Source organism: Pantherophis guttatus, chromosome 1 (assembly GCF_059756535.1).
Source record: "Pantherophis guttatus breed Tessera chromosome 1, ASM5975653v1, whole genome shotgun sequence".
NCBI lineage: Eukaryota > Metazoa > Chordata > Lepidosauria > Squamata > Colubridae > Pantherophis > Pantherophis guttatus.
This window is the reverse complement of record NC_142063.1, coordinates 43,758,923-44,047,280: the sequence shown is the minus strand read 5'-3', so window position 1 is coordinate 44,047,280 and position 288,358 is coordinate 43,758,923. Positions and strand designations below refer to the sequence as shown.

At 37.9% G+C, this 288,358-nt stretch overlaps 5 protein-coding genes across 7 annotated transcripts; 4 read left to right on the top strand and 1 right to left on the bottom strand.

Annotated features, from left to right (window-relative positions):
* Window positions 1-62,219: 62,219 nt before the first annotated feature.
* On the top strand, window positions 62,220-90,572 carry BDKRB2 (bradykinin receptor B2). 2 transcript variants are annotated; one of them, XM_087872476.1, is made up of 3 exons: window positions 62,220-62,351; window positions 72,711-73,172; window positions 90,424-90,572. In XM_087872476.1, the coding sequence occupies exons 1-3, from the start codon at window positions 62,347-62,349 to the stop codon at window positions 90,446-90,448; spliced, it is 492 nt and encodes a 163-aa protein (XP_087728602.1). In that variant the 5' UTR covers window positions 62,220-62,346; the 3' UTR covers window positions 90,449-90,572. The 2 variants fall into 2 exon arrangements, with proteins under 2 accessions (XP_087728602.1, XP_034274312.1); XM_034418421.3 differs by lacking the exon at window positions 90,424-90,572 and having other exon boundaries at window positions 72,711-77,567.
* Window positions 90,573-97,088: 6,516 nt separating this feature from the next.
* Window positions 97,089-157,716, bottom strand: ATG2B (autophagy related 2B). Of its 2 annotated transcripts, none has more exons than XM_034418422.3 (42): window positions 156,727-157,716; window positions 148,281-148,443; window positions 146,272-146,424; window positions 145,251-145,353; window positions 144,666-144,825; window positions 142,429-142,608; window positions 140,736-140,832; window positions 140,277-140,459; window positions 138,995-139,149; window positions 134,901-135,006; window positions 133,357-133,618; window positions 132,261-132,411; window positions 131,316-131,411; window positions 131,014-131,202; window positions 129,671-129,944; window positions 129,087-129,189; window positions 127,933-128,128; window positions 126,117-126,259; window positions 123,920-124,077; window positions 123,533-123,705; window positions 122,946-123,096; window positions 121,813-122,012; window positions 121,288-121,368; window positions 119,261-119,367; window positions 119,042-119,134; window positions 118,211-118,278; window positions 116,413-116,489; window positions 115,719-115,889; window positions 115,384-115,525; window positions 113,963-114,165; window positions 112,857-113,083; window positions 112,408-112,516; window positions 112,123-112,317; window positions 110,604-110,705; window positions 109,607-109,685; window positions 106,344-106,548; window positions 105,583-105,652; window positions 104,248-104,330; window positions 101,288-101,409; window positions 100,971-101,125; window positions 99,894-100,040; window positions 97,089-98,047 (listed from the first exon to the last, which is right to left on the bottom strand). In XM_034418422.3, the coding sequence occupies exons 1-42, from the start codon at window positions 156,886-156,888 to the stop codon at window positions 97,817-97,819; spliced, it is 6,225 nt and encodes a 2,074-aa protein (XP_034274313.2). In that variant the 5' UTR covers window positions 156,889-157,716; the 3' UTR covers window positions 97,089-97,816. The 2 variants fall into 2 exon arrangements, with proteins under 2 accessions (XP_034274313.2, XP_034274314.2); XM_034418423.3 differs by having other exon boundaries at window positions 122,946-123,093; window positions 156,727-157,681.
* Window positions 157,632-163,095, top strand: GSKIP (GSK3B interacting protein). Its single transcript, XM_034418424.3, has 3 exons — window positions 157,632-158,911; window positions 160,820-161,063; window positions 161,422-163,095. Exons 1-3 carry the CDS (start codon window positions 158,865-158,867, stop codon window positions 161,581-161,583), a joined length of 453 nt encoding a protein of 150 aa, XP_034274315.1. The 5' UTR covers window positions 157,632-158,864; the 3' UTR covers window positions 161,584-163,095.
* Window positions 163,096-163,648: 553 nt separating this feature from the next.
* AK7 (adenylate kinase 7) lies at window positions 163,649-198,982 on the top strand. Its single transcript, XM_034418428.3, has 18 exons — window positions 163,649-163,819; window positions 168,501-168,686; window positions 169,932-170,040; window positions 171,478-171,572; window positions 171,843-171,953; window positions 172,965-173,048; window positions 173,715-173,803; window positions 175,034-175,124; window positions 176,608-176,685; window positions 178,636-178,785; window positions 180,119-180,247; window positions 183,066-183,213; window positions 184,940-185,068; window positions 186,163-186,231; window positions 188,183-188,380; window positions 190,377-190,597; window positions 196,912-197,070; window positions 198,828-198,982. Exons 1-18 carry the CDS (start codon window positions 163,715-163,717, stop codon window positions 198,864-198,866), a joined length of 2,190 nt encoding a protein of 729 aa, XP_034274319.1. The 5' UTR covers window positions 163,649-163,714; the 3' UTR covers window positions 198,867-198,982.
* Window positions 198,983-203,776: 4,794 nt separating this feature from the next.
* PAPOLA (poly(A) polymerase alpha) lies at window positions 203,777-249,225 on the top strand. Its single transcript, XM_034418426.3, has 22 exons — window positions 203,777-204,127; window positions 213,949-214,122; window positions 214,983-215,049; window positions 215,907-215,988; window positions 217,261-217,370; window positions 218,726-218,779; window positions 220,560-220,671; window positions 221,432-221,521; window positions 221,621-221,759; window positions 223,104-223,176; window positions 224,619-224,739; window positions 225,770-225,854; window positions 229,618-229,671; window positions 231,630-231,749; window positions 233,474-233,583; window positions 239,181-239,302; window positions 241,306-241,448; window positions 242,592-242,692; window positions 243,584-243,804; window positions 244,949-245,011; window positions 246,375-246,452; window positions 247,061-249,225. The coding sequence occupies exons 1-22, from the start codon at window positions 204,120-204,122 to the stop codon at window positions 247,154-247,156; spliced, it is 2,223 nt and encodes a 740-aa protein (XP_034274317.1). The 5' UTR covers window positions 203,777-204,119; the 3' UTR covers window positions 247,157-249,225.
* Window positions 249,226-288,358: the final 39,133 nt, after the last annotated feature.

The following is a 288,358-nucleotide window of genomic DNA, read 5'->3' as shown; positions in this document are numbered from 1 at the left end:
ACATTCTTAAAAATGACGAACCCAAAGAATTTGGGTTTTGTGGGTCATTTCTATCAGTACTTAACTGTATTCAAAATGAAAAATAAGAAATTTTAAAATATTTATTTATTTGACTTCTTAGACCAGGGGTCTCCAACCTTGGCAACTTTAAGACTTGTGGACTTCAACTCCCAGAGGTTTGCCAACAATGTTATATTGTATTCCACTTCCATCCAACTATAGCTTCTATATCTTATGCCATGTCCATCAGCAGAAAAAATATCCATTGAAAAAAAATAATTGGCCTCTTCCAACCTCAAGCTTCTCCAAAACATTTTGGAAAGATGCAAGGGTTTGTAAGAGGGAGAAAATGAATGAAGATTTTCATCATCCGAGCAGAAATTTCTTGCACAATCTTGTCTAGAATGTTGCATGTGGATAGATGGAATTTTGAATCCCAAAAATGATGATGTAATCCTCAGTAATCCCTTGTTTATTCATAAATTCTAGTATTCCAAGAACTACTATGTCAAATAGGGAAATGTTATGATTCTGAATGCAAGATTGTGATCGATCTTCAAAATTCCATAAAAGCAATTTGTCTCAGAATTAAAAGCTAATCTTATGGAATGTTGATTTAAGCAGTTTATATAGTCATCCATTCCACAGCAACGATTCTAAGTGTTGAAAGGAATATTTAAAAACCAAGTAAAACCAGATTGGAGATCAGTGCAATGGGGCTGCTCCTGAAGAACATCCAGAAGCTCTATAAATTGTGGAGTGGTGGTGGAGATGGCCTAACAATTGTGCAGATAGTTGCTTTAGCCAGATTTCTGTTCATAGGCAACCAACAATAAACTACTCAGAAATAACTCCTTCTGTGGTTTTCTTGGGCCTGACAAACTTTGAGCTTCCAAATGTTTTTCAAAGACGATACCATGTGCAGCACCAATTCAGAAATCCAAACTGGTACTCATTGCAGTTGGTGAACACATGCAGTGAAGTGAAAGGTTAGGTTTAATTATGAATGAAAGGGCTAAAAACTATGTCAGAAAGAATAAATTGGTATCACCTCGGTGGTTTTGGATGCGCAAGGAAGTAGGAAGCTTTGGTTGATAATAGCTGCATGTTACGCTCCGTTTAACAGTGATTAGGAAGAACCAGATATTTGGGAGGAAAGAGAGTGCAACGTTCTGAACTAAGTGGTTCGAGAAAAAAGATTTGTTCTGCTAGGCAACATGATGAAATAGATATGAATGAGATGAACGTGTACAGAAACTAACTGGGCTACTTGGAGACCCAAGAATGAATTGGAATGGTGACTAGTTGTTATTCAGAAAGAAATTTGTTTCAGTTACATGGCTTAAACAAAAGATTCATAAAGAAATGAATACATATCAAAAAATATTTCAATCCAATTATTTATGAAGCCAGGTTGAGAGAATCACTGAAGGTAAAAGAATGGTAAAAGATTTCTGACTGTCCAGAGCAAACAAATTATATAAACATTTCTTAAGACTGATCAAGAAATAATGGGCTTAAATTTTGAGGATATATATTTCTTTGAACATAAGGGAAAAAAATCTACATATAGAGCTTTTAACAGTAGAATAGACTGCCTTCAATGGTAATAGTATCTTCTTTGCTGGAGGTGTTTAAACGAAGTTTGGATAGGTACCTGCAAGGTATGCCATTGTAGTGCAATCCTGCATTGGGGAGGGAGGTGGACTAGATGATCTGCATGGTGTGTAAATGTGGCATATCTCTATGTGTTTACATATTTGCACATTTTACAAATGTTTACACATATATGCATTTTACAAATGCTTACACAAGTACAAATAGTTTACACATTTATACATTTTACAAATGTATTTACATATTTACACATATGCAAAAAAAAAAAGACAAAAAATGCTAAGAAGGAAACAAAAAGAGCAGAACACATCCTTTCCAGGAGCCTACACCTAGATAAGCAGGGATTAACACCAGACAAACAATTGTGTAGAAAATACCCTAATCAAGAAACTATCTTCACCAACATTAGCAAGGCAAGCTATTGTGTATAAATAGGGAGCAAATCCCATATTCACTAGCACTGATGATGTTATCTAGTTACAAAATGATACACCTGCAAGGAAATAACCGAACTCAGAGAGCACTAAGAACTCCACAGTTCAACCATGAGCTACACATATCTTCTTCCGGATCCCTTCACTTTCTCTGCCAGTAAGAAAACAATTTCTTCTCCTTTGCAGAAGGAGTAATTTGGGAGCCTTTCAGCCAAGATGACAAACATTGCACATATTTTGCAGATCATGGTGATTTTCTATGTTGCCTGGGGCCCTCCCTGCCAACACTTCTCACTAATCAAAACTTCCATGCAAACCTTCCCTGTTAGTTTGCTTTGGCTGCAAACTACCAGAAGCTGCCTTTCTGAGTGAGGAAAGAAAATATGGAGGAAAGAGCAAAGGGGGGAAAAAAAGAGCCAAAAGTGCCTCCACTTTGGTTTCCAAACTCCCATTTACTAGGCTTCTGATAAGCTTGTGGGAATGGCTAGTGGGAACAAGGTCTAAACACCTAAGTTTTTGGCTCCATCCAGTAAGATTTTCCTAGTGTGCTATAGCCAGTTGTTCTAATGAATCTTCCTCAGTATTAAATTTATTTTTGTTCCTTATTGTCCTTTGTGGTACAATTCTTGTACCACAAAGTTCTAGAGCCTTGGTGGCGCAGCAGACTAAAGTGCTGTTAACTAGCACCAGCTGCCTGCAATTACTGCAAGTTCAAATCTCACCAGGCTCAAGGTTGACTCAGCCTTCCATCCTTCCAAGGTAGGTAAAATGAGGACCCGGATTGTGGGGGCAATAATCTGACTTCGTATAAAAAAGAACACCGCTGGGGGGGGGGGGCAAAAGCCCTACTAAGCAGGTATATACAAAAGTATGAAGGCTATTGCTTAACGCATTGTAAGCCGCCCTGAGTCTCCGGAGAAGGGCAGCATATAAATTGAACCAATAATAAATAAATTCCCCCCACCCTAGCAAAGCGAAGTATGTATTTCTAAGAAAGCATTAAGGGCAGAAGATGAAAATGAACTTGAAATAAACATTCAGTTCCTTACCCAGAGACTTCTAATCTCTCACTTCATAAAACAGGCAGAAATAATGCTAAATCCCTTCTAAAAGCATTCCTATCTTTTGTCATCTGTGCAATAAAGTTTTTTTTCCCCCTTCCATTTCCTATTAGGTACTTCAATAATCAAAACAATTAAATCTTTTTTTAAAAAAAATAGCTTTGATTTATACCATAAGGTCATTGCAAGACATTTCCAACAGCATAAATTTAGACAGCAGTGTTTTCAGTGCCAGGTTAGAATCAGCCGGTGTCACAATGGTAAGATTAAAATGTCTCTTGTTCCAAAAAAAAAAAAAAAAAAAAGCCTCCAGCAAAGTGAGCAGAACATGGAAACTGTGCTAATGACATTGCAGCCAGATATATTATCTTATCCGAGCCAAAGGAGAGCATGGAAAAGCTTCAGCCTTCTTCCTATGTTGTTATAGCAACAGGTCCTATTTGTGCAAAATTTCTAGGGATATTAATGATGAACAGCCTCACTGCCTCGGTGTCCTACTTTGCTGGTGTCATTGCTCTATTCCACTTAGGACTCGTTTGCAGTCCTAACAGTTGACTTCAGGACATGACTGACAAAATTAAGAGAGAATGGCAGCAGGAGAGAGGAGAGAAAGAGAAAGAGAGAGAGAGAGAAAGATTTCTTAAGAACCCCAGTGGTTGTTATTCAGGAACGTCTATATTTTCTGCATTTTCACTTGTTTTAGATTCAGGATCAAGTAGGGTTACTTTCTGTGGATGAAGGATTATTATTAAAAAATGTTGGGTTTGCATACAAATGAACAAGTTTTTAAAAAGGAAATAAAAATAAAGTGATCTGTTCTAATATGGTGTTTTTTATACTACACATACGAGAGAGAGAGAGAGAGTTACATGCATCTTCCACTCCTTTCCCCACATGCAAAGAATCTTAAATAGGCCGTAGTTCTCCACATAATGTTTTTTCCTGCTACTTCCCTCCCCAGGCAGCCTGAACTTGGCAGTTTCTATTCTTGCCATATCAGAACTGATAAACTGCAGTGTGAACTGTGAATGAAAAAACGGGACAGCAGATCTGGTAAAAAAGACCAAGAGGCAGAGCTGAGAAATAATTGGTAATATTAGTAATATTACTGAAAGCTGTAGGATACCTGAAATCACCCTAAAGTATGCCTCTGTACCACAGCATATTCTGCCTTATTTACAAACCTTGAAAAGCAAGGTTTTCAATCCTAAAGGGGGGTGGGGGAAAGGTATTGCCATCCCTAATATAGCAGGTTTAGGGATGATAATACAATTTTTTCCCCTTTAGGATTGAACTCTGCTAGAGAGAGTTCCCTGAGGATGAACTACCTGACTAGTTTCTTCCCCAAAGCACCAAAACTTTAACCTTAAACCATTTACTGTTGACCTCACCCCATTCCTAAGAGGTCTGTAAGGGGCGTGCATAAGTGCACCAGCGTGCCTACTGTCCCTGTCCTATTATTCCTTTTTATTTACTCTTTTCATGTATTCAAATTATGTTTATACTTTTACCTGTTATCTTATATATGCTTGACAAATAAATTTAAGATTATGATTAACTCCAGCACCAGTCTGAAAGCTTGGAAGACTAAACCTCTGGTCCCAGTGACTAAGCCAGATTGGATCCCACAACATTATCCTGGAACACGTATAGTTGCCTCCATTCATAGCAGGTTTAATTTAAGAGTTAAACGTATCTCACTAACCATGACCAGACAGTATCTCACTAACTATTTTAAAAGACCATGATCATGCTTTCATCTTATTTCCAGTCCATCACAGAGGCAGCTGTAACTGTTTTATTTTTAAAGTACACTTTATCTTTTTTTTCTCAGCACAAGTTTTCCAATGGGCATGATCAAGGATGTTGTTAGAAAATATTTTACTCTCTCTTTTTTGACTTATCCACTTATACCATCTATTCCATACCATATAGTATTTTGAGTCTACCTTGTCTTTTATCTCAAGTGTTAATTTATCCATTTCTGCACAATTGTAAATTTTCTGGATTACTAATTGATCCGTTGGCATTTGATCCATTTTCCAATGTTGTACTAGTGCCAATCTTGCTTAAAATGGACTTGCCAGTAGCCGGAAGAAACAAGGTTACAAAGATGAGACAGTGTTGCAAAATAATACAAAGTTGCCAGACTAAACACTTTCAGCCAGACTTGTTAAAACTGATTAATTCAAGGAAAGAATAAACAAACAGAGGAAATCCTTTAGAATATTGATTTCCTTAGGCACAGAGGGATGACGCCTCACACCACATACATCAAAGAAAAATCTACAAATCTAGTGAATTTAATTAAAGACCACAGCGGAGCCACACATCTACCAGAATAAACAATGTAAGGGACATGTTTTTCACACATTTTCTTTATAAAAATCCATAATCTTGACACCTCACTTTCATAAAGTACCTTTCAAAAGCTGGCTTTCATTTTCTGAGAGCACAGCACAGGAACTGGAAGTTTTTAAGAAGAGATTGGCTAACCATTTGTCTGAAATGGTATAGGGTTTTCTGTCTGAGCAGGGGTTATACAGAATACAGAATAACAGAGTTGGAATGGACCTTGGAGGTCTTCTAGTCCAACCCCCTGCTTAGGCAGGAAACCCTACACCACTTCAGACAAATGGTTATCCAACTTCTTCTTAAAAACTTCCAGTGTTGGAGCATTCACGATTTCTGGAGGCAAGTTGTTCCACTGATTAATTGTTCTAACTGTCAGAAAATTTCTCCTTAGTTCTAGGTTGCTTCTCTCCTTGATTAGTTTCCACCCATTGCTTCTTGTCCTGCACTCAGGTGCTTTGGAGAATAGCTTGACTCCCTCTTCTTTGGGGCATCCTCTGAGATATTGGAACACTGCTATCATGTCTCCCCTAGTCCTTTTCATTAAACTAGACATACCCAGTTCCTGCAACCGTTCTTCATATGTTTTAGCCTCCAGTCCCTTAATCTAGGGTTGGACTAGAAGACCTCCAAGGTCCCTTCCAACCATTCTATTCTATTCTATTCTATTCTATTCTATTCTATTCTATTCTATTCTATTCTATTCTATTCTATTCTATTATGTAGCAGTCCACGTGTCATTCTTATCTCCCAACTAAGAAACAGACCTCTTTTGCTTCTGACAATGCTTTACCACCATTTTTCAAGAGCAATAGACCTGCATTTTAAAGCAGAAAGGAAAGTCTGGTTTGGGTTGCTACTATGCAGAGGCTCTGCAGATGTTACTTTAAAACAGAAAAGACCTAGGTTTTGCCAGTGGCCAATTCTTACTTTGGGGAGAGTTTGCCACCATTTTGTTTGCTCCCACAAGTACTTATTTTAATCATGAGTTTTGCAGGCACTTGCTTCCAGCACTTCCTTCTGCTTTGCCCCACAACTTTCCTCCATCCCTGTTTGTCCAACTGACAGATCAGATTTACAGAGTTGGAAAGAACCTTGGAGGTCTTCTAGTCCAACCCCCTGCTCAAACAGGAAACCCTATATCATTTCAGACAAATGGTTGTCCATTCTCTTCTTAAAAACTTCCAGTGTTGGAGCACCCACAACTTCTGGAGGCAAGTCATTCCACTGATTAATTGTTCTCACTGTTAGGATTTTTTTCCTTCGTTCTAGGTTGGATCTCTCTTTAACAGGCTTCTACCCATTTACCATTATCCATTAATCATAGTTGTCTCCTTGATTAGTTTCCATCCATTGCTTCTTGTCCTGCCTTCGGGTGCTTTGGAGAATAGCTTGACTCCCTCTTCTTTGTAGCAGCCCTTTATATATTGGAACACTCTATCATGTCACCCCAGCCCTTCTTTTCATTAAACAAGACATATCCAATTCCAGCAGCTGTTCTTCGGATGAGAAGGGGATTGAGGTAAAAAGTCAGGAATTGTTCCCAGTGCCCCTCTTCTCCACAACCTTTCTTCCTTGCTACCAAATTGTCACCTGGACTAATTTTGGTCACAGGTTTAGTGAGCTTCCAAAGAGTTCTAGGCTTCTGTTCAGAAATAGCCTGACAGATTACAGGTATGGACAAAGGGCATAGAGTGAAACAGGAGCAAATAGCCCTGGTCCTGAACTGCTAAGAATGCTTACTCTCAAGTTCAGTCCACACTTCTTCTCTGCAAACCTGCAATTTTATCAGCCAGGCTCTCTTTTTTCATATAGATTTAGCATTTTTTTCAGCAGAGCACAAGATCTATGTTCAAAAGTCACCCAAGTGTTTTTTTGGGTTTTAGGTTTTTTAGGTTTAGGTCAAGGTTTAGAACAACTGCAGAATGATGATGTCTCACTTAAGCAATTTAAGAGATTGACCTTTCAGGGCAACCTGAAGGACTAAACCCTTCACTATATGGACACAAGCAGAGATGTTCCATCAACATCTCCCGCCAATGATTTTCTGGGCAGAAGGGGAAATGAAGTTGGGGTTCCATCAATCACTTTCTTGGTTGACATTAAAGCTCTAAAGATTGCACCATTTGTAAGCCTAGTTACTAAAGTGAAATGGTGTTGATATTCATGGCAATTGATATTCATGGCAATTGATATTCATGGCAAAACTGTATCTGCATAGAACCCTGTTACACAAAAGTTGATTGTAAAAATGCAAGAAACTTGGAAATATATATATATAGCTGGACTGGCTAAAACAGGTAGACAATAGCTAAAATTATATAACTAGCAGGGGTGAAATGCTACCGGTTTGCACCGGTTCAGGCGAATCAGTAATAAAAAAAAGCTACCAGTTTGTGTGAACCAGTATTTCCGACGATCAGCTGTGCAATGTGATTTATATTCATTAAAAAGCAGGAAATCCTGCTTTCTAGTGAATCTAAATCGTGCGGCACAGCTGTTCCCCCCCCCACTGTCCTACTTACCTCTTTTTTCCACACAAAGCGTGCATTTGGTGCGCACTGTGCATGTGCATGCACGCAGCATGTTTGGCACGCACTGCACATGCACACACAGCGTGCGTTTGGTGCACACCACACATGCACGGGCAGTGAACCGGTGGCAAACTGCAGAGGATTTCACCACTGATAAATAGCCAGTGTTAATGTGACCCTTATATGGTTAGATCCGCTGTCTGAATCTGTGAATCCTAGATGGGTTTGTATTAATCCTTTATGGGTGAGCTCAGCACCAGAGCAGAGAGCCAGAACTGGCCACAGCTCAATATGCAAGTCATGTGAGAGAAACTGTGGTAGTGGTGCAGGAGATAAGTTACAAGAGCCTGACTGCAAGGAATCCTGACTTGAGACACCACCAACACTTTGCTGGAATGCCTTAGAGTTAAGAGTTAACATTTTCTAATTTGCTCTCTTTCACTTCAATATGCTGTCATGGTTTCCACGTTCTGTAACTCCCTCAGGGCAGCATGTGGTGTTGTTCTACAGCAACATTCAAAGTAATTTGTTCACTTTACTGAAAAAGGAAAGTGTCTTTAGTATTATTACTATGCCATCAGATTGCTTTGATCCTAAGCAATGAAATTATGGGGAAGGAAACCATTAATATCTAAGTAAATCTTGCTAGCTAGGCTTCAATATTTGTTAAAAATCTCCCTCTCTCTCTCTCTCTCTCTCTCTCTCTCTCTCTCTCTCTCTCTCTCTCTCCCTCCCTCCCTCCCTCCCTCCCTCCCTCCCTCCCTCTCTCTCTCTCTCTCCTTCCCTTCTCCCTCTCCTTCTCCCTCTCCCTCTCCCTCCGTCTCCCTCCCTCCCTCTCCCTCTCAATGTGAGAATTTTCAGACAACAAAATATGTTGTTCAGATGTTAAGCAGCTGTGGGTAAGAAGCAGATTTCCTAAACAAAACTTTCTAGAGGCATTTGTGTGCATTCTAAAAATAAAAATTAGACATGTTTGAGGCAAAGAAGGAAGGTATAAGATTTAAAGGAAAAACCAAAAACACAAATTTTGTATGCAATTCATGTGGGCCAAAGGCCAGACAAGGGAATTCTTTCATCATTAAAATATCAGACTAAATTATTCATTTTTCTCCTGAACCATGGTTTATTCTATGCACACAACTGAAAACGAGGAATACGGTTTTGGTGGAAAAGACTGTATTATAATTATTCATTACATTTTTCTGAGGATAGAAAGAGGCAGATAGAGTTAGTTTTCATGCTGAAGACAAGATCTGATTTCTTTTAGGATGAAAGCATTCACTGGTTTGATTACTGCCGGATGAACGTTTAGGAATGGGAATCTGAAGGACCCTATAATAGCCAAGCCAAGTAAGCTGTTGTTATGCACACTCAGCCATACTAAAAGTTGTTTCTGCATTCTTTATGTCTTTGTAAGTGGTTTGTTCATCGCCCTGGAGGGAAAATTCCCTTTCGACTTTCTAATACAGCCCTTTTCTCATCCAAAAGATTCTCTGGAAATAAGTAGAATGAATAAAATAACAGAATGATAAAATGTTACATCTTTGCAGCTTCACAAGTTCTCAGTTTGCTATCCCATTTTTTCCCCCCTTAATATTACCTAACAAAATAGTAAAATGCTACTGAGAGTCTAATTATTATATTTCTGTATGACATGGAGACTAACTCCAGAAAAGGTGGCCCAAAGCTGTACCTGAGACTGGGGCTGCAGAGGCCCCCTCTGTGTCCACAGATGAACTGCACAACAGTGGATAAGGACTACCATATACTTTAAGGACAAATATTCATCACCTCTGCCTTTCGCCTGTAACTCATAGCTGTTACAAGGACATTCCTATACTTTAGGCAGTAGTCTTTCTTTGGTTCAGGGCTAATGAATGTGATGCATGCATGTACAGGTAGTCCTCAGCTTACATTTGAGCCTAAAATCTATGTTGCTAAGTGAGACAGTTGTTAAGTGAATTTTGCCCCATTATGCAACCTTTCTTGACACAGTTGTTAAGTGAATAATTGCATTTGTAATATTGGTAACACGGTTAGTTAGTGAATCTGGTTTCCCCTTTGAGTTTGCTTGTAAGAAGGTTACAAAAGGTGATCGCATTACTGTGACCATCATAAATATGAGTCAGTTGCCAAGAGTCTGAATTCTGATCACATGACTATGGAGATGCTGCAGTGGTCATGTGAAAACAGGTCAGAGGTCACTTTTTTCAATGCTGTTGTAATGAACTGTCACTAAACAAACTCTTGTAAGTCAAGGACCATTTTGTCAGGGTTCCAAGTAACATACCCACAGCAAACAAAACTCTGAGGCAGGTAGATTCCTCAAAGAATAGCTTTATTGGATATGCTATATTGGCACAGGCTGGTGAAAACCAACTCTAAATGTTCCCATGGTTTTCACCTAATTAAAAGTAGAAGTTTTTCACTTTCTCAAAACAGTCACATGGTCCAATCAGGGTACAGTCCAGTTGCTAGGTGACCTCAGTCCCCTCCTTCCAAGCACCTGCTGAAATGTCCTTGTTTCCCAAGAAAAAGTATTCTGTTTTGGCTACAAATCCCAACTATCTCTACTACCCCCTCCCCCCAACATGCTCCAGTTGTGGCAGCCCTGAAGCCTCAAAATGGCATCAGTCCGGTCAGCTTCAGGGTTGACACATCTGTTAATTGAGCATGCATTATAAAGGAAGAGTTTGGAAGCCTGATTCAATTCCCTGGATAATCTAAAGGAATATTGCTGATTTAGGACAGATGTTGTGCACCACCCAGAGTTGCTTCTTGTGAGATAGGTGGGAATATAAATGTGATTAATACAGGGGTGAAATGCTCCCAGTTCGGACCGGATCACCTGATCCAGTAGTGATGGCGGTGGGTGGTTCGGAGAACCGGTAGCAAAAATCCCTGCCCCCACCCCCACCATGCCCAGCTGAGCCGCACGATCATCAGAGGCTTTTTTTTTTTTACTTTTAAAAGCATTTTTTCTACAACCTCTTCCGATGAAAAAATGCTTTTAAAAGTTAAAAAAAAAAGCCTCTGATGATCGTGAGGCTCAGCTGGGATCATCAGAGGCTTTTCAAAGCATTTTTTTTCTGCAACCTCTTAGCCAAAGAGGTGGTAAAAAAAAATGCTTTGAAAAGTCTCTGATGATCCCAGCTGAGTTCCCTGATCGGCAGAGAGGCATTTTTTAAAGAGCCTCTCTGATGATCCCACCTGAGTTCCTGATCAGCAGAGAGGCTTTTCAAAGCATTAGAAAAAATGCTTTGAAAAGTTTTTTTTTTAATTGGCCACGCCCACCCAGTCACATTACACACACACACACACCAAGCCACGCCAACAGAACCGGTAGTAACAGATTTTACATTTCACCCCTGGATTAATACATAAATAAATCATTTCCTATGTCAACCATTGACTTGGCCTATATACCCAGACAAGCAAACCAATGAATTGATTAAAAAAAACCTGTTTCTTGGAATGGTTAGTGTTAGCTACAGCTATCTGCTTACAAACAGGAAGCCATTTTATGCCCTAAACTTTCATTTTACAGGGGCACAGCAAATCTACATACACAAATGCAAAAGCATATTGATGTATTCAGCAATAAGAATGATCTTCTTGTATGAAGCTATTTCTGCATCTTGTGTGACATTATTTATTGTGACCGGTGAGGCTTCTCCTCTCCTTGCTGACTGGTCTTATCACATGCTGGCTGATCCTTTTAACTAGAGTTTGTTTGAACCTGGGTTTTCTTTTGAGAAGTAGTTGCTCTTCCATCAAGCTTTAATCCCACTCATTTCTCAAATTACAGTGAAAATATTTACGAGCCACCTGGAAAAGGTTCAATTATTTCTGCTTATGAAAAATTAGAAACTCCCTGGATTCTATGAGATTAAAATAAATTCAGGAGATGCTAAAAGTACCGGAATACTTAATACTTCCCTTTTACAAGGAAATCTTACTTTAACGATGACCACTTAGCAGACATTAAATATAACAGACAAACATCCATCTGGACATCCCCGAGAAATAACACACAGAGAGAGAGATTTATTGCATCCAAACAATCCAGACAAGGCAAATAAATTTAGATTAACTTTATCTTAATTTTCTGACATCCATATTACTATATTTGTGTATTGACATTAAGCAAATGATGTAAATTGGTACAAATGATGGACTTTTTTTTTTATTTAGAAGACATTTGGGAATAACAAATGTTCCTTTTGCACAAATAAGCCATTAAAGTAAGGTTACTTGTATTGATTGCTTTCACCTCTGTTTATTCCTCCAAGAATTTTAGACAGAAAAGCAAAAGTAAATGATTATTGGCCTTCTCAGTAACAGATTCGATGAAAGGGTGATGGAAGATGGATATGCTGAGGGACAGAAGGCCATTAAGTCATCTACTACCCTTTCATTTAATTTTAATTATTCCTGGAAATCTCTGATGAAGACTTCTGCTGCTTGTGTTCCTTAGTCATGTCAATTCTGTAGACTCAGAAGTAGCCACTTATTTTATAGCACTCAAGGATTCTCTGTTGGGTATTGACAACACCTCTGATTCTGTTTTGTTTACTGTAGAAGACATTTGCTCTTCCTGATTCCTTCCCCCCCCCCTTTGTTTACTATCGCTTTCCTGGGTTAAACTAATTTGGTCAAATTCCCTCAGGTAGATCTTAACAACATTATCAACATATTATACCAACTAATCTGAAAAGAAGAATCTCTGTTTAATTGTTTCTTTATCTCAAATTCTCAGACTACAGGTCATTCTCTGCAAATCTGTTAACACCCAATTCCAGTACAGGGTTCTTCTAAAAATACCAACTTCGAGTGTTTTTGGGATTGTTCAGGATCCAAAAATATTTTGGGAAATAACATTTATTTGTTTGTTTGTTTGTTTGTTTATATCAATTTATATGGCTGCCCATCTTGCTAAATGTGACTTTGGGCAATGAAAAAAAAATGAAAACAACATGTTAACAGGGGAATAGAATAGAATAAAATAGAATAGAATAGAATAGAATAGAATAGAATAGAATAGAATAGAATAGAATAGAATAGAATAGAATAGAATTCTTTATTGGCCAAGTGTGATTGGACACACAAGGAATTTGTCTTGGTGCTTATGCTCTCAGTGTACATAAAAGAAAAGATACATTCATCAAGAATCATAAGGTACAACACTTAATGATAGTCATAGGGTACAAATAAGCAATTGAATCATACTAGGAAACAGTCAGTATAAATTGTAAGGATACAAGCAACAAAGTTACAGTGATACAGTCATAAGTGGAAGGAGATGGGTGGTGAGAACAATGAGAAGATTAATAGTAGTGCAGATTTAGTGAATAGTTTGACAGTGTTGAGGGAAATATTTGTTTAGCAGAGTGATGGCGTTCGGGAAAAAACCATCCTTGTCTCTAGTTGTTGTGGTGTGCAGTGCTCTATAGCATTGTTTTGAGGGTAGGAGTTGAAACAGTTTATGTCGAGGATGTGAGGGGTCTGTAAATATTTTCACGGCCCTCTTTTTGACTCGTGTAGTATAATAAACATAAGACGCATAAAATAGCCACCAAGGAAACCACGCAACCAACATATATGGGCTTAATTCTTCTCCTGAATCCCATGTTGAGGAAAACAGCCAGGGACTTTCCAAAAAGCTAACAGGGTTGGGGCCAATCTAACCTCAGGTGGTATGGCCATCATGACAAAACATTATGCTTCCTGGATCCTGCTAAGATACTGTTCACTAATCATCAGGATCTGGACCATGTTCCTTCTGCCATACCTGATGGGATGAGTAGAAACAATGGGAGGGTTGTCCCTTAATTACACTAGCCCTATGCCATGCTTTATAAGTGGACAACATCCCAGACAGAAAAGAGAAATCATTCCCTTTAAATGCAAGCAGCTTCTCTTCACAGATCTGGAATAATTCCTATTATTTTGGCTAAAAGCTTTTCCATTTGAAGACCAAAATGCTGTTGCCCTATATCTTGCCTTAGGAAGGAAGAAATACAAGAGTCACATAACAATTTATATTGCATTATTTACTAAATGTCAGTTTCTATTTGTCCATGCAGAATAAATAGAATGTGGCAGCAGATATTACCGTTTATTCCTAGCAAGTAGGACTCTTTGGGCAGCCTTCAAACATTTACCTGACAGTTACTTCCTCCATCTTCAGTGGTGCTTGCCTCCTAATAAATTTTCTGCATCCAGGCAGAAAATTCATGCACTTATATTTTTTTATGCCAAGAGGAAGAAACACAACATCAAAACCTTCTACACATCAGGGAAAAACAATCTGGGCCTCCAGGGCTACAGATAGACCCAGAGCTTCAAGGAGTGGTATGTGTGTAGAGCCCTCCAATCACAACTGCTAAAACCTGACAATGTGATTTATCTCTATGTGGAGGCAGAATATACTCCGTAGTTTAACAGTTTTCAGAAGAAGAAAAAAAGGAACAGAAAAGAAAATCCAACTAACCAAGCCAAATATCTCCTATCCTACTGATATCAAGATTGTCTTTTATCTGTAGATTTTCCTTCTTGTCTTTATGAATATAGGTGCAATACTGGACTTCCTCCAGTCACCTAGCAGGGGACACCATCCTTTCTCAAAAATGTTACATAAGGTTGTGTTGAACCATCCTTAGTGCTCTAGACAAGACTTGAGCACAAGAGTTCAAATCTTCTGAAGATTTAAACTCTTTCAAGGTAATCAAAGTTAGTTTACCAAATTTCTAATAACCTCATACTTCTGTGAGATTTCATTCTACTCTTCCCAAATGCAGGGAGATGGAGGGCTCACCATCTTGTGAGAGCATACAAAGTCAAAATTAGAACAGTGTTGCTCAACTGATATTCTCTAGGAATACAACATGTGTGTCAGCTGTTTAAAATAAGACATTGTGCTTTCATCATCATACTCAATAGATGAAGAAAGAAAAACTGGCATTGCAACAAGCCCTATTCTGGGGTTAGGGATCAACATGATCAACATTTTGAATGCAGCTCATCTGTCTGGAACCCGCACTGCATATCGAATATTAATACAATCAAACGAGTCCAGAGATATTTCACGAGAAGAGTCCTCCACTTCTCTGCTCGCAACAAAATACCTTATGTCACCGGACTTGAAATTTTGGGCTTAGACAACTTAGAACTTCATTGTCTTCAGTCAGACCTAAGCGTAGTACATAAAATCATCTGCTACAATGTCCTACCTGTCAATGAATACTTCAGCTTCAACCACAACAATACACGAGCACACAATAGATACAAACTCAAGGTAAACCGTTCCAAACTCGATTGCAGAAAATATGACTTCAGTAACAGAATGGTCAATGCCTGGAATGCACTATCTGACTCTGTGGTTTCATCCCCAAATCCTCAAAACTTTAACTGTAGACTGTCTACTGTTGACCTCACCCCATTCCTAAGAGGTCTTTAAGGGGCGTACATAAGCGCACCAGCGTGCCTACGGTTCCCGTCCTAATGTTCCCTGTTATTCGTATCCATTTCAAGTATTTATAATCATGTTTATACTTGTATCTGTTATCTAATCACATGCTTGATGAAATAAATAAATAAATAAATAAATAAATAAATAAATAAATAAATATAAAATAAATAAATAAATAAATAAATTACTTTGAGTATTGTTGCTATTCCTTTTATTGTTGTTGTTAGTTGCGAAGTTATGTCCGACCCATCGCGACCCCATGGACAATGCTCCTCCAGACCTTCCTGTCCTCTACCATCCTCTGGAGTCCATTTAAGCTCACGCCAACTGCTTCAGTGACACTATCCAGCCACCTCATTCTCTGTTGCCCCCTTCTTTTGCCCTCAATCTTTCCCAGCATAAGGTTCTTCTCCAGTGAGTCCTTCCTTCTCATTAGGTGGCCAAAGTATTTGAGTTTCATTGCTATTCCTTAGCATACACTTAAAAAGGATTCAGATGGACCTTGGAGGAGCAATCACTGGGAAACTTTAGGATTATTAGCTCAATTGAAAAGCAATAATAATTTTTAAAAATTCCAGAAGAAATCATACTACCATATATGGAGTTTGATTCTGATGAGCCTCAAAGTTGACTCATCCTTCCAGCATTTCAAAGTCAGTAAAATGAGGACCTGGCTTGTTGGGGGCAATATGCAAATAATATTTCTACATTGTAAATTGCCCAGAGAGTGCTGTAAAGTGCTATGGGGCAGTATATAAGTCTAAATGCTACTGCTATTGCTATAAGTCAAGAATTAAACGTAACTCAAGAGAGTGTTATACCTATCTAATGTATTATTGTTGAATTTCTTTCAGCAAGGCATATAATAAGCAACAAATTCAAAACAGTATGTTAAAGACAACCAGTAACTACAAACCTTTCCACAATAAAATTAAAAAATAATACATAAATTAATAAAAATTAAAGGAGTCTGTAAGGTCAACAGTGATGAACAGGGGACTGGAAACTAAGTTCTATGGATGAAATACTGAAAGAAGGTTTAGTTTTGAAAAAGGAGGTATATGAAAGAATTCATCAAATATCTGAAAGACTTATCCTTATCAACCTAGAAAGCAGGACACAGAATAATGAATTTACAGAGAAACAACATGTTGAAAGTTAGAGGAAAAATCTGATACTAAGTGAAGTTTTCCAGTAGATCCATTACTCTCCCTTCACTGAACATGTTCAAGAGAAAGCTAACCTGATTGCACTGATCTTTTGAAAGAGGACAGCCATCTATCACAGATACTTTAATTTGAATCCCTGGACTGAGTCTAAATCGCCCCATCCAAATTGATGTTCTTTCTGCTTCAGCCTAAAGCAATAGCAATTATGATTCTAATCTTGGTCCAAGCTCGGTCAAACTTAGATAAACCAGATCAAATTAAAATGTTTAATTTAGAAAGTAAATCATGGGGGAAAATTAAAAACCCCTAACTCTACAGCACAGAAAATTATTTCTCTTTTACAAGAAGGAAGATTGCAACGTCATTATATATTACACACAAAACATATTATGCAACATAAAATGCATTATACATGGACAGTTTCTTAAATATGTTTAAAAATATGTTATTCCTCACTTGCAAAAAAAACCCCTTTCTTGAATAAATATTGTCTGCACTCACGATCTGTATACAGACACACAAGATTTTCAGCCAAATAGTGGGTGGATTTCATAATAGTGTGCTAAATATTTGGACAATGTTTGTTTCCAGGGTTTTTTTCCCCCCTCTGCTAGAATTAATCATCAGCATTAGACTGTGATACAAGCATTTAAACAAAAACTGAAAAGCTGCAGAATTTCCGTATATAGAAAGCATACCATATTTTACTCAAAAATAAGAATGAAATATGAAATGATAAGCCATATTGGCAAAATATTAGAATATTAAAACAAAATTGATCAATGTTTGCTTCCAAATCCACATCAAAAACAAAAAAATTACTCAGCTTTCAGTTCCTTTGAAGCTGAAAAGATGGGGGGGGGAATTGAATCCTTTCCTCTATCACCACCCAAAAAAGCAAGATAACCAATAAAAGATCATCATCTCAAAGTAGAAATATTTGCATAGAACTCACCAAATCAATAGAAATCTCACTCATTTTTATCTTTTATCTTGAGTTATAGCAGTCTATCCGTTTTAAGGGAAAAGGTGTAAAATTTTTTCAAATATATTTGTAAAACTCTTGACACGGAATGGTTTATGTCACTCTTCGATTTATAACCACATATCGAGAAACATCCACTGCTAAGTGATGTCATGCCTAATTTTACAACCTTTTTTGTGGTGGTCTTTAGCAAATCACACAATCAGTAAGTGTGGTTTCCCCTACTGACTCTTCTTATTGGAAGCCCCCTAGGAAGGTCACAAATGGCGAGCTTCCATAGGACCTCAGAGCGCTACAACCATCATAAATACTGACACGTATTTGCCAGGTGTCTGAATTTTGATCACATAACTTCAGGGATGCTGTGATAATCATGAGTCACTTTTTACAGCATCTCTGTAACTTCAACCACTCACTAAATGAATGCTTGTAAACTGAGGACTGCCTGTATATGAAACTGTTCGTATAAATTACTGAAGCAGCTCATTTGAAAGTGCAAATATTTCTGTGGTCTTTCTTTTTTTATATACATTTTCTCATTTATCTCAAGTTATTTAGACATAAATAAATGCCTATGTTGTAAAGTTCTTTTTAAAATGTACCGGTGGTGGAATTCAAATTTTTTTACTACTGGTTCTGTGGGCATGGCTTGGTAGGCATGGCTTGGTGGGCGTGGCAGGGAAAGGATACTGCAAAATCCCCATTCCCACCCCACTCCAGGGGAAGGATACTGCAAAATCCCCATACCCTCCCCACTCCTGGGGGAAGGATATTGCAAAATCTCCATTCCCACCCCACTCTGGGACCAGCCGGAGCTGGTATTTGCCGGTTCTCCAAACTACTCAAAATTTCCACTACCGGTTCTCCAGAACCTGTCAGAACCTGCTGAATAGCACCCCTGAAATGTACCTCTAAAACTGATATTCATAACAAATGGGGTCCCTCCTCCTCATTTTTGTTTTGTTTTGTTTTGTTTTTAACCAGAGAAATATGTACAGAAGACTTGAGGCCTGCTGTCCTTATGATGCATTCGTTGTATACCCTTAGAACTCTGTGGCAGTGTTCTTCTGATATCTCAGGGGCTGCCACAAAGAAGAGGGGGTCAACCTATTTTCCAGAGCACCAGAAGGCAGGACAAGAAACAATGGATGGAAACTAATCAAGGAGAGATACAATCTAGAACTAAGGAGAAATTGCCTGACATTTAGAACAACTAATCAGTGGAATGACTTGCCTCCAGAAGTTGTGGGTGCTCCAACACTGGAGGTTTTAAAGAAGAGATTGGACAACGATTTGTTTGAAATGATATAGGATTTGGTGCTTGAGGGGGGGTTGCACTAGAAGACCTCCAAGGTCCCTTCCAACTCTATTATTCTGTTACCTTGTTGTAACCTTATTTTCCATCCATTTATCTATCTCTTATGTGTTCTTGCTTTAGTCTATAATAAGAAAATCAAGATCCTTTGCTGTGGATCATTTTGGACATAATTATTGTTTAAATCTGACTTTGTATGTAATTTGAAGCATACAATTGCTTCTCCTAAGTCGGATAAAGAAGATGTATGCTGAGAATGGCCAATAAAGGCACTACATTTACAGTAGCTGTCTTCTTAATAGTGCCATGTTTTGCCATATGCAGCAACCACGACATAGTTAAACTGATTGAAGTAACTCCTCCCCCTCCCTCTTTGTCATGCTTGATACTCTCACTTACTAGCTTTCAGTGCCAACTGGTGACTTATTGTTCATCCGGTGTTGGGTCAGCTCCATAGTGTTTAGCTGATGATGTTAACGTCAGGCTGTTTGCTTACTTTATTTTTATTTTGCAATAGTATTTAGCATGTGGAACATCATTTGGGGTTTACTTTAAATGAAAACTGACTAATGTTTTAATTAAAGAAAGAAAACAAATAAATCAATATTGGGTGCAAATGAATATAACGCCTTCTCCACCTCCTTCTCCCCCCAAAAGTCCTAGATAGCTGGAGGAAGGTTACCTTATCGATTTACTATCAGATACAACATCACTGCAAAGGTGCTCATTTCTGCATTACCAATTACGGAAAGGAAGAACCGAGTTTCCTTGACACTGTCTTATGTAGCTGTGAAACTGAATATCTGGAAAAGGTAAGAGAAGGGAGTCAATTGGTTTCTACTTATGCATTCCAAGATAGCTACAATGAGTCCCTTAGGCTGCCAGAGGCAAACCATCACTCAGTTTTGAACCCAGTAATGACTGACTGTTTCCTTGAAGTGATGTGATCAGCAGAAGAAATACTCAAACTTCAAGCATCTGATTCCAGCAGCTGAGGGATTACAAGAGAGAGAGAGAGAGAGAGAGAGAGAGAGAGAGAGAGGGAGGGAGGGAGGGAGAGGGAGAGGGAGGGAGAGAGAGGGAGAGAGAGGGAGAGAGAGATTGCTATGCCTAGCAAGGATGAAGGAAGCAGAGAAAAAAGATAGGCGGATGAAAGGGATTATAGTACACACACACCTCTTGGGACATCTAAAAGAAATACATACTGAGATAGGGAACATTTGCCTATGTAATCACCGGAAATGAAGCCCAAGTAAGAGCCACTGGTTTTTTGTTTTGTTTTGTTTTGGGGGGGGTGTTGGATTTTTTGGGGTGGTGGTGAAATAGAAATGCAAGAAAACCAGGCTCTGATGGTAAAGGTAATTTAGGTAATGTCCAATCATGTCTGACTCTAGGGAGGGGAAGAGTGCTCATCTCCATTTCCTATCCAGTAGTGAATTTCAAAATTTTTTACTACTGGTTCTGTGGGTGTGGCTTGATGGGCGTGGCATGGCTTGGTGGGTGTGGCAGGGGAAGGATACTGTAAAATCTCCATTCCCTCCCCACTCCAGGGGAAGGTTACTGCAAAATCCCCATTTCCTCCTGATCAGCTGGGATTTGGGAGGCAGAGAATAGATGGGGGCGGGGCCAGTCAGAATTTTTACTACTGGTTCTCTGAACTACTCAAAATTTCCACTACAGGTTCTCCAGAACTGGTCAGAACCTGCTGAAACCCACCTCTGTTTCTACCCAAGGAGTCAGCATTATATCAAGACACTTCTGTGGTCATGTGGCCAGCATGACTATACGCCGAGTTGTACAGAATGCTGTTACCTTTCCGCCAAAGTGGTACCTATTTATCTACTCGCATTTGCATGCTTTCGAATTGCTAGTTGGGCTCAGGAGTTGGGGAAAGTAAAAGGAGCTCACGCTATCACATGGTGCTTGGGTCTCAAACCCAAGCTATCAGCTTTCCAGCTGTCAAGCTCAGTGTCTTTAACCACTGAGCCATTGCGCCCCCCCCGATGGTAACAACTAAAATGACATTTTATATTATAATATGTAGGTTAAAATTTTATCAGTTTTTAAAAGCAATAGTATCATATCACCACCAATGAACTTTCTTAACATTAAAACCAAATTTTTATACACACAGAGAGAGAGAGAGAGGCTTACACACACGTATACAACAGAAACTTTATTGAAATTTGATATTAAGCTAATGCAAGACCAATATCATGCAGAGTTTTGGAATTTATTTTGGGTATACTTTTAGTAAGAAAAGTTGTTATCAACCAGATTCTACCTACTTCTGAGATGGACCTCCTTCTGCTTAGGCTCATATGAAGGATGTTTATGCCTCTCCTTTTGCGTAATGTACAAATGAGTGATAATGCCATGAGTGTTATATTTTAATTTGGTACAGAATAGTAATCCCAAAAATATTTTTTTCATCCATTGATGAATAGGCTGTGTACATCATCATTAGCATCACTATTCTCTTGTAATGACATTCTGATTAACCAAAAGGAAATGAAAACAGTAATAATCATATAAAAAAAATAGAATGGACTAAATGGAGATTTTAGAAGACACCATCTATTATTTAATGTTGTAAAAGCCACAAACATTTTCATGTTCATAGAGCTTTGACACATGTTTACAGTGCCTCATCTAGGCATTGTTAAAATGTTTCTGACATTTTAACTTGTTTTGTTCCTTATCTGTTCAGAATGCCTGACAAATTCTGTTTTCAAAATCTTCTAATTTGTAATTTGACTGATGTCCAGAAAGATTCCCTCAACCTCCAATACAATTCTTTCTCTGCAGGCATTATTTAGTCTAGTTTGTCAAATATTCTCTTCTCTTCTCCCCTTCCCCAAATAGCCCACATAATTATTTAGTCTTTGGATTCATCTGTAAACTATGCGCTTCTGTAAATGTAAACTCAATATTTGCAAAAATATTCTTAGCAATATTTATTTGCAGTAATGGTTCACTATATTATAATCCCCTCAATCTCTGATCATTATTTGGGTACAATATGCTGATCAAGAAATTATATAAAAGCCAGTTTGGTTTAGTGATTAAGGCACCAGGCTAGAAAGTGGGAGACCGCGAATCTCACCTTAGCCATGAGAGCCAGGTGGGTGACTTTGGGCCACTCACTCCCTCTCAGCCCAAACCACCTCACAGGGTTGTTCTTGTAGGGAAAATAAGAGGAGAAAAGTATGTTGGATATGTTCACCACCTTGAATTATTTGTAATATAACAAAGACAGGATATATATAAATATACATAAATATGAAAAATGAATGAATGAATGAATGAATGAATGAATGAATGAATGAATGAAATGCACTTTTTCCCCCAAAAAAGAGGGTGAAAATCTGGGTGCGTCTTATACTCCGAATGTAGTCCGCCCAGCTTATCAAACTGAGGTTTCAGAGGCTGAAAAAAGCATCAGAAAAGAAGCTTCAGAAAAGAAGCCCCCAAACAGAGCTTCAGAGGCTTTTATTTTGAAGCTCTGTTTTGGAAGCTTTCAGAGGCAGGAAAAAAAGTTTTTCTGAAACAGAGTTTCAGAAGTTTCAGAGGCAGGAAAAAAAGCGAAAAAAAAGCAAGACACAGAGCTCACAACCAAGGAACCTGTTGTTAAAATTCACCTCTGGGAGCAGCTGATTGGGGGTATTCCGAGAGGCCAATCCACCTGCCAATCAGCTTTTTTCTTATTTTCCTCCCCAAAAACTAAGGTGCGTCTTATACTCCGGTACATCTTATATTCCGAAAAATATGGTATTTATCAAGATTGTCAGTACAAAGCTCACTAGTAAAATGTTCTCACCACCCCTCTTTCTGTGCTGTCCATGACTTTTCAATCCCACCTGCCTATAAGTGCTTCCTTCCCCAACTGTACTAAACTCAGTGTTGGTCCTCTGTGCTTGATGCTCAAGGCCACTTTTTAAATTTCTTGGGTATAGGTAAATGTAAAGGTTCCCTTCGCACATATGTGCTAGTCGTTCCCAACTCTAGGGGAAGGTGCTCATCTCCGTTTCAAAGCTGAAAAGCCAGCACTGTCCGAAGATGTCTCCGTGGTCATGACTAAATGCCAAAGATGCATGGAACACTGTTACCTTCCCACCAAAGGTGGTCCCTATTTTTCTACTTGTATTTTTACATGCTTTCAAACTGCTAGGTTGGCAGAAGCTGGGCAAGTAACGGGAGTTCATCCCGTTACGTGGCACTAGGGATTCGAACCACTGAACTGCCGACCTTTGGATCGACAAGCTCAGCATCTTAGCTACTGAGCCACCAAGGCCTCCTTTATTCATTAGGCTATTGATACATGCTCCATTTCTTTTCTCTTTTCTTTACCCTTAATAATCTGGTTCCCCAAATTTCCACTTCCTTGTCCTTTGCCTTCTTGTGTGTCCCCTACAGAGCTATACTTATTTTATCTATTATGCTTTTAATCTGGCTACTTTTTTTGCTTCCTTCTGTGTCGGATGCAAGTTCTCACTTGTCTCAATGGCATGCAAAGTTTACAGTATAAGTACATAGTTTGTTTGTATATGGATATTTTACTGATGGCTGCCACCTGGATAAAATCCTTGGCTTTAGGGAAATTAGCTTTCTCTCTAAATGGAATGTTCCACTACCTTGAAGATTTACGGTTCTGTTTAGTAATGTTTAAGGGAATAAAAGATGAATATTTAAACAGAGTTTGATTCTCCCAGTCCAAAGGACAACTGTTTTGTCCTGAACATGTAAGCATCTCTATGGTAATCATATGCCACGGGGGTATATGTGTAAAGTTTTGCTTAGACTTAAGACCAAAAATAAGTTATTTTTACAAGTGATACAGCTTGAATAAAAGTTATTTCTACTGTATTTCTCTGTCAGTGTTAATACTGGTAATACCTCAAGGCAACAAATATAGGTAGTCCTCCTTTAGTGACCATAGTTGGGATTTGCAACTTGGTCATAAAACAAAACAGTTGTTAAGTGAAGCCATAATTGTACTTAAGATCTTATTTCCGCTTCCCTTTATTTTACAAACCTGCGAAAATCATAAATGTAAGGATTGGTTGGAAACTTACATCTTTATCACCATAGTAAATGCAGTCACTAAAAGAGGCAATTGCTAAACAAGCACTCATATTCCACCTGTGATCTCTACCCAAAAACAAGAGTGAACAGCTAGCAGAAAGGGTGATACAGAAATCTGTCCCAGGCAGCTTCCATTTACACTAGCAATGACAACAAACATGGATTTTTTTTAAACTAGCTTCCTTGTAAAAATAAAGGTATGATTATGAGCTACCTCCTTCTTTTCATTGAAAGTTGAAATGTACATCTCTATACGGACATCTATGTTTTTAGGTGTGTTCCTGTGCAGCTATAGGTGCATGGAAGAAGATTGTTTGAAGGAGAGATTCATGTGGGCAAAAGTTGTGCAAATTGTCAGAAGGGAGCTTTGTTCCAGAAGCTGAAAGAGATTTTTCCTCATACCTTGTCCATGAACAAAATCTTTGAGCTCATGCGAAGAAATTGGAGGTGAATAATGTTTCCTGTACAGGGTAAAGCATGTTAATGAAGAAAAGTGCAATCACATTTCTAGCAGAGGCCTATCTGCGAGAAATATGTGTGAGTCTACCTATTTGCTATGTTCCTAAAACCCTTGCGCCAAAGGTTTGCCTGAGTTGTATAGTACTCGGGATATTGAGAGAAGTTCACAGAACACAAGATGAGAAGATATAGTACCAATTTCAGGGCAGGCACCTTAGTTTATTTGCAATGTACATGCTTTTTCCAGCATGCAAAAAGTCCTGATTTTTAATTCTCATTGGTCCTTATTAAAATATATCATAGAGGAAGAGTTCAGCCAATGGAGTTGGAGAATCACTGCAAATCATAAATCAACTGATTGGTCTAAAAATTAAATTGAGCTCCTAGTAGTGTCCCAACAGAGTTTGTCCAGTGTCAGCTACATATCAAATTACAGTGGACTTTCCAAATTACTTGGGAAAATGGCACTTTTTTGATTACATATCATCTTATGTCTTGATTCAAGCAGATGATGGTTGTGTAAGCAGAGAAGGAACAAGTCTTTTTTGCTGTTGCTTTTCAACAAAATGTTTCTCAACGTCTTTGAAATCTAAATGCCTTTACATTTAAAAACCTAGTCATTAGAATACTGACGAAATATGAAATAGAATTGTTCCTAAAACTTGAGGGTTGGTGAGGAGAAGGTTGTTAGTTTAAAATTTGTGATATACAGCTCTTCTGTGAAAATATTCACATTTACATAAAGTGCATATGTAAATAATATTCCATGGTACTAGAAAAAGTGTTTTTCAAAATATCGGTTGAAACTGACGTAGTGATCAAATAGTGTTGACAGAAAGGGTGGGAGAGAAAATGTTTTAAGATGCAATCGTGCCATTTGCTCAAAAAACAAAATCAGAAGGAGGTTGGCACCTTTTGTCATTACAGCAACAATTTCTATTAAAAGATATCACCTTTCATGAGATGCATCTCACTTCATCAGAGATACAGAGTGGCTAGGCAGATGTAGGATGAAAATTGGGATGAAGGCAGAAGAGGCAGGGAGATTATGCCGTTTCAGGTTACATGTGAGACAGATTGCAAGTCGCTTGTCAATTAACAATTGTGTTGTTTGTGGGGACTTCCTGAAATTGCCTGAAATTTTTTGATGTATTTGAGCTTAGAAATTTCTTGCTCAGTCTTGCTTTTACGTTCATTTTTTTCCCCAAAACAGTTGCTTTGAGATCTACTAAAGAATATCCTGAGAGGTTAAAATACTCTGATATTAATTCGTTTTTGTTTTGAGTCTTGATATCAAACATTTGCCCATAAATGGCTTTGCACAAAGTTTGTAACATTTGTCCTATGTGGAACCTAGAGTGTCATTTTGCACAGAATATAATTTAGATATCTTGGAAAGGGAATAACGCTAAGATCAGTAATAGTAACAGAGTTGGAAGGGACATTGGAGGTCATCTAGTCCAACCCCCTGCTCACGCAGGAGACCTGTATTAGGGATTCGAACTGCCAAACTGCTGACCTTTCTGATTGACAAGCTCAGTGTCTTAGCCACTGAGCCACCTAGTCCAACTAAAAAGATCAACGATGTGTGCATTCCTGTTGCTAAGAGGAGCCTTAGGAAAAACACAGGAGGGGAGTGCCAGACATTTAGAAGCTTCCGAATGAATTGTTTAATACTTTTAAAGGGCATAAGGAGTGAAAATGCCAACATCTCACTTATCCTGAGCGTCTCCTTTTCTGATGCCTTGGATGCAATCCCAAAATAACTGGAGCACCACTTGAACACCATTGCCATTGACAAAATCACCACCAGTGAATTGCAAAAGGCAGTTTTGCTCTGAACAGCTTACAACCTGTGATCATGCCTTTAAGACCATAAATCATCCACATCTGCCTATCCCAGGTCCTTGGGAAGGACTTGGTAGGTCTCCAAAAACACCAAATAACATTCTGAACCTCTGGCTGACTATGTGACGAACCATAACAATAAATATTAAACAATAAATCTTTTCTTTTATGTACAGTGAGAGCGTATGCACCAAGACAAATCCTTTGTGTGTCCAATCACACTTGGCCAATAAAAAATTCTATTCTATTCTATTCTATTCTATTCTATTCTATTCTATTCTATTCTACTCTACTCTACTCTACTCTACTCTACTCTACTCTACTCTATTCTATTCTATTCTATTCTATTCTATTCTAATTCTAATTCTATTCTATATAATGGATTGAAAATGGGTTGATGTCCTCGTGTGCCACTCCATTTCTGTTTTTGCTAAAACAGCCCTGTTACTGAAGGGCTTAAAACTTAACCCGAGAGGCAACTTGTTTAGCAAAATAGTTTCTGCTTGTTAAAAAGCACTGACCTGGTGCAAAGAAGCACAAATATAGGAACAGATTATCCAGCTCAAAAAAACAGAAGCAAAACCTCCAGGAACAGTGAGGAGAACACTTGCTGACACTGCATCTGCTTCTATGAAATAAATCAAGCCGGACTCTGGGTTGCCAAAGGAAGAGGACTCTAGCTTTGGGACATGATTATCTGACTAAGATTGTGGCATTGCTATATAAGCTGCTTCCCCACTGTTGCCAGACTTCTTGTGAACTCTCAAGCAAAGGAAAAACTAAGAAGGTCTATTTCATTCCTAAAAGGTTACACATTTCTTTTATAGATACCAATCAGGATCCTTGAGATGGATGTGAGGGCGATCTGGCTGCGACATCTGTCATCCCATTGATCGCCAGGGTTGATTCGGCTGATCTGGCTGGCTAGGCGGGTGTCCCCTTCCTCCCTCACCACTCCATGTGCGTCCCTCCCGAAGCTGCATGGTCAGTGGTCTATCTATCCCAGATAGAAGGAGTGTACCAGGGGTGGGTTCTACTTACCTTTATTACTGGTTCGCAACGGGATCGCGTGCGCACGCTCGCCTTACTTCTGCGCATGTGCAGATCGCTTCTGATGATGTCAGGGTCAGTGGGCGGAGCCTCCTGCTGGTTTTACTACCAGTTCTATAGAACGGTCCGAACCGGGGGCAACCCACCACTGGAGTGTACCGATCTTCGGTCAAGGTATACGATAGCTGCACTCCCCTGCTAGAACCTCCAAACAAGCTCAAGGTTACACATTTCTTTTATAGATATGAATTAGGATCTTCTTGATATGGAATCCAATAGGTTAATTAGATTTTGTGCGTCAAAAGAGAACCAATTCCATCTTTAAAAAAAATAAGGTTGATTACTCATAGCCTATTGATAATTGTTAATAATTGATAATAATTGTTGGAAGAAATGTCCATCTGGGTTCAGTTCCAAGTGGGGAGAAAGACACTGGAAACATGGTGGCTGTTTGGAAAGATGGTTTTTAATGGTAGACAGGACCACATGGTTTTAGGTCCTGGGCAAAAAGCATATGGTTGAGAGAGAGAGAGAGAGAGAGAGAGAGAGAGAGAGAGAGGGAGAGAGAGAGAGAGAGAGAGAGTGAAATTTACACTCTCTGTTTGCCTTTGAATTTGAGCTTGTATTTTGATTGGTTGTCAGACTCCCATGGGGCCATGCAGGGGTAACTCAGTAGCTTGTGTTTTGAGTCCCAAGCTTGGTTGAACCTTGGTGGGTGATGATGTAATGAAAGAGTTTTGGGCAATTCTTATTATGGCTCTGCTTGAAGGAGGTAGATCTTCGTCGTGTAGAATGACTGCCCCAGGCCTTAATGGCCCATTGACAAAAGTGGGAGGGGCTGAGTTTCTGCCTCCCTTTTAGGGGAAATATTCTGCCCTTTTAATATTTCCTAAAATATCTCATTTTCCTAGGAGAGGGGTGGGTGCTAACTTCCTACACCGTGAAGGCATGTTTTTATGTACACAAACATAATGACAATTCCAATAAAAGGCAGGAATATGAGCAGGAAACTTTGGGAAGAAAGGCATATCTATTTCTGCTTTTAAATGATCAGCTATTGTAAGCTCTATTCTTGTTTTAGGCATGAAAGCCAGCTGGGTGGCCTTGGGCCAGTCACTCTCTCTCAGTCCAGTTTATCTCACAAGGTTGTTTTTCGTGGGAAAGAGGGAGGAGAAAGAGGTGTTGGATATGTTCGCCGCCTTGTGTCGTTTGTAAAAAGGATAAAGGTGGAACAAGAAATGTAAAATCATTGAAAAATAAAAATAAATAATCTTTGCAAAATGATAATTTTTACGATAATGGTATTAGGTTAAAAATTAGGACTAGAGGTTCATCCAGATGCCACTCCTATTCCAACTTGAAAAATAAAAGTTCATAGAATTAAGTGCAGCATTTAACAGTGAACAAATGAGGATATTTGCCCAAAATTTAGTGAGGTTAATTAGTAGCTTTCAGGCTGAACTAAAAAATGAATCTTGCTATTCATAGTTTCATCCAGGATCCGAAGTTAAAATATATGTCCCTAGCAGACTCCTTCTAAACATGCAGTTGTCATTCATGCAGTGAAAAGCATGAAGAATGCTCCTGTCAAAGGAAATTATTTAATGACATATCAGATCATTGAAATTTGCACCAAGGGGTCAAATTAGGAAGAACACATAAGATATAACTAACAGTGAATTAAATAAACCTCTCAATTAAATTAATTGAAAACACATTTACATTAGCAATGTGTAAATGAGCAAATCTAGATTATCTAGATTTTTTTTCCTATTATGTCAAGTTAAAATTTACCATTGGAGAAATCTTCAAGAAATCTTTGTATCAGCAAAAAAAATAATTCAGCAATCAAAAATTTAGTCTCAACCTCTAAACATGTCAAGGTTATAATTTTATATCCTGCCTTTCTTAAATATTTTCAGAATTTCTCCAGCCACAGATAAGAGTTCTTGAGCTGTATTTTAAAAAAAGGACAAAAAGTGCCATCTTTCAGACATATTATGTTTGCCAAACATACCATATGTGATTACATACATACGTCTTAAATAAAATATATTTTTACAAAAATATAAAATGTTTATATTTATACAAAATATTTGAATTACTGATATATGATATATAATAACTCAAGACTCACTTTAGAAGAAACCATCCAAGAAACCCGAACAAAAACTTTCTCGGCATCCAAAGAAATTATGCTTGCTTTCTTCTGACTATTTTGAATTAAGGCAATCATGTCAATTACTGTTGTTTTCATCATCAAGACCTTAATCACCCCTACAATCTCTAGTCCAGTGAGTACCAGGAGAATACCAATCTCTCCTGGTACTCACATATTTGACTTTCTGTACATCATGGAGCAGAAGTGTGGCAATTTAAACATAATATGCATTGCCTCAGGGATGGGTTCTACTTATCTTTACTACCGATTCACAATGGGAACGCCCATACCATGCGTCCATGATAACGTCTGGGCGGGTGGGCGGAGCCTCCTGCTGCTTTTTCTACCTGTTCGCAAGAATCGGACCGAACCGGGAGCAACCCACCACTGCATTGCCTTTGTCCAATCATTTATGGTCCCATCCAGAATAATAACCTTTGCAGTGTAGGACCCATTAAAAAGAGTATATCATAGAAGTTTAAGGGTTCAAGGTTTCTGGAGGATGTTTGGGGAACTTCCCAACAAACTGACAGACAGTTGCCTGATAATCCAAGTCTCTGAGTTGTATGTCATGTTTATTTGTGTCAATTCTAGGGCAGCCATACTCTAAATAATAATAAATCCTGAGACAGGTCATGGTTTCCTGGGAAGACCCAGATTGTTGGGGCAATATGCTGACTTTGTAAACTGCTTAGAGAGGGCCGTAAAGCACTGTGAAGCGGTATATAAGTCTAAGTACTATTGCTATAAATGTCAGGAACAGACACCGTTTTGCTCAACAACAAAAGAATGAATATTACCATCATAATAATGAGGCATATAAAAAAAAGTTAGCTGTAACAAACGTCCATGAAATATATTCCTATTGAGCATTTAATTTTGAGTACTCAAACTAACTTATTCCATTTATTCCAATGACAATATTATTCCATTGCTTTAGTTGTCTTTTCTTTTTTTTTACTTTTTGTTTCAGGAGTATAACTCTCTATTTCTGGTATAACAAATAAAGAGAAAAGAACATTTACACTTCTTTTGTGGTATCCATACACACCAGTGGTGGGTTCCTCCCGGTTCGGTCCGGTTCGGCCGAGCCGGTAGCGGTGACGATATGACGTCCCAGAATCGGTTCTCCCCCCCTGCCCTCCCACCCCCCCATCCCCCCCCACGTTATTCTTACCTTTTATTTGGTCCCACCCCCAATCTATTGCTGCCTCCTGAGTCCCAGCTGATGACTAGAGGGAAAAAAACTGTTTAAACTCTTGCCGCGGGGCTTCAAAGGGCCGTCCTAAAGCTGATCAGTGTTAAAAGCAAACAAATGAGTCGGGTCGTAAGTGCGCGGACTGGTCGTAAGTGCGAGGACCTTCCAGAAATGACTCTAACCAGCTAGCCACGCCCACCTAGTCACATGGCCTCCAAGCCACACCCACAAAATAAGCCACGCCCACAGAACCGGTAGTAAAAAAATTTAGAACCCAGCCCTGATACACACCCCTTTTCCCCTTCCCCCAGTAATTCTCACAAGGGGAGGATGATACAACAATACCCCTGAAGTTACATGCAACAATAACCAATGCACCAGAGAGAAGATTTTAGAGATGTAGAGCCCTTTGTTCAAAATCCTGAAAGATCCTGGTGAATAGGGAGGAAAACAGCACATTTCCTGCCAATCATTTCAAAATCTTCACTGCTCTTCTTTTAAAAGAAATGCTCAAGCATGTTTCATGCAACCACTTTGGTTGCCACTTATTTTACTTCTTAGAAACAAGGCTGGATGTCACCCTGAAGAAAATGTCTAAATGCATAAATATTGCATGCATAAATATTGAAGCAATGAAAAAGAGAGCTTATTTCTAAGCAGAAGCAAAGCTTTGCCTAACAAAACAATAAATGTGGCACAAAGCCACATTTCCAGTCTTATTCTGTAACTTAGACAGAGTACCTGAACTCCAAATGAACATTATTTTCATGGGTTGGTTTGATTGCACTTTTGAGAAATTGTGTGGGACTCAGACTTCAAGAATCTTTTTGTATTACTAGTGCTGAACAGCTCAGGAAGAGATCAATGTTATTTTCAGATAATGCTTACTATGTGATGGGAACATAATAATTCCAGTTATGAAAATGCTCAAGTTCAAAACTTTATGGCAGTGTTCCCAAACTTATTCCCTCTCATATATTTATGGATTTCAAATCCCATAATCTGCAACAAGCATAATTGCCACTGGAACTGAACACGATGTGATTTATAGCACCTAAAACATGATGAACCACAATATTCACTAGGCTTTCCAGGAAGCACTTTATACAATGAAAATGGAACCAAAGCTTTCACTAATTTAACCTCAGATGTGCCATTAGCCTAATATATAATATATTCCTCTGCAAATGATTACATTTCCAGACAGTACTCAGCCTAATGAATTTTAATGTGATGCCCATTAAAAGTTGGATTCTTCAAATTGTTTATGACCTCCACTCTCATTTTTGAATTGTCCTGAAGCCTTCCTTTTTCAAGGGACATATTGAACTGTTACAGTGACATGTTGGCATTCAATATCCAACAGTCACTTTCACACAGTCATCATCAGGCCTTTTAATCAGAGGTGGTATTCAGCAGGTTCTGACCAGTTCTGGAAAACTGGTAGCGGAAATTTTGAGAAGTTTGGCGAACCGGTAAATACCACCTCTGATTGGCCCCGCCCCTATCTATTCTCTGCCTCCTGAGTCCCAGTTGATCAGGAGGAAATGGGGATTTTGCAGTATCCTTCCCCTGCCACGCCCACCAAGCCACACCCATCAAGCCATGCCACGCCCATCAAGTCATGCCTGCAGAACCGGTAGTAAAAAAATTTGAATCCCACCACTGCTTTTAATAGTTGGCTGAAAAATATTCTCACAATTTCAGTAAACTGAAAAGACATGATTAAATTACAAAAATACTTAAAGAATGTACATTTCTCAAAATTGAGAAGGCCTTTTGGGAACTAAGAAAAAGCTCTGAGGTTCCTTATCTTGTTAAAGAAATTAACATGTTGAGTTAAAATTAACTCAAAGAATTTTTTATTCCTCTCAATAAATATAGCATCCCATGATGTATAAATTGCACTGATCATTGTCAGAGACAATTCCCTATCAAGAGGTAGAGGGTTGCAGTTTAATTGCTTGTTTCGACTTTGTTTGAAAACTTTCTCTAGCCTATCAAACAGAAGGATTAGGGAGAACATAAGTATGATAAGTATGCCCAGTGAAGGTGAAGGTTCGTTCTCCAAACTTGTGGGTTGGTTTCCTAACATTATCAGGCTAGGTAACATCTTCAGCAGAGTTTAGGGGATGTCAGTGTTTTTCTGTTTATAAGGTCTTCAGGTGGGGATATGTCAAGTGATGGGTCTTGTGATAAGGAATTTACATCAGGTCAAGGTCATTGGGAAGTGAACTGCTAGTGGGGGAGTTTGCATGGGTTGGTTGTGGGTCGGTACTGTCTCTGGTTGGTTGTGTGGTTGATTTGGATTCTGAGGGGTTCGTAGACTGGTTGTAGGTCAATGTGTCTGTTGATGGAATTGCTTGTAGAGTGCCATGCTTCGATGAACTCACAAGCATGGTGGGTGATAATCTCCTTATCACAAGACCCATCACAAGACTCACTGATGACTTACAGCTGACCCATCACAAGACCTTCACTTGACACATCCATACCTGGAACCCTTATAAATAGAATAGAATAGTTTTGCAATAGTGGTGAATATCTGTAGCTCAGGTGTAGGATGAGGGTGAAGTTTTGTTCTCTGAGCTTAGGGTAGCTTGGTTTCTGAACATTTTTTTACCAGGCTAAGTAACATCTTCAGCAGAGTTTAGGGGATGTCAGTGTCAGTGTTATTCTATTCTATTCTATTCTATTCTATTCTATTCTATTCTATTCTATTCTATTCTATTCTATTCTTGCTGTCACAGAGAAGAGGAGATTGACTTATTCTCCAAAGCACCAGAGGGCAGGACAATAAATAAGGTATTGAAGATAAGGGAGAACAAACCAAAAATAAGGAGAAATGTTCTGACAGTGGGAACTAGTAATCAATGGAATAGCTCGCCTTCCAGAGTTGTGGGTGCTCCATCACTGGAGGTTTTCAAAAATAGACCGGGCAACCATTTGACTGGGATGGTATGGGGCTCCTGCCTTGAGCAAAGTGTTGGACCAGAAGATCTCTGAGATTCCTTCTAGCCCTATGATTCAATGTTTTATGTACTTCAACGATTAATCTTAAGCTATTCAGAATAAATATTATTTTTCCAAGGAATGCAAAACACTGCTTCCATGTTTTTAAGACCATACATCTAAGGATCAGGAATTCAGCAAGGCTATGAAGAAGATGAACTACGGCTAATTCAGGCAATCATGGTTTTATGCACTTGCAGCTATGGGGGAGGCTAAGTTGTGGAATCAGATTCAGTATTGTTTTCAATGAGTAATAATTAGATATAGCAGTTAAAGCAGAGTTGCCTTTTCAGTACAGCTCACAACTATTAGCAAAATCTAAGCAAGCACAATTTATTTACTGGGTACATACAGCCATTAACCAAGCATAGAATATCCAACAACATTTTTGGCCTGAGGAATTTTTTTCTTGACATAAATTCTGCCAACTTTAGTATATACAAGTGAAAATATAGCACCAAGTTTATTTCAGATGCTGATAGCTTCATTTCTCTGTGTGCAGTGATTTCAGTTCACTTTTCTTTTGTTTCTATAAGACAGATACAGTGGAAATAAAACAAGATACTATTAACCAATCCTCATTAAGCCTTTCTTTGTCTAGGCTGTGGATAACAATCACAATTTATGCAAACATATCTATTTCTATTGTTGTAATTGTTAGCAGAAAAAGTAAATAGGATGCAGATGGAATTTTTGGCCAGGGAAACTATTAGCAACCAGGCTCTTTTTTTCCCACCATGTAAAACTAATTAATTTGCCTTGAGTCAGAAATGACATATTGTTTTGAAAAGCAAACTTCAAAAAGCCAGTAATAAATCATTTATCCTGAGGGCTCAGTATATCCATTGCATATACCCAACAAGTTGTTTTCTCCAAAGATGGAGCGGTCTGGGACTTACCAAGATGTATCCTTAAACCCTATACTTCACACATTAGAATTCAACCATTAAACATGGAAATAACAGAGAAAAACTTTTCTTGTAATCATGTATATCCATCCTATCTGGAATTATGCACAGAGATTTTAACTGATAATCCAGATTCATACTGCATACGCTTTAACAGAATAACAGAGTTGGAAGGGACCTTGAAGTTCTTCTAGTCCAACCCCTTGCTTGGGCAGGAAACCCTACACCACTTCAGACAAGTGGTTATCCAACATCTTCTTAAAAACTTCCAGTGTTGGAGCATTCACAACTTCTGGAGGCAAGTTGTTCCACTGATTAATTGTTCTGTCAGGAAATTTCTCCTTAGTTCTAAATTGCTTCTCTCCTTGATTAGTTTCCACCCATTGCTTCTTGTCTTTGTCAGATGCTTTGGAGAATAGCTTGACTTCCTCTTCTTTGCAGCAGCCCCTGAGATATTGGAACACTGCTATCATGTCTCCCCTAGTCCTTCTTTTCATTAAACTAGACATACCCAGTTCCTGCAACCGTTCTTCATATGTTTTAGCCTCCAATCCCCTACGTCTTTGTTGCTTTCTTTAATTTTACTTTAGATTACATAGAAACCTAACCACCAAGCTTTGTAAACCATAGGCTGTGGCACAGAATTTGGGAAACAGGCTCAATAGCTGTTTTCAGTCAATGTGATTAAAACAAACTAGGGTCATAATGTTATGTGTAAAGAGCTTGGCAGGTTCAAGTCACAACAGTTTCATTTTAATGTATTTCAAGCTATGGCTTATTACTATTAGATGAGTGTTGTAGGCCTAAACATTTCCACAGCTAGAAATCTACTATACAACTTCAGAAGTTGTAAATTTGAATAAATTTGAAATTTGAAATAAATAAAAGAAGAAAGACTGAGTCAGAAAACCATACATTTTATTATGCCAGGCCAGACTAAGTTAAGGAAAACAACTGAAGGTCTGTTGTCACTTTCTATAAAAAGCCATTTACACGTGACATTCCTATTACTCCACATCAAAGAAAGATTGACATGTTCAGAAAGGCCAGGAAAGATCTGTTATCCCCAGGTCTTCCAAACACGTGAGCTATCTCTGACAGATAGGTTGCCCTTCTGTACTTTGCACGTTTGATATAGTTTAGTAACCAATAAAGAGCTATGTAAGAGGATGATAATGACACCCTCTATTTCTGGTATTTAGGGGAGTGCAATTCCTTATCTGGCCAAAAAAAATAAAACCACCCATACAAAAAGAGATAGAAATCAGAAAAATTTGGGGAAAACCTCAAGGCTTTGTAAAAGTACATGCTATCTGCAGAAAAAAATAAATTCATAAATGAGGTCAATGATGGCTGAGTATTCTCAGGAACAACTACTCTTACGCCAAATTAAAGAACAGTTTGGGTCACAGAATCCTGGGAAGCAAAACCAGAATATTGTGTAGGAGAGAATTATCAAAAGCAGAACAACGCACCACAATATTATGAGTAATTCTTATCTATAAATGATAATGGCATTAAACACGTTTCTCATTGCTGTCTTTACTCCCCCACCCCTTGTGCTGTATCACTACCTGGTTGTTACTCTCTCAGTTTGAGTCATCCATTTGACTTGCTAATTCTTCTTCTCTATTTTCCCTACCCTCTGTTTTAGTTTTACATGCAACCATGAGGTGAATGTTTGTGGTGCCTTGTTCTTCCTAATGCCAATATACAATTATACAAGAGGTCTTATTGAGGTAATCGAAGGAGGTTTTCCAGGGCAACATTTCCTACTTTAATCTGACAGAAATAATTAGTCCGCTGATATCCAACTATAATATATATACACGTTAAAGATCAATGAGATCACTTTTTTCTCAAAAAAAATTCACCACTAGCTATGATTGTTCTTAGACTGTTCTTTGAACTATTACTTAAGAATGTCCCTCTAAAGCAAAGCAGTGATTCTCAACCTGTGGTCTGCAGACTCCTGGAGGGGGGGTGATGTTGTCACAGGGGGTCCACAAAGGCTTGAAGAAATGATTTAACTCTGGAATTAAGTCTTGATGGTCATGGCATTGGTCTATGGCCACAAAGTATTTAAAGGGTCTGTGGTGGAGAAAAGGTTGAGAATCACTGCTCTAAAGACTTACTTCCTCTAGTCACCTAGCCTGACTAGGTGGCTCAGTGGCTAAGACACTGAGCTTGTCGATCAGAAAGGTTGGCAGTTTGGTGGTTCGAGACCCTAGTACAGATCTCCTGCGTGAGCAGGGGGTTGGACTAGATGACCTCCAAGGTCCCTTCTAACTCTGTTACTGTTATTATTATTACTGTTATAGTCTGGATACTGGCAGAATAATCATAGGCATATCAACTGAAAAGCAAGCCTCATTAAATTAACAAGGGCTATTTGGAGAATGAGACCTAACATAAATCACCAACATAAAGCTCGTCTTCTAGGGCTTCATGTGACCCTGGAAAGACTGGGACATGGTCTCCTGGGCTCTTCCAAAAAGTTTGTTTCCCAACGTACTTTCTGAATTGCCCCTGTAAAATGGACTTCCAAGTCTTCTCCTGTTCAGGCACTCCAAAAGGATACCATAATTAAAGTGGTAGACTAAAATAGAGAAGACTATATACTACTAAAACTCTCACCATGAGCTTTACCTGGCAAAATAGTTCATCAGAGGGCAGCAATTTTGGAACAAATGTACCCCAAATTAGTTAACTTACATAATGCATTCTAAATCCAGGACGCATAACTCTGGAGGGAGTGAAATTTGGGGAATTACATGAGCAAATAATAGATACAAACTCAAGGTAAACCGTTCCAAACTCGATTGCAGAAAATATGACTTCAGTAACAGAGTGGTCAATGCCTGGAATGCACTACCTGACCCTGTAGTTTCTTCCCCAAACTCCCAAAACTTTAACCTTAAACTGTCTACTGTTGACCTCACCCCATTCCAAAGAGGTCTGTAAGGGGCGTGCATAAGTGCACCAGCATGCCTACCGTCCCTGTCCTAATATTCCTTTTTACCTACTCCTTTCATGTATTCAAATTAGGTTTGTACTTTTACCTGTTATCTTATATATACTTGACAAATAAACTTATGATTTATGAAGTTATGGCTGCTTCAGTGCTATAGGCTGCTGCTGCTGTGATCTTCATTTCAATGTTTGATGACCGTTCTCCTTTGCTTATTCTCCCATTCAGTGGCAGCAAAGGAAGGGAAGGGAAGGAAAAAGGGAAGGGAGGGAAAAAGGGAAGGAAAGGGAAGGGAAAAGGGAAGGGAAGGGAAGGGAAAAGGGAAGAGAAGGGAAGGGAAGGAAAAAGGGAAGGGAAGGGAAGAGAAGGGAAGGGAATTTCTGATGCTCTCTGTCAGTTTCCCACAAAAAAGTTCAGTGGGGAAGCTGACAGGAAGTCAGAAGTCGTTTCTGCTCCCACTGCTTTTTTGCCCATCTGTTATCCTGTTTCTCTTTCTGAACCAAGGTACCTACCTCAAATGGACTAACATAGAATTAATCCAAAATTTGGGATCCATAACTCCACTGAAATTGAAATTTGGCACATTTTATGAAACATATTATGGCATAAAAATTATAAAACAGTCCATGTCATAATGCGAACATTTCCTGTGCTGTTTTATCATACAAATGTGATAAAACATTTCCTGTGCTGATATTTGACTATGCTATGTAGTTCAATATTGGCAAGATCTCTGAATGTATCCCACCTTGTCCAGTAAAGGCAGTACATCAGAAGTTCTGTTGAAGGCATTGAGGAATCTGGTAAGGTAATATGGCTCACAGGTTGCCCAGTAAAAAATTAACAAGAAAATGCTTTCTTTATTCAGTTCTTAGCAATGTAACCAAAGATTTTATCTTCTCGTGGGAGAGTTCAAACTTGAATGATATCTATCTAGATAATTTATTATTATTCAAAAATATTTTGAGTTGTCAGATCAATTTGTCATAATTTTCTTCTGCAGGAGAATTTTATAGCATGTCTGAGTCTAAAAATGTCTTAAGTCATAGTATGTACTAGATATTGTTGGGCCTATAGCCGTGATGGTGAACCTATGACATACATGCCTGAAGTGACACACGGAACCATGTTGCCTGGCACGTGTGGCGTCACCCGTTCCTCTTCCAGGTTCCTGGCGTGCATGCACATGCAACGATCAGCTGGCCTTTGAGCATGTGGCAGAAACCAGAAGAGCTGGTCTTCCGTTTTCCTGCATGAGCATACATATCAGCCAGCTGTTCGGAGCATGCACATTCGCAGCAGTAACCGGAAGACTTGTTTGCCAGCGCACATGTGCATGCCAGAAACCAGAAGTACCCTATCCAACGCACATACCCCCTGGACATCTCCTCTTCCTGGTTGCAGCCCTGAAGAATGTGTGTGCAAAGTGCTCCCTTTTCGGCATTTGGTGCTCCGCGGGCGGGCGGGTGCTCTCTTTTCAGCACTCAGTGCCAAAAAGGTTCGCCATCATTGGTTATAGCTTATTTTTTATTAAACTCTCTGATCCTTCAGACCTTGTAACCTCTAGATAAAGCTTCAGAAACAGGTTCAAATGGTAACACACACTTTAAATTATTAAAGCAAACATGCATATTATATACAGAATAGATTTAGAATTAAGAAGCAATAGCCTCTTGAAAAAGACCCATCAAAAAGAATTTCCCTAGCTTTGAGTAATTTTCTCTATCACAAATCAGAAATGAAAATGCCTTATTTTAAATGTTGCATATCTTTCTTTACATCCCAATATCATAATTTTCATTGTGTCTTGAGTTGTATACTTTTCCTGTTTGGCATCAAACTATATGTAATTGCTATCTATATTTGTCTGCTTTTCTATATGTAACTGCTTTCTAACCAATTTTCCAGGACATCTTTCTTTTGAAGAATCTTCTTATTCATAAAAATTGCATACTTTATATATATATATATATTGCAAATAAGATGTTTCTCATATTTTCACCAACTGTAGTTCAAAGAAAACTTCAGCCATCTGATACAAAAGACATTTTCTATTTTTTTTTTCTTCTCCAATAGTTAATATAATTAATTTTCATAACTGTTATTGGCTTGGGTGAGATTTTCCAGTCCCATTCTTTCTTACTGTTTTGTTTTTAGCTCATGCCTGTCCTTAGCTCATACTGGACATCTGGAAAATCCCACTAGCTTATGATTTACCCTATCACTATATTAGGCTTGTGCTTCTTGAATGCATGTTGATCACTTTAATACTTCCTTGGAATTTTTACCATTTAAAGATAATGCTCCAATGTCTTCTATACTACTCTTGATTTCTCTAACTTGATTAACTTTACCCTAGGTTACTATAATCATAAAATGATGTACAGAGAGATATGGGAGTCAACTTCATTATTAAGAACATTGTGTTTGAGATAGAAGCAATTTTACTTGAAGTAAACAGTGTGAATCAACTAATTTTAAGCAAAAGGAACATCAAAATTTGCAAAGGGACTGTTTCATATCATATTATTATCTACATTTGTTCAAACTGTGCAGCATATAAGATTTCATGATCAAGAAATAAACTTGCAATTTTGTCATAATACTTATTCAAGAACTACATTGAAAACACTATTTTATTTCCATGCAATACAATTTGTTGGCAGCTGTCCTGGGAAGAGTGGGAAGGAGATCAAAGAACGTTAGTGAGAAAAGATATTCTGAAACCTTTCCTGCTTTTTCCTTCTGCTTTTTCTTAATGTTAAATTATAATGTTTTCTATTGTTTTTATAGTCCTATTTCTGCAAATGTGTGGCCTTTTTTTAAATGTGAGATATTTGAAGTAATTATAATGGGCTGTTTCTTTCCACATCAGTCAAATGCCTTCTAATGATTAACACTTTGTAAACATAAAAAACTGGAGGGCTTAAAAGATTCCATATTTGGCAATGCAGACTCAAAGGATACATAATGCTAAAACAATTTCTAGTCATGGAGATTTTTTTTCCCTTCTGTTTTTATGCGAGATACTCCAAAATTAATATATTTTTAAATAAATGTCTGAGTCATCACAAATATTGTATGGTGTATTTGCCAAGCTAGTGAGTGTACATTTGATTAGTGTTACCTAAAGGAGTGAGGCAGTTGTCAAACTTTAAAATGTTGCATTAAAAACATTTTAATTGGGAGGGAAAAATTACTGTTCTATAGGAGCAGCATTCAATAAGCTTATCAGGGCTTCTGTGAACTGTGAACATTTGATATGAATCCACAAAGAGTGCCACGAAGAGTATGACTATATCCTCTATCTGCCATTCTTTAAAGCAACTGGATCTTTTCCTAGATTTGCATGCGCTGAGGCACTTTTTGGGAAAGTACAGTATCTGAAAGCATTCCACAGCTCTAAAATTTATTTCTATTGACATCTTCCATATATTCTTATTCACCCATTTCAGACAGTATATGAATTCCATCATGGGCATATATCAAGTGATTAGGGCTATGATATCAGGATTTTGTTGTAGCCTCTCTCTTGTCATCATCAGCTATTCACTCATGTCTGACATGTCTGACCCTCAGCCATTCTATGGATCAGCACTCTCCATACCCCTCTGTCTTGCACTGCCTCCTTCAGATCCACCATGATCATTTCAGTGTCATCTTTATAGTGTCCAGCTAGCAGATGCTAGGGCAGCCCCTTCTCCTTTTTCCACTTATCACTCCCAGTATGATTGACTTTTCAAGTGAGTCAACTCTTATGACATGATCAAAGTATGACACCCTCTGTTTGGCGATCTTAGTTTCCATATATTTTTGGTGAGGTTCGTTCTAGGATTTCTTTGTTATTTTTGCAGTCCATGGGATGCATAATAGATGTCTCCAGCACCACAGTTCAAGGGTGCCCACCCTTGTCCTATCTGCCTTTTTCAGAGTCCAAGTTTTATAACTATAAGTATAATTGGAAATCCCAAAGGTGCTTTTTTGACTGGACTTTCTGGTTTTTCTTTGAAGACGTTTCACTTCTCATCCAAGAAGCTTCTTCAGCTCTGACTGGATGGTGGGGAATGGAAGGATGTATACTCCTTGCAGACATTGGTCATTTGCATTCTTTTTAGCAAGTCATTAAGGCCACTGTGTTTTAGACTAGAGATAGATGATGTCATATCCCTCCCCCTTGATTGAGAGCAGGCTGTTCAATTTTGATATAAATGGCCTCTTTGACCTCTCTTTCAAACCAGCGGTCCACTTTGTACAAAATGTGGACTTTGCTGTCCTCCAGCTGGCCTTAACGACTCACTAAAAGAATGCAAATGACCAGCTGTCTGCAAGGAGTATAAATCCTTCCACCATCCAGTTACAGCTGAAGAAATTTCTTCAATGAGAAGTGAAACATCTTCAAAGAAAAACCAGAAAGTCCAGTTGCCTCTTGAAAAAGCACCTTTGGGACAACTATGACCTAAGTGACTAAGAATCTCCATAGACATTTAGCAATTGGAAAAATTATTGCATTAACTTATTTGCATTTGGTTGTGAAACTGATGTCTTTACTCTTCCAGGTGTTATTTATGACAGACATTGCAGTTTTTCCAAGTGCTGTACACCTTCTGATCTCAGGGCTGCAGTCAGCAATGGTGGATTTTAGAGCCCAGGAAGATGAATTCCTTTACTGTTTCTATGGTCTCATTCTATGGTCTCATTGTCGACCTGTACTCTAACTTTGTGTTCCCTGCAATTGTCATTAACTTTGTTTTCTTGATGTTAAGGTGCAGACCAAATTTTTTACTTTCATCTTTGACTCCCAGGATTACTCACTCCAGTTACTCCTTGCTTTCCATGAATAATGTTGTATATCATCTGCATATTGGAGGTTGTTGATATTCTTACCGTTGATTTTCTCTGTGTACTTCACACTTAATATTTCTCTCCATATTGCATGAAACTGCAATTAAAAGCAGAATGGCAAGAAGAGTTAAGCAGAGTTAAAAAGATTGAGCTGTATAGTACTACCTTATCTGAACATCCTGTATACTGCAGTGGTGGGATTCAACCGGTGTAATAACCGGTTCGCTGAGCGCGCACTTCGGTCTAAAACTTACCTTCGACTGCAGCCCCGGTGAGTAAAACAACTGAGGTGCAGCAATCCGCTCTATTGCGCCTATCAGCTGGGCTTCAAAAGAAGAAAATAAAGGTCAGTATAGCGCCAGGGCAGGTGGGTGGGCCCACATGATTATCGGAGCTAACCAGTTTGCTCTCAGCTGATCGTTGAAGCAACCGGCTCGCCCAAACCGGTCTGAATAGGCTGAATCCCACCCCTGGTATACTGTGTGTGAAGAGTTGACATCAAAAGGGTCCTAATGTTGCTTCTTCACTACAATATTTCAGAGGATCTTTGATAATGACGTTTCCAACAAGATCATGTTTTCTGGTCTTTCTTCACTCAGGATTGGCTATGCACTTCCCTTTATTTTTGCAGATTAGGCGCATATATTTGTAGTGACAGGAAGAAAGAACAGAGGGGATCAAACCACATCCATTTGGGGGATATGTGAAGGAATATTAGCTATTTACTGACAGGGAGGAAAAGGAAATTCTACTAATTAGAATAAAGGTGCAGCCATTCTAACATTTGTCCCCAATTGGATAAGTTCAGGAAACTCACAAACAAGGACAGGAGGATAGTATCCCACTTTTTAAGATATTATACCCATGATTCGGGAAGTAAACTTCCATCAGATCTAGTTGAGACCGAAATCCAAGCTCTATGAACCTGTGCAATCCCCTTGGAAAGCTCTCTAAATTAAAGCTTTCACCACAACTCTTTGCTAAGTTTATATTTGGTGGTTATTTGTTTTAATTTTTTAATGGAATTGTATACGGTGGGTGTGTTATCAGTTGCATATTCTGGGTAAGGCACCGAGAGTCTTTTGACTTCAGTGGAATTGAAGTATAAAAAAATAAACTGATAGAAATGAATAATACATAATAAAATGAAGAGTAAGATTAGCATCAAAATAACAGAGTGGTACTACAGTGGCCTAGAGGTGACCTCACAATCAGGAGGCTGGGGGTTCGATCCTAGGTAGAAGCAGATATTTCTCTCTCTGGGCACACTGGGTATATGTCTGCTGGTATATGGGGTATATGGGGTATGTTGTGTTGTTAAAAAAGGGTGATGATTAACATCAAAATAACAAAAAGCAAGAGATATAGCAATAGCATTTAGACTTATATACTGCTTCATAGTGCTTTTGCAGCCCTCTCTAAGTTGTTTACAGAGTCAGCATATTGCCCCCAACAATCTGGGTTGCACCTTTAAAACAACAATAAAGGCTAGGAGAGCCTTCAGGCAAAAAGAATTGGGTCAAACTTTTAAAAATTAACATCTGCATCCTGGAATATGATGCATAAAAGAATAGTTTGTTGATGAATGATATTGATAACAGGTTTTATTCTGCTATGTTCATTAGGTATTGGTTCCAAAGATACTATCTGACTTTTGATGGATTGATCCTGTGCCATCGTTTACAAATCCTAATAAACACGATTCCCCATGACAATTGATCCCCAACCTGTTCCTTCAACTCTCCCATGGATGGACCCCAGCTGGGTCCATCCACCTGTCTACTGGTCATTCTCTTCATCTCTTTCCTTCCGCCTTTCCCAGCATTAGAACCTTTTCCCGAAGCTGGGTCTTCCATAATGTGTCCAAAGTTAGATAATTAGAGCCTATCTATTTGTGATTTGATTGAGAACTCTGGGATGAACCTTCCTACCTCGAGTAACATAAATCTTTATTAAACTGTATTGTAATACTAAACAGTGTAACCAATTACATGGGATTTAAGGTGTCTGTCTATGAGTTTCAGGATGCAAAAGCTTGCTTTTGGGGAGCTGCAAAAAAAGGGTGTATCCCATAAAGCAAGGCTGATGTAAGATTTCAGTGTGCCGCTAGCATGCTGATGAACACCCAGGGGATTAGTATGGAAAACATTTGGAAATGTTTATTAAATACTGCATTACTTTAGAGCCACAGCACAATGTCTACTCCAATTGCAAACGCCTTGTGTTAATGGACCTTTGCCGGACGTTAGTAAACAATTAAAAATGCCCCTGATAGGATGAGAAAAGAAAGCAGTATCAAAACTAATAGCAGAAGATAACCACTTCACATGGTACCCTGTTTCCCCCAAAATAAGACATCCCCTGATAATAAGCCCAATCGGGCTTTTGAGTGCATGGCCATAAGGCCAAGCACTTATTTCATGGTTCAAAAAAATATAAGACAGGGTCTTATTTTTGGGGAAACACAGTACTTTCAGTATGCCCTTTCATTTCAACCAACTAAATGCAGAAGCAACATTGTGCACTGTACAGTTTTGCTGAAAGGATAGACCATCCCAAATGCAACAGGAACTACACTTGAAAAAATGGAGGCAGGGAGCAGTCTCTGCAATATAAAATTTGGCACTGTGTGCCATAAATATAGAATAGAATAGAATTTTTTATTGGCCAAATGTGATTGGACACACAAGGAATTTGTCTTGGTGCATATGCTCTCAGTGTACATAAAATAAAAGATACGTTCATCAAGAATCATAAGGTACAATATCTAATGATAGTCATAGGGTGCAAATAAGCAATCAGGAAACAATATCAATATAAATCGTAAGGATACAAGCAACAAAATTACAGTCATACAGTCATAAGTGGAAGGAGATGGGTGGTAGGAACGATGAGAAGATTAATAGTAGTGCAGATCTAGTAAATAGTTTGACAGTGTTGAGGGAATTATTTGTTTAGCAGAGATGGCATTCAGGGAAAAACTGTTCTTGTGTCTAGTTGTTCTGGTTTGCAGTGCTCTATAGTGTCATTTTGAGGATAGGAGTTGAAACAGTTTATGTCCAGGATGTGAGGGGTCTGTAAATATTTTCACAGCCCTCTTTTTGATTCGTGCAGTATACAGGTCCTCAATGGAAGGCAGGTTGGTAGCAATTGTTTTTTCTGCAGTTCTAATTATGCTCTGAAGTCTGTGTCTGTCTTGTTGGGTTGCAGAACCAAACCAGACAGTTATAGAGGTGCAGATGAGAGATTCAATAATTCCTCTGTAGAACTGTATCAGCAGCTCCTTGGGCAGTTTGAGCTTTCTGAGTTGGCGCAGAAAGAACATTCTTTGTTGTGCTTTTTTGCTGACGTTTTTGATGTTAGCTGTCCATTTTAGATCTTGTGATATGGTATAATCTAGAAATTTGAAGGTCTCTATTGTTGATACTGTGTTGTCTAGTATTGTGAGAGGTGGAAGTATGGAAGGGTTTCTCCTAAAGTCTACCACCATTTCTACGGTTTTGAGTGTGTTCAGTTCCAGATTGTTCCGGTCACACCACGAGGCTAGTTGTTCAACCTCCCATCTGTATGCGGATTCATCATTGTCTCAAATGAGACCGATCACTGTTGTGTCATCTGCGAACTTCAGTAGTTTAACTGATGGATCATTAGAGATGCAGTCATTGGTATACAGAGAGAAGAGAAGTGAGGAAAGCACACAGCCTTGGGGGGGGGCTGTGCTAATTGTACAGGTATCTGATGTGATTCTTCTTAGCTTCACCTGCTGCTTCCTGTTTGTTAGGAAACTTATGATCCACTTACAAGTGTGTTCAGGTACCTGTAGCTGGTTTAGCTTAGTTAGAAGTGTGTCTGGAATGATGGTATTGAATGCTCAAATAAATTCTACAAAGAGGACCCTTGCATAGGTCTTTGGAGATTCAAGATGTTGTAGGATGTAGTGCAGAGCCATATTAATAGCATCATCTGTTGATCTATTTGCTCAGTATGCAAATTGCAAGGGGTCTAACAGCGGATCCATGATGGTTTTCAAGTGGGACAGCACTAGCTTTTCAAAGTTTTCATTACTACAGATGTTAGAGCAACTGGTCTGTAGTCATTCAGTTCCTTGATGGTGGGCTTCTTCGGCACTGGGATGATAGTAGAGCGTTTGAAGGAACATAGCACATCTCTAGTGATTTATTGAAGATTCGGGTGAAGATGGGGGCCAATTGGTCAGCACAGACTTTTAAGCAAGAAGGAGTTATCTTGTCCGGGCCTGGAGCTTTTCCTGGCTTTTGTGTGTGAAATAGGTCTTGCACTTCCTTTTCTGTGATCACTAGGGGTTGTGAACCCAATGAGATGGTGTCAGTTGTAGGAGGCTTGGCTGTTGTTGGTATGTCTGAGATGGGGGTTGTGGAGATAGGTGGCTGTAGTTTCCTTTCAAACCTGCAGTAGAACACATTTAGGTCATCTGCCAGTTGCTGATTTCCTTCAGCCTGGGAGGGAGGTTTGCCGTAGCCAGTGATATTTTTAAGAGTTTTCCACATGTTTGCTAATTCATTTGTTGAAAACTGATTCTTTAGCTTTTCAGAGTAGCTTCTTTTTGCTGCTCTGATCTCCCTTGTTAATACATTTCTGACCTGATTGTACAGCATTTTATCACCTTTTCTGTAGACTTCCTCTTTGGAACGACGTAGCTGCTTAAGTTTAGCTGTGAACCAAGGTTTGTTATTACTGTATATTCGCAAGTTCCTAGTGGGTACACATAGGTCTTCACAGAAGCTGACATATGATGTTACAGTCTCTGTGAGTTCATCTAAGTCTGCAGAAGTATTTTCAAAAACATTCCAACCAGTGCAGTCAAGGCAGGCCTGTAGCTTTAACTTTGCCTCCTCTGTCCAGGTCTTCACTGATTTAATTGTTGGTTTTGTGGTTTTAAGTCTTTGCCTGTAAGCAGGTACAAGGTGAATCATGCAATGATCAGAGTGTCCCACAGCTGTTCATGGTAAGGACTGATAAGCATCTTTTAGTGTTGTATAGCAATGGTCTAAAGTATTCTTGCCTCTAGTGAGACAATTAACATGCTGAAAGTATTTTGGTAGCTCTTTCCTTAAGTTTGCTTGTTTAGATCTCCCAAAATAATGGCCAGTGAATCAGAGTATTTGGCTTCAGCCTCCATAATTTGGTCAGCTACAGTTCATAATGCCTTTTTTACACAGGCTTGTGGTGAGACATAAACAGCAATTAGAAGAAATGAGGAAAATTCAAGAGGCGAATATTATGGTTTGCAGTTGATAATTAATGTCTCTAAGTTTTCATCACAGAATTTATATATTATAGTTATATCCTGAGACCAGCTGTTCTTGATATATAAGCATAAGCCTCCTCCCTTCTTTTTACTAGATGTTTCTGCAATTCTGACTGATCGTTGAATCTGAAACTCTGGGATATGCGGGCTGCTATCTTCAATTGATTCATTTAACCAGGTTTCAGAGAAGCATAGGGCTGCTGAATTATAAAAGTCAGAATTGTATCTGTTAAAAGGAGTATTTCATCCATCTTATTAGCAAGTGAACATACATTGGTTAGGAAAATTGAAGGCAGAGGAGTTTTATTTCTCCTGTTCCTTAATCTGTTTAAAATTCCCGCCCTTTTACCTCTCTTTCTTCGCTTCCTCCATTTGGTTGTTTTGGTAATCCATGGCTTTGGGGAAATTGCTTCTTCCTGTGTTAGAATCTCCACCGCGTTTGTAAAGACAGGGGGAGTAAGATCACAGAAAGCTGCTCCTTAAAGAAATGTTGCTTAATTTTTAGCAGATGGTCTCATAAGAAATCCGTAGTGAGTTGCAGAGAATAATTAAAAATAAAGAAACCATTAGAGAGCATTTCACCGATGCAGCCTTCAGCGGCGCCATCTTGGATCTACTCCAATATATAAATATGGAAAATAGAGAACTGGAAAAGTACCCTGAATCTGAACCTGTAGTTTTAAATCATCTTCCTGACTATGTTATGCAATCTGGTGGAAAACTCATCTAAATAAACAATAAACATTGACAACTAGAGATGATCCAGTGGTTGTTTTACTCTCTAAAGCTAGCAATTTGTACTAAGCCACTGGTCTTTTGCAACCAGACAAACCAAGATTATATAGGTTTTACACAGAATGTTGAGCAAAGATAATGTGAGCATACATATTTGTTGTTGTTCTTGTTAGTTGCAAAGTCATGTCAGGCCACTCTTTTGAAGACAACAAAGTCCATATTTTGGACAGAGAGGACCACTGGTTTGAAAGAGGGGTTAAAGAAGCCTTCTATGTCAAAACTGAACAGCATTCTCTTAACAGAGGGGGAGGAATACATCATCTATCTCCAATCTGCAACACAGTCCTTTCAACAGTTCCAAGAAGGCTCCACACCAATTTGCACCACTCAAGTGATCCTGATGACATAGATAAACCTCCAGTTGACCTTAACAACCTGCTAAAAGAATGCAATGTCCAGCTATCTGCAAGGAGTATAAATCCTTCCATTCCCCACCATCCAGTCAGAGCTAAAGCAGCTTCTTGGATGAGAAGTGAAACGTCTTCAAAGAAAACCAGAAAGTCCAGTTGCCTCTTGAAAAAAACATCTTTGGGACAACCATGACCTGGATGATTGAGAATCTCTATAGATAATAAGGATATAAGTTAACAAAAAGGAAGACATGGGCATATTCAAACCATGGCAACACTCCAAAATGCATAGCAGTTTCAATATATGGGAGATGCCAAGGTTCTAAGTATTATTCTAGCAAACTGACCCTGTAATTTTCTGTAGAAGGAAAGATAGCGATAAGAAAGCAGCATGATGCATTCTTAAAACTTCAGCCTCTGCTAAGGGCATAAATTCTTTGGTAAATTTCCTATTTATCTAGAAGCGACAGCATATTCCCACAGATATAAGATCCCATATTAGAAGAAATTCAACTGAAGGCATGTAAGCAAATAATATGGCAGTGTACAAAAACAGAGTAGTATAATCAGTTAATTTTTTAACCAATTTCTCCACAAACCTTTAAGAATCAGGTGTTTATGTACTTTGAGAAGGGGTTTAGGGTGGAATTGAAAGTTTTGGGCCAAAAATGCTTAGATACCCTCAGTCCAGGGGTGAAATTCAGCAGGTTCTGGAGAACCGGTAGCAGAAATTTTGAATAGTTCAGAGGACTGGCAAATACAACCTCCGGCTGGCCGCAGAGTGGGGTAGGAATGGAGATTTTGCAATATCCTTCCCCCAGGAGTGGGGAGGGAATGGAGATTTTGCAGTATTCTTCTCCTGCCACGCCCAGCAAGCCACGCCCACAGAACTGGTAGTAAAAAAAATTGAATTTCACCACTGCCTCAGTCTGATAGTCTTAATACAGGCCAACAAGAATTTGTTTGCCCAAATCCCCCTTGGAAGTTTAGTCTTCTTTACAACATGGTTGCCTTGTACTTAACATCTATATTACTCTATTTTATTACCCTTCTTCCTTTTTCTATAGTGAACTTGAAGCAATTACTTGGATTCATTTGTTTATTTATCAAATTTAGAAACCAACTAATACTCCCCTGGAGGGACGCTTCATTTGGACCTTTATCTTCTAACTGATTTATTTTTTTGTGGGGGGGAGAGAGTTCAAAAACTGATTTGATTCATAACTGATGGGATGAGAATGCTGACATTTCCTCCCTGGTTTCTTTCATTTCCTCCTTGCCAGCCCCAAGTCATTAAGCCATCTTTCTGCTAAAATAAAGGTTGTTTGATTCACTCAATAAGTGGTGCATATACAAACAGATGTTGAACAAGCATGGCAATAATTGAATCTCCCACCCCCATCCCGGTCCTTTTATTACCCGCAGCCCCTGGTAATATCCTAATGAAAACAAATCTGCTTCCTATCTCTTCCTTTCCCTGTGCCTATTGCTACGTACAGTGTCATTTTATCTAAATGGGATTATGGAAGATGCTACCTTAATCTGCAACACCAGATGAGTAAAATTAACATGAGCCTCGCCTGGGGATTACTGTCTTTGCTAATCCACTCGGTTTCCTTTTATTACTATGGGAAATAAGAAAAGAAGGTTTCTTTTCTTTTTGACCTTGCTTTTTACTGATATATATTTTAGAGCTTTCTTTCTCTAAGCCATGTTCTGGTCAGTAAAACACAACTGTCCTTGGATCAAATGTATCCTATGTTCCAAGATAAGGGAGATTTCGGTAATGTGTGAATGTGGCTAGAAGTGATACATTAATAAGAACAATAAGAGCTTCCTGTTTCCTTCTTTTTTCCCCCCAGAGAATGCAAGAGGGTTTACGCAGACATTTCACCTAACTTTATCCTCTCAACAATAACTGTAAAAGCAGACTGGCTGGAAGAAGTGACTGCCCCCAAATACCTCATGATTCATGGTCAGCTGGCATTTGATTCTGCTTCTCCCTAATCCAATGTTGTCACTTAGCTCCCAGCATTGAATGAAGAAATATACAGCTTTGGATTTCAGGCAAGTCTGGAAAATAAGCCAGTTTCTTATTGCTAAAAAGCCCTTCATCCTAGATAGTGCTGAATTTGAATTTTTGTCTGACCTGATATAAGACAGTTTGCTATATTCATTGGAAGTGGAATCAAGGCAGGGGTGAAATGCTCCTGGTTTGGACCAGATCACCTGATCTGGTAGCAATGGCGGTGGGTGGTTCGGAGAACCAGTAGCAAAAATCCCTGCCCCACTCCTCGGCCGAAGAGGTTGTAGAAAAAATGCTTTTAAAAGAAAAAAAAGCCTCTGACAGCAACTCAGCTGGGATCGTCAGAGCCTTTTAAAAGCATTTTTTTTACAACCTGTTCGGCCGAAGAGGTTGTAGAAAAAAATGCTTTTAAAAGGTAAAAAAAGAGCCTCTGATGATCACAGCTGAGCAGTGTGATCATCGAAGGCCTTTTTTATTACTTTTAAAAGCAATGCTGTTAAAAGTTAAAAAAAAGATTGCGCGCCACAGCTGATCACCCCCCCTTGCACACTGTTCTACTTACCACATGCCTCCTTTTGGCGTGCACTGCATGCGTGCACCTCGCATTTGGTGCATGGTGCGCACTGCACATGCACAGCCAGCAAGCCGGTAATAAACCGGTTCAGATTTCACCACTGAATCAAGGGTGTAGAAATATATGTGAAGAGGTGGATTATACATTACTTTTACAAGTCAATGAAGCACACGGCACAGTATATTTTTGCTGTTATTTGGTAGGCAAATCCTGGCTCTGTCTTAGAAACTGGGGGTGGAAATCTAATGTAACTTCCAACTAGACTGACTGGCTCTATTATTAAGCAAGTGAAGCAGTTGCCTCAAGTTGTAGATTATGGAGGACAACGGAAAAGTGCTTGAGGAGAAAACTATGGCACAGAATGCCTCCACACAAGGAATCCGGGATTTTCCAAAGATGGCGCATTTAGCACCTCTGCTGCACTAGCTGCATTGAATGCCACTTTGCTTCCAGGTCCAATTCAAGGTGTTGGTTAGGACCTTTAAAGCCCTCAATGTCATGGGGCCAGGTTACCATCTTCGCCCCATTACACCAGCCCTTCCCACCTGGTCATATAGGAAGGGTATGCTCTGTCAGTTAAAGAATTTTGACTGGTGGGATCCAAGAAGAGAGCCTTCGCTATGGGTGCCCCCACCCTGTAAAACATTCACCCAAAGCCACCTTGTGGCATCCTTGTGAAAGGCAACATAAAAGTTAAATAGAATAGAATAGAATGGAATAACAGAGTTGGAAGGGACCTTGGAGGTCTTCTAGTCCAACCCCCTGCCCAGGCAGGAAACCCTACACCACTTCAGACAAATGGTTATCCAACATCTTCTGAAAAATTTCCAGTGTTGGGGCATTCACAACTTCTGCAGGCAAGTTGTTCCACCTATTAATTGTTCTAACTGTCAGGAAATTTCTTCTTAGTTCTAAATTGCTTCTCTCCTTGATTAGTTTCCACCCATTGCTTCTTGTTCTACCCTCAGGTGCTTTGGAGAATACTTTGACTCCCTCTTCTTTGTGGCAGTCCCTGAGATATTGGAACACTGCTATCATGTCTCCCCTAATCCTTCTTTTTATTAAACTAGACATACCCAGTTCCTGCAACCGTTCTTCATATGTTTTAGCCTCCAGTCCCCTAATCATCTTGGTTGCTTTTCTCTGCACTCTTTCTAGAGTCACAACATCTTTTTTACATTGTGGCGACCAAAACTGAATGCAATATTCCAAGTGTGGCCTTACCAAGGCATTATAAAGTGGTATTAATACTTCACGTGATCTTGATTCTATTCCTCTGTTTATGCAGCCCAGAACTGTGTTGGCTTTTTTGGCAGCTGCTGCACACTGCTGGCTCATATATAAATGGTTGTCCACTAGGATTCCAAGATCCCTCTCACAGTTATTACTATTGAGCAAGGTACCACATATACTGTACCTGTGCATTTCGTTTTTCTTCCCTAAATGTAGAACCTTGCTCTTTTCACTGTTGAATTTCATTTTGTTAGATAGCGCCCAATGTTCAAGTCTGTCAAGATCCTTCTGTATCTTGAGCCTATCTTCTGGAGTCTTGGCTATTCCTGCCAGCTTGGTGTCATCTGCAAATTTGATGAGTTCCTCATCTATCCCCTCGTCCAAGTCATGGATGAAGATGTTGAAGAGCACTGGGCCTAAAACAGAGCACTGGGGTACTCCACTGCATACTTCCCTCCATGTAGATGCAGTTCCATTGAGGACTACATGTTGAGTGCGGTTGGTCAGCCAGTTACGAATCCATCTGGTGGTGATGCTGTCTATCCCACATTTTTCTACTTTATCTAGTAGTAGGTTATGGTCTACTTTATCAAATGCTTTACTGAAGTCCAAGTAAATTATATCGACAGCATTCCTCTGGCACACTAATTTTGTCACTTTGTCAAAGAATGCAATAAGATTAGTCTGGCATGATCTGTTTTTGACAAACCCATGTTGGCTTTCGGTTATTACTTGGTTTGCTTCTAGGTGTTCGGTGATTCGTTGTTTGATTATCTTTTCCAGAATCTTCCCTGGTATTGAGGTCAGGCTGATGGGTCTGTAGTTTCCTGGATCTATTTTTTTTTTCCCTTTTTTGAAGATGGGAACTACATCAGCTCTTTTCCAATCCTCTGGCAGTTCCCCTGTGCTCCAGGATCTTTGAAAGATATAGTTCAGTGGTTCTGAGATCTCATCTGTCAGTTCCTTCAGAACCTTGGGGTTCTGATAAATAAATAAATAAATAAATAAATAAATAAATAAATAAATAAATAAATAAATAAATAAATATTTTTTTTAAAAAAAAAACCCACCTCCAACCAGACACACAAAAAAGGCACCCATTCTCCTGGCCTTCTGGAAGTGTCTGAAGACCTGACTCTTGGGCTCCACAGAAATGCATGCAGCAATTGGGCAGTTAGTCCCCTGAAGGCTCTTCCCCCACCTTTTAATTTTGAATTTAATTTTTTTTTATTCTTGTTTTAATCTGCGATTGTATTGCAGTACTTATATGGTTTTTAAGTTTTTATGTCTTATTTGTACACTGCCCAGAGTTGCTCTGTGAGGAAGATGGGCAATTTCTAAACGTGATAAATAAATTAAAAATAAATAAAAATGTTATCTTTAGAAGTAGGAGAGACAGTCCCAAACACTGTTCATAAAGGTTTGATATTATTCTTCATAGCTAAAACTAAACCTGTTGCCTCCTCCTTGTGGAAATTCTCCTCCTTGTGGAGAATTTGTGGAGCAAATTCTCCACATTTAATATTGTGGAGAATTTGCTATTTCTCCACATAATTAAAATCTGGACAACTGTCAGGATAAAGGCCAAGAGACCTTAAATTTCACCAATTACAACAATCTAACCCTCTACAACTCTCTAATCCCTCAGATTTATTGATACTTCCTACCCAAAACCGCTGGAAAGCTTTTCAGTGAAAAATGGAAGATCCAGGTTATAAAGAAACTATTCCTTGGGTAGTTAACCACAACCAAAACAGAAAAGGCTGCTATCTCAAAAGCAGTGGAAAGTGCTCACAAAAATATTTCAGTAGGATCCAGAAAGTAATCATAATCATAATCATAAGTTTATTTGTCAACATATATAAGATAACAGATAAAAGTATAAACATAATTTGAATATATGAAAAGAGTAAGTAAAAAGGAATATTAGGACAGGGACGGTAGGCATGCTGGTGCACTTATGCACGCCCCTTACAGATCTCTTAGGAATGGGGTGAAGTCAACAGTAGACAGTTTAAGGTTAAAGTTTTGGGGGTTTGGGGAAGAAACTACAGAGTCAGGTAGTGCATTCCAGGCATTGACCACTCTGTTATTGAAGTCATATTTTCTGCAATCGAGTTTGGAACAGTTTACCTTGAGTTTGTTTCTATTATTTGCTCATGTATTGTTGTGGTTGAAGCTGAAGTAGTCATTGACAGGAAGGACATTGTGGCAGATAATTTTATGTACTATGCTTAGGTCAGACTGACGTCGGCGTAGTTCTAAATTGTCTAAGCCCAAAATTTGGAATCTGATGGCATAAGGTATTTTATTGCGGTTAGAGGAATGGAGGACTCTTCTCGTAAAATATCTCTGGACTCTCTCGATTGTATTTATGTCTGATATGCAGTGCAGGTTCCAGACAGATGAGCTGTATTCAAGAATTGGTCTAGCAAATGTTTTGTATGCTCTAGTTAGTAGTACAACATTACCAGAGAAGAAGCTATGCAAGATTAGGTTCACAACTCTTAATGGCTTTTTTGGCAATGTTGTTACAGTGGGCTCGGGCACTTAGATCATTAAAAATTGGAGTAAGGTCCTTGACAGAGTGAGGTTCATCTACAAGGTGATGTCCATCTAATTTGTATTTTATGTTTTGATTTATTTATTTATTTATTGCCAATGTGCAAGACAGAGCATTTGTTGGTTGAAATTTGAAGTTGCCACTTATTTCTGAAACCGAATTGTTTGTTAGAAAGTAGGTTGTTTGTCTCTAGGTGGAGGGTAATAGATTGGTTAATGATTGATTCCATGACTTTGCAGGTCACGCAACATAAAGAGATTGGTCTGCAATTTTCAACTAGGCTAGGATCTCCTTTTTTGAAGATAGGGATGATCCTGGCTTGTGACCATTGGTAGGGCAAGGTGCTGGTACTGAAAGATTTTTCAAAAATTATGCTTAGAGGTTCTGCAATTGCAGTGGAAGGCTTTTTTAAGAAGTATGCACATAGTCCATCAGGTCCAATAGATAGAGATGGTTTTAGATTGCGTAGTGCCTTTTCAACATTGTCTTCTGTAAAATCAATATGTATAAGATCACCGTAATCATTGTAATTGTCTGTAGTACGACTGGGAAATATTGGGTATGTTGTTGCTGTTTACAAAGACTGAGCCAAAGAACGTGTTAAAGAGATTGGCTTTAACAGTTTTGTCAATACAACCTTCATTGTTTGGTCCTTTTAGGGGTGAGATGGATCTCAAGTCTTTAAGTTTGTTGTTTATAAAATTAAGAAGGCACAGGTAGATTTTGTGTGTAGAATATTTTCTTCTTGCTTGATGTAATAATTGGTGCATTCAATCTTTATTTGTTGGCATAAATTTTTGTAGCAGTTTTTGAAGTTAGCTACCTAGTTTGTTTTGTTTTTTTGCCAAAGAGATTTTTTTCTGGATTGTAATTTCCTTATTGTTATCGGTAGTTTATTTTTTTTGGTTTTGTGGGGTATTAGTGGTACGTAAAGTTTAATGATTCTTTTGACATCATGCAAAAAAATGTTGTAATGGTCGTCAGCAGTATTACAACCAGAGAATAGATTTTGCCAATCAAGATGTGAGAATTCATTGTCTATGAGATCATAGTTGGCTTTTTTAAAGTTATAACTGGGAATCCCATCATTATGATGATTTTTGAGAAGGCGTAAATTGAGACAAAAGTCAATCACGCTATGGTCGCTGTTGGAGAATGATTCTTTTAATTGTAGTCCATAAATAGAATTTAAACTATTGCAGAAGATGAGATCAAGGCAGTTGTTGAGTCTAGTGTTGTTAGTTACTAGTTGATCAAGTCCCAGATTAGTTACAGTATTGTACAGGGTTGCATGTATAGGTTCAATTGTACGTTCTTTTAGGGTCCAATTAATAAGTGGTAAATTAAGGTCACCAAAAAAGATTATTGGGTATGGGCAGGAGGCTGCCCAGGTTAGTAGTGAAGTTAACTTGTTCGCATGTTCGATGTCATAATCTGGGGCTCTGTAACAAAGTAAGAATCAAAATGTAGTATTTAAGGACAGGTCACAGACAATGGTCTCAGGAAGAGCAAGTTCGCGTGTAACTTGAATATTTTTTAGATGTAGGGAGTTTTTGTAGAAGATGGCAACATCACCTCCTTTACGGATTTCATGATCTGACCGGTAAACATGATCGTCTCTGACTGTAGTAATGGAGTCAGGGAGGGATGTATTCAGCCAAGTTTCACAGATAAACATAATGTTGAATATAGCCGTATTTAGTAAGAGGAGGAATTCAGGTATTTTATTTACAAGGCTTCTTGCATTAAGTAGCTTGCATTTAAGGTTGGTAGTAGTTGTTATAGAGGAAGTTTGGGGCGTGCGTGCCTAGTTTTGGATGATGCTTGATTGGATGGAGGAGGTTTGTCATACCTTTGTCATACCTTTGGCTGATTTTCAGAGAAACAGGATGTATTCAGAAGCTTTTTAGCTGCTAATATTTTTCCAGAGATAAGAATATTGTGCACTAAATAAGAATTATCCGGGGAGTAGATATGAGCAATGAGCTGGTGACAGGAAGAAAAATCTATGGTTCCTATGCCCAGAAGTAATTTCCTGATTTTGAAAGTTTTATGTTGCTACCAACCATGTAAATCAAAGAAAGGAGGAAATGAGGAATATCTATTCCAGTAGATGGACAAACTAAGAGCTTCCTATTTTTGCAACGTTTGGGCCCCACATATAATGAAAGCTTTGTGACTTTTTTAAATACTGAGTGAGCAGCAGGAAGTAAAAGGGGTTCTGTTAACCAAATTAACTCAAACAAACAATGAAATGTGTTGTAATCAAAACATGTTCTAGGCAACCCTACATCATTGCATAATTCCAGGGCTTCAACTACATAATTTCTTGGAAAAGATAAGACCTTATCCCAGCCATCATCAACAGCTGCTGAATGCACCATGCTGGAGTAACAGAATAACAGAGTTGGAAGGGACTTTGGAAGTCTTTTAATCCAACCCTGCGCTCAGGAAGGAAACCACATACCATTTCAGACAAATGGTTATCCAGATTTCTTCTTTAAAACTTCCAGTGTTGGAAAATCCACAATTTCTGGAGGCAAGTTGTTCAACTGATTAATTGTTCTAACTGTCACAAAATTTCTCCTTAGTTCTAGGTTGCTTCTCTCCTCAATTAGTTTCCATTCATTGTTTCTTATCCTGTCTTCAGATGCTTTGTAGAGTACATAGGTTGACCCCCTCTTCTTTGTGGCAGCCCCTTAGATATTGGACTACTGCTATTATGTCACTTCTAAGTAAGTAAGCAGCAATCATCAGATTGTGGTTATCATCACATGTTCAGCTGCATACCTATGACTTCTTATCAGAGGTTTCCACAACCCTGAAGGCCTACTAAGGCCTGAATTTTATTTCTGTCATTTCAACATAAAACTCTTTAGAGCAAGCATCAGAGTTATCAGAATACTGATCAACATCCTTGGTAGTACAGTGGTCTAAGGCACCCTGTTATTAAGCTGGTTATTAAGACCAGCTGCCTGCAATTACTGCAGGTTCGAATCTCACCAAGGACCAAGGTTCACTCAGCCTTCTATCCTTTCTAAGGTAGGTAAATTGAGGACCCAGTTTGTGGGGGCAATAAGCTGACTTTGTATAAATATACAAAAGGATGAAGGCTATTGCTGAGCACATTGTAAGCCGCCCTGAGTCTCCAGAGAAGGGCAGCATATAAATCAAATTAAAAAAAAAACATAATAAAAAAAGGAAAGGGTTCCTTTCAATTCAAAGGTAACATTCTGCATTTACATATATTGCTAAATCAGGAGATTTATCTAGACTGTACTGAATATAGTAAGCATTCACACAAAAAAAGGTTAAACCATTATAGCAGGCTTGCAAATCACCCTAAGCCAGGGGTGGGTTCTAAATTTTTTTACTACTGGTTCTGTGGGCGTGGCTTATTTTGTGGGCATGGCTTGGAGATCATGTGACTGGGTGGGCGTAGCTAGCTGGTCATGTGACCGGGTGGCCATGGCTATGTGTATAGGGACTACTCAGAGGGCTGAAAAAAGTCATTTCTGACAGGTCCTCGAACTTTTGACTGGTCCTCACACTTATGACCATCCTCACATTTATGCCCATGCAGCATTCTTAACAATCATGTCACTCATTTCACAACTGCTTCTCTTCACCATGGTGACAAGATAGGGCAAAAAACGTAAAATGTGAGGACAGTCGTAAGTTCGAGGACTGGTCAAAAGTGCAAGGACCAGTCAAAAATAACTTTTTCAGCCCTCTGAGTAGTCCATATGCACAAAAGGATTCTATTATTTCTTCAAAGTGCTGATGATTGCAGTAGAAATGGTGGGGGGAAAGGCAAGGAAGATCAAGAATTGATCAGCACCAAAATGAATATGGTGAATATGAACTGCTTCGATTTTGGTTGCAGTGTCTGACAAGTCTGTACCCACTCATCACCAAGCAATTTAACCACATACTTTAAGGAGATGATACTGAAGATTGGTTAACATCTAGCAAAATCCAAATGATCATGAAAAATCCAATGAAAGGGGAAGCACCAGACAAGTACAGGCCAATTACCTGCTTACCAACAACTATAAAATTGCTAACTGGTGTGGTAGCCAATGTAGTACAATAGCATCTAGTTGAAAATCTGAGCAGAAAGGAAACTGCACAAATAGCAGAGGGACAAAATATCAGCTCCTAATTAACAAGATGCTTTTGGAGAACCATAAGACAAGGAAGATCAACTTGAATATAGCCTGGAATGATTATAAGAAGACCCTGGACTCCTTGCCACATGACTGGATCATTCAAATACTTACAAATAATAGGAATCAGTAGAAATATCAGAAGCTTTGTGCAAAGATCTCTGGCATAATGCAAGACAAAGGTTGATGGCAAATGGTGATAAACTAGGAGAACTTCTTTCAATAGAGAAATCTTTCAAGGAGCAAGGAGACTTCCTATCCTACTGTTTATCATTGCATGTCCATACATCATATGCCACTTATGCCAAATGTGCCATTTATGCCATCATGTGGCATTTTAACATTGAAATTGATGCCCACGTCATAATAACCTTGTTCCCTTAGGTTAATGAGGGTGTTGTAGCAAAACATAGTTATACTCATCAGTCAACTAAACCAGGGGGTCAAATTTACCCAGAAACCAAATGTAGTCATATATAGGATTAAATTAAATTTACCCAATCAATCATGTTATGGGAACAGCTAAATCTGGTCAATGTTGTTGAAGGACACGGAAAGAAAGAATGGTTAAAAATATAGGGCTCACTATTACAGACCTGATTGCTGAAATCTACCAGAACAGAATTTCTCCGCACCAAATAACTCTAGTGTCTACAGAAGCCTATCTGCCCAGTTGAGAAAAAAATAGTCAGGTTTGCTAGTACTTTCTCAATATAAAGCTTTGTGGGACATAAGCAGCTCCTGGTAGTGGTGCTTAGGTGGAGAGTCTGTTTGCTAAATGGTGACTGTTTCCTTACAACACATAACTTAAAGGGACCCAACTCCCACCCTACTCCAAGGAAAAGAGAAAGAGCCAAGTTTCAGAACTTGTCTAAAGGGAGGCAAACTATGGGGTAGTTTGAATCTCTTGGCGATATCTGCTTGTGCTGTGACAGAGAAGGCACATTAATGGGTACCACTAGAGGGCACTGCTTACTCAATGAGATCCTGGCCAGAAACTATGAGAGATAGGTGATCCTTCAATTTATTACCATATTTTTCGGTGTATAAGATACACCGGAGTATAAGACGCACCTTAATTTTGGGGGAGGAAAACAAGAAAACAAGAATTCTACATCTGCCTACCAGAATTTAAGGTGGCGCTGCTTTACGACGACGCCCTCTTCCTCCTTCTAAAAGCGAGAGGTGCAGGGACTACTCCCTTTCCCCCAAAGAGACCCCTCGCATGCTCTGGGAGGAGGGACAGAGCACAGCCTGAGGGACAAATCTCTTCGGGATGGTCGGGGGGTGGGAATTCGCCTGGCAGCTTCGGAAACAAGGCAGGTGCCACAATCCCCCCCCCCCGACCGTCCCGAAGAGGTTTGTTCCTCAGATCCCCACCGCCTGGAACTGCCCGAAAATGGCCGAAGGGTGGGGCCGGTGGGTGAGCGGGGCTACATTCGGCGTATAAGACGCACCCAGATTTTCACCCCCTTTTTGGGGGTAAAAAGGTGCGTCTTATACACCGAAAAATACGGTAAGTTTTATGCCATGTAGAGCTCTGTGTGTGATAACTATCATCATGAATTGCATCCAAAAGTAAACAATGCAGCTTGTGGAGTAGTGGTCTTATATATAGGTATAATGACACTTACTTATAACAGCTAACCATACTCTCCAACCAGGGGTGAAATGCTCCCGGATCGATCTGGTAGTGATTTTTCCCTGTGGTTTGGTGACCCGGTAGCGATCGCTGCCTGGGTGTCATTACTTCCTGGTTTTAACCAGGAAGTAATGTTTTTTTACCTTCTGCACATGCGCAGGTGTGCGCACGCGCATGGCACATGTGCTTCCGAACCGGTAAGGAAGGTAAGTAGATTTCACCCCTGCCTGCAACCAAACACGGACCAGACACAGGCACAGAACCCTTCAGTAAAGTATTATTTTCTCTTCTTCCACTCTAACCTCCAACCAACCCATATAATTTTACAACCCCTGGTGTCCCATTAATACATACACTTCTTCCAGGTGTTACATTGTGACATAATCTCAAATTGTCATTCAAGTTTATCAGTTCTATTACAAATGTACAGGCTGAATAGGAATAACTGAAGAGCAGAAGCAGACTACTTATTGAAGCATTTAGAGCATAGGTGGGTTTCAGCAGGTTCTGACCAGTTCTGGAGAACCGGTAGTGGAAATTTTGAGTAGTTCGGAGAACCGGTAGTAAAAATTCTGACTGGCCCCGACCCCATCTATTCTCTGCCTCCCAAGTCCCAGCTGATTGGGAGGAAATGGGGATTTTGCAGTAATCTTCCCCCGGAGTGGGGTAGGAATTGAGGTTTTACAGTATCCTTCCCCTGCCACTCCCGCCAAGCCACGCCCACAAAGCAATGCCACGCTCACCAAGCCACACCCACAGAACCGGTAGTAAAATTTTTTGAAACACACCACTGATTTAGAGGGCACCCACCTCAAACAATGTGACTCAGGTGCCATACAAAAAAAAGGAAAGGGGGGGGGGGAAATCACCAACTGACAAATGGAAAAAGAAGACAACACAAACCATTTAAGCACGCAAGGTTAATAAAATGTAAAGTAGCTTCATATTTGCATCCAGAAAAAGGTGTTGTGTTCCTGAAATTATTAGTGTCTGGGGATGGTTTATATTTTATTCTCAGCTGCTCATCAAAAGCCCACAATTTCATAAAGCCAAATGCAGCTACTTAGAGGACACTAGAAGAGATGGGTGTAGATTGTAGAAACATAAATCAGTTTCATCTACGGTGGGAGGAGCTGTTTCAATTCTTTCCAGAAAAGCAACAGCAGCACCACAAAGTGATTCATAAAGACAGCTACAATTTGAGTGAACATCCAAAGCCTGAAGCTTTTGCTGGAATGGGGTATGTACAGTACGTCTGTTTTTCTTTGAGTAGATTGTTAAATGTAAAACTTTCTTAAATCTTTCTTACAATCGTTCCTCCTTTCTCCACTTTAAAACTTTTGCTGATTCTCTAATTCCTATTTTTATTGTTAAATACAATGATTATTTGTCCCGGCACAAACAAAAAAAACTTACCATTGATAGATAACAGATAGGTGTATCTGGTTTTGACTATAGTGAACTGCAATAAGTGCTTTCAAGGTAGATTAGAAGAACATAAGAAACATTGGACACAAAACCTCTGGAACGCACCGAGGAGCAAGAGTGGATGCAGTGAGACTTTTTAAAAAAACCAAAACCGTGAAGCTGTAAATTATAAATGAATGTTTCCTAACTTGGTGCTCTCCAGACAGAAGGAAATCAACTGCTGTAATTTTCCCAGACAGTGTGATTGCTTTGTTCTGTATGTTCTTGAATATTCATTTTGCTTGGCTATTTTGAAGCACAATTGAATAAAATGCACTATGGCCCTGCTGGCTGGAAACTATGGGAAACACATTTTAACATGCCGGGACAACTATAAGCTGAGGAAGGAATTATTGCTCAATAAATCAAAATTCTTTTTTTGGGAGGGAGGGGTGGTAATGGTGCAAGCAGTTGTAGAGGAATTTTATTTATGATATAGTAAGCTTGCTGGTCAGAACCTCTATGCAGAGGTCAGGCCTTCAGTCAAGATCAGATTTATTTGTAACTTGATGATCTTTTTGATTTTTGATCAAAAAATCAAAAAGTTTTGATTTTTTTTTTAAAAAAGGGGGTGGGAGAAGAAAACCAGAGAGAAGAAGGAAGAATACATTAGCAACAGAATTAAAAAGTGTCCTGTATTTAAAAAAATGAAATGGAAATTGCTAGATAAAGCCACTATTATGAACAGGATAATTTACTAGGAACAGCCGTTCTCAATTTCCCTGCAGCAGGGAAAATGATTTGGTTCCCCCTGATGATTTGGACTTCAGCTCTCATTGGTGTTCATCAGGGCAAAGGACCGTGGGATTTGTAGTCTATAACATCCAGAGTCTATCATATGCTTGCCTTTCTTAATGCAAGGTCCTTGATGTAGAAAATATTGGAGATTAGGTTGGGCTACGGTCCAATTGCCTGTTTACTAAGAAGGAAATCCTCTGAACTCATTCAAACTTCCCTCTTAGTAAAGAAATAAAATATTGTACAAGTACATAACATAAACATTTTGACTTGGTGTATGTGTGAATCCAATTACTGATATTTTCATCCTACATGTCACAGATGTAATCTAGTAATCTGGAGTCAAGAAAAATGCAACTAGGTTGCTGCACTTCTGCTCTCTAGATTATTAGAGACTTACTAATACACTTTGTAATTCATAATCCTCCTTCACTGAAGCTGACATATGCAGTTCCTCTTCTAGTATATTGCTTTGGGTAGGTATTTTGGGGCAATATTCCCTGCAGAAATAATATCACGGTGTAAGAGACTTTTTAAAAAGAACATATTCACTAGAATGAAACAAAAATGCTCATATCCACTCTAGTCATTTTAGTTCTTTGAATTAGTAACATGAATGAGATCATAAAATCTCCATGAACTACAATCGCTTTTACGATTGGCATATAATCAATAGGAAGACAGTTTCAGCTAAAACATAGAATTATTTCTATTTTAATAGCCTTTTTACAATTTTATTTTGGAATTATAGTATATATCAATTAAGCCCTTTTGTAACTCAGTTTATGGGTAGTGTGGACTAGTCAACCAGGAAAAAAAAATGTTTACAATATATGTGTAAACATGCTGATTTGATATCAATCATTTGATAATAGCTCCATATCAAATGTATATCAAAGATTCAGAACCACTCCCAGAAATTATCCTTACCAGTCCAATAAAGATGTATTCAAACATGTGCCAAAACTTCAGGTTAGAATTGTGGATTGAAAATAAATTACATTCTTTTTGGGCTTACTGTATATCATGCTGAGGATGGTTTAAATGTGAATTGTGTGGGTCAGATATTCTTTATGCTCAGTGAGCCTTATGCTTTGCAGACTTTTTTTTTTAAGTCTTTAGGGCAATTCTAGGAATGTGGGTAGCCCCAAAATAGTTCAGTGAGCATTGTAATATCATCAGTGGCCACAGTCGGGTGAGGAGAAATGGAACAGGGTAAGTTTATGATGCTAATGTAGTTTGAAGAGTAATCCTTTATTTATTCTGACAAATGCAGGACATGAAAGAACAAAAACATAATTTTTGTAAAAGATTCTGCCAGCTGAGCACCTACAGCCAGCTATGAAAGTGATGGGATTAGAGAATTAGCATCCTGAGGTGGGGTCCTATGGAACTTTGTGACTCAGGGCAAAAATAATAATAATAAGTTATTTGTTTTGATTTTATGCCATGAACTTTATTCTTTCTAAGAAAAGACACACCCTGCAACTGGGAAATGTAAACTTTCTTTGCTCTGTCATCTACCTGTTTGCTGTCTTTTGAATTTTCTATAGAAATAATTTGTTAGCTTTTGATATCTGTTTTACCAAAAATTCCCTGACAGTTAGAACAATTAATCAGTGGAATAACTTGTCTCCAGAAGTTAAATGCTCCAACACTGGAAGTTTTTAAGAAGAGATTAGATAACCATTTGTCTGAAGTGGTGTAGGGTTTCCTGCCTAAGCAGGAGGTTGGAACTAGAAGACCTCCAAGGTCCCTTCCAACTCTGTTATTCTGTTTTCTATTTTTGGTGCTCTCTGAGCTTGCTTGTTTTTTTGCAGACGTTTCATTCAAAGGTATCAAGGCTAATAGCTACTGATCTCCATGATTTTCATGTATTGGACAAACCTTGTTTTGAAACCAGCACCGTATCTCATCACAGCAAATTCTAAACTTGAATTAATGTGTTATGTAAAAAACCTCTCATCAACAGGAGATGTTTCTCCTACTCTTCCATATGTTGCACAAGTGATAAACTGAGATATAGAATTGTATGGCCTCCAGTGGTGGGTTCCTCCCGGTTCGGTCTGGTTCGGCCGAGCTGGTAGCGGTGATGATATGATGTCACCGAACCGGTTCAACCCCCCCCCCGCCCTCCCACCCCCCCCCACCCACCCACGTTATTCTTACCTTTTATTTGGTCCCATCCCCAATCTATTGCTGCCTCCTGAGTCCCAGCTGATGACTAGAGGGAAAAAACTGTTTAAACTCTTGCCGCGGAGCTTCAAAGGGCCGTCCTACAGCTGATCAGTGTTAAAAGCAAACAAATGAGTCGGGTTGTAAGTGCAAGGTCTGGTCGTAAGTGCGAGGACCTTCCAGAAATGACTCTGATCAGCTAGCCACGCCCACCTAGTCACATGACCTCCAAGCCACACCCACAAAATAAGCCACCCCCACAGAACCGGTAGTAAAAAAAATTAGAACCCACCCCTGATGGCCTCCCCCTGAAAAGAAAAAGAGCCAATTTTAAAACCCAACCCATCCCAACCCATAAGCAGAAAGGTAGGGAATGGATTGAAATATTAAACAATAAATGAATATTAGGGAAAGAAGTATTGGCATTTCCTCTATTATGACCAAGTGTATGGTATATAACTGCCCTTTCAGATTTGTTATATCCCTGAGCTGGTACCTTCCTTTGTCACTAGTTTCAGGGGCAAGTCAAGATACCAGGACTTTTCTGTTATGGTTATAGTTTATCCTTGGGTACCACACAGAGGTGGTATTCAGCAGGTTCTGACCAGTTCTGGAGAACCGGTAGCGGAAATTTTGAGTAGTTCGGAGAACCGGTAAATACAAGCTCTGACTGGCCCTGTTCCCATCTATTCTCTGCCTCCTGAGTCCCACCTGATCGGGAGGAAATGGGGATTTTGCAGTAACCATCCCCTGGAGTGGGGAGGGAATTGAGATTTTACAGTATCCTTCCCCTGCCATGCCCACCAAGCCACATCCACCAAGCCATGCCCACAGAACCGGTAGTAAAAAAATTTGAATCCCACCACTGGTACCACAGATTATATGTAATGGGCTTTCTGTGCTTTAATCTTAGAAGCCACCCAGTATCACCTGTGTGGGATGGGTAGCTATAAAAATCATATAAGTTCACAAATATATTCAGGTATTTATAAATAAAATAAAAATTGTAATTCTTGGTCTACTTTAGACTCTGGCCTTCTCATTCTCAAATCATTACTGTATTGATTTTGATGTTTATTCATATATTTTTATCTGTGTGTGATTTTTTTTAATGATATAAACTTAAATGTAGCTATTATTAGTATTAGAAGTAGAAATAAAATTATTAAAATTACAAAATTTTAGTGATTATAGCAATTCAAAAAGTTTGGCTCAGATAAAGTTGTGATTTTGTTATTGAGTCTTGGACAGAGGAAAACTATCAGTTAAAATGAGAATTACTCTACCACTGAATGGGAAACTGGACAAACGCTTCTGATATTAATCTAATATGCTAGTGACTGAAAATAAAAATTCCTGAGGTAAGGAAGCAGATTGCGTGCCCAGAAGAACTAAATTAAAACTATTCCGGTTGTAACGAGCTGAGTCTACATCCACTTGGGCAGGAAATTGATTTCCATCTACTTAGTTCTTCTCAGCAATAACCTGAAGAAACCATTTTAAACTGACCAGGATAGAATTGTGCTTTAATGCCATTTCCTGTGTTTCCTGCAGAGGTGTTTTCCAATTTCTGGCATGCAAGCATTTTCAGACAAGCACTTTCAGAATACTGTACAATCCTTCTTCCCATCTGCATAGTGGGAACATAACCTCAAATGTTACAGGCACCAAAAGTAATGAAATCGCTACTTGATAAATCACATTTTCTGGAAAATTATAATTTGCGTAAAACAAAATTAATTTTAAAAGGCAAGCCTAGAGCATTCATAAATGTACAGTGGCATAATAAAACAATGATAACATTGCCAAATGTATTTTGACAAAATAATTTTTTTATCCTCTTAGAAATATTATTCCTGGTTAGTACTGGATGATTGAGTAGCGAATTCCAAGTGCTTGAGCATTATAATTAGAATTATAAGAATTCAGCATGCAGCTTTTTGTCTTTTTCCTTTTTACTGTGGGTATTAGTAAAGGTTTTCTTAGCTACCATTAGCACCCATTTCTCTAACTCCTGGTAAGAATGAACTGCCATGTGGATGTTCCCCCAATTATTATAGTTATAATAATAACTAAAATAAGAGATAACCAGAACACTCCTAATGGAGTGAAGATTATGCTGTACTTCAAACAAAATGTAGACAAACAGGCAGAACTTCATTTTGGCCATTGACCAATAAAAGTACAATCAATAAAATGAACAACACAAAACTACATGTGCAACCTTCATGTTTTAAAGGTCTCATATCAGAAAGAAGGAACTGTTACGTTACAACTTGCCCACATGGAGGAGACTTTGCATAACTTCTCTTCCATTCTCACCTTACAACCCTGAGTAGTGAAGGACATTTTACGTAGTCCTGCCTTAGGAATAAAAGCCAACTGTGTGACCTTTTTTTTTTTTTTTTGATTTATATGCTGCCCTTCTCCAGAGACTCAGGGCGGCTTACAATGCGTTAAGCAATAGCCTTCATACTTTTGTATATTTATACAAAGTCAGCTTATTGCCCCCACAAACTGGGTCCTCATTTAACCTACCTTAGAAAGGATGGAAAGCTGAGTCAACCTTGAGCCTGGTAAGATTCGAACCTGCAGAAATTGCAGGCAACTGTGTTAATAACAGGGTGCATTAAACCACTGTACTACCAAGGTTAGTCACTTTCTTTCAGTGCATCCCTCCTCATAGGACTGTTGTGGGGAAAATAGAAGGAGGGGAAAGTGTTATGTATGTTCATTCCCCTGAGTTATTTATAAAAATAATCAAGGTGAGATAAAAACAATCAAATAAAAATATATCCTGGGTGTTTTTTTAAAAAAATTACATTGACCACCAGGAAGCAATACGTTTTAACCTATTTGGGATCATCAGACTTACACAGCTACAGATTTTTCTATGACCTTCAAACTCAAATGGTAGCTACTATGAACCATGAGTCCCGAGTAAGATGAAACCAGTCAGATATCGCTCCCTGGTGGTCAATACAAACCAGGGGTAGTATTCACTTACCTTTGCTACCGGTTCGCAAATGTGAGCATGCACATAATTTCCATAAATCAGGGGAAAATCCTTGAAATGTTTGCCTAACACAAGGTCAGATGAACACTGCACAATTGGAAAATCTGTACTGTTCTGCAGCAGGTTAACGTTTGATTGACTGGATTAGGGGGAAAATCCCTTTCCTTGATTCTACAATATATCTGAATATTTTGTGTGAAGTCATAACATAATAATGCAGCAGTAGTGGCAGGAAATCTAACCATGATGTCCATTTCCTTTTCTATTGTTCTGTGGGTATAAATATATGAGAAAGAATGGCTTCCCGCAGTAACATATCAATCCCCAAAGCTGACCTCCTTGTACAATGTCACTAGCAGAATTTGCCATGAAACATTGCAGAGTTATGCATTTGCTCAGGGTTGGAACCTTATTCTTGTCAAGGATGCTTAACTCTTTTTTCCTCAATCCACCTGTCACTTTTCTTCAACTGATAAACCCAGATTCTATATTATAATCCATATTCCTGGATTACTAGGAAATCTTACTAGGTCACTAGGTCACCTCACTTGTTTTTCTGCAGTTTTTCAAAATGTGGGCTTTATCTAAGCTTCTTCATAATCTTCCATTGCTGCTATTTTTGCTGCATGATTAGGTGGCCATGGAATGGAACATTCTTACAGAGGTTATAGCCATCTGAAGTCCTGTAGGATTTTACCACATGGTAATATTTTTTATTTGTATATACAGCAAAGTAAGTCTCACTGAGTTCAGATTTCAAGCTAAGACTTCAGTCCCATCCATGCTACCTTGGAGTAACTCAGCACTACGTACATCAGAGATATGGTGCTGAGATATCTACATCTATATATCTATATTATCTATCTATATTGTTATGGATATGGATATGGATATGGATATGGATATGGATATGGATATGGATATGGATATAGATATATAGATATAGATATAGATATAGATATAGATATAGATATAGATATAGATATAGATATAGATATAGATATAGATATAGATATAGATCCACAAATAACACATTACACGAGAGGTATGTCTCTGGTTTATGTTCCCCAGAATAAGGCAAGTCAGACTTCAAAGCAGTATTCTGCACCTTTTTTTTTATGGCTGGACACTTACTATCCATTTTCTCCTTATAAGTCTTTAACTACCAATTCACAATGATTGAACTGAGTTAACTCATTCCCAAATAGGTTACACTGACCACTATTCACCAGTCCCTGAAAGTACATCTGCATGAAATATCCTAGCCAATTATCCAGCCTTATTTCATCAAATAAAAAACAGACCAGTGGTGGGTTTCAAAATTTTTTACTACTGGTTCTGTGGGCGTGGGTGGGTGTGGCATAACTTGGTGGCATGGCTTGGTGGGCATGGCAGGGGAAGGATACTGTAAAATCTCCATTCCCACCCCAATCAAGGGGAAGTTTACTGCAAAATCCCCATTTCTTCCTGATCAGCTGGAATTGGGAGGCAGAGAATAGATGGGGGTGGGGCTAGTCAGAATTTTTACTACCAGTTCTCCGAACTACTCAAAATTTCTGCTACCGGTTCTCCATAACTGGACAGAAGCTGCTGAAATCCACCTCTGAAACAGACTATCATTTATTCATCAGTTAAGCTGCCCAGCTAACAGATTCCATTAATTGGGTTAGAGAAGAAGGTAAAGCAGAAGGAAACATTTCCAGTACTCCTACTTTATTCAATCCTTCCTCCATACAACATACTTGTCAAGCTATATCTGAATACGAGTCTTGTAGTCTTCTGAAAGAATACTAAACGATGTCCACAAATTCCATGACTACCCCAAAACATAATAGTGGCATGTATTTGCATATGAAAATACAAAAGCATAAATAATCTTGAACTTATCTTCAAAAAATAATTTGTTTATGATGATATAGATCAGCAGAGGTGGGTTTCAGCAGGTTCTGATCAGTTCTGGAGAACCAATAGTGGAAATTTTGAGTAGTTCAGAGAACCGGTAGTAAAAATTCTGACTGGCCCTGCCCCCTTTTATTTTCTGCCTCCCAAGTCCCAGCTGATCAGGAGGGAATGGAGATTTTGCAGTATCCTTCCCCTGGATTGGGGAGGGAATGGAGATAAAACAGTATCCTTCCCCTGCCACGCCAAAGCCACCCCCACCAAGCCACACAGAACCAGTAGTAAAAAAATTTGAAACCCACCACTGTAGATCAGGGGTGTCCAACCTTGGCAATTTTAAGACCCCCGTTGGCAAGGGAACTCTGGGAGTTGAAGTCCACAAGTCTTAAAGTTACCAAGGTAGGACAGCCCTGACATAGATACTCCCAGGATGACTGCAAATGTCTACAAGACATCCCCAATTCATTCAGCCATTTAGCAAGATTTTGTCGATTTCAAAGCACCTGGCAATTCTTAAGTTTCTCTTCAAAACAACCCAGCAATAGACATTAAGCTTGAAATGAACACAGGGGTGAAATGCTACTGGTTCGGGCCAGTTCACCTGAACCGGTAGTAAAAAATGCTACTGGTTCGCCAAACCGGTAGTTAAAAATGCTTTAAAAAGTTAAAAAAGAAAAGTTCCAATGATCGCATGTCACTCAGCTGATTGTTGGAACTTTTTTTTTTTTTTACTTTTTAAGCATTTTTTTACTACAGGTTCGGGTGAATAGGTAGCTTTAAAACATGCTTTCAAAAAGTAAAAAAAAAGGGCTCGGATGATTGTGTGTCACAGCTGTGATCGTCTGAGCTTTTTTTTTTTACTTTTTTAAAGCATTTTTATACTACCTATTCACCCAAACCGGTAGTAAAAAAAATGCTTTAAAAAGGTTTAAAAAAAAGGTTCCGACGATCACAGCTGTGACACACAATCCTGGGAACTTTTTTTTTTTTTTTTACTTTTTTAAAGCATTTTTTACTACCAGTTCAGGCAAGTAAAAAAATGCTTTAAAAAAGTAAAAAAAAAAAGGTTCTGACGATTGTGCGGCACAGCTGTGATTGTCGGAACCTTTTTTTTTACTTTTTTAAAGCATTTTTTTTTACCTATTCGCCTGTACCAGTAGTAAGAAATGCTTTAAAAAGTTTTTTAAATGGTTCCCAAGATCGCGCATCACAGCTGATTTCCTCCCCCCCCCATCCCTGCTGTTCTACTTACCTTCCCAAGCTTCCTTTTCGTGTGTACTGTGTATGCGCACGCAGTGCGCGTTTGGTGCAAACTGTGCATGCGTGCATGCAGCGCATGCTTGGCACGCAGTGTGCATGCGCGACCAGTGAACCGGTAGCAAACCAGTTCAGATTTCACCACTGAATAAACAAGAGTCAGTAATAAAGTCTCAACAATAACTTGGAGCAGCCAAACACAACATTATGTTAGTGTTACTGAAGTTTTGCAGGTGGATAGGATGATTTTTTAAATTTCATCCTACATCTACATTGTACCTTTGGCTTCATTGATATACTATCAAAGTGGGAATTGCTATTAACAAGAACACACCTCTGTAATATTTTCCTTAGCATCATGCAGTGTTGCCATCTGTCTGGTAAACTCACAAGATTTGTTTTTCTCGCCATGTACATGTATACATCCAAACTAGACTGCATTGTTTCTCTGTATCATAGAATATATGTGGGTATGTGAGTATATGCATGATTTTGTATTTGTTTATTTTGCCATGTTTATGTAGTATATATTGGGGGTGGTGACCCTTTGAGAGCTGTATGCAACAAAATTTTATTTTAATGTATGCCAATTAGTGTACATGTAAAGTGACAATAAGGTTACTCTAAGTTGTAAGTCTAAGTTCCTGGGACATTTAATTGTTTTACTTGCCCCAAACAGTTTCTTCTAATAGAACTGAATTCTATCCTTATTGTTGCATCCGGAGGCTGCACACGTGACAAGGACGGAGCAGCCGATTGGCCCGATCGACAGCTACCAGCTGGTGGGAAATGGGCGCATCCTGATTGGCCCAGCCGCTGACAGCTCTGCATATTTAAGAGCTGTCAGTGCCTCAGAAGCTGCCCCGCTCTCCAAGGTCCTCAGCACAGAGCGGGTCTGATGTTAGCTGTTGTTGTTAATAAAAGTTGTTATTAATTCGCCTTGCCTCCACTCTCATACATTGTTCTCAGTACATAACACTTATTTTTTTATTTAAGATTTGATTTTTAAATATTGCATTGATCTAATCCTCTTTTTTTATTTTTCAGCACTGAAGCAACGACTATCATGGCTGAGCACGGTACAGCCCTTCCTAATGGTACAGTCAGCTGGAGTACACCACCTTCCACAGACTGCCCTTGGCCAGAAGACTGGCAATGGTTGTTACGTGCCTTGCCTGCCTTTCTCTGGTTTCTTACTATAGTGGGAATACTGGGGAATTCATTTGTTCTCAGTGTCTGGTGCTTCCATAAGAGCCGCTCCACTGTGGCTGAAATTTACCTGGCAAATTTAGCAGCAGCTGACCTTCTGTTGCTCTGTGGGTTGCCTTTCTGGGCTATCAACACAGCCAACAAGTTCCATTGGCCATTTGGGCTCATCCTTTGCAAAATCATCAACTCATTCCTTGTTATCAACTTATATTCAAGCATTTATTTTGTGGTCATGGTGAGCATTGATCGCTACTTAGCCTTGGTGAAAACAATGTCTCTGGGACGCCTGCGCCAGCCAAGGTATGCCAAATGGAACTGCTTTGTGATTTGGGTTTCTGCCCTTTTACTTTGCTTTCCTCCTCTGGCATTCAGGTCATTAAAGGGTGTGGAAGGATATGAAGGTATGGCCTGTGTTTTGGACTATCCTTCTGTTTTTCAGTGGACAATTATCACGGCCATTTTGTTGAACACAGTGGGCTTTCTGATACCAGTCTGTATCATTACCTACTGTTCTGTTCAAATCATCCAAGCTTTACAAAACCGTGACATCCAAAAGATCAAAACCATTCAGACTGAGAAAAAAGCCACCATACTGGTTTTTGCAGTCCTTCTTCTGTTTATCATCTGTTGGCTTCCATTCCAGGTCACCACATTCATAGATATGTTATATCAAATAGGTGTCATTTCGGGTTGTGATGTAGAACAAGGCATTATTGTGGCTAGCCAGATTGCTGCCGATTGCGGTTTCATCAACAGTTGTCTTAATCCAATCGTCTATGTCATTGTCGGCAAACATTTTCAAAGGAAATGCAAGGAAGTCTACTTTGGCAGAGTTCTTCGAAGACCTAGCTCAGCACCATCAATGACAACCATGGAAATTCCCCGTATTTCCTTTTCAGCAGATAATCAAAGGAAAAAATCTGCTGCTAGTTTATCCCCAAAGCATAATTTGCTTATTTCATGAAAAAAAAAAGATAAGAGATTAAGTAAAATTATGGTTTTATGTAGAATCTCATTTTCAGTAACAAAGTCTAATTTATTGCTCATTAAAGTTTGTGGAAGATGACATTGGTTTGCATAGGATGCCAGCTTCAGTCAATGAATGAGGCTCAGTTAGTATGTTTGTACATATGTGCTTGTATATATGTGCATGTGTATATCAAATATCTGCATCAGATATCAGATTCTGAAGATCCTTTTCAAAAAACAAAAATATTCCTGCAAAGAAAAAACATGTATGTCTTCTATAATATTTTAATAGGGAGTTCAAAGATGCTCAAATACTTGGGAAATCTTCTGATGCACCCCTTTGCTCTGGAATCCTTGCTCTTCTGTCATAGGAAGAAGAGCCATTGTATAGGCTCTATTTGGCTTGAACATGAGAGTTAGCCCAAATCCTATCCAGATTGCCCAGTGAATGTACAAAAAGGAGAAGATGACAGCTCCTGCTGTGACTTCCATGCAAAAAGCTCCAAGTTACAACACATTTTGTGTCAGCGCCAAGCATTTACTTTCCTGCCAGATCAGTTGTGCAACTGTTTACCCATAAGGCAGGGGTGAAATTCAAAATTTTTCCCTACTGGTTCTGTACGCGTGGCTTGGTGGGCGTGGCAGGGGAAGCAGAAAAGAAAGAAACTGAATATTTTTCAACTTGGGACTTATTTTATCAATGGTTAGCTGACAGAAACAGAAGTTAGAAACAAGGAAATATATAGAAAGATCAGTGATATAAGGAAGGTATGTTAAATTGGTTAAACAACTACTATGGTTATTATTATTATTAATATTACCCTGTTTCCCCAAAAATAAGACATCCCCTGATAATAAGCCCAATCAGACTTTTGAGCGCATGCACTAAAATAAGCCTCCCCCCAAAAATAAGCCCTCTGATCTGTCCCCGTACCCACACACACACCAACGCAGCCAGTCGAGGGTTAAGGAAACACTTTGGAACGCACCCAGGTCTTATCTCCCACTTGGCAGCAATAGACACACCGTCTGCCAAGTGACTTTATTTTCAAAGTAAAACAGAAAGATAAATACTCAAGAGTCCAAATGTCCGACACTTTAAATCTTTCTCTCAGCAGTTCCGGATGAGGCTTTAGTGACTATCTAAGGTTTGCTTTGTTCGTCACAAGGATCCTTGACCACCACCCTCTATTATATAGTCTCTGGGGTGTGGTCCAGTGACTCAGTTCTAATCCCTAGCACGCCTCCTAAGCTGCTGCAAACGTTTATCACGCCTTCGGAGGCGTGCGTCCAGGAATGATGTTTCTTCATCACTCTGATTCGAATCAGCTGTCTCCTCTCCCTCGGCCGGCACTTGAGACAATGCCAGAGGGGAGGGGCCTGGAGAGGGAGGCCTGGCTGACTCCTCTTCCTCATGCTCGGAGCTTTCTTCCTCCGATGGGACAGGCTCAGAGGGCGGGGCCACAACACCCTCCCCGAAAATATTTAAACACATGCACAGCCGATCCCTGCCATTTCCTCTGGTTAGGTTTAGGGAGACAGAGCTGGAAATCAGGTAAGAAGGTAAGAGGAGCCCTTCTTGCTCCACACGCCCCAAAATAATAAGATCTCCCTGAAAATAAGGCTAAGCACTTATTTCAGGGTTCAAAAAAATATAAGACAGGGTCTTATTTTCGGGAAAAGATGGTATTAGGATTGATATTAATGCAATGAATATTGTTGTAAACACTTTATTATTTTCTAAAATGATTTGTACCCAGACAACACACTGTTCAATTGAAGTTGGAAATTTTGTATGTTAAAAATAAAACAAAACCTTAATATATATTTTAAAAAAAGGAAGCAGCCCTGCCATGATGAATAGTTCAGACCCACATGTACATGTTCAGTTCTTATTCACCATGATTGGGAGCTAAAGCTATATATGTAGCCCTTAAAGTATGACCGCTATTGTGCCCCAAATTTATGTCACTAAGTGAGACATTTGTTAAGTGAGTTGTGCCCCACTTCCTTGCCACATTTGTTAAGTGAATCACTGCAGTTGTTAAGTTAGAAACACGGTTGTTAAGTGAATCTGGCTTCCCCATTGACTTTGCTTGTCAGAAAGGTCGCAAAAGATGATCTCATGACCCCAAGACAATGCAACCATCAAAAATCTGAACTAGTTGTCAAGCATCTGAATGCAAATCACATGACCATAGAGATGCTACAATGGTCATAAGTATGGGAAAACGGTCATAAGTCACTTTTTTCAGTGCCGTTGTAACTTTGAACAGTCACTAAATGAACTTTTGTAAGTTGAGGACTACCTATAATAGCTGTTGTGGCCCGTACGCGGCCTGTGTGGCTGGTGGCTGATTCGGATAGTGAGGAGGCTGGTGTGGTGCTGCACCAGGAGCCTGTGCAGCTGGCACTCAAGTCGGATAATGAGGCTGGAGAAGATGTGGTGCCAGAGGTGGGGATTCAGCCAGGGCCTTCAGAACCTCCAGAAGCTCCCTTAAGTGAAGAGGACAAAGAGGAGGAGCCTCTTCTCAATGCACGGGCGCGCAGAGCTGCCAAAAGACAGGAGTGGCTCCTCAGGAGGAGGTCTCCTTGAAAGTAAGGCTTGGGGCTAATTGGCCACCCCCTTAGCCTATTTAAGGAGGAATGCCTGAAGCAATTTGCAGGGAAGAACTTCGTTCACTCTCCTTCGTGCCTTGATCTTAGTTCTCTGCAAATTGCTTCTGGGCTTTCTGCCAACCATAGTAAGATTAAGATTATTTATTCTTTGGATTCTTGTAGGCTGTTGAGAAAGTTAATTAACAGCCTTTGTTTGAAAGAAAAAACTGATTTAATTTAGTAAACTAAGGTTTGTACAGACTTTGTGTGTGCTGCGTTCTTTGGGGTCTGTAGCTGGGGCAGAACAATAGCCACCTAGAGTTGCTTCAGGAATTCAGTTGCCTAATAAAGTGATAAACCTCCACCTGCTCTGTCTATAGACGTTAATGGGTCTGGCGGCTAATGGGCATAGCAAGGGGCAGATAGTTATGAGGCATAGGGAAGGGTCTGGAAGTACTGGCCTTATTGTTCCATGACATCAGCCAGCAGAAATCAGCAATGCTCTTCTTTTTAGTGTGGCTAGTCCTGAATGTAGTAAAAGTGTGAAATGCCAGATTACCCCTTTTTTCCTCAGTGAACCACTAGCATCTAGAGAAGAGTCTAAAAGCAGTGGTTCTTTTCACCTGAATGCTATTGCATTGGCAATATACATATAATCAATTGCTCCACCTTACAGTAAGGTGAGTGGAAGGCAGACCGAGATAGCTATGTTTTGTCAGAGACCAACTAAGGCTTTCAACTGCAAAACTTGAATCATGTTCATATTTTACATGCTGTTTTAACTCAGTTGTAAATCTGTATTTCTTTGAGTGGATTTGTTTGCCACTGAAACGATGAATTATGAATATATGTGTTGTTTCTATTGCTTTACTTGATTTGTATACATATATATTTATAAATATAAATGCACATGAACACATGTAATTTTTTAAATGGTCTATTGCTTTGAAAACAGTTTTCTTATAGAAAATGCTTTCTCCTGTAGAACTTATTATGCTATCTCTTGCTCACTTAGGAATCAATCCATTCTCTAAATTCCAAAATTGTTATTTTATAATAATATTATTATGTAATTAAGGTCTTGTGCTGTGTTTAGCACATGTTAAATAAAATTAATATATGCTGAAATTCTATTTTATTTAATCAGATGTTACGAATTCTAGAATTTTGTATTTTCTAGCATTCTCCGTGTAGGTTCCAGAAAAGTAATGGGATGGACACAGCCTATCTATTCAGTAGAATCACATAGTGTTTTGGCATTACAACTTCATCCATCCACATAATCATGTTAGCTGCATCGAAACAGTATTTGTTCTGAAATACTCAAAAGTATTTCGTGAAATGTTCAAAAGAATGAATTGAAATTCAGGATGATAAGCTGTTGACACTGTGATTCTCATACCAGGGATATAGCACTACAAGAGTTGCTGAATTATCTCCCAGTATCTTTCTTTCCTGGTGATTATGGTAGGAATTGTAGCTCAACCACATCTAAGTTCTCCACTAACTCCTAATTTATAACCTTCATTTTTCACATGTTTTCAGGTATAAAGATATAAACATGTTAAAGAGACTTGCCAAATCTGGAGTCATTCAGATGGATGGTGCTTCACATTATATAACCTTCTATCTTAACTTGGGTAGACTGAAAGTATGTTGAGATCTAATGACAAATAGCTAGGAGAGCCACTGTATGTCAGCAAGCTGCTCTAAATCTCAAATACGTGATTATAACAAAATAGCTGTGCACATACATATACTAGTAGGTCAAATATTTTTAATCAAGGTTTGTTGAATAAATCACAATGGCTGATTTGCACACAAGCTATCATATCTGCACAGTCAAAGCAAACAGCACTATGACTTAATAAATCCATCTGATAACTTTTTACTTCTATGAACTTGAGGCAAAAGTACCATGAGTTTAGCTTAATCATAGTACTAAAAGGAACCTCTGAGCTTCAAAATATGGACAAAGGCACCCTCCTTTTTATTTATAATAGCAATAGCACTTAAACTTATATACCGCTTCACAGTGCTTTATAGCCCTCTCTAAGTGGTTTACAGAGTCAGCATTTTGCCCCCAACAATCTGGGTCCTCATTTTACTGACCTTGGAAGGATGGAAGATTGAGTCAACCTTGAACCTGGTAAGATTTGAACTGCCAAATTGCAGGCAGCCGGCAGTCAGCAGAAGTAGCCTGCTGTACTGCACTCTAACCACTGTGCCACCGTGGCTCAAGCAGATGTCTTGCACGGCCCAGCTGGTAACAGTCTTGCCAGCTTAGTCATTTTTCTAGCTAGGGCCTGACAAATGCATAGTATTTTTGCAATTTGGATATATTTGAAAGAAAATTTATCTTTGAATATTTGATTGAATATTCAGAATTTCAAAACAAAATATAAAATTAATTCTAAGCACTGCCAACCCATTTCTCTAAAACATGAACGTGTGTACAGTAATATGTAAACAATATTGTATTGTATCATGAAATAAGTTTTTCTACCAAATAAAAAATGTCATTATCAGTCCAGCAGCAATTTTATTTCTGTAAAAGGTCTGGGAAACATTGGAAGATAAATGTGGGAAGCTGTTTAGCTCTTCAGTCACCTCTGTCTTTTATGACTCAATGGACATCATTTTGTTAAAGTTGTCCGTGAGGTACTTTCTTAGCACTTCAGAGCTCAATCGTGATTCCTGCTAACTAGCTCCATTTTACCTTTCCAGTTAAACTCAACATTTGCTGGCTCCTAAGCATCCTAGGTTTCTTATATAGTTCCCTTTGATAATGAAGCAGGAAGCAGGTTTTTAGAAGTTCTGAACAGTCTTGTAGAAAATATTTTCACAGGTTAAGGTTTTCCACCATGCTGAATCAAAGTGCTATCTACCCATCCCTTGCACTAAAGGAAAATATACTGATCTAAAATTTGTTGACCTTGTTGCCTGTCCCTCTCTTGCGTCTATTGCCCTCATTTTATTTTGCTGCTGAATGGTGGTACAGAATCCTAAGTTCATGTGTGCAAGGTATGTTAAACAAAGTAATTGGTGAAATGTTCTGTCTTGTCACACCTGCTTTCTTTCAGAATGCCACCAGACAGGAAGTCATCCATCAATTTGAACAGGGGTGGGGCTTGAGTTTTTGACAGGTGCCTCTCTTGTTCAACTGCTCATGTCAAAACATGAGAACACACCTCTCAAAACATTAAACCCCTGCTATATTTGTCAAACGATGTTGGTATCCCTTTTTTTTTTATTGAAAAGTTTTATAAGAAATACAAACAATTTTCTCCCCCCACCCTTTCTCCTTCCCCACATAGAAATTGTACATTTTCTTATACATTCTTATACATAAGAAATCCTACATATACATGTTTCCCTTAAAGAAAGCATTAAAATAAGACATTTTAATTACATTCGGAGTTGGTCTTCTTCTCTTTCTCCCCTCATTCCACAACAAACCTTCTTCTTCTCCTCCTTTCTTTCCCTTCCCTCCCTCCTCTTCTCTCCTACTTTCTCCTGCCTCCTCTCCCCCCTCATCCTACTTCCTTTTCCTTTCCCCCACCTCTCTCTTCTTTCCCCCCTTCTCGCCTTCACTGCTACTCCTGTCCCCTTCCCTTCCCTTCCTCCTCTCCTTTCTTCCATTCCTCACCCTCCCTCTCCTCTTCCTACCCCCTCCTCCTCTCTCCTTTCTAACTTCTTTGCTGTGAAATATTTTCCTCCTTTAGTGTCTGAGCAACTCCTATATTCTACCCATAGAATATACTTTCTTCTGCTACAACATTTCTCTATTGACCACTTTCCCCCCCCCATCCCTTATCCCACCCCCCCACCCTCTCTGACTTCCCAGAGCAAAAACAGGGTATAGCATCTAACAAACATATGCTAAAATAAACTAACAAATTATAAAGTTCAAAACTCTCACATGTTCTTTAACTCCCTTGCTCCAATTCATCAACCTCCCTTTTATATATTCTCAAAACCAATTAAATTAAGTTCATTCTTCCTGCTTATTAAAAAAAAAATTTCCTTGATGTATAATCCGATACTTTAGCAGTCTTACAAACAGTAAAAATCATGAATAAATTCCATTTCTATACCCTCAAACATCATTCTTTTTAAATATTACTCCCTAGTGAAATTCTGAGTTTAACATTAATCCTCTTCCTTCAAAGAGAAAAAAGAAAGAGAAAAAGAAAAAGAAAAAGAAAAAAGATTTTTTCATCTTAAAATCTTACACATTTTATCACATATATCTTTTAAAATAATATAGTCTTATGTTAAGCATTTTAAAAATCTCTTGGTACCTTTGAAACACTTGTTTACCAAATATAAATTTCAGAATCTACAGGAAGATATCTTTCAAATTTTCAATTAACCGTCTTAATACCTCTAACTTTTTAGAGAGCAGCCCTTTACTATCCAAAACTAATTATCATTTTGCAATAAAATTCTGAATTTAACATTAATCCTCTTTGCTTCAAAGGGTTAGGCGTCTTAGAAGCTTATACAATTTATCTCATATATCTTTTAAAATAATATAACCTTATGTTAAACATTTTATAAATCTCTTAATACCATTAAAACACATATTTGTCCTATGCCAGTTTCAAAATCCACAGGAAGATATCTTTCTTAATCTTCTATTCTTCTCTTCTTTCTATATTTTTTCCAATCCTTTTTTTTTATAAATTCTTTCAACAGTCCCCCCCATTTTATTTTTGAAACTTTTAAAATGGTGATTTGAGGTTGATGTTTCTGAAATATTCGCTTTCTTCTTGAGGTCGCGTTTTCTAACTTGAAATCCCCAGTTCGTCTCTTCTTGCTTGTATAATCATTCAGTCCATTTCTTTGTCCATATAACCAAAATTTGTTGCCATAAAGATTGTCAGCTTGCAATAAAGAAACTATTTGTTGCTTTTCTATCATTTGAATGGAAACGTCCACCAAAATCTTTGTTTCAACTGTGCCAGCCAGTCTCTTAATCCAGTCCATCTCCTGATCTTCCAAAAACAAATTCTTCTGAATAATTTCCTGCTGTCCCTTTAACAACTGCTTATATTTTCCCAAGCTGTTTTTTGAAAAAGCCCTTTCAATTGTATTCAACAGGGCTGAAGTAAAAGAGTCTAAAAGTTCTTGAAAAGCCTGGACTGTCACGGCTTGGGAATTTGCTGATTCACCAGCCCTGTTGTCAGCCATATTTCAGCCACTTTGTATTCATCCAGCTATCAGGACAACAATTCAACTCTTTTCCACCCAGTATAAAAACCAGATTTTAGTTAAAGTCAGTACCAAATTCTTTTCCTCAATACCAAATTCTTTCCATGGATGCTTCCCCTTTAAAACTTTCTCTTAGGGTGTAATCCAGTAGCTGTATCACTGTTGCAAACTTTAACAAGCCTTAACAAGCACTTTCCCTGGTAGTTTCCTCCTCCCGCCCTCAGGCGCCATTTTCTGCATTTTAAAACGGAGTTAAAGTGTTACTTGCAAGTTTTCCTTTTGTTTTCTCCTGATTTGCTCTGTCTGCAATCAAAGTAAAGATGTTAAAAGTCCCACTGTTGATTTTCAGCAGATTTTGGTCGCAGCTTCTAGCTCCACTTTCATGGAGTCGTCCCTAGTCTGGAGCAGCTTGACAGGCTTCTATAGGGAGCCCACACCCTTTGCACCCCAGGATTTCTCCTAGCGCACTTGGGGGCTCTACTTCCACCTGTCGACTCTTCTCTCTTCCCTTTGTCCAGGGAGAGGGTTCCAAGCCTCCAGATAGCTGTTTTTCGGCTGTTCTGGGGCTTTTACGGAACCAGGGATCGGGCGCTCGTAAAAGAGCGTCTTCAAAGCTTGCGGAGCCAAGCGTTGGTATCCCTTTGAAGTTTGTCAAACAGGTATTGGAGAGGCTGAGGGAGGAGCACAGTAAAGCAGAAGAGAAGCTTTCTCCAAACCAGGCATCTCTACATTGAGAAAAAGTCCAGAAGCTCTGCATCTGTCCCATGTGCTTCCCTAGAGATGGTCCCCATGGAAAGAAACATCTCAAAGAGACTCTACTTGAAATGGCTTCCTGAAGAATTTATTAATTTAAAGGTTGTTGTTAAGCACATTGTAACTAGCAATGAGGAAGTCTATGGTTCAGCAACTTTCACAAATTGACCTCAGTGATTGGTATGAATAACCCCTATGCCTCTAATATTGAAAATTAGTATTTTTACAATGAATTTAATCAACCACAGGAGAATGTATCACTCCACAAACAGTACAGCAGAAGGTGGAACCAGGGCCAAGCTTAGATTTCATTTCCATTTGATTAAAATTAAGCTTCTTTCATGAGACTATAGTACTGTTCAATCATTTAAAAAATTATGACTTGACATCTATGTTTGGAGAGTTAGGATTAAGTGTTGCATTTGAGATTTTCAGGAATCTACTCAGATCTCAGGTTGTCCAAATTCAGACAAATTAATATGAAGCTTTACGAAAACATTCTTCTTTCAGGTATGCTAGATTTCAACCACCAAAGGTGATGATCACTGGGGATAGTAGGAATTGAAATCCATCATCTTTAGCTGACATGGCATGAAGATTGATTCATAAGATGGATATTAGCACTGTTCATTGCAACATATTGTCCACACCTCTACCTGCATCTGTTACTTTGTAGGGCAAAGGGCTACTTTATGGATACAATTTCATTTATCAGAAAAGTTCAGTAGGAGAAGATTAACCAATAAATCTTCCTGCCTGCTGGCCTTGATATGATTCAATATACACATACACCAGGTGTGTATGTGTCAGGTTACACAAGTCAAGTTCTAAATCCAGATTTAATGGGCTTTGATGAAAATGTAATACAAAAGATTAACATATAAGAAATTTGCATGTATTTTGTAATTTATACATGGGGAATGGAATTGTTTCTGGAAGAAATTGAAGCATCTAAGCAGAAAGTTCTTTGGATGCACTACTACCGGTAGCTGTAGCTTCCAAACAATTGTATCCCACATTCTAGAGTTGAACTCTATTGATGCCTCATATAAAATGCTTAACTCTAAGTGTGGTATATGAAATAGTGTCAGTCTTTTTTAACTGAATGAGAATAGCTCATTAAAACAAATGTGCAATTAGTGGCTGGCAAATACATTTTCCCGATTCCCCCCCCCATCCGCTTTTGTTTGATGAAAATGAATTTCTTTTCTAATTACTTTTCAAGGAGAAGAGAATGATGGTGAAGTGCTAATGAGTGGGGTGTTCTTACATCTAGGTAACTAAAATGCATCAGGTCAATTTCATTTCATTGTACAATCATCTTCTCCAACTGTATGGATTCTCTTCGGGATATGATGTTTCAAGTCAGCCCCAAAAGAAGGCTTGGGAAAACTCATTGCAGATTCTTCAATGAAGAACTTTGGAGAAACTATCCACCTAATTTTTGTGGTCAAGAAGTTGGTGGAAAATTTCAAAAGGCTTTCTGTGCTTGGTTCTATATTAAGACAGTAGGACAGGAATGCATAATGAATTTTCCATCCCCAGTTCAATCCAAAACCATAATACAGCCATGTTACATTTTGTTGCTCTGTCTGCAAGAAGCCTTTTTAGGAAAAATGCTTGGCATGCAAACATTTAGAAGAAACAAATATGACAGGTGCTGGCTTTTGTGTGGAAGCCCCACTGCAAGTCCTTCTTCCCCATTGTGAAGTTAAAAATACATCCTATTACAGCAATATAAAAGTCAAGATTCTGTGCCTGAAAAATTGAAAAGCCAGGTTTATAGAGTACTAGCAGGGGTGAAATCCAGCAGGTTATGACAGGTTCTGGGGAACCGGTGGTGGAAATTTTGAGTAGTTTGGAGAACCAGCAAATACCACCTCTGGCTGGCCCCAGAGTGGGGTGGGAATGAAGATTTTGCAATATCCTTCTCCCAGGAGTGGGGTGGGAATGGAGATTTTGCAGTATCCTTCCCTGCCATGCCCACCAAGCCACACCCACAGAACCGGTAGTAAAAAAAATTGGATTTCACCACTGAGTACTAGGGTGTGACTATGGAACAAGCAAGCCTCCTGTGTTATCTAAGATTTAATCACTGAAATCAATTTCCAATGTTAAAATGGGTGGCCAAAGTGATGCAGCTGAAATGCTACCCAAATGAGGAAGCTTTTTTTTAACCACAACTTGCCGACACTTCTGACCTCTAGATTAGCAGGAAATTTGAGGTACTATGATATTGTATTAAGACCATTAGTCAAAATAGCTCAACATTTTTTGTTAGCCTGGGTGAGACAGCTTTAACTCACCTTGATCAGGTATTTTGTATTATGAAGGGGTACAATTTACCTCTTTGGGTTGATGTTCCTCTTGGCTGATAACTTTCCTTAGCAATACAATACATTAGCCTACTAAAATATTTTGGAAAAGAACTCTGCCATTTTTATTTTCTAAATTTTTAAGAGGAATTCTAGGATAAAGCATGTGAGACATTTCACTGCTTCTTAAGAGTCACCTCAACCCAAGTATTACCAATTGTTTTAATAGTTCTGGGGATCTTCTCTGTCACCATCCTTGTTACAATGCAATTATAAGGTGCTAAGACCAGTATTTTGTTGCGAGCAGAGGAGTGGAGGATTCTTCTTGTGAAATATTTCTGGACATGTTCAATTGTATTAATGTCCGATATGCAGACAGATGAGCTGTATTCGAGAATTGGTCTAGCAAATGTTTTGTATGCTCTGGTTAGTAGTGTAATATTACTGGAGAAGAAGCTAAGCAAGATTAGGTTTACAACTCTTAATGCCTTTTTGGTGATGTTGTTACAGTGGGCTTTGGCACTTAGGTCATTTGATATGAGTACTCCAAGGCCCTCGACAGAGTGAGGGTCATCTACAAGGTCGTGTCCACTCAGCTTATATTTTGTGTTCTGATTCTTTTTGCCAATGTGTAAGACAGAGCATTTGTTGGTTGAGATTTGGAGTTGCCAATTTTTTGACCATTCCAACACAAAGTCAAGATCTGAAAGACATTTTAACATATTAATAAAATAATATGTTAATAAAATAAATAATAAAATTAATTTTGAAAAATGCAGCAGATGATGTATTTTTAAACAACAGCTTTATAAGAAATAATAACAATAATACAGCATAGTTGCATGATGATATTTTGCATATTATGGATAATGATTAGTTTAATTTTTATTATTATTTTAAAAGAAAATTGCTTTTTCGTGTTAGCAACCAGCATTATGAGTCAGTAATGTTGGACTCCTGCTATGAGTTGGTGGGGATTGATTAACTATCAGTGGAGACTGCTACTCCTCCTTGCTGTTCATGGGTGTTTATTTAACCCTCCAAGTTAGCAGACATGGAGAATCTGAAGAAACAAAAAACATTGCTTATTTTGTCTCTTCTTTTTGTGCGAGGTGGTGCCTGATCAAATTAAGCAAGCAATATTTACGAGACCTAGAAGCTCATTGACCACATGCTATTCTCAGAAACCGTTGCTACATAATCGTAGGCTCTTACAATTTTAGAACAGACAGAGCAGCGATAAAAGATAACTTTCCACCTCCTAGTCTGGCATGTATATCACAAGGTGCAACTTAAGAGCACAATTTGTGCAAATTGATTTTTTTAGTTTTAAGCCAATAACAAAAATTAATCAAGCTATTTTGTGCTAATACTGTAGTTGTAAAAAACTGAAGAAGGAAAAACCAAATAGATATTGATTGTGCTCCCTCTACTGTTCAACCATTATATCTCAATAAATAAATACAGAAGTGAACATTTTAAATCAGTTCTATATGACAGTCTTTCATGTGTTAGATATCTAATCAAAGTGCAAAATTAAAATGGAATCCAAGACAAGGGGATTTAAGTTATTGGTACAACACCCTGTGTTAATAGGAAATGTAATATATGAAGCCTAACCTTGTTTGTTTGTTTGTTTGTTTGTTTGTTTGTTTGTTTGTTTATTGGTTCGATTTATATGCTGCCCTTTTCCGGAGTCCCAGAGCAGCTTACAATGCGTTAAGCTTTCATATTTTTTGTATATACCTGCTTAGTAGGGCTTTCGCCCCCCCCCCCACAAGCGGTGTTCTTTTTTATACAAGTCAGCTTATTGCCCCCACAAACCGGGTCCTCATTTTATCTACCTCGAAAGGATGGAAGGCTGAGTCAACCTTGAGCCTGGTGAGATTTGAACTTGCAGTAATTGCAGGCAGCTGGTGTTACTTAACAGTGCTTTAGTCTGCTGCGCCACCAAGGCTCTTAGAAGGCTCTTATTTATTATGGGGAAGCAGTGGCTCAATGGCTAAGATGCTGAGCTTGTCGATCAGAAAGGTCGGCAGTTCGGCGGTTTAAATCCCTAGCACCACATAACGGAGTGAGTTCCCATTACTTGTCCCAGCTTCTGCCAACCTAGCAGTTCGAAAGCATGTAAAAATGCAAGTAGAAAAATAGGGACCACCTTGGTGGGAAGGTAACAGCATTCTGTGCACGTTCTGCATTTAGTCATGCCGACCACATGATCACAGAGATGTTTTCGGACAGCGCTGGCTCTTCGGCTTAGAGATGAGCACCACCCCCTAGAGTTGGGAACGACTAGCACGTATGTGCAAGAGGAACCTTTACCTTTAACATGTTTATTATGAGTCAATGTCCATTCATCAGATGTATGAAATATCATCCAAAATTATCAAACATATAGTACTCAGTCACATTCAGTTATATATACTGATGCAGAAAAAAACAATGGGAAAAGAGGCATAAGATATGAAAATAATAAATACCAAAAAAAAAGGAAAGACCAATAATACAGGTAGTCCCCAACTTACAACCCCGACTGAGCCCAAAATTTCTGTTGCTGTGTAACATTTGTTTAGTGAGTTTTGCCCCATTTTATGACCTTTCTTGTCACAGTTGTTAAGTGAATCACTGCAGTTGTTAAGGTAGTCACACAGTTGTTAAGTGAATCTGTCTTCCCTATTGACTTTGCCTGTCAAAAGATAACAAAAAGAGATTACCTGACCCCAGGACACTGTAACTGTCATAAATATGAATCAGTTACCAAGCATCTGAATTTGGATCACGTGACCATAGGGATGCTGAAATGGTCATGGGTGTGAGAAACAGTCATAAGTCGCTTTTTCCAGTCCTTTTGTAACATGGAACTGTCATTAAAAGAACTGATGTAAGTTGAGGACTACCTATAATGTAATAGAATTGACCCCATGGCTTGACCCCATCCTTGCGGTTTTAAATTTATAATTGGTTTTAACTGGGTTTTTAAATTGATGGCCAAAATTATTTAATGTTTTTTAAATTGCTTTTAAACTTTATACGTTGTGTTTTTACAGTGGTTGTTCACTGCCCTGAGTCCAGTTGGAGAAGGGCGGTATACAAATTAAATAAATAAATAAATAAATAAATAAATAAATAAATAAATAAATAAATAAGAATAATTACCATAATAATTAAATAGACAGAACTGGTAGGTTGATTTACATATTTCATATGTAATACATTAATAATCCACAATCTCAGTTATTAAGCCACAGATGTTAAAAATAAATTTCCTAGTTAGAACTTAAATCTCTTTAGTTTAAGCAAAAATAAACAAATAAGCTTTGTGCTTGAGTATTGCCTCCTTAACAATTTACTAGCTATATTAGAAGTAGTTTGCCTGGAAGAATCAGAGTTTTGTTTTGTTTTATATTTTATTTTATTGCCATTTCTGTGGTCAAACTTGGTGGTTGAATTGAGCCTTAAAATGAGTTTATCAACAGTAACCCTGCAGAATGCAGTATTTCCCTGCATCTGGGAGGGTGTGATTGATGGCAACAGCCCTGTTCTGTCCCCGTCTCACACACGCACACAAACAGTCAGCCAGGAGTTAAATAAAACTTGCAGACAATAAATTCCTTTGATAACAGGATTGGCAGCAACCCAGTAGCTGCTTGCCAAGAACTTTACTCACAGGGGGAGGTGTTCCTCCTCTGTCAGACAAACCAACACAAATACACAAAGCCACAGAATTGTCAAGTCCAGTCCATATTAAATCCAAGGCAGGCAGATAACGTAGTTTCAGAGATACAATGCGACTCGCTAGTCGTTTAGTTTTGTCTGTCACGGAGCCTGAATGGCCACCACACCCCCTTTTATTCCCTGTGGGGTGTGGTCCAGTGACTCAGCTTAATCTCTGGCACACCTCCTTTTCTGCTGCGTGCGCTTGTCTCTCCGACGCTGGCGTGGATCCAGCCAAGACTTATCTCCGTCACTGTCCAACTGCGACTGCTTGGCAATACCTGGCTCCTGGCCAATCTCTTCTCCTTTGGGAGGCACCTGAGGCATTGCCAGAGAGGAGGGTCCTGGAGAGGGAGGCCTGGCCAACTCCTCTCCTTCACTTTCGGAGCCTTCTCCCTCCGATGAGACGGGCTCAGGGGTCGGAGTCACAACAAGCCCTTAAACCTTCTCCCTAAGAAGTCCTTAGGATAGAACAGACAAATCACCAAATAAAACAAGAGGATGAGAAAAACTTTTTGAGAGATATAAAAATGGAATTGGAATTGGATAATCTGGAAGATGTTTTTGAAAGGGAGATAGGAGTATGGCGTGATACTCTGGAGATATGGCAGTTTAGGAGGATAGAGATAGGAGAAATATTTAGATGGAATAATGAAGATACAGATGTTGACAGAGACAAAAATCCAAGAGGAATATGCGAGGAAAGCCAAAAAATGAATAACAATTGAAGTATTAAAACGGGCAAGGGATGATGGATAGAATAGAGCTAATTTTTTCCTATTTTTTCTTTCTTTCTTCTTTTTTCTAATATAATGATGGCCTGATTAAAAACTAGAAATAGAGGTAGAAATTATACACTTTTATATGAAGTATGTATTAACATAAATATGTGTTTTAACATTAGGATTAGTAAGAGTGACCTGATTAGAAGCCAGAATAGAGGTAGAAATAAGAATTAGGGGCAATATTGGTAGTTATAATTTTTACATAAATTGAAAATAAGTAATAATTAGATGGAAAGTTGAAAGGTTGAAAGATGGTATTACTATGTATGTTCAAGGTCATTGACATTAGAATGGAACACTAAAATATTGAATATCTATTTTAAAATAATCAAGTACATTAATATTAGGATTATATAAGTTTGATTAATGTAATAATTGTAATAATTGACTGTTATTTGTATTAATATGAACCATACCCAAAGACCACACTGTTCATGTATTGATGTTGATATATGTTTAAAAATAAAAACCCAATAACCCTAAAAAAAAAAAAAGCAGCAGCCTTTTGAATCTGAAGATAGTCTCTGACTTTGCTTTCTGGGCAGATTGTTGAAACTGTGGTTTGGGACTGACTAGAGAGCATTCTAGAAGAAGCAGATTATTTGGACTCTAATCAGTCGGGGTTTATACCTGGATATTAATCATTGTTTGCTTTTGTTGATGAGCTGATGAGCTGTGTTGGGACTTGGATACTTGTTATAGCCTTTTGGACCTCTTTCTGGCCTTCAGTACCATTGCCTATGGAACTATTTGCACATTAATGTTCTTATAATCTCCATTTCCCTCCTCTGGATGAGGTTACACTGCCACTCAAGCAAGTTGGTGACATGAGGGACCTCCTGGTTCAGCAGATGAAGACCCAGGCCAGGAGTCTTTAGCCCAGCTTCAGCTGAAATGCCACTTGTGGGCTCATTTGTGATTGGAGGATCTGACCACAATGGTTTATACTCTCATCACCACCCAATTACCTTAGTGCAATGCACACTATATGGAGCTCACTTTGAAGACCATCTGGAAACTTCAGTTGATGCAAAATGCAGTGACCTAGGTTCTCAGGGGTGCTTACCAGTGGGCATACATTACATGTCTTTTGCAGGCCTTGTCCTGTCTTCCTATTAAATTCTAGGTGTACTTTACAGTACTGGTCATTATATGGTCCTTTATAAAGTTCTTCACTGGTTGATGCTGTGTTTCCTGCAGGATTGCACTTCCTCAATTGAATTGAACCAATCATTTCCATGGTATCAGGAAAAGCAGCCAGTAATCCCTCATTTGCAGGACATTGGTGAAGGGATGAAGCTTGGAAGAATTTTTTGTGATGAAGCTGGCCCTCTTTTGTCTCCAGCATAACCTACCTTCCAGAAGATGCTTGTAAGCAGTAAGTTTCAGAGGGCTTTGGACATCTAACACCATGCATTGTTATGAGACTTTAAAAAAAAAAAACATATCTATATTGTTATGTTTCATTATTGAGTCAGAGGGAATTTTTTTGTGATTGGAGGATATAAATCTGATAAACTATTAATATTTTATTCTGAAGGATTAACATAAATTGTTGAAATTGTTGCTACAATAGTAACACTCCTCCCATTAAAATTGGGCGTATAGATTAAATGTGTGAAATGACTGTTTTCCTATTTTGCACTAAGTTACAGTAGTGATGGGTACACGTTGGAAGAACTGAAAGACCAGGCTAAGACATATCATATCTATCTTAGTTCCCCAAGAAGGGTACACTGAAGAGTTTTTCAATAGTATTTTGCTAACATTTCATATACATATCCTTTGATTTCTCATTGACTGTTGACAGTAAACAATGTTTGTAAGCAATGTTTAAGTCAGCATCAGATAACAATAGTATTTGACCTATGCTGGCTCATTTACTAATCCATGTCCCATCTCACTATTCAATGCTGATATTCCTGCCTTCAGGTGCACTGTCCTTTAGATTCCAATTTAATGTGTTGTATTCTGCAAATGAGATGGGCCATGCTGTGTTCTGTGGAATGCAGCAGTCTTAGTTTTATTACTGTCGAGAAGATTATAACAAAAGAAGTAAACCAAGTGCTAATATACTCATACAAAAACATTCACGTGAAGCAGTTTATGTTTATTTCAATAATGACACCAGTTGAAAAAGTTATGGACAGAATACCTTGTTAATATAAAGTCTCTATTATTGAGTATGCATCAAAACTAATGATAAATGAGCTTTGCTGCTCAAATGTAGCTTGGAGAAGGGAGGCATTACATTGATTTAGAAGTATACGGAAAAATAGAGTACAACTATTTTCTATTTCCAGAGAAGCTTCTGCTTTTCATATGATTATACAGTTGCTTTGCATTAGTAACTATATACAAATGATATCACAAAAAATAATCAACAGATATAAGTAAAAATACACATGTATGAAATTCTTGACCAATATTTTTTTTGTATCAGAAATCCAGAAGAAGTGAATCATTATTAGTAGTAATGAGCTAACTCGATTTCAAAATGTAAACATGATTCAGCTTTTTCAGCACATCAAATTTGCTCTGAAAAGCATAAATTCTATTAGGCTGGTGAACCTAGATGAGGTGAAATAATAAATAATCCAGGAATGCAAACACCCACCTGTTTTTAGTGTTGAAAACTATATTCTATTGCTATGACACTATTTTGTAATATACATTTAGCCTCAATTAACTGTTACTATTATTTTACATGTATGATACAAATAAAAATAGTTATCACATTTACAGGTTGATTAAATGTTTCATCTGAAATAGACCCAGTTTCTTTCTTTACATCTGTAGCTGATATGAGATACAAAATTCCAATAATTCTTTTTATGGTATAGATCACTAAACAATAAAATAAAATGATGTTAATACAAACTAAGTATGGTTCTTCAGCAAAGGACAAAATATAAATGCCTTATCAATTATGACCCATGGCTATTCTATGGCTGTGAAGCTTCATATGTTTGTAGGGGATTTACTTTTTTTCTAAGTGCTTTCTTTAGATCGGGTGTCAGCAATGTGTGGCTCCCAAGCGACATGCAGCTCTTTCGTCCTCCTGCTGTGGCTCCCTGCCAGCTGGCTGGCCCCCCCCTCACCCTCCTCTCCCAATCATTACTCGCATGGCCTGAAAAGGTAAGGGCAATGGCGGGGATGGAGACTCACTCCATATTCCAGAGCGGGAGGGAAGAGCCCCTGCACTTGCCTCTCATCTCATGGATGCTTCTTCCAGCGCTTCTTGGTGCTGCACGCACCTCGGTTGCTTGGGGAGATGCGCGACTTTCTCTCTACCGTGAGACACTGGCCCGGCCTGGCTACGGCCGATGCTCTGCGTCATAATGGGCTCCAGGGGGAGGAGGGGATGCCGTCTCCCCCATTATGAAGCACATTAAATTTAAGTGTGCTGCGCAAGGTGCTGCGACAGCAGCGAGGTCATGGAGGCGGCGAGAGCAGCGGCATCAGGCACAGCCGGGCTGGGCCAATGCTCTCGACTTGCAACTTGCTCTCGTTGCCTGAGAGGAAAAAGAGAAAAAAGAGGGAGGGAAGGAGGGAGAGACCCATTTCCCACAGAAAACACCCGGAGCCACAAAACTCGGGTAGACGTGGCTGTGGGGGGTGTCATATGACTGGGTGGGAGTGACATTGAGTTGGCCATGCCCACCCAGGTTTTGTGGCTCCTAGTATTTTCTTTTCTGTGGGAAATGAATCCAAATGGCTCTTTTGAGTGTTTAAGGTTGCAGACTCCTGCTTTAGATAATTACATGAAACCCCTATAGTTTGAATCACTTTCCATAGACAATTCTATTCACTTGCTAATTGTATGTTAATGAGCCCACCTGCTTTAAAGCTAAACTATCACCAAGTAACACTTTGAGAAGAAAACAAATTGTTCAATTCCTACGACTTAGATATATTGTTTCAAAATCAGAGATCAGGAGTTAGCAGCTTTTTTTAGAATCAAGTAAGACCTATACAGGCAGTTATTCACATATGATATTTTAAATATATAGTTTTAAAAATAACTCATGATTTTGTCACTGTACAATAAATACTCTCATTATCATCTACATCGGGACGTCCAGCCTTGGCAACTTTAAGATTGTGGGCTTCAACTGTATGCTGGCTGGGGAATTTAGGAATTGAAGTCCATAAGTCTTTTAGTTACCAAGTTTGGAATTCCTAATATACATCAAGAGTTTAGATGTTAGTATTTTTTTTAAGGAATAGTGTCTCTTACAAGTTAAAACCTGACTTTACTCCTAGGCCTGCAATCAATGGGTTTGGGGCAATGGGCTGTCATGGTATGATTCAATGGGTGTTTTTAGTCCAGGCTGTTTCGTTTGTGTTTTGATTATTTTAATCAGTGTTGCATGTTTGTAAACCACCAGAGTCTATTCAAGTGGGCGACTATAATAAATTTAATGAAATAATCTATAACAATCATGAAGGACTCAGAGTGAATAAAGCAATCAAAAGCATACCATGCCCTTATTTGTATTGTCACTTTTAGAGATTTGACCACTGCACAATAGTGAGAAATTATCTATCTATATAACATACATATTTAAAAAGTAAATGTTGGATTGTTTTGTTTGCTTGTTTAGCACTGGAACTAAGAAGCCAAAATAAAGAGCTAATAAAAATTGGCAAAGTGCCAATGCACAGAAGATAAAGGGAACAAAAACATGTCTACTTGTCCTGCATTTAAATTTCTGGACAGCCAGTGCTGAGCAATAAGAACAACATAACTGCTTGCTTGAATATAAGCAGACACCTCCAGGTCCCAAAAAGTGCAATATCAGGAAGTCAGGATTATCGTGACCTGATTCATCTCACTCATTCAGCAAATATAATGTGATTTAGTCGTAGGGCTTGGATAAAGAGCTTGGATAAAAATTCTTAAAGGGCAATTAACAAATAGGACATTATTTTTATTATAAAATAATAATTGTTACAATGTGGTTTTGGAAATTCACCAAGAAAAATGCTGTTTTGAAATAACCATTGAAATTTTGATTTATTCCTATGATAAAGTTAGTCCTTATTAGAAACACTCCCTGAAAGTTTATCAACTCATCTTTCTTTACATTTCATCTTAAGCTGCAATAGGTCATGGCCACCTAGCTAAACTGCTATTAATAGTAGATGCTCTCTGTAATGTACTTACTGCACATACAGTTGCAAGAAAAAGTATGTGAACCCCTTGGGATTACATACTTGGATTTTTGCATGAATTGGTCATAAAATGTGCTCTGAACTTCATCTAAGTCACAACAATAGAAAAACACAGTCTGCTTAAAATAATACTACACAAACATTAGATGTTGCCATGGTTTAATTGAACGTAACATGTAAACATTCACAGTGCAGGGAGGAAAAAGTATGTGAGCCCCTAGCCTAATGACTTCTCCAAGAGCTAATTGGAGCCAGGAGTGAGCCAACCTTGACTCCAATCAGTGTGATGATATTGGATGCGTTGCTGACAGCTGTCCTGCCCTTTAAAAACACACACCTGTTTTGGGGTTACTGGTTTCAAGAAGCACTGTCTGATGTGAACCATGCCTCGCAGAAAAGAGCTCTCAGAAGACCTACGATCAAGAATTGTTGACTTGCATGAAGCTGGAAAGGGTTACAAAAGTATCTCCAAAAGCCTTGATGTTCATGTGTCCACAGTAAGACAGACTGTCTACAAATGGAGAAAGTTTAGCACTGTTGCTACTCTCCCTAGGCGTGGTCGTCCTGTAAAAATGACTGCAAGAGCACAGCGCAGAATGCTTCATGAGATAAAGAAGAATCCTAGAGTGTCAGCTAAACACCTACAGAAATCTCTGGCACATGCTAACATTTTTGTTGACACATCTACAATAAGGAAAACATTAAACAAGAATGGAGTACATGGGAGGACACCACGGAGGAAGCCATTGCTGTCCAAAAAAAATATTGCAGCACGTTTGAAGTTTGCAAAAGAGCACCTGGATGTTCCACAGCACTACTGGCAAAATATACTGTGGACAGATGAAATCAAAATTGAGTTGTTTGGGAAGAACACACACCACTATGTGTGGAGAAAAAAGGCACAGCACACCAACATCAGAACCTCATCCCCACTGTAAAACATGGCGGAGGGAGCATCATGGTTTGGGGCTGCTTTGCTGCCTGGACGGATTGTTGTCATTGATGGGAAAATGAATTTCAGGGTTTATCAAGCGTTTTGCAGGAAAACGTACAACCATCTGTCCGCCAACTGAAGCTCCGCAGAGGATGGGTGATGCAACAGGACAATGACCCAAAGCAAACAAGTAATTCAACAAAAAAATGGCTTCAACAGCACAGAATACGCCTTCTGGAGTGGCCCAGTCAGAGTCCTGACCTCAACCCGATTGAAATGCTGTGGCATGACCTTAAGAGAGCAATTCACACCAGACATCCCAAGAATATTGCTACACTGAAATAGTTTTGTGAAGAGGAGTGGTCCAAAATTACTCCAGATCGTTGTGCAGGTCTGATCTGCAACTACAGGAAACGTTTGGTTGAGGTTATTGCTGCCAAAGGAGGGTCAACCAGTTATTAAGTCCAAAGGTTCACATACTTTTTTCTCCCTGCATTGTGAATGTTTACATGTTATGTTCAATTAAACCATGGCAACATCTAATGTTTGTGTAGTATTATTTTAAGCAGACTGTGTTTTTCTATTGTTGTGACTTAGATGAAGTTCAGAGCACATTTTATGACCAATTCATGCAAAAATCCACGTAATCCCAAGGGGTTCACATACTTTTTCTTGCAACTGTATAGTGTTTATATCCTAAATCAATAAAATGTACTGCTTTATAGTTTGGTGCTTTTGCTGATCTTACAATCACTATGGAGAAAATTATTAATTCATATTAAATAATTTTATAAAGGACTTTTAGCATCCAACATAGATGATCACAACCTTGTACAACTATCAGGCAATATTTTGAACTCATAAGAATTCATCTATGGACAGGTGTCAAATATTTTAGGATTAGTTATTATGATTAATGTCATAAATATAAATATTGGAGGAAGAGGATAGCAGGTTAGTATGCAATTTTCCTATTAACACATACTTGATTTTTACACTACTGTTTTGCTAAATTTACTCATGCACCAAGATTTCATGACATTCTTTATTCTATTAGCATCTAAATCCACCAGAATTGCAAGATACTGACAATTTCTGTCTATAGCACATGCATAAAAACATACTGTTTGGCTATCTCCAGCTAGTAGGCTTTTTAAAGTTCATTAAACTTACAAATAGTTTGTTTGAAAAGCAACTTATTTATTTTCCAAATACTTACATTAATAAATACTGGAAATTTTGTTGGGAAGAAATAGCTGAATTATATTTTTCATCAATTCAAAGGTTTGGGTGGTTTTTCTGTTTTTTGTTTTTGGTATCAGGAATCTACAGGAGTATCTTTTCTGTATATATATTATTACTGAACTCTGCACAGGATTGGCTGTCCTATTAGGATGGACTTAAAGTAGCATTTGAAGACAAAACCATTAAAGAAACCATTAGGAAAGAAGTAGTATATTTTAAAATCATATGAAATTAATACTCTTAATAGAGAAAATTGAAAGAAAATATAGGGTAAACATGCAACACGCAAAGGTTTTTAAGATGAAACAAAAATCCATACTAACTTATACAATTACCACTCTTCCTTTATAGTTGCTATTTGTATGTGCGAGTGTACATATCTTGCAATCTTTGTTGCTACACAGCAAACCTGAATACTTTTAAGCACCATAATCCATTTTTATTGTCATTGACAATCATGTAGTATTTTGTTTTATAAATAATAACTTGCATAAATGCTGAACTCATATTAGGATAAACCACAAAGTTCATTTTATTAACTATTTAAAAAAAGCAATGTACAGGCTAAATTCTTTAAAGTGCAAAACAACAGAACATGTCTGCAATGTTCAGATTGCTCAGATCTCCACAAAAGGAGAAATTCAGTATGTAGTCAACACAATTAATCTTCACAATTATATGAAAATGACATTTTGATTAGATATCAAGACAGATTGTCCTCTTTTTTAAGTGCTGCATAAAAGGCAAAGTAACAATCCAAAAATATTTGAAAATTCAATTTTTAATATCCTGAAATGACCTCTCTCATGTCAAATTCTACCCTGTTACAGAAGGGAACTGATACAGCCCTAAGCTTGGGAATCTTTGAAAACTTACATGTACACTCAGAATAGCTGATGGGATGTTGTTTCAAAGGAAAAATTAAAGATTCCAACACAAAACATTGAAGAAAATATGGTACCTGGTCACAAACCAACCCACTATGGATTTGGCAACACATGATGACCTTGTTTGGCACTGACCAGCAGGTACTGGGAACATGCATTATGCCAATGACTAAAATACCAAATTTGCTCTTCTCTATGAATAATCCAGTTTTTGACATGAAATATATTTATGCGCTTTTTAAATTCCTGAGATGAGCATATGGAAAAGGTATGTCCCCATCTTAAATTACCATGAGGAAATTGTTTCTTCCAGATTCCCAATCTCTGCACTTCAAATATATTTAACATATTAATCCTCTTCGAGACGCCACTTCTGAGACTCCTCCTGACGTACATCAGGCCTTATCTGATTCCTCATGCCTCCTAAAACATTTGATGTTGCTTCTGTTGCAACTATTAGTGGTTTTACTACAGTTGGTGGAATCTGACGGAGAACTCCTCCTACTGCTCCAGTTACCCCTCTGTTTTCATGTTCACGTGTAGCAGTTTCATAAATTGTATGTGCCGTATCTGTAATCCCCTGAGAAAATTACAAACATACAAAACAACATAAGTGGAGTTGAACAGTCTTGTCTAATAAAGTCACTTCTCCAAAAATTATTTCAGAGACTTAGATCAGCAGTTTTCTAGGCTGAGGATCTCGTTCAAGAAAACCTCTCTGTTTTATCTGAGAGGTGGCACTGCCTTCCCATACGGAGGTAATACAATGAATCAACGTTCTGCAACACTACTGTTCCAACACTGGAAATTTTTAAGAAGAGATTGGATAATCATTTGTTTGAAATGCTATAGGGTTTCCTGCCTAAGCAGAGGGTTGGACTAGAAGACCTCCAAGGTCCCTTCCAACTCTGTTATTCTATATGTTCTTTATGTTTGTTTTTGAGCAATCTAGATTCAACAAACTATTTTCAGAGGGAGTGAATTCAAATAGAAATGAAAAATAGAATATATTTTTGTGGCAAATCTTTTGCAGAGATACAAAATACTGAGTGTGACTTTAATCAATCAATGCAGATTATGAAGGAAAAGATGATATTACAATAGTCAAAACCTACATTGGGATACAGTAGTATCCTTCCAAAAGATTAGAGTAAAAAACAAGTTGCTGTTTAATAGATGCACAGTTCACAAACCATTTGAATGTTATCCTAGAAAAGTAAATACAAGGAAATAGTACTCTCCAAGACAAGACATGTCAAATAAAAGTATGATACTGTTTCTTGCACATATCAATTATTTTATTTATTTATTTTTAGAGGGGCCCAATTACTACATGATTTCTTTTGGGAAGACTAAAAATTCTATAAAGCTCTTTCACAAAAATATTCAATTCTGTTTACACTGTAATTTCTGTCTCCCTTGAATTCATTTTTTCTTTTTTTTAAATTATGTTATTTCATTTAAAATATAATTTTATTAACAAAAATGAAAGAAGTACAGAATAGACAAATAAATAGGAACTAATGACTGAAACTAATGATTGATATGTGAATATTCTTGTTAGCTGCTGTAAACTCGGGCTGGAAAGATCTCAAATCCCTCATTTTATGGCATATATATTGATGATATCTCTCCTTTTGGGGGATGAAGGAGTTAATAATACTAGTTTCCTGACTAAAGTTATTAGAATATTCAAATCAGATTTTATGTAAGGTAAAATCTGTTATTAAACTTGGCTGATTATAAAAAGCCGATTAGTACAGTGACATTATTATACAAAATAATTAGAAATGTTATGCATTTTTGACGCTTTTGTAATATTGTAGGAAATGATCTAAATGCAGCAAACATCCCAGAATTAAAATGATGTTTTTGCTAGGCGATTTGTGTTTTTGGAGTACTCTGAAAGATGTTGAATCTCAAAAACGCTGAAGAATAAATACTTATACTGGGATGATAATCTTAGACCTGTAAACTGACACTGAATCCTGACAAGGTTAAGATTTTGTTGGTGGGTCATTTGTGAGAATGGATTTGACAAGTTTTTCTCTATGAGCCTGCATTCTCATAGGGGTTTGGGGGTGGCTTCCTGAGTCATTTTGTTACCGAAGGTTGACTACTGGGATTAAAGTATTATTCTGGTATATATACTATTCGTCTGGTATAGCAACTATATATTTACTAGATAAGGACAACATAGCAACTATCATCCATATACTTCTAATTAGTCATATAAATGCTGAATGAAAATGTTTTATTTCAGCTTTTCTTTTCCATTCCTCCCATGTTTTTATTATTTTAAATATTGTTTTCAATTTAATGCTTGGGAGGTGAATATAAATATATCTCAAATTATAACAAACAGCAAGGAAGATACAATCTACCAACAAAACAGGATTTTTTTTAGTAATTAATTTGCACTTTACCTCTTTTACAACAGTGTATGCTTTTGCCACACCCTCACGAAGATCCACAGGCTGGTAAGCTAGACGACGAGAAAGTCGTTTGATCTTCTTTGTCTCATTTAAGCTAGGCCCAGGGGAAACCATGTCATAAGCTGTTTCTGCAGCTGCCTAGATTTCAATTTCAATAAAAATAACAATATATCATTAATAGAACAAAGAATAAACCAATGATTTATGAATTATAACTATGTTTCATCCCTAACATGCACTGTTAATGCCTCAGGATTTAAGATGTATCTTAATGTAACATATCATATAACATTTAATATAACATAATATAATAGAACATTTATAAGCAATGCTTACAAAAGTTATTTACAAAAGTTCAAGATTGGGTATTGGAATTTAAAGGGAACAACTATTTTCACAGAAACGAATTCTATTTGAATCTTATTTATTAAGGATGCCAGTTACAGGACAGTTGTTCAAAATACATTTATTTACAGCATAATCTAGATAGCTGTTATGAAGTCTTAAAGAGATGAAATATCATGTGGGGATTTTTTAGGTATATAACTGATTTTTAAAATTGCCTGTTTCTAGAGGGTTAAAACAATTTTAAAACCATTAAAAATAACTATGCTAGAAGGAACAAATCAGATGTATTACACCATTGCTTGTGCTTAGAAAATCATACATAAATGAAACTCTCAGAGCCTGTTAGAAGATACAGGCCAAAACCAGTTTTCTCCTTTGTTATCTGGCTTTTGTCAACATGGAGTTGATGTAGAGTATAACATGCATCCCATGTAACAGTGACAAAATTAAGGTTCCTCCTTTCTCTACTACCTTCCATGTTGCCTATCAACTCAACTATGTCTAGTTTTGAATAAAGTCAATCTAACAAAAATCTAAACCATTCATACAGTGTTCCAAAACCTTGACGTTATTCTTCATTACAGGTTAGAAGTAGGTGACAAACACCTTAGTTTGTTCAGCTGAAGGCTTGTATGTTCATGTATGTTCTAATATTTTATGTGCTTCAAAATTAACCAAAAATAGTTTTCGATTGTCAGCAAGCATAAATGGAAAATATACCTGTATGGTCTGAACCATTCTGTTTGTCAGTTCTAATGCTGCCATTGCAGTACATGTACCAAAAGAAGCTGCTCCTCTCTGGAAGCCCCTCACAATACGGCCATCTTTTCGGTATTGCTCTATTGGTAACCACACCAAATCTTTTAGGCCCTGAACTGAATCAAAGAGAGAATATTACAAATAACCAATATGGCTAAGTATTTCTTCTTTAAGCACATATGGAAAACACATTCACATATATATTTAAACTGAAATGCTCTTAATAATACAAATAATAATAATTTTGAAAAAATGTCAAGAACATTTCATAGCCTTACCTAGTTGAATGAATGAATGAATTGGCCCAACTCCTCCAAGAATACCTGGTAGCTGGTTCTTTCTGATGTCATTAAGCCATTCAGATAAGGCATAAGAAAACAGCTTATCTACACCCAGCAACCTATAATAAATAGTATTATTAATACACACAAACTACTGATATTTGAAAATTAAGAAAAAGAAAAGTGAGAATTAAACTGATTTATTATTTATTTATTATTATTTATTATTCGAATTTCTATACCGCCCTTCTCCTTTCGGACTCAGGGCGGTGAACAGCCAAAATAAAAACATTTATACATAAATACGATTAAAAATAGATTTAAAATAATTAAATTTGGCCCATAGTTTAAAATTTATCAATTTAAAATCCATATCAAAATTTAAAACCAACCATAAAATCATAAAATCAAGAGAGACCAGCTAACTGAAAGAGATGAGTTTTTAGGGCCCGACGAAAGGTCCGGAGGTCGGAGATCACTCGTATCTCTGGGGGTAGATTGTTCCAAAGGGTAGGTGCCACCACAGAGAAGGCTCTCCTCCTGGGGGTCGCCAGCCGGCATTGTCTAGCCGACGGCACCCTGAGGAGGCCCTCTCTGTGGGAGCGAACTGGCCGGTGGGAGGCAATTGGTGGCAGAAGGCGGTCCCGTAAGTACCCCGGCCCTAAGCCATGGAGCGCTTTAAAGGTGGTCACCAACACCTTGAAGCGCACCCGGAAGTCCACCGGAAGCCAATGCAGCTCGCGCAGGAGAGGAGTCACATGGGAGCGCCCAGTCGCTCCCATAATCCCCCGCGCGGCCGCATTCTGCACCAGTTGGAGCCTCCGGGTGCACCCCAAGGGGAGCCCCATGTAGAGAGCGTTACAATAGTCCAGACGAGAAGTGACGAGTGCTTGAGTGACTGTGCGTAGGGAGTCCCGATCCAGAAAGGGGCGCAACTGGCGTATCAAGCGAACCTGATAAAAAGCCCCCCTGGCCACGGCCGTCAGATGCCCTTCTAAGGACAGCCGTGCATCCAGGAGGACGCCCAAGTTGCGGGCCCCTTCCGTGGGGGCCAATGATTCACCCCCAATAACCAGCGATGGCGTCAGCTGGCTATACCGGGACGCCGGCAGCCACAGCCACTCGGTCTTGGAAGGGTTGAGTCGAAGCCTGTTTCTCCCCATCCAGACCCGCACGGCCTCCAGGCACTGGGACATCACTTCCAAGGCATCGTTGGGATGGTCTGGGGTGGAGATGTACAGCTGAGTATCATCAGCGTATTGATGGAACTCCACCCCAAAACCACGGATGATCTCACCCAGCGGCTTCACATAAATGTTGAACAGGAGGGGCGAGAGGACCGACCCTTGTGGCACCCCACAAACAAGGCGCCTCGGGGTCGACCGCTGCCCCCGTCAACACGGATTGCGACCGGTCAGAGAGATAGGAGGAGAACCACCGCAAAACGGTGCCCCCCACTCCCAGTCCCTCCAGCCGGCGCAACATGATACCATGGTCGATGGTATCAAAAGCCGCTGAGAGGTCTAACAGGACCAGGATAGAGGAGTAACCCCTATCCCGAGCCCTCCAGAGATCATCCACCAACGCGACCAATGCCGTTTCCGTGCCGTACCCAGGTCTGAAACCGGACTGGAGCGGATCCAAATAGACAGCTTCATCCAGGTACTGTGGAAGCTGTCGCGCCACCACACTCTCAACAACCTTCGCAATAAAGCGAAGGTTGGAGACTGGACGATAGTTAGCCAAAACAGCCGGATCCAGGGATGGCTTCTTGAGGAGAGGCCTCACCACCGCCTCTTTCAAGGCGGCCGGCAGGACACCCTCACTCAAAGAAGCGTTGATAATTCCCTGGAGCCAGCCTCGTGTAACCTCCCGGGAAGCCAGCACCAACCAGGAGGGACACGGGTCCAATAAACATGTGGTGGCGTTCAGCCGTCCCAAGATCCTGTCCACGTCCTCGGGAGCCACAGGATCGAACTCCTCCCAGATAACATTCTCAAGGCCTGCCTCAGTCATCTCGTCTGAACTAACCCAGTCAGTGGCCAAGTTTTCCCGAATCTGAGTTATTTTATCATCCAGATACTGTACAAAATCCTCAGCTCGGCCCTGCAAGGGGTCCTCCCGCGCTCCCAGATGGAGAAGGGAGCGGGTCACCCTGAACAGGGCGGCTGGGCGGTTATCTGATGACGCGATAAGAGCGGCAAAATAGCTAGATTTCGCCGCTTTTATCGCCACTAGGTAGGTCTTAATATGAGACCTTACCAGTGTCAAGTCGGATTCGGAACGACTGGCCCTCCAACCGCTCTCTAGGCGTCTTTTCCGGCGCTTCATCTCTCTCAGCTCCTCGGAGAACCAAGGAGCTAAGTGAGTTCGGTGCTGGGTCAGAGGCCGCAAAGGCACGACCCGGTCCAAAGCCCCGGCAGCCGCACTATCCCAGGCGGCCACCAGGTCATCAGCCGAGTCGTGAGCTAGAGTTTCAGGAAATGGCCCAAGCTCCATCTGGAACCTATCAGGATCCATCAGGCGCCTGGGGCGGAACCACCTGGTCGGCTCCGCCTCCCTGCGACGGGGTGCGGCGGTCAGAAAGTCAAGTCGAAGGAGCGAGTGGTCAGACCATGACAAGGGTTCAGTATCTATATCCCCTATATCAAGGCCACTCAACCACTGACCAGAGACAAAAACTAAGTCCAGAGTGTGTCCCCCCATGTGAGTAGGGCCGTGAATTACTTGGGTCAGGTCCATGGCCGTTATGGAAGCCATGAACTCCCGAGCTACCTCAGAAGTTTCACCAATGGATGGCAAGTTGAAATCCCCCATGACCAGAAGTCTGGGGGTATCAGAGTGACCAGAAGTCTGGGGGTATCAGACCAGAAGTCTGGGGGTATCAGATTTGATTTGTTTTATTCTGTTGGTAGAGATTAACTATTCAAATAAATAGAATAATTAAATAAGCTTACCCATGTCGATAACAAAGTCTCTTCAATTTTAATTCTGAGCAATTTAACTGAGCGAGACCAATCAGAATCCCAGCCAATGTACCCTGAAAATTAAATATGTTTAATTCATCTATAAATTCATCATCAACTCAGAGAAAAAGAAATCCTTCAGTCTATTTTTCACATATTACACCTATTTTCATTTAATCGTTAACTGTGGGTAAGAAATGTGGGTGGATGCTATTAAGAGTGGACACATGAATGGATTCTATGAATGGGCAGGCAAAAAAAAAAAAAAGACGGTAGCAGCAGTGATTTGCAACCTCCTCCTGTCTTTCCCATTGACTTTGCTTGTGGGAAGTAGAAAGGGAAGGTTGCAAATGACGATTACATGACTGTGGGATGTTGAATGGCTGTAATTTTGCAGACCAGTCCCCCTCATTTAACTCTGTTGTAACTCTGAACAATTGCTAAATGAGTGGTTGTACCTTGAGGACTATCTGTAATGAAAATCCAAAATAAGACCAACTAGGATTTTTTTTAATATAGTAACTGTCTTTTGTGCGATTACTTTTCAGATATTGCTCCCAAATTCCATATGTATCATCCTCCTAGGGAACAACCACTTTCTAAGGAAGACAGGCTTGTTTCAAAACTTTATTGGCTTTTTGGAAGTTGGCCAAAATAGAGCTTCTTCCAGAGGGCTTTTTAAAAACTAAATAGAATAATGCTATAGGAATTGGTATATTGTGGCGTGGTGGCGCAGCGGTTAGAATGCAGTCCTGCAGGTTACTTCTGCTGATTGTCAGCTGCCAGCAGTTCGCAGTTCAAGTCTCACCAGCTCAAGGTTGACTCCGCCTTCCATCCTTCCAAGGTCAGTAAAATGAGGACCCAGATTTTTGGGGGCAATATGCTGACTCTGTAAATCTCTTAGAGAGGGCTGTAAGGCATACTTACTATATGGTATTATCCCAGCATAGATGCTTTTTTTCCTGCAAACTGACCACATGTCCTAAAATCAGTGGCTTAAAAAGCTAATGAATAAACTGGGGGGAAAGCAATTGATTTGAAAGGGTCTCATTGTTTATTTCAGGTTGGTAAACAGGGCAAATATTCCAGTGAACAATATGAATCCTTTATAAAAAAAACAGTTTCTTTTAAAAACACAAGTTTTCAAAAATGGTTGGTTAAATTCTTTGTGTGTAATTAAATTTCTAACTTGGTGTGGAATTATTCTAATTCAGCTTTGTATTATATCAAGATCCGAAAAAGGATTTGGTATTACTAAAGCAGATATGAACCCACATGATTAACGCAACGAAGATATTTTATCTGACAGCATAAGATTTAACAAACCTGATCCATAGACACATGTTTACCATGATAATCAAGACGTATCGGGACTTCTGATGTAAATCGAAACTCTCTGAAAAGAAAGAGAAGTGGTAAGATGTTACACAGAAAAAAGCTCAGGGGAAAGATGAGAATGGAAGAAAAAAACAATATTTACAAATATCACAATCTTAATCTCTGGACGCTTTTAGAATCAGCATTGCTTCAGGAGAATCAAGTGGCTTTTTTTAAAACACAGGGCCTGTTACAGAAGTGGCTTGTATCTACTAGAAATGTAAAGCAAGAAGTTGGTTGTAACTTTATTCTGTACTTTACTGCACTGGAAAAAATCAGAAACCACTGCTTTTCCTTTTCTTTCTATACCCTTGCATTTCTTCCTCCTCCTCTCATTTCCCTTTCTCTTCTGATCTTTGTTTTCATTTAAATTTCCTATTACAATACATTTTAATAAAAATGAAAATATTATCACAGAGAAGTAAATTGTCCTCTCTGTTGAAAGGAAATATTTAGCTGTGATTATATTTAGCATAACTATATAGAGAGAATTCATGACTACAAGCATCTGAAAAAAGTCAGTTGATTTTACAGGCAAGGGTACCGAAGTGGAGCTTTTGAAAAAGTATCATGGGAAAAGACAGACATTTTAGAGTAGGGGTAAGCAACCACTGACTGGATAGTGTCCCTCCTATTTGCAGTACACTGCAGATCAAACAGCCAAAATTCAGAAAACAAATAAAGGTTTTCAGCAAGTGTCCAGAGTGTACCTGAAAAATATTGGCTGATCACTGAACGATGCCTCTTCATGTGAGAGATTATGGTCATCCCCATTGAGCATATCCACAGAATCAACACTTCCATTGTGACTTGATTGCTTATGTAATGAAAAAGAAATGACTGGATTTGGTTCTTTGAAACCACTCTGATGCCTGGGCAAAATACATGTTACTTCAGGACCAGGAGGCTTTTTAACTGCAAATAAAATAAAATAAATTATTAATATTTAATTAATATTAATTAAATATTAATAATATTTAAGGAGCAAGACCATACTCAGCCAAAAAATTATAGGCCTATATCACTTTTAAATACAGATTATAAGATTTTTGCTAAAATACTAGCAAATAGGTTAATGACAGTCATGAAACAAATGATTCATAATGATCAAACTGATTTTATAAATGGTAGACAAATGAAGAGTAATGTAAGGCAAGTGGTTAACCTATTAGAGTATTTGGGGAAGAACAACCAAATCCCTGCGGCGCTAATATTTCTTGATGCGGAGAAAGCATTTGATTGATTGAATTGGCACTTATTGAAAATAATAGAAAAGATGCAGTTTGAAGAATATTTTACACAATCTATTAAGGCAATATATCAGAAACAAACAGCGCAAATAATAATTAACGGCAGTTTAACAGATACTTTTAATATAGAAAAAGGAACAAGACAAGGATGTCCCTTGTCTCCATTATTGTTCATCTTGACTGTCAGTGTTCCAAATTAGGCTTTCTTCCAGCGCTGACATAACAAGTTGAAGCAGAAAGAGCGGAAGCTTGATTTATTGCTGAGATGAACTTTTACCTAGTTTTGTTTATATAGATAGGGTTTCCTGGGAGACGAGGGTGGGGGCTGCATTCCTGTGAAAAGAACGTGCCGGGATGTAGAGATGGATCTGTATGATGGCCAATGGGACGTGGGGGCTGGAGAGCGGAAGAGGAGGGGGTTGGCAGGAGGGGCCAGTTTGGCTGCAAATTTGAGTCAGAAATGTCGGATTCTGCTATGCTTAAAAATAAAATGTTTCATTAGACAGCTTGCGCTTGAGAATGAAGTTTATTCAAGATAGCACCGAAACCTGACATTGACTTTGGAATTTTTATTGAGTAAGATACGTGGGTCGGACAAAATAAATGGAATTAAAATTAGGCAGTATGATTACAGAGTACGAGCATTCGCAGATGATTTGGTTGTTACTTTAACCCAACCATTACAGTCGGTTGTAGGTTTAATGGATATAATTAAGCAATATGGGCAAGTATCCGGATTTAAAATAAATGCAGGGAAAACGAAGATAATAACTAAAAACATGACTACAAATCAAAAAGATGAATTAGAAAGATTAACAGGATTAGAAATAGTAAAAAAAGTTAAGTATTTGGGGATTTATATTATGACATCAAATGCGAAATTATTCACGCATAACTATGATCCATTGTGGCAAAAAATACAGAGAGAGATGGAAAATTGGAAAAAATTACAATTATCCTTGTTAGGAAGAATAGCAGCAGTAAAAATGAATGTTTTGCCTAAGTTTTTGTTTCTTTTTCAAATGATACCAATACTTAAAAAAGATGAAAATTTGAAGATATGGCAGAAGGGTATTAATAATTTTGTCTGGTCAGGGAAGAGACCAAGAATAAAACAAAAAATAATGCAGGATATACGTGAAAGAGGAGGTCTCAAAATGCCCAACTTAAGACTATATTATGAGGCAGCTGCCCTATCAGCAATGAGTGATTGGATGAACTCAACAGAAGAAAGAATATTGAATATTGAGGGATATGATTTGGTTTACGGGTGGCATGCTTATTTACTATATGATAAGAAAGTGGACAAGACTTTTAAAAGTCACATATTAAGGAATGCTTTATTGCGTGTCTGGAAAAAGTATAAGTATAAATTAAATGAGAAGTTACCAATGTGGGCAATACCCAGACACGCGATAGAGTGTGTAGAGCAAAAACAAGATGTGATTACATACAAAGAGCTTCTTAACAAGGAAAGAGGTATACTACAATTAAAATCTTTGAATCAACTAAGAGAAGAAAGGATAATTCAAACATGGTTTCAATATGTACAGTTGCAAGCTAGATGGAGAGAAGATCAGAAAATTGGTATTTTGCAAAATGAGGAGAACTTGGTAAAACAGATTAGAGATCAAAGTCAAATGCATATAAAAAGGCTGTATAATGCATTGGTAGAAATAGATTCAGAAACGGAGTTAGTTAAGGATTGTATGATAAAGTGGGCACAAAATATTGAAGAACCAATAATGATGGAAACGTGGGAAAAATATGGGTTAGAAATGTGAAGTTTACGCAAGCCTAAAACTTAAAAGAGACAATTTTTATAAAATGTTTTATAGATGGCATCTAGATCCTAAAAAGCTAGCCTGTATGTATCCAAGTGTGCAACTTAAGTGTTGGAGATGTGAATGTGATGATGCCACGTATTATCATATATGGTGGACATGTAAAAAATTAAGGCATTTTGGATAAAAATATGGTAGATTATTCAAAATATTCTCAAAAAGAAGATAAAATTTACTCCACAGTTCTTTTTGTTAGGTATAATTACAGATTGTACTGTTATAGAGACTAAGTTGATTTTAAATTTAATAACAGCAGCCAGACTTTTGGTGGCGCAGTATTGGAAGAAGGAAGACTTGCCTACTATTGAAGAATGGACACTAAAAGTAGTGAACTTAGCAGAGATGGCCAAAATTTCAGCGTATTTGAAGGACCATTCAAATGAAAGATATATATCGGAATGGAGAAGATGGATTGACTATATTCAAAACAAATATCGGACTAAAAAGCTTCAAATAGCTTATGAATGAAACCAACTTTTTCTTTTTGAATTATGTTTTGTTAGTTGAAAGAGGAGTTAAAGAGCAAGAGGGAACTAAGAGCCTACAGAAAGTTAGCATATTTTAGTTTATGTTTGTTAAATGTTATACCCTGCATTTGCTCTGGGAAGTCCGGGATGGGGGGGAGGGGGGTTGGAGGGAGAGGGGGAGATGGGGGGTGGGCGGAGGAGGGAAGTGGGGGAGGAGGGATGGGGAAAAAATTGTTGTAATATTTGATAAAACTTTTTTTTTTTTAAAAAATAATAATATCAAAATCCAAGGCAAACAAATAGTCATTATTCCTACATAGCTGTTTTCAAATTAATTATATATCTATGTAATTCATATCATTTATATTAAATGCCTATGCTGTATAATATGATTTTACATCAGAATATTTACCCTCAGGATCTGGAGTCATTAGGACTTCTACTTCTGTTGATAGGCTAGTGAAAAAATCCTTCAAGAAAAACAAGGCATCCTATAAAATAAAAAGCAGTATATACTAAGAAAAGGAAATTATTACATTGTTCATTATGCGATCACATGTAGAGGTGAAAAATACTAATAATACAGTATTTACTAGCTATAGTAATACTTAGTATTAATAGCATTAGTTATTCTAATTATTTTATATAATTATTCTGAACTCATTAGTTAGTATAATAAATAGTATACTAAACACTAATATTTGACTAACTAATCATTGTCAGATGGAATTTTTGAATATAAAACCCGAAGTACTGTATTATTAGCAAAGAACTTTTATCTTACAATCATATGTATTTGAGTTCCATAAACACACAATGTCTATGTATATGTGACACACAAAACACACTCAATACATAGCTACTCATGCTTTATTTTGCTAAAAGAAAAATATCTATATCCTACCAAACTGTCTAGGTTCCAAAACAAGTTTTTATTTCTCCACAGTAATTAAAAAAATATATTCATAAAGTAAAGAGACATTCAAAATACTTTCAAAATTAATGAGAGAGTATCAAATACAAAGAGCTGAGAAAAGAGTAATGTGCTGGCCTAGAAATCAGGAGACTGAATTCTAGGTTTGCTTTAAGCATGAAAAACCAGCTGGGTGACTTTGGGCTAATCACTTTCAGCACGATTCACCTTGCAGGATTGTTGTTGGGGGGAAATGGGAGGCAGGAGCATTAGGTATGTTTGCTGCATTGACTAATGTATAAAAAGATTAAAAGAATATAATAATAATAAGCTTCTTCTTCTTCTTCTTGTGCCATATCCGTCATCGGACGTCGGCGATCATGTTGGCGATCCTATTTTTATCAGCAGCCGCACGAAAAAGTGCCGCTGAGTTTTGTCCAACCAATTGAGTAATATTGGTCACCCATCTCCCCAACATGGTGTCTTCTTAACTAACCTGATCAATGTTGAGACGAAGTGGCATTAAAGATACCCGTAAACAACATTCTTGTGGTGATCTGCCAGACTCAGGACGAACATGCAATGCCTTAACTGTCAACTGTTAAATGAAACATATATTGGTTAACGTTGTGCTTTTACCAGTTGGGATCGTTTGTGACCCTGGGCATTATAGCTGATTTATTAACATGTAACATCGTTGTATGCTGCTCAAAGTCACTTTTGTCAGATGGGCACCCCATATAAATTGCTTAAATAAATAAATAAACAACAGAGGATTCATATAAATAATTACAATTTCTTTTCCTGCATTACAAGGCAAACATGAACAAAGCCAGTTTCACATTCGCAGTGTGTGTTGGTAGCTTTTAAACTCTATTTATATGGGTGAGTTTAGGATCTTATACCATTACTGGAATACACATGGATAGAAATGTCTTTGAGAGAACAGGAACATTTTGCTGTTAGTAATTTATGTCTATTCAAATATTTATAAGCATAATTAAAAATAATAGTATGTGAAGTTTCCAATCAATAACATTCCCTTATTATTAGAATTAAGATTATTGATCTGGGTAGAATAAATTAACCCTGATATATATGTGGCAAATTCTAGATTTCTTGGAGATAAATATTGTAATTACAATGTTTACTGATTTTATGTAACAGTTGTTATATTTAAATTCTTATCTAAGATTGTAATAAAGTTTGCTATTGTTTTAGGCAATTTTCATTATAATGAATTATCCATTAGATTCCAAAGGTCCTTTTTCAAGAGGCACTATTTAGCCATTAGATCTAGCAATCTCTTCTTTAAAGAACTTCTTTAAAAAAGAAGTTCTTCACTATCAAATGTGTGTAGTATCAGGGCTGTGGATATTGATTTTTGTCAGCATGTTATAGTAATTCTGCAAGAAGCTGGTAAGATCAGGATACAAACTCTGGCTAAAACATTATCAGACTGGATTTGAGTTATCAATCATTTGGATAGCATAATATACCAATCATTCTGGATAAATATGCCTATTTTCCAAAAGAAGTATTCCAAAATCAGCTTCCACATTTTGGGGATGACAGAGATAGTGCAAGTGCAAGTGATTGAAAAATCCATCAAGAGCCTTTCTTCTAAATAAAATAAGTAAGTGTCCATCTGAGGGTGGATGCTTATTCCATGTTTGATGCATTCTCTAAATGGGATAGTCAAGATCCTAAGAAGTTGATACGCATACCTTAAATGCCCAAAATAGGTCTAAAGAAGTCAAATAGCTTTTCTCTTTTAAGTGACACTTAAAAGTAAAGCTCAGTAGTGAAATAGTCCTGAACTGACAACCTGTAAATGATCCACAGATGATAAAGAATACATACTTCTGCAGTGCTTGGTTGTTATTTATTTATTTATTTTATTTCTATAGCTGCACATCTCAGTCAATGACTCTGGGTGACCTACAATTCAACGTATTATCTTTCTTTGTAATTTTCATAATTAAAATAGTCAGCAAATGTTTATGAGCTCTTACCATGTTAGAATGCGCCTTTCTGGGCATCTCCTTACTACAGTAAAGATAAAGAAATTTATTCATTTGAGATGTAGCCAAGCGATCTCTGATTTCAAGGTCTTGAACCATAAATATTTGACGAGATACAGGTTGTTCCAATACGCTGAGTTCACACTCTGGTTCACCTGATGGATATACCTCATGTTGGAATTTCACCTTTAAAAAAACAAGAGACAGGAAAAAGGGCAAATTTGATGGGTTATGGTTTTCGAGAAATAAAACAAATAATGTCATTTCCCCTCTTACCTTGCTTAACTGTATTTCTATCAAAAAATCAGGATTCCTTCCTTTTCCTCCACAGGCAGTACTACGTCCATGTCTTGTTGGGGTATGAGAAGGAGAACTCTGAGGACTACTGGATAAGAAGAAAATGTTTTGTTTAACAAATTACAATTTAAGAAGCAATCATTTCTGCTTAATATAATGCTAATTATCAGGCCTATATTACACATCCAGTCCAGTACTCAATGACCTACAATGGTCAACAATACTTGATGCATTCAGGGAGCTCACAGTCATGGCTGGTAGACCATATCCTCTCTTTCAATGCTGCTGCCGCAGTTACAAAAGAAAATGACTGAGAGGGTGTGTAGATTTCTGAATAACTGGAATTCTTTAAGTTAATATCTAATTTTGAGAAGTCTAATTCTCAGCTCCTGTGTGAAATCAGAAGGGACTGGTACTGAAATACTTACATATAACTTTTAGCTGGAGATGTAGGTGTTATGTTTCCAAAATCCTTTCCTCCATAAAGATGCCAAATGAGTGAAATTTCTTTCACAACATAGCGCATGAGGGGAACAGGAAAATGCAGTGGTGTCTTGCTTGTATCTGCCTTTTTCACTGGTAAACTAAAATGGTTTTCTTTTATTATTATAGCATCTTCAACCATTGTTTTCACTACTGGCTCTTCTTCCTTATCCTAAAGAATTACAGACTATTAGCTGAAGGTGTATTTTTTTCTTTTTCCATTTTTTTTTCATTTTCATACTTCCAGAAGTGGTTCTATAATTTGAAACTTCTTTTGCATTGTAAATATAATTATATATTACTCAAATGAAATAATGTAAAATGTAAAATTGGAACAGAGAAAAATAAAGTTATAAATTTATAAAAATATGATACATATTTTCAAAAGGTCAGTAATAGTACAAATTATTCAGAATCTTAATGTACAATGAAACAGTGAATTATTTTATTCAAACTGATGAAAAGAGAGATATGATTTCAAGTACAGCCAAAATATTCTGTAAAAAGGGAGGTGAAATTTGGAATTAGTATTTCCTATGATTAATTTAGGTTTTATTTTTATCCAGTCATAAAATTAAAAAAATTAAACTAAACCAACTAATTCATCTTATCTCCTTAATCCAAGACAATTTAAGTTCACAATTGACAATTACTTTCTAAAACAGCTAATGGACAAAAATGACAAAACAAAATACTTAAAACTCGCTTAATATATACGAAAAGCAACTGTAGTTGCTTTTAATTTGGCTTTTATACAAGCCAAAAACACTGGTTAAAAGTCTGAAAATTTTCAATTTAGGCCAAGTCCCTCTAAATGGATAGATGGATGGATGTATAAATATAATTGCTAAATGATATTCAATCACTCCATCAAGAATTCTAATATTTAGAATATTACAAATGTATATTTTGTTATTATTAACCTTAATGTAATGACTTTCCAGATGGTCATTTTACAGTATTTTAATAGTCATAATTTAATCTATGTATCCAAAAATCTACTTTCCATTTTTAAATTTCTTATTTTTCAATAGCATTAGGAGTTTCTTACAGAAATAACTGCCTTTGGTGCAAAAAGAATACAGAAGTCATCGTTTTCAGAAGGTGCATCTCCTATAACTTCATTAATCATGTTGGGAGTAAATGATGCATAGATAGGACTCGGCTCTTGGGAGAGATTCCCACTTTCATCAGGAAATAGGAAAAGATCTGAACATGCTGGTGCTGGTGTTTGACTCTTTTCATCCATGCTTCCTAAAAGAAGAGAAGAGTAAAAGTTGAAAAAGTTCCAACTTTTCCATGTAATCAAGAGATTACCAAGATAGACTGACTACATCTGGATGCAATTCTTTACTCTTCTAATATAGCTGTGAGAAGATCAGAAATTAAGCATACTTTAACATGTCACCCGAACTCTTAAATTGTGTCCAATCTTTACTGTTTTTAGTTTTTGACATGCCAAAAGTTGTTACAGAAAGAAGCAATAGTGAAGGACTGTAAAACAAATTAAAAGAATTTTTTGAAGATAACTTAGGTAAAGACACTTACTTAAGAATGGTATGGGATAAAAGTAGGATAAATAGGTTAAAAACTTTGGCTATAATGTATAGATGGAATAATGGGAAAATATGTGGCTGAAATTTACATTATGTTATGATCTTAAGGAACATTTTTATAAAATGATGTATCATTGGTATATGGCACCCAAGAAATTGTCTAGATTGTTTAAAAGTACCTCAAATTTACATTGGAAATATGAACAAGAAAGAATATTTTATCATGTTTCTCATGGATATGTAAAAAGCCAGAAAATTTTAGATTCAATACACTAATTCAGAGGATTTTAAAGATTAATATACAATTGAAACTGGAGGCTTTTCTTTTGAGACTGATGGACAAACAATTAGAAAAAGACATGTTACTTTCTTTTTATATATGATCATTGCAGCAAGATTGTTATACACAGAAAGATAGAAGGATTCAATATCATCCACAATAGAGCAATGATTGGAGAAGATGATGAACTTGAAGAAACGGCCAAATTCTTTGATCAGAGAAAAAAAACAATATCTATGTTTATGGTTGATTAGAAACCCCTTACAGATTTGTTGCATGAAATGGAAAAACAGAATTATGATTTATGGTTTTGATTATTAGAAAGAGTAATTATAGAAAAAACAAGAGTTGTATTCTAACCATAGAACAAGAGGTAAATTTATAATTGTACTTATCACTGTTGTAAAGAAAATCAAAAGCTACTTCTGTTTTCTTTCTTCCTTTGCTTTTGCACTCTTAGTTTTTTCAATGACTTCTTTTGTCTTAATATAGAATAAGTTTCTATGAAGTTTTAATCTTCTTAAAATGTTAATAAAGCATAGGTGTGCAAATGATAAACATAATACAATGTGTTCAAAAAAATAAATATGAAACTTAATAGCTTTTGATTAAAAATAAAAGGCCAAATAGATTTACCATTAGCTTGTAGGTTAGAGGGGGAAAGCAATTGCTGGGTTTCGATCTCTTCCATAGCATCACTCATTAAATCACGTAAAATTTGTTGATCAGCTTCAGCAAGAACTGGTCCTTGGGAAGGTGGCAAACTAGAAGAATCTGCCTAAATAAGAAAATTATACAGAACCATATTTGAAATGGACACACAACAAACTTCTTCAGAAGTTACTCCTGAACATCCAAAAAAATAAAAAAAATAAAAATTAACTGTATTAATATGGACAAAACTAAATAATTAAAATTAGACGATTCCTGGGAGGTAAGGTGTAAGGGTTAAGAGAAATATATATTTATACCTTCACATTCTGTTTGGTCACTCCAGAAGTGCACTCCATTTTAGCAGGAGGATTCAAATCACCATAACTTGCAATATATTGTATAAGATTCATCAATGCAGCACATGAATCTGAGCATGTTCGAATGTGGATAACATCACTAGAACAATGTAGTTCAAAATATGGATTGCTCTGGGCAACAGAAAGTAAAACAAGTAAAACATTTTTCCCTTTGAAAACTACACTCATATTTACCAACAAACAAAACATGTATGCTTAGAAGACCACCCCAGTGTAGTTGTTAAAGCATCAGGTTACAAATGAGGAGATAGCGAGCTCTAATTCCACTTTAGGCATGAAAGCCAGCTTGGGGAAGTCATTCCAATTCACCTCACAAAGTTACTACTATGGGGTAAAAACAGGAGGAGGAAGGAGTATTAAGATATATTCACCACCTTTTATAAAAAATAAAAAACACAGACAACAAAAATTTAAAAAGAGTATATTTGGGAATCCAATACAATTCTTACTGATTTTCATTTTCATTGTAAATAAACCCCTCTTTACTTTGTAAATAAGTCCCCTAAAAACTATTTATTTATTGATTTGTTGGTTTGTTTATTTATTTATGTGTGTGTGTTTTATATATGTTCAAAATTAGACTTATTTTGTCAAAATTGTAAATAAATAATTTAGTTTTTTTGTTTTAATTTACCCTCTCTTCACCAGATTCAGGTTTCACTGTCCTTATGGTCAGTTCCAACAGTCCCATATCCATAACTTGAACATAATCTGGAAAAAAAGAATAAGAAGATCTGCTTTAATACTGCTTCTTTGTTTAAAAAAAGAAAACTACTTAAGTCTTTTTAAATTCAGTTTCCATATTAATGAATAGTAAACCCCCTAACCATTTTCAACTTTTGTCATTTCCTCTATTATACAATACATAGTTTAATGTTCAAGGTGCTGGTTGCCACCTTTAAAGCACTCCATGGCATAGGACCTGGATATTTACGAGACCTCCTTCTGCCTCCGATAGCCTCCCACCGACCAGTACGCTCCCACAGAGAGGGTCTCCTCAGGATGCCCTCAGTTAGGCAGTGTCGACTGGCGACCCCCAGGGGGAGAGCCTTCTCTGTGGGAGCACCTGCCCTCTGAAACGAGCTGCCCCCGGAGATTCATCGGATTTCCGACCTCCGTACCTTCCACCGTGCCCTTAAAACGCTATTATTCCATCAAGCAGGGCTGGCCTAAAATATTATTTTAATGGGTTATTGTGTTTTAGATGATTGGCCAAACTATTTCATAATTTTAAATTGTTTTTAACTTTTATATTGCGGGTTTTTATCTTGGCTGTACACCACCCTGAGTCCCTTTGGGAGAAGGGCGGTATAAAAATTTGATAAATAAATGAATAAATAAATAAATAAATGAATAAATAATGTGATTTGTACCAATTTACATCATTTGCATGAAGTAAACTGCCAAATATACTTCAGTAACAACATATTTCTTTATTTCCAGGGTGAATCCTAAATAGTTGTTTGCTCAGTTGCATCCAATGACTGTTAAATGGGGGTCAGTTAAATTGAGGTTACACCGTAATGTAATTTCCTCCTACTTAATGACCTTTTAGCTTTATTTGTCCAAGCCACCTGCTTCTTATGTACTTCCCTCTATATACAAAATATATTACAATTAATATTCAAACCCATTCTAATCTAGAGAAAATAAGCAGATAAATCAACAGACATTGCATTCATCTTTAAGGGGTGTTATTTCACTTCTGATTGGGAATAAATTTAATCAGCATATACATATATGGCCATTACTGTGTCCAACAGTCAGTGTCCAAGCTACTCTTCCCTCCCACATTCCTCATTTTTTTTCTATCAAATATTCTGTATCCTTGCTATGATTCCTTTCCTGCTAGGCTGGGAAACAATAAACATTTCATCCTGACTCAGCATGGAAGAATAGAGAGCAGAAGGGAAGGTAAATGGATGTATATATGGAACTAAATCTGCAAATATCCAGAAGGAAACTGGGCAAATTGGATAGGAAAGCGAGAACAGTAAAAAAAAAAAAAAAAAGGAAGTGAGGCAAATAATTGAATGTGTATGTGCAAGGATAGAAAGATAAAGAAGGAATAGATCTTTGAGATCTGTTTCAATGCCGTGTTATTGTAGAAGAAAATATATACAAATGAAGCACTGAGAAAAAGAGTACCTTAAATCTGAGTTGGTTCTGATCATTTTTAGACTTTCATGAGTTTTAGCTCCAAAGTGTGTCACTATTTGCATTTCTGGCTTCAGCTAGAAAGATTATTTGTCACCACAAATGTCTTTTAAGATTAGACGACGGCTATAGTGTCTTTATGTACTCAAGAAAACTAGAGATCCAGTTGACATTTTATTAACCAATCCTATATGCTTAATATTGTAACACTTTTCAATATCCTAACTGGTTATGTTTGATTCTCTGGGTTCATTTCAAATGCGAAATACACTTACCTTTTTGGAGATTCACAGTAGCATTACTTTTGTCAGATAAATGCAAAGCAGCCTCATCCAAGATTATCCTACAGCCAAAAAACCCTAAATTGTGTATTTGGTATATAAATAAATGATGCATTTAACCACTTGACTAAAGAATACAAATGTAATCATCTTCTTAACTTTGCACTGTTATTGAATTTGTTCTGATAAGGCAGTTTAACTACAAATAGGAATAGATTCTCAAAGTGAAAACAAAATTGACACGCACTGTTCATTGAACTGCAACTGGGAAGATCACAAAAAACCACACACAAGCAAATAAAGTCTTTGGTTGTCAGGAAAAAGTGAGAAACTACTAATGAACTTTAAGTATATGTAATGGAAAAAATTATGGAATTGTTCAAATACCAATTTAAGTTTTAATGGAATCAAAGCTTCCTTAAAACCATGTTTATGTCTTCAAACTATAATTCTGTAGGCCAGAAACCAAGGGAAGGACAACATGTACAGGAAAAAAAAAATTTAAAGTTGAAATTGTTGTTGTTGAAAACCTTACAAATATTTTAAAACAAGAATATATGCATACCACATGTTTTGTCCCATTTCTTTTCTATGTCAGTACCAAATTCATGTTTTAAAAACAGAAGACACTATGGTCAAAAAAAGGGTGATTCAACAAGTATTAACAATTATAGATTTACAATGGATTTTTGTGACTTATGAAAAATTCGAACATTGAATTTCATTAAACGTTCATCTTCAAACTCATATATGGTTTCATATTTTTATAACACCTAAAATAAAATATAAAGGTAAAACTGAGGCTATTGGCCTTTTAAATGTTACCTGAGAGTAGAAGATGATTTATCCAGTGCCATGCTACTTGAAATGCTAAATGTTTCAACAGTAAGAAGACATCTAGTTGGTAAAAATAAAGGCCTGCCAAAAAAAAAAGAAAAATCCCACCAATGTTATTTCCAAAAGTTTGAACCAAAGTATTTAAGAGATTTAAGGCTGACAACAATCGCCATAATATGCTACTCTGAATATTCTCATTTAACTTACTTGTAATTCAGAGCACAGCTCCAGAGATGGACGTGAAATGTTGTAACGGAGGCTGGAGGATTATATCCCAATACAGGTTCATCAGAAATATTCAAAAAATACAAAATCTATAATTACAAAAGCATAAAAGTAGACCCATTGATTTCCAATTATTCACAATTTAAGGCCACTTCACAACATATATTAAAAAGTGAAATACTGGATGCAGTGGTAGCTTGCATAGTTTTACTATCCTACTGCAGCTTTGCTCGTTCAAATTTTGTTCCTTACTATGCTAGAGCAAAACCTTCCAGTGTAGGTTTCTAGGAGGCACCCAGGCCTCAGGGATGGGTGAGAAGTAGCATATGCTTTGAGGAGCATACAGAGCTCTGCTAAACTGTTTCTGGATAGAATCTTTCATTTAAGCTCATAAGAACTTACTGAGGCTGCGGAGCAGGTTTTTTTAACACATTTTAATACTAATAAAGAAGTTAGAAAACAAGGATGGTGAAAAATAGCCGCAAAATTAAAATGTTGCAATGCTTTTAAGATATATTTTTATAAATTTATATTTTATCCCATATTGCAAGTAAGTCCTCAACATATGATCACGACTGGGACTGCAATCTTGATCACTCAGTAAAGTAGTGGTTAAGCAAAATGTCACTTTGACCAAATTTGCTCAACTACTGCAATCCTGGTTGTGGCTATTAAGTGAACTCGTAGGACTTTAAGCGGATACAGTCCCAAGGAGCAATGAAGTAGCTCAGATGGGTGGGAGAGGCCCTGGGAGGCAGTGCGCAAGTTCAGGAATGAAGTGCCGCACTTCTTGGCAGCAATGTTGATGCAGAGGCCTGTAGGCCTTCAGCAGTCTTTGCCACTTGCCTCTGCTCCCAGGCCATGACTTCAGCCCTAACCCCATTGCTCCCACTGAAAAATGCTGCCCAATTTCCCACATCCACCTATTTCCTTTGTGACCTAGATTGCATGCCCTGCAGCATTTGGCTGTAATGCTAGGACTAAGCTCAAAACAAAGACTCAGGGCCATCAGTAGTCTCAGTTAGTTGTCACTCCCCCAGGCCTCATCTTCAGCCCTAGCACTACTGCTACCATTGATAAATGTTGTGTGCTGTTCTTCAAGGTGTACAAGCCTGAGGGGACAGCGTGATTGCCCTGGCTGCCACCCCCCGCCCCTCTGATCTGCTTTGTACCACTCACCTTCAGCTATTTTTCTCTTCCTGCTGAAAGGCCTGGCCAACATATCTGAAACAGCTTGTGTTTGTGCCAGACCTTCTTTCTGCAAGCCACCATGCATCATTCTGCAAGCCTTGCGCAGTTTGGAGAATGAGGCTATGGAAACACCTAAAGTCTCTGTGATCCAGAGTTGAAAATCCTCCCTGTCAAAATCCGAGCAGGATTTTTAGTACTGAGTGGAGATGTAAGTTTCTCTGATCCAAAACTGAAACTCCTCCGTGGCTAAAAATCCTGCTTGGATTTCAGCATGGACCTTTTTTGTCAGCCCCCTGAAACTAGAGGGACTTCTCTTAGCAGGGGATAGTGGCACTTGACTTTCTGGGGAAGCTGGCAGGGAAGATTGCAAATGGTGATCTCATAATCATGGGCACTTGGCAACTAGTTTTATGTGCAAAAGTGTAGCAAGTGTCACAATTGTGACTGTTGGGCTGCTGCAATGGCCATAACTTCAGGTCATAAATCATCTTGTTCAGCACCTTTGTAATTTCAAATGGTCACTGAACGACTGGTCATAAGACAAGGATGACCATAAAAATAATGCTATTGTTCAGGATGTAGACTTTCTTTCAAGTAAGTAATGTCATTCTCCCAGCCAACTTTTTCTTTAGCAATATATGCTCTACATTCCATGGAGTATATTTAAGTTGTCATTATGCATTTTTATCTAATTAAGGATTTTTCTGTTAATACCTGAGAATATCTATAATGTTTCTCAGTGGTTTCATTTGGCTGTGAGGTCATTAGACTGAGTCACGAGTAATTGAAAACAAAAAACAATTAGCAGAGTGATATACCTGTTCATGCCAGCTTAAACCAGAAGGAAGCACTCTATGCTGCAGTGTGGCTCCTCTTAACCCAAGTGCAACTAAAAACTCCTAGAAAACAAAGTATATCTAGTTAGTTTAACGGTTTGAAATATTTGGAATTAAATGAACATCATAACCTATCCTTTCTTTGACACTAACAATGCCAATAATGTTAGTAGCATAACAAGAACTATGTAAACAGTATAAGAAGTTAGTATCTGACTGGAAATTCAAAGACTTTATAGTGCAGTGATAGAGTGGTACCTTCCAGAATTGTTGGACTAGAAGTCCAGGTAACCCTAACAGGCAGAGCCAAATTATGGGTTCAAATTCTTACCTGACTCTATTTACCAGCCATTTTCCTATAATACAATCTTATCCAATGCATTTACTGTGAGGATAAAATGGGATGGCAGAGTGGGGAGTGTATTTCTATATGCTATCCTAAGCTCTCACAGAAAAGCCAAAATATAAATGTATTGATAGATAAATAAGTTAATTCTAAATACAAACCTTTGTATTTGTTTCCGATTTATTTGACTGTATTTTAACGGCAACTGACAACATGCTTAGGCATTCTGCTCCTACACCGTCTGAAAAAGCTGTATTAAGACCTTCTTCTTCCGAAAAATAAACAGTAGGTTCTAGCCAATGTGGATGTGTTGCACTTGGCAGTTTTATCTCAGACAGAGAGACTGTCTCTTCTACCACTCCTGCAAAAGGATGATTTGTTTATTACTTCAAGCAATCTGGAATGTAGAATGAAAACACACATTCTATCTTTCAGAATAAATGAAGATAGACAAAGTCTGGTAATATTCATAATGACTGTGAATGCACACACCCCGCCCCCCACACGCCCCACGCCCTCAGCAGCAGAAACCCGATGACCAGCTGGCTGGTGGGAGGCATGCCAGTGGTTGGTTGCTCCCGGTTCTGTCCGGTTCTTTAGAACTGGTAGTAAAAGCGGCAGGAGGCTCCATCCACCCTCCCGGATATCATAATTGATGATCTGCGCATGTGCAGAAGCGCATGCGCCAGCGAGACAAGCAAACGCGCACTCCCGTTGCAAACCGATAGTAAAGTAGAATCCACCCGAGCACGCACGCATGCGCGGTGGAGCTGAACTGGGGCAACAGTTCACATACCCACAGAGAGGGCACTGCATGCCACCTGTGGCACGCATGCCATATGTTCGCCATCATGGCATTATACTATCCAGTTTTGACATAATTATTCCAAATTATTTCCATTCTTCTCTGTATATATGGTTTTATAAATCACTAAAATTCTAATTAAATATAAACTAATGATATCAAAATATGAGTTGTGAGATTAGGCAGCATATAAATGGGGATGGATGAATTAAGTACATCAACTATTGACCTTTTAATTTTTGTTCCATAAGCAAAATTAAAGTCATGGTATATTCTTAAAAAAACTCCTAGCTGCAATTTTCTGAATGAAATGTAATTAAATATAATTCTATTTTTAGCAACACAGTAGTACAAAATGAATCTTTTAATACTAGCAAAAAGTTACATTTGCATTTTTTTCCTAAAATTATAATACGTTTTATGATTTTCACTAACCATCTTTTCAAAAAGTTGAACACAAATTCATACACTAATATTTCAATTTCATACCTTGATGATATAAGTTGAGACTATTAGAATGGAGACATATATAATGTTTGTCTTCAAAACCTTCATACTTGGTTACACAAAATAAAGAACCGTTACAAAATTCAAACCAAAATTCTCCATGTTTGTCTTCAAATACTCTTCCATCATCCTGCTACAGAAATAGTGAAAAATGTATATTAACATCATTTGCTGATTGAATCTGATAGTTTTTGTTTTAGAATGAATTGTATTATTCATAAGAATATTATGCTACTTAATACACATAAAGACATCCATGATCTGATACTGACACCTGCTGCTCTGTCTATAATATGCAGCTTTCTTAGTAGTATTATTGAAATGGTCTCTGCTGCCTTCTGAAGATCTTTTTTTCTTCTCAATGTAATCAACAGCCCTGGACTTCCCAAGTGCTCCCTTAACAGCTGTACTAACAGCTAGTTTTGTTTTTTGTTTTTTTAAAAAAAGGAAAAATGGTGGTGGTGGTGGGGGGGGGGGGTTGGCCAAATGTCAGCATACCAAAATAGTGTTTTATACATACAATCCCACTAGTCCAACCCACAGTAGTCATTCCTACTTAGATATCTCACCTTGATGTCTGTGAATATTGACAATAATCCATGGTTTATATTTAAAAGAAGTGAAAGAAAATTCTGTGTGCTTCTGTTTTGCAACTCGGTTTTTTTCCTTCTCCGGGAACAATAATTAGAATCAAGAGTGGAGAAATATTGTAATGTTTCCTCCTCAGAACCACTCTCATCATCTATAAAACCAATTAAACATTTAATTAGTGAAACTAATCAAGATAACTGGTTCACTATATACTTAGGTAGACAGTATACCTAGATCGAGAATATTTATGCACAGATTTTCCCAGTGTTAATTCTTAAATTCTTTTAAATAGATTACCATAAATACGTACACATATATTTGTTTAACAGAGTAACATTGGATATATATTTTATGCAATACATTACCATAATGAATAGTAGATTTGAACTGGCTAAAACTGTCTTTGCTAAATGTGTTGATCAGCTGGCTGGCGACTGAAATCCCAACACCATATGAAATATTCTCAAATGTTTCTACAGGAGAGGGAGCTGTGGGTTCCCACAATAGTAGATCATTACTAATCCTAGAAAGAAAGAGAAAACTCTGATATTAACTAAGTGAATATGGGAATAAAATGAATCATGATAAATCTAGGCTGTGGAAAAATATTTTTAAAACGATTAACCGTATGAAACTCGATAATATATCCTAACAGAGGAGTGAACCTATGCATCAGAGAAACACCTGTACATCAGATAAATATAGGTTGGTCATTTATCTTTCCTTCTCTTACTTGCTATATTTGTCAAATGTATTTGGAAGAAACATTAAGATAAGAAAAACAGGGTGACTGTCTTGCAACTCGACATGTGAATGTATACTGTTAGTCCTTAACTTATGATCACAATTGAGACCAAAAATTTGGGTTGTTAAGTGAGGCCTTTGTTAAGTGATTTTGCTCCATTTTACAATCTTTCTTACCACAGTTGTTAAGTGAATCATTGCAGTTGTTAAGTTAGTAACATGGTTGTTAAATGAATCTGGTTTCCCCATTGACTTTGCTTATAAGAAGGTCGCAAAAGGTGATCACATGATCTCAGGACACTGCAACCATCACAAATATGAACCAGTTGCCAAGCATCTGAATTTTGATCACGTGATCCTGGTGATGCTGCAATGGTTGTAAATGTGAAAAATGGTCATCAGTCACTTTTTTCAGTGCTGTTGTAACTTTAAATGGTCAATAAATGAACTGTTGTAAGTCAAGGACCACCCGTAATATACTTCTTTAGAAATAGCATAGATGCACACTAAGATAGATGCACTAGATGCACACGGATCTGGATGGGGAGGAACAGGCTCAGGCTCAACCCATCCAAGACTGAGTGGCTGTGGTTTCCGACGTCCCGATATAGTCAGTTGACGCCATCACTGACTATTGGGGGCGAATCATTGGCCCCCACGGAGAGGGCTCGCAACTTGGGCGTCCTCCTGGATTCACGGCTGTCTTTAGAAGAGCACTTGACGGCCGTGACCGGGAGGATTTTTCATCAGGTTCGCCTGATTCGCCAGTTGCGTCCCTTTCTGGATCGGGACTCTTTACGCACGGTCACTCATGCCCTTGTCACCTCCCGCCTGGACTATTGCAACGCTCTCTACATGGGGCTCCCCTTGAGGAGCACCCGGAGGCTCCAACTGGCGCAGAGTGCGGCCGCGCGGGTGGTAATGGGAGCGACATGGCGTTCCCATGTAACACCTCTCCTGCGCGAGCTGCACTGGCTCCCGGTGGTCTTCCGGGTGCGCTTCAAGGTCTTGGTTACCACCTTTAAAGCGCTCCATGGCTTAGGACCCGGGTACTTGCGGGACCGCCTACTACCACCAATAGCCTCCCACCGGCCGGTACGCTCCCATAGAGAGGGGCTCCTCCGGGTGCCGTCAGCCAAACAATGCCGACTGGCGGCCCCCAGGGGGAGAGTCTTCTCTGTGGGGGCACCTACTATCTGGAACGAGCTCCCCCCAGAGATACGGAGGATCCCGGATCTGCGCACCTTCCGCCGCGCCTTAAAGACCTTACTATTTCACCAGGCCGGCCTGGCCTAATTTTCCCCCTCTTTTATAAAAGATTTTTAAAATTTTAAATATCTTTTAGTATTTATATATTCAATTTTAAATTGGTTTTAAAAGTTTGGGGTTTTAAATTTGTCGGGGCCAAAATTATTTAATTTGATTTTATTCTATTTTTAAAATTTTGTATTGTATGTGTTTTTATTGTTTGGCTGTGCACCGCCCTGAGTCCTTCGGGAGTAGGGCGGTATAGAAATCTAATAAATAAATAAATAAATAAATAAATAAAATAAAGATATGAATATGGTTCAAATATTTGCCAGAAATCAGGAATCAATTTATAGGCTGGTGCTCCAAAATACCTCATGCTTTTTCTTTGAAAAACTAAGTAGCCTACACTTCCCTGTAATTGCTGAAAATGTCTCTCAGCAGGCTGAAGAATTTTGAAGAGCATGTGGAAGGTATCATAACGGGCTGCAGGGGAAGAAAGTTGCCTTCCCAGGTTTTTATTTCAAAATGTCTCTGATGGATCCCAGAGACCTTTAATTTTATACTTACCTATTGTAAAGTTTCTCATAAAAACTCTTGTTTGGTAATGTTAAATAAACGTTTGGCAACATGAGTTCTAACACATAATGGGAATTGCTGATTGCTTTATCTTGAAACTCAGTCATCTCCACTGCATCTCCTGGCATCACCATCTAGAAATGAAACAAATGGGGAAAATAAAAGAGAGACAGAAATAATCAAACCAGAAGTACAAACAGGAATGCAAGCTCTAGTATCAATTTTAGCATATCCTCTTTCCAGAAAAAAAATGGGCATATTTTCAAATAAACCTTGTTTAAAATTAATTCAATTTAAAAATTAAAATGGTTAAAATATTTATCCCAATTTTGTTGTTTCTTCAACACAGACCAATCAATTAATGTGAGATTTGAGATGATAAGGGCTACCAAAACATTTTGAACCTGTGGGCACGCATTGCCCTAGCTCAGCTCCAGCATGCATACGCCTGCCAGCCAGCTGATTTTCGGGCTTTCCGGGCCCATTGGAAGTCAGGAAACGGGCGTTTCTGGCCTCCGGAGGGCCTCTGAGGGGTGGGGAAGTCTGTTTTCGCCCTCCCCAGGCTCCAAGAAATCCTCTGGAGCCTGGGGAGGGCAAAAAACGGGACTACCGGGCCCACAGGTAACCTTTTTGCCTTCGCGTGCCAAAAGCAGGGGGAACGCGAAGGGGGGGCGCACGCGCATGTGCAGGGGGAGGGGTATGGGGGGAATTGAATTATGAATTGGGGGGGGAATTGAATTATGGGTGTGGGCTGTGGCATTCTGGGACAGCTATGCCTATATAACACCTTTGTTCTGTGAGTTGCACTAATTACTATTAACTTCTGGGTACAATTCAAGATTGTGATTATTTTTAAAGTCCTGCAATACATAGAGCCTAATTATTTGAGGAATCATCTACCCTTCAGTAATGTCTGCCTGTCCTTTTATGAGCCAACAGAATCAGCTTGCTTTAGGGTTCCTTCAATTAAGCAGTATAATCTAGTTGGATCCAGGAAGTGAGTCTTCACTGTTGCTGTACCTGTTTTCTGGAATAACATACCCCTGGAGATCCATAAAGCCCTCACTCTACTCTCCTTTAAATGAACTTTAAAACTTGGCTATTCCTCCAAGCTTTACGTCATCAGTGATCAGGCTGATTTAAGACAGGTAGGATTGACTGTTTTTCTTTCTATCTGCTTCCTTCAAGCTATTGCTGTATTTTTCTTATATTCTATTGTTTTCTATTTTTGATTGTAAAGCCATCCACAGTGAGAGTTAGACTTAGAATAACTTTATTATCACTTTGAATGTACACTAATTCGTGTACATTAAAATGAAATTTCGTTGCACACAGCTCTCAAAGAGTCTCCACCTCCATTATACACTACATAAACATGAAAAAACAAATGAACAAGCACACACACACACGCACACACAATTATGCATATACCCACATATATTATATGATAAGGAGAAACAACAGTGTTTAGTTTGGATGTATACATGTACATGGCGAGAAAAACGAATCAAGCTGAGTACAGTTGTTCTGTAGCCTAGAAATGTTATGGATGAATGGATAAATACTGGGTTTTCCAGTATTTTACTATCAACAATGTCAAGATATAATTGTAAATGAAGCAGCACAGAATTAATTCTAAATTCCTAAATTGAAATCAGGCTGTGCTTACTTGGCATTATTCTTTTTGTTAGTTTCATTTGTTATGCTACTACAGTTTGAGATTATGATACAAATACGCTTTAAAAAACACACCATGTAAACTTCCAAAATCATATAAATGATCTCTAAACATGAACATTTATCCTACCTCTTCATTCTCAAACATTACTCTACGAGAGGAAAAGGGAGATGGTTCTGGTCTTCTAAGATCGCACAGCTCCTTCAGGGATTGACATCCTCCTTCTTCTTCCTCATGAAAATGACCATCAATTTCCTCCTCTTCCTCTGGAGCCATTCTTTCCAAAATGGAGTGTACAGCAAGTGGGTTTATTTTTAGTACAATCCTGTTTTCCAAACAAGCAAATTAACACAGCAAATTCCCAAAACATTAAATATTATATTGTTATGAAAGGTAAGCAGGAAACATCATACATCTTTTTCATTCCTTTTCTTATACCACCCCTTTTCACCTTGTATTGTGAAGTGTTCTCATTTGATTTTTTATATGTCACATATTTTTTAATGTCTTTATAAGCTCACAACATGATGTGCTAATTTGTAAAGTGTCTCAATGATATTTTTATCCTTGATGTTTTAAATCAGAGTTCCTCAATCTTTCTGGGTGCGACGCTTGCATCACCAGTAACACCTGTGTGGCACTCATGGCAACGGTAACACAAGTGGGGGGGGTGCGCATGCACACACTGGCCAGCCACTCACATGGCCCAGTGGCCAACAGATTACAGCCTGGTAGTGGGCCACGGCCCACAGGTTGGGGGACCCTTATTTTAAATGATTATAGCATCTTAGAGAAATTATGATGGATTGAGATGATGGGACTTAACTTACCTTGGCAAATCTGGAAAAGGCTTAGCAGGGACAGATCTTGTTAATAATTGGATAGGAGGGTACCAGAAAACCCCACAGATGTAAATTAAAGTAGGAAATTTAAATATATTCTAGCAGAAACAATGGCAAATCACTTGTATTATTGCCATAGAAGCATAGAGTTCCATGCTTGACTTAAGAAATGTTTAACCTGGGGGTATGGTAAAGCACCTCCACAGCAATAGGGGACACATCCAATTTATAAATATAAATTAAAAAATACAATATCCAACTGTTACAATTGCATTCAACTGTTTTTGCAAATTGGTCAGAGTATAATTAATTTGGTTTTAATTATATGATTTTTGGGTAGAAAACCCAAGATTTACACAGGGAATAAATGTAACAGATATTGTGTTGACAGTGAATCAACATTTTAAGAATGCAGGAAGAAGATGAAATATCTTGCTTTACCGTGGCCAGTCAAAATTGTCTGATGAAACCATTTCTCCAAGAACACCACTGGAAACTTTAAAAAACTGTGTAGCAGATTGGTCTTTGTTCTCTTCAAATGATCCTGCAACGAAAACAGAGAAAATAATTACATATGTTCCTATGAACAATAGTGAATCAATAACAAATCATACTGGAAACTTAGAATTATTTTGTCTTTACATTTATCAGAAACAAGAAAATAGTTTTTTGTAACCATGATTCTCAATTGCAAAGAAGAGTAGCTATCCTGTAAGTTGCAGACGACCTCTTAAAATAGAGGTGGGGAGCTATGACCTCTTTATGACTTCTGGAATTTAACTCCCAGAATTCTGGGAGTTGAAGTACACAAGTCATAAAAGGGCCATAGTTCCCTATCCCTGTCTTAAGACAACAAAAACGTAAGAGCTTTATTTAAAGTTATAATTATTTTCACTTATATGCCAAATGTATAAAACTATTTCCCTTTCCCTTCTTAAAGGGAATAGTAAATATGCTATTGTTATCTGATCATTTGTACTTCATGGCAGCAACTATTATAAACTATTATTGGTTCTTTATCTTACCAGTTAGTTCTTTAAAAGTGAGCTCTATTTGAATTTCCTCTGAAGATGGCCCTCCAATAAATTCTGTTTTAAGTTCTGTGTCTGAGAATTCTAATTGAAGAATTTCCTTCTGAAGTGATTTTTTAAACCATGGTCCTCGTTCTGGATCTGATCGTAGGTCAGGTATTGGGAAGCGAACTGAAAGCTTCAGTGCTGGTGCAGTCACTTGAACCGATACTTTGCAATTAGTGGGAGTACGTGAATCATCCAGAAAAACTTCAGCAAATGCCTTGTGCTAAAACAGTGCATAATAATAAAAAATAAATGTTGTTCTTAAAGCATGGGGGGGGGGACTTAATTGGAATATAAAACTGTTTATGAGATTTCTAATCTCACAATGGAAGTTTTTGCAAACTAACCCTTCATTCAGGACTGGACATCTTCCCGTCACATATTTCAACCTAGGCAAGGGATGACGAAATCCAGACATTAAAGTTGGATTGAAGATTTATGGATCTCTGAATTCTAGCAAATATCTATAATTTCCATTAGATGGGGTATATTTTTAGTAACTTTACTGTATCTGTTTATGTATACAGGTAGTCAAATTGGATCATTGGCCCCTGCAGTCACGTGACCACATGTCAAATGGGTCAGCTTTACAACAGGCCAAAGTGTTTCACAATGTTATTTGTCAGTTTTCAGCATATTTTGCTGATGAATGGGCTTAGTTAATGAATGTTGCATTTCTTTAATGATCTTGAATTTTCCTTGACTATCACCACAAAAAAGGCCAGAAAATTACATCCAGTCATCTGGGTGCCTTGATTTATAAATGCAAGTCCAGGCTCAATTATGGTCGTAAGTTGAGGACTACTATTACAAATTAATGTTTGTATTTGTGTATTTATTTATTTAAATATTTTGTATAGCCACCCATCTTATATTGAACTCTAGGAGGTTCCCAACAAAGAAATACCTTCAGGTCTTCTCATATGTAAAAATCACTACATTAAAAGACCTTTTCAGGGTGATGCTTTTCATAATGCCTGGCTTTCCTCTCAGGGATTTAGTCAGAAGGATTTGCAATTCTGGCTAATATTATTGTTGAATTGCCTTGGTAAAATTTTTACATTAGTTTTTACTGTTTTGTATCTTACCACAATTTATTTTTGTTTTCTGTCTTTTTATTGTTCACTGCTCTGAGTTATCTAGGGGACAGTTACAGTATATGGCTGTAAACTGTAAACGAATAAATAAAAAGCAAAAATGTCACTACATCAAATTTCCAACAAACCAAATTTTTCTATAAATAATCAAAATGTAACCAGTACACAAGTAAAGCAGAATGATTTTCTACTTACCAGGCTAATATGTTTGTTGTAAGAAGTGTACATGTGGGATGCCATAGTTTCCACTGTGGTTAGCTTTTGTGGTTGAAGCAATGAATTTAGTCTGTCTACAATGCTAATATCCAATTCACAGAATGCTGGACTCAGCTTGATTTGTAAATCTGCTTTCTGGGGAACAGAACTCAATCTCCCCTGGCTACCCTGTTAATAAAACACCACAGACCTATTACAAATGTAAAGTACAATTTCTACACAATTGCATAAATGTATATTTATATATTTCAAAACTCAGAGAATTTTTTTATCAACTTTACCTGAGGTCCTTTGTTGTTCAAGTGTTTGTAATGAAGTTGAAGGCATGAGGGGGAATGTAACTTATTTTCTTGCTTTTCAGAGTTAAACCTAAGGAGCTTTAAAAGAAAGACAACAAAATTGGTAATAATTCTAATTAAGACACAGCTTAGAAAAACCAAAAACATTGGCTACCATTTTGTGAATAGGTTTCCACATGTTCACTGTGAAATCCCCTTACTCTTTTTCTTCTTTCAACCTCAGCCTTCTAAAACACTAGAGAGGTGGTGAAGACATAGAATGATGAAATAGGAAATAAATCTGCTCTTTGGGTAGTTACCACTCTATCAACAGATTATCAGAATGACAAAGCTCAAAATATTTGGGGAAAAAATAAGAATGTTATTGTTCACCTCATTTCATTACATGATCTTTTACCAAGCAACCCAGAGAGTTCATATTTTCCTTCCTTTTTTTAGGTTATCTAGAGCAAGCTAATAGATTTTAGATCCCTAAGATGATGATGATGATGATTTTGCTTTTTGCAACACCCTTAGAGATTGGAGAAAATATGTTTTAAATGTTTTTAAATTGAATGCTTATATGTTAAAAGTGGGGAAAAAAATATATTAAAGGTGGAAAAAATTCTGAAGTGATTATCTTGATTTTTTTTATATCTCAAAAACCTGGCATTTTTTTTAACATGGGTGTGTAGACTTTTTATATTATATTACAATCTTAGTTTTCCCCACTGGGAAAGAATGATTTCTGCCTGGCGCAATGTTTTCTAAATAGGTATTTCCAATCCAAACATCTAGCTACTAAAAAGTCAATTGTCATAAAGCAATCATGTTTACACATTTACACATTTATCCACTGAAAGCAATTTATGTAAAAGTATACGTACAATTTCATACTTTTCTCAGTGTATTTCAACTACTAAAATTAACTGCATACATATAATTTACCTCTGTATAGTGAGGAATTTGGGAATGGGAGTCTGTAGAAAACAGGCATTCCAGAAGTTCCATCTGTCCAATAGATAAGTCTGTATTCAAACAATGAGAGGCTGATCTTTGTCGCTGCTCATAGGACACTTTGAGGCCTGTACCTATAAATCTAGCATGAGAAATAAGAGAACAAACTATTAAGCAATGCATGTAATTGCTCTTTACTGATCGTTATAAAGCTGTGAAAAGACAATTTTAACTGCTAGAATAAAATATTTATTTTGCTAACTTTTCAAAATATGCAACAGTATCTCAAATACAAGAAAAGGTAATCCCCTCCAAGTACTATCTGCCACTAAAGAGAAAAATTGGTCAAGGTTTTTTTTAAAAAAATAATAATAATAATAATGGCAAATCTTGCTCTGTAGTCCAGGTTTAGGAGCTCCCAAACATATCCAACTGCCTACTGTGTGACCGAGAATGGTGGAGCTTCTTGCAAATAGAGGGGAAGGAATAATTTGGCTAGTTTTGAGCTAGTGGTTAAGGCACAAGGTTAGAAAGTGTGAGACCATGAGTTCAAGTCCTGCCTGAGGCATGAAAGCTGGGTGACTTTGCGCCAGTCTCTCTCAGCCCAATCCACCTCACAGGATTGTTGTTGTAGGGAAAACAGGGAGAGGAAGGATGGATATGTTCACTGCCTTGAATTATTTATAAAAAATAAAGGCTGGATACAAATAAACAAAAACAAAAATTTAAAAAATGCTCCTATACAATTTGTCTCCATACTTTAAAATCATCAACTAGGCATTTTAAACAGGTTCTATCATAATATATTTCACATAAAAAACCAAATTCAACTGTGTCAATGGTGAGGCCCATATTATGGAATAAATTACTGTGGATTTGAAGCAACCACTTTCTTGCTACCTTTAGGAGGGACTCAAAATGTACTCTATTTCTATTCACAAGATTCTCTTTTATGTTTGAAAGCTGTTATGCTTTAATGTCGATTTAAATATTACCTAAACAATAAATTAATGTTAATCTATCATCATTCATATAGACTGCTGGGCTCTGTTTGTTACATTACTAGATAAACAAGAAAAAAATGTACCGAAGGTGGTCATGAGAACAAGCCTTTGCAAATACTTTTCGGAGCAACAAAAAATCTTCTGTGGGAATCTGAGCTGGATCAACTTTTTCTATCTGGGTAAAAAAATCCTGTGCCATTGATGTTAGCGGGCTAATGTTTAGTGAAGTTTCAGGTGGTGGTAAAGGATCAATATGGAGCACGGACACCGAGAAAGCACCCACTACTAGTCTAAAAAGAAGTTCAGGTTTTGACTCATCCACTGAAATAGATCTGGATGGAAGAGCTGGAATGAAATAAAAATTATACTACTTAAAAATAATCTTCAATAGTATGTCTTCACAATTTAATACTACTTTTAATTACTACATCAGCATTAAGTATTAAATTGCTACAACTGTAATATATTATTACTGTAATGTATTATTAATCAACTAATATATACAGAAGATAGGTACCTTCTTATCTATGTAGTTAAGGCATATTTGAAATGCTGCTTACATAAGAAAGTAGCATTTGTATTAATTACATTTTTATTGCATTACATATTTAATATACTTACTTTCTTAAGTAAACAGAATTTCAGATATGGCTCAATTCTCTACATAAATAAGATGGCATCTAGATACCTTATTTATGCGTATCAATAATAAAAATACACTCAAACAATTTTTTTTTTAAAAAGCATGTGGTATATCATATTCAAATTCACATTTAGCAATATATTATGTGGCAGTAACATAACTTAGTGACATTCTTGCATTTTTAACATTTTTACGCAGTTATGAAAATACAACTTCCAAATTTTCTGATTCATATATAAAAAAGCCAAATAAAATATTCAGCTCGAACTTTTGAAATACCCCAAAATCAGCAGTTACTTTGGATCCAATACTAACTATGCAAATAAAGGTAGTCCTCAACCATTCATATAGTAACCATTCAAAGTTACAATGGCACTGAAAAAAGTGACTTGTGACCACTGTAGCATCCCCATAGTCACGTGATCAAAATTCAGATGCTTAGCAACTGGTTCATATTTATGACGGTTGCAGTATCTCTGGAGTCATACGTTTACCTTTTACAACTTTCTGACAAGCAAAGTCATTGGGGAAGCCAGATTCACTTAACAACTGTTAAGGTCATAAAATGGGCAAAACTCACTTAACAACTATCTCACTTAGCAACAGAAATGTTGGGCTGAATTGAGGTTGTAAGTCGAGGACTACCTATATCAGTAAGTCTCTTAACCAGGTAAAGAAATAGATTGCTGTGACACCTTAGATTATAAATATTTGAAATCTTGATTGAGATTTCAAACCAGGATTACTACCAATAACAACACAGAAGACCAGGTGAGAATAATATTGACTTCTAGTTTAAACTGCAATTTCAAACACAGTATCCTAACATAACCTTATTTTTAAACTAAAACTATATGTAACAATATACATGGTATTATTCACAGCACTAAAAGAAACAAACAAAAGATTCTATTGCACCGTGTTGAAAAATATGCTACGTTGGTTTTGAATAATGAGGTATGCTATTCCCCAATTTTCACTTACAAGTCCTTCGTAGTGGAACTGAATGATCAGTGTTAGGTGTAAATGATGCACTTCTTAACTGTGGCAGTTCCTGCTTATTTTGATCAAATTCTCCCCATGCTGACTGCTATTGAAATAAGAAAAATGTTATTATGCTTCCGTTATATAACATTTTAGCACTCTGTAAGTTTATTATTAATAGTAAGTGATAGAAATGTTCCCCACCCTCTCAGCTGTTACAAAAAACAACAACAAAACCAAATCTAATGTAATATAATGCCTGTGTTGTGAGTTGGGACTATCAACACACATCATGAACTCAAGAGTTGCTTCTCCCCTCTTTGGGAGAGTACCGTATTTTCCGGCGTATAAGATGACTTTTTAACACATGAAAATCTTCTCAAAAGTCGGGGGTCGTCTTATACGCCAGGTGTCATTCTCCTGTAACCAGGCAGACCAGCCCAAAAGGCTCTGACGAGCCTTGAATGGCTCTGACGAGCCAAGCTCTGACCATCCCAGCTGAGTTGCCTGCTAATCAGGCAACTCAGCTTGGATCGTCAGAGCCATTTAAAAATCATTTTTAAAAAAGCCATTTAAAATCCCGCTTCACCCCCGTCCAGCTTGCTTACTTTAGCTGCTAGTCTCGCAACGCTTGCCTTGCTTCGCTTGCCTGCAATCCATTGCATCAGCAAGCAACTGAATCTCCCTGCCTGCAATCAAGCAGGCAGGGAGTTGTGGACTTCAACTCCCAGAATTCCTCAGCCAACAAAGCAAAGCTGGCTGAGGAATTCTGGGAGTTGAAGTCTACAAGTCTTAAAGTTGCCAAGATTGGAGACCCCTGTTCTATTGGGTAAGTTTTTTTCCCCTTTGGGAGCTTTAAAAAAAATAGTTAATTGGGGTTTTTTTTAGTTGTTCTTTTTTTAGACCTAGCCATTTAAAGTTTAGGAAGTTTTAAATTTAGTTTTCATATAAAAATAAAAATAAAATAATATTTGTGCAGCTTTCTGAGATTTAGTGTGTTTCTGTAGTGTTTCACTCTAACTACACAAACACACAAAATCTCACAAAGCTGTATGTGGAATTTTGTGTGTGTAAAGTGTGAAAGTTGTTTTTTTGGGCTTTTTGTGGCTGTGTGAGGCTTCTGCTTGTTGCAGGGGCCATTTTGGGTCTAGCACAGCTGCTTTTACATTGTGGGTGAGCCAGTTGTGTTGTGCTGTGTGTGTGTAAAGTGCCAGGGATTTGCCCGGCACTTGCTCTCTCTCTATTGTTTGTTATCTTCCTCCTATCATCATCAGTTCCAGTTTGGTTGACATCTTAGAAAATAAACAGCATGGCAGTTCCCATGGGTTTATTGTCTTATCCTTCCTTTCAGCTTTAGCGCTCCATGGCATAGGACCCGGGTACCTTCGAGACCGTCTTCTGCCACCAATAGCCTCCCACCGACCAGTCCGCTCCCACAGAGAGGGTCTCCTCAGGGTGCCATCAGCCAAGTTATGTCGGCTGGCGACACCCAGGGGGAGGGCCTTTTCTGTGGGAGCCCCAGCCCTGTGGAATGAACTGCCCCCGGAAATACGCAAGATCTCCGACCTCCGAGTGTTTCGTTGCGCACTGAAGACCCTGTTGTTCCGCCAGGCAGGGCTATCAACTTAATAATTTTAATTGGGGTATTTTAAATGTTTGGGGTTTTAAATCGGCCAAATCTATGTAATTATTTTAATTTTTAATTATTGTTGTGTGTTGTGTTTTTAAATTGGCTGTACACCGCCCTGAGTCCTTCGGGAGAAGGGCGGTATAGAAATAAAATTATTTATTTATTTATTTTATTTATTTAGAGTGAATTAGGAAAAGTTTAATCCAATTGCACTGTTTTATGTTTACATGTTTGATGACAAACAGCCTTATGTTTATAAGTGACAGTTTTCCTGCTAAATACCTGCATGTCATAAGCATTTGAATTAAAATTACCATATTGAAATCAAATCTGATGTTTTTTAATTTTTATTTGGTGTGCGTTGGAAGAGGGGTAGTCTTATACGGCGAGTATAGCCCAAACCCTATATTTTAACAGGAAAAGTCGGGGGTCGTCTTATACACCGGAAAATACGGTAATTGAATTTCATTAGAGCCAAAAGTATTCCCTATTCAAAAAATTATTAATATAGACAAATGTCAATGGTCTGCAACCATTTTTTTAGGTACGACTGCTGAGAAGGTGGTTTGACTACACTTATGGAGAGCCCTGGATTAAATGTATTATTTGGACTCTTTTTCAATGTATTATTTGGACTCTTTTAAGATTGTGGTAATCACTTTTGCTGATGATTATTGCAAGATCTGGATATAAGGACTACAACCATCATGGTTCCATTCTGTCCAATATTTGATGACTTTCGATAACATTATTCTGGATTGATTGAAAAAGCTGGAAGGTGGGTACTCTTTTCTTCAGTGCTTTTCATTCATGAAAAGCACTGTCTGCAATTACTGTAAGTTCGAATCTCACCAGACTCAAGGTTGACTCAGCCTTCCATCCTTTCTAAGGTAGGTAAATTGAGGACCCAGTTTGTGGGGGCAATAAGCTGCCTTTGTATAAATATACAAAAGTATGAAGGCTATTGCTTAACGCATTGTAAGCCTCCCTCAGTCTCCGGAGAAGGGCGGCATATAAATCAAATTTTAAAAAAAAATGAGTGGGCATTTCCAGATATGGTGAACAGAGAGAAGTCAAGCCCTCAGCCACTCTGTTATGGGTCTTGGAAGGCTTACTGTCTTCCCCACTACTTCTGAACTCTACACAAACCCATAGGAACTAGCCACCAGTACAATGTGAAGTAGTAAAAATATGCTGATGATACCCAATTAAGTATGTCTACCCAGTGCTGATGAAGAAATGGGATGAAGATCCTGATTACTGCTGAAAGTTGTTGGATGCTAAATGGCACAGCTGGTTTAAACTGAATCCTACCAAGTCAGAGTAGCTGTGAATTGAGAAGCTAATTTAGTCAAAGATGGAGCTATGTTGCAATTTGAACTCATGGTTTTCGTTTTTCCAGATGGTGCAACATAACCGGAAGTACCTATGCACAATTACTTGTTGTGTGCCTATTGCAGTCTTTCCTAGATCACTTATTGACAATCATTAATGCTCGTGTGACCTCACAGCTTGACTATAACAATGAGGTTAAGCGCAGCTGCTCTTGAATGCCATCCAAAAGTTTCAGCTGCAAAATATACCACAATCTCTGTAGTTATGATCATACCAAGGTTCACCAATGTAATACCACTAGTATGGGAGTTGTAATGGCTGTCAGATAGCTATTGGGTGCAATTCAAGGTGCTGATTTATACCTTTACAGCTCTAACAGCTCAGGCACTGTATATATGTGACCACATTCTCCAAGGTGGTTTTGACAGTCCAGTAACATCCAGGAGAAAGAGCTTGTTGTGAGCCCCCTCACTAGTGGAATGCCAGCTTCAAGGACCTGGGCTTAAGTCTTCTCAGCAATGGCTCCCCTCCTTTAGAAAGTATGCCCCTATAGATATCATCTTACTGGTACTTTTTTTGTGTTGTTTTTTGGACAACTATAAAAAACATGACTCTTCAGAAGGGATCTGGAGAGAAGTAAAATTATACTATATGTGAATAGTGACACATAATTTTCATTGTTTTTAACTGTACTATTTGTTTTGAATCTTATTATAAAATCAGTGTCTCCAGAAATACAACAGCATACAAGGTGTAGTAACACAAACAAATAAATATTTTTGGAAACAGATGAGCTGGTGCAGAGTGAGTATTAGCTTGTCCACAATTCATGCATTTTGGCTCCAAAGCCTATCAGGTTATTACAGACTTTACTATTTACAAACATATATTAAAAACCTAGTCCTAGACAATTAACTAGCACAAAACCTGTTGCAATAAATGTGGTTTCAGACCCAGGGAAGGTAGGATCTATACTGGGGTAGTAAATGTTATTGTATGTTGGATAACTGGCATGCATGCTTTTGACCATGGTTATCACTAAATTTAGCTTAGTATGTTCTACAAACACAATCATTCCAAAACACATAAAGTTCCTTTACTGAAATGTAAACAGTTAAGTATTACATACCACTGCAGCACCAAGTGGAGATCCTGCTGGGGTAGCAGTATATGTACTAGTTAAAGAAAGATCTAAATCCATAGTTGGTGGTTCTCCAAGAGGTGGCAACGAAGAAAGACTGTGAGACATCTCCATGTCAGCCATTGAGAAAAAAACCTCTTCTTCTAAAAGAAAAGAGTAGATGTTGTTTGTGACATTCAATATAAAAAAATCAATCACAATTTAAGGAAAAGCACAAAGCTGTAGGTCTCAAAAACAGCATTATGACAGAGTTTAGGCAATGTCTTATGTGGAAGAGAACCACAATTTAGAAAAGAAGGACAAGCATTGAATAATACATTATGTCACACAGAGAGAAATAAGAAAACAATATATATGTACTGTATATTGAATCATATATATTTCCCTAAAAGCCACCACATAATTTAAGATTGTCTGGAATTTCTTCTACACGAACTTCCCCACTCTCAACTTCTCAGTCTATCATGGTAATTGAGAAGTATATTAGCTAATGCATAAAAATAAACTATACATATTTAACACTGGTTAATTATTAATAATATTTCAACAAAATTCACTAGGTACTTATCAGTTTTCACAAGTGAGATAATGTGCAAGTAACAAAATAGGCATCATGATTCAAAAATCACAACTTATCTACTTGCATCATATGTTGGAACACAAATATTTTAAAGGTGGAATTTGAATATTAGATATGCTTGTTATTACTTTTGTCTCATTGTTTCTTGCTATGTCACAAGAGTGACAATGGGACTGGTGTTAGACAGTAAAAATGTATCATATTCAAAATTAAATCTGATGTCTAAGTGTTTAGCTTACTGTAAGCTCTTTTCTTTCACTCTGAGAAGTTTGAAATAGATGTTATATTTAACATTATTCAATGACTTTAAAATATTTAGTATGAACTGATGATACTCAGGCTTTTACTTATAAAAATACTTCCATTTGAGTGGTATTGTTTTGCTGATTGTACAAGGGTTGTATTGTGGATATTTAATGAGTTTTCAATGCAAGCTGTCAACCCTTCTGGATTGTGGAGGAGTAGAAATGAGGAAAATAAATAATGTTGAATTTCTTACAACTCTATTCTTCAGTTGCTGATTCATGCTAAACTATTATGTGGCTTGTTTGATTTTGGCTAAATGCAATGTTTAATTCCATAAAGTCAAATCTACAAATCATGATTTAAAAGTCATAAGTTAGTATTATGTGCAAACCCATATAAATAGCAATATGTCCCCATACTATGAAGCTTGGGTTATTTGCTCACCACGACTTGAAGGAGTCCTAGTTGCCTCAGCTTCATAAAAACTCAGATCAGACTGTGTGCCTACTGGCAAAGTTTCTTTTCTCAAGTAACGATTGAGCTCCATCTGAATCCGATACTCATCTTCCTGCTGCATTGGCCGATTTTTTCTGTCTTTATTAGATAATTCTATTCTGCCAGGATTCTCTGCAAACAAAAAAATAGAAAAATATGGTATCTAATTCCAAAGTCCCAGGAAACACAATTTTCCCCACCTTAGCTTCAAAGCCTATATTTGAAATAATTCAGTCCCACTGTTCCAATGATAGCATAACATTATCAGCCATGCTTCCCCATTAAAAGTTACCCTTCTTGTAACTACATAAAAAAGTTGCCTAGTAAATATTTAAAGCTGTGGCAACATGCAAAACTCAGACTGCTCCCTTTATTTCAATCATATTAAACAACACAATTTCAACTTACCTGGTCTGGCAATGGCTGCAAACATATCCAATAAAAGATGTACCTGTCTGGGTGACAGGAACAGGTGTATGGAATCTATCTGTCCATCTACGTCCAACTTTAAAAAAAAGATTTAATACATTTGATAAGAACCAGTTTTCTCAGTTATCAATCTTGCCATTGAACAAAAACAGAACTTTTATCTCTGATTTTAATTCTTTATCTTATGAAATATACTGTGGATAGTCTGTGAAATATAATGATTTATTGGAATCTAGCTTGCATATTATTTTTGATTAGCATTCATATGTTTTAGCTTAATTGTTTATAAACATTCTTTGGTATCTCTAAACTGAACAGTTTTTTTTTACATACATAGAAATTAGCAGCTGGAGCTCCAAGACTTTATTACTGTGTGCAAACATGCTTAAACACCTGAAACATATGGTATCAATGGAAAAGAATATTTGTGGATCAGGGTTGAACTGGGAAGTTCTTGATTCCCTCTGAGCTTGGTTGTTTTCTTGCAGACATTTAATTACCCAACTAGGTAACATCATCAGTCTGATGATGTTGCACAGCTGGATAATGAAACATCTGCAAGAAAACAACCAAGCTCAGAACCACCAAGGACCGCACACCTACAACATGTAAGTCAAGTTAAACCTAGGAAATATATACTTGAAAAGCTATATATACAATTGATCTATCAACTTAAGGAGGTGGTCAACTGTGGAGATTTTACTCTATATATACCTACTCTATATCCTATGACTAAAATCAAGTCTCCATGTATCATTTATTTAATTAAAGAGATACAAAAAAACCGCTCCACCACTCTCATATTTTAAAAAGATCTTTGTATAGAAGAGCAGACAGAGGAGGATGGGAGTGGAATTAAGTACATCATCAGTTTAGTCTCACTGTGTTCCCACAAGTGCCCCAAGTCCAAACCCTCCTGAATTCTGTTGATCCTTATCTGATACCAATTTAGTGTTGCACTTTAGTTGTTCAGATTCTTATGTATAGCCTTGAATAAATCTTTTATGTTACAATCTTATAAATGGACCTGATTCTTTGCACCTGACAATTTGCGATTATTTCAAAGATTTCTTTGTTCCTCTATTTTCTGCTGCCAATAGTTTCTCTATCTAATATTGAAGCACACAAGTTTTAGTTCTGCAAAAACTCAAAGAAAAGCTATTATTGTTTTGCTCTTGATGTATTTGTTTCTTGCCTTTGAGTTAAACTTGACAAGTGGTGACTACTAGTTAAATAATTTAATTTTAAAATGTTACAAATGACATTGTACTAATTTAACTTGATTTTTTCTTCTTGTTTGGGTCTATAACTGAAACACCGCTGTTTTAATTGCATGTATTCTTATTTAGTTGTATTTATTTCTTCTGAGTCTTTTGTCCTTCTTTGCCTTAAAATAGAAAAAAAGATCAAACCCTAGACAGCAAGCATGCAGCAGTTAGTGACAGACACTTCAGATTATCTGCACTGATTTTAAATAATGAACATGCAACAGCCTAATAATTACGACATGCTTATCCTTCACTTTTACACAGTAGACTAAACAGAGTTCAACTATGTACAAAAAAGCTTTATCAAGGAAAAATGGAATGCAGAATAAAGAGAGATATCTATACCAAGTCTTAAATAACATATACCAACGGTGAAAAAAACATGACTATGATAAACAACTAACCTTTGCTCCTGGAAGCACTTCATTTTGTTTTAATGTAAGACTCAGTTCCATCCTTCCAATCAACTTACATATTTGCACAGGATCTGAGGGAGAAACTTCAGGTAGGTTTCGTGCTAGTTGAGGGTGTGGCTCATACATAATTTTTGGATTCCAGCTAGGTGAAAGCTTTGGTTCTATTAACTTTAAAATACATAAATAAAAATATATAGGTAATACATAAGCACACCATCTTGGCTGTATGCAGAAATACATATATTCAAGCCATTAGAAAACTACATAATTTTTCAGTACAAGCACAAAACTAGATACACTGCAATAACGGGATAAAAACATTGTTATTACAAATTTAACTATGGTTTTATAGCAAAATGTCTCTGCAATTGTCCTCACCCTATGTCCTGGCCTTCTTGAAGAGTATGAAGATTTGACTCTGCCAACTTGTGTGGGGATCCAAGGTACTTTGCATTTAATTCTATCTTTTTGTATGGTTCTATGATTTTTATCTATAAACCACTCAGAGACACTTATAGTCAGATGGGTAGTGCTTAATTTGATAAATAAATAATAGTGCATAATATTCTGACTAGAATGTGATATAAGCCACTTAAATTATGAGCTGGAGCTTTTGCGATTAGCATATGCCAAACTGTTATACAAACTCCTTGTTTTATTGCTCTAGTTTGTAGCAAGGTAACTCTAATTTGGGAAGAATGCCAACTCAGAGTACCTCTTCCCACTTCACTTCTTTTTAATACAAAGCTAACCAACAACCTAACAAACAGAGACAATTGTATATAAATATACAAAAGTATGAAGGCTATTGCTTAGCGCATTGTAAACCGCCCTGAGTCTCCGGAGAAGGGCGGCATATAAATCAAATTAAAAAAAAAAAAAAGATCTTAAAGGCATTTTAAATAATAACATGGTTGGTGGTGATAGGCCTGTGCTTTAATGGTAAGCTGAAATAATAGTGAACAATTTGGGAAGGTAGAAGGATTACTTGATTTTGGTATAAAGTGGTTTTATAACTGACCATGAAGTAACATTGAATATTTAATTCAGAATATTCTATACTGGTATATTTTAAAAACAAATGTGCATGGTAATCTGTATGGATGGATTTAACAAAATTTTGGTAAATGCTCAATTGCTCAATTTAGCCTTCACAGAAATAGACATTCAAAACTGCAAATGCTTGGGAGAGAAAATATGAAAATTGGGAGAGAAAACTGGCAGGAATGCTTATGCCTTAAATACGTAATTTGTACAATAGGTACAATTATACGGGTAGCCCTTGCTTATTGATGGTAACTGGCAGAGGAAGGTCTGTTGCTTAGTGACAAAGTCATAAAGCCCAATGTCACGTAACCACACCAATTTATGACAGCAGTTTCGATTGTCCCAGAGGTTAGACAAATTCCACACAACTGTAGGGGTGGTCAAATGATTATCATTTGCAATTTCCTGTCAATTTCTCCACTGACTTTGCTTCATGGAAGCTGGTAGTGAAAGTTGCAGGTAGTAATCATGTGACCTCAGGGATGCTACATCGGCTGCAACTACAAGGACACTAAGTGTCCCTTCTTTAGCATCATCATAACTTCAAATGCATCACTAAACAAGTGGATATTAAGCAAGTACTATCTGTATACATTTATGTATATTTTTCAGTCTCCAGCATGACAAATACTATACAAGTTCTTGGAATACTGATGTCGACAGGAGAGCAGCTATCTAGTCTCAATAGATGGAAGGTTACTGTCTCTGCTGAATGATAACTCAGCTGCAGTTTTGGTCATGAGATTGCCATCTTCTTCACTGAAGTTCAACTGGAATTGGGGACTTCTCCATATGGAAGAACCCTGCTGAACATCCACTGCATACTTTGTGTCAACACTTGTTAATGGTCTCTCATGCCTCTGAGGTCAGAGGGAATGGCAATGATTTTCAATTTTGTCTGCCAAATAACACCAAACTCTCCCATTGAAGGCAGCTTTGCTGTCCTTATAAAAACACTTGCGACTGATCAGTGGAGGGCATTTGCAAAATAAATGGTTGCTACAACACATTAGCATTTTATATATCTGTATCATGATATTATTATTTTTTGCTTTTATTGAATCAATATTATGCTCTCAATCTGCTTTGCTTTTATAGTATAACCTACCAAGATTCATATTTTGAAATTTGAATTTCTGGTGCTATAGAAATACAATAAAAAATAAACAGAATTTTACCAATTGTGTAGTGGAACAGACTGGAGAGGATTTTGCTGATGCCGGAAATTCATCCCAGAAAAAAGAGACACCTAAGAGCTGTAATAATTTGTGAGCAAAAGCTGTGGGCTGATGCACATTTCCAGAACATTCATCAGCAGTTTCATCACAGTACACCATTCTGTAAGCAGTGAAATCAATAATGAAATAAGGATAGAATATAAATTTACAATTTTCTTGTTTATATCACATGAATAGCTTCAAAGAAAAAAACCCCAACAAAGTCCATTTGCCTTTTGGAAAAAGCACCTTTAGAACAATCATGACTTGGATGATTGAGAATCTCCATAAAAATCTAGCAAAGCATTACTGTATCACATGGGCACAGAAGCATATGCAACTTAACCTCTAACATTAATGCACTAATTTAATTACAAAATTCCTATATCTTCTTACATGTTTAAAATCCTAATCACTATTGCTACAGACATAATCAATGTCAAGTTCAATTATTGAGGAACACAGTAGAACCTTTATTTTAAATTCTTATAAAATACTGATTCTATTCCAGCCATCATTTAAAATAAAAAAACAAAACCTACTTACTTCTCAATATGAATTTCCAGTGCTGTTCCACTTTTAGAATTATCTGGCACATGTTCAATTCTCAGAACAGTGTCTAAAAAATTGATTTTCACTCTTCTTAAAACTATAGTAAAAATGCCAAGATAAGAAATAAGTGTTACACCTGCTAGATTCAGACTAGGCAGAATGAATCATATTATCAAGACAAATCGAATACACATCACACTGAGCAATAAACTACAGCTTATAAATCATAATTGATCACATAATATATTAAGCCTAAAGGAAATAAATACTTAAAAACCTATATAATCTTGCATTAGCTAAGTAAATACTACTATTTCCAAGCATCCGCTGGCTGATGTAGGAATGACCAGACTGAGCCTGAGGGTGGAGTTAAACACATCATCAGTTTGGAACTGCTACGACCCTAAAAGAGAGTTAAGTCCAGCTACCCTTTAAGTCCCTTGATTCTTATTTGGTACCAATTTGCCTTGATTGTTCATAGATCAGATTCTTGCATATAGATAGCATGAAATAAATGTGTAGTGCTTTTGAATTCTATTTTGAATCCTGGCTTCTGGTTGTTTTTGCACCTGATAGCTAGAAATGTGGGATAAAAAAATTGAAGTAATGATGCTGCTACTATTCCTTTTAATTATACAGGCAAATGAATTCTTTCATCTCACCTGCCCAAGTAAAATCAGATTACAATGCACTAATCGCTATGTAAGAAAAACAATTGGTATGTGCATTTCTTGTAACAATTCAGACACCATCTGAGTAGAAAACATTTAAGGACTAAAATATTGGGCAAAGGAGACTGCTGAATGAACATGTGAAACGTTGTCACTGGCCTCCCTTTTCTAACTATTGTGAAAGTGGTTTATGCATGCAAACCTGTCCCAGCACAGCATAACAGCACCTATATGCTACTAAATAATGCCACATTTTAAAATTTGACAATTATTGTGACTTAATTAACAAAATATGTTTTTGGTTAACGGATAATTTGCTTTGCAGTTTATGAAGCAAACAGTACCTGTTTCAATTGTTTCAGCAAATTTCTCAAGTCCTTCAAAAGGCTGGGATCCTTCTCCTTGTTCGTCTGTCAGTTTTTGACTAAGACATTCCTTTGCAAGCTGCATGCTACTCGTCATAAAGCTTGACCAATACATTGGTTCTGAACTAGAAGCTACCAAAAGAAGTCAAACATGCTTTATTTTTAGTCAACTTCAGCCACTATTAATATTAAATCATGAGGATGAATCAGTAATAGTAAATCATGAACTCAATCAACAAAACATTGCTGACTAATACTTTCTATTTGCACAGCAGTGATTTCCTATGTAGTAAACAAAAAGAGAAGCCTCTCAAAGTTTATATTTATTCACATAGAAACTTTTCACTAGTAACATTAAATGTAGCAAAGTAAAAACTAGAGAAAGAATATTGTGGAATAAATTAGATTGTAGGATATCTCTGCTTTTACTTCATACATGTATGGAGAATAAATGTTCTGCCCAAATATTGCAAGATCAATGGAATACATAAAATTATTTTTCTGCTGTAGAAGTCAAAATGGTAGACTTCTATAGCAGAACATGGAAGTATGGATAATTATATTACAAACGTCCAATAAATGTAATACGTTTGGTCTTAAGCATTCTGAGAGTTTTTCCAACAGCTCCGAGATGCCAATCAACAATCTTATATTGTCCCCAACAATTTGGGTCCTCATTATAAAATAGGATTGGTTTTCCATATAGAATAGAATAGAATAGAATAGAATAGAATAGAATAGAATAGAATAGAATAGGAATAGAATAGAATTTTTTATTGACCAAGTGTGATTGGACACACAAGGAATTTGTCTTGGTGCATATGCTTTCAGTGTACATAAAGGAAGATACGTTCATCAAGAATCATAACGTACAACACTTAATGATAGTCATAGGGTACAAATAAGCAATCAGGAAACAATATCAATATAAATTGCAAGGATACAAGCAACAAAATTACAGTCATACAGTCATAAGTGGAAGGAGATGGGTGGTGGGAACGATGAGAAGATTAATAGTAGTATAGTCAGGATTCAGATCTAATTATATGGTTATGGTCAAGATTCTGAACAAAAGAAAAGTTGTATGAAGACTATTATTTTATGGAGAAAATTTAAATCAGATGTGAGCTTATAATATACAGAATAACAGAGAGTTGGAAGGGATCTTGGTGGTCTTCTAATCCAATCCCCAGTTCAAGCAGGAGACCCTATACCATTTCAGACAAGTGGCTATCCAATCTCTTCTTTAAAATATCAAATTGTAAACACAATGAATCTATATACATCTCGATAGCCTACAACTGTGTTTATAAAGCAAGATAAAATTTGTTTACAAGACAAAGGATATCATAGTTTTGAAATAACGTATTTGAGCCAAAAAATGTATATATTTGAACACTGACCAATATCCTTTGTCCCGCGTCAAGGAGATTATATACAGTAATACTTATTTCTTTATTATCTGATTAGATATGGATAAACATACACATTGCCTCATGATACCATACCTATTTGATATTCAAATATTCCACCTAGCAAAAATTAAGTGGATACAAGTAGTGCTTGCTTAACAACTATTTGTTTATTGCAGTTCAGTGTTACAACAGTGCTGAAAAAGTGGCTTATCTCCAGGCCTCACACTTATCACAGTGTCCTTATGGTCATGTGAGCACCATTTGCAACCTTTTCAGCTGGCAAAGTCAACAGAGAAGCCAGCAGGAGGTCATGTGATGGCATCATGTAATGTCTTATTAAAGACCATGGGTGATTCGCTTAACTGGGATCAGGACTGCCAGGACTTCTATTGTGATGTGGGGCAATCACATGATGTTTACTCAGTGATGGAATTGCCAGTCCCAATTAAGGTCATTAAGCAAGAATTACCTGTATTATGATACTAGTTCATTTACACTAATCCACTTATCTTCTAACATGCAAAAAAATTATACAATATGTAATGACAAGCAACTGTTGTTTACTTAACTTACCTAGACATGGCCTTGGTTTTAAGACCATCTCTAAGCCCTTTACTTCAAGTGCGCAGTTATCTTGAAGCAAAGAGCCCCAAGGAATGGACAGAGATATTGACTGAATAAATCCTTCAGTAACTTCCAATGGAGCATCTGCCGATTCCAGAATCTCGTTCAGGCTCTAAGCATGTGGAAGAACAATATAGAATTTGTAGTATTTACCAGAATTCATAATATCAATTACTATTTTTAATATAAATATGAGTAATTAATTTCTCTTCTACATCCAGGGCAAGTTAGATTTAACTGCCTAAAAAAATACAAGTTTCAGTTATGATAGTACAATGCTTTAGGTTCAATCTTCAAAAGGTGTTTTTCAATATGTGGAAATGTGGATATGGTATTTTTTTAAAAAATACTTTTTGGTATTTGGTGTGTGGTTATTAGATCCCACCTTGTTGCTGCCTTCCAAAGCTTCCCCATAATTAGGGGGAAATAGGTGGGTAGAAAAACATGTTGCAGACAGATCTTATTTTCATCTCTTATGTGCTTTGATGCTCTTTTTGAAGACTGAAGCTGAAGCACTGCACACATCAAAAACAATTCAAAAAATCCCTCTATGTTTATAATAACAAAGATGGTTGCCAATTTGGACGCCTTTGGGAGATGATTAGGTCAATCCATACAGGTTAAAATTACCAAAGTCTACTAGTCACAATGAGTATACAATAGTTCTGGTATGTGCAAAACATATATGAAAAATATTAATGTACTCATGTCCTGCTTGTAATGTAATTACTGACACCTGGTTAGCCATTGTGGAAAAAATATGGTAGAATACTGTATACATCTAGCTTTCTCATCTGATGCATCATAGCTCTTATTATATAATACAAAAAAATCAAAAAACAAATCCCTTAATCCTATTTCCTTCTCCTCTGCAATCTGTAATTTTAATGCAAATCGGATATGAATTCATAGAAATGCACATACTCAATATGGCTGGATACACCCATTTGTATAACTTTTATGCTGCAATAAAATAATACATTTTGCTTCATATATCCAATGTCAACAAATCCAATTACCATATATTTCGGACTATAAGACGCTCCAGACTATAAGATGCACCTAGCTTTTGGGGAAGAAAACAAGGAAAAAAATGTGCCCCCTGAATGGGAAGTTCTACTTGGTAGCCATGGGGGCAGAGAGAGGTTGGTTCTTTGAGTCCTTAATAAGTAGGATTGTGTCCAATGAAGCCAGACCCATAAAAATGGTACTGAATGCGACTGAGATATCCAGGAAACTATCAGGAGATACATTTAAAGATCGTGTAAAACTAAGGACACTGAAAAATCTCTCTTTCAGGTGCTTCTCTCTACATCCTCAGGCTATAGCAACTGAAAGAAGCAAATGTGGCTATGCAAAGAATAGACTCATCCTACATTTATCATTTTCCAAGATGGAGTTCAACAAACATGAACAACTTATCAGACTGCTTAGCAAATAAGTCACAGCATACCACCAAAAAAATCCAATAGCCTCAAATGAAGAAGGGTTCTTGTCATTTAGAATAATTACACTCTACAATGTAAGTGGACCTTCTTTGCTACATATGAATCAGAATATGAATCGGTTTCAGGCAGAATTAGACCCATTAGGTTTGTCACAAGGAGAAAAACTTTTGTGTTTAATTTTGCACTCCCAAAACCTTCATTCAAAACACCCTAATGTAACATAGATTATTTGCTTTAATCAGCAAACCATCAAAATGACTGCAATATTCCAGAGAATCAAACTACAGAATTAAGAAAATAGCAAGTTGTACCAATTTTCAATAAGCTGCTAAAAAGCAGTTTGGTTAATCAGTCTTATACATGTGGCCAGGACATTTCAGATCCGCAACTGTTGGGCAATAAAGTATGGTCATAATACACATATCTTACTGTACTTACAAATCCATCCAATAGCTTCCCAACCTTGCATTTTAAATGTCAATATTTAGAATTGTCTTAACCTTCATAATTACCTTCCTCTACATCAAAATATTTAAAAAGTTCATTTTCAAGTCAAAAGATAAATTCTCTTTGTAATATTCTATATTTTATTAAAAGGTAGAATAAGCAAAGACAGGGAATCTGCTCCAGATCATAGTGCACAGAATTCTAGCTGTCGATATTATATGAACAGAAATGTTATCAAATGATAGTAACATGAACTTGGGCAAATTTTATGAAGCTTATCTTGCATCTCCCAACACTTATCACTGTCAATTTCACATTTTATCATAACATAGAAAGCACTGATTATAATTACAATTGTTCTAAAAAGAGCCTATGTTTTAAGAAACAAATGATATCTTTAGTATTCATGTATATTTACACATTTAATTCTTACATGTTACACTAAATGGTGGCTGCATTTAGTGTTAATTTAATATTTATTATGTATCAGAGTATTAGAGAATTAAATAAAAAGTTTTAATAGGTAGACTGAGGATGTTTAATGCTAAATTGAAGGAAAAGGCTTTGCTTACTAATTGTAAGCAACATGAAAGCCTCAACAAGTCATTGGTGGTTATTGCTAACAATTACCTCTTCTTGTAACCTGAGTCAAAGCAATGTTATCATAATGCATTGAAGACCAATGTTAACAGCTATAAGTATTTTAAAAGGGAGAAGGAAAGCTAGAAAGGAAACAACTCTAACATGCAAGAGATGCTCAATATCAGGATGAAAATTTTCCAAGGAGAACATTTAGCAGCTGAAAGGACAGACTGAAGCTATGGAAAGGAAAATGCATGCTGCTGCAGATAATGAAGGCAATCAGTGAGTAGCCATACCTTAATTCACATTTTTTCTCAGCTACAAGATTTTTGATTGATAAGTTCTAAAAACAAGTTAAGATTCCTAAACCATAAGATTCATTAAACCAAATTTCCTGAATCCAAAATTTATATTTATTTATTTATTTATTTCCAATTTATATACCGCCCTTCTCCCTGAGGACTCAGGGCGGTGTACAGCCAGAATTAAGAACATGAAATACAAATATTAAAAAACAATTAAAATATATATAAATTTGGCCCAAAAATTAAAAATCACAAACCAATTAAAACATTTAAAATTTCTTCTTAAGCCAGCCCGGCTTGCTGGAAAAAATGGGTTTTAAGGGCACGGTGGAAGGCACTGAGGTCTTGGATTCTCCTTATCTCTAGGGGCAACTGATTCCAGAGGGTAGGTGCCTCCACAGAGAAGGCCCTCCCCCAGGGGGTCACCAACCTACATTGTTTGGCTGATAGCACCCTGAGGAGGCCTTCTCTGTGGGAGCGCACGGGTCGATGGGAGGTCGTCGGTAGCAGCAGGCGGTCTCGAAGATAGCTAGGCCCTATGCCATGGAGCGCTTTAAAGGTGATGACCAACACCTTGAAGCGCACCCGGAAGACCACCGGGAGCCAGTGCAGCTCGCGCAGGAGCGGTGTTACATGGGAGCGCCATGCTGCTCCCGTCACTACCTGCGCTGCTGCATTCTGGACCAGTTGGAGCCCCCGGGTGCTCTTCAAGGGGAGCCCCATGTAGAGAGCGTTGCAGTAGTCAAGGCGAGAGGTGACGAGGGCGTGAGTGACTGTGCACAGGGAATCCCGATCAAGAAAGGGCCGCAACTGGCGAATCAGGCGAACCTGACAAAAGGTCCCCCTGGTTACAGCTGTCAGATGTTCCTCCAAGGACAGCTGCATATCCAGGAGGACTCCCAGATTGCGAGCCCTTTCTGTGGGGGCCAAAGACTCGCCCCCAATAGTCAGTGATGGAGTCAACTGGCTATATCGGGATGCCGGGAGCCACAGCCACTCAGTCTTGGAAGGGTTGAGCTTGAGCCTGTTCCTCCCCATCCAGATCCGCACAGCCTCCAGGCACTGGGACATCACTTCAAGGGCATCGCTGGGGTGGCCTGGGGTGGAGATGTACAGCTGGGTGTCATCAGCGTACTGATGGTATCTCACCCCGAAGCCACGGATGATCTCGCCCAGCGGCTTCACATAAATGTTGAACAGAAGGGGCGAGAGGAACGATCCCTGTGGCACTCCACAGATGAGAGGCCTTGAGTTCGACCTCTGCCCCCCTGCCAACACAAACTGCAACCGGTCGGAGAGAAAGGGGGAGAACCACCGCAACACGGTGCCTCCCACCCCCAACTCTTCCAGCCGGTGCAGCATGATACCATGGTCGATGGTATCAAAAGCCGCTGAGAGATCTAACAGGACCAGAACAGAGGAGCAACCCCTGTCCCGAGCCCTCCAGAGATCATCAACCAACGCGACCAATGCCGTTTCCGTGCTGTGCCCAGACCTGAAACCCGACTGGAACGGATCTAGATAAGATGTTTCCTCCAGGTATTGTGGAAACTGTCGCGCGACCACACTCTCAACAACCTTCGCCATAAAGCGAAGGTTGGAGACAGGATGGTAGTTGGCCAATATTGCCGGATCCAGGGACGGCTTCTTGAGGAGAGGCCTCACCACCGCCTCTTTCAAGGCAGCGGGGAAGTAACCCTCACTCAACGAAGCGTTGATAACACCCTGGAGCCAGCCTCGTGTAACCTCCCGGGAAGCCAGTATCAACCAGGAGGGACACGGGTCCAGTAAACATGTGGCCGCACCAAGTCTCCCCAAAATCCTGTCCACATCGTCAGGAGTCACAGCATCAAACTCCTCCCAGATAACATTCTCAAGACTATTCCTCGTCACCCTGCCCTGATCTACCCAGTCAGAGTCCAAATCCCCCCAGATCTGAGCGATTTTGTCATACAGGTATTGTCTGAAATCCTCCGCCCTGCCTTCCAAGGGATCCTCCCGCACTCCCGGATGGAGCAGGGAGCGGGTCACCCTAAACAGGGCGGCCGGACGATTCCCTGATGACGCAATAGAGGCAGAAAAGTAATTAAACTTTGCCGTCTTTATCGCCACTAGGTAGGCCTTAATATGCGACCTTACCAGTGTTCGATCAGATTCAGCGAGACTGGCCCTCCAACCACTCTCCAGGCATCTTTTCTGGCGCTTCATTTCCCTCAGCTCCTCAGTAAACCAAGGAGCCGCCCAGGATCGGCACTGGGTCAGAGGCCACAAAGGCACGACTCGGTCCAAGGCCCCACCAGCCGCCCGATCCCAGGCGGCTACCAGGTCCTCGGCCGAGTCATGTGCTAGATCCTCAGGAAATGGCCAAGCTCCATCTGGAACCTATCAGGATCCATCAGGCGCCTCGGGCGGATCCATCTAATAGGGTCCGCCTCCCTGCGGCGGGGGGCAGCGGTTCGAAGATCCAGGCAAAGGAGTGAGTGGTCAGTCCATGACAAGGGTTCCATGTCTATATCCCCAATAACAAGACCACTCAACCACTGGCCGGAGACAAAAATCAGGTCCAGTGTGTGACCTCCCCTGTGAGTAGGGCCATGAACTAACTGGGTCAGGTCCATGGCCGTCATGGAAGCCATGAACTCCCGAGCCACCTCAGACGTTTCACCAATGGATGGCAAGTTGAAATCACCCATGACTAAAAGCCTGGGTGTATCTACTGCCACCGTGGCTATCACGTCGAGTAGCTCAGGTAGGACTGTTGCCACGCAGTAGGGAGCCAGGTATGTAAGCAACAAGCCCATCTGAACCCCACGACCCCACCTCACAAGGAGGGACTCACATCCGGCTATCTGAGGCACAGCAGTCTCCCTTGGACCCAGATCCTCGTTATTAATAACCACCACCACCCCTCCCCTCCCCTGGGCCCTCGGCTGATGGAATGCTCTGAAGCCTGGGGGGCACATTTCAACCAGAGGGACGCCGCCCTCCGGGCCCAACCAAGTCTCCGAGATACCCGCCAGGTCCGCTCCTCCCTCTTGTATAAGATCGTGAATGAGGGGGGCCTTGTTTACCACGGACCTGGCGTTGCATAGCATCAGCCGAAGGCCCAGATACTGAGTATCTAAGCCACCTACTATCCGAGTGGAGCCTTGGGGACCAGGGCAAGCAATTGCTCTCAGACAGCAAGTGCGAGCCCCCAACACGATATGGTCCCCTGCTCCCGCCATATCTGCCCCTCCCATTCACCGTGCTGATGGAAAATTCCTCCTCCGGGTCGTCCTCCAGCCCCTCCCCAATCCCTCGACTTGCCCCCTCCAAACCGTCCCCCTGTGCCGGGCTCGGCTCTGACCTTAGTGGGTTCGTCCCCCCAAACCCCTTGGTCTTCCTCCCGGTTCCCCTTAAAAAATCATTATTCCCATCCCTCCTCCCAGATCCCCTTAAAAATTTCATTAAAAATTTGTGTAGAAAAACCCTCAACCCCCTCTTCGCTGCATGCCATCTCTCGGGGTTCCAAAGCCCGTCATCAAGATAGGCCCTCGATAACATGGAGGGCCAGGCCCGCGAGAGGGGGGAGTCTCGCAGTGCAGAGAGATCAGCGGATGAATACATCTTAAGGTTCCAAAAAGTCTGTCTGGGGAAGATGGAAAGAGGCCAAGGATTCTTAATGATGGTTTAAAAAAGTCCAGGGGAGAGAGTCCACCATTTCGGCCGGGGTCAAACCGGACTCCACTGTCCTCCCACGACAGTGGAGAGGAGTCTTAGGCAGCTGTCCCAGAAGGCAATGACCCGGTCACCCTCTCACGGTGTTATAAATAACTATTAATATAGTTATAAATAACTATATTAAAACTAAACAATTTATTTCAAGTAATTTTATTTATTCATTCAATTTCTATAGCCGCCCATCTCAGTTAATGACTCTGGGCAGCTTACAATTAAAAAAAAAAATTACAATCAAAATACTAAAAACATTTTTTAAAGGAATAAAGTAATAGAAACAAAATAAATTTACATGGCAGCCATGATATTTGGTTAGTTAGCAATATAATCAGAAAACGGGGCCCTTAACACATTCACATAGCTGTCCAAAGTCACCTTGTAGAGGAGATGGGCAGCATAAAATAAAATTCAGCGCCCCAGGGTTGAAAACATAGTCAGGTTTTTAGGCTTTAAGAAAGGTTAACAAGGTTGGAGCCATTCTAATCTCCGAAGGGACAATGTTCCATAGAGGAGGGGTCACTGCAAAAAATGCTATCTTTTAGTTCTTGCCAGCAGACACTCTGGCAGACAGAATCTGCAGCGTGCCCATTCTGCTAGATCTGGTTGGGCAGGTAGAGGCTTTGGAAAAAGGCAGTCCTGCAATCCTTCAAGTACTTCACTCCCAGCTATGTAGAGTTTCAAAGGTAACCACCACCCCCTTGAATTGGTGAATTACTGTGAACAGTATTCAGGCTCAGGTATGGGTGCAACTGATGCATCACCAAAAGCAGGAGCCGCAAGTCCAGAAGGACCCCGAGATTGTGCACCAGGTCTGTCTGAGGTAGTGCAACCCCAGACAGAAAGATGGAAGTACTTTGTCTCCAAATACCCATAGGCACTCTGTCTTGCTGGGGTTGAACTGTAATATTTTCCATATTAATTAAAATATAAAAATAGAGAAAGATACTGATATTCTACAAAATAAAACTTTAGTAAAAAAAAAACCCTTTTCTAAAATTTCTAAATACCCTCTAAATTTCTGTAAAAACATACTTGATCTATAAAAGCTAAACTGAAGCATAAAATCATAAAAATGTTTCTGTTTATGAAGACCCTTGATGTTTATATTAAAGTATAAAGGCATGATTTGCACTTCTCTATATAGATAGAATCATTTTTTAAAACTTGTCTTTATCCCTAAATTATATTAAATGTGGATTTGATCAAATACCTACCACAGCTATGAGTTTGTATATTACACTTTCACAGGATCATGCAAACAATGACATTAGGCACCTAATAAGCCTATTAATTCATTCACCTCACAATTCAAATCATAAGGCAAAATAAATTTTCAATGGTCAAGTACTATTTCCAGTACTAGAATTTCCATAATCTAGATAATTTCTCCTTACCTGGCCTCTTTTTGAAACTATTACGGTATTGTTCAGCAGGACCAAATATAATGTATCAAAATGTGAGTTGATTCAGATGTTAACTCTAACATGAATCTGCACTTCTTCCAAGTGAACCAACTGAAAACAACCTGAATGAGGCAACTGTTTTCCATTTCTTTTATCATTCCCTTTTTTTCCTCTCCTTAAGTATAAAATAAAAAAATCAATTTTGACTTCAAGGCCACCATGACGGCTTCCATTCAAAAGGATAGAAATAAGTACTTGGATTACGATCCAAATTATTTGGGAATGAGACATTGCTCACAAGTAAAATCTGTTTTTAAATCTGATCAAACCTGGATTACTCCCAACAGCCTAAATACACTCTAACACCCTCCAATATTTTGTCAAGGCAATGGTAATCAGAACAATAATCAGAAGACGGGCAGGAAACTGAAACAAACAAGACTTGTCAAAAGACAATTCCTCATTTGCCAGCTGGAACTGGATCACTTACCCATTTGTCTAGAGGCACCTGTGCCAAGCAGCCTGTGCCTTGGTAAAGATCCAGCGTGAGCTGCTCCAAGCTGAGCTTCTCCTGGAGAAAATGCCCCAGGTACCTCTGCAGCAGATACCTGCAGGCCCTTTTTTTGATCGACTCCGAGAAGGGCCAAGGCATGATGGCCAAGGAGAGAGAGAGAGAGAGAGAGAGAGAGAGAGAGAGAGAGAGAGAGAGATGGGGAAGTGCTGGGAAGTTAAAGGAAAAAGGAGATGGGGGGGGGGGCTGGAAGACGGGAGCCAAGAACCCCACAAAAACGGGTCTTCGGGAGTTGCCAGACGGGGGGAACGAAAATGGATTGGGGGGAAAAGAAGAGGAGAGGGTCGACAGCCCCACCAGTCAGGAACTCCAGAAAGGGGCGTGCCGAGGCTGTCACTGAATGTCAGTTGAAAGGGGGGGGGACCTGGGCAATAAGCCTGCTTGAGAGGGAACGAAAGAGGGGACCCGTCCGGGGTCTCGGTTGGTGGTCAGAAAGAGCCTATTCAGTCCTGTCCGAGGCGGCTTCACGTCGTTAAGAGCACCGCCGCGACGGCGAGAGCGGGCGGTTCCATCTCGCCTCTCAAACCGCCGCCATCTTCTCCGAGGTCTGCCCCCCCTCCCCCCCCGGGAAATTTAAAGCGGCGGCCGTGGGAGATTTTAACGGCCCACGAGGGTCTTCGGCTTCCTCGCCCTCTCCCTCCCCCCCTCCGCCAGAACCTCTCTCAACGTCCAGCGGAGAAGTCTCGCCGCGAGGGTTTTTTCTCTCTCTCTTTCTCCGCCCCCTTTCCCCGCCCCACTGTCTTGGGGGCGGCGAGGCTGAGTCGTTGCGCCGCTCAGCTTGGGTCGCGTAGCCACGCTTCGGAGGACGTCAAGTTCTTGCGAGGAAGCCTCGTCATCTTCTGGGCTTCGGAAGGGAGAGGAGGCCCCGGGGAAGCAGACCGGAGAAGTCACGTGGCCGACCACCCGCCCGCCTGCCTTTGAATGTAGAGATAAGAGAAAAGAAGAGTAGCGCAGGCCTTTAGTTTGCAAGTCAACGTCAAAATTAAAAAAAAAAAGGAAGGGAAATAAGCATTCACAAGCGCCTGCGAGGGAGATATTCAGGATTCCCACCATTTCTCTCTATAGCTGTTTTTTTTTAAAAAGATGTCATATTAGTTTGGTGGAAAATACGTATGAAGACAAAACTAAATCCCAAGTGGAGATGAATAGAATAGAATAGAATAGAATAGAATAGAATAGAATAGAATAGAATAGAATTTTTTATTGGCCAAGTGTGATTGGACACACAAGGAATTTGTCTTGGTGCATAAGCTCTCAGTGTACATAAAAGAAAAGATACGTTCATCAAGAATCATAAGGCACAACACTTAATGATAGTCATAGGGTACAAATAAGCAATCAGGAAACAATATCAATATAAATCGTAAGGATACAAGTAACAAAGTTACAGCCATACAGTCATAAGTGGAAGGAGATGGGTGGTGGGAACGATGAGAAGATTAATAGTAGTGCAGACTTAGTAAATAGTTTGACAGTGCTGAGGGAGTTATTTGTTTAGCAGAGATGGCATTCGGGAAAAAACTGAATTGAATGGAAGGTTTAATTCAAAAGGGCTATTTTGTTTTCATTCTTTCATTCTTCTGCAATGCAAGCATCACGTCCCGATGCAAATGTTAGTTTATAACGGCAATTTGTTTTGTTTTTTAAAGCCTAAACCAGGGGGTTTCAAAAAATCCACAAGTCTTAAAGTGGCCAAGGGTTGGAGACCCCTGCCCTGTCCTAAACTATACGTGTCTTCGCAATGCACTGAAATACGCAATGAAATCATCGTTTCCTCAGAGAGGGTTTATCCTTCACGAAATACATCCCTGGATCCGCTCCGTTCGGATCCTCCTCCTATGATTCCCCTCCCTCTCCCTGAAACCACGTGCAAGCGCCATCGGCCACCGGAAGTGGCGCCTCTTGTTTTCCACAGGCCGCTGATCGCGGGCGGTCGCGGCACGTGACAGCTTGGAAAGTGAGAAAGAGGCGAGCCGACTTGGATTCGCTGTTGGGAGCAGAGAGAGCGGGAGAGGCGCTTATCGTCTCCGTTGGGGAAGGGGCCGGGAGCGATTCTCATGCAAGACCTATTCGACGGGCAGACGCCGAAGGAGAATGGATACGGGTAGATAATGCCGTCGCGACCGGAGGGCGAAAGCGTCTGGAGGGGGTTGGGTTGCACGGGGGTGGCGATGCGACTGTTCAGTGCAACGTCGGAGGGAAAGGAGCATCTGCCCTGCTGGCATCTGCCTTGCTTTATTTTATTTTATTTTTATTTTCATTTATTTAGAAAATTTATATTGCCGCCCGCTCGCACAAGGCGGCTTTGTTGTTAGTCGCGAATAGCATAGAATAGAATTCTTTTATTGGCCAAGTGTGATTGGACACACAAGGAATTTGCCTTTGGTGCGTATGCTCTCAGTGTACGTAAAGAAAAAAATAAAATATATTCGTCAAGAATCATAAGATACAACTTAGTGATACCGGTGCTCATAGGATACTAATAAGCAATCAAATCATACTTGGAAACAATAAAATCAATATAAGTTGTAAAGATACAAGCAACATGGATATAGCCGTAAGTGGGAAGAGATAGGTACTAGTAAGGATGAGAAGAATAATAGTAATACAGTCTTAATAGTTAATTTAACAGTATTGTGGGAATTAGTTGTTTAACAGAGTGATGAACCCCATGGACAACGTTCCTCCAGACCTTCCTGACCTCTACCATCTTCTGGAGTCCATTTAAGCTCAGGCCGACTGCTTCAGGGACTCCATCCAGCCACCTCATTCTCTGTTGTCCCATTCTTCTTTTGCCCTCAATTGTTCCCAGCATTAGGCTCTTCCCCAGTGAGTCCCTTCCTTCTCATTAGGCGGCCAAAATATTTTGAATTTCATCTTCACGATCTGGCCTTCTTACCAGGACATAAAAAGACAATCTAAAGACAATCTAAAAGAAATCAAAATAATAAAAAATAAACATAATAAAATAATAACCCTCCCCAGTGGCAACACACATTCATACTAGCCATTTAATGGGCTCCATCCCATTCTGGGTTCCCCAGGCCCACTGGCAGAACCACATATTCAGGGTCTTTCGAAAGAGTGTTAGAGTGGAAGGTTGGTCTAATCTTTGGGGAGATAATGATCCAGAGAGAGGCAGCCACCAGAGAGAAGCCCATTCTTCTGGATACCGCCAGATGTATCTCCTTAGGGGACGAGACCTGCAACATATCTTGCTTCCCTGCTCTAGTGGGTTGGGTAGATGTGACCAGCAAGAGACCCTCAGATAACTTGGTCCCAAGCCGGGAACGGCTTTAAAGGTGACAACCAGCACCTTGAATTGGACCCGGAAGCAAATTGGCAACCAAAGCAGTTCCCGCAGGAGAGGTGATACATGTGCACACATTCTCCACCTGGGATCTTCCAGAAGTGTTGGGATTACAACTTCCATGGTTTCTAGAGAAACAGGGAACCTTCTCCATCTCAACTCTGGTGTGTCGGCCAGAGAGTGACCTGGGTATGCATTTGTACAGATGCTTTGCAACTGTACTCTTGTCCCCAATATATGAATACAGAGGTAGTCCTCGAATGCAATGGAGCCCAAAATTTCTGTTGTTGAGTGAGATATGTGTTAAGTGAGTTTTGCCCCATTTTACGTCCTTTCTTGCCACAGTTGTTAAGTGAATCCTGCAGTTGATAAGTTAGTAACCTGGTTGTTAAGTGAATCTGGCTTCCCCATTGACTTTGTCACAAGGTCGCAAAAGGCGATCCCTAAACCTTGGAACACAGCAACAGTCATAAATGTGAACCAGTTGCCAAGCATCTGAATTTTGATCACATGATTATAGGGATGCTGCAATGGTCATAACTCTGAAAAATGGTCATAAGTCACTTTTTTCAGTGCTGTTGTAATGGTCACTAAATGAACTGTTGTAAGTCAAGGATTATTATGTATTAAATGTTCTGGCTGAATAAATGCAAGAGGTCTTTGGATATGTACTAAATATTATATACATATTTTTATGTGCAGAATGGAGACTGATTATAATTCCATGGATGAGTCCAGTAACAGTGGAACTGAGAACCATTTTGAAGGAACAGATGTGAAAGACATGAGAATAGAAGCAGAAGCTGTTGTGAATGATGTTTTGTTTGCTGTGAGCAACATGTTTGTCTCTAAAAATCTCCCATGTGTTGAAGAGGTAGCATACATCAATGTGGAAACTAGAGAGAAGAACCGATATTGCCTAGAGCTAACAGAAGCAGGACTCAGGGTAAAGTTCCTTTTGTATATGTATATTTAAGTGTTTACTGCAGACTATTTAGTAAACAACAGTACATTGTTACAAAGGCAGTCTACTTCCTTTTCCTTAAATTCCAAATATTTTACCGGTATATAGAAAATAAATTTCCAGGAATCAGTAATTTGATTCATAAATGCTTCATAATTACCCCATTTATTGTAGCTATTAGTCCTTGAGAATTCCATGTTATTGGTTGTCTTTTAAATATTCAAAAGTGGGGGGCGGGGGAGAACAGGTCTTCAGAACATTTTATGTTGTCTTACTTTATCCATGTGTTTATATTATACTGGATCCCTTCTTACTTTTGAAATATATTTTTCTTTTGTAGGTGGTTGCTTATGATTTTGACCAGATGGATGACAGTCTACAGAATCCCTACCATGAGACTGTTTACTCTTTGTTAGACTCAGTTAGCCCAGCATATCGAGAAGCTTTTGGAAATGCATTGCTACAAAGACTAGAAGATTTGAAAAGCGATGGGCAGTCCTGATTGAATCCACAACCAAAAGAGAGCTCCCAAAAATGTTGTAACTGAGAATTTAGAGCAGCTTATGCTGAGAACTTGCAAAGGAATACTTTCTTTAACTTGCATTCCTTGCTTTTAACATTAGTTGCTCTACTAGTTGTAATGGCACTATCTATAACCTTCATAACTGAAGCTGTTCTCAGTAAATAACTCACTTTGTTCTCAAAATTCCAAAGCTATAGTCTTGGTTAATTTTCTTTCAAGTGATTGAATAATGTTTCTGTTTTAATCAGTGCTTAGTTTTAGCAATGCTGCAGTTGGCATTAAATGTTTGTAACAAGATAATGCTTGTTCAAAATTTGCACAATACAGTCGTGTTTTCCAAGACTAACTTGGAATTTTATGAAGAACAGAAAATCGCCTTGCCAAGCTTAGTAAAATAGATTTTACATTTACAATATTTATCTCCATTTGTTGTGCATTCTCTAACTCACTAGGAGATCATAATGAATACTCACAAACATTTTAAGCTCCATACTGATGAGCAGTAAAAAGCAGTGTTTATTGTATGGGTTGCAAACTTTGAATACTGAACAGAAGATGAATTGTTGGCATAATGAATGTATTCATCAGTTGAAATACAAATGGTATAAGCACAAAGATAAGGAACTAAAAAGGTGCATTCTTCATAAAGCCCCATCTTTCTTACAGTTTTTGCTAAAATGGAATGCATATTCTATAAAGGGTTATTTACAGTTTAAACGTTTACACAATGTACAGTATATTGGAAAGTATTTTGCACGCCTTAATATATTCCCATACTAAATATTTCTATATTTAAGTATTTTAGCCATTGTTTTAAATTAATGTACAACATAATATTAATTCAAAACCAAAGAGTCAAGTTGGATTTGAATTGAGAGAACAGTTAGGTACCTAAATATGAAATTTGCTAACAGTGGTGCTGTTGATTTTTGTTTTTAATTTTTACTGCTTACAAAAAGGGCCTGTTTTTAAATGAAAATTTATGTATAGCAGTCATGGTAGCACTGTGCAGTGATATGTTTTGCTATATAATGATAACATTCCTAGTTCTCAGACAGATGAACTTAAAATTTGAAGGACTTGAATATGTCTTGCGCCTTTGAATTTATTTGGTGATTGTTTTATCATAGCTGAGAATTTAATCCAGGAATTTACACTTTTAACTGTTATAATGCCGTATTTCATTTTGTACATTTGTTTAAAAATATGAAGTGCACAAACAATGGAGTAGATGTATGCTCACATTTAGACCTATAGGAGGAAATGTACTTTACGTAGTTGACTTCATACTCCTTTGTGAATAACCAAGCCATGTTTATTGTTTGCTGATTTATGTTAGAGGTTGTACATTTAAATAAAGGCACATAAATGATCTGTACAATGGGTCTTACACTCTTAGGACCCCTTCACACTTCAAAAAATTATGGAGCTTTTGTTTGTATGGGTTACATTTATCAATATTTACTATATTAAAAAATTAAAATTGATGCATTCACTGCCTCTATCATTTATCATAATAGTTTGAAGGGATTTTAATACTGAATTATGTTTCACAATAGGCTGGCGCATAGTTTTGATTTTGAGGACCTGTGAGAAGGGTGCTATGATTAAGAAAAAATGATGTAGAGTAATAAGTAAATGTAGCCAGTGTTTCTGATTAGAACTACAAACAAGAGATGGATGGATGGATGGAAGTTTATTTCATCTAAATTATTATCCCTCTGTTTCCCCTACATGCTAAAATCTGCACCCAAAACCAAGTTGGAGTGATAAATGTATGCTTCAGAAGCATGCCCTTAGCGCTCCAGGATGGTTGGAGTGCGGCTTTCCAGCACTGGGCGTTCCGGCTGCGATTTAAGGAGTTGTGCGGTCCATCGGGATGTGATAATCGCCCGATTCCCCAACTCCGACGCACCGACTTGTTACGGAGCAGGCCCGCTTTAGAGGTTGGCGTAGCGGAGGGCGGGAGGTTTCCCTTCACTCTGAAGCCCCGCCCCCATCCCCGTCTTTGGCTGCTTGCCCTTTCGCTCCTCCTCCCATTCCCTCCCCCGATGCCAAGCGCGTGGGTCGGTTGCCCAGCAACCTCCAGGCGTTTTTGTCAACTGCAACCATGTCGGACGAAGAGGAGGCGGTGGCGGAGGCAGAAGAGATCATTCGCAGCCAGAGGATCTTCCTCAACCATTTGGACAGCTATTGCGGCAGAAACATTGGCAAGGTGGGGGCGCAAGGCTGCGCTGCTCAGAAACGGGAGGGAGGGTGGTCGGTCGTCCGCTTCGGGACACGCCCGCGGACCCGGCAGATGCCTCTCCATCGCAGCAAAGTTACGGGAAAGTCGGACACGACTGAATGGATGACACCGTCGTCACTTGTAGAGAGGGTTGGAAAGGAGGGGGAGCATTGGGGAAGGAGTCCACACGGCTTTTTTTTCCCCCAGATGTGATATCTAAATTATAACTTTTTTAACAGGTTATATGGGAAGGGTTGAGAAAGGAAATGAAGGATGTCTGAATATTTGCTGGACTTTGGTAGTTGATGGCATAAGTTTAATGCAAGATAACCTACTTTTCCTACAGCCATTCAAAGCAGCCGGATTTTTCCAATCCCCAATATTCAGTGAGATGGTCTGTAGTAATAAGATCTATGGGTTGGACTGAGAGCATTCAAGGGTCTTCCCAAAGGGATTAAATGTCAATTACAGTTTTATGTATTTTGGGAGCCCTCCTTCTGATATTTATCTGCAAGAAGTCAGTCATCATGAACTCAGTATATTCTGTCCTAGGGGATAAATAATGATTATGATGATTGTAGTTATTTGATATGAATCAAAAAAGAGGCATGAAAACGAAAAATCGACTTCAGACAACATCATATTTTCTGCCCAAATTAGGCCTTTCTCTTGTGTTGCTTTTATACAAAATACAGTATTTTCATGGCTTTTTCTTTTACCTCCTGCCCAACTTCTAGATCTTATTTCATTCTTTAAAACTTATTTATTTAAATTTATATGCTGGCATCTTGCTGTCACACAACTCTGAGCTGCTTACAACATAATAAAAATAGTACTGCAAAATATTAAAACAGTAAGTATAAAAACAGAATTAACGCAATTAACAAGTCAAAAGGGTATACAGTGAGTTAAAAGTGGAACCTTCTATTTCATCCAATAACCACTTCCAAAATTGTACACCCTCATCGAGGCTCCAGAGCAATCCTCAAGAAATGTTTTAAGGTCTTTTTGGAAGGCTAAAGAAGGTGGGCATAGATCTTACCTCAAGGGATACAATATTTCAAAAGAATGAGAGCCAGGACAGAAAAATCTTGCCTTTTGAACTCTGCCAACCATATTTTGTGAAGGAGATTAAACCTTGTTTTCATATTCATATCTATATCTTTGTATTTCCCCCCTTCTGGGACAGGATTTTGATTATTTTGTATCTTTTATTTATTTTTTATATTTTTGAACTGCCCATGTCCCTCAATGTATAACATACTTGCAATGGTTTATTCAATTAATTCAATTCATCAAAAGTTCTAGTGCTAGTCCACATCCATTGACTAAATACATGGGAATTTGCACAAGATTGTAGGCTAAAATGTTAGCTATCCTATATATTCTCCAATACATCGTCAAAGCCAGGACTCAAACTTCCCCTTAGCAATATACATAACTGAATGTGGCAGTGTAGGTAGCTACAAGTTACTGAAGATATAATTGTACAATGAAAAACAGATTATTCAGTCTCTTACATTACTGCAACACCATGGTTGGAGGGGTTGGGTTCAGTGGTGAAATTCAAATTTTTTTACTACTGGTTCTGTGGGTGTGGCTTGGTGGACGTGGTGTGGCTTGGTGGACGGGGGGAAGGATAGTGCAAAATCTCCATTCCCACCCCACTCCAGGAGAAGGATACTGCAAAATCCCGATTCCCTCTCTACTCCTGGGGGAAGGATATTACAAAATCTCCCTTCCTACCCCACTCTGGGACCACCCAGAGGTGGTATTTGCCGGTTCTCCGAACTACTTAAAATTTCCGCAACCGGTTCTCCAGAACCTGTCAGAACCTGCTGGATTTCACCCGAGGTGGGGTTGATTGTGAGGAGGGCTTATCTGTAATCAGGAATTCTATGATTTATTTATTTATTTATTTTTCATATTTGTATACCGCCCTACTCCCGAAGGACTCAGGGCGGTGAATAGCCATAATAAATACAAATACATATAGAAGTTAAAAACTATTAAAAAACAGATTAAGTAATTTAGGCTCAAAGATTAAAACATCCAAATTTATCTAAAGAGGTCTAAAACCCGATTTAAAAGCCAGTTTAAAAGCCAATTAAAAAGGGAGAGTTAGGCCAGACCAGTTTGTTGGAATAGAAATGTTTTCAGGGCACGGCGGAATATGCGTAAGTCTTGGATGTTTCGTAACTCCGGGGGAAGCCCGTTCCAGATGGTAGGTGCCCCCACAGAAAAGGCTCTCCCCCTGGGGGCCGTCAGTCGACATTGTTTGGCCGACGGCACCCTGAGGAGTCCCTCTCTATGGGAGCGAACTGGTCGGTGAGAGGCTATTGGTGGCAGGAGGCGGTCTCGTAAGTACCCTGGTCCTGAGCCATGGAGTGCTCTAAAGATAGTAACCAAAACCTTGAAGCGCACCCGGAAGACCACCGGGAGCCAGTGCAGCTCGCGCAGGAGGGGGGTTACATGAGAGCGCCACATTGCTCCCATCACCACCCGCGCGGCCGCATTCTGGACCAGTTGGAGCCTCCAGGTGCTTCTCAAGGGGAGCCCCATGTAGAGAGCATTACAATAATCCAGGCGTGAGGTGACAAGGGCGTGAGTGACTGTGTGTAACGAGTCCCGATCCAGAAAGGGATGCAACTGGCGAATCAGGCGAACCTGATAAAAAGTCCTCCTGGCCACGGCCGTCATATGCTCTTCTAAAGACAGCCGCGAGTCCAGGAGGATGCCCAAGTTGCGAACCCCATCTGTGGGGGCCAACGACTCGCCCCCAATAGTCAGAGATTGAGTCACTGTGATGTGAATACCTATTTTTTGAATTGGGCTGTAGCTTGGGATGTGCTGCTGTAACAATTCTTGCTCCATAGGATTCCTTCCTGAGTTTCTGGAATTGATATTTGGGCTGACAATAGAAAATTTCCACTGTTTGGGAATTCCAACCTTCCTGCCCTAGAAGTTGGTTCTTAGATGTTCATGTCTTCCATGAGCTTGTCTCAAATAATGTCTGTTATATGTAGAGATCATAGAGTACTGTAAGGTGTTGGTTTTTTTTTCCTGGACAATTGTGTCATCTAGAAAAGTTACCTATCATCCCATTTACATCCTGATCATTTGCTAGTTACTTGTGACTTTCATGAAGTGATGGCACCTATTCAGATGGTGTACCCCTAATATATCTATTCAATTTTCAAAGGGCTGCTTGGAGATTTTCCCAAATTTCTGGTAAACAACCAAGATCTGGGCATTATTGCCTTCAAATGGCTTCTTTTTGAGATCCAGTTCTGGTTGATACTTTGATTCACTGAGGCCTTCAGGAAATGAAAAACCAGAAACAATAGCTAGAGTATGCCTACTCCAAACAGCATTGGCCTAGCCTATCAGAACATCCAGGGAGAAGCTATATATAGTGACACATTTGTCAGAACTTTGGGAGAATGTAAATAGAAGATGTCTCTTTTCTGGGGAAGTTACAATGCTTTGGAACAGCCACTCAATTGAGGTCAGGCTATCCTCTTTACTTTTAGGAAAATGTTGAAGACCAAGCTATTTTGAGGACAGTTGCAATAATTATTTGGTTTTAATCAGATTGTAGAATTTAAACATCTTATTTTTTTTTATAGTATGCGACCAAAAAAAAAAAAAAATGATTACAAGATGGTAGAGGTTTGATAAATAAATTCTATATGTTTTGAATTTGGACAAAATGGGAAACTGGGTTTATTACAAATTATAGGTGAAATGTTTATATTTTTTTAATTGAACAAGAATAGACAGCAAAAAGAGAAAATAAGAGTGCATAAGATCTCATATCAATTTGTTCTTTTCACAGTGCTTGTTCTTAAGACTTGTTAAGTCTATTTGTTATTGTGTAGTTGAATAGAAATTTAAGAGGATTGTATGGACATATTGGTATGTGGGAAAGATCTTGGGAGATGGGAAGAAAAGCTGCAGACTGGATAATCTATGTGTAAATGATATGTCAATTCGATAAGGGAGGGGAGGGTGGAAGCATTTGAGAAGGGACACTTCCAAGTTTTCTAGAGAGTAAAAGGAAAACTTTCAGTGTTGCAAAATTCTGTTAATATAGCCTTACAATACAGATAGAGCTAGTACTTTTGGTTGTGCTTCTTGTCTGCTGTACATGAAATATGTTGCCTAGATCACTAGGTGGAAAAGTGGGAGAAAGAGAGAGGGGGGGGAGAGAATTTATTTATTTATAAAGAATCTATTTATTTATTTAGAGAGAGAGAATTTATTATTTTAACACGGTTGCCCATCTTATTTTATATATCAGAAAGAACTCTGAGTGACTTACAATAAAATAACTAAAACACAAAAGGAGGAAATATGTAAAAAGAAATCTCATGAAATGGCACTTGGGACTCTAAAATGCCACTCCCAAATAGCAAACAATTGTTAGGCTCCAATTAGACCCCATCCCAATGTTTGGGGGAAGAGTCAGCTGTTTGAGTCTTTCTGGAAGGCTGGAATAGTGATGCCTGCCGGATCTCAAGGAAGAGTGTGTTTCACAGGGCAGATCTTGCTACTGGGAAGCACACTCCTAGATTGCAACATTGAGATAGATAGATAGACAGACAAAATAATGAATAACTGTAATTAATAACCTTTCCCCATCTTATCATTTATTGTACATTGTAAGTATCTGGCCAGTTGTATTGTTGGAGCCGCCTTAGAAGAAATAGCAGAGGAAGAGGAGGAAGATGAGGAAGGAAGATCTGTTGTTGAAACTGGGCCCCCTAAACCAAAAGAAGGAATATATCAAATAGTGGGAACTCTTTCACAGGCAGAGAATACAAAACCAGATTTTGCCATGGAAATATATACAGTAAGTATTCATTTTATTGAATAAAATCCTTGATGTGCATTTGATTCACATAGAATTTTTTAAATTGCAAGAACTTATAATATAAAGCAGCAAAAGAAAGTATATTGTGGATATAGACATTCTTGGGTAGGGAAAGGCGTAACAAATGATAAATTGTGTTGTGTGATAATGCAAATTCCAGCCATTTTCTACATATATTTCAATATTACATGGTAATGAAAACCAGTTTTGAGTTTTCATATTATCGTTAATGCTCTTTGCTCTTAGGAGGAGGATGTCTGGTGCCTTGAGTTTTATATAAAATATATATTAAAGGCAGGGGTGGGTTCTAAATTTTTTTACTACTGGTTCTGTGGGCGTGGCTTATTTTGTGGGTGTGGCTTGGAGGTCATGTGACTAGGTGGGCGTGGCTAGCTGGTCAGAGTCATTTCTGGAAGGTCCTCGCACTTACGACCTGACTCATTTGTTTGCTTTTAACACTGATCAGCTGTAGGACGGCCCTTTGAAGCCCAGCGGCAAGAGTTTAAACAGTTTTTTTCCCTCTAGTCATCAGCTGGGACTCAGGAGGCAGCAATAGATTGGGGGTGGGACCAAATAAAAGGTAAGAATAACGTGGGTGGGGGGGTGGGAGGTGGGGGGGGAGAACCGGTTCAGTGACGTCATATCGTCACCGCTACCGGCTTGGCCAAACCGGACCGAACCGGGAGGAACCCACCACTGATTAAAAGGTGGGAAATGAATGAATGAATGAATGAATGAATGAATGAATGAATGAATAAATAAATAAATAAATAAATAAATAAATAAATAAATAAATAAATAAATAAATGTGGTCTCCCTGTGCAAAAACACAATGGAAGTATTATTTTCTGTTATTCGGAATCTATATTGCACTTATATAGATTCAGACAACATATGTCTTTTCAGAAGTTGATTCATATACAGCTTATTCATATGCTTAGTTATATACGTGCACTGTTTTGAAACTAAAAAAAAAAAACTCCTGTATTTTGCATCCCATACCTCTGCAGTGCTTTCTTTGTTGCATTCCATTTGATATTTCATACTGATTTAATGATAAATCACTGAAAAAACACTATGGTTTTAAAGATAGCTGTGTCCTCACCTCATAATCATGCCCAATTTTATCTTTGGTGACTAAATTCAGCTAGGCAGTGAAAGATTATCAGATGAATATCAATGAAAAAAACCCACAATAAGCTAAGATAAATTGCTTGTTTTTAGACAACTTCTCGAGATGAGTTGCTAATTCACATGTTAGAATGTGATGTCATTATTTATAACATCACTGAAGACACCAAACAAATTGAGGAGGCAACCTGGGCAGCAACAGGTCAGTCAAATTTGTTCTTTAAATAGTATGGAGAATGCAATAATCTTGTATTACCGAACTTTAGATGGTAAATCTAGTTTAGCAAATGAAACATTAAATGATAAATAATTTTCTCAAATCCTTCAGAAATTCACTTGGGCATATCTTGCTGTAGTTTTCTTATTTTTTAATTTGTGCTAAATATAAAGGATCTTAAGACATTCATACTGAGTGACTATTTGTCCAGTGACAATGCTGGATTAAATGGCTTGATTCAAGTGCCCAGGTGAACTTTAGCAGTGCTTATCATAATGCTTAAATTGGAATGCATAGGACCGTGATGGCGAACCTATGGCATGTGTGCCACAGCTGACACACAGAGCCCTCTCTACAGGCACACGAGCCGTCACCCAGCTCACATTCACTGTGCACGCGTGTGTGCGCCTCCAGCCAGCCAGCTGATTTTTGGGATGTGCAGGGGTGGGGCGCATGTGCAGGTGCGGGGGGGAGTGGCGCAAGCATTCCGGAAGCCCGGGGAGGGCAAAAAATGGGCCTACCGGAAGTACTGGGAGTCTGAAAATGGGCCCATTTCCAATCTACGGAGGGCCTCCGGAGCCCAGGCGAGGCTCTCCCAGAAGCTCAAGAAAAACCTCCAGAGCCTGGGGAGGGCAAAAATGCCCCCTCTGCCGAGGTGCAGGTTGCTAAAATTTTAATCCCACCCCTCGTGCACATGCACGGAGTGTGTGTGTGGGGGTTGCGGGGGTCACATACGCATGCATGGGGTGTGGGAGGGCATGCACACATTGCATTATGGATGCCGGCATGCATGCATGCTGTCGCAAGCATACACGCATGCTTTTGGCACCCGGAGAGAAAAAGGTTAGCCGTCATTGGCATAGGATATGCTCCTTGTGATGTGACAAAGGATTATCATACATTACTTAAGTCATATGTTTTCAAACTCATTCCAGCTTCAAAATTATTCTGTATACAGGGGTGTCAAACTGGTAGCCTGCGGGCCAGATGCATCATGCACAGGCCATGTCCACCCTGGCTCCACAAAGGCAAAAAAATCACAATACATCATGTGATGTCATGTGACGTGATCACATTTGACACCCATTCTGTATAATCATATACTGTAAGCAGAAAGCAGTCAAGAAGAGGCAGTGAAAAAGTGTGAAACTGTGATATGTGTGTACAGTATCACAGTCTTTGTGAATGGATTAAGATATCTGATTTCTGTCTTCTCCAACTAAGCACTATCCATATGGACTATGTAGCTATATCGACTTTACCCACAGGTTAGATAGGTGGGCATTATAAGAATTTTACAATGCAATATTTAGTAATTGTATTCTCTGTGTAGTACTGGGGAAAGACAAAGCCCGATATTTGTGATAAGGTATAAATTGAAACATTTTCCATTTATATTAACCTATAAACTATAAACTACAGCATTACATGCAGAATCAAAACACTTTGAAAAGCAGAAATTATTCATTCTTCTATCAACAATAATGACATGGGCACGAAGCAAGCCTCTTGATCCGGTGAGTGATGGAAGAAGCAAACAAATAATATAATATAATTACATTTACTGACTAGTTTTGTACCAGCCTGAAAACTGAGATTAATTATTGCTATCTTGTACCATCTTTCAGATAAGCCACTGAGAGATAACCGATCTTGGTAGTACTGAACTTAAACCTGTTTCTTCCCATAAAGACTTGAATAGCTTTCAGATGAAAGATATTAAAAACATGGGAAATTTACAATGTTCATATGGAGAAAATCATCCTCTGCCTATCTATTCTATCCAGGAAGATCCAGAAATACCTTTCACTGAAGAAGACTATCGTAGAAGAAAACCTCATCTTAATTTTATGGAACACATCAATGCTGAAAAAACCATTATCAAACTTGGGAAAACAGTAAGTATTAACACAAAACGTTGTATATTTCATCTCTCTTCCACAAAGTGCCAAAGGTGCTATTGCCCCTAGAGCAGGGGTGTCAAATTCGCATCATCATGGCAGCATCATGTGACGTATCACAACTTTCCCCCCCTTCGCTAAACCAGGTGTGGGGACGCATCCGGCCCATGGGTTTGGCAGCCCTACTCTAGAGGCTCTTTCTGATTCTTTCACCTAGAAAGAATAAATGCTATAAATATTTTATCTTCAGAAAGTAGATTAAGAGTCCAAACTTTGCAGTATCATGACCCTCTAAAATGGTAAACCGATGTGATCTTCATGAATAAAACTATTGATTTCACTAGGATTAGGGTTAGATAATAAGTATATAGCTTTTAATAACTAAACATATATAGCACTCTATATCACAATGGTTCCCAAACTTTCTGGTAGTAGGAACTATCTATTTTACCCTCATGCAGGCACAATGTTTCAAAGTCATCCTTGCAAAGTACAAGACAGAAGTGCTGTCAAAGGATTTAGTTTTGCAAGCCCCGTCTGATGTTCACAACTCCCTGCAAGATTGGGACCAATAATCTGAGAACTTCTAAAGAAGTTGAAGAGTTTCCTCCCCCTTTCCCCCTCCCCCCCCCCAAAAAATGCTGTGCAGCTATAGCACCATCCTTTCATTGGCTGACAAGAACACAGGCTATTGAAAGTAAGGACTTGTCAGGAAGTAAAAATGATTGAAGTTACCTACTAAAATGTCTGCTTATTTTGAAGATTAGCCCGACAATTAGCCTTTACTTAGAAGTTTTTATTTGCCTATTAAATCTAACATTTTAAATAATATCTAAACAGGACTTGTTTTTTTCCTTCTCGGCCCAGTTACTTATTTTATCTCCATCCAGTTTGCTGTTCTAATTTATTCTCTTCGATCTCAATATGTGAGTTGTTACAGTAGAAATGAAATCAATTAAGTTTTGAAATTTTTTTGAACAGAGACTTTTTAAAAATCTTTCTCCCCAGAGCAAAAACAAATTTGGCACATACGTTGTTGCTTCAGGTGTTCAGTATGGAGCTGAAGAAAGACTTCTCCACTACTTTTTTAAGGTAATGTACTAAAAATTTAATATTGTACAACTTATCCAGGAAAAAAACATATCTAACCTAACAGATTAGAAAGGCTAAGTAATCACAGCACAGCCTTCTAATGGAGCTTCTTCAAACCTGCAGATGGCAATAGCTGTAGAGTGCATTGCCTGAAACTGCAGCCTCCCCAATCATTAAATAGAACCCTAGAGGTTTTCAGAAGTTGCTATTGATTATACTGTATTTATTATTACCGTACATTACAGGTAGTTTTAAGCACATTAAAACATTTATTTCTGTCCTGGTGCAACTTACTTATTTTGGCTTACCTATTTCTGAAATATGGTCCATGACAAATCATTCAATACTGAAGTGCTTCCTTCAACTCCAAACAGTTTTGTACTCCTTGTTTAAGGTGTTCCCACTCATAGGTCCTAATCAACTTCTGTCACCACAAAAAAGCCGTGATATGTTTTGCAATTATGGATTTTCTCTACCATTTGTAGTTATAATTTCTTGTCATTTTAATGGCTGTTTACAAACTTAAAGCCAGATGTAGTATTCAAGTCCTATAAAACATGTAATTAATGTGGTCCTTTTAATTGGTAAGCTATCTTCTTAAGGGAATGATGCAAAAGTGTACTACTGTATATATGGTAGATTAAGCCACTTGGTAAATATTTGCAGTTATCCTGGCTTGGTGAGACTCCTACAATACCATGTTTTGGAGATGGACGAAATGTGGTTCCAACCATTCACATTACTGATTTAGCAGCGTAAGTATACTTTTTTTCTTTTTTTGCTATACAAGTAGTTGTTGACTGACAATCATTCATTTAGTGACAGTTCAAGGATACAATGGCACTGAAAAAAGTGACTTATGACTGGTTTTTACACTTATGACCATTGCAGCATCCCCCTGGTCTTGTGATCAAAATTTGAGCACTTGGCAACTGGCATATATTTATGATAGTTGCAGTGTCCTGGGGTCATATGATCATCATTTGAAACCTTCCCAGTTAGCTTCTGTCAAGCAAAGTCAATGGGGGAAACCAGATTTGCTTAACAATCGTATGATTCACTTAACAACTGCTGGATTCACTTAACAAATATTGCAAAAAAAGTTGTAGGACAGGGCACAAGTCACTTAACAACTGCCTTGATTAGCAACAAAAATGTTGGGCTCAATTATGACCGTAAGTCGAGAACTATCTATATCCCAGAATAGCATGCTCCCTTCATGTTCATGGCAGTGAATCAGTTAATATGTTTTTTGCCTTGAGTTATGTGTAAAAATAACAAAGGCAAGATACAAATAAATAAATAAAATATAAACCAGCTTTAAGCCTTTTTGTAGGTTTCCAAATTAATTTTTTAATTTACAAATTCCTGCATATGAAAAGGAATGTTGCCTAATGCCAAGTACCTGAAAAAAGTAAAACTTTGATGTCTTTGATTAAGGCCTAAATGTGCATGAAATGATGCAATTGATTATCTCATTTAATTACCTGTGAGCAATAGTTAGAGTGCCAGTTTGATATAAAGAACCAGCCTGGAACAGTGGTTAAGATGTCCGACTAGAAAACTAAAGACTGTGAGTTGTTCTAGTCCTGTGGTGGCACAAAGACAGCTGGGAGACATTGGGGTAGTTACTTTCTCTCAGGCTTAGGAAGAAGGCAATAGCAACCAAGTCTGAAAAACTTTGTCAAGAAATCTGTAGGAACGTGGCCAGGCAGTCTTTGAAAATTGGACTTTATTGAACAAAAAAAACAACAACCCCACAATAGTTATAGAGTGCTAATATTGAAGGGATATCTCTAATTATTTTGGGCCAGATATCAACTTCCACTTCCAACATTCCACTATTACCCTTTTAAATTTACAAATCCTACTGAATCAATTTTTCTGGATTTTTGTGGAAGAAACTACATTATTATTTCCTCACTTTTATATATTTATTACATACTATGTATTCACTGTACATTCTATGTATCCATTCCCATTAGAGTACTGCAGAATATAGCAGATCATAGACCAAGGACCAATTACTTACTTGCAGTGGATGAATCAACACAAACGCTGAGTGAAATTGTGAAGGTAAAATGGTTGAAGAATTTTAACTGTCAGATTTATTTCCATGGTACGCAACACATTTTCAAATCTCGGTTCAAATTACAATTAAAAAGTTGTGGCACATAGAAGACAAATGAAATATATAATAAATGTGTGATTTATAGAGCTAAGGGGGAGAATACTCTGGCATTTGCTATTGTCAGAAGAATCAGAACCATTGGAAGGTTACACCTACCCTTTCCAATTCTCCCCTGCCTGAAATGAGTAATAGATTAAAAGAAGAATATATTAAACCTGAAACCAGACAAGAAAAAGATGATTACTGTCCCAGGATCACAATCCTTGAAAGATGATAAATCTCCTGAATGGAGTTGTGCCTGTCCAAAAAGCAGATATGCAATTTAAGGTTGTCTCGGGATCATATCTCAACTAAAAATGTAGAATTTTGCAAATTAACATTTCTGCATCATAAAACATTTATTATTTATTTATTTAATTTATATTGCTGCTTATTTGCACATGGTGACTCAAGGTGGCTTACAGAATGTAAAACCTCATTTATAACAATAAAACTAATAAAAAAGAATCAAATAAATTAATATAATATGATATAATAAAATTACCCCCCCAACCCCTGCCTCCCGCCCTAACAACAGATCACATCAGCCATTTAATGGGCTCCATCCTGCTCTGGGTTCCCCAGATCCGCTGGCAGAACCAGGTTTTCAGCACCTTCCTGAAGAGTGTTAGAGTGGAGGCCATTCTAATTTCTGGGGGAATGATGTTCCAGTGAAAGGGAGCCACCACGGAGAAGGCCCTTCTTCTGGGCCCCACCAGGTGTATCTCCCTAGGGGATGAGATCTGTAACATTCCCTGCCTCCCTGCTCTGATAGGTCGGGTAGATGTGACTGGCAAGACGGTCCCTCAGATAACCTAGTCCCAAGTCATGAAGGGCTTTAAAGGTGACAACCAGCACCTTGAATTGCACCCTGAAGCAATCAGCAGCCAATACAGCTCCTGCAGAAGAGGTGATACATGTGCACACCAGAGTCTGCACAAAACCATGTGGGCCGCTGCATTTTGCACCAACTGGAGGTTCCAAATGCTCTTCAAGGGCAGGCCCATGTAGAATGTGTTGCAATATTCTAGATGGGAAGTGACTAGGGCATGAGTGACTTTGAGTAGGGATTGTTGGTCCAGGAAAGTGCGTAACTGATGCATAATCCGCAGTTGCACAAAGGCCCTCCCGACCACAACCTCCACTTGCTCTGGTTTCTTGGTTTACAGCTTCTACAATCTACAGCAGTTCTGGAAGTGGAAGTGCAGGGGTAGCACTGAGCAAAAAGATGGTGGATTGTGCTTTGTTTCTTAGCATCCTTGATTCAATATTAAGTGTTAATATTATCTGGCTTTATGTCTTAAAAGGTAATAAGCAATTAACTTTGTATTTTTAATGTTTGGTTATTTGTGGTAGATTTGAAACTCAGTTGTTGTTTTTCTCTATAAGTGCATCAGCAAAAATGTGGGCCCAGGAAAAATACAGAAGATTCCAAGAGAAAACGCTTTCCTAAGCAAAGAATTAACGGTACTATTATCTTTTTGAATATTTTCTACTAGAAAGGATATTATCTAACAATAGATCATTTGAAGAAAAGATTGGTATTGCCCTCAGATTGACTTCATTTAAATAAGGCCTTAAAATTTTTGGGAATTTGTGGGAATGTTATTATATCAGATCAGGTGTCTGTTGTTCTATTCTGGGTATTCATATTTTTTCTCATTGCATATCTATTTCAATCTTTTTTAATATATTACGTTGCCAAGAATTGTCATGGAGTTGGGCAGCCTCGTAAATTTGATAACGTTCAACTGGTTGCACTTTCCTTCCCATATCATATAGCAGCTTTGGGCAGAGGTTGATCAAGTTGGAAGGATTGCAACTGGTATTTACAATAAGAGGAAAGAAGAAGTGTATTGCCATTTAAAAATAAGATTTGCTGACGCTCAGGGTATCCAATGTGGTCAAAATCTCAGACTTCTAACTAACAGAAAAGGAGCGGGGTGGGGGGAGATCAATTTGAGAGAATGTGAGTAATCAGTTAAATGTATAAGCAAAAACTTTCCATCTGTTACACTGATATTCTATTTATTCATTTACAATATTACAAACCCCAAAAGATAAAGCTAAGTATCAATCATGTACCTTGGTAATGTTCATTTTGATATATTGTAATGGGTTTTATCACAGCAGGTGCAGTTCCCAGCTGACTCTGAAGGGTCTCTAGATTAGTTTTAAATTATTCACTAGAGGAAAAAAAATCACCAGGAGTTCCAGGGGTTTAGGATAGACTGAAAAGTTGAAAAAACACTCTGGGCAAAAGCAATAGCAAACCACATCTGTCTGCACTGTTGCCAAGAACCCAAATGAATGTGTGCATGGATATGGTTTGTAAGCATAAACTAGTACATTAATAACATTGTTTGTCTAATGTGAGTTACAGAGAAAATACCCTACTGTAAAATATTCATTGAATTCAGTTGAAATTTCTTTTTAAACATCCTTATACAGGTAACTCTTGACTTATGACCATAATGGAGCTCAAAATTTGAGACATTGGTTAAGTGAGTTTTGGCCCATTGTACGGCAACAGTAAATCACTGCAGTTGGTAACCTGATTATTAAGTGAATCTGGCTTCCCCATTGACTTTGCTTGTCAGAAGGTCACAAAAGAGGATCTGAGGCACAGCAAAGGTCATAAATATGAACCAGTTGCCAAGCATCTGAATTTTGATCACATGATCATGGGGATGCTGCAAAGGTTGTAACTATGAAAAATGGTCATAAATCACATTTTTCAGTGCCATTGTAACTTTGAACAGTCACTAAATGAACTGTTGTAAGTGGAGGACTACCTGTACTCTAGCTAAAATTCTGAAACCCAAATGTCAGAAGCAATTATTGTTCTTTATATTATTCACTGTTGCATGGGCCACGATGACGCAGTGGTTAGAGTGCAGTATTGCAGGTTACATCTGCTGACTGTCGGCTGCCTGCAATTTGGCAGTTCAAATCTCACCAGGCTCAAGGTTGACTCAACCTTCCATCCTTCCAAAGTGGGTAAAATGAGGGCTCAAATTGTTGGGGGCAATATGCTGACTCTGTAAGCCACTTAGAGAGGGCTGTAAAGTACTGTAAAACAGTATATAAGTCTAAGGGCTATTGCTATTGCATCCTACCATAAATTTAAGATCTGCCTCTGACACCTTGCATAAGTTCCATCCTGCTATGAAGAGACACCTGTACTTAGTAAAAATTTTATCAGTTATAGCCTGGAGAAAGCTCTTTTTTCCCCACATCCCCGGATTAAGATATTTATAATTCATTAGACATTTAGAAAAGTATTTTTTTTACCTTTTTTGTTATTCCTTTGTACTTTAAAGTTTAATTTCTGTTATGAAGTATGCTGCTATATTGTACTATACAGAAAGATTGTTTATAAATACTGCTAATAACAGTTTCTTGCACTTCCTACAGCAAACATACTTGGATGAATTGTTTGTGAATCTACGAATGGAAGCTGTATTCTTGAAGGAGAACTTCAACATAAAATGGGTTGCTCAAGGAGGGATAGTAGAAAACATTGAACAAGTTGTCAATGAGTATAAACAAACACGCGGATTATTGGTAATAATAATAGAAATCCACACGTGTAATGCATGAGTGAACTGTGAACTATTATTTCCTGTACAATTTGGAGAAAATATGTACTTATTTATCAGTTGTAAACTGCAATTTGAACTATATTAACATGGAAGTATGCTTCTCTGAATAGACGAGAATTACTTTTGACTATACCTGCTTAAGATTGCATTGTTCAACTGATTACCTATAAAAATATCTCAGTGTTCAAATCCCATATTCCAATATACTGGAGAAGATGTAATACTCCTGTACAGTATATTAATAGAACAATCATTCTACTCTAGATATGCTGAACTCTGGGATGAAGGAAGAAATGACAGCTCAAAAATCTAAAAAAAATAATAATAACCTAAAAATAATATAAATGTCGGTACCTCACCCCATCCCTCTCACACAAAGTACCCCTGAAAACATAGCCAATCAGAAGAGTCTTGATTTAAATTGTGAGGAACATAGTTAAATACTTCTTATCTGCATTATACAGATTTTTAAGCAGATACGAATGCTTTTTGTCCCTGTCTTCTATTAACTAAAATTCTCTGTTTTGGTTATATATTTGTGTAACCTTAAATCATATAAATATAATCCCATCATATTTGGATCTTATTGTATGGTTTTTCAACTATGTCTGAGACAGGATTTTATTTATTAACAGAAATTGAGTGGAATCCATCATGTGTGGGTAGGACTGGCTGCAGTTGATCTCCCCCCCCCTTCTTTTAATCATGAAAAGCCTGTTCTAAGGCTAGCACTGTACCTTCTTGTGTTTCCTACCCCCAGTGGGAAAAGGATTTTCATCAGGAATCAGCCACCATGAAAGTCCTGTAAGGGCTACAAAAACAGAGCTTGGGGTACGTGTGGTCCTTGGGCAAAAGTTCCTCAATTATACTGTATCTTAAACTATTTACATCTTAGGATGGATGGATTATTCAGTATGGATAGAGCTATTTCCCCACTTTGGGTTGATGTAAATTTGTACTATTGAGGGAGAGGGGCTGACCTAATGGGAATATGCAATGCACCATAAGTGGTAGTCTCCTCCTCCTCCTTCATCCTGTTTACGATTGCTATGTTTCAATCATTGTGCCACTATGTCTTAATTGGCAGAACAACTATAGCTAGTGTTTTGCCAGCCAGTCTTCTATGATGGCAGCAAGCCTAGAATTGAACCAACAAAGAATTTTTCCAAACCCTGTATGCTTCAGCCATTGTGAACCTGAGTAAAAGATAGTATGTTTTTTTTTTCATTTTGATTTTGTTCATGGTGCATGAAGAATTATTAATAAATATGCATTTTTAAATCCTTCTCTTTTAGCCAGTTAAAATTTGTATACTTGGTCCTCCTGGAGTAGGGAAAACTTCAATTGCAGAAGAACTATGCAAATATTACAAAGTACACCACATTAAAATAAAGGAAGTGATCACTAAAGCCATAGAAAATCTGGTAAGCAGATTACCGATGTTGTGGGCTATTATAAAAGATTATAGGAGTATGAGTAGAATTAAAAATAAATTTTATAGTAATATACTTAAAAACAAAAATGTCCTGTATGCTATGTCATCAGATTATGCATTTTATGGTTTCTGTCATGATTTCTGCAATAATTCATTTTGCATGCAAAACGTGCTTTATAACTTTGGTTCATTCCATTCTCTGCTTCTCAATATTTCAATAGAAAAACTTGGAACATATATAGTTCTGCTGTTAAATATTGTATTTCAGTATGGTAGACTTCTGTGTACATTTCTCTTAAATATTTAATTAAACATAGAAGTCCAGTTTAAACTTTAAAAATCAGTTTAAAGTTTATTGGCACAATCATCAAAAGTTGGATTTGTACAAAGTCTAAATCAATTGTATGATCATGGATTAAGGGCAGCACAGACATGATAGCTGGTTTCCAATTCAGGATGCAAAACCAATCAGGAAATAGGAATTCAAATTTTCTTTGATAATGTCACATTTCTAATGAAGATTTAGGTTTGCAGCAGCATGGGTACGTTTTTAAACTCAGCCTTAAATTTGGATGGACAGGTTTGGTAATAGCCAAGATTGCATTATAGAACTATAGTTAATTAACTATTTTCAATTGAGGAATTAAAGCTTACATTTTTCATCAACTCTCGTGAGAGAATTGGGATCTGAAATATTTGATGCTGATCTCTCTTGCAAAGGGTGTGTTTATGGATTAGCTATTCAGTATTCTCTGGGATAACTTGACAGTGTATCTTATTTATTTTTTTTAACTTATTAATTTATTTGGTATATACACTGTTCAGAGTCAGTTTTGACAAAAACTATTCAATTTCTTACTCCATGGAAATCCATAGGTGGATGTTTTTTCTAGTTTCCTTTCTCTACAGCATGGGTGTCGCGTCGTCATGTTGTTGTTATGTGACATAACTTTTCCCCTTTGGTAAACCGGAGGTGGGCATGGCCAGTGTGTGACGCAGCCAGCCAACGGGCCATGAGTTTGACACCCCTGCTCTACAACCTCTGGATGGATATAGATCATTTTCAAACTTGATATTTAGTTTGCCCAGTTCTTCCCCACAATTACTAAATTTGGCCCTGTATTCCCCCCCAAATAGTTACAATGTCAACGGACAAAATATGAACCCCTTTCTACATTTTTCATCAAGTTTCTGTTAGGTTGGAAAGAATAAAAACTCTCCCAGCCAGAAAATCTAAGATGTCAATATGTTATTTAACCATATTTATCAGCAACAGTTCTTACAAATCTGAACTGATAACTATACTAGGTTTGGTGTGTACCTATGTATTTTTTTATATTTTTATGGTATATTTTTTATTAATCTATATTCAAAGAAAAAAGTATGTAAAAAAAATAAAAACAAACAAAAAACTTGTAATTAAAACCATATCCCAGTTCATTTGAATTTATGAGTCTCTAAAAAAAACACCCTTTAAGTTTCTTCAGTATTGACCACGTCTATCAAAGAAATTTTTTCCCAAAGGGAAAGATGTGACATTTTATATTAACTAAATTTACAATTTTCTCAAAAATTATTAAGTCACACATTTCTGGAATCCAACCCTTTATATCTGAAAGTTAGTATTTTTCCATTTCCCCAAATGTTATTCTTTTTGCTATTAAAGCAGAAAGGTTTTTTTTTTTTGTTCAGAACATATTAAGTCCCAAATAATCAGTACATAATTTAGTCATTACATATTTCAGTATATATATCTTTAATAACCAGAGTTTCTCTAACTCTCTCAATGTATTGCACAGAGATTATCTTGACAACTTGTTTAAAAGCTGCACAAATAAACAAGTAGGGGGTAATAGAAACAAGGGGGTAAAATAGGTGTTTATATTCTTTTATCAATCTGACTAGCTTGCACAAAAATGTATTGTGAAAATTATGATAACTCCTACTGAATGCAGGGTTACCTCTGAGAAAGCATATTTGACATTAGGTAAAATGTTAGTTTAAAAAACTGAAGTGAAATTTAAGTGAAGAAAAGAGCATAAGAGGAAAAGCAATTGTAGAGTGCTACTAGAATATCGATTTTAAGATGCTCTCCTGAGAGTGATAGAATTTGTTTCCCGTTATGGATAAAAAATTGCAATCTTACGTATATGGAAAAAGTCTGATACAGTGAATGAAAAGAAAAATATTGCTAAGCTTGTGGATTATTATAAAAATCTAATTACATCAAGAATGTCAAAACTAAAATTTGTCCAGACTGCAAATCTTAGGAATAATAAATAATGAAGTTAAGGAGAATTGATCATGATGATCAGATATTCTTAATGACATAACTAGGGGTAAATTATTTAACAATTTGTGTTTCCACATAGATGCATCCAAAGACAACATGCCACAGTGTACAGTATTGTGATGATGGAGAAGAGATAAATTGGAATATTTTCAGAAGGATATATCTTTTTTAAATACAAAATTTGCTTAATATTTCTTATAGTGCCTACTTTCTTGAAACTTTCACTCAAATATATAATAGACCAGAGATCCCCAATCTGTGGGCCATGAGGGGATTGCAACTGGGCCATGGAATTTGCATGCCGCTCATGCAAATGGAGCTGTTCACGGGCCCGCACTTGCCGGCCGCTTGCATGAAACCATTCCCTCTCCCCCCACCCCCACTGGTCCACAAAGCTGGAAATGTTGGTGAAGTCTGTCATAAATTGTAGAAACAAAGTTGCTTTAATTTTCCCCCAGTTTATTCAAAATTTAGTTCAAATTTTCTTGGCATTTTATTTTAATTTTAACTGCAGGAAAAAATAGTTGCTCCTCGAGAGGGAACAGAGTCTACAGAAGAAGGGGAAGAAGAAGAGGAAGAGGAGGAAGAAGAACAAGCAGATAATATAGAAGAAGCACAGGAATTGTTAGATGGAGTTAAAGAAAACATGGAGCAAAATTCAGGTAAATGAAAAACTAGCAAAAATTCATTCTTTAAGAGTAAATTCAATGTTTTCTTATAGTGTTTCTTCCATTTAACTCTCTTGATTGGATTCACAAAAATATGGAACTGTAACTTGGTTTTATTGATTTTGTGTAAACCTATATTTTGTGGTTTGCAAACCATGGTTTATAGCTTTGAATATTTTGTAATCTCAACCATTTGTGAGTGATTCAATTTACCATGCCTTTAGAGCAGGGGTGAAATCCAACAGATTCTAACAGGTTTTGGAGAACTGGTAGTGGAAATGTTGAGTAGTTTGGAGAACCGGCAAATACCATCTCTGGCTGGCCCCGGGGGTGGGGGGGAATGGAGTTTTTGCAATATCCTTCCCCCAGGAGAGGAGAGAATGGAGATTTTGCAGTATCCTTCCCCTGCCACGCCCACCAAGCCACGCCCACCGAACCGGTAGGGAAAAAATTTGGATTTCACTCCTGCTTTAGAGGATACAATATATGAATCCAGTCATCATCTCCCAGGTTTATCAATTTCACCTAGATTATAGTGAACGCTTCAGAGGAAAATCAGAACATAAACATGAGATAAAATATGAATAAGAAATGGTGAGCAGAAAAGAAATGATAGAAATAGCTGGAAATAGTATTGTTGTAATGGACAGGCCAACAGATCTTGGCTACAAAAATCTAGACAATATAAAGTACGGAATGTGTGGTGTGATAGAACCCGTTCATACCAGTTCACAAGAGCCAATACAGGTAGTCTTCAATTTACAACAGTTCATTTAGTGACCATTCGAAGTTACAACATAACTGAAAAAAAGTGATTTATGACCATTTTTCACACTTAAAACCAATGCAACATTCCCATGGTCACATGATCAAAATTCAGATGCTTGGCAACTAACTCATATTTATGACTGCTGCAGTGTCCTGGTCTCATGTGATCACCTTTTGCAACCTTCTGACAAAGTCAGTGGGGAAGACAGATTCACTTAAGAATTATGTTACTAATTTAACTGCAATGATTCACTTAACAACTGTGGCAAAAAAAGGTCGTAAATGGGGCAAAATTCATTTAACAAATGTCTCACTTAGCAACAGAATTTTTGGGCACAATTGTGGTCGTAAATCGAAGACTACCTGTATTAAAATTTTCAGGAATTTTGCAAACTGCTTGAGGGCAGAGCTGAGATATACAATGTGTACCATGCAAATCAGCTCTTTGGCAGCTTGGAGCATAGTGGGCAGCAATGAAACTGACAGAGCTGGTTGTTACATATGTATTAGCACTTCACTATATAGAGGTCTTCATCTCGCTGTGGATAGACAATCTTTAAAATGATGATGATATTGAACATTGCAGTTGAAGATTTGGTAGATCTAATGATCAATGATTTTTGAACATCCCTTCAGCTGTTCTAAAGAGAAATACAAATAGTCCTCAATTTACAACAGTTCATTTAGTGACTATTCAAAGTTACAATGGCGCTTAAAAAAAAGGGACTGATTTGTGCACAATCAGTCACAAACTAGCAAACCATGTTTTAGTGTAGCATGTTCTGAATTGCCAATCTTTGCAGTTAATTTATGGATCAGTTTAATTGGGCTAATTCATGGCTATGTAATTCTAATACACTACAGGTATAATAAGTATGTGTCCAGATAATAGTAATTTTCAGTTTTGACCACTCAACTCTGCCTCAGCTAATACATCTCCCATTAAAATTAGGTCGTCTAGATGATAACTATGTGATTCGGTTCATGAAGGAAACACTAACATCTATGCCTTGTAAAAACCAAGGATATGTTTTGGATGGGTTTCCAAAAATCTATGACCTGGCAAAAGATCTTTTTAACAGTAAGTATTTGAATACTGCTCTATTAGATATTAATGTACAGTACAGTGCATTGCATTGCATTATAGCTACTTACCTGTGGCCAGTTTCACAATAACAGATATCTCATACCTTGTAAATTGTGCTGAAATAAAGTATTCCTCTTATAGCACCTATATCCTAGTGACAATAATGGATAGCTAACATGCCCAGAACATGGCAAATGATAAGAAAGAACTGCTGCTGAGAAATTCTAAAAGGTAGGCTGATGAAATAGTGAAAAACTTGTCTATGGAAATTCTCAGTCATCCAGGTCATGGTTGTCCCAAAGGTGCTTTTTCAAGAGGCAACTGGACTTTCTGGTTTTTCTTTGAAGATGTTTCGCTTCTCCTCCAAGAAGCTTTTTCAGCTGAATTGGAATTATTTAGTCAAAATATAATATGCAATTAATAATAAAGGCACTTTGTTTCCTGTTTTCTCACAGCCTAGTATTTAATGTAAAACTTACTGAAATGCTAGGTAAAAACATATTATGTATTCTTCTGACCATATGGTATTTATGAAATTGTGAGACCCATAGACTCATAAAGTTTTTCATCCTATCATTTCCCCATCCCCTTTTAATTTTTGGAGCTCATAATGGAATGGAATTAGATAATTGTAACTGGTTATCTAAGACCCTAATTTTATGTATCTCTTTTAAGGTTTCTACCCATTATAAATTAATTATACTGTATATGACAAATTTAGACAAATGCAATGTGGGAAAATCTAGACAAATTCAGTGTTGGAATAAAAATATAGAAAATGTCTGTCCTGCCTTCTAATGGTTGACTGTATTTTTTTAGCCTAGATACAGAAGGCCCAGAAATATTTTTATGAAAATGTCAGTAATATACATAATGTTATAGCATGATTATCTACAAAAATGAAAGGGAAAGAAGCAAGAGTAAGAGTAAGACTAAAGAAAGGTGTATAATCTGGCATCTTAGTAGCAAGGGCAATAATTATATTTGGAATGGTCCGAAATATATTCATTAATACTAGACTTCTATTGCAAACTGCAAAATACCAGTTGTTATTAGAACCATGTTAATTTATTTTTTTAAAAAAATAGTTGAAGAGGAGGAAGAAGAAGATGATATGAGAGGCAAACTGTATCGCTATGACAAATTAATTACTCCTGGTAAGTGTACTTATAATATTTATTTCAATTCTATATATTTAAACCTAGTTTGGTTGGAGTCATATGGGATTGAAAAAATGTGGATAGCATTCATACATAATAAAATGTAAATGACATACTGCTGAAAACTAAAGGCTCTTTGCCTTCAATTTTCTCACATCCTCTTCTGTTAACACATATTTTTCATCCATGGCATTTATTGTATAAAAAGATACAAGCTGAAGATACAAGTATTTGAGGGGAAGGTTGTTTACATATTGCCTTTGACCTTCCCCCATTCATAGTTTACAGAAGCACATCTTCCTACACAATTTCTTTAAAAATAACTGCAAGCATAATGATTTCACAACCCCAAATCCCATCTGTGAGATATTATTTTAAATACTGATCAATATAAAAAGTTGGTGAGAAATATAGAAGTATCCAGCCAGTGCAGTTCTGTAACAGTAACAGAGTTGGAAGGGACCTTGGAAGTCATCTAGTCCAATCCCCTGCTCATGCAGGAGACCTATACTAGGGATTCAAACCACCGAACTGCCGACTTTTCTGATCGACAAGCTCAGCATCTTAGCCACTGAGCCACTGAGCCAGGCTTCTGAATCCACTACTCATTGGAAAAAATTGTCCAGCAAGATAGGGGGCATGAAAACCAGGCGGGAAATAGAGTAAAAATGCCCAATGTATAAGAAGCTACTTCAGACTCCAAAACTAATCCCAGAATTGCTAACTGGACATTGATAAATTTTAAATTGTTCAAATGAAAGAGTCAAAATATCTCTTCAATAGTCTTAAATACCTCTACCTTCAATACAATCAGGACAATATCTATCCTAAAAAAGATATTGACAACCAAATGTAAAATTCAATATTAGCCAATTTTCATAACCGGTGGCCAAGAGCTATAGAATATATAAAATACTAAATAAATAACTTCTTAAATTCAATATTAGTTTATTGTATAACTGTCATTTCCTTTTTGTGAGAATGGATTTCTAATAAATTCAGAATATTCAGCCAGAAAATGCTGAACATTCAGTGGGGAATAAAATGGGAAAAGATATGACTGACTGACACTAAGATAGGGGTGTTTATGTTGCAACATTGTGGCAGGATCACTTGTTACTGAAATTATTAAAACGTGTGCATGTTTTGCATTTACAGTAAATACAACAGTAATTTACAAAAATACAAGTAATTAATTATAGTTAACAATTCAACTGCAGTAAATATCTTGATATTCACATAAATAAAAAGGTGGATTATCTAATGGTAAATAAATCACAAAGAGTTTTGACTAAACCACTTACTGCATTAAATATAATGGTTGGTTATTTATATTTGAATCTAGCCAGCATGGTTTGTAAAACATGCTTTGTAGAGTATCATGTGTGATTCTAGATAACTCTGGATTCTTCAAAACACACAGCATCATCTGTAATAAACTGCAATGATGCCAAAGTAAGAGACACACAATGATGTCATCATACAACCACCCATTATATAATTGTGTCCTGAAATATGTAAATTATAGTATTTAAGTGATGAAATACTATTCCCTGTCATCCTATTAATGCTATGCAACAAACTACGACTAAGCAAATTATATCTTGAATCAGCACAATATGTGAATTCAGTCTTTCAAAAATGATTTATTCAGATTGATATTTTGTCCATGGATATGTAAGATACCTTGAATTAAAGATAATAGTAAATATATCTTTAATTATGTAAAGTCGGATGTCTGCTTGGTAGTTTCAAATCCAGTTTTGTCTCCACGTAAGCCATGTACATTTCAGCATCCTTGTAATCTTTATATACCCTTTATGTATTGTTTTAAACAGAATCTCAATAGTACTGATTCATCATTGTGTCCAGAAAGGTAATTCAAAAGATGAACTAAGCAGGTCATTCTAATACCATTCTAATATCTGAAATGTTTTTTACTTTGTAGACTACGTTGTTTCTTTGAATGCTTCTGATGAATTCTTGAAAAACCGAATCATGAATCTCCCTGAAAGCATTGTTGCTGGAACGCATTATGCCCAGGATCGATACTTAAGATCCCTCAGTCTTTTTAGGGACTTAAACACTGAGGATGAAACTGTTCTCAACTATTTTGATGAAATAGAAATACATCCACAATATATTGGTATGATATAAAATACAATTAATTCTATTTTATTTTAACTACTACCCTGTTTCCCCCCCAAAATAAGACATCCCCTGATAATAAGCCCAATCGGGCTTTAGAGCACATGGCAAAAAGGCCAAGTGCTTATTTCAGGGTTCAAAAAAATAAAAGACAGGGTCTTATTTTTGGAGAAACATGGTATTATGATCTTTTGTGTCATTTTCACATACTATCCATAGATAACAAATGATTAAAATTACAACATGCATAGTATTATATGTTATATGTTATATTTTGTTAAGCCAACTTGAAAACAGTAAATTAAAATAATTACGCCTTCCGGTCTCAATTTCTCATACCAAGCCAATTTTCTCAACATGTGAAAAGGAAGTCATAAAAGAGAATTAAAATATAAAAAGGGATTATTGCCCTCCACAGTCAGCATATGTAACCTCAGCTGCATTGTGAGGTAATTAAAGAAACCAACACTTGTACAAAATCCAGACAGCATCTGTTTCACCATAACAATAATCACTAAATTATAAAAATAAAACTAGCATCAGATCAAATGATATGTTATTAATAGCAATGAGATAAATTTGGGTGACTTTTTTCATATGAAAGGCCACACTGATGATTGGAGAAGTTTTTGGTTATGATTGGGAGACCAGCAAAAGATGAAGTAACAGTGGGAATAGGCTCCAGATTGGCATCTACTTTATACCCTGCCTATTCATACATTTTTGCACACAACATATCCTTTTCTCACACATGAACTATTCACACTTCTCAAGTGAATGTGAGAGCTCTCTTTGAAGAATCTTCTCACAAAATCAGATACAGTTCAGATAGTCTTTCTAAATGATCTAATTATATGCTGCTAAATACTTTATTCAGATATATGGCAATTGATTATTTTAAGTTATAGATATCCTTATTTCTTTTACTACAGGTAGCCCTAGATTTATGACCACAATTGAACCCGAAATTTCCATTGCTAAGCAAGGCAGTAGTTAAATGAGTTTTGCCCTATTTTACAATCTTTCTTGCCACAGTTGTTAAGTGAATCACTGCAGTTGTTAAGTTAGTAACACAATTGTTAAGAGAGGATAGTTGGAGAAAGATTGTGTGTGCCTTCTGCTTGAATGCTGTTAGGCAGGATCCTCTCCTTATTTATTTTTCTCCTCAGCACTATACTGTCTTATAGAATAAGGGAGATATAAAAGGATGCTGTTTTGAGAAGCTTGTCTGACTTTGCTCAGTCAGGCAAAATGCTTCTTCTCTGATGTCCTTTTGTTTAAACCAGTAAGCCAGAAAATTACAAAATGGCTGGTTAAAAAAGGTTTTCAACATGGTTAAGGATTTTGTTTGGAAAAGATGAATTTCATCTTTCAAGCATAGGGGATTTATCATATGCTTTGAAGAAACACTGTTGTGTAATCCAAGAATCAGTTTACTGCATTATCTTACAAGATACAGTAGTTATTATGGAAGAAAATTAGAGAAAGAATTAGTCTATATGTTGCCTAGAGTTCTTGGAGGAAAGATGTGATATAAATATGACAAGCAAATAAATTAAATGACTGCTTAGATTTAAAGCTATCATAGTGGAATGTCCACAATTTTATATTTTCTTGCTGTTATCCATAACAGTTATAAAGCAATAGATGTTCCATGTGTACTTTTTAAAACTGTTTGAATGAACAGTTTTGTACATTTGACAAATGTCATTACTTTTGCTCCACACATATATTATTTGGGTTGTATCATATAAAAATACACGGTCCCCTCAAATATTACAACACTATATATTTGCCTATATTAATAGAAATATATATATATTGAATATCGCTTTGGTGCCATTCATTTGGCATAATTTTTGCTAAATTTGCAAGGAGGCATTTTTAACAGTGAAAGCAACTGGCTTGTTTAGAACAATTAAAAGGTAATAACGTTGAATCTAATTTTATGCAACTCACTTTTTTTTTCTATCTTGCCTTTTTACATTTGAAAGATGTTTCAAAATTTGAGGGCCTGGAAAACAGAGTTATAGTAAAAGAAATAATCAAAAACATTGGTGAACCTAGAAATTATGGTATGACAGAAGAAGAAAAGGAAGAATTTGAACGGAAACTAGCAGAAGAACGCCTTGCTAGAGAAGCTCAAGAAAAGGCTGATTTGGAGAAACAGGAGTTGGAAGAAAGGGCCCAGAAAATAGCAAACTGGGAAGAATGGGTAAGTTAATCCTAAATATAAGAAAATTTTAGCATATTTACAGATTTCTCACCAAAGGAGGAGGAAAGAGAAAAAAATTCTTTCAGGAAGCACTATACAGGTAGTCATTGATTTACAAGAGTTCATTTAGTGACCAAAGTTACAACGACACTGAAAAAAGTTACTTTTGATCATTTTTAACATTTATGACCATTGTAGCATCTCCCTGATCACGTGATCAAGATTCAGATGCTTGGCAACTGATTCATCTTTATGACAGTTGCAGTGTCCCAGGGTCATGGTGATCAACTTTTGCAACTTCTGGCAAGCATAGTCAATGGGAAAGTCAGATTCACTTAGCAATCATGTTACTAACTTAAAAACTGCAATTATTCACTTAACAATTGTGTCATAAAATCGGGCAAAGCTCACTTATCCAATGTCTCACTTAGCAACATAAATGTTGGTGTCAAATGTGGTTGCAAGTTGAGGGCTTCCTGCACCCGATTTTTCTATTTAATTTGTTTGGAAGGAAATGCTGCTAAGAGGCTTAGATATTTTGTATCTAAACTCTAATAAATATTCTTAGGAGCAGTGATAAGAGCTGAACTGAACACAGTAAAAAAAATAAAACAGAATTAGATATTACTATTAAGTTTGCCCCTCTTCTCAGTGCAGGAACTCACCCTGAAGCACCCCAGACAGTTGTCCAACCTCTACTTCACACATTTAGTGAACAAGCATCCAGCATTTCCTGGCAATAGATTTGACTGTAGATTTGAACTCTTCTGTTAGGAAACTTCACCAAAATTTTTATTCATGGAACTTAATTCATTGTTTTACTTACATCTCCTGGGATGATGGAGAAAAATCTTCTTTTTTATGACATTAAATACATGTGTTAAATACAGTCCCAAGTTATCTTTTGTTACCCATGCTCCTCATGTGACTTAGTTTCCTTATTTGATATTCTTTTAGGTCTTCTTTTCTAAAGTCTTAACATCTCCAGAGCCTCTCTTCACAGGCCTTAATTTCCAGTCCCCTGATAATCTTTCTTGATTTTCTCTGAACTATTCCCACTGTCTTGGGAAATGTGCCTTCTAGGGAGGGGCAAAATTGGATGCAATATTCAAGTGGGTCTAATATACAATAGACTTATCACTTCCTTTGATTTGGAAATTAATTTCTGTAAATGCAGCCTAAAGTTGCATTAATATTTTTTCCAGCTACATAACACTGCTGACTTATATCCAGTTTGTAGTCAGCAAAGATTAAATCTTTTTCACATAAACTACTGCCAAGTATAACCCGTTCTATATATCTACATCTGACTTCTTTTTTTTATACAACTAGCTTAGTGTTTTATGTTAATGTTTCAGCCCATTTCTTTGAATTTTATTTTTGTCTTCTAGTATATTAGCATTATCTCATCTGCAAATCTGATAAGACTCATGTTACCTCTTCCTGCAATTCATGAACGCAAATATTGAAAAGTTTTGGGCCAAGAAATGAATCTTTTGACATCCCATTTGAAACCTCACTTCAATGTAATGAGGAATTGTGTGATTAGTGTTCTTTGTGTATAGTTTTAATACCTGTTTTATCCTTTTAACCATCATGCCAGCACACACATGCTAATCAAGATGTTATAGGGTACTTTTTAAAATTCTTTTGTTAGTATCAAAGTAGCAAAATAGCATCAAATTTTCTATTTAGAGCATTCTCACTACGGAAGTTAATTAGAGAGAGAGACAGAGACAGAGAGACAGAAACAGAGACAGAGAGATAGAGGGAGATTCAATGGGGCGGGGGGAGGGAACCTATACCTTTGCTAGTCCAAGCTGGCCCCTGATAATCGTTGCTTTTTTTATATATATATATTTGAAAATCTCTAGAATCTTCTCCCATATCGATGTAATACTCACATATTGATGTTATCTTCCAGACGTTTTGAAAACAGGACATTTGCCCTCAAGTCATTCAACAGTTTGCTTGTTCTCCAAAATTGAGAAATTAATATATAAATATTTAACCTGACCTTCAGCAAATTCCTTCAGTACTTTAAAATTCAGTTCATTCAACTTTTAACTTATTCCAAAGGCTGATGTAATAGGAAGGAGGAATATCCTTGAAGAACAGGAAGAGACACAACCAAAACAATGGTCAGATAAGATAAAAGAAAATTAAGTCTGTACCAGATGTGTAGCCTAAGTAAACATTTTAGACAAGATTCTCCCTAGTTCTAGTTTGAAGATTAAGGAAGGGAGATGAGAAGTGCATTCAAATTTGCAAGATTCTGTTACTATAAATTTGATTTCCTAGTCTGATCTGCCTCAAAGAATTGACAAATCTGCATTACCTAGTTGTCCCATTACCAGAGACAGCAAACAATTTTTGAAAACAGGAATAGACGATCAGTTTTACCTTCTATTATAATTTCTATCCCTCAGCGCAAATCTTGCTGTAGTCTTTATTTTATGTCATCTTGCATAGTCTTTCCTATTTCTGCTAGAATGCTACTAAATCTGATCCTAATTAATGGGAAGGAACCATTTGAAAAGAGAAAAGTAGTGATAATTTTACAGGTAACAAAAACATATTCTTGGGATTCAAGACACTACAGAAAGGGAAATTGGGATATAGTGATTTAGACACAATAGATTTTATGACATCCAACTGCATGATTTTTTCTCTGCCGCAAAACACTGTCCCGGCCTGGCTGCGCTTCCCTGGGAGTGACTGGGAGGGCGAGGGCAGGGCCAGCCAGCCAGCAGGGACCCACAGCAGGGGACGAAAGAGCCGCATGCGGCTTGGGATACACATTTTGCCAACACCCGCCCTAACTAGATAATATCATCAGTGCTAACAAGGAGTGCTGTTTGCTATCAGTTTATATTCTGGTATCTTGTCTGTCTGTGTGGGTGGGGGCCGTCTTAGGGGTTCTTTGTTTGGGCTGTTTACTAATGGCTCTTTGGCTGTTTCTTGATTGGGGTATTGCTTACTTGATTGTTAGTCTGAAATTGACCTTGGAGTTAATCTATGCTGATCTGAGTGTTGATTACTTAGTAAAAGGACCTTTTACTAAGAGTTATCCATTTCATGCATAAGTAATGGAAGATTCGTGACTCACCAAGGAAATGTAAGAGCAAGTAGCTAATACCAGTAGAAATTCAGACATACTAGAATAGCAAAGGACTCTAATTTTATAAGGGAAACTTCAATAAAAAGGACTTTTAGTTCTGTCAAAATTAAGGGTTATGGGAGGAGGAGTAGACTGACTGCTTGGAAAGGATGGATAGTAACACATTACAGAAAGTAGACAGAGGTCTTCAATTCCTGCTTTGCTTCTATCCCCCCCCCCAAACAAAAGAGTTTTCAGTCAACTGAATCAGAACAATTTCCATGAGGAAATAGTAATCCCAGACAATAGTAGTTAGTAAGCGGCTGAATAATATGAATGGGTTTTAAGTCTTCATAACCAGGTTAATTATAAATTACCAAATGAAATGTCTATTTCAGCAACAAATAAATACTTTTTAATATTACCTGAAGAACCCGCAAATAAAAGTAGTTTATATAAGATCCCATAGTTTAGCCAAGAGGGAGAAGGTGCCACATTTCCCCCTAATGCTCTAAACGTCAGTGTTTACTTCCATGAAGTTTTTCATCTTCCACTTTCCTACATCTCCTATATCCCATTTACCTCCTATATCTCTTAACACCAAACAATAACCAAGCAGCCCTCCAGTTCCTGTTGAGAAAAATTCTGATAACTATTCTGTAGAAACTGAGAGTAGAAATGGTAATAAGCTTTTGTAACAAAAAGTGTTGAGAAATCCAGTATTTGTCTACAAGCATGACAGAAACAGAAAGCTTAAAAGAGGTGTGATTTTGCTTTTTGTATCGTTATTTTTTGGATATGGAAATTTCCTTCCCTCAGAACCTTCTATGGCAGTACTGTCAAACTTACGGCCCCCAGGCTGGATGTATCACGCGCTGGCCATGGCCATGGCCAGTTTAGCAAAGGGGGGAAAAGTCCCAATACCTCATGTGATGCTGCAAGTTTGGCACCCCTGTTCTATGGTATTAATAGTATGAGTCACTAGAGTGCGTTCCTTACCTTACTGTGAAGTCATCAGAGACTTACAGGCATTTTGTAACTTTTATGACTTGCATTTGCAGGAGAGGCTATGATGAAAGCAGGTTTCGGGGTGAAGTACCATCTGTACGCTGACGACACCCAGCTGTACATCTCCACCCCGGACCATCCCAACGATGCCCTTGAAGTGATGTCCCAGTGCCTGGAGGCCGTACGGATCTGGATGGGGAGAAACGGGCTCAGGCTCAACCCATCCAAGACCGAGTGGCTGTGGTTTCCGACGTCCCGATATAGTCAGCTGGCGCCATCGCTGGCTATTGGGGGCGAATCATTGGCCCCCACGGAAAGGGCTCGTAACTTGGGCGTCCTCCTGGACTCACGGCTGTCTTTAGAAGAGCACTTGACGGCCGTGACCGGGAGGATTTTTCATCAGGTTCGCCTGATTCGCCAGTTGCGTCCCTTTCTAGACCGGGACTCGTTACGCACAGTCACTCATGCCCTCGTCACCTCTCGTCTGGACTATTGTAATGCTCTCTACATGGGGCTCCCCTTGAGGTGCACCCGGAAGCTCCAACTGGCGCAGAGTGCGGCCGCGCGGGTGGTTATGGGAGCAACATGGAGCTCCCATGTAATACCTCTCCTGCGCGAGCTGCACTGGCTCCCGGTGGTCTTCCGGGTGCGCTTCAAGGTTTTGGTTACCACCTTTAAAGCGCCCCATGGCTTAGGACCTGGTTATTTACAGGACCGCCTACTACCATCAACAGCCTCCCACCGACCAGTACGCTCCCACAGAGAGGGGCTCCTCCAGGTGCCGTCGGCCAAACAATGTCGGCTGTTGGCCCCTAGGGGGAGAGCCTTCTCTGTGGGGGCACCGACGATCTGGAATGAGCTCCCCCCAGAGATTCCGGATCTGCACACCTTCCGCCGCGAGTTGAAGACGCTTTTATTTCATCAAGCTGGCCTCGCCTAAATCTTCTCCCTTTTAAGTGTAAATTTTAAATTTTTAATGTATTTTAAAATTATGGGTATTTTAAATTATGGGTATTAATTCAGCCAAATTTATTTAATTCATTTTATTCGATTTTAAATTTTGTATATCTATGTGTTTTATTTCATGGCTGTGCACCGCCCTGAGTCCTTCAGGAGTAGGGCGGTATAGAAATTCAATAAAATAAATAAATAATCTTACTGGCATACAACTTTTGGCACTTTTCTGCATGCATCATGATGTTATCATTTGGGCTACATTTTGACAAAACATTGTGAATTTTGTTGATGATAATTTACAAATATGTTGAGCATACCTCGGCCTCAAATGAATTAACAAAACGAAATATACTGTTTTAGTGATAAATTATCTGTGTTACTTTGACACGCTGGTAAGAAACAATAGATAGATTTAGGAAAGGAACATGGCTTACTCATACCCTAATAGCTGTTGCAGTTACAGCTATTGTTAATTAACATACTGTAGATATACTGAACTTTGGACAAATCACCTCCATAAATATAATAAATTTCTTGTGCTAAAATTTGTGATGTGAAGTCTTCATACATTCAAAAATTAATAAAATACTAAATCAAATCATTAAAAAAAATAAATGAATGGAAACTTCTGCATAAAAGAGAATTGCTTCTAGCCCTTTGGATGATTTCAACTTTCATAGTAGGATAAATAGTGTGGATCTGATATTGAACATAACTGTTGCTATGCACTTTTCATAATGTCTTTACTGTTTTGTTACATTTGATCTTTTTGTTGAGTCTTTGTATCTGAAGAAATAAATTCTTGAAGCATTTTCCTTCCTGGTGAGAAAGGCCTGATATATGATGTCCTCTGGGTTTTTTTGGAAATAAATTTATACTGGGCAATTACATGCATTTTTTTTGTTGTCACCTGATATCATAATCATGATTGGCATCACTTCCGTTGCTTTAAAAGTCTACAGAGTATACATGCATGTATATCTGAAACATGCCCGGCTGGTTTAGATATGATTTATATAGAAAGATAAGTACAGGAAACATCACAGTAGACATTTTCTCTTGAGCGTATGCATGATATGTACTGTAGGCTATACAAACTTTGCTACATTTTAATGAGTGGATGTAGAATTCAAGAGACTAAAGTTAGGTGTATGATCTGAAAGGAGGTTTTAAAAAATCAGTTTTTTAGTATTATTGCTCTAGACTTTGTTATGTCTATATGCAATTTAATATATTTGTCTATGTTTAGAATAAGCGTTTAGAAGAAGTGAAGCGGCAAGAACAAGAACTTCTGGAAGCCCAGTCAATTCCACTGAGAAACTACTTAATGAAGCATGTGATGCCAACACTTATGCAGGGGTTGAATCAATGTTGTATGGTTAGGCCAGATGACCCGGTTGACTTTCTGGTAAGGGATTATCTATCTATCTATCTATCTATCTATCTATCTATCTATCTATCTATCTATCTACCTACCTACCTACCTACCTACCCATCCATCCATCCATCCATCCATCCATCCATCCATCCATCCATCCAACTTCCTATGTAGCAGACAAAAATAGTGTCCTTTTATTACTTATTTGTAAACCTTAGTCATTTCTTTTACAACTTATTTGTAGATCTTCTGGTTTGAGCAATACTGGCAAGTATTACTATAACTTTATAAGAAGCCTACAATACATCTATCAGTTACTCTATACAATCTACAGTCCCCCTTAGCACAATTCCTTCAAAAAAGGCTTGCTTTTTGAAATTGTATTTTAACCAGTGTAGAAAAACAAAAAAACATGTTGTACATCTAAGTCAACAATACCCTGTAAGATTTTCTAATTTGACCTCTTATTTCTATTCATCATGCTAAATACATCTACTGTTACCCTATAACCAAGTGCCAAAATGGGAGCATGCACGTGGGGGAGGGGGGGGGAGAGGGAGTGCCAAAAACCGAAAGAGCAGTTCTCCCGTGCGCATGCGCTTGCCGGCTGAGCTTCCGGTTTCTGGTGCTCCTGTACGCGCGAAGACCAGCTGGCTGGCACGCATGTGCGCCCCAGAACCCGGAAGAGGAATGGGCAATGGCTGGCATGCCCGGAGAGATGGCTCTGCATCCCACTTCTGACACGCGTGCCATAGGTTCCCCATCACAGCCCTATAAGTTGTTTTCTAACCATCAGGGATAGTCATTAGCATTTTTTACAGTCCTAAAGAGAGACTTTTGGTTGATTTTAGCTCTAGAGTCAGTCTTATTGGTATGCATAGAATATTGTTTCTCTTGTAGCAACATACAGTATTTTCCTCCCAGGTTTTACTATACACTTCAATTTGTAACTGCCTTCTACCATGGACAGTGCAATCCTATCTATTTAAAATTACATTCCCCTATGTAAAGGATTGTTTACTTCCAGGTACATATGGATAAGATTTCTATTTGGGGACACCAAATGAGCAGACATTAGCATATATAAGAAAATGACACATTGTAATACAGACTGGGCCCATTATCAGTAAAAAAATAAAAATAAAAAAGGGGGCTGAGACAAAATATTTAGTCTAATTTAGTTTATTAGGTAATTAACATAGAATGAGAAGGGAAGGGGAACAAGCTTATTCAGCTGTCATACAGTTTACAAACATTTCAGAAATTTTATCTTAAACATTAATTTGCATAACAATAGACCTTATCTTTCAGGGTTATAACACAGGTTATCTTGTTTTGAGATAGATCCTCCTTGGTATAATTTTATAGAGGTAGCTTTGGTTTGGACTTTGATTTTAATTAATAGGTCATCTCAATATGGTGGGTGATTTGACTTATGCAAGTTTTCATCTGATTAATGGAACCTGAGCTCAACAATTTTCCAATATGCTGTCTGTCTCTGTTGATTACATTCTTCCTTGATTTGGATTCCAGATATACTGTACATTCACTTCCACATCTGAGGCACACTTTCATAATGGGATTGCCTATAGCAGGAATTGTACTGTGAATACCAAGCAGATGTTGCTATTATAGCTTTGGTTCAAGATACTAGCTAATCCTTCACCAATACCAGAGTTATCTAACAATAATTCAGTCCACTTTCATTAATTTTAGAAAATGCAATGCTATCTTTAACCTATAGAAACTGAACGTATCTTTTTACATGGATTTTTTTTTATCAACAGGCAGAATATCTCTTCAAGAATAATCCGGAATTTGACTAAGAAGTCTAAACAGTTGCCTTGTTATGCCTCATTAAATTTAATGTTAATGATTGTTGTGTAATACTCTTGTAAAATATACATTCACTAATTTTTTTTTAATAAAAAAAATAAGAAATTAAGTTTGAGGATATGTACATTTATCTAAAATGAATGATAATTTATAGAATATCTGATAAATTGCAGGAAGTTCCTTTAAAACTTTTAAAGAAAAAGCTTCAGAATTATTGTTCTTGGAAAAGTAACTATTTATGACAACATGTACTTAAGCTATGAAGTAAAGGAAAAGAAGAATATTGGTACTTGTTCAGTTGTACCAAAAGTCCTTTTACAATGCAGCCATATGGAAGTTTCTTCAAAGTTGTTTCTCTGCAATTAATTCAGTTATAGTGGCAGAATAGAATTATAGCTTTAAGGAATTTCTTCCATGACATAGCATCAATAAAGTATCCTTGAGGTAATGTAAAGCAATAATGAGATCATGCACTGCATCACCTCTGATAGCTGGGTGACACTATGAGGACTGAATGAAAAACAATACTTCCAATGGTACAAGTGACCAACAATTGACTGGCAAGCTAGAAGCTTTCACATCTCCTTTAGGATCTATTCTTTCACTTCAATTGTTGGAAAGTTTCTGTGAACAAAATGTATATTGTTATTGCTTGTGAAATGAAAGCTACTAAGTGTGTTTCAATGATTGAATTTTTGATTGCTAATGGAATGTTCCCCTACGCCCCTTGTGAAATTCACCACCAAATACAGGGTGTTTTGGTGATAACTGTGTTGATGTAAGTACTGAGTAGCTGGGCAAAAAAATGTGAAACAATGAACCAAGAAGAGTTGATTTCTAATATCAAAAACAAAGTGGACAACCTATCACAGCAACTGAGGACTTTTACATGAGAAAGGTTGCTGAACTGATTAAGGACAATTGATAAAGTCAAAGAAAATTGCTGTCAAGCTTGGCTTTTCACAGGAATGTATGGATCGTATTAATATTTTTCAGTATTGCCAGCCCTCTATTGTCAAAATTTAAGTTTTGGCAGGAAATGTTTATAGGCAGATCTCGCTTACTGACCATTCATTTAGCAACTATTTGAAGCTACAATGGCGCTATAAAAGGACACTTACAATTAATGTTCAAAGTTCCCACGGTTACATGATCACAATCTGGACTCTTGGCAACCAGCTTACACTTACAGCAGTCGCAACATCCTGCAGTCATGTGATCACCATTCCCTACCTTCTGCAAGCTTCCCACAAGCAAAGATAATGGGGAAACAGAGAGAGGTCACAAGTTACTCTGTTGAGCTGCTTGCACCCTTCCCCTGCCTAGCAGCACCATTCGGGGCAGTACTACACTTGTGTTGTGCCTTCCCTGCCTGCTGGCTAGGTACAAACAGCCTAGGACTCACTTTATGATGGCAATGGGGCATGCTAGGATTGTCATTAAGTGATGTGGTCACATGACATTGTGACCACATCACGCATTTCTTGGTGATGAAATTTCAATCCTAATTATTGTCATTAACTGCCTGTACATGTTTGTTGGGGGTGCAGATAATATTTATTCACATGATCTAAATCTGGCAAAACTATCATCCAAAGTGCTACTTTGAAACATCTGAAGGAAGGAAATGTTGCTGCATCTTGACAACACCAGGCCTCAATCCTAATGACATATCCAAGAGGAAACTGTAAAGTTAGATTTCACTGTCTTAACCCTATCTGTCATCTTAGGATTCATGTGATTCCTGTTCCTCTAGCGAAAGGAATACTTTAGTAAATATCTGTTTGATTCAAATGGATAAAAACGACTCTCAGGACCTGGTTGAAGACATAAAGCATGCATTTCTTTCATGATGGTCTTAAGAATGGTAACCATTACTGTATGTGGAGAAATTAACCCAGGTGACAAAAGGGCTCATAGTTTCAATTATTAACATAACCCTATTTAAACTGAAGTTACGGAGGTGGAAGCATTACATTACTTGGTTATGTATTCTTAGTCACTAATGGAGAAATGCCTTTAGCTTTGCATTGCCTTTAACACTGATTGACAAAGTGCCATTGGGAAGCTGTGTATTGAGAAAAACCAAAAACTGCTCATGCCAAGCATTTTAGACCAGCTGCAGCTACCGAATACACTTCAAGGGCAGTCCCATGCAGAATGTCTTAAAAGTAATCCAAATGTAATCACTTTATTAGCTTATTATGACTATGACATGAGTTGCTAGGATCGTAGTCCAAGAATGGTTGCAATTGGTGCACAAGGCAAACCTGTACAAAGACCCCTCCAGCCATGGCTGCCATCTACTCATCAGGCAGAAGCATGAGTCCAGGAGGACTCCCAAATGGCACACTCTCACTGGCGAAATGTACCTCCCAGCCAAAATTAAATGTGGGAAATCTCTGGTGTCAGGAAGGAGGATCAATATCCACAGCCAATCAGTCTAGCCAATGTTTTGAGCCAGAGTCCATTTCCCCCCATCCTGACCCTAACAGCTTCCAGGTGCTTCATCACTTGATCCTGGGTGGAGATACTGATAATACCACACCCACATGAACAGATGACTTTGTTAGCTGCTTCATTTAGATGTTAAATAGGAGTGCCAAGATAGTAGTCTGTCTCTCAAGGTAGAATTTGATCTCTCCTCCTACCAACACTGATTGGATTGAAATCCAAACAAAGGAGGAAATCCACTATAACACAGTACCTCCCAATTCTTTAAGATGGGCCAGAATGGTTCCATGGTCGATGCTATCCAAGATGATAGAAATCAAGGAAGGCAGGATGGATTCTACTGCCATATCGGGTCTGTTAGAGATAATCCACATTATCAATGCTGTCTCAGTTTATAACCAAGAACAATTCAGATAATTTGTTTCTTCCAGAACTGTATACCATCCACCTTCTCAGCTAGAGATTGGATGAAAATTGTCCAGATCTATTGGATACAAAACTGGTCATAGCAATCGTCTGTTCACTGGGGCCGGGGCACAAGACATCTGTCTCCTTCAGGGCAGACAGGATCACCCCCTTCTACAGATAAACATTCACCATTACCTGACCCACCCATCACTTCCCAGAAGATTTTAATAGGTGATAGAAATCTAAAATACAGAAGACTGAACTCAAACCACTGACGACACTGTTGACTTCATCAGTGATAATTGGCTTGAACTCTTCCAGGATAACTGGGCCAAATTTTACCTTAGGCAACTCCAATAGACTGTATAGCCAGATTTTGAATCCAAGTGATTTCATACAACAGATGCCTAGATGGTTCTTATAGGGGGCCTGCAAGCGTTCCTGTGAGCCATACTTACCACCCAGGAGGGAGTAGAAGCCCACCACTTGGCACTCCATAGACACAATAAAGGCAGAAAAATGTTGCACTTCCCTTATTGCTCCATACTAAACTGAGTGTTCAGTCAGATTCACTCTTGATTCAAATCTGAAAATCTCATTTAGTTTCCACTGATAAGACTATTTTTTGGGAATCTGTTTCATCAAAAATAAGTAAAACTCACATAACTTCCTAAATAAATAGGAATCACACTTTGGATAACAAAGTTCATATTATGTGAGCTTTCGCGCTGTTTGAATATTAAAAATACCTTATCATAAAGTGGAATACTTTATGAATCAATCATGTATAATACAAATATTCTAGCTTTTTGGGTAGTACGACCATCTTATTCAGATGGGACAATTAAGATTTATATAAAGAATTATCTGAGGATTTTAAATTTATTTTGTTGATAGTTTAAGATGTCTTTATACTGTCAAAAATCCTGATTTCAAATTCATCACCATTTTGGTGATTCATCACTATTCAATACTTGTACTTAGAATGGCACAATCTGAATGAGTTCAGATTTACCCTAGAAAATAGGATTAAAAACATGCAGCTCTCCTTATACTATTGATCTACAGTACAGATCCCAGAATTTTCTACCAGCAGCTATGATGAGACTTTGAGGTTCAGACTTTCAAGCAATATTTTTTTCCAGTCTTATCTGGTGAAACATAAGATCTATACACCAAACATTCTGCTCTAATATTGAACTACAGCCTTTGGCACACATTTCAAATATGACTGTATGCCTCTCTAACTCATCCTTTTATCTTATCCTCAGGATATAATGATGATGATGATGTTATCCATTCAGTCGTCTCCAACTCTTGGCGATTCAATGGGCCAGGTCTCACCACATCTTCTGATCCTTCAGGATATTGTCAAATATAAGTATTTCATTTGGGCATTATGGGCAATAATTATTAGATATTTTGATTTTTTAAAGAAAATCTTGGCTTCTGTATACTTAAATAGTCTGCTTTTATTCTTCTATTTGGGCAGCTTATGAATGAAACCTTCCCCTTCCTTAATTACACAAAACTGGGTTCAAAAATGCTAAGCCATAATTTGTTTGGTTTTAACTTAGTATGTTGCATAAATACCTCTACTAATATCTATTGCACAGCTTGATTCCAATTCTAGCTTATTCACAAACCATGGATAATAAAATAATGGCTCAAATATATATGAACCAAAGAAAAGAGGTAATTAACAAACGACAAATTATACAACATTCTAAGGAAAAACAGATTACTATAAAGTGCAAGCTTTACCTCTAAGTGTAAATGGGAGATTTCTCTTTCAATCTCCTCCCGTCGCCCCTTTGACAAATCATAAAGGAAAAAAGAATTATCCCTATACATAAACACCTCTCGCAACACCAATCAAGACGACTAACTTCCGTGCCTTTCCGCGGCGCATGCTCAGTCAGTGCAGGAACCGTTATCATTAAACTTTAATTCGTTCCAACTTCAAACGCTCGAATCGCCTGGAGGACTACATTACCCACACACCATTGTAAAGCGGCGACAGTCAAGCGCATTACCCGGAGCCCTCTTTCGTCACTTGACGCAGAGGGTTGGGAAACGCCGTTGCGTCAGCACGTTCTACTGGCCTCTGCACCGCGGCCCCTCCTTCTCTTCCCCATCTCCAGAACGTTGCTGTGGTAGCGCCTCGGCGCCATGTTAGGAGGCCGGAGGGGAAGAGGAAGAATTAGAAGCGGCGGCAGCAACAACAGCAGCAACTAGCAGGCCTAGTGAGAGGTTCTTCACCCTCTCTGAGAGGGCCCCAGCCAGGCCCATATCATGCTCACGGGGCCCGTTTTTCAGGGGCGGAAAGAGTGACTGTTCCGGAGAAGAAGAGACGGCGTTTAACCATAGCCGGAGAGACGATGCCGTTGTAAGTTGAGGGCCGCCAAAGGAGGGAGAGGGACTGTCTCGGGCATACCCGTGAGGCCTGGCAGGAGCCTTGGGAGGCAACCTGAGTGAGCGCTTCCGGGCCGTGGCGAGTTCGCGGCCATTTGCCCGGCCGGCCGGCTTTCTTCTCATGTCCACATTTCAGCCCCCCCCACTTTGCTGGCGAACTCACGCCGGGCCCCCTTTTTCCACGTTATTAGGCCGGACAGCGTTTTTCCTCAGCCGAATCCATTTCTTCTCGCCCGGAGATGGAATCGGGCCGGGAGTCTCATTGAATAGCTCTTCCCCCCCCTCTTCTCCCTCTTGCGACTTGAACCGAACAACTTTGGGGAGTCGGGGGATGGCGCTTCCGTAGTCCCTGGCCGAGCCTCGCCAAAAGCCGTTCCCCGCGCCGTTGGTGGCACTCAAGTGGCGGGTTTTTTGCCCCCCGCTCACGTGATGCCTAAAGCCTCTGTGGGGCCTGGCGGGAGGAGGAGGAGGAGGGCGGCGTCTGGGTACAAAGCTCTTGGGCGGCTTGGTTGGTCTGGTGGAGACCCGGAGGTTCCGTGCATCCATGCTGCCTTGGCTGGAATCGGCGGCTTGGTGCAACTCCGCGGGTGCTTGGCACCATCTCCGCCGCCGCCGCTGCTTAATGAAAGTTGCTCGCGGGTTGCAACCCATCCGCCTCCCCTAATGCAAGAGGCATCCAGCGAGGGAGATTTTAATTTGATCTCTTTTAAGGAACGTTCTCTTACAGCTTTTCCTAACATGAATTGTATGTGGTCGCGATGAAGGGCGAACTTATTCCTTACCCCTCCTCTTTTCTCGCTTGCTTCTGTTTGTCATTGGCGTAGTATGGCCTCCACACACCCCCAGCCCATTGTGATATTCGTAATGTTTTGGTACGTTCAGGACTATTAAGATTTGAAAGCGCAACAGCTTAAATGAGTTGATTGATGTGAGAATTTTCTAAGGCCGCTTTTTAAAAACAGTTTCCAAGCATGAATACTTTTGCATTCTAATTGTATTACTGAATCATATAGGATTACTTTGCTGTATATCTTCCGTAGATATAGATGTATAAACTGTTATAGTCATTTATGCTTGTTAGAGCCTGTGTTAAAATAGCATCAGGAAACAATTGTTAAGATTTTTTGTGAATACTTTGCAATAATTTAAATTGCAGTTGCAGTTTAAATTCAGTATTTCGGACTGAATTTCAAAAAGGAGCATTGGAATGCCTGTGGTTGAGCACCTGTATGCATCTTCTTGAGGCAGCTTTTAAGTTGCTGCAGATAAATGCTCTGCTTGGATCCCTGTGCATGCCAAAGCATCTTTTTAGAAGCAAATTCAGAAGACTTGAGTTAAGGAAAGTATCACAGTTCTGACTAAAAGTCTCTTAGGTTTACTGAAAATTTAACTGAAATTAACTTGCTCTGTAAAGGTGCAGTAATTTATTAATATCATTTCTTTTTCTTACTGAGCATTCTAAAACTTTCTACTTTTCCAAGTATAAAAGAGGATATAACAAATAATAATAATTTGTGAAATATACCAGAGCTGAAATATAACATGCTCTATAACATGAACTATTCATTCATGGCCATTGTGTCAATTAAAAAGGAAATGATTGTGAGCCACAGGTTACAGGTCACAATTTCTGTTGGTTTTTATCATTGTCGTATTTATATTGGCAGGTTGGCTAATACTTTCTGTATCTTTTGGTAAGTTTTGGAAAATTTTGTTTAGGCTAGTGGGCCAATCATGGTTCCATATGAAATGGGATAACTGAAATATTTCCCAGTGTCACTCAGGATAGCAGAGATGCTGCAGTTGGAATGGCCCTATATCGGGGCTGCTTCTTTCCCATCTCTTTGCCTGGATGGCAGAAGGAGAAATTACTTACAGTGAACCTCCACCTCTGTGGTTTGGGTTACATGCAATGCTTCCATTCAATCATATAGGGTATGTGGTTGTAGGAGGAAAAATCCGGTCCAGTCCAAGTCAGGAGAAAGGTGCTGGAAATAAAATGGAGGTTGATTGGAAAGGACTGTTGATTGATGAGCAGAACCAACAACAGCATGTAGTGCTGGGAAAGCTGACAAATTGGTTTGATAAGTACATGGATTTTTATAGGGTTCTGAGATGCTGCAATGGGTTGTGCAATGTAGTGAGCCTGGTATCTTTTGCTATTGTAATGGTGGTGGGTTAATCCTATTATGCCCTAAAGGTCATGTCCTGTTCTTAGAATTTGGGTGGATGGGATGTAAATTCTTAATCCCATCATCTGGACCTAAAGATGTTGTGTTTGTGAATAGGCTGGCCTAGATTTCTTAATGGGCACAAAATATCCATCTCTAAAGACTTCAGGCATCTGTTGGGGCTGCTTTCTGCTTTTGTTAAGATTTTTCTCAAATGGGAAAATATATTCTGCCTCTCTTAATATTCCCCAAAATATTTCATTCTCTGGGGAGGTAGGTGATTACTTCTTACCTGGTTATTCTCTAGTAAATGGGAAATTTAGCTCAATAACTGGAGATAATGAATATTTTGCTCATATTCTTTTATCAAATTTCTTTGCTGCCCATGTCACAGTTAACTCTTTACATGAGACATGGGCATCCCAAAGATGCTTTTACAAAAAGAAACTGAACTTCCTTTTTTTTCTTTGAAGGACTTTTGTTTCTCATCCAAGAAGCTTCTTCAGCTCTGACTGGATGGTGAGGAATGGAAGGATTTATACTCTTTGCTTGCAGACAGCTGGTCATTTGTATTCTTTTAGTGAGTCCTTAAGATCACCTGGAAGTTTATGTCATCAGGTCACCTGAGTAGTGCAAATGGATGTGGAACCTTCCTGGAATTGCTGAAAGGCTGTTGTAGACAGATGATGCCCTATCCCTTCCCTCCTGTTGAGAGAGGGCTGTTAAATTTTGACATAGGTGGCCTTTTTAACCCCTCTTTCAAACCAGCAGTCCTCTCTGTCCAAAATGTGGACTTTGCTGGTTCAAAAGAATGGCCTTTGTCTTTTAAATGCAGATGGACTCTGAATCTAGTCCTGATGGGTTTGTTCTCCTATGTTGTCCCATGCACTTATGAAGTGGTTGTTTTGTTTCCCCAATGCGCAGCTCTGCACATTGCTCACTGCATTGTCCTGCATATACCATGTTGCTCAGTTTGTGTCTGGATGTTTTATCCTTAGGGTGGACAAGTTTCTGCTTTAGTGTATTCTTGGGTTTGAAGTGTGCACGTGTGTTGTGTTGGCTGAAGATCTTCCTGAGCTTTTCCGATATTCCTGCAATTTATGGAATGAGTTTATTCCATAATTCGTTTATTGTTCTCATTGTCTGTTATGGAGGAGCTCCTGTAGGGTCTTTTTTGAGATTTGATGAAGGCCCACTTAGGATAGCCATACATTCTGAGGGCTTCTTTTGATGTGTTTTGTTCTTTTTCTTTCCCATCTTTGCTGGTAGGCAGGCCTTCAGCTCAGTGGTGTAGGGTTCTGATGACTCCCATTTTATGCTCCAGTGGATGGTGGGAATCAAAATGTAAACATTGATTTGTGTGTAGTGGTTTTCTGTAAACTTCAATGTAAAGTGACCTGGGCATTTTATGACCTATGGCAGGGGTCTGCAACCTTAAATACTCAGAGTCATTTGGACCTGGTTCCCACAAAAAAGAAAACACTGGGAGCCACAAAACCTGGGTGGGCGTGGCCAATCCAACGTCACTCCCACCCAGTCATATGACCATCACCCCCAGCCACATCTACCCGGGTTTTGTGGCTCTGGGTGTTTTCTATGGGAAATGGGTCTCTCTCTCTCTGTCTCCATCCCTCCCTCCCTCTTGTTTTTCTCTTTTTCCTCTCCCTCCCTCTCTTTCTTTCTTTCTCTCTCTCCCCTTCTCTCTCTTGTTTCCCTCTCATTCTCTCCTTCCAGCTCTCATTTCTGTATCCCTCTCTCCCCCTTCTCTCTCTCTCATTTGTTTCTCTTTTTCTTCTCTCTCTCATTGTCCCATCCATCATTTTCTCATTTCTTTCTTTTCCCCCTTTTTTCTCATCTCTCTATTTCTCTTTCCCTCCCTCTCTCTTTCTCCCCCTCTCTTGTATGTGTTTGTGTGTTCCCTCTTGAACCAATTCTAAAAACAGGCGAGAGTTGGGTTTTTTTTCTTTGCTGGTGTTCTTCTTTGGGTGCTTTTTACCATTTGATTTAAATCAAGAGTCATTTTAGGTTCCCATATAAAGGAAGCTCTTTTGTCCCTCTGCTGTGGCTCTCTGTATGCTGGCTAGCCCCACCCCTTGCCCTCCCAGTCACTCCTTGCATGACCTGAGAAGGTAAGGGTGATGGCAGGGATGGAGACTCACTCCATATTCCAGAGCGGGACGGAAGCGCCCGTGTACTTGCCTCTCATCTTGCGGGCGCTTCTTGGTGCTGCATGCACTTCAGTCGCTCAGGGAGATGCACACCTTTCTCTCCGCCCCGAGACACTGGCCTGGCCCGGCTGCAGCCGATACTCTGCATCATAATATGCTTCAGGAGGAGGAAGAGACGCTGTCTTCCCCATGGTGAAGCATGCTAAAATGTAAGTGTGCTGCGCAAGGCATTGCGAGAGCAGTGAGCAGGTCATGGAGGTGACGAGCAAGTTGCATGTCTAGAGCACTGGCCTGGCCATGGCTTGCTCGCTGCTCTCGCTGCGCCTTGCACAGCACACTTAAATTTAGCACGCTTTACCATGGGGAAGACGGCGTCCCCTCCTCCTCCTGGAGCACATTATGACGTGGATCATTGGCCACAGCCGAGCCGGGCCAATGTCTCGGGGTGGAGAGAAAGGTGCCCATCTCCCTGAGTGACCGAAGGTGTGCGCCGGAAGAAGCGCCGGCGAGATGAGATGGAGCGAGTTCATCCCCGCCATCACCCTTACCTTCTCAGGCCACGTGAGGAGTGACTGGGAGGGTGAGAGGCAGGGCCAGCCAGCTGGCAGGGAGCCACAGCAGGGGGATGAAAGAGCCATGTTGCCGACACCCGACCTATGGGCTGTGCATGGTCCCTGTCCAGTTTACGGAATCAGAGTTGGGCAGGGTGGTGGCAGCATTGCGAGTGGGGGGTAGCAGAGGCAGTGTTCCACAACAGTCTGTTTCTCATGTGGCTCCTTGGGAAAATTAATTGCCCAGCTCTGTTTTACATGAATAAGCAATTAAACTAGAAAACTTTGTTTGGGGTTTCATTTTTCCTATTGAAGCTTCTCTAAATTCATCTAGGTCGGAGAATGGCTGTTTCTTAAAGTAGAGCCCTGCATTTGGTACTGAAGGTCTTCTTTCACTAACTCAAATTTTGTTATCCTAGTTACTGTGGGAGAGAAAAAAATCTGTCTTGAAATTTCAGCCCTGGCTTACCTTGATGTACAGAGAACACAGTGCTTCATAACTTTTTTGTAGCCTTTTTAACTAGATTTTAAACTCCAGATCTATCTGTTCCAAGTTTGGGAATCCTACAGTTCTTTGGTATATCAAAAGCTATTGCCATACTAGAAGTAACAATCTGGCAGTTGAGGCCTTCTGGGTAATAGCCATAACACATAACACCCCCCTTATTTATTTATTAGATTTATATGTTTCTCTTAATTTTATACAGCTTCAGTCAATGCACGCTTTTATTTTTTCCACCACAATAACCTTGAGTTGTGGGTTGGATTTAGAGTGTGATTGCTCCAAGATCACCCAATTTGCTTCCATGCTTAAGAGAGTACTCACCATTATATTCTCCATTACTTCTAATTATAAACAATAAATTATTTTTGTCTCAAGTTTACATAACCAGTGGATAGGTGTTTACTTAGACATTTATTCTAAATTTAACAGAAAACTATTCTTTATAATGCACAAGTTCTGTGAATTTCTTTTAAAATATGAAATCTTATTTATGAAATATGTTAGATCGAGATGTATCATGGGTTGAACTTTTTCTTAATGCTTGTGCTATTTGATCAACAGCAATCACTTTCATTTTGATATTACTTTACTTTTTACTTTTATTATATTTATATACCGCCCTTCTCCCAAAGGACTCAGGGCGGTGAACAGCCATGGTAAAAACAGTATACAAGACAAAAAATTTAAAAACTTATTAAAATAATTCAATCACTGGCCAAATTTAAAACACCCAGCTAAAATCGTTATTTAAAACCCCTATCAAAACCCAATTAAAATCCTTTATCCCATCAGACCGGCTTGCTGGAATAATAGGGTCTTCAGAGCATGACGGAAGGATCCCCAACCTATGTCCGGGGGCAATTCATTCCATAGGGCCGGGGCCTCCACAGAGAAGGCTCTCCCCCTGGGGGTCACCATCCTAAGATATTCCAAAATAGTGTTTCTGGCAATGGCAGATTTGAGTGTGAAGTTTCCGAAAGAAACTTTGGCCAGGTGGGCTAGCATGTCTTTCATGAGGGGAAGGGGATATAAGTTGTGTACGCAGACAGCGTTCAACTGCCCCCTAGGGAGTTTCCAATTTAAGGTGATGCCATTTGGACTGCAGGGAGCCCCGGCGGTGTTCATGACAGAAACCAAATAAAATAACATACAGGTGTCTGGGTTACTAAAGTACTATATTTGGAACTGAGTTTGCAATTGTTAACTAATGCATTTGTAAAGAGCAATGTCACATAACCACATCACTTAGCAATGACAATCCCAGTAGTCCCAGTTGCTGTTGTAACTTAAGATTTGCAGGTTGTTAAAAGTACCAGAGAAAGCGGGGAAAGTTCCCAGGGTTGGGAAAGGCCTTGGGAGAGCTAGCTGTGTGTGAGTTAGGGAAGTGCTTGGACAGGCTGCATGCGAACACTGGAAAGCTGGGGGGTGGATGACACGCAACCGCAGGAAGCCTTGGGGCACTTACCAGAGTGACTTATGTCTTTCCCTGCCTGTTTTCCCATTTACTGCTTGTGGAAAGTTGGCAGGCAAGGTCACAAATGGCAAGCAGTCACTGAACAAGTGATCAGTAAGCAAGGATTATCTGTGTAAAGCAGCTACAACTTTTAAACTATCCATGACATTGAGATCTCAACTACATTAAATATCACTATAGCAGGAATAATTGAATAGGATTCAACACAGTGTTTTAAGATTGACAGATAATGGAAAGAATAAATTGAGTGGCAAATGAAACAACATTAATTACTATTTCTTAGCTAGTTCATTCTTGTACGTTATTTTCCCTCCAAAACCATTTCATTAACAGGTATCAATTTGTAAGCATGTAAAGTTTGTGGGTATATATCTGTAAGAGAGATTCTAACAGATTCCAATGGCTTAAGTTTCCAACTTGTGGATGATAAAATATTGTGCCTTTCTCCCTGTTTCCTCCAAAGCTGCTTCTGAGACTGTATGGAGTCTATGGAAGAGAAATCAGCCAAGGGATTGATAGATCTCATGGGTCACAGGTTGGAAACCATTGAAATAAAATACCCATCTCCAAGTCTTAAACTGGTTATAAATGGTATGAACTTGGGTCAGAATATGATATAGTATCCAGCTGGATACAATCAGAATGGCATGATGATTAGGGTGATTAAAAAAACTCACAGTAGGACGTGTTTATATTAACATTAATCTGTTTGATAAGATGTTATTGAGTAAAGAATTGGACCAATACTAATAGCAATTATTGTAGAGGGTGTGCTCTGGCAGTATGCTTAAAATTTGAAGTTATTCAAAGCTAATTTTGGAATATTCATCCTTAGTGTCTTATTTATGTTGTTTGGCATGTTTATTAAATATACTTAAATCTTTTTTGAAAACAGAAGATCAAATAAACTGTAGTTTCTTTCTGAAACTACACATTTAGTCGTTATTTTAACTGGCTTGGAAATTAAGAATGTATGGGTCATTCTGTATTTGGTCAGTTTCAGTTTTGCATGCATTATGTTTTGTATGATTTGGTTTGGTTTGGGTCTTTGTTTTTGTTTTTTTGTGCCTTCCAGTCAATATTGAGTCTTGGCAACTGCTTAAACTAATCCCTTCAGTTTCCCGTCAAGATTTTTGGAAGTGGTGTGCCATTCATTGTCTCCTTCCTGTGACTGAAAATGAATAACTCACTGATGTCACCCAGCTGACTTTGTACCTAAGGCAGGACTAGAACACATGGTCTCCTTCTTACTATCTGGGTGCCTTAAACACTAAACTGATATGTATTATGCTATTATTCTGGAAAATTTGGTAATATTTCATGAATTTTGTTTTTATTTTTTGTTGTCCATCATCCTAATACATGGCTGTATCCAGTTGCTAAATTAAGAACTGCCACACAACACTCAGAATTGCAAAATTTGAAAAAAAAATGTTTGGAAATACTAAATTATATCACATTACTTAAAAACGCTGATCAACTATTGTGCTAATTCCACCATCTATACTGAGAACTAGGAAAAAAGAACTGTGGCCTAATTAGTTTCAGACTTCTCATAAACTTTTGGAGGAAACATTAGAACGAAAAGAAAATAGAAGTCAGTAGATACGTTGTTAATCACACTGAAAGTGTTTGATTCCCCAAAATGTTTTCATTTACAAAATGAAGTCAACAGTACAGTTTCGGCATATTTCCAGACTATTAAATCTCAAATGAATTGCAACCCTTCTGTATATGTTTTAGCTTCCAGTTCTCTAATCATCTTTGTTGCTCTTCTCTGCACTCTTAAGTCTCAACACCTTTTTTTTCGTATTGTGGTGACCAAAACTGGATGCAGTATTCCAAGTGTGCTCTTGCCGAAGTATTATAAAGTGGTACTAACACTTCCTGTGATCATGATTCTATCCCTCTGTTGATGTAGCTTAGGACTATGCTGCCTTTTTTTGGCAGCTGAAGCACGCTGCTGGCTCATATTTAAGTAGTTGTTCCCTAGGACTTCTAGATCCCTCTCACAGTTATTGCCATTGAGCCAGGTACCACCTATTCCAGCTATGACTAACTTTTTCCAGACCGAGTGCCCAAAGTGTGCATGCACATGTGCGTGCGCAAACCTTCAAATGCAATGCACACGCCATGCATGCGCGCCACCCCATGTACACCCCTGCACATGTGCGCACACACTCATGTGCGCCCTGCCCCCCACGCATGCACGTCAGGGACCCGAAGACCAGCTGGCCGGTGGGAGGCACACACGCATGTGCGGCGGAGTTGACCTGGGGCAACAGCTTGCGTGCCCACAGAGAGGGCGTTGCCTGCCACCTCTGGCACACGTGCCATAGGTTCGCCATCACGGACTTATTCTATACTTGTGCATTTGGCTTTTCTTGCCTAAATGTAAAACCTTACTTTTCTTACCACTGAATTGTGTTTTGTTGGATAGTGTTCAAGTCTGTTGAAATCCTTCTGGATTTTGAGTCTATCTTGTAAAGCATTGGCTATTCCCGCCAGCTTGTTGATTGCAAATTTTATTTCTTCATCTAAATTGTTTATGAAGATGTCGAAAAGTATTGGGGCTAAGATTAAACCTTGAGGTATCCCATTACATGCTTGCAACCATGTAGACATACTTCCATTAAGGACTACACGTTGAGTGTGGTTTATTGGTTTATTTTGGTGTTATCATATGTTAATAATTTTCTTTAAGAAAACAAGAATTTATAATGAACTAGATGAAATAAGTTACCGAATATAGTAGTGGTTTCATGTGTAATAGTATGTTTATTTAATAACTGTTTACAAATTTATAAATAAATATTTCATTAAATAACTGTTTACAAATTTCTAGCTTTCTTCAGTTTATTTTTTTGAGTACAATAACTACTTATTAAAATGTTATTTATTTTAATTTTGTTTTGTTTGCGTGCAGTCCAGTTACAACCCAGGGATCACAACAAACACAACAGCCGCAGAAACATTATGGCATTACCTCACCAATCAGTTTAGCTTCCCCTAAGGAGAATGACTGTATACTTACCCAGAAGCTAATTGAAACCCTAAAACCCTTTGGTGTCTTTGAAGAGGAGGAAGAACTGCAACGCAGGTGAATACAACTTTTTAGTTTTCTTGTGTGAAATATTCTCAGGAAAAATGAAAATTCATAATGGAAGCAACACACCCATGTTTCCCGGAAAATAAGACCCTGTCTTATATTTTTTTTTGAACCCCAAAATAAGTGCTTGGCCTTATTTTCAGGGATGTCTTATTATTTTGGGAGGCGGGGAGCAAAACGGGGCTCCTCTTAACTGGTTAGGGTTAGGGAGACAGCTCTGTCTTCCTAACCCTAACCAGAGGAAATGGCAGGGACCTGCTGCACATGCATTTAAATATTTAAATATTTTCGGAGAGGGCTTATTTTTTGGGGGGGCGGGGGTTAGTGCATGTGCTCAAAAGCACGATTGGGCTTATTATCAGGGGATGTCTTATTTTAGGGAAAACCGGGTAGAACAAAAATGTTCTTCTAATTGTCTCAGGCTCCAGTTGTTGAAAATTTAAATTTCTGAATGACATCTCAGTACTGTTTTTATATTTTAAAAAGTTTACATTTGTAAAACTTTCATTCATAGTTTGATTCTCATTTTGTAATATAGTTGTTCCTATCATATAGGCATTTTCTGGTCATGTTTATCACAACATATACGAGTGAAATGGGAATTATATCTATTGCAGTTTTTCAGCACAAAGTTATCGTAAAATATATGCTGAATTGTTAGGAAATGGGAGTATTTTTTGTGTATTACCTTTCAAGTGTAATGTTATTTAATATTTAAACACTTTTTTTAACATGTGAAAGTCCTAAAATAAGCCTAGCAAATAAAAACATCAAATACAGAAAAATTGTAATGATGATGATATAACATTAGCAAGTTATGTAGATGTAATAATTATATATTTCATCAACAGAATTCTAATTTTGGGAAAGTTAAATAACTTAGTAAAGGAATGGATACGAGAAATCAGTGAAATTAAGGTATGAATATTTTGATTCATTTAAAAATAACAAACTTAAAAAGATCATCACATGTATTATGGTGTAAATGTGTAGGTGATAACGCCATCAGATGTATAAAAGATACATTGAGAGGAATATTACATATTCATAGTTTTAGTACGAATGAAGCAGGGAATAGTAAAAAATTTCAAGGAGAAAAAAGTAGACTTTCAGACATTTGTCCTTGCAGATTTAATTAAAAACTTGTTTATTTAGTCTCTTACAAGTCTTATCATCTCCAGTAGACAGAGATTATGGATTCCCTAAAATGAAAGTAAGGAAGGGTGATTGAACTTTGTAATGATTTTCTTTGCAATTCTCAATTAGTTACATTTCTCTTGTTGTGATCTTACAGTGCACTATTTCAACAAATGGATTGTCAGTATATAAGGAAACAACTTTTTACAACTTTTAATTAGATACATTAAATGTATAGTTCATGTTGAACTATACTTAGTATTTCAGTGTAGTTCTGTTGAGCTAGAGCAGTGTTTCCCAAACTTGACCCTTTGAAGATGTATGGACTTCAACTCCCAGAATTCTTCAACCAGGCATACTGGTTGGGGAATTCTGGGAATTGAAGTCCATGCATCTTAAAATAGCCAAGTTTGGGAAACACTGAGCTAGAGAAAGACATAATTGGTAGGATTTTATTATATATAGATGAATTTGTTCTATATGTCTGAGCAATAAGCTACTAATCGGAGCTCAGGATACATGATAGCTATTGTGCTGTCTATATGATAGCTAGCTTCTCTTCTTTATCTTTCAATATTGTATTGGCTGCATGGTTTACAAAATTGAAAAAAAAAAACTCATATTTTTTATTTCTTCAGAATCTTCCACAATCTGTAATAGAAAACGTTGGTGGGAAAATTTTTACATTTGGCTCATATCGATTAGGCGTGCACACAAAAGGTAATTTATCATGGGTTAGTGGATGCATGGATGGACAGACAGATCTGTGTTCAGTTACAAAAAAAATAGTACAACATCTCGGACATTTACACATCTTTCACAAGAATTTTGTTGGAAGTAAAATTAGCAGAAGCTTTCCCACTTGTGACAAGTAAATGTTCAGATGCATTTACTTGTTTACCTGAGTCAGCAAAGGAAAGGCCCTTTGCTGCCTCAGGTAGTGTCATCTGGTTACTTCTTCTAAACTGATCTTGGCTATTAGAGAAGATTAGGCAGAAAATTTTTCATGGGGCCACTGTGTAATGTAAGCCCTATAATGTTAACAATTCCTATTTCAATTAAGTCAACTAAAACTTTTCTGTTCAACTCAAATCTCTGTGATTATGTCTTACAATGAAGTATACAGTAGTTTTTAGTCTTTGATATTTTTACCATCAGAACAATGAAGAATGTTGCACCTATTGTAAAGATGATGCATTCTTCAAAAATCAGCATGGGTATCCTTCCATGTCTTGGTGATAGTTATATACTTCGTAGTCTCTATTTATGTATTACTATTTGTGTTTTGGAGATTTCTCAAGGATTTCTCATAATCAAAGAGATCTTCTATTTCCATCTTTAAAATCTACAAGAAGATTCCCAAAAGTTGAGCCCTTCTTCCTTTGATGTCAGTGCAGCAGTCTGTGATCAGCTTTTCACACTTTCAGTGAAAAGTAGCCCTAATCTGTTAGTTCTGCCCAGTTAGTTCTATGTAAGTGAATAGAACCTAACATTAAATTATATAAATTTATACACTTCATTAATTTAAAAACATACTCTGTTTAAAATACTATGTATTTGAAGAATGAAAAATATATGTCTTATTTTAGTTAAATACTTCCAATCAATGGGAATGTATCTATTTCTATTTGGGCTATGTGGTATGCATATTATGAAACATTTGTTTAAATGTTGAATTAAAAATAACAGTTCTTCACTAAGAAGAAATAAGGTGCAAAATTATAGAGAATCTTAAATTTCATGTTTTGAATTGGTTATTCTAACTTAAATTTGGGGAAATTAGAAATGTAACTGACAGTTAGATTATTCGGGGTGATTGTAAATGGCAGATTTGAAAGTATGCATTCAAATTAACCAGAAAATCATGGTGAATATTGTCCAATGTATTTGAATATATTACACTAGAGAATATTACTATTGAAAATAGATATTTCAGCCTTGATATTTTTGCAGTTTATGTGATATTTAACAGTTTATGTTTGCTTGTTTTAGGTGCAGATATTGATGCATTATGTGTGGCGCCGAGGCATGTTGACAGGAGTGATTTTTTCACCTCATTTTATGAAAAACTGAAATTACAGGAAGAGGTCAAAGACTTACGGGTATGCAGATTCTCTTTTAATTTATAAACTTTATAAATCCAAACCAAACAATACAAAAAGTTGATTCTGTAGTGCATGATGAAGCAATGCTAGTTTTGCAATATCCTCCAATAGTGCTGTTCTGTTTCTATTACAATTGCTTAATTGTTTTGTTGATATTTATTATAGAATTAGATATAGTAGGATCAAAACCAATCTTATCCATCTTTTTAGTCCTTGATTTGGGCCACAGTTGGGACCAAAATTCCCATCACTAAGTGATGCAGTCATAAAGTGTGACATCATCACTTAGCGGCAATTCTAATGGCTCCCTATTGCTTTTGTGAAGTTAATTCCACCAATTGTTAGCTAAGGACCCACCCCAAGCCATTCTGGGTTTAGTCCTTCTCAGCCTTGAGCCTTAGTAAGGGACTGCCTCCAACTCCCCCCCCCCCCAAGCCTGTCTATCTTTCTTACATTTCTGCCCTTTTGGCTGCTCTGAACCCTATCTTGTGGTGCAGCAAGTGGTCACAGACTTCATGGCTCTGGGGTTGCTTGCCACACTTTGGTTCAATGGCTTCTTGATGCACTGAGGTTCTGGGGATGCAAGAAGCCTCTGAGCCATACCATAGCATAATGCAAAAACATAGTTGTCCCTGAAAGTTCGCCTGTCACAATCCAGCCCAGCAATATGATGCAAAGTTGCCATGTCTTGGGAAGGCTCAGTAACATGGTGCAGATCTGCCATACCCCAGGAACCAAGCAGCACAAAGTTACTGTGTCCTGGGAAGCCCCAGTTGCTGCAGCCGAGTCTTTTGCTACCCTGTGCTTCAAGAACCTTGCTGCCCTGCACTTCATAGCCCCAGCTGACCTTTTCCATTTTGCACTTGCTGCTGACAATGTATGTCCACCCAGGCTCTTCACAAGGAAATCATGTGAGCCCATCTTCCCCAGGTCTCCTGAGGAAACTGCCATGGGTGATCTTTGGAAGAAAGCCTTATGTGGTCAGCAGTTACCTCCTAAAGGACCAGGCTAGGCATAATTGGTCAGCAGCCAGAGCAGGAAGATGGTAAAAGTCATATAGGGCATCAGGGGCCACAGAGTGCAGGGGACAAAAAGGGCATAGATGGGAAAGAGATAGGCAGAAGAGGAGAGTTGAAGCACCACTGTGGTCCTCAGGGTGGTCAGGTATCTAAATTTTGAACATGACTGCGGAGGTACTGCAACAGTCATAACTTTGGAGACTGGTTGTAAGTCCCTTCAGCAGTGTCATAACTTGAACGGTCACTGAACAAAGGATTGTAAGTCTAGGACAATCTGTAGCTTTGTTTCTGCATAGAATGAATAATTCTCATTGCAAAATGCTTATTTTTCAGGCTGTTGAAGAAGCATTTGTTCCTGTTATTAAATTGTGTTTTGATGGAATAGAGGTAAATGAAATATTTTTTCTTATATATGTTATATGTTACACATCTGCTCTTTAGAAAAGAATAAAGTCACACTTGCCTGTTCTCAAAGGAGTCCACAATTCTCCCAGTTTAGAGGAATCATTGTATTAGAAGACAAGACCTAGGTCTCAAGGAACCAGAACCTTCCACTGTTATGGATCTCATAATAGGCCCATTGATGGGAGAGGTGTTACTAATAGCTAATCATCCCAATTCCTTTTTTTGTTTTCTAAGACCTTTAACAAAGTCTTCAAGACAGAAAGAGGGACCTTAGCCTCCAACTCCATATTGTCACAAGAAGTTTTAGTTTTTTGTAAGATTCCTGTGGATGGAGCTTCTATAGGGCAGAGTACATTGTGGCTACAGTTATAAGAATCTATCTGTCCATCCATCCAATTTATATGGCTGGCCATCGGTCCAAGAAATTCTGGACAGCAAAGAAACAAAAGCAGAGAATTATATTAAAACAACGCCAATTAAAACTGCATCAAGATTCATTAAAAACAAACTATTGGATATATACAATCATACCGAATCTCCCAAACTAACATCTTGTTCCTAATGCCCAGATTTTTATGGCCTTACAAATGTATTTGAAGAAGGGAGCTGTTCCATTGGGCATTTGGCAAGGCACACTTCCTTGGAGTTGCTAGATGACATTGCTTTCTCACTAGTACCTGGAACACACCAATTCTGCTGATCTGATGGGATGAGCAGAAGCTACTGCAGTCCTTTAAATAATCTGGTCCCATACTATGTAGTGCTCTAAAAGCAACAAGCAGTTCCAAATGTATCAAAATGTTAGAAACACACTTTAATATGGGATAAACTCATTTAATAGGAAATCTGTTTATTTACTGAAGTAGTAAGGGATGAAATCTCTCTCACTGAAGACTTTCTTGCATAATTTTATTTGCAATTGTCATGTGAATTGCAAAGCTTCTTGAACTTTACCTTGCACTTGCGATATCTGAATGCACTATTCAGAGGATGTGAAAGAAGAAAGGAGTGTCGCAAGACTGATTTAAAAGTAAAAGAGTAAAGGACAGAGAAAGATAGAATAGAAAAATGCCAGCAGCTGCCTCTTGGAGGTCCAGTCTGAGCATGCTTGGTCAGCACTGGGAGCAAGAGGACAGCAAAGATCAGTCAGTGATGTCAGGGGCTGCAGAGTGCAGGAACCCAAAAGAGCATATTAGGCAGGTGTGGGGGTGGTGGTGTTGCACTGTCCCTGCAGCCATAAATACAGGCAGGCTGCTAAGTGGCCAAATTTTGATGATGTGACCATGGTAATGTTGCAACAGCTATAACTTCAGGCACTTAGTTGTTACTCTGTTCATTTAGTGCTACCATAACTTTCAATGATCACTAAATGAATGGCTGTAAATTGAGGACTCCCTGTATATTCAATAAGCCTGTTGTAAGGCTGATTGCCAAGATTCCAGATTGTAATCACGTGATCATGGGGGCGCTGCAATGGCTATAACTTGTAGCAAATTTTGAGGGTCATTGAATGAATGACAACTTAAGCAAGGATTACGTGTAACAGGTTTTATTAGGAAATAATGAAAGTATCGTCTGTTTAGATTTCTACCTCATTCAAAGCTGCAGAATGCATTATGAAAATTCCTGGTTAATCTGGTTGAGAGAACCTTGTAATAAAATTACGTTAGAATGCCCCTAAAAACTGCAGTTTTGTAATATTTTGTCAGCAAATTGGATAATATGATTGAGAGCTTATTCTATCTTATTTGTTTTTGTTTAGATTGATATCTTGTTTGCCAGGTTAGCACTGCAAACTATTCCTGAAGACCTAGACCTTCGAGATGATAGTCTACTTAAAAATTTAGACATTAGATGCATACGAAGTCTTAATGGTGAGTTTATTTTAACCAGATTTGTGTAATCAAAGCAAAAGTTGAACTTTAGTTTTTAAGAAAGTGAGTGACTTCTCATAATGATTTCTGCTCTTAATTGCATACAGTAAATGTTTTTCACAATTCATTCTTTATCCAGATTGGACATTAATTTATTTCTCATTCTGAAGATAAAACAGTTCTGTAACCTATTGAAAAAAGCCATGTGGCAGAGGATTTAACAAGTTGGGACCATTTGTTTCTTGTCCCCATCAAACTAAGTAATTTGTAGCAAATTGAAAAAGGTTTTTTTAAATGACATGGCTTGGGGTATGAAAGTAGTAAACAATCCTTTGAAGAGTAGTAGCTCTCTGCTGGAATGTTGGCTTATTATTTAGCTTACATAATAATGCACATTTGTCTTATCTGTTAAGAAGTAGTACATTTTGGAGAAATAACTTCTGGAAAACAAGTTGCTGCTATTATTGCACCTCTGTATTATGACTAGTACTATTATTTAGGCTTTATCATAATTTTTGCCTGCCCGATAACAAAATTACTTGAGCTTGTGTTTAATGGTTTCCATCTGAACTTAAGAATTTCAAACTTGAGATTGAATATCAGTTTGTGTATTATTTTTCGATATGTGCATTAGATTACAAATATAAAACCTCACAGCTAGATATTAGAGTTGAACGTTAACCTTTGACTAAATTTCCAAGTATTTGGAAGAAAAATAAAATTATGATGGAGGTTGTTTTTTTTTGCTTCTGTGTTTCAGGTTGCAGAGTAACTGATGAAATTCTCCATCTAGTACCAAACATTGACAATTTCAGGTTAACACTGAGAGCTATCAAACTGTGGGCCAAACGTAAGTGGAGTCTTATGAAACTAGATTTTAAAAAAGGATACTGTGCTATTGAATGAAAGTAACTAAACTTATCTGTCTCTTTTCCCTTCTAAACAACAGGGCACAACATCTATTCCAATATACTAGGTTTCCTTGGTGGAGTTTCCTGGGCTATGCTAGTAGCAAGAACTTGCCAGCTTTATCCAAATGCAATAGCATCAACTCTTGTACATAAATTTTTCTTGGTATTTTCTAAATGGTATGTCTCTTTAGATTACACTAAAATAAAAATTATTATAGACCCTGAATTTTAGTGTTGTTTCTATGGCATTTATTCAGATGGTGTCAGGTTAAGAGTTTCACTTAAAGGAGCATTTATTCTCCCAAGAGATTGCAAGACATTGTTGTGGAGATTTACAGTTGCTAAACTTTATTTTATAGCTGCCAGTATAAAGCTTCTATTTACATTGTATAAGGCATTTAAACTAAACCGAACATGGCTTTTGTGAGCCTAGGAGCACCTGGCTTATAATGTCATCCATTTTAATTTTAACTGATTAGGGGGTACACAAACATGTAGCCTAAATGGTTTGATGTAGACCCTTAAAGAAGGATAGTTATTCCACAATGACTATGCATGATGTAATTTCCATGCAACATATTTCATGGAATAATTGAGATGTTTAATCATGGTCTGAATGTTTTTAAGCCTTCCCCTCAAAGATTTTTTACAGGTGGGTGAGACTAAAATAATTCCAGGTACCACTAGGGAACATTTCATTATTTCTTCATAAAAAGAATGCTCTATGATAAAAAACATAATCACTATCTTCATGGTCATTCTTAATGTTGGATTTAATTTTTATAATACTATTTGAACTGGAATGACCAATAATACCTGTATAGGTCTGAATTAAACATAAAATATTGTGGTACTTTACACATATGCACCATTGCCTTATGCTGGGAATGTTATAAATATTGAGTAAGATGGATGGAATGGTGTGCATAAAATGTGTGGCTTTTCAAATTTGCGTTGAAATTTGTTTCTCAAAAGAAACATCTTTTGACTGGGTAGAATAATAGAATTATTAAGGTAATTAACTCATTAAAACATAATATATTGGTTAATTTACATATTCATTTTTAAATGATCAAGGCACTCTTCTGTGAGGATACAACGAACAGACAAATGCTGTGTTCATTTGCCAAGTAATGGAAAATGTTCCTACCATTCATACTCTTTGCTGATGGCAGTTCTTATCCATTCGGGCATGAGAAATGGATTATAAATGTTAAAATAATGTTCTCCATAAACAGATAGTATAACTATATACCCCCACAGGAGCCCTTTAAATATGAAGATTAATTGGGGTGGAGTGTGTGTGTTTTATTTAAAATGGCATTTGCTGACTCTGTGGCCTGATAATTTTTTTAATTAAGGAAAGAACACTCCTTAATAAATAAAAGTAGAGAGATTTTCTTTTGGAAAAAAGTTTCAGCTAATACTGCATCTGTATAAAATAAAAGCTGACATTCAAACATGCTTGTTTGCTTTTTAATAAGTGCTTTTCTTACTCAGTGCTACAATCTCTCTAAACAGGGAATGGCCAAATCCAGTGCTATTGAAACAGCCAGAAGAATGCAATCTTAATTTGCCTGTATGGGACCCAAGGGTTAGTGTATTATTTTTTCCCCATATAACTTCAAACTGTAAAGTAAAGCAAAGTGATGAAACCCCTGAGAACTTATTCATTACAAATTTAAACATTAAGTAGTTTTTCAGAACTTCCTGCTCTTTGTAATATATAGATTATGGTTACTTTTTGTCATGGATTACACTTCAAGTCTGCTTTAAAGTCTGCCCTCAGTTGGTAAAAATTCACCAGTGATGAGCCTTAAAATGTAATGCTGCTACAGGTTTAAAGTTACATCCGTTCATTCACCATACAATTTGAGAATTAAGTCTTAATGATCCATAGTTTTATTAGAAATAATGGTTCTATGAGGGCCCAGTATTGTACACGTATGTCACACATGCCTTCTATTGGGCAGTTGCTTACAGTACCTTTTTTTCTGTGGATGGCTGTGAGCATGGTTTTCTATTCCTCAATTATTCCATTAGAAAACTCAGAGTGACTTTCATGGGATTCCCAGTTATTTTTTTTTAAAACTCAGTCCTAACCAGCTCCACATCCCCTTAGTTCAGCAGTGCTATAGGCTGATGTACTCCTGGACAATTTATTGGGTTTCTGTATGGCTTACACAAGAGGTTAAAAAGAATAGAATATTTTTTTTCCCTATTGTATGTGGCTATCTCATTTGAATTTGGGACTTGCTGAAATCCCAGTGGATTTAAGACCTATGTCTACAGAGCACATGGAATCGGAGCTCGTTTGGTTCACCAAAACAAGCAAAATGGGTGTATGTGAAGACTGTACAGTTTTTGTTTACAATAAATAGTTTACTTTAATAAAAGCCCTTATTAAATGTTATGTTATGCTTACCATTCCTATTGCCTTGTTACCTTTTGGCACAATAACAATGTGTACTCTTAATAGATAAGTAAAACAAATGTAAGGGAATAATAGGGTTTCAAGTCTAAAAATGAAACTTTAAAAATACTGAAATGCATTTGCTATTCCTTCAACAAACAAACTTCTAAATAAAAGATACGTTAAAAACATATGATCCTGTGGGTGCTTAGTCTTTTTTTGTTTGTGTTTTTTAAAAAAATAAAATTGGCCTTTTCTTAATTTATACTACAATAAAATTTGGACTACATATTACAAAGCAGATCCAAGTAGTAATGTGCCACCAGGTTCATCAATATTGTACTGCCTGGATTAATACCAGATAATTCAACATTCCTCATTATTGAAGTAGTGATTCAGTTTTATGATCATAATAATATAGTGGGTTTTTTTTTTCAATTGCTAAAAGCAAAATACATTTTGTTGGCCATTTTTTATGTTTGAAATTGTTTAACTATTTAATATGATTCACAGTTACTGGTTCTTACCAGAATAATCATTTTGAAGTTTTTTTCAATGGACAGATCCAAATTTTTTTACTTGAATGTGATTGAAGAAAACTGATTGGCTGTTGTTATGTATAGGTAAATCCCAGTGATAGGTACCATCTTATGCCTATAATTACACCAGCATATCCCCAGCAGAACTCTACGTACAATGTGTCTGTTTCTACACGTATGGTCATGGTTGAAGAATTTAAGCAAGGTAAGCAATTCTGAAGATCTATTCCTGAAAGCTTTAAATTCTGCCCTACATATATGCTCTAAATCAGGTGTCAAACTCAATTTCATTGAGGGCTGCATCAGGGTTGTGTTTGACCTCGGGGAGACAGGGTGGGCCAGCTTGACGTCACTTGTGTCGGGGGCGCCTCTGATGGCCTGAACAGTCTGCCAGTGAAAATGGGCTCCCGAGCTCTGTTTTCGGTTGTGACGGCCTCCTGCAACCCTCTGCCAGCAAAAACGGAGCTCACAGGCGCACACGGCCCTCCCAAGCTCTGTTTTTGCTGGTAGAGGCACTGCAGGCCAGTCCTTTGCTGTTTCCAGGGCAGCCCTGCAAACCAGATCTAAGCCCCCCCTCTCCCCCCCCCCAGCCAGATCTGGGCCCCGGGCCTTGAGCTTGACAACCCTGCTCTAAATGGATAATAGAGACAAGCACTTAATGGATAGTAGTAAGTTATGAATTTATAGATTTCCCAAATACTAAAATTTAGGAAGAACATTTCCCAAATGGAAAGTAATTGAGTATGGTATTTTATCCACTTCTTGCTTTTTAAAATATTCCAGGAGCTCCTACCTACAGCTGGTATGTTTTCAGATATACTGTAGTAGTAATTATATGCCACAACATATATTCTAAAAACAATAAACTTTCAATTTTCAGCTAATTATTTTAGCCATAGTACAATTTGGTTTCTAAATACTTGATCATATATAACTCCTACCCAGCTTAATGACATGAAAACATAATTGCACCAAATTTGATCCCTAGATTTTCTGATTTTCAAGAGCTTGAGTGACAAAGCAAATACGTTTTTGTTGAAATCTTACACAGCAAACTGAGTAGAGTATATGCTTGTTAGTACAGAGTTCTGATACTTTGTTGATAAGTTTAAATAATAAACTGAAGAAAGCCCTCATAATGAAGATATTTAATTGTCTTAGCCCTTGTAATTTGCAAATTTATGTTCAAACAGATTAAATGTGTAAAAGGCTGAATATGTGTTTTTGTCATTCAGGTCTTGCTATCACAGATGAAATTTTGCTGAGTAAGGCAGAGTGGTCCAAACTTTTTGAAGCGCCAAACTTCTTTCAAAAATACAAGTATGTATTTTATGGTATGAAAGATGCTTTCTAAGTATATTAATATCTTAATATTCTTATGCTTAATGCCATGATTTCAACTGGTAAATTGACTGGCATTGCTGTAATGGACAAATGCTGAATTGATCACAAACTTGATTAAATTAAATTTCTTCTAGGAGAAATAGGAATCGATTTTATTATTTCAACTGAGTATGAAATATATATGTGAGTTCTAATGATTAGCAAATCACCTCTAATATTTTCTTGGGATTTTTGGGGCTTTGCAAATAACTTATTAGAGATTGAAGTAGCATAATGGGAAATAGTTGGATTAATTGAATAGTCAGGAGCCCTGATGGCGCAGTGATTAGAATGCAGCATTGCAAGCTAACTCTCCCCTCAGTCTGGAGTTCGATCCTGGACCCAGATATTTGGAGGCAACATTGTAAACTACTCAGAGACTGCTATAAACCTCTATGGAACTGTATTTAAATCTAAGTGCTATAGCTATTTTTGTAGAAAAGATATAGCTTATTTTTTAAAAATATATTAAAATATATTTTAAAAATATTTTAAAATGTGTGTATTTTTATGTATCCTCTTACAGTTACAGATGTCCACTTCCAGCAGTAGTTTACTGTTGTTTTTGTCTGAGCTTGGTACCTAAACTTTAATGCAATCCCTCCCACTATTAAAAGATGACTGGCCACCATTATAATGTGTCTGAGTTTTTTTTATTCTAATTCTTGCATTATAAATTGTAGAACACTAAAGAAAATTGGGCTAGTTATTCTTCTGTATAGGAATAGATACAATTATTTTCTACTTTTAGTAATTTCATTAGAAACAGAAAAGTGATGGCAGAAAAAAACCTAGTAGTCCATTGAGTGTGCCTTTTGAGCTTATTTGTTTTTTGTTTTCTTTTTAATTAATTAATTACATTTTAATTATTTTTATATGTTATTAATTTTTATTTTATTTTTTAAATTTTTGTCGGATGATGGACATGCAGTTATCCCAAGCATGTTTAAACTCAGTTACTGATGATTGACCCATTACCTCCTCTGGAAGTTGGTTCCAAGCTTTCACTACTCTTTCTGTGAAGTAATACTTTCTAATATTACTTTTGAACTTCTGTTTGAGGTTATCCCCCCCATGTTCTTGGATTATTATTTTTTTTGCTTAATAGTGAAAATGTTTCCAACTGCCATAATGTAAGGGATGTTCAACATTTTTCTTATGTAAGCTTTTACCATTTAATCCTTCAATATGTTGCAGTAACATAAAAATCTCATTTCACATATATTTTGTAGTTCATTGCCATAAGTTTTTATTGTTAAAAATATTGCACAAATTTGTTTTGTTATTAAAAGATAAGTGAGTTCTGATTATTTTACTTTGCAAAAACATAATATGGACATTTGTAAAAACAATACTGTTATGAACATTGGTTGTCATAGGATCTATTATAGACATTTAATGAATGAGACAGTAAGAGCCTGTAGTACAGTAGACTAAGCACTATTATTAACATCTGCTGCTTGCAATTACTGCAAATTCAAATCTCACCAGGCTCAAGGTTGACTCAGCCTTCCATCCTTTCAAAGGTAGGTGAAATGAGGACCCAGATTGTGGGGGCAATAAGCTGACTTTGTATAAATATACAAAAGTATGAAGGCTATTGCTTAACGCATTGTAAGCTGCCCTGAGTCTCCGGAGAAGGGCGGCATATAAATTAAAGCAAAAAAAAAAAAGGTGTAGAAAAGAAATAAAAAGAAAAATATTTCATAGAATTCTACAAAATTTTATATATTGGTTTGCTTCTTAACAGCTTTGAGTATTCTGTTGTCAATGCAGAGACTTCCTTTAAGCACATCCCTCGCCCTGCTTCCCAAATAAAAAATGAATAATAATTTTACTTTGGAGGAAAAAAAATCTTCAGTTGACTTACCTGAATAATCAAGCATACTATCTTTTCTGAAAAGTTCGGTGTAAAACTGAGTAAAACACATGTTGTAGGTTCCCAAGGATGTTTTGATAAAGGTTGATTCCCCAGATCTAAAATGCTTATATACAGTAGTTACAATGGTACTATTCTTTCTGAAACCACACATTATTTTAGTCAATATTTAGTACTTTCTGCATATGGAATTTACTGTACTATGCGTCTTAACAGTAACTTCAACGGTAACTAGAGGATACTACATTAAAAGATCCAATTCCAAATATTGATAGATGCAAGTTTAATAAGTATAGATTGATTAATATTTAATGGTGATGCAATAATGATCCAATATTTTGTTTTCTGTATTCTGCCACAAAAACCTCAGAACTTAATTATACTTCATAATAAAGTACTTACTTAAAGCAAAATCTATCAGAAAATAACATCTATCCCTCAGATACAAATTATCTCATGCTAAGAAAATGCTGAAAAAAGCACAAGCTTAGGATACATTGAATTGTTAAAAAGAGTTTTGATTTCATTTGAAATAGCTTGGATGCTCAGTTTACTATTAATAACAAATCAGAGACTATAACCTAAAATTTATAAGAATTGTAAAACAAAACCAAACATCTATAAAATAGGATTATCTTGGACTAATTTTACGAATGAATTTACTGTATACATTTTGCTGGAAAAGAAATTTGAACAAATCCTATCATTTGTTTGGGAAAGTCCATTGTAATATTATTTGTAGGCCATCAAGAGCAAATGATGCTTCTAGTTTTATTTTGCCTAGCAGTAATAATAAAGAGCAGAGTTTGGAGATGACAGTTAGGTAGCAGATTATATCATTCTACGTTGTTCATTCCTTCTATCACTCACTACAATTTTCTAAGTCTGTTCTGGAAGTCAGAAATGCCGTGATTTGCATTTGTTGTTGTTGGGTTTTTTTATACCTATAGTGATCCTAACCAAATTTCTGTGTGCCGTACACCTTTGGCATATAACCATACTGGCCACATGACCATGGAAAATGTCTTAGGACAACACTAGCTCCCTTACTCAAGAAACAGTGATGAGCACCATGCTCTAGAGTCAGACACGACTGGAGAGGGAAACCTTTACTTTTATGTGTGTGTGCACTCACCCACTGTAGATATTCACATCAAGAAATGGTTAACTTACAGTATGTTAAAACAATCATATTTATCACAGAACTTCCAATAGACAGGCTGAGAGATGCCCACAAACTAATTCACTTCAGTAGAGGCAGATAATTGCTGTGAACATTTCTTGGCACAATTGCCGTTTTTGTTTTCTGAAACAGTTCTGCATACTCATCAAAGCATGTAGTGAGTTCTGGATTGAGGCCATTATATTTAGCAGACTTTTTTGTAGAAGTGAAAATGGTTTGCTGACTCAAATGTAAAATATTTCAGAATTACCTTGAATATGTTCCATGCTATCGCTATAGATGTGGGAAGATAGCTCTGTTTTAGAAGTCAGTTTCAGAATAATGGACTACTAGAATACTAACAATCTTTTTCAACTAAAAGATAAATTTCTTAGTTCTAGTAAAGTTTTTAAGTACATAATCTGAATCTCATTTTATTTCAACTTCTAGGATTGTATTTTGATTTTGTTAATATTGTTTTGACTGATAAAATTAACCAGTATAAGGTCTGGGCAGATTTTTAAGGTTAAAATAGTTACATCAGATACTGGGTTAACTGAAGACAACATTAATATATTAAGATACAATAAATGTTGAAAAATAGAATATAAATCAAATTTTCAAAAGAAAGTTAGTATATTATTTTTTTATTTTCAAAGGCATTATATTGTACTTCTAGCAAGTGCACCAACAGAAAAACAACGATTAGAATGGTGAGTCAAATTCTCCATATTGCCATCTTTTAGCATTTGAATGTGATTCTTCTGTGATTATGGCCAGATAATTTCGTCTGAGCAGAGCACTGCAAATGATTATGCTATACATAACAGGGTAACCCACATCTGACTTACTTTTTCCTCCTATTGGGGAGCGAATGATCAATAAAGGTGAAACTCAGAAACAACAAAGTTCTTTATTGTTTGGCTGATAAGCACATATTCTAAAAATGTGTTAAGCAAAACTGGGTAAATCATTCTGGGGGAACATTTGATAACTATCTTTACTTCTGTTTTCACTAATCAAGTTAATAAAACTAAGTACAAGTGGGATTATATTCATTTTAAATCCTCACCCCACTTTATTCAGGCTGCCAACAGAGGAAATTTGCTCAGTTAAAACTTACAACAGAAAATACAACTAAAAAGAAAAATGAGGAAAAAAATCCATGTAAAACCAGAGCCCAATAGTCATTTTTGTGGAATCTTGATGCTCTCTGAACTTGTTGTTTGCTAGCAGACGTTTCATTACTTGACTAGGTAACATGATTAGTGCTAATGAAGCTTGCTCTGCCTGTATTGGTGGGGGTGTGGCTTACTGCTTGGTAGTTCTTTGATTGGGAGTAGGCTATTTTTTTCTGCTTGATTGGAGTTTGTCTGGTGTTTATCCCTGCTTATCTGGGTTTTGGCTGCTGAGAAAATGTGTTTTGATTTTTCTGTTTCCTTCTTAGCTTTTTTACTGTCTCTTTGAATGGTGTATAATGGTGGCTTATCTCTGTGTCTCTTGATGGCTGATTTGTCTGAATGCCAGGTTTCACACAACTTATTCTAATCAACTTATTCTAATCAACTTATTCTTTTCTCTATTTGATAGGGCTCTAAATCAACTTTAGAAAACTAGCATTACCAGATAATGCCTCATTCAGAGTTTGATAGCTTCTTAAGCAAATAATATGTTTGACTACCAACCTGACTACATGTCACAATCATATTGAGGCAAATTCACAGAAAACAATCATTGCTCCATAAGTATGCATAACTTTTCTTCTTTGATTATTGTATTCATTTACTTCCTAAAATCTGAAAGCTACTCAGTTCTAAAAAGACTATGACCACTTTACAAATGATAGAAAAATAAAATGAAAAGATTCAAAATAAAATTTGGCCCAGTGGGTAAGGCATCAGGCTAGAAATCAAGAGACCGTGAGTTCAAGTCCTATCTTGACCATGAAAGCCAACTAGCTGACCTTACGTCAGTCACTCTCAGCCCAACTCACCTCACAGGGTTGTTACTGTGGGGAAAGTAGGATGTGGAAAATATGTTGGATATGTTCATCTCCTTGAGTTATTTTTAAAAATAATAAAGGGGATATAAATAAATAAATACAATTTAAAATTCCAAACAACCAACTTCCTAGCTATGGTATTAACACACTGAGAACCACAGCCATAGCCACAAAGATTACCATGTTATTAATCTCCAAAAACTTCTGAAACAGCTAGGTTCTGTAAATAACAGATTTTTCCCATGTAGAATTAAGATATTCAGCAAGAGGTTCTAGTGGAGAAAAAAGCTAGAATCTTTATCTTGCCTGTGGTGGAATAAATCTTTAACTGATGATGGGGAGATTAGCCTGGAAAATTAGATGCCATAAACCTAAATCAGCATTTTCTAAAAATTATGAATTTGAAATAAATAAAATGCTTATGGATAGCTCTTTTATGCACTGGATTCTCTTGTGAAGAAGACAATTTTTGCTTATCTTCCACAACGCTACTTGCCACCCATGCATTTGTGGAAAAGTTCTGCAGTCCTCCTGAGAAATAATGGATGAAGGGCAATATTGTCATTGGCAGAAATATTCTATGAGATTTCATTCACAAGCAATTATACTTTTAATTTATTCCAGTTAGCTTACTATTTGCATTATTCAATATTGCCTGTTATCTTTTAGGGTTGGCTTAGTAGAATCAAAAATCCGTATCTTGGTTGGAAGCTTGGAGAAGAATGAATTCATTACACTGGCTCATGTAAATCCTCAGTCATTCCCAGCACCCAAAGAAAATCCTGACAAGTAAGGCACTTAAAACTTAATAAAACTACTGGAAGAAATGTTACTAAAAAGAAAAAAAATCAGTTTTTCCTATTAACTTAGTCAGAAGGTTGACAGTTTAATTTAGGTTATGCCTTGGAAGAAAATCAGTTTCTTGTTCTCCACAGGAAATGTAGGACAGTAGAAAAATTGACAGAAAAGGGATAAAATTGGGATAATATATGCAGATGCTGTTAAGATTTAAAGTATCTTTATTGCAGGGGTGAAATCCAGCAGGTTCTGACAGGTTCTGGAGAATCGGTAGCGGAAATTTTGAGCAGTTCGGAGAACCGGTAGCGGAAATTTTGAGTAATTCAAAGAACAGGCAAATACCACTTCTGGCTGGCCCCAGAGTGGGGTGGGAGTGGAGACTTTGCAATATCCTTCCCCAGGGGTGGGGAGGGAATGGGGATTTTGCAGTAGCCTTCCCCTGGAGTAGGGTGGGAATGGTTATTTTGCAGTATCCTTCCCCTGCCAGGCCCACCAAGCCATTCCCACAGAACCGGTATTAAAAAATTTGGATTTCACCACTGCTTTATTTTACTAAAAAAGCTGAAGGTGGATCCGGAGGTATAATTGCAAAAAACGTTCTAGCATCTTCTTTATTCAACGACCACTCATGTAAGAGAGGTAGCAGAAGATATTGTATGCTGATGTTCACAAAATCATGTCTAAAATTTTACCTTGCATTGTTACACATTTTGAAATATTCTTTGCGCAAATGGACATATGCTTTTGAATTTACCCCCAGAAGGCTTTTGCACAAAGTCTTCTATGCAGAGAACTGCACTTCTGGATGCAAACTCTTATTCAATGAGTAAGATGTAAACAAAAGTAAACAACTTTTTGTTGGGATTATGGAAAATGATAATTAGTATTATGTTTATCCCATCCAACGTTATTTAAATAGTTTTATAAAGTTTTATCCATTTGTTATCCTTTACATTGTTAGAAAATATTAATGTTTTTAAGCAGAAAAACAGTCCTCAGTTCCCAGTTACTAAACCTGCAATAGACCATGAAATAGGATCTCAAACTTTAACAGTTTATGTGTCCTTACTTGATGAAGGGACAAAGTAGTTCAAGTAGTTGTTTGGTACTATTTATAACCCAAAATTTGTTTCATTTAACAGTCATTAAATGTTGAATGGGTAGAGTGAAGTCCTAATTCAGAGATGCACTTGGGGTGGAGTAGGTCTGTGTTGGCAGAAATGCATTTCTATTAAACTATTATTTATTTTTCAGAGGAGCTGAAAAAGTCTTGATAGATGGGCTAGGCACGGGAGAAAACAAGTTTGCCATACCCAAACTAGATTTGGTTTGCCTTCCTCACATAGTTAAGAAGGTTCAAATCAATATGAACTAATGTTTATTTAATTTGATGGGAACTTAAAAATAAAAATCCATAATTTTCTGTGCCTATCATGAAGTGGTTGAAATCAGGCTAGACACAACTTTACTTAGCCTGTTTTGGCAACAGGTCTCTGGCTGTTTTGCCCTCTTGCAACTGAGCAATAGTTTCTGAGAATTCCAAGATCTTTATATAATTCTAAAATCATTGAACTGTCATAGCTCTGTTGAATATTTTATAACATTTTACACAAATGGCTGATGTTGGAAATAGTTATTTACAAAATTTTACATTTTAGGATTCTTTCTATTGTCCTTTGTGACTTTAATTATTTTTTATTTTTATTTTCCAACAGGGAAGAGTTTCGTACAATGTGGGTGATTGGATTAGTGTTTAAGAAAACTGAGAATTCTGAAAATCTGAGTGTTGATCTTACATTTGACATTCAGTCTTTTACTGATACTGGTAAGTTTGACTGACTGATAATTGTTCTCTTCCAATTGTTTCCCCAAGCTGTATTAGTTTGGCAAATATATTTTCATGGTACTGGCAACTGTTAGCAAAGTATTGGCCTTCATATTTATAATTTTGCCCCTCCCCAAGTTTTAAATATAAATACTATAGTCTTCTGATTAGTATCAGCAGTAATTGTAATAGTACAGCTGATCATATTCTGTTATGCTATAGTTTCCATAACATGGCAATGGTTTCAATTCAGTTTGAATACTAATACCGAAAATTCAAAATAGCCTTTTGTCTATAAAATGCAATAACCTTCCACAAGGGTAATAAATGAATAAGAACAAAGTATATATAATCCAGCATTCTGGACTCATGGAGGGTGACCAGATGAATCCCAGAATCGCAAAAGGAGAAATTCTGTTTCAATGTTGTTCCTTAGCAACTGATATTTAAGAATGCCATCTTTGATTATGAGTTGGTAAAAAGCTTTGTAATTCTATTTTTCATGAATTTTTCGGGTTCTCTTTTAAATCTACCTTAAATGGAGGCTGTTTCTATATCTAATAGCAGTTTATTCTTTGGTTTAACTATTTATAGTTTAAAGTGTGCCTCCTTTTTGATTCTTTTCAATTTACCTTCATTACATAAACTTCAGTTCTCTGTGTGTTCTACCCCACATATGATACTTCTGTCACATTCTTTTTTTTATTGGTCCCAAACACTATGGATTTCTTTGTAAAGAGCCTACTCAAGTTTCCTAATCATTTTTCTTATCCCTTTGTGGTGATTAAATGTTATGGAATACAACTAAATTTAGTAAGATTGAAAGGAGCATTTTAGAAATTTGTACAGGAATAATATTGATATGTTAAAAAAATAATTGAAATAAATACAGGTTATTTACTTGGTTGACCAATTGTATTTGATCTTTGCCATTGTCTCAGCAATATTCCCCAAAAGGGATAGGTTGAAGACAAAGCAATAAGAACACATAAATGCCCTATTATGCAGGAAACCTACAGATTGCCCTGCTGCATATACTTCAACGCTGCCAGTACACAACCAACTCTCTCATCTTCAGCGAGGCTCTAAACTACAATCATATTTGTTCAGACCCATTTCACAGACATGTGCAATTGAAATTAAATCAGGCATTCAGGACGCTGAACTACATGAGATAAACAATCAAATCAATATAGGTAGTTCTCAGTTAACAATAGTAATTAGAATTTCTGTTGCTAAGCATTGCATTTATAAAGTTCAGTGTCACATGATCATGCTGCATAGCGACAGTGGTTCTGGCAATTGAGCCCAGAATTTACAGTGGGGCAAAAAGGTATTTAGTCAGCCACCAATTGTGCAAGTTCTCCCACTTAAAAAGATGAGAGAGGCTTGTAATTGACATCATAGGTAGACCTCAACTATGAGAGACAAAATGAGAAAACAAATCCAGACAATCACATTGTCTGATTTGGAAAAAAATTATTTGCAAATTATGGTGGAAAATAATTATTTGGTCAATATCAAAAGTTCATCTCAATACTTTGTTATATATTCTTTGTTGGCAATGACAGAGGTCAAACGTTTTCTGTAAGTCTTCACAAGGTTGGCACACACTGTTGCTGGCATATTGGCCCATTCCTCCATGCAGATCTCCTCTAGAGCAGTGATGTTTTGGGGCTGTCGCTGGGCAACACGGACTTTCAACTCCCTCCAAAGGTTTTCTATGGGGTTAAGATCTGGAGACTGGCTAAGCCACTCCAGGACCTTGAAATGCTTCTTACGAAGCCACTCCTTCGTTGCCCGGGCGGTGTGTTTGGGATCATTGTCATGCTGAAAGACCCAGCCACGTTTCATCTTCAATGCCCTTGCTGATGGAAGGAGGTTTGCACTCAAAATCTCACGATATATGGCCCCATTCATTCTTTCCTGTACACGGATCAGTCGTCCTGGTCCCTTTGCAGAGAAACAGCCCCAAAGCATGATGTTGCCACCCCCATGCTTCACAGTAGGTATGGTGTTCTTTGGTGCAACTCAGCATTCTCTCTCCTCCAAACACGACGAGTTGTGTTTCTACCAAACAGTTCTACTTTGGTTTCATCTGACCATATGACATTCTCCCAGTCTTCTTCTGGATCATCCAAATGCTCTCTAGCAAACTTCAGACCGGCCTGGACATGTACTGGCTTAAGCAGGGGGACACGTCTGGCACTGCAGGATCTGAGTCCCTGGCGGTGTAGTGTTACTGATGGTAGCCTTTGTTACGTTGGTCCCAGCTCTCTGCAGGTCATTCACTAGGTCCCCCCGTGTGGTTCTGGGATTTTTGCTCACCGTTCTTGTGATCATTTTGACCCCACGGGGTGAGATCTTGCGTGGAGCTCCAGATCGAGGGAGATTATCAGTGGTCTTGTATGTCTTCCATTTTCTAATTATTGCTCCCACAGTTGATTTCTTCACACCAAGCTGCTTGCCTATTGCAGATTCAGTCTTCCCTGCCTGGTGCAGGTCTACAATTTTGTTTCTGGTGTCCTTTGATAGCTCTTTGGTCTTCACCATAGTGGAGTTTGGAGTGTGACTGTTTGAGGTTGTGGACTGAGGTTGAGGTGTCTTTTATACTGATAACAAGTTCAAACAGGTGCCATTAATACAGGTAATGAGTGGAGGACAGAGGAGCCTCTTAAAGAAGAAGTTACAGGTCTGTGAGAGCCAAAAATCTTGCTTGTTTGTAGGTGACCAAATACTTATTTTCCACCATAATTTGCAAATAAATTCTTTCCAAATCAGACAATGTGATTGTCTGTATTTGTTTTCTCATTTTGTCTCTCATAGTTGAGGTCTACCTATGATGTCAATTACAGGCCTCTCTCATCTTTTTAAGTGGGAGAACTTGCACAGTTGGTGGCTGACTAAATAATTTTTTGCCCCACTGTATGTTGCTAAATTGGAAATTTGTAAAGTGAGTTTTACAACTTTTCTTGTCACATTTGTAAAGTGAATTTTTGCAGTTGTTAAATTAGTAACACGGTTGTTAAGTGAACTTGGCTTCCCCGTTGACTTTGCTTGTCAGGAAGTCACTAAAGATGATCACATGACCCCTGCAACCATCATAAATACTAGTTGTCAAGCAAATGTACCGTATTTTTCGGACTATAAGATGCATTCCTCCCCCCAAAAAATGTTGATGGAAATGGCTGTGCATCTTATAGAGTGAATGTTGCAGAAGCCCCGCCCACCCACCAATCCCCATCCTTCAGCCTCTGCCTCCTTGCAGCAAACAACAAACAGCCTGGTCAGCTTCAGCACAGCCTGATTTAGCATGAGCAGCTGATTGGCAGTTGGATCTTCCTCACGGAATACCACCGATCAACTGTTCCAGGCTGCGGGTATCGCCGCCACCCATTGCCACTGCCACCTATTGCCACCTCCGTGCACCCCATTTTCGGCCTCTGCATATCCTGTTTTCAGCCCGTTCCAGGCTGCGGGGATCGGGTGCCCGGAGGCCAAAAATGGGGTGCAGAGACAGATTTTTTTCCTTGTTTTGCTACCCAAAAGCTAGGTGTGTCTTATAGGCTGGAGCATCTTATAGTCTGAAAAATATGGTAAATCATGTGACCATGGGAATCCTGCAATGGTCATAAATGTGAAAAATGGTCATAAGTCCCTTTTCTCAGTGCCACTAAATGAACTGTTGTAAGTTGAGGACTACCTGTATTGTTAAACAAGGATCACACAGGTCATAAAATGAGGATCTCATGTGGCTGCGACTTCTGACTTCCTGCTGGCTTTTATATTGTTTGTGGAAAGCTGGCAGGGAAGGTTCTTACACTGGCCAGAACTTCAAGGACATCATACTTCTTGTTCAGTGCCATTGCAAGTTAGAATGGTTGCTGAACAAGTGGTCATTAAATGAAGATACCTGTAGAGCCAGATCAAGTCCCAGGGAGTATCTATTAAAAGACAAACGGAACAATAGAAACAGAAAAATAGAACACCACTGATTGTCACCTGCAGCTCAGAACTCAAATATATGAACTCAACATGCATCAAAAGGTTTCAGGCAAAATCAGAAGGTCTCAGTCAGATACAATGGGTTATTAAACATTACAGTTGTTAATTCATTATGTACTTGCAGTCTGACTAACATATAAACTGTATCTGTATAACCAACCAGCCTTGCCCTCCATCTTCTCCCAAATAAATCCTATATCAGTCTAGTAACTCTAGACACACGATATTGAAGTACTGTGTCTTTTACTAAGATTTGTTACTCAAGAGGTGCCACAGGGCCTTGATTTCTTTTCTTCTTTTTGGATGAGAGAGAATCTCTTCAAGGAAACCATTTAAATGAAACATTTGATGTAAACGGCAAAGTGAATTATGCTTGATGAGACTGTTTGCCTGGTGAATTTAGCTCTGTATGTAATAACTATACAGCCTAACCTTTTCTTTCCTTCTTTGTCCAGTTGCCTTTTCTCTCATCTTGCTTTAGATTCCCTATTCCCTTTCATCTTACTCCCCCAATGCAATTATCCATCTTGCCATATTCTATCCCACTTTTCTGTTTTCTGCTAGGAGCAGCAAGAATGATAATGTGAAAGGTTATTTTAATTTATGTAAATGGAAATCAGTTATTTTCTAAAAAGGTAACAATTATTTTTAGTTATTAATTCAATTATAATTTTTTTGGCATTTCTTTGGAGTGTGGCTCCTGACAGGCATATACATATAAGGATACAAATATACTTGTTTCATACACACATTGAATGAAAGGGGAAAAAAAATTTAGGATTCGAATTTGTAGATTTTGCAAACTGGGCTCTATCCTCTAGGAAGGGTTTTGTCTATACTTCTTATTTTTAATCTACTATTTAAACTCAATGCTATCTTCCTTTTGGGTAAATAATAGATATAACTCTCTCCTAAGTTACATAAAAAGAAATATTATGTAGCTTTTTGAAAAATTGTTTCCTTTCATATATATCCAGAGTTATCTAAATCCATAAGTGCTGCAAAAAGGAGAGATCGTAATTTTTATAAGCTCATCTTGCATTCCTCTGCATTATTTCTCTGAATGGCTTTTTTAGAAAAGTGGAGACTCTATTTGAAGCATATAGATACTGGAAGGTAGACAAAGAAGAAATAATGTTTCAACCATTTGTTCCTTTATGTGAAAAAGTTCTACTATATTCTGGTTCATTCCACAGAGAGAAGGGATTGTTTTATTTTGTGGGTAGGTGAACTGGATTAAATTCCAGGTTTCAGTTATAATAGTAGGATCTGTTATCTAAGAGTCAAATTTGTATTAGCTATCCATCTCACAATGTGCAACACTGGATGGCATATAACAATTGAACAACAAATGTAGAAACAGGAAACATAAAAAATAAAAAAAATCCAGATTAAAAAATAAATATTATAAAAATATACATACCTCAGCAAAGGGAGGATAAGAATGGTATTGGGAATAACAATGATATTGTATTTTCTGAGGATTATGATTTTGCTGCTTGAATCAGTATATGTGCAGAATGAAATTTATTTCAGGGGAAGTTTCAGCTTTCCGAAATGTAAAATGTCTTCACTTTATTCTAATTATCTAGTTTATAGGCAAGCAATAAACAGCAAGATGTTTGAAATGGATATGAAAATTGCTGCAATGCATGTTAGGAAAAAACAACTTCATCAATTACTACCTAGTCATGTCCTTCAGAAAAAGAAAAAGGTAACATTTGAGTGTTAATGGATATTGTGATAAAATCTCTCTCTCTCTCTTTGTGTGTATGTATGTGTTTTAGTGCTCTGTTGTTTTTGTTATTAATTATTTCATGTATGTACTGCTTCCCCAAAAAAATATTCTTACATATTCATAAGAAATTAATCCCATTTATATTTATCCCACCTACTGGCTTCCTGGTTTAGCTTTAACTTTTAGTTTGGGATGATTTTTGTTCAGATGTAATTACTAATATTTTAAATAGTTTGGTTAATAGGAGTAATGTTAAACATTTGTACTCAAGGCAATAGACAATAGTTTAAAGTTTGTTAAAGATGTTGGCGGTATTAAAACTATCAAAATTATGAAAAATTAGTTGTCACAATTTTGTTTTCTACAAAACACCCTTTCTTACTAAAGCAGGAGGCAGGTAATGGAGGAGAAGAGAGAAAGAAAAAAGGTACAAGTAGTCCTCAAGTTATGACCATTTATTCAGTGACCAAAGTTACGATGGTGCTGAACAAATGTTAGAATGCCCCCCCCCACTGCACCCCACTCTCCTTACTGCAAGTCCCTCCATTTCTGTTGTGACCTAGGCTTCCTGAGTCATTAAAACACATGAATAATCCCAAAAACCTCTTTTATTGCAACAGCTGTGAATTACGTTCATTCACAGCTGAGTCCCAATTAGTCGCACAAAGTCCTTTGGGAGAAGTCCTTCGGGATAATCACCAACTTTTATCTTCCTTGAGACGCTGCCAAAGACCTACTTGGCAAAGCCACCCGGAGTCCAGAATCAAACAGAGATGCCGACTGGGAACAGAATTAACAACTTTCCTGCAAAGGGCCCACGTGCCTTTGCTCCTTTTTTAAGCCTTATAGGAGGGGCCAATCATCTCCAGGCCTTACTCCTGAGTCGTCCCTTCTGTTTTAACTGTTCTTGCCTTCTGGCAGCTCTGTGCATGCGCGCACTAGGAGCAGGCTCCTCCTGTTCCTCTGCCTCTCTGATATATGGCTCTGGAGGCTCCGGAGTCCACACATAACTCCCAGATAGCCCTGGTCCCATCTCTGCCTCTGACGCAGAGCCCTCGTCCGAGCTTTCCTCAGACTCCAGGACTGGCCCATGTTCCTCCCCAGCCTCCTCACTGTCCGACTCCACTGCCAGCTCCGCAGGCTGCTGGCGCACCACAACAACGTCCTGTTTAATGACCTATGACCTGCACATCTGCAGATGGGACTGCGTCAATTGCCATCACTAAGCATTGCGGTCCTGTGAAATTGTTCTTCATGACTACATCACTTACCAAGCCCAGTCCCAATTGCAGTTGTAATTTGAGGACTAGCTGTATATAAGGTCCATTGCTGCACAGAAAAAATGGATCATGTTATTTTTATTTTCTAAAATTGGTACTCTGCTCTTCTCTAATTTCTGACTGGCTAACTACAAATAATACAGGGATGTAGCATTAGCAATGTTTAGATGTTAATTGCAAAAAGCAAAGCTTGTAGGAGCTTAGGATTTTCTATAACACTTGTATACCTCATAACATAATTGTAAGAAAACAGTCAATATATATTTAGTATGCTTATTTTGAAAGCAATATATACTGCTCAAAAAAATAAAGGGAACACAAGCAGAAGACATCCGAGATCTGAATGAATGAAATAGCCTTATTAAATACTTTGTTCTTTACATACAGTAGTTTATACACTGCTCAAACAACTAAAGGGAACACAAAACTACTGTATGTAACGAACAAAGTATTTAATAAGGCTATTTCATTCATTCAGATCTCGGATATCTTCTGCTTGTGTTCCCTTTATTTTTTTGAGCAGTGTATTTGCAGTGCATATATGTGCATGTAGTCCAGAAAGTCCAGAAAGAATGGGAATTGCTGGTGTCCCTGAACAAACTATAAAATGTTAATAGTTGAACAGGCCCATAAGATGATAGTGCTTAATTTTTGTATTACAATATGTCTTTTTTACATGCATTGTCTTCTTGGTTGCAGCATTCAACAGAAGGAGTCAGGTTGACGGCGCTGAATGACAGCAGCCTAGACTTATCTATGGATAGTGATAACAGCACTTCTGTGCCTTCTCCTACCAGTGCTATGAAGACAAGTCCTTTGAACAGTTCTGGAAGCTCTCAGGGGTATTTGTCTCCAATACTTACCGTAATGTTCAGAGCATTATTGGTATCTATCATTCATACTATAATATTTACACAGAGAATCTTTTAACTTTATATAATATATAGTTTCAGATTTTAAAAACTATAAATTTTAAACTGTTTGTGGAGGTCGCATATAACAATGCTGTCCACAGTAGTACAGGACTAACCCCATTTAAGATAGTGAGTGGCATCGATTTCGTCCCCATGCCAGAGTACCCAAGGGAGCCTCCTTCCTCAGTTACATTGACCGAATGGATGGCAATGCTGAGAGAAACCTGGGAGAACGTCAAGAGGGCATTAGACAAGGCGGCACGGTCTTATAAGAAACAAGCAGATAAGCACCGAGCCCCCCAGAGGCCGTTCCAAGTAGGGGAGAAGGTCTACCTCTCCACCAAGTATTTAAGACTCAGACTCCCGACCAGAAAACTGGGGCCGAAATTCATAGGACCATTTCCAATAGTAAAAATAATCAACCCGGTCACAGTACAATTGCAGTTGCCCCGGTTACTAGGAGGATACACCCCGTTTTTCACAGTAGCCTCCTGAAGCCTGTGGTAGGGTCAACTTTAAGGCTGGTGCCACGTGATCCCTCAGGGCCCTTGATTGTTGGAGGCCAGACCCACTATGAAGTACAGCGAATTCTTGAGGGCGCCTCCAATACTTAATTAAGTATTATTAATTTCTTCCTTTAAATTTGGTTCTTTACAAAGATTGTATTGTGTTGTATTGTACTGTACCATACTACTATACATATCCTGATAAATGATATTATTTAATAGATGGGCAGAAATCTATATCATACACTATGCCATGAAGGGCTTTAAAGGTAATTTCCTGCACTTTGAATTGCATTCAGAAGTTCACTGGTAACCAGTGCAGCTTATTAAGCTGTAGTGACACATGGGTCTACCAGATCAAGCATAATACTGTTAATTCAGACATGCAAACCGGTAATCCACATAATTTACTGCAGTTATCAGTCATGTGTTCTACTTCACTGGTTCCATCTTAGTATTACTGAGAAGACGTAAACCTCAAAAGCTTTAGGTGGAGGAGAGAGGAAAGATGCCTTGGTAATAATACCTTCCTGTAATTCATGCTCTTTTTAAAAAAATATTTTAGCAGAAGCAGTCCTGCTCCAGCTGTGACAGCAGCATCTGTGACCAACATACAAGCTTCTGAAGTCACTGTGCCACAAATAAATTCCAGTGAAAGCTCAGGGGGTAAGAAACCCAGATGAATCTTCAAATTTGTTCCTAGATTATTGAAACCCATTTGTCGGGTTTAGATTTTCAGTAGCAATTTATTTGCAGTGTAGAATTAACCTATCATTTGCAACTTTAAATCATTGGAATAACTGATTAAGCAGCAAAATAGAAATGACAAAGTTGTCTTTAGTTAATTTATTTGCTTGTTGATTGATGTTACTGACTTTAGCTATGCACAGGCTTTGAATTAAAGTATATAAGCCAAAACTTGAAATTGGGATGAGGGAGTACAAACCAGTCTTTCTTTGCATGATTAATTCTAAGTAGAACTTGCATATAAGAGAACACTAAAGGTGGGATTTAAATGTATGGCCATATCCCTTTCTCACTTCTACTCAATTCACATACAGTATGCTCATTCAAATACCTCCCTTTCTTCAGCTTTAATATAGGCTTTGTACCTTCTACATTTCTATACAGAATACACAATGTGGACTATAATGCAGACCTGCCTTAGCACAGTTATTATTTTGTCTTTTTTTAGTCTTGTTCAGCATTGTAGTGCTGTTACGTGTGTTCCAAATTTTTTTAATTTAGAATACAAATCAAAACCAAAAACCATGGGTAAATGTCATAGATTTGGTGCTTGCAGTTCCCTTATCATGTTAATTAATTTTCTAGACAGAATATGCAGTTTTTGATAGTAAACCCCGCAGAATAAATTATGTCAAATAAGAAATCATATATTTTGTTTAATTTACTACAATTAAATGAGTCATAAAATGTAACCTCCCTTGATGAAGAATATGGTTTGCTTGAAGAAAATAATTCAAATTTGTTTTTTGCCCTTGAACTTATAAACTAAAATTTGGATGATATTGTAAACATTAAATTATATTTCGATAGGTACTTCAAGTGAAAGCATTCCTCAAACTGCCACACAGCCAGCCATCTCTCCACCACCAAAGCCTACCATCTCTAGAGTAGTTTCTTCAACCCGTGTTGTCAACCAACCACAGAGACCTTCAGGAAACACTGCAACTAAAGTAACTAGCCCTGTAGCAGGTGTGAAGAGGACATCATCTCCCCATAAAGAAGAATCTCCTAAAAAAATAAAGACTGATGAGGTATTTCTATTTCCTTGTTGGCTCAGCAGAACGTTTTTTTCATTTTGGTTCTCTTAGGTCTTGGTTACTAAAAAATTTGCCCATTCCTGAGGGGGAGAGAGTGATGATAAAAGTTTAAAGAAATATTAAATGGAACACTAATACCTTATTGCCATGATGGTGAACCTATGGCACTCGTGCCAGAGGTGGCACACAGAGCCCTCTCTGGGCAGGTGCGCCGTCGCCAGCTGCTCGTCTGGATTCTGGTGCGCGCACTGGCCAGTTACTCTCCTCCGGGTTCCGGCACCTGGTCTTCGCATGAAGACTAGCTGGCCGGCGCACATGCGCACAACAGAACCCAGTTAATCACACATAATATACTTTCAGAAAGCATTTAAAGGTAGATTAGAAATTTAAAAAAAACTATTAATAATTAGTCACAATCTCTGTATTTTCATAATGAGAGATAGTATATAGTTTGATGTTAGAAGACACAAACGTTTTATATATATATATATATATATATATATATATATATATATATATATATGTATAAAACATTTACTCAAAATATCTTTTCTCAAAATAACACAAAAATATCCAAGATGATTAAGAAAACCTTGTTACATAAAAGCATAATGCAAACACAAAATGGAGTTTTGCAAGCTAACTTTGCCGACAGCTTGGAGTTTGATCCTGAAGGGCTCGAGATTGACTCAGTCTTCCACCCTTCTGGTCAGTAAAATGAGGACACAGACTGTTGGAGGCAATATGTTGACTGTAAACTGCTCAGAGAGTGCTGTAAAACTATGAAATGATATATAAGTCTAAGTGCTTTTGCTATAAAATAAGACCAGTGCTTTGTAGCGGGATGAGTCAGAACTCAATATAGCTATTCCTGAATAAATTTTATACAGTGGATTAGCTATTTATGCAATTATGTGACCAGGCAAAACCATGATATCTGCAATTGAATGCTGGTACGATTTCACAATGATGAATGCTCATTATGGCTTTTTGTTCATATTTGTTATGCTCAAGTTTTATGGATTCTTGTGTTCTTAACAGATATAACTTAGTTGCAATTAAATTCTGGATAGACGCTTTATTTTTGTTTCTTGGGGCAGGTTTCCCATTTCCTTGTGATTCTTCTGCTTTATTACAGGACGAAATAAATGAAGATGTTAGTTGCATTGATATGAGTGATCATGATAAGATGGAAACTAAGGTACTTTTCTTATACTGTGTAGGAGCTATAGTGTATTGAATACCTACAAATTTTAAAACAAAGGTATCATTTTCACTCCAGTTGTTATATGTTTTGAGAATCTACTCTTTGACTGAAGACATTCTAATACATATAAACCCTATAGACTAATTTAATTGTCCATCTTGTTTGAAGATTCATCTTTACCAACTCCAATCACATACCTTTGAGAATCAACAATGAGGTCATAAAACTATTTCCTTCACTTGCTTCCTACCCTTCAAACTGTATTGACAGATATGGTACCTCTCAGTAAGAGAGATTTGATAAAGTTAAGAAAATCAGCCTCCAAAGTTTGAATCAAACTAATCCTCCCTGACCACTAGTTATAGGAGTTCGTGTTGCTTGGAAATGGACTTCAACAGCATCAGGAAATCTACAGTTTTCATTTGTCTTTAATTTCTGTATGCTCAAAACGATTAATATTTGTTGATAGCTTAATGATTTAAAAAGAATAATAAAAGAGAAATAATGAGAAATAGCGATAATCAGAGATGTGCCAGGTTCTTTGGCTCAGGGAATTTTCTGGTGCTTCCTGCAGTATTTTATCACTGGAACACACTTTTACATTCAATTATAGGTAATACATCATAACCATTTCTCAATAGCAGAAAATAAAAACAGTTTTACACTCTAAAATGACATTAACAGGAGCTCAAAACAATTATAATGGTTTAAAATTAAAATACATTTTAGTTTTGAAAGATCCAGGACAATAAAAGGTTCTTTAGCTGCAGCTGAAAAGACTACAGCATAGTCTTTACTCAAGTCTCTGCTGGTAGGCATCTGTTGGCTGTCACTTGGCAGAGCACTGAAAAAAGAACCTACAAAAGGGAACTCAGTGGCTTGGATCCAATTCTTACTTTCTGTAAAGAACTTTTTCAACTTTTGGGTGGTCCATCAGAGCAACCAAAAAAGACAAATTCAACACACCAAAAAATAGCAGAATCTTGGTAATCACCTTAACCTCAATTGCTTCACCCCTTCCTTTGCAACCAGAGTGTCCTTTGAAATATGCTTGGGACAGTTATAAATCCTCCAAGGGAAGTGGGTTTGGTGAAATACCCCCTCATTCTCAGTGACTTCAACAGAATCGACCTCAAGGAGTGACACAAATGGGGCAAAATGAAATCATTTTTCAGGGCTCTGAAGGTAGATGTTAGAAGGGGAATGATATAATTGTGTTTGAACTACCTCAGATTATTTTTTTTGCCAAATAAATTTAATAAACTTTGTTAATATTAAAATGTTAGGAATCCAAATAACTCATAATTGAATTGCAGCGATCTACTAAGAAATGTTGGCATATTTTTCTTCTTTTCAGGAACTTTTTGATACAGAATCAGATATGGCCTCTCAGCAGGAAACTCTTCAGACCACAGTATCTCTACAAGCTCCTCAGGTACTAGAATGAATCTATTTCTGTGTTTTGTAGAAATCAAAGCCTTCAACTTCAACTTGACTTCTGACAACTGCATCTTTGCATTTTCTTGGGAGCACAGTAGAAGTGGTTGTGTTGTCTCTTAGATACTACTTTGCAGTCTAGCCAACCAACTTGAATTAAGAGCAACCCTACTTAGTTGCCAAGGTAGGCAACACACTGCCACCTCCTGAGGTATAAAGCTGTGGTCTGCATTCTGATTTGTGGATTCACATAGATTTCTTTGCTTTCTGTGCCCCCATAGTGAATTATGTATAGTGGATTCTACAGCCTTTGACAAAGTTGAACATTCATTACATTTCTGGAATACGGCAGATTGTAATGGGAGCTATTGAATAACCAAAACAACAGTTGGTGAAGAAGCAGAGAAATTTGTTGATCTGTGTAAATTTTCAAAAATCCATGTTAAGTTTATTAGCATCATTCTGAAATAAATTGGCCCAAATTGTAAAATGGGGGGGACATTCAGATTTGAAACAATTACAACAAATGGAAAGTTTCATGTTTAACTTTTTAATAATGTATAATCAAAATTTTATCTAGTATTTCTTCCTTTTTTCTCTACCCAGAAAATGCCCAGTACCGATCTTTCAGATATCCCTGCTCTCCCTGCAAATCCTATTCCAGTTATCAAAAATTCAATAAAACTAAGATTGAATCGGTAAAACCAACCTCAGGGGTCCATAAACAGTATCTGCCAATTTAACCTGTTGTCTTCTAATACTGGAAAGGAGAACAGAAGGTGCAAGACGAGAATGTGAACACAGATGGATTTAGGTATATTTTGTGCACTTCCCTTGCTGGGCTATAATCACTTGATCTGGAAGTCCAGGTTCGTATTTGTGGAGCCAGGAGTACTATTAATGTGTTAGCAACAGTTACATTAAATTCTTTAAAGGATTACTGCCTAAAAAAAGGAATGGGATACTATTTCTAGCCATATTTGATGTACTGATTGGGTTTGTGTTGATGCATTGTTTGGAAGAAAAGAAATTCAGCTAAAACTGGCAAAAGAATTCCTTAAATGCACTTTTATGTACTTTTTTATTGGAATATGACTAATTTTAGTGCTTCAGCTTGATAGATTTTATTTTTATTAAAAAAAATTCTTCAAAATCTTTGACCTTCAAATTAGAAAATGGCTTGATATATTGTATACTGAAGGTAAAAGTATGCACTGTATCTAGCTCAGTCACCATTAGGATGCAGCAAACCCTTATAAGAAAATGTCAAATCTTGAGGTTCTAAGTTTGGTAAAATTCATTTAAAATATTTGATGGGACATGATTAAGAAATTGTCTATTTTTTATTTTTGGGGTTATTTTATGGTGCATACAAATCAGCTATCAAAAAGCAAATAATTGTTTCCTTCAGTTTAATCAAGCCTTCTCCTTATTACCTTCCCATTCCTATTACCATATTTTTTGGAGAGGAAAAAGAAATGTTTGCATTTAATTCATGTTTCGTTTGTATGCACAAAATTGGACTATTGTTGTCAGTGAAATGCTGGTAGTTTTTCTTTTAAGCTCTGTAGCCCTTAGGTACAGATGCTATTTCCCCCCAGAAATGAAATACAGTAAATAAAGTGTGCCTGTGAAGCATAGTCCTGTTTTGATGGCTTTTTCATCATTAAGTATAAGAGTTTTGTATACTCCAGAGGAGTCCTGTCTGCATTACAAAGATTTCATATTTTAAGGCAGATCTTACCTACTCTAGGGTTTTAACAGTTTTATTTTTAGATAGCTCATCTGAAAATAGCTTTACATTCTGAATGTTTCATTTTTTTAGAATCACATTTCTAGCAGGCACTTAAATTATCTGATAAAGCTCTCCTTAACCAGTTGTTTTTGCTTTGTTCTGTAGAGCTATAAAATTATTAGCAAGTTTGTTTAAAAATGGAAATCTCTCATGACTAAACAGAAAGTGTGGAATGCCAGTGATTATCAGATGGAGATAACAAACTACACGTAACCTTGATTTCAGCAAAATTAAGTGGGATGGTTAAACTGCCCTTCCCATTTTTTCTGATCAGCATGTTTAATAACTTCCTTCCCTGCATTGTGCTCAATCCTTCTACATGTGCATTTCCATATTAAAGAAAAAATTAATTGCTCTTTCCCTTTTCCCTATAAGTTAATTTTCCAAAGTCAAGAGAATGTAGCTTACTCACCCTACCTATCTCCTCAGCTACGCAGTAACCAAGATCTTTATTTTCTGCCATTTTGTCTATGAAGTCTAGTATAAAAAATTCTTACCCCTGCCCTCTTCTGCCTCCAGTGATGCAGCTTCCACCCCCTTAAATTTTCCCACACCCTCCTTTGCTCCTTCTCTTTCCCCTGCTGCCCAAACAAGAAGGGTATCAGTTGAAGTGTACAAGCTATCTGTGCATTTTGTGTAGCTATGGAGTTTAGATCGAACTTGCCAGGCACAAATTTAGTCTTGTTTACACATCAGGACATCCCCCGCCCCCTTCATTTTATTAAACGTTTCATGTATCTGCACCCAAGTTTTGCCAAGCTGGGAACTTGGAATCTTTCCTGTATAGTGACTTTTTAATTCTAGTTTTCATAACCTGGAGATCAGACTGTTGCTTTCGCATGATGTACGTAGGTGTCTCATGACTGGAGTTGCTTTGTTTTATAGTATCTGTACTCCTTGTATTTTTCAAGAGCTATTTTGTAAACAGATGATGTATTTCTCCATGGAAAACAATAAAAAAAACAGCACAATCCCACAGTTGCTTGGTTTCTTTTGAATGTATATATAGTGGTATTCCACAATTATTAAATTAGTCTAAATAAGAAACCTAGATGTGAATACAACACTGCTGAAAATAAAAGAAGCGAATTTAAAACCATCCACTAATAATATATATATAGTCAGAATCTGTATTTTTAAAAAATGAAATATTACTGCCTGGCTTTTATTTTTCAAAGGACCAAAGAATATATCCATTACTTAATGCTGCATATTATTAATCTAAATATAGAACTATGGAATAATGAGAATTTAATTCACTTGGGGAAGAGTGGAATTTAAGCTTGAAACTGCTAGTGATATTTCTATTTTTCTTATTGAACTGATCAGCATATCATGAAAAAAGTGTAAGTTAATAGTTCAGCCAGGAGATGGCACTGTTTCTTTCTTTCAGTGAGTAAAACCTGCACAACAATAACAAAGACATACCAAAATCCAGGTACCACTTAATATTATTTTTCCACCAGCTTTGTGGTTAAAACAAATCCACTGAATAGTCTCAATGTTATCTACTCACTTTTATTTCAAACTTGGAAAGCAGTCTTGACTTAAATAGAAGATGATTTACATATCTATTTGGAATGTAGTTAGTTTAAATTAAACATAACAGTTTATAGCAAGTGATTAAGAGTTGCATTAATTTATAATCTTTAGTTAGAAAGTACTATGTTTCAAATATGCATTTTCAAGGAATTTTAGAATTTGCCCAGCTGCCACTGTTTGTGTAGGATCAGAAGTCACTGTGAAACTTAAGTAAGCAGAATAAAGGTCAAAGGGATCTTAATGCAAGTAGAAACTCCCGACTTTTCAAGGAATTTCTATCTGGTATTCTGAGTATATGAATGCATCTTTAAATGACTAATGAAATCAGTTTTTTAAATGAGAAAATATATTCATATATTCCTTAATGTCCATGTATTTTATTTTGTATTTTTATTATATTTCTACATATCTAGAAATTTGGAGATTTCTACACATCCTAGTTAAGAAAACTGAATTTTGAACTGTGGTATTCATTTTTATTGCTAATTTAATAATATGAAAAATAAAAGCAAACAAATTAAAAGTACGTTGCACATGTACTAGAACAGAACTTTTATTAATTATTTTTATTCACTTTAATCTTCAAAGCATTACTTCATTATTCAACAGAATCAGAGTATACAAATTTTGTTGATAGGAGCAGATGCAATGTGAAAGGGTTAAATGAATATTTAAAATCTATAGGCATTAAACATCTGCCACTATTATCACCAAAAGAGTGCTAAGTTTGCTATCAAACTTCCGAGTCAGGATATTGTTATATAAAAAAATATCACAATGAACCATTGCTGGATATTCCATCTGTTTTGGTTCATACTTAGAACCTTAATGGCTTTCAAGTGATGTTTAATATGTCATATTGTTGATACTAAATTCCACAAAGTTTGGCGATCATATTTAGACAAGGGTTGAATCATGACAAGCAGCCTATATTCCGTTTTCAATCCATGTTCATATTCACGATATTTATAGTGCTAAAGGGAACTGATTTTAATTTGCTTTAAGCACATTAGGAATTCCCATCATTGTTTCAATAAAGATAAAGCAAAATAAACTAAAGCAAAGTGTAGAGAAGCTGAATTCAAATAAAATTGTTTAGTAACCAATTGAAAAACTGTGCATTAATTAGTCTATAGAGGCATAACATTAAATTGCTGCTTTTAAATAAGTGTTTCTACCCAAAGAGCTTTTTTTCCCAGTAAAAGTGGGTAGATAATTTTCTAACATAACAGCAGTGTCTAGTTTTTTGGTTTTTTTTAACAATGATTGCTCTGTAGGACAAATAGTATATGACCTCAAATTCTACCTTCCTTTAAATTTAGAGATATGTATTTTGTGTAATGAATAACAGTATTGCTTTGTTCATGACAGGCACCAGATTGAACATCCCACAGAAAATAGTTAAACACGCACATAAAAGTCACATTTTATATGCACATTTATAATAAAAACATTTTTATATAATAGCAGTCATGTTTTTATATGTAGACATTATATGTATGCATATAAAAGTGGCAGTTTAGAATCATAATGGATACAAGTGAGCTACGGATACCTGAATGTTACAAATGCTATAGTTGGTAGAAGTGTTTTGAGATTTTTTAAAAAACAAATATAAAGCTCAGTCCTAGAAAGAGTGTAAATAATATACTGGAAAACTAGCGTACTTCAAGACACCTAGTTTATTTTATTTGTTTCAAGACAGTGTTGATTCTTTGTGACTACCTGCACAGGTCCAAGTAATTCTCTTGACAAGATTTTCAGAAGTGGTAGCTGATGTTGTGGGCTGAGAATATCTGGCCTAAGGTCACCCAGCTGGCTCTGAGCCTGTGGCAGGACTAGAACATGGGGTTTCTAGTCTGGTGCCTTAACCACTATAACCAAATGGATATTCTCAAGATATACTGTACATTTGTATGTCTATGGAGATTCTCAATCCTCCAGGTAAAAAGCATTTTTGGAATTCCCACTTGTACATTTGATAGGAGGCTTAAAAACTTGAAACTATGAAAATTTAAACATTTGAAAACATAGCACATGTGAGAATGGACTTGCGGGGATTATATATTTAGTTCTCAGATTTCTATATTTGGTAAATCCATGGGTTTTCAGTTTGGAATTTCTGTATTGCAACTTTGCCTTATGTTGGATAGAAAAATTGTCTTAGAAAAGTTTGGCCCTTTCATTTTATGTATTGTGATCCAATGTTAAGTCCCACCCAGTGGATGCCCCAGAGAAATATGCACTTCCTGGAATTTTCCATTTCAGTTGTATCTATATTCAGTCTTCTGCTGGAATTGTTACTAAAAAAACACCTGGTACTGAAGTAGTCAAAAAGAGACAGTTGGGAAAGTGTTCTCCTTCAGCAACAGAGGGCATGTTTTGCTGTCACAGCCAAGAATACTGCCTCCAATAGAGAAGTGACTTGCTTAGATATTATGTGAAAGTTATCAGTGATATGGAGGCTTTCAGAGTTTTCATAATAGTAATATCTTTTGTTATTGCTGGTCATTTTTGTTTTATACTGGTATTTGGGTTAGGATTAGTTTCCTTGATCCAAGGGAAAGGAAATATGAGTTTCATTATGAGCTTTGTGGCCTATTCATAATAAATTTATTAAATACTCATAGATTCCCTGGCCTAAAGATTTATGAACATTTTAAACTAAAATACATGTCTGCTTAACATTTAGGAAAATAAATGCTTAACATTTGAGAAAATAATGTTTTGTAATTTTGTTTTATGATGGTACTTGTTTTTAATGTAGGATTTGGATTAGGATTAGCTTCCTTGTATATAAAAATCAAATTTTTGTTCTAAAAATGTCAGATCCATTATCTTTTCACTGAAATATTGCTGTTATGTATAATTCTTTAATTCTTTTATTGAGGAAATAGATTATTTTAATTGACTTAAGTTGGATGAAATACATTTCTAGGATGAGGAATAGAAATAATTTTCAAAATTATTTTTCCCCGTAAATACAAAAACAATTGTGAAAATTAGTAACTGCTTAAATCATGATTAGAAATAGTCCGTTTTTAATATTATTTCTAAATGTCCTAGACTAAATATTCCTTTTTCTCATAGGATAGAAATATTGCTCTTCCACTGTCACTTAATAAAAAAGGGATTATTTTATCTTCAGAATGTTTTGTAAGTATTTTAAGAAGCAATTAATCTCACCAAGTATTTTTTTAAAAGAAAGCTTTTCAAAAGAACAAAATACAAAAATATACATGTTTTAAAAAAAGCAAAAATAACAGCCATGTCAAAATAACTTTTAAAAAAACAAACGCCAAAAAGGCCTGAAAATCATTCAATTCAGTTTGTGCATTATACATTCCAAATTTTGAATATCAACACTTAAAACTGCTCACCCCAATTCCTAATTTGACAAGAAAGAAGAGGCACCCCCAACACAAAGGATTTCCCAGAGATTGAGATAGCTTGACAAAGTCAAGAGGGGAAGCAGTTGGTTGTGAGATTCAGATTCATGCTGTTGCTTGGGCATGAAACTCTTTGGGTGAGCTTTGGTTAGTCTTACATCCCATCAGTGGAGGTGGAACAAATGATGAAAGCAACATTGTGCCTATGAGGTACAGGCTAGAACCCTTTTGTGTGTCCATTGTGACCTTGCACATACAAATGGAGTGGAGCTTACATTACAGCTGTAGGATGCTGCCTCCATTTTAATGAAAGTCCTGGATCCTGACGATGCTCCTAAACTCAAAGATACAGAAAGCTGTATAGATGCATGCTTGGGGTAAGGTAGAAGGGAGGATGTCTTAGTATGGAGGAGTCATAATATTGGGCTTTGGTCCAGCTGCTGCTACCCTACATCCCTCCCCAGTCTGTTCTGTTTATCAGGAAGTTGTATTGCTAAATATCAGACAAATGGACAAGCTTGATCCTTTTACACAATGTTCTTTTCATTATTTTGTTGGGTTGGAAGAAATTAAATGATAAGTATAATTATCATTTAATTCCTTAGTGAATATATATCCTGTCTTTGGAGACTTAAGGCAGCTTATGTATGGATGTCCCTTAATTTTACCGTGCCAGTTACAATAATGGGAAAGGTTTGGAGACACTTAATATTTTTAAAACCTGAATTCCTTTATATTTAAATTTTAATTTCCTTTTTGCTGCTTAATATGGCAGTATTAGAAATATCTGACATATAACACATTCAGCTTTTTGCTAAAGGTTATATGTAAAAAACCCAAAAAGAAGCAGTTTATTGCTTTAAACTGAAAGGTTTTGCTTGTAATTTGTGCTAGATGTTTGTCCACAGAGTATACAAGCTATGTAAAGCAGATTTTATTTACAGCACAATGCTTAAGGCTTAATAGTTGACCTCTCCCCACCCCCTGGTTTGGTAGCTCTGTTTTCAAATCATAGAAATATAGGCAACTGGATCCATATGCAGCTGAATATGTTCAAGTCCTTATTTAAAGAGCTTTGGATATTTTTTAATTGATGAATTAGAAACAAACAGAGGTGGCCCTGATACTGCAAGCTATTTGGTTCAATTAAACTTTCTGGCACTTAGCCAAAATGTCCATCCATTGCCTCCCCAAAACACCTTCATTGTCTTTGTTATATTTTGAACTTTATATAAGCACTTTCAATCATCTGATCTCAAAGCTTTTGGCAAACATTAATTAAGCTTCATAACAGACCTAGAAGCTAAACAAATATTGGGCCATAGGAGTTAGATTCATATTAGATGGATAAAGGAAGACAGAAAGGTTGCAATTTAAGCAAGGTCACCCAGGGAGTCAGCAGTAGGGCTGAAAGGTGCATAGTGATGGACATGGAATCTCTAATTCTCTTGACTCCTTTCCTCCCTCACTGTCCCTTGTTTCTTGATGGTGTGTATGAATGATTAGGATGCAGTCATGTGCAAAAATTTGAATAAGAGACAAATGGAGTAAAATATAACAGACACAAAAGTCACTTGATGATAATATCACCAATAGTTTGCAGATGGAGTTAAATGGGAGAGTATAAAATTTGAGACCCTATTTTAATTATAGCTTATTTGCAGATATATATTGGAACTAGGGAGTTGTGTCCACTAGGTATCAGAAAAGCTGGATTTTGTGGGAGATGGTATCAGAGAAGTATTTTGAGAAGCAATGCCAGGGATTGAAATGTACTTTTAATATATTTATTTGGCAAGTTTTTGGCATGCATAATTAAACTTAAAGGTTAATGGAAATCAACTGTCATGTCAGAAGGCAGAGGTATTATTAAATAACATTTTTATTGTTAAAACCTCTGTGATGAGACATATTAGGCTTAGTCCTTTTTCAGGGAGTGAATGAGCAATAAACATCTTTCCTAAACAAATATATTGTTTATATAGGGCAGTGATGGCTAACCTTTTTGCCATTGCATGCCAAAAGCGTGGAGAGCATGGGGGGGGTCGCACGCACTAGTGCCCACACCCATAATTTATGCCCCCCCCCGTGCATGTGCACACCACACACCCCAGTACCCCCAATTTTGGCACGCAATGGCACCATGGGCCTGGTAGGCCTGTTTTTTGCTCTCCCCAGGCTACAGAGCCTGTCTAGGAGCCTGGGGAGGGCGAAAATGGCCTTCCTCACTCCCCCAGAGGCCCTCTGGAGGCCGGAAATGGCCTGTTAGCTGACTTGGGGTCAGCGTGAGGTCAGCTCCGGTGGGACCGGAAGTTGGCAAAGAAGCTATTTCTGGCCTCCGGAGGGCCTCCTGGGGGGGGGGCGTTTTCACCCTCCCCAGGCTCCTAGACAGGGTATGGAGTCTGGGGAGAGCGAAAAACCGGCCTTCCCCACCTCTGGAGGCCGGAAACAGCCTGTTTCCTGACTTCCGGTGGGCCCAGAAGGCCCAAAAATCAGCTGGCCAGCGCACGCATGTGTGCCGGAGCTGACCTCACATGCCTACCAATATGGCTTCGCATGCCACCTATGGCACATGTGCCATAGTTTCGCCATAACGGATATAGGGGTTTAAGCTTCTCAAGGACTGAAATTCACTTCTCAAGAAGATGTTGATGTTCTATAACAGTGTCTAATATCTCAAAGGGCTGTATGGGTGAAAGCTAAGTTTAATGAAGGCAAAGAAGGTGCTGCCATTCAATGAAAACTCATCAGGGATGAAGAACTGTATTATATTTCTTTAATTCAACCATATCTTTAGGATCACAATTTACCCTCTACCATAGGTTTTTATTACAAAATGTTAGCATGTATTATGTGACAAATAATTATTACTTTGAGACCTGCCGCTCTTTCCTTGTTATATATTTATAGTATTTACTCCCTTTGTTTATTTTATATGTTTTACAATTAAGCCAACAAGACTTTCAGTTGTATATAACAATCTGTTTTATAGTCAGTTCTGAACTGCATGTTATGGGTGTCCTTGCATATAATATTGTGAAATTTATGCTTCCAAAATGCAAAAAATAATTGTGTGAAAAAGCCCACATATCTGTAGGAATTTTCAGAAAATCAGGTCAGTGGCAATTTCGTATTGACTGCAAACACTATGGCAAACCTGGGTTTATTGTTTTGTAATGTGTGAAATGGCCCTAACATGCTAATTAAAATGTTCTCTCCAGTTTCTATTCAAAATCATAAGGGAATAACAAAGCACTTGATGCAGGCTGTTCTTTGACAGTGCTGTTTTCCCACTTGCCTCTAATTACACTGTTAACTAAATACAGAAATTTGAAGGGGAGGGGAAGGAGAGATTTTGATTAATGATAATGACATCATCAGGGCAACTTGCATTTTTTTAAAAAAATGAAACCTGGAAGACTTCTAGAGTCCAGCAGTGATCTTGGGCAGTCATCTACCTGGGTTTGAAATCATATAGAAAAAGTTAAAAGGAATGAAAAATTAAGCTGTGAAGTTAATTGCACTGATCTAATTGGACAGAACTACTATTGAATTCCTGATAGAGAACTTTCACATTCCCTTCTGCTGAAGATGGTAGCGATTCAATCTGGGTGTAAAACATGCATTCTGTATGGTTCTATACGCAAAGCATATGTTCTTCCACTGAGCCATCTGATTATGTATTTATGGGTTATTTAGTTCCATAGAGAAACAAGACACCTTCTAGCAGCAATCCTATAAATCCTGAAAGCACACTCATGAAATCAAATCTCAAATTAGTTAATGCAACAACAACAAAAAAAAAACCCCTATATAATTCCTGATAGTAAAGGACAGCAAGTGAGATTTAACAAAAAAATAATCTAGTTTTCCTCTGACTTGGTAGTAGAACGATGTCAAGAGCTATGATGTTGAAGCTCTTTTCTTTAGAATTCATTCATTTTTCTATGGAGAAGAACAAACCTCACATGCCTTCCCCAAACCAAGGGATGCACTGGCTCTATTGGGAGTCACAAAGGGAAAACACAACTTTTGGATGAGGTGAATCAGCTTATAGGTGGGGCTTTACAATGATAATGCAAGAGTCTATGGAAACTCCTCATTTGTTCATAAATATTTTCAAAAACAAGGGTTTTTTTGAACTGGCTAACTGTCTGGCCATCTTTTCCTCTCCTCCTCTCTGAATTTTGAACTGGGAAATCACATGCAGAGTTCTTTAGCTGTGTAATTGTTTTACATGTTGCCTCTCTAGCAATTATCACATGAAATTCAGGGATGTTATAGAGAATAGTGGTTTGGAAAAGAATCAGATGAGCTGGTAAAGTCCATGGAAGTTGATCTCAAACATTTTCCAGGAAACTAAAACTTCATCAAATAACAGATTTGTTTCTGGCAGAGTAATGACTTCTTTGTATAGTGATACAACAGCACATCCCTTCCAGTTGATATCACTCTTCACTTTCCAAATGAATGTGAATTGTAGCTTCTGATTAGCCCAGCAACCGTGTGAATGTCAATCTAAGTTTTGCAAAGACTGGTTAATATTCTGTATGTGAGGAGTATTTTGTATTATGCAGATGAGACTCCTGTTCATCCAGCTGATCAGGACACTCTGTGAGTGTGTGAGTGCATCTAAGCTTCCCTGTAATTACACTGCGCACAATCAACTTTGACATCCTTCTCTCTTCAATGCGCTGCATCTCATTATTGCAGTCTTCCCATGGAATGTGTGAAACTTTTTGACCAGGCCATAGTAATTGAAGTAAACACTCTTTGGTCTTGAGTTGGCATGAAGCCAGGAAAGCTATGTGGTCAGAGCTGGAAAATGGCCACAAACGGCTGCTCAGTGTTTGGCACGATCAAGCCTTCAAAAGAAAGCAGGTGCCCTCCTGGCATTTTATAAAGAGAGTCATTTCTGAATGCAAGAGACTTGTATTTTGCATATTAGCATGAGTGCCAATATAAACCCAGCTGTGTGCAACATAAAGTGAAATATATATTTCAAAAACTAGGACACAGCTTTTCTATGGAATAATCGCAAAACATTTGCATATGGATAAGCAATTTCTCTTTTAAATGTTGGCTTTTCTTTGTTTGGAGGAATTTCCCTCCCTCCTCCTCATGTTTTCCATCATAAACATGGTAAATGTTTTAATGTTTATCCAAGGTGACAATAGAATTGCCTGGACATATCTGAGCATAATGTAGGCAGGTGCGCTGCAAGTTGAAGCACTAAATGCTGAAAGCTGCATCTCTGCAAGGCTGCTGTTTGTGCTATCCCACGTCCATCCCACCCTAGGTTTGATCATCCGGTCTGAAGAAAGGCTTTGTCTTGAATGGTGTGCAATTGATTTTAGGATTCAACTTCCATTATGTTTCCACTGGGACACTGAAAAGTGAAAGGGAATTATTTATTTCCTAAAATTGTATGCCACCCATCTCATCAAGGCGACTCTAGGTGTTTTACAGAATAATATAAATAGGATCCCCTTATCTACCAGAGCTACATAGGGGGGGGGAGTGTGGTGATGTCCTTGTAGAACTCCTGTGTGGACCATCCAGATCACTGAATCCCACTTCTCTGTTCTCCTTAAAAGGAGAATAATGGGGCAGACTTACCTATACTTGCTGTGCCTACATGTACTTGACACAACTGGTATTACATTGGCTTTTATTGTAGAATGCATTGCACATTCATAAGTGCAACCATAAGTTAACATCACTGGATATTCTTCAAGCTACTTTTTTTTTTTAAAGAAAGGGATACTCCTCCCACAGAGGGAAAGCTTCTTCCCTCTGACCAATACAAGCAACAATGAACATGAAAATAACAAAAGCATTTGCCATCACCATCTTACCTGTCTAGCCTCTCTGAGCCACAGCAGACGTAGAAGATATGACTGGTAAGAGACGATACAAGTGGGAAAGATCAACAGAGAGGATTTGGTGACGCAGTGATTAAGGAGCAGTATTGCAAACTCTGTCCACAGTCCACAGTTTGATCTGGATGGGGCTCAAGGTTGACTCATCTTTCTAAAGTTGGTAAAATGAGGAATGTTGGGGCAATATGCAGATAATTCTTGCATTGTAAACCCAGAGAGTGCTGTGAAGCACTATGGGGTGGTATATACGTCTAAATGCTATTGCGATTGCTATATGGTCTACTCTACCCTAAGCATGGGAAATATAAAGGATGGAGTGGGGGAGCTGAGATGCAATGGTTCTCTAGCCAGACCAAGTTCTTGTGTAGACGTTGAGCAGGTTAGACCTAGTCCTAATAAGAGAGGGACCCTCTTTTCACTGACTCAAAAATGTGGGAGACAAAATTGTAAGATGTAAACTCCAGAAGAGATACACCGGCCTGATTTCTACATTCTGCAGGAGGCAGCTCTTCTCTATAGGTATGGCTTTATTTTGTCTGCAGTTAAGCAATTTATCTAGCAGTATTATCTCTATCAGCTTCTGCTGTAATCAAGTCTCTGTTTGCAGGATTAAGTATATGGCAAAATGTAGTGCTGAGCTTGGTGGGAAGTCCGGTTGGACTGACATTATCAGGGCCTGTATATCCAGGCCAGTCTTCTTGTCTCTGGCATCATTGCTATGTGTTTTGACTATAAACCTCAGAAATAATTAATGGAAGAGCAGCACAGAAGTGCCTTTTACTTCAGGGGGAAACAGGCCAGGTGATCTTTTGTCAGCTTAAATTATTCAGGTGCCAAATTTGGAGGGACAACCTGAAGGCCCTTTCATTCTTTTCTAATTGGATTTGGGGGGCTGGGGCTTTACACTGGTTTTGAACTGAACTCTCATTTTCAAAGAGAAAATTAACTCCAGAGATCTATGTGGTGGTATTACTACTAATCTGAATAAAGTAGGGTACATGAGGATCTTCCCTTGTACAAGAAACAGAAAAATAATTCAGCTTGTACCAATTGTTCTAGCAGTTCCTAAACCTTTATTAAGAAATGCCCTAATGAAATATTCATTCTGAACACATCTCCCTTTATCCACATTAGCTCCATCTACCAATAAGTGTGGTAAAATCACAGAGGGGACACAGGATCTTGTAATGGGCTGATACCTCTTGCTTTTCTACATGGGAATGAAAATCTTTCTTCATTAGTGAAAGTGCCAAATGCTCTCTCAGTGAGCCTAAACAATCCTAGCTTGCCTTAACTTCTGTTTTGATAATTTTGATTTGTTGGCATTGTTGTTTTGTATTGGGGAGGGGGCATAATATTTTTTTTTTCATTAACAGGTGCTAGCTTTAACAATATTCATTGCCTTTTCAGTTCTGGTAGATTTAATAGCAGAGTAACTAAATGGAGTTTATATAGCTTATCCTGTATATATTTAGAGATAAGAAGTTCATTTAGGGATTAGGGAACGCTTCTTGTATATGCACCATTAAGCACAGCACATCTGCTACTGAGCTGGCAATCAGCAGAATATTGAGAAAAGTTATAAAGGATTTTTTTTTTTTTTTGCACATTTGAACAGTCGCTCTCAAACACATTCGTAGTAAGGATATTTGCATATTGGAGGAATCAGATCAGAGATTTGCAGCTCAAATACATGAGGAGACCAGCAAATTATAAAGTTTTCAAGGAGTGGTTGGTGGAGGAAGGGGAGGAGGAATACTAGATCTGAACTTTGTAACGATCCCTCCCATTCTCTGTCTCTGGAAGTAGATCTGTGAAATTCAAGAACACAAAATCAGAGATAAACCCCAGCGCTTCCCTTATAATGTTATGACTAGCTGGTTCATCTATTTTAAAGCAGCATGGTAAAGCAGAATAACAACAGTGAAATGGCAAAACAAGTACTGTATTTTTCGGAGTATAAGACACACACACACACACACACACAGGGTGAAAATTTGGGTGAGTCTTATACACCGAATGTAGCCCTGCCCACCTGCCAGCCCCCACCCTTTGGCCTCTGCACGTCCTCTTAAACAGAGTTTTTGGAGGCTGCAAACACAGCCTCTCAAACGGAGAGCTTCTCAAACAGCCTCCAAAAGCTTCGTTTGCAAAGGAGCTTCACTTTGCAAAGGCAGCCTCTCAAATGGAGCTTTTGCGGGGTGAAAAAGCAAGGTGCAGAGGCCAAAATGGCAACCCAGAACAGCTGCTGCCTTGTCCAACCGGTTCAGCACTTCCCCTGCTGTACTCACTGGAGTGCCCTGTGACGATCAGCTGCCTTTTTGAAGCTGCGTATCTGCCCCAACAAGGCTCGTGTGCGCTTACAACTAGCAAACCTGTTGCTAAAGTTCACCTCTGGGAACAGCTGATTGGGGGTATTCCAGAAGGCGATCCACCCGCCAAACAGCTGCTCGTGCAGAATCAGGCTAATGTGCTGAAGCTGACCAGGCTGTTTGCTAAGGACGCTAGCCAGATGAATACCGATGGATGCTGGTAGGCAGAGGCAGATTTTTTTTCTTATTTTCCTCCCTCAAAACTAAGGTGCGCCTTATACTTTGGAGCGTCTTATACTCTGAAAAATAGATAATAGATTATGGGAGTCCCTCTCTTTTCCCAGTTAGTTCATATTTATTTAATTATTTTAAATCTATTTTAACTTTTGTGTACAAATGTTTTATTTTGGCTGTTCACCGCCCTGAGTCCGAAAGGAGAAGGGCGGTATAGAAATCTGAGAAATAAATAAATAAATAAATAATCAAATAATCAAATAAATAAATAAATAAATAAATATTCAGATGACGTGAAAGGCTCTTAGTAATTCATAGTACATGTAGTCCTCAACTTATAAACCATTCATTTAGGGACTGTTCAGAGTTAGAGTGGCACAGAAAAAAGTGACCTCTAACCTAACCTAACACTTATGACAGTCACAACATCCTCACAGTTACATGATCAAAATTTGGGGGCTTGGCAACTGACATGTATTTAGGATGGTTGCAGTGTCCCCGGGTCATGTGATCACTATATGCATCATTCTCAGCCAGCCTCCGAGAAAGTCAATAGGGGAGCTGGATTATCTTCACAATTTACATAACAACTGCTTTAGCAATAAAAATTCTGGTTCCAATTCTGGACTAATGCAGAGAGAGAGATTAACAAAACTTTTGGCCTTCACTCCTGAGGACCAATTCCCACTGGCATCTAAAACCCATGTAGAACAGTTTTTAAAGACAAAGGTTGCCAAGGAACCAGAAACTAGCTGAAATTTATTCTTATGATATTAACAATATAGCACCTTTGGAACATATTACTTTGTACTAGAGCTGTGCTCCAACTCAGCATCAACCAAAAATTTCATGCAGATTGGGGGCCTCACTCATGGAAAAATGAATCATCTGCGACGTTCCATGTCTGATACATTATTTGAGAGTTCTTCCATGTGCAAAAAAGGATTAAAGAAACACTATTTTGGTTTTAAACACTTTTTTTACATTTAGCACCAAATACTTTGGTGGGGAGGGAAGGTAGACAGTCTGATTCAATGAGCGATAGATCTACTCCTACAACAGAGTGATTCTTGAAATCAGACTGCAACTTGTTGCCGAATCACATTGACTTGGTGATCACCTGGAGAGAACTTTAGAGGATTTTTTTGATCTAACCATTTACTATAGTCACCTCAATGCTTCACTACTCCTATACTTATAAATAGAAGACATTTTGTAATGGCTTTATTTAACTGACTGGGGTGAGGACTACATTTTATTTTATGCAAAAGTCAAATAAGTTAAACTCTTCTACTCTCTAATAGCTCCAATCTGTGCAGAAAGAAGCATAATTATTCCTTTCTAAAATGATTTGCACAAAAACTTTCAATCTATTTGTAGATAGCCTTTTGTACAAGGTCCATTTTCTCTCTAAATAAAAAGTTATATGTATAATCAGGATAGGTTTGGTAAATCCTTGGAGTAATTTCTCTGAAACTTGACCCTTCAGAGCAAAAGGCAGAGGGGGTTGGTGGGGGCAGTTTAAAAAAAGAGATCTGAAAGATGCGTAGCTCAACCCCTTACACACCAATTTCAAAGAAATGTGCCATGCCTTTATCATTTATATAATTCTAACTTAATTGCAAATTTAATTTTTTCGTGACAACAAATGCCATTGTCATGGCATTTATTTATTAAGCTCATAATATGGCTGAAGATATAATAAAGCTGCATAATGGAGGAACAAAAATTCTCTCATTCCATATTCAAGTGTAAGTCAGGCTCTATTATTCATAGACTGATGCAAGTTGGGTTGGGCTATTTTTGAATTAAGGAGCCGTTTGCAAAATGAGTTCGGCAGTTCTTGCCCTGCCTATTCTGCACAACTTTCCGCTTAGGGAAAGGTCTTCTTATATAGTAGCCATCAGGAGTGGGTTCCACTTACCTTTACTACCGGTTCGCAGCGGGAACACACACGAACCAGAAATGTTCGTCTCCATCCAGTCTTCTTTTGGGAATATAAAACATCTTGCCATAGACACACACACACACACACACACATTCACACTCAATTCAAGGATGCAAATATGCCTAATGATAATTTCCCCTCCTCCCCCACCCCCCGACAACAACAACCCTGTGGGTGAGAGAATAACTTGCCCAAAGTCACCCAGCCAGCTTTTGTGCTAAGGCTGGACTAGAACTCACAGTCTCCTGGTTTCTAGGCCAGAACCTTAACTACTACAGCAAATTGTTTCTTACCTACTTGCACCTTCATGTGCTATAAATGTGCTCAAAAGCCCGAAGCTGCCTTCTTGTCTCCAGCACACAAGACAGACAGGCTTCGGTTCTTCTCAGTTATATCAGTGTTAAGGCAGTATTTCCTGTTTCATTCTGACATAGTCCAAGGATAGCCTCAAAGTGTGTAAAATCACCAACTACCTTGGAGGGAACTCTATTATCTCTAGTAACTTGAAACAGATGTAAGAGAGATGCAAAATAGGGCATGCTACGTTTTATGCTGGCATAGTTTACTGCTGACTCAAGGAAGGACAGTTCTTCCACTTGGCAGCATAAAAGTCCATAGTCGCTGAATTGGTTCAGAAAACTGAAATCTCTTTAGATGCAGCACTGAGTAATGCATCTATATGCGCCTCTCTTTGTAATTGGCAAGGCTTCAGTCTTATTCGCACATGTCTGATTTATTTGTTAATGTTAAATATTGCTTGTTCCAGATAATGGTCTCTTTCCCTCTTTTTTCCTGTCGTTTTGCTAATTAAATCCTATGCTAAATAGCAATGCAATCCGACATTGAGAAATTAAACAGACAATTGATCTTTGCAGAGTTGGAAAGTGATAAGGAAAGTTTTCCCTGCTTAATATCTTAAATGTTATCTTAAAAACAGTATTTTATATTTAAAGAAGCTTACCTTTAAACTAGTTCAACTTTCTGCCCTATCCAGAAACATAAATTAAACCATTCACAACCATCCTGTACTTACCTCCGCTACCAGGAGTGAGTGTGTGCATGTGCAGAAGCTTCTGAGCGTGCACAGATCGTTCATGATGACATCTGGGTGGGTGGGCGGAGTTTCCCGCCGCAGTTACTACCAATTTGCAAGAACCGGACAGAACCGGGAGCAACCCATCACTGATCCTGTATCAGTTTGTGTATGTTTAAGAAAGGGAGATTTTCTACTTTTCAGATATTATTTATTTTTCTCAAACTGTTCCTTCTTTAAAGATATTTTTCCTAATTTTCCAATAGACCATTGGCTTCTCAGTGAGTTAAGATTATTCTGCCTTTCACTCTGGGATATACGAAGTTGGTGTCCTTTTTCTATATTAGCATTTTAAAGATATTATTAAAAGCACAGAAGCAGGACCAACATAAAATCTTTGCAACGTTGACTTACACTGAAATAGATTACCGGTTCATCTAGAGCAGCTTTTACATAGTTTCATCAAGCAAACATTTTGTCCAGTCTGTGACTAAAAATCTCTTCAACTGGAGACAGAAAGGTGAGAAACTTAAGTTCACACACTATATACTATTACCAAATTGTCCTTCACTGTTCTTGAATATACTAGATTATTTAGATTAATAAGGTGAACTGCTAATGAACCACCATGGGCCATATGCCCAGGTTTTTCTCATATCATGCAATAGAGTTTTAGGTTCCAAGTGACTGACAGCTTTACATTAATGCAAATAATGTAAATATTTGTCTGATAAACTGAAGCTTCATTCATACCTTCTTTCGGATGGACATTGTCCAATATAGTTTTGTACCTCAATAGACCAGCACAATAAATATTGGCATGTTACTGATGGCACGAGAGACGCATTTATGCCTCAGGATAAAATTATCAATGAGCAGGACTCGACTGCAGGTGTCACTGTAAGATTTGGAATCAGAGCTTGCTTTTTGACAGTTGCTATCCTTCAGAGTAATTTCTGTTTCCTTCTTCAAAACACAGTGATGAAAGCAACAATAAAGGTTCGGGGGATAAAGAAGGATCAAGTGGACATATATAACAAATGCTTTCAAAGTACAGTTGTGTGCTTGCGTGATAAACTATCTCTGACCCCAGGCAGTATATTTAAAATTTCGGAGCTAGAAAGGGGAAGAGAAATGACACTACTTTTGAGGGAAAAATATTTCAAAGTATTCATTGCTTAAAAGGTGATACTAGCTCCCTCCTCTCCCCTCACCAATGTGCAATTAAGAATGAATGAATGAATGAATGAATATATACACATACATACACACAAATTGATTTTTATTCTTAGGTTTTCTCTCCTCTCCCCATTTTAAAAGCAAATAAATATGAAGTAATCCTAGAAGGATGAAAGCATCACAGGACTGTGCTATTTGGAGTGACTTTTCTACATTTTCTACATAAACAAATAAGAGTTGCACATAGATCAAAATCTATCAGCGGGCATAAAAATCATGAATATCTTGTTTAGTTTTTAAAACATTGCTATATTTTACAGTGAAATGCTTAACAAAGAAACACTATGATTAGGTAAATAAATTTATTTTCTCTTTTAAAAATGAAGTTTAACCTTCTATTTCCTGGTTTAAAATCTCAAATCCCAAAGAGAAAAAAAAATACCTTGTTGGAAGCAAAAGAAATTATATGAGAGACTGGAAGTAACATAACAGTTTTAATGTTTGTGTTTCCAAATCACACATCAAAAGCTTTTTCATAGAAGGAATTTACAACAGGAATAAAATATTTTCATTGTGAATATTAGTTTCTGTCTCTTTATTTTTCTCCGCTGCCCCTAGATACATACTTCTGGATAATTCATTTAAGTTATTAATCTTGATATTTATTTTCTTACTTTTTAAATTTCACACTTCACCTAAAAGGTTGCTGTAGCTGTTTACAGAAATCAATAAAAATACTTTACATATATAACTATACCATATTCCTCACTGACATTTAAGAGCTGTTTGTTTGTTTGCTTTCCAGATGGTAATGCTGCTTCCAGTGCTGTTACTGGCATCTCTCTCTCTCTCTTCCCCCCTCTCCCCCCCTCCCATCCTTTCTCTCTTTTTTTTCCTCCTGAGCACCAAAACTATATTGGTCTGCTTCCATGCCGGTGTTCATTTCAGAAGTCCCAAGTCTTAGTAGACTGTCATCATCTGACACATCATGCCTCTTCCAGTTCCAAGAATAGACAATCTGGATCGACATATTGCAAAGTATAGCCTCTTTGAATAATTGTTCAGCCTTTCTAATTAAATATAGGAATACTGGAGGGCAGTATTCCTTAAATGATAGTGGTGAGATTTTGCATAAGATGGGGGAAAAAAATTGGGAGGGAGGTGGGAGAAACTGCCAAAGGAACTGGAGGAGAAAGCTAGTACAATTTGGACTTGAAATGGCCCATGCCCTGAGACCAAAGGCTAAATGTAAATCTCTGTTTTCAAGCACTGACTGATGAAATCTACTAGGAATTTGTGACTTCACCTCCAAGCACATCATTCCATATTTATAAGTGGCGAAGGAAATAAGCTTTTTCCTTCTTCAGGTGTATTCGGCTAAATGTGGCCCCTTTAATCCTAAAGAACAGCTCATCTGGTATGTTTTCTTTAATTCCCAAATTGTTAAGGGAATAGGAGATAAAAGATGCATGCTTACAAAAAAAAAGAGGAGAAAAAAGGAAGAAGAGGCAGCAGCAATCCTTCACAAAGATCTTTTTAGTGTCAACGTAAATGCATACAAATAGCAGATGATGATCTCTTTTATTGGGCTAACATTTATCCAGTAATATCCACACACTTTTAAAACCATTTGAGACCTTCTCTTCAGGTGTTCATTTGAATAGAAATAGCTGAACGAGTGTTTTTATAATTGATCCCCTGAGTACTGAATATCTAGTGCAGCATAACCAACATTTTCCCCCATTGCTGATTTTTTTAAAACCAAATTGCTACTCTGCAAAATTAGGAAATTTTTTGTACACTTTTGATAAAGAAAATTAACCTCCCAGATGCCAAAATCCCTTCTTCAGAAGTAATTCCCACTGCTTTTAGTGGGGCTAATGCTTAGGTTAAATGGATGTAGGATTGCTAGTTCAAAAATTATTTAAAAAAACAAACAACAACAAAACAATTCATGGAATTTTGCAATGAACTGCTCCTTCTGATTCTGAATATTATATTCACCAGCAAGCATGAGAAGAAGCCCAATGATTAAGGCATGTTTTAAATGTATGACTGCACAGTACAGTATCTCCATGTTGGAAGAAAGCTTAAGTAAACCTGTTTGCTTTGAAAACCATGGCAGAATTTGTCCCCCCACCCTTTTCCCCTTTCATTTACACCAAAAGAAGTATCTTCAAATTAGCACTGATATCCTTTTCATGCATATGTGTGAGGGGTGGGGGTGCATGTATATTTTAAAAACTGCTTTCCAACTTGCAGTGCTTGTCAGCAAGCCTCAATCTTCCAGCTAAACTTTCGCTCTTGAATGCGAGTATCTGTGAAAGTTCTAGGGGTGATCTGAAAACAGAGAATGATTTGAAATAGCAATTTTCAGTCCTGATCTAAGAAACTTTTAAAATGTGAGAATAAAATAAAAGATTCTATTGTACTCTACAGAATGCTTTATTAAAGGGGGAAAAAATCTTGAACAGCAATTGTTATAAATAGCTGTCTCCTTTAAACCTGGAATTTGCAGATGCTGAAATCAGCCTCTTATAGCAAGGCTTGCCTGAATAGTATTTAAAAAGTAGCAGAGGGAAAAGATATTACGAACATGTGAGAAAACCAGTTAGCATTTGTGTGTTGTATAGAAAATGCTTGAGTATAAAGAAAATACTAGGTAGCCACTAGAGACACCCACTTATGTTCATGATACAAGCACTACAAACTTCACTTCTGTCAAACCATCATCAAGTACAAGATCCGTCTTTAATTTAATCCTGCCGAATTGAGAGTCATTTTATTTGTGATTGTGCAGAGAGAAATTATGTTACTCTGCGCTTGCCTTGAACCTTGCCCTCATCCCTTTCTCTCTGTGTGTATTATTGAAAAACACAAAAGCCTGTGCTTGCTACTATCGATTCTTTATTTTTCTCTTTGTGCCAGATTATTCAGATCAACCTTCATGAGGTTCCTTCAGTGCCTTTTGCTAAAAGGAAGAAATTACGTATTCATTTCCCTGTCCACCTCATACCAGAGTGTTTTCTTGTACATTGATCTGATCCTTGGAGAGAAGGGCATTCTGTACTATTTTGAGTCCCTGTATCTTTCTGATTCCTGTGACAGGACCTACCTAAATTCACACAATCACATAACTACCATTGCTTCTTTCTTGCTTCAGCAATTCAATGCATGAAGCCTGATATGATATGTGAATACCCCACTTTTCATTTTAGGGAAGAGGGGAAAAAGTCGTTATGGCTATAGCAATAATGCTGCAAATGAAATGGGAATAGCCAAGACTGTAAAACCTTAGAAGTGTCTAAGTAAAGGAAAGTGACAAGACCTTGTCATCCCTTTTCTATTTTTATGGTATCAATGGATGTATTTAAAATACATGGAAGGAGTTTCCTGAATAAAACCTTTCCAAACACAACTTACAAAAGAAAGTGAAAAGTATAAAATAATTGTGTGTGCATACTAATGTACAAACCTATATTATTTCCTTGTTGTAGGGTGGGTGGAATGGAGAACAAGGGAACAAAATTGTCAAGAAATGGGGAAATTTCCTCTCAAATTTACTATGGGGAGGGAAAAGAGGTTGTGAACATCTTGCTGGCACAAAGTGACCCAGCAATCAGTTTTCTCTCTTTTTCATACTAAATGTCCCATGCCTGTTTTTGATTTTAAAATTATAGGGATACTTCCCCACACTGCTGCAAATACGCAACAAGAGATTTTTTAAATGGAAATGAGATGCATTTTAATGTAAGAAGAGACAGGCAGATCCTTTAGCCATCTTGAGCACTTAATAAGGGGCATATATAATTTCTCCTCTTCCTATTGCAAATGTTTAAAGAAATTCTTCCACTGTGAAAGAAGCATTGAAAACAATGCCTCTTTCACGGAAATGCAAAGAATTTCTCCACCGTGCTAGCCACATTTATCAAGCATTACCATTAGCAACTGTTTTTAAACACAGGAAAAAGCAATATCATTATCAAAGCTAAAAACAGCAATAGTTGATAGCAGTTTAAATCCAACACAGCATGGAAATCATCATGAAATGGAATTTTGATTTTTGCCTGCCATTAATGCAGAATATGGAGAGCTTCGCTTGCATGTGATCTGAAATCTGCTTATCCTGCAAAATAAATTATGGAGTTATTCATGAAAGGAACTCTTTTTATAAACTCAGTTTATTTGACAAAGTGGCCACTTAATACACAGCTTAGTGCATTTTTTTTCTCAACTCAGAACCCTACCATATGAGTTGAACTTCAAGTTATACAATCCCCAGCCTTCAATGATTATGTATAGATCTATTTACTTGTCTTCCTACCCACCCACATATCTTTTTTAGATTTTATAGGAAAAGTTGATACCAGATGCTAACTTGCCAGAAGAAGCAAGAAACAGGAATTTAGTACTGTAAGCAGACCCATCGTTCAGCAAATGGAAAAGCAGGAAAGGAAGACAGGAGAAAGCCTGCATAAGGAGAAATATTATATTAAAGCATTAACAAGAAATTAAAAGATTCTAAGAGAATCAAAATCACGTGAAGTATTAGTACCACTTTATAACATTTTAGTAAGATCACACCTGGAATACTGCTTCCAGTTTTGGTCACCACATTATAAAAAAGATGTTAAGACTTTGGAAAATGTGCAAAGAAGAGCAACTAAGATGATGAAGGGCCTGGAGGCCAAAACATGAAGAACAGTTGCAGGAATTGGATATGGCTAGTCTAAAGGAAAGGACTAGTGGGGACATGATAGCAATATGCTAGTATTTGAGGGATTGCCACAAAGAGGAGGGGGTCAACTTAGTTTTCAAAGCACCAGAAGGCAAGACAAGAAACGATGGAAACCAGGGGTGGGTTCCACTTACCTTTACTACCAGTGCGCAGCGGGATTGCATGCATGCAGATCACCAATGATGACGTTGTGGTGGGTGGGCGGAGCCTCCTGCCAGTTTTACTACCAGTTCTATAGAACCAGACAGAACCGGCAGAAACCCATCACTGATGGAAACTAGTCACGGGGAGAAGCAACTTGGAATTAAGGAGAAACTTCCTAACAGTGAGTGTAGGTGTTTCATCACTGGAGGCTTTTAAGAAAAGATTGGACAGCCATCTATCTGAAATCTGAAATATAAGGTCTCCTGCTTGAACAGGGCGTTGGACTAGAAGACATCCAAGGTCCCTTCCAGCTCTATTCTGATTGGATAAAAAGGTTCCCTAAAAAAAGGGAGATAACAAGGAAACCTTGCCTCCTGGGATCAACTGGCTGGCTGGTTGCTGCCTTCCCTAGAAACCCTTTAGGTGTCCTTGCCTTTAAGAGGAGCCTGGTGGTGCAGTGGACTAAACTACTGTTAAAGTAGTATTTAGCTGCCAGCTGCCTGCAATTACTGCGAGTTCAATTCTCACCAGGCTCAAGGTTGACTCAGCCTTCCCTCCTTCCGAGGTAGGTAAAATGAGGACCCGGTTTGTGGGGGCAATAAGCTGACTTTGTATAAAATAGAACACCGCTGGGGGGGGGGGCAAAAGCCCTACTAAGCAGCTATATACAAAAATATGAAGGCTATTGCTTAAAAGCATTGTAAGCCACCCTGAGTCTCTGGAGAAGGGCGGCATATAAATCAAACTAATAAAATAAATAAATAAATAAATAAATAAATAAATAAATAAATAAATAAATAAATAAATATGAACAATGAGTGCTTAATATCAGAATGCAGAAGGAAAACCCCTGTACCTTGGAAACATCTCTAAAGACATTTCCTCATGCCCTAGTTCCCTCTACTCACCAACTTTCTCTTTCTCTTCCCCTTCCTTTAAAATGGTTCTTTAAGTTTTGCAATCATTTACTGCATTTCAGGTGTTCAATTTTGTAATTAGCTAGCTAAATAAAGAAATCAACTAAGGCTACTTACATTAATCTTACACTTCTCAAAAAACGTGACGGTTATAGCTTGAATGTTGCGGTATGGCCCATCAGGAAATGGGAATGGGAAGTATAATTCAACAGTATCTGGAGGCAAAGTAGATGGGATGTTATTGTAAGTATCCTGGGGCTAGATTTGATAGAGTTATCCAAAGGTAAATGTGTCTTGGGATCAGTTCTGAAGAAATTCTCATGGTGTTTTGGCCTCCAAATTTGATAAATGTTTCCTGAGGATTTCTTGGTTTGATTCTCATAGATACATAATTGGAGAATGGAGCTCAAGCTGCTAAATTGTGAAAGTCCAGAAATCCTGACTGTTACATTCAGGGACATACAAAAAGAAGGTGTGATGTATACCCCAAAGCACAAATTGGGTACAACACAACTCTACTGATCTCTTTTTGACAGGGACTCCTGGGTTCAAATTATCACTAACACACATCCAATAGCATCTGGCTGAAAATGCACGTGTCTAAGATCCCATGTGGAATAGCAGGTAATCCTGCTCTTATTTACAGTATAACCCAAAAAGATTGGTAAATTCAACCTCATGCAAGTTTGCAATGGAGACTGGATCTTGTTCTGATCTCTCTCAATCTCTCCCTCCCTCCCTCCATCAGTGCGGTAATGATGGCTAGTAACTTTGAGTTACAAAATAGTCACATTACTTGTTTTTGTTAATTGACCATTCTGAACTTAGTTTATGTTGTTCAGGACATTATAAACTATAGCTTGCTCTCAACCAGGGCATCCTAGCCCCAACCTCTGTTTCCCCTTTTTCCCGTTCCAATTGACACTAGGTTCCGTGGTCAATTAGTATAATGTCCACCAGAAAACCACTCAGGGAGGATTTCTGGCTTAGCTCAAATCTTTAGCCAATTCAATGTAAGAAAATATGCAATTCATACCAGAAGATGAGTTGAAGTCTTGCTTCCATATTCCTAATGCAGCAAGCCATTAAAAGTATGGAAATTATACTGTGACCCATTTGTTCAGGTTCAAGAAGCTGCTTCAAAGCTGCTTCCTATAGGCAGAGCCTAAGAGGAAGAACTACATAAGATCTTGCAGAGTTCTTGTCCTCGCTCTGATCTGTGAAGGTTTCTCAGTGGCAACAGAGCTTACCTTTAACATGGTACATAGTGAAGTAGCCATTATGTCTGCCTGTGCAAAAAAAAATATTATAACTACCTCCCAGAATGTCACTCAGAAAAACCTCTCTGAGTAACACTCCAAGGCAACCAGTTGAGATAGCAAGACACTTGTAGAGAGCTGTTACTTAAATGTATTTATATAGAGACTCTGGGTGGTAGGCTGGGAGATTAATGAGTGGAGGTTTAGCTTTAATTTAGGAGATGTCATCAACTGTTTAAATTGGCTGCTTATTGTTGAATTGTAAGGCTGGACTTGTTTCCATTCTTTATATAAAGTTCTTGCTGAGCTGTTCGTCAGCTTGATGATAAGCAATTTCTTTTCAGATAATGAACAATCGTTGGACTATTTTGTATAAAGACAGGCATCCTGTCTATTAGTGCATATGATATGCATTAAGTGAAAGAGAAGTAATGTAGCCTCTCACTTCTCCCTTTTTTCCTACAAATACCTTCCCATTAAAACCAGTGAAGGGGAATTAATATGTATCAACTCCAAGGCTGGGTGCTCCCATTCTGTAGACATGTGTCCAGATCAGCACCCATGCCCATTCACTCAGCATGGCCAGCCTCATTTTACATTTCTCCAACACAAAAGTTGCAGAGCACTAACCTGATATCTTTCCCCCTCTTTCACTGTGAGAGGAAATTTGGCATACTTTCTACTCTCCTAAGATTGATATGTGTGTATATATATGTATATATATGTATGTATATATATATATGTATGTATGTATGTATGTATGTATGTATGTATGTATATATATATGTATGTATGTATATGTATATATTATAACAAAGACATGAAAGAGGAAATTTATCCTTTATACAAATTAGAAATAAATAAATATTGCCTCATCATAGGAACCTTTTAACCAGCAAAAGGCTAAGAGACATTTGTGGAACAAAATGTTCCAAGATAGGGTTTTTGTTTTGTTTTTTTTTTTTGCTTTAATTTATATGCCGCCCTTCTCCGGAGACTCAGGGCGGCTTACAATGCGTTAAGCAATAGCCTTTATATTTTTGTATATTTATACAAAGTCAGTTTATTGCCCCCACAATCTGGGTCCTCATTTTACCTACCTTAGAAAGGATGGAAGGCTGAGTCAACCTTGAGCCTGGTGAGATTTGAACTTGCAGTAATTGCAAGCAGTAGATATTAATAACAGTGCTTTAGTCCACTGTACTACAGGCTCAATCACTGAGAAAAGGAATGTTCTGTTTTCTCTATTGTAGACTTAGCGGTTATATTAAATATTACTGAAGCATTTGTGAGTGACTCCACTGTTAAATCAGAATTATGAGTTCTTTCCTATTATGATGACACCACTGACAGCATCAGCATCAACTTATCACATGCTAGCTTTCCAAAACATCTGTCTGGTAATAAGTGTTTTTTCCGGTGAGACTGGTCTATCAGGGTAACCTGGTCTACCCAAATATGGGACAAAGCATACTGCTTCCACTTTTGCCTTTCAGCCCCACTCCAGGAACCTTCTCAGGCAGTCGCTTTTGCAACAAACTATTTTTGTGTTGAATTTATATTTTAACTGTCTGGTGATAGATTAAAAATTGGCCTAGATGTAGCTTTATGCCATCAAGTTTTAAACCAAAATGAAATAACAGAAATACAATTAGGCCCAAATTATAGAAAAACAATACAATAACCCAAACTTAATCTGTGTTTGTAATATGATCATGTTTGACTGTGTTATTCAAAGAAGATATATATGTTCACAGGCTGGTCAACAGCATCTACACTTCTAGCTCTTATGCATAATCATTGCCTTCAAGATATTACAGAACTGTTTGTATAGTAAAGAGCAAAAATGTAAATAAAAGAATAAGATAGTCTGAGATTTCTAGTACTGTGCATATATATCATGATTGTGAGAATCACGTTATGACATAATGATGTTTTTTATTTTTTAAAAAACTTATAAATACAGTACATCAGTACTTCTAATTCACTTTCCTTTTCTTATCATACCATGCCATATGCAATCTAATGTTTTTCTATTTACCTTAGAAATACTTTTTTGGAATTTTAATTTCCTGTATAACTTGTATAGCTTTAATTGACATTATTTAACAAATGACTTGTTTATTTCTTTATTAACTAAACTTATGCAGCCACCGATGTACCAGGAAGAACTATGGGATGCGAACAAAATAAAACACAATATGATAAAGAAAAAATAAGTTAAAACAATAAAAAACATTGTAGTCCTTTAAAAATTACATTCATTCACCAGCTGCCTAGAGCCAAATCTATCAATATGTTTATGTTTAATATACCTTTCATTTAATCCCCAGGTACTAAATTTGAAACTTTGAAAGTCATGTTATTAAATTTTCAGTCGACTCTAGTAGGTCTGTCTCCATTTTGAAGTGTCACCTATCTTCAAAACTAAAAATTAAAATGATTCGGTCTTAGCAGGTTCACAGCAAAACTATATACCTACATATCACCTACTAGTCACTTGGCTTATACATTAAATCATAGTTAATTTAATCATGGTTTATTGTGTAATCACAATGACTAGGGTCACTCAAGAAGCTAAGCATGTAAACCATACAAAGCACATTATGGCTCAGCCAATAATGTGTATGTAGTTTGTGCATGTGTGATTTTTTTTCTTTTGTCACAACATTCATCTGGAACAGGGGTCCCCAAACTTGGCAGCTTTAAGACTTATGGACTTCAACTCCCAGAATTCTCCAGCCAGCATAGCTTGAAGTTCACAAGACTTAAAGCTGCCAAGTTTGAAGTCCTCTGGTCTAGAGAGCTAGCTTTTCAAATGCTAAAATTGTCTCTAACATTTTAAATATTAAATAAAAAAATAAATTTATTTTAATACTCAGATTCACAAAACTGTAGCTCAACTATCATTTCTTCCTTGATATAGAATTTCTGTAGTCCTATGGAGGAACATGAGAGCGAAGAATAAGCTCTTCCCTGTTGCTTTGATTATCATAGCTTTGATGCTAGGATGGAACCATAAGGGGAAAAAAAAGAAAGGCTAGTATCAGTATTGAAGTGGATATGAGGAAAGGCTGTGAAATGTTGCAAACAACTGAGTAAGGAAGGAGAGGCACATGAGCTGGTGAGCTGGTGAGAAGGGATCAATCCTTACCAAAAAGAGAAGGCAGTAACAGGTAGATTGGTCCACCTACGTAGTAGCCAACTATGTCTGCCTTCACTGCATAGATGGTAAAGGCAAGAAACAGGGTATACCATCTATACCCGCCTGTCTCCATTACTAACACACTACAATTCATATTGTAATGTCTGAAACTGGCTTAAGAAACATTTAACATGCAATCAGAATTGCCCTAAAACCCGGTTTTATCATAGGTAGTCAATAACATACTCAAAGAAGTGCAAGATTGGAAGGTGTGGAGAAACCTGGCCTATAGAATTGCCAACAATTGGACATGACTGAATGGATAACATCATCATCAGTCAATAGCATCACTTTAGACTGGTCTTAGAGAGTAGATCACACACAAGTATTCTCCTTCATGAGAGAATGGGGTGTTAGAGAATTCATGCAGGAAGACTAGTCGGTCCTCTTCCCATTTTAAATCACGAGGCTCCCAGGATTACTTTTTGACTGTGAATTTGAAGACCTCAGAATGAAAAGCAAGTTGTTCTACAGCAGTATTTCTCAACCTTAGCAACTTTAAGGTATGTGGATTTCAACTCCCAGAATTCCCTAGCCAGCATGTTAAGATTGAAAAATATTGTTCTAGATTTTTTAGAGCTGCTGCTTTCCCATTCCTGTCTGCAGAGGCCAGAAAAGAGCTTTTTTTGCATGTAAAATGTGTATTTCCATCTACCTCTTGCCTATTCATTTTCTGTTAAGATAATTCTAAGGAAATAATTTTCCAATCTTCAGAGGCAATATTTCTTTTTAAAACAAAATCAAAGAAGGTACAAAAAAACTCATCAAATCTTCATCTCCGTAGATAGCATTCTCAGTTCCTCTTTTGGAAAGGTTATCTTTTCCATTCTTACTTTTGGAAAATGCATTGTTAGAAGAGGCCAAAGCAACGCTGTCTGAGTATTACACTGTCCCATTTTTTAAATATTTTCAGCTGATTGAGCTGTCCAGTTGACTGGAAAAGGCTGATGGAATTAAGGCCCCGGCCTGAGCAGACCAGCTCCCCAGCCAGCTGGCGAGAGAATGGGTCTGAGCCAGGTAATTATTGCCTGGTGCGGAGGTCAGGAGCCTCTGTGAAGCTGATGTCCTAATGAAACACGAATGGGACATCTGTGTTCAGGAGTTCAGCAAAGCCAGGACAACTGAACTTTGCCAAAATCTATGTAGTTTGGAAAGAAAAATATCTGCTGCAGCATTTTTAAAACACAATTTTATTATCTTTTAAAAATATATGCTTTACACGTTTTACAGTTTTAATAAAAAATTATCCAAGTTCTATTGTGCTAAAGGTAAAGGTAAAGGTTCCCCTCACACATATGTGCTAGTCGTTCCCAACTCTAGGGGGCAGTGCTCATCTCCGTTTCAAAGCCGAAGAGCCAGCGCTGTCTGAAGACGTCTCCGTGGTCATGTGGCTGGCATGACTAAACGCCAAAGGCGCATGGAATGCTGTTATCTTCCCACCAAAGGTGGTCCCTATTTTTCTACTTGCATTTTTTACGTGCTTTCGAACTGCTAGGTTGGCAGAAGCTGGGACAAGTAATGGGAGGTCACCCCGTTACACAGCACTAGGGATTCAAACTGCTGAACTGCCAACCTTTCTATCGACAAGCTCAGCATCTTAGCCACTGAGCTACCACGTCCCCTATTGTGCTACCCAAAGTTAAATACTCTATTAATGATATGATCACATTGACCTAATACTGGACAGACTGGATTCATACTTCATGATTCCCTTGACCTTGGCTACTGAACAAATAATGATTGACTGGGTTTACACAACACATGGGAGGTTTTAATGACCTCCCATTTGGATATGATAATGAGCTCTATGTGACTCCATTCTTGAAGAGAACTCAAAAATTGCAACACTGATTGGAAGAATGAAACTCTTTAGTTGCAGCTAAGCAAGTCTAGACTCTGGGTTTTCTCCACTGCTTAGCTGAAGTGCTATCCATCTATCATTTTAACTGAAGAAAGCTATAGAAATCTCCCTGTAAGTGGAGAGCTCTACTTATAACCTTAGAAGTACATCAATTTCATTTTCCTTGAAGGTGCCATGGATTTCTATCAGCTCTATGGGGAAAACATTGAGACCCACTTTGGTGTAATAGTTAAGGCACCAGACTAGAAACCAGGAGACTGTGAGTTTTAATCTTGCCTTAGGCATGAAAGCTGGTTGGGTGACTTTGGACCACCTGTGAAAATCCCCTGGCTGGATGCAAGTGAGAATACTCCAAAAAGTGCAGTTCTACCTATTCTTTCCAATATAATAGGTGTTATGTGAGAAGTAATATTAATAAGTAGTATTAATATTTAATTAATATTAATTAAATTTAACTAAGAAGTAATAATAATAATAATAATAATAAATAAATAAATAAATAAATAAATAATAAATTTAAAAAAATTATAATAAAATCTTGAATAAAGCCTGCTCAAAGTCGGTTATTTACAAATAGTCTTTGGCCTACAACCATTTTAATGTTTCTTCAAAGTTACGAAAATGAAAAAAAAGAAAAGAATGATGTCCTGCCTTCGCTCTTAAACCATTGCAGCATTCTCATAATCATGTGATAAAAATTTGGGCATTTTGCAACTAGCATTCATTTATGAGAATTGCAGGGACACATGTTTGCCATTTGAGACTTTCCCAGCTGGCTTCCAATGAGTAAAGTCAGTGGAGGAGATCAAATTCACTTAATAACCATGTGATTCATTTAACTGCAGTGATTTGCTTAACAATTACCTTGCTTAGCAATGAAAATTCTGGTCTCAATTGTGTTGTAAGTCAAAGCTTCAGTTCTACACAATTCTTCAACCACATACTTGTCCATCATGCTGTCCCCCCTTTTTGAGTAAAGCAAAAAATTGCTCTCAGTGGAGCTATTTGCACAGGATGGATGAACTAGCCACTACCCCAGTACTAGTGGTCCTTGGTCATCGACCACAATTGGGACTGACAACTAGGTTGCAAAGCACTGTGGTCACTAGAAAATCACATGATCATGATGGGCTAATGAACATAGTTTCCATTTGGCTGTTAGGTGAAACGCTGTAAATCTTAAGTGAAACCTCACATCATTTTTATTTATTTTATTTTATTTTATTTTATTTTATTTTATTTTATTTTATTTTATTTTATTTTATTTTATTTTATTTTATTTTATTTTATTTTATTTATTTTATTTTATTTTATTTTATTTTTTTTGCCTCCTCTGTTAATTCTGTCGTAAACTAGTTGCAAAGCACATGAATGGCAGTCATGACCGTGGGATACTATGACAGTTGTAAATCGAAGGATTGATTGCAGAGGTATTTTTTTTACCCCATCATAAGTGAGGAATAGCTGTAATGCATGATCACAAGGGCCTCAGCCAAATGAGGAAGAGCCATCTTTCATAGCTTTCCAATTGTCACTATGATGGCTGAAAGTCATAGTGATGTCACTATGATGGTTATTTCCTGCCATCTCTCCCCCTCCAACTGTTGGCTCTAACACTCACAGAGTTGGTAAAATCCATTTCTTCCTATCTCCTTTCATTCCCCATCCAATCCTGTCTGGGGCATGTGAGGGACAGTGGAGAGAAAAACACCATTTGTAAAGAACACCTATTTTTTGGAGTGTGTGCAGAATGAAGAGGGAGGAACAATCAATCAAAAGACAAAGTTTTTAAGAAGATATTGAACAGGGGATTGGACTAGAAGACCTCTAACATCCCTTCCAACCTTATTAATTCTCTATTCATGCTCTATTTGTAGAATGATATCATAGTACAATGGGATTTCTTTTGTACTTCAGACAATTGGGAACATTCTGCTATTTATGCATAGTAAATATCTTGGAATGTTTGGTCACTGTGGAAACTGACTCATTCCAAGCTGCATAACCATCCTTCCTTCCTTCCTTCCTTCCTTCCTTCCTTCCTTCCTTCCTTCCTTCCTTCCTTCCTTCTTTCTTTCTTTCTTTCTTTCTTTCTTTCTTTCTTTCTTTCTTTCTTTCTTTCTTTCTTTCTTTCTTTCTTTTCTCCAGAAGGCCATGACAGGGTTGGTTGGCCTAAGAGAGAATGACAGGTTGCAAAACAATCATCACATTTCCATAGTGGAGGGTGAATTTGAACTCAGAATTCCCCAGTTCTGGTCCAACTCCTTAAACAGTTCACCATGTTGATTCTCATAAACAAAGAAAAAGAAGAAGGAAGCTGGAATTAAACCACAGGTAAATCTGGAAATGTATCTCTGATTACTTAAAATTAATCACAGTTCAAATCTACTATGTAGGTTGTGGGATTCCATGGGGGTGTGATACATTATGAGTGGGAGGCCTGCATGTTTGTTACCTGCTCAGCAAATTTAGTAAAATTTATCAAAATTCCATGCAATTTCTAAAATTTGGGAAAATGGGGAGTGAAAAACAATATACATATTTTACTTATATGAATATATTTGTTGTGGTACATCCTTTAAGTAAAGTAGTTTTCTGCATGAGTGCTCTCTTCATCTACCCTTCTGACTTATCCTTTTTCTTTCTATGGAAACCTAGTGTGATGGAATTAAGTACATTCCTAGCTGACTGCTACCCAGATGGCCCTAAATAAGTCATTGCTAGATCTTGCTATCAGTAAGAGTGTGCTGATTACATCCTTGCAAGTTTAATCTCAAGAAATGAAGCTTTTCAATCAAGAATTGTATGTTGAGATATTGAGCAAGTTTTCTTATGCACAATAGGCTGGTGCAAATCAGAACTTTGAGATTCAGGTGGACATGATTCGATTTAAGTTTGCACTTCAACATTTCAGAGCTGAGGTTTGAGAATTTATTCTAACTATTAGAAGTTAGAATTCAATTTGAAATGAAGACTCAATTTGAAGAAAAGAAAAAAGAAAAAGAAAAGAAAGATTAGTCCATTGGGTATAATGGGGAAGTATCACAATGCCTGCAGATGTTTCATTTTTTGGGTAGAATGGGATAAATATAGCAGGGGTGATAAATTCTTTACAGAACACTGACCTTGCCAAGTCAGCTGGATACCTTTAAGGATTTCATTTCAAGAAATGTTTGAAATAATTCTTTTGCATGTTTTTAAGGCAGAAATAGCAAAGATAAGGAGAGGGTAACATATCAACCATACATTAGCAAGCAGCAACCTAGGTGATAGTGACTGAACCCACAAAGAAAATATTTCCTGTAAGTGAAGCTCTGTTTCACTAAAACAAAAGTGGATGTGGGCCCAAAATACACAAAAGTAAACTAATGAACTTTATTTTAGCCTAAGAAAGGGGCATCTGCAGCAGGGGTGGGTTCTACTTACTTTTCCTACCGGTTTGCAACCAGAGCGTGTGTGTGTGTGCTTATTTTGCTTCAGCCAATACTGAATGGATATTACTTACAGAACATCCACATATAGTGTATCTCCCTTTCTATCAATTTAGTTCAACAAGGCTGTTATAGCTCATAAAGTTGGATGCACTGTATGAAGCACAGTAGTCCGTAAGTTCAATTCCCAGAAGAGAGGTTTGAAACGTATGATCTACAACAGGACTGTCAAACTCGCAGCCCACGGGCCAGATGCATCACACGCTGGCCATGCCCACCCCCGGTTTAGCGAAGGGGGAAAAAGTCGTGATACGTCATGTGACAACAACGCGATGCCACAAGTTTGACACTCCTGATCTACAATAACTACTATAGCTGCATGCAACTCTATTGAGTCTCAATTAGGAGGAGACTAATTGTAGATTTAAAAGCAATGGTTAAATATAAATCTTAGGAAAAAAAAGAGGTAGGAAGCACAACATGGACTACATCACACATCATGTAAACCCAAGACTGCACAAACAAGATTTATGGGAAAAAACCCTATAATGGGTTCTGTTCACAAAATGTGAAATGTATGAAGATGGTTTACATACCACAATGAAAGAAGCTATTATATGATTAAACATAATAGATTAAACTGTTCCTTTGGCTTGGAGGAAACAGAAGAAAAGGGGGAGATGATAATCTGAGAGAGAATGAGAATGAGAATAAGAATAATAACAGAGTTGGAAGGAACCTTGGAGGTCTTCTAGTTCAACCCTCTGCTTAGGCAGGAAACCCTACACCACTTCAGACAAATGGTTATCCAACATCTTAAAAATTTCCAGTGTTGGAGCATTCACAACTTCTGGAGGCAAATTGTTCCAGTGATTAATTGTTCTAACTGTCAGGAAATTTCTCCTTATTTCTAAATTGCTTCTCTCCTTGATTAGTTTCCATCCATTGCTTCTTGTCCTACCCTCAGGTGCTTTGGAGAATAGTTTGACTCACTCTTCTTTGTGGCAGCCCCTGAGATATCAGAATACTGCTAGTCCTTCTTTTCATTAAACTAGACATACCCCAGTTCCCGCAATGGTTCTACATATGTTTTAGCCCCCTAATCATCTTTGTTCCTTTTCTCTGCACTCTTTCTAGAGTCTCCATATCTTTTTTACATCATGGCGACCAAAACTGAATGCAGTATTCCAACTACCAAGGCATTATAAAGTGGTATTAATAAAGTGGTATGAGTAAAGATGTGAAAGAAACTTTGCTTTCCTACTTTTTCTTTTATGTTTCTGTTAGAAAAAGGAATAACAGAAGTTCTGATTAAGAAAGGTAGAAACTCAAACATTCGGGAGACGGAAATGTGTCTTTATTTATTGTATGGTTTGTTTCGCTACCCAGTGTTCTAAGTAACCAGTTGATCTATTGAGTTATATATTCTTTTCAAAGAACTCTCTTTTATTAGCATTGTTTGAAAGTATTTCCCCTGCCTAGGGCAACAGACTATTTTGGCAGGGAAACATCAGGTGCACTTTGGATTCATTTTATTCCTTCTGGCTTGATTTACTTCCAGCAACATTGAGGCAAAACAGAGAGCAGAATGAGACTGGGAATCTATAAAACATGAGTGAAATGTTACATTCAGCTAACAGTTTCCTCAAAATGGAATAATGCCCATTTAACTGATTTTTCATAACACCACTCCTACCAATAACTTTTTCTAGAAGAAAAACCTCAAGGGATTTATTTGTTAGCAATGGACAGTCCATAGATCTTTCCCCAGGCAGATAAAAGTGATGGTGCATGGAAGAATTGGAATTATGTCAGGAAAATGAAGGGATAAAAGGCTAGTTAATGCACACATAGTATTTTGAGAGATGAAGTGGGGGCTTCAGTCCATTTTTCTTCCTTTCACAAGGCTACTTCAGACACAAACAACTTCTCTGGTTTCTTTCAAAGGAATTCCAGAGCAAAGAATTAGCCCTGTAGAAAATCTTTAAACTCAATCCTGCCTCTGGAGATTACTTCCCCTTGCCATGTATCCAAACTATTTATATATTTGATTATTTTATCCATTTGGTTTATATCCCATTTTCCCAGTAAGAGCTCAAGGCAGTTCTCCTCTAATCCTAAACTTGTGAACTAGACTGGGCTGAGAAAGAAAAGGGCAGACATTAGTCAACAGTTATCCAGTAGCTGTAGATGGCTGAAGGTGTACTTGAAATAGGGACTCCCCAGGCCAAGCCTATTGCTTCTCCACACTATTGATCCAAAGGAAAAGGAAAAGAAAATGTTGACTTAGCAATCTTGCAGGCAAAATTCTGAATAACTGGCCTCATCTGGAATGGAAATCGTGCTGCCAGATATACACTGCATCTCTGATTTAAGCTCATGCCAATACTTTTACTTCTGTAATTCTTGGAAATAACTAATAAACTAAACTAAACTAAACTAAACTAAACTAAACTAAACTAAACTAAACTAAACTAAACTAAACTAAACTAAACTAAACAAGTGGCACTTCAGTTGCACTGTAATGGCAGCCATCTTAACTTTTTTGACCAAATTCTGCAGATATACCGGGCGAAATCTCAATCTATCAGGCTGTTCCCCTCGTCAGCCTCCAGATCTTCAGGTAAAGCTAAGAGCCAGTGGATTATTGGCTTTCACACAATTGCCCAGATCCTGATGTATGAAACTGAGCAACCCTTTTTGATACTTGATGGATATATCATCCAGAACTTTGTTTCTCAATCTTGGCAATTTTAGGATGCATTGACCACAGATTTTAAAGTTGCCAAAGTTGAGAAACAATGAACTAGGAAATTCAGGTGGCAGAAAATATGCACACTATCACAATAACAAATTCCTTGTGTATCTGATCACACTTGGCCAATAAAGAATTCCATTCTATTCTATTCTAACTTTCTAAACTTCCCATTCATATACAGAAAATTCCAGGAGAGCAAGAGTTACTGTGGTGAGATGGTATAAATCAGGGGTGAAATGCTCCTGGTTCGGACCGGATCGCCCGATCCAGTAGCGATGGAGGCGGGTGGTTCGGAGAACTGGTAGCAAAAATCCCTGCCCACCTCCGCCATGCCCAACTGAGCTGCAAAATCACCAGAGGCTTTTTTTTTTACTTTTAAAAGCATTTTTTCTACAACCTCTTCGGCTGAAAAAATGCTTTTAAAAGTAAAAAAAAAAAGCTTCTGATGATCGTGCGGCTCAGCTGGGATCGTCAAAGGCTTTTAAAAGAAAAAAACCCTTTTCTTCTTTTAAAAGCCTCTGACGATCCCAGCTGAGTTGCCTGATCGACAGAGGCTTTTTTAAAAAGCCTGCCGATCAGGCAACTCAGCTGGGATCATCAGAGCCTTTTGAAAGCATTTTTTTACAACCTCTTCGGCTGAAAAACTGCTTTTAAAAGTAAAAAAAAAAGCTTCTGATGATCGCACGGCTCAGCTGGGATCGTCAAAGGCTTTTAAAAGAAAAAAACCCTTTTTTTCTTTTAAATGTCTCTGACGATCCCAGCTGAGTTGCCTGATCGGCAGAGGCTTTTTTAAAAAGCCTGCCGATCAGGCAACTCAGCTAGGATCGTCAGAGCCTTTTGAAAGCATTTTTTTACAACCTCTTCGCCGAAGAGATTGTAGAAAAAATGGTTTTAAAAGTAAAAAGAAAAAAAAGTTGGCCACGCCCACCCAGTCACATTACCCCCCCAAACCATGCCCACAGAACCAGTAGTAACAAATTTTAGATTTCACCATTGGTATAAATCATATACATAACCAAAAAAATTGCTTTGACAATGACAATTAAATCCTCAATACAACTGAGAGGCTTAAGTTTTACAATTAACTTAAGCAATGCTTTTAATAATAATAAAATATTTCATTTATATCCTTCTTTTTCTCTAAAAGCACAAAAGCACAAAGAGGTATAGTTAGTACTTTTTCTCTCATGTATTCCCCAAACAAGCATTCAGTGAGATAGGATGGCCTGAGGGACAGTGGCTGGTTTAAAGTCATCTACTTACTCAGCTTCTATTTTACTATGTCTTGTGGGACAAAAAAATGTGGTATGGAAGGATATATAGGTAGTTCTCAACTTACCACCACAATTGAGCCCCAGATTTATTTTGCTAAGTGAGAAATTTCTTAAGTGAGTTTTGCCCCATTTTACGGCTTTTATTTCCATATTTGTTAAGTGAATCACTGCAGTTGTTAAATTAGTAACATGGTTGTTAAGTGGATCTGGTTTCCCCATTGACTTTGCTTGTCAGAAAGTTGCAAAAGGGGATCACATGTTCCCGGGACACTGTAACAGTCATAAATGTAAGTCAGTTGTCAAGCATCTGAATGTAAATCATATGACCATAGGGATGCTGAAGTGGGCATAAGAGTGAAAAGTGGTCAGTGAAAAGTTCGCTCCCACAGAGAGAGACTCCTCAGGGTGCCGTCAGCCAGGCAATGTCGGCTGGCGACCCCCAGGGTGAGGGCCTTCTCTGTGGCAGCACCTGCCCTCTGGAACGACCTGCCCCTGGAGATACATAGGATACTAGATCTCCGTGCTTTTCGCCGTGCCCTCAAAACTTTTCTATTTCACCAAGCTGGGCTGGCGTAACCCTTTAGATATTTTAATTGTAACGGATTTTAGTTGGGAAGTTTTAAATCTGGGCCAAAATTTGTTAATTCTTTTAATAATTTTAAATTTTGTATTGGATGTTTTTATTCTTGGCTGTTCACCGCCCTGAGTCCAGCAGGAGAAGGGCGGTATAAAAATTTAATTAATTAAATAAATAAATAAATAAATAACTCACTTTTTTCAGTGCTGTTGTAACTTCGAACAGTCACTAACTGAACTGTTTTAAGTCGAGGACTATCTGTACCATTAGCCTTAGGCTAAACTAAAGTTCATGTAGTGCTTCAGCAAGTTTAAGATGTATGAACTTCAATTCCCAGAATTCCCTATCCAGCATTCTGGGAAATAAAACCCACACATCTTAAAGTTGCTGAGGTTGAGAAACCCTGATCTAGATTTTCTAGAACTGAAACACTGCCTTAATTAAATTCCTGGACATACTGGTTTTATTGATCATATAAAATCATCCCCACCCCCCAGATATAAAAATAAGTGTTTGTGGTATATCACACCAAGTCACATAAACAAACAGCACATCATTGCCATTTCATCTTTCCCAGTTTCCCAACGAAGTTCCAGGAATGAGAACTTTTTCAGGATTGATTGAAGTTTAAAGGCATGCGTTATATAATAATTTATCCTTTAATTTTTACTCAAGAAAGTGTTTTATTATTAGCCTGGTATATAAATGTTGACTCAGTAAATTAGAAACCCTTTTAGTTGTGCTGCTTTATTGGTTTTCATTGCTGTTTTACTTTCATCTTATTACAGGCTGTTTGGTAAGAAAGCAGTTTTATCTCAAAGTGGTTTGTGTTTGAGTGTGTATGTGTGAAATCAAATAAAAATATTTATATGAATAAATACAGCAAATTGGAAAAAAGGCAGGAATAATTAAGAAGGCATCACTCATCCTAAAAAAGCATCTGTCCCTCTAAAAAACTCCAGGGCCCCAACTCATTCTTGTCAACTACAAATACTGCCTCCCCACTTCATTTTCAACTTCATTGTTAGTACTACAGTGTAAATATAAGCTCAGCTGATCTTGATTAATCATTCAGGTTTCCCTAGGTACCTGTAGGAAAACTGGATCTAGCCCAATAACTCAAAGACATAGCCCAATTCTTTTCAGTAGTTTTATTGTTGATCAGTTGGTACTGGAGGTCACTGACCTTGTACCTTTCTCTTTCAGGTATACATCTGGAATCAATTGTGGAACATGTGGTTGGACCTTTTGTACCCAGGAGGAGGGGCCAAGAGGTAAGGAGTGGTTACAGGGATTATGGGATACATGGTTAGTTAACCCTTGAAGGACCGGGTGGTCAGGGAGATGTAGTAGTTAGGCATTTATCATGACAAAACCCCCTCTAAATGCCTAACTGGGTACCCGGGGCAATGTTTGCATACATACAGGAAATACACAAGTACAGACATGAATTACAAGCAAACACGCATTTTTGACATTAGGTAAGCATGTTGTTTATGTGGTAGGGGTTTAGTGAGAATATCTGCTGTTTGCTCCTCTGTGTCACAGTGTACTGCTCTAATGAAGCCTATCTCTGAAAACTGTCTGACGTGTTTGTATTTAATGTCAATGTGCCTAGAACGCTGACCTATGGCATCGGCCCTAGAGATCTCTATTGCTGCTTTGTTGTCTTCGTGGATAACTATTGGATATGAGGGTTCAGCCCAGATGTCGCAGAGCAGGTCATCGAACCATACTAAATTGTTTGCGGCCTTTGACAGGCAAACAAATTCTGCTTCCGTAGTTGATGTGGCCACCAGTTTTTGCTTCCCAGTGTACCAATGTATGGGGCAATTGTTGAGTAGTAGCACGTAGCCAGAGGTGCTTTTTCTGCAACCTATGTCCCCAGCCCAGTCAGCGTCAGCATAGCAGGTTAGCTTTGGTTTCTCGGATGTTTCTGGTTCTAGGCAGAGTAGGGCATCCGCACTGAATTTTAAGTATCTGAGTAGTCTTTTGATGGCGTTCCAGTGTGTTAACGTGGGCTTGCTTACATGCCTGGACAGTAGATTGACGGCTAAGGCGATGTCGGGCCTGGTCCAGTTGGATATGTACAGCAGTGACCCTATCGTTGATCTATACAATTTGTTGTCTGTGAAAGGTTCAGATTCCTCATACATGGTCTTCAGGAACTCAGGTTGCATGGGGGTCTCGCTGGGTTTTGCTTCGGACATGTTGCATTTGAACAGCAGCTCGATGATCTTTTCTCTCTGGGAGAGGCGGAAGCCCTTGTTGGTTTTTATCACTTGGACCCCTAGGTATCTGTCAATCTTTCCAAGTGACTTTAGGGAGAAGTGGCTACCCAGGTCAGTGGCGAACTTGTCACATCTGTCCTTGTGTTTGCTGATGTACAAGATGTCGTCCACGTAAACGAGCACACCCTCGAATGC

Coding starts and splice junctions, on each gene's coding strand:
- ATG2B (XM_034418422.3), bottom strand. CDS start 156,888: ATGCCTTGGCCCTTCTCGGAGTCGATCAAAAAAAGGGCCTGCAGGTAT. Junction 142,609..144,665: donor TCTGTTCCACTACACAATTG/GTAAAATTCTGT, acceptor TGTATTTTAAAG/TTAATAGAACCAAAGCTTTC. Junction 118,279..119,041: donor AAATCATCTTCTACTCTCAG/GTAACATTTAAA, acceptor TTTTGGCTGTAG/GATAATCTTGGATGAGGCTG.
- GSKIP (XM_034418424.3), top strand. CDS start 158,865: ATGCAAGACCTATTCGACGGGCAGACGCCGAAGGAGAATGGATACGG. Junction 158,912..160,819: donor CCGAAGGAGAATGGATACGG/GTAGATAATGCC, acceptor TTTTATGTGCAG/AATGGAGACTGATTATAATT. Junction 161,064..161,421: donor TAACAGAAGCAGGACTCAGG/GTAAAGTTCCTT, acceptor TTTCTTTTGTAG/GTGGTTGCTTATGATTTTGA.
- AK7 (XM_034418428.3), top strand. CDS start 163,715: ATGTCGGACGAAGAGGAGGCGGTGGCGGAGGCAGAAGAGATCATTCGC. Junction 173,804..175,033: donor CACATTACTGATTTAGCAGC/GTAAGTATACTT, acceptor CATTCCCATTAG/AGTACTGCAGAATATAGCAG. Junction 185,069..186,162: donor GGCAAAAGATCTTTTTAACA/GTAAGTATTTGA, acceptor TTAAAAAAATAG/TTGAAGAGGAGGAAGAAGAA.
- PAPOLA (XM_034418426.3), top strand. Junction 215,989..217,260: donor ATTAGGCGTGCACACAAAAG/GTAATTTATCAT, acceptor TGCTTGTTTTAG/GTGCAGATATTGATGCATTA. Junction 221,760..223,103: donor TTCTTGGTATTTTCTAAATG/GTATGTCTCTTT, acceptor CTCTCTAAACAG/GGAATGGCCAAATCCAGTGC.